This window comes from Cataglyphis hispanica, chromosome 21 (genome assembly GCF_021464435.1).
Source record: "Cataglyphis hispanica isolate Lineage 1 chromosome 21, ULB_Chis1_1.0, whole genome shotgun sequence".
Classification (NCBI taxonomy): domain Eukaryota; kingdom Metazoa; phylum Arthropoda; class Insecta; order Hymenoptera; family Formicidae; genus Cataglyphis; species Cataglyphis hispanica.
In genome coordinates, this window is record NC_065974.1 from 909,517 (window position 1) to 1,160,296 (window position 250,780).

General features: G+C 35.9%; 13 protein-coding genes, 1 long non-coding RNA gene and 1 pseudogene across 30 annotated transcripts; 9 read left to right on the top strand and 6 right to left on the bottom strand.

Annotated features, from left to right (window-relative positions):
• Window positions 1-5,054: 5,054 nt before the first annotated feature.
• Window positions 5,055-20,996, top strand: LOC126857424 (uncharacterized). Its single transcript, XM_050606834.1, has 11 exons — window positions 5,055-5,065; window positions 7,617-8,546; window positions 8,626-9,254; window positions 10,329-10,515; window positions 15,388-15,560; window positions 15,814-15,876; window positions 15,972-16,099; window positions 16,410-16,781; window positions 17,878-18,224; window positions 18,403-18,669; window positions 19,357-20,996. Exons 2-11 carry the CDS (start codon window positions 7,625-7,627, stop codon window positions 19,797-19,799), a joined length of 3,531 nt encoding a protein of 1,176 aa, XP_050462791.1. The 5' UTR covers window positions 5,055-5,065; window positions 7,617-7,624; the 3' UTR covers window positions 19,800-20,996.
• Window positions 20,997-21,148: 152 nt separating this feature from the next.
• On the bottom strand, window positions 21,149-26,490 carry LOC126857453 (uncharacterized). 4 transcript variants are annotated; one of them, XM_050606892.1, is made up of 2 exons: window positions 26,353-26,490; window positions 21,149-24,683 (listed from the first exon to the last, which is right to left on the bottom strand). In XM_050606892.1, exon 2 carries the CDS (start codon window positions 24,379-24,381, stop codon window positions 23,368-23,370), a length of 1,014 nt encoding a protein of 337 aa, XP_050462849.1. In that variant the 5' UTR covers window positions 24,382-24,683; window positions 26,353-26,490; the 3' UTR covers window positions 21,149-23,367. The 4 variants fall into 4 exon arrangements, with proteins under 4 accessions (XP_050462849.1, XP_050462853.1, XP_050462852.1 ...); XM_050606896.1 differs by having other exon boundaries at window positions 21,149-24,679; window positions 26,353-26,489; XM_050606895.1 differs by having other exon boundaries at window positions 26,336-26,474.
• Window positions 26,491-31,004: 4,514 nt separating this feature from the next.
• LOC126857435 (uncharacterized) lies at window positions 31,005-35,135 on the top strand. The gene is made up of 5 exons (XM_050606857.1): window positions 31,005-32,443; window positions 32,693-32,932; window positions 33,098-33,471; window positions 33,546-33,700; window positions 33,895-35,135. The coding sequence occupies exons 1-5, from the start codon at window positions 31,816-31,818 to the stop codon at window positions 34,199-34,201; spliced, it is 1,704 nt and encodes a 567-aa protein (XP_050462814.1). The 5' UTR covers window positions 31,005-31,815; the 3' UTR covers window positions 34,202-35,135.
• A 657-nt stretch (window positions 35,136-35,792) lies between these two features.
• Window positions 35,793-47,948, top strand: LOC126857417 (receptor-type tyrosine-protein phosphatase F-like). The gene is given in 33 exon segments (XM_050606817.1): window positions 35,793-36,294; window positions 36,487-36,645; window positions 36,752-37,035; window positions 37,238-37,430; window positions 37,558-37,899; window positions 38,031-38,183; window positions 38,364-38,519; window positions 38,609-38,764; window positions 38,878-38,999; window positions 39,172-39,349; window positions 39,792-39,859; window positions 39,951-40,146; window positions 40,318-40,433; window positions 40,743-40,938; window positions 41,360-41,671; window positions 41,757-42,010; window positions 42,132-42,207; window positions 42,601-43,148; window positions 43,385-43,641; window positions 43,816-44,104; window positions 44,333-44,420; window positions 44,498-44,574; window positions 44,743-44,877; window positions 45,093-45,233; window positions 45,301-45,498; window positions 45,622-45,818; window positions 45,911-46,017; window positions 46,235-46,449; window positions 46,594-46,722; window positions 46,799-46,905; window positions 46,907-46,951; window positions 47,446-47,581; window positions 47,756-47,948. Coding segments are annotated over 33 exon segments (5,925 nt in total). The 5' UTR covers window positions 35,793-36,074; the 3' UTR covers window positions 47,831-47,948.
• Window positions 47,949-48,366: 418 nt separating this feature from the next.
• LOC126857448 (probable inactive tRNA-specific adenosine deaminase-like protein 3) lies at window positions 48,367-57,612 on the top strand. 4 transcript variants are annotated; one of them, XR_007688513.1, is made up of 3 exons: window positions 48,367-48,632; window positions 54,942-55,231; window positions 55,393-57,612. XR_007688513.1 is itself a non-coding variant. In XM_050606884.1 (2 exons), exon 2 carries the CDS (start codon window positions 51,290-51,292, stop codon window positions 52,559-52,561), a length of 1,272 nt encoding a protein of 423 aa, XP_050462841.1. In that variant the 5' UTR covers window positions 48,367-48,632; window positions 51,270-51,289; the 3' UTR covers window positions 52,562-54,635. The 4 variants fall into 4 exon arrangements, 2 of the variants coding, with proteins under 2 accessions (XP_050462841.1, XP_050462840.1); XR_007688512.1 differs by lacking the exon at window positions 54,942-55,231; XM_050606884.1 differs by lacking the exons at window positions 54,942-55,231; window positions 55,393-57,612 and adding an exon at window positions 51,270-54,635.
• A 1,061-nt stretch (window positions 57,613-58,673) lies between these two features.
• On the bottom strand, window positions 58,674-59,953 carry LOC126857472 (uncharacterized). 2 transcript variants are annotated; one of them, XR_007688515.1, is made up of 3 exons: window positions 59,805-59,953; window positions 59,250-59,523; window positions 58,674-58,796 (listed from the first exon to the last, which is right to left on the bottom strand). It is a non-coding gene; the product is annotated as an uncharacterized LOC126857472 (long non-coding RNA). The 2 variants fall into 2 exon arrangements; XR_007688514.1 differs by lacking the exon at window positions 58,674-58,796 and having other exon boundaries at window positions 59,154-59,523.
• On the top strand, window positions 59,264-78,188 carry LOC126857426 (transcription factor CP2-like protein 1). The gene is given in 13 exon segments (XM_050606840.1): window positions 59,264-59,410; window positions 59,747-59,975; window positions 62,114-62,261; window positions 64,797-64,877; window positions 66,387-66,596; window positions 66,891-67,035; window positions 67,616-67,701; window positions 67,703-67,826; window positions 68,039-68,287; window positions 68,410-68,486; window positions 75,057-75,309; window positions 75,588-76,038; window positions 76,128-78,188. Coding segments are annotated over 13 exon segments (2,235 nt in total). The 5' UTR covers window positions 59,264-59,278; the 3' UTR covers window positions 76,178-78,188.
• A 154-nt stretch (window positions 78,189-78,342) lies between these two features.
• Window positions 78,343-79,829, bottom strand: LOC126857471 (uncharacterized). Its single transcript, XM_050606928.1, has 2 exons — window positions 79,305-79,829; window positions 78,343-78,983 (listed from the first exon to the last, which is right to left on the bottom strand). Exons 1-2 carry the CDS (start codon window positions 79,561-79,563, stop codon window positions 78,844-78,846), a joined length of 399 nt encoding a protein of 132 aa, XP_050462885.1. The 5' UTR covers window positions 79,564-79,829; the 3' UTR covers window positions 78,343-78,843.
• A 3,065-nt stretch (window positions 79,830-82,894) lies between these two features.
• On the bottom strand, window positions 82,895-85,101 carry LOC126857449 (uncharacterized). Its single transcript, XM_050606886.1, has 3 exons — window positions 84,776-85,101; window positions 84,076-84,492; window positions 82,895-83,723 (listed from the first exon to the last, which is right to left on the bottom strand). Exons 1-3 carry the CDS (start codon window positions 84,960-84,962, stop codon window positions 83,095-83,097), a joined length of 1,233 nt encoding a protein of 410 aa, XP_050462843.1. The 5' UTR covers window positions 84,963-85,101; the 3' UTR covers window positions 82,895-83,094.
• Window positions 85,102-86,139: 1,038 nt separating this feature from the next.
• On the top strand, window positions 86,140-100,910 carry LOC126857442 (glutamyl-tRNA(Gln) amidotransferase subunit A, mitochondrial). 2 transcript variants are annotated; one of them, XM_050606870.1, is made up of 3 exons: window positions 86,140-86,253; window positions 86,439-87,037; window positions 87,163-88,214. In XM_050606870.1, exons 2-3 carry the CDS (start codon window positions 86,506-86,508, stop codon window positions 88,191-88,193), a joined length of 1,563 nt encoding a protein of 520 aa, XP_050462827.1. In that variant the 5' UTR covers window positions 86,140-86,253; window positions 86,439-86,505; the 3' UTR covers window positions 88,194-88,214. The 2 variants fall into 2 exon arrangements, with proteins under 2 accessions (XP_050462827.1, XP_050462828.1); XM_050606871.1 differs by lacking the exon at window positions 86,140-86,253 and adding an exon at window positions 100,705-100,910 and having other exon boundaries at window positions 86,268-87,037; window positions 87,163-88,194.
• A 1,078-nt stretch (window positions 100,911-101,988) lies between these two features.
• On the top strand, window positions 101,989-112,248 carry LOC126857484 (uncharacterized; annotated as a pseudogene).
• LOC126857423 (kazrin) lies at window positions 103,460-213,839 on the top strand. Of its 5 annotated transcripts, none has more exons than XM_050606830.1 (18): window positions 103,460-103,601; window positions 142,523-142,920; window positions 163,905-164,017; window positions 186,103-186,508; window positions 188,524-188,898; window positions 189,192-189,568; window positions 195,832-196,038; window positions 196,799-197,186; window positions 199,109-199,198; window positions 200,425-200,641; window positions 201,908-202,175; window positions 202,415-202,762; window positions 202,909-203,032; window positions 203,292-203,436; window positions 206,344-206,536; window positions 208,155-208,181; window positions 210,023-210,043; window positions 210,847-213,839. In XM_050606830.1, exons 2-18 carry the CDS (start codon window positions 142,911-142,913, stop codon window positions 211,087-211,089), a joined length of 3,552 nt encoding a protein of 1,183 aa, XP_050462787.1. In that variant the 5' UTR covers window positions 103,460-103,601; window positions 142,523-142,910; the 3' UTR covers window positions 211,090-213,839. The 5 variants fall into 5 exon arrangements, with proteins under 5 accessions (XP_050462787.1, XP_050462789.1, XP_050462786.1 ...); XM_050606832.1 differs by lacking the exon at window positions 103,460-103,601 and adding an exon at window positions 137,517-138,427 and having other exon boundaries at window positions 142,589-142,920; XM_050606829.1 differs by lacking the exons at window positions 103,460-103,601; window positions 142,523-142,920; window positions 208,155-208,181 and adding exons at window positions 154,900-154,932; window positions 158,159-158,307.
• Window positions 213,840-214,535: 696 nt separating this feature from the next.
• Window positions 214,536-217,916, bottom strand: LOC126857431 (disks large-associated protein 5-like). The gene is made up of 4 exons (XM_050606853.1): window positions 217,625-217,916; window positions 217,352-217,435; window positions 216,738-217,228; window positions 214,536-216,233 (listed from the first exon to the last, which is right to left on the bottom strand). Exons 1-4 carry the CDS (start codon window positions 217,800-217,802, stop codon window positions 215,007-215,009), a joined length of 1,980 nt encoding a protein of 659 aa, XP_050462810.1. The 5' UTR covers window positions 217,803-217,916; the 3' UTR covers window positions 214,536-215,006.
• Window positions 217,917-218,894: 978 nt separating this feature from the next.
• On the top strand, window positions 218,895-222,110 carry LOC126857446 (enolase). 3 transcript variants are annotated; one of them, XM_050606880.1, is made up of 7 exons: window positions 218,895-219,148; window positions 219,960-220,071; window positions 220,157-220,330; window positions 220,447-220,604; window positions 220,686-220,986; window positions 221,094-221,380; window positions 221,480-222,110. In XM_050606880.1, exons 2-7 carry the CDS (start codon window positions 220,009-220,011, stop codon window positions 221,799-221,801), a joined length of 1,305 nt encoding a protein of 434 aa, XP_050462837.1. In that variant the 5' UTR covers window positions 218,895-219,148; window positions 219,960-220,008; the 3' UTR covers window positions 221,802-222,110. The 3 variants fall into 3 exon arrangements, with proteins under 3 accessions (XP_050462837.1, XP_050462838.1, XP_050462839.1); XM_050606881.1 differs by having other exon boundaries at window positions 219,082-219,229; XM_050606882.1 differs by lacking the exon at window positions 218,895-219,148 and adding an exon at window positions 219,249-219,310.
• A 251-nt stretch (window positions 222,111-222,361) lies between these two features.
• On the bottom strand, window positions 222,362-232,438 carry LOC126857437 (facilitated trehalose transporter Tret1-2 homolog). 3 transcript variants are annotated; one of them, XM_050606860.1, is made up of 12 exons: window positions 231,893-232,438; window positions 231,113-231,450; window positions 229,263-229,565; window positions 228,969-229,161; window positions 227,570-227,705; window positions 224,537-224,745; window positions 223,937-224,206; window positions 223,600-223,822; window positions 223,287-223,483; window positions 223,035-223,214; window positions 222,711-222,845; window positions 222,362-222,639 (listed from the first exon to the last, which is right to left on the bottom strand). In XM_050606860.1, exons 3-12 carry the CDS (start codon window positions 229,283-229,285, stop codon window positions 222,559-222,561), a joined length of 1,647 nt encoding a protein of 548 aa, XP_050462817.1. In that variant the 5' UTR covers window positions 229,286-229,565; window positions 231,113-231,450; window positions 231,893-232,438; the 3' UTR covers window positions 222,362-222,558. The 3 variants fall into 3 exon arrangements, with proteins under 3 accessions (XP_050462817.1, XP_050462818.1, XP_050462816.1); XM_050606861.1 differs by having other exon boundaries at window positions 231,120-232,438; XM_050606859.1 differs by having other exon boundaries at window positions 231,113-232,438.
• Window positions 232,439-250,780: the final 18,342 nt, after the last annotated feature.

The following is a 250,780-nucleotide window of genomic DNA, read 5'->3' on the forward strand; positions in this document are numbered from 1 at the left end:
TTTTAATTATTTTTATAGCAAACTGTGAATATTTATTTTTAAATTTATTATCTATACTATATTTTTTATTTATTTGAATAAATTTAAATAAAATTAATAAAAAGTGTTCTCTTATTTTATTTATTATATTAATTTTAATTTAAAATACAGTCTTGTAGCAATGTAAAATCAGTTACATCTTGAAATGCAAAATAATGAAATTTGATCAAATAATGAAACAAAAATCATTGCAAATAAAAAAATAAATCGAATAAATTTACTCACCGAAAATTCCGCTGCAGCATTGTCGTCACCTGTTTTATCAGTGTCGATTTCTACTTGAAATAATATTGTCTCAAGTCCATCAAGTCACGATGCAGGTGGAAATTGCATCTAATTGCAATCACGCATCAGAGATGAATCCTCTTGCCATATCGTTGTCAAAACGTTTGAGATTAATTATCTATAATTATACAATATGTAATTAGTCAGATTCAGATTATATATATATTTTCTTTTTATGAAATAAACACAAAAATATTTTTTCAATTATTTTTATATATAAATTTTTACACTCTAAAAAGATTATTATTTATTTATTTAGGCTTCATAAAAAAAAATTACACAAAAATTATATATAAGTTGTATTATATTATATTATTTGTCTACATATTTATTATATATTATTAATAAAAAAAAATGCTTTTAATCTTAATAAAACAGATTATTATTACAGAATCATGGCAAGGATTATCCCGATGGACATCGATAATCTCGACTTAATTTGAGATCGAATCATATTATCGTGCAATCGAGAAAATGCGGTTAATAATACGCGCATTAATTAATACCGTAACGACAATGCGCGTTATCGCTTCGCTGTTCATTACCGACTAATAAGGTCAGATCATTTGATTTTGAATCGACACGATTGTACTTGGCACATCTATTCGAATATCGCGTCAATGGGGTAATTAGTATCACTTACCTTAACTGATTCAGCCTGGCGGCCGATCGTTTATTCATTCATTATACTTGGCGCGTTTCGTGTGTGACGTGAATTATGCGAAAACGCGATCAATCGCGATTGCGCGGCTAATTAATATACTGCGTCTGTACCGGACATCGGATATAAATGCTGCATACGACTTTTGATACCGATTCGCGCGCGAAATGCACTTTTGTAGACCGAAAAAAGCGCGCACAACACGGAGGGATTTTGCAACAGCTGTTTCACGCAATGAAAGCGGGGTGAATATGGCGCGGATCGTTTTTGTCGCTCGTACGACAATTTTCGCGCGTCGTGGATCTATCGTGGATAAACGGCAAGATAATTATTTTAAATTTACTTCAATAAGTTTACCGAGATTCATTCGCTTTTCTCATCGTGCTTTGCGACGTAAATCGCACGATCGATATCCGTTCGATAGTTCGGTAGACGATAAGCGTGTATCATAATGAGCGGACTCGCCATCACAAAGGATCAAAATAGGATTAATCGTATTTGGCCAGCTTAATCAACACATTATGACGATGTCCGGTTTTGCACGCGACAGTTTAAACACTGATTTATACGCAATATGCAACTCTTTTGTCGAATAAAAAGCGCGAATAGCACGGAGCGATTTTTTTTTTTGCATCAGCGTTCGTTTCGGGGCGCGAGGCACGCGAAATATGGCACGCAACCGCGGGATGTGCGCATGATCACACGCGACTCGTAACAGTTCGGTGCGAAGTGCGGAACGAATATCTTGGACAAACAGTGAGTCTAATATGAGCGCGACAGTAATTAATTATTGTTATTTATTTGAATAAGTTTATAAATTTATATATCGGCCATCATTTAATTTATTTGTTGTTTATAGCGAGTTTTTCACGTGACCGAATTCAATAATTCTGCGTTAAATAGACGTATGGATGCGTTCAAAAATCATACACAAACGAATAATCGACTAGCAAAAACACAGTTAATTGCCAGTTTAATTAACACAATGCCCAACGTCGTACGTGATATTTTAGATATAAATTTATATGCGATATATAATAATTTCGTCGAGTAAAAAACACGAACAACGCGGGACAATTTCAATAAGTCTAGAACTAAATATTTGCTAATTGCTAAATAATTATATTGATTAAATGACAAAAGTAATTAATAAATTTTTTTGAAGTACAACGTGTACTCGGGTACAATGCAAACCTTTATACGGTGCGTAATAAGGAATAATTCTGAGATAATTGACTCTAGACAAACAAAACAATTTATAACTCAGACACTTAAAAGGCGCTCGATGTTGAAGAAACATGTAATTGAAATAAAAATAGAAATTTGAGAAGAAAAAATAGTATATATATATATATATTTAATTATTATTTATATTTTTATCATAAATTCTTCTCTCTAGTAAATTTTTCGAAATAAAAAGTAAAAATAAAATTAATTCTAAGTCTATTTAATAGTCTAATTATTTCCTGAACTTTTTTTTGAATTTTTTTGTCTAGGCTACATATAGTATGCACAGTTCTTATAATAATCTAGAAATTAATCGAGATGTGAATGAAACGGTTTGAATAGTTTATTAAAGACGGAGATTTACGATAGAACTATTCAAAACAATATAGTATACGTACATACATAGTAAAAATATGTATGTACATACGAAAAGCTTATAGAAGCGGCATCATGCTTAATATATGATCATGCCTTCTATTGTCTTTACGTTTGGCTGAGAAACGCCCATTCAACGGCTGCTTGTATGGATGAGTCCATAACGCTTACGCTTCCATGTTATTTTGGTAAATACTACCCATGGCATCCCATTGTTTCGAGCGTAGAATATTTATGTAAAACGAACTGTTGTCAGAAGAGTATCATTCTATTACTAGGATAGACATAGTATATTATATTATCTTATATTATATCTCTTTATGCATCGTATTATTTTATCGATTACATATGTGTGCATTATATTACGTCAAATTCTTTTCTTAAGAAGTCCGGATACAGAAATATAGGAAAAAATTGTATATATCGTATATATTGAATAATTACTATGGAATTAAATTTATTTTCTCTTTGAATAATAATTACATTTTTGTTTTAACAAAAACAAACACATTTAAAAATTATCAGCTGCAAATAATGTCGATTCCATCTGTTATTATAATTTGTTATTTAAATCTTTTGTCTCTTAAAGAGGCTTACTTAATAAATGGGTTTGAGAAATTTTTGATAGAATTTCTGAGCAGATTTTCATTATGTTTTTATAAGTCTAGTTAAAATATAGACGAGCATTGCCATTATCTTCAAAACGTATTTTGTGAAACTGCTCATATAAAAACTGGAAAACAAAAGAATGAGAATGGAACATGTATTAAATTTTATGAGATCTATATTATTGTTTCCTTGAAAATTATACCTTTCCATTTTCCCAAAGGCAAACTGAAACTGTTGTAAATTTATGGATGCGCAAAGATAGCTAGTTTTGTTGTACATATTATATTCTATTTTGAAGCTTTATAAACTGAAAAATAATTAAACTGAGATTTTTATAAATGCCATTTCATCGTAATATCATAAAACATAAACAAGGAAATTATGTATTTTTATTTAAGAAATATTTACATATTTATGCTATTTATATTAAATTCAATTAAATGTTTATATATTTAATAATTTATAAAATAAATAAATTTATTTGTCATTTTTTAAGTGCATAAGAAAAATGCAAATATTGCGTTATTTTGATAAAACAGTCGATTTTATTCGCATGACAAAAGCTAATTTTGATCAAAAATGTATTTGTTAATGGAGTGATTACTTATCATGTTCAGTAATCAACGGCAAAAAATTAATATATTTTGAGTTCCGTTTGAACAAGCCGAATCAAATAGAATGTTATACCTATCGAGTCAGCTCGAGACTCGCAAGAGTAGGTGGGCCTGACAGGCGATCGGTCCCAGAACCGAATCGGCCGGCTGCGAGTAGTAGGGAGAGAGAGAGATGCCGTGTAACAGTCGGGGCCCTTGGGGCCCCTCTAGCCACTCGAGAGGGGAGAACAGGGGGCAAAGGCACATTCCAAGGCAGAACGGCTGCCAGTGAAGGTGGAAGGCTCCAACAGTCTCTCACGATATCCTGCTCCGTGTTTTCTCCTCCGTTTGTGTGCCTCACAAGCATCGAACGTGCAAATTGCATTGAGATTTCGGAGTTTTCTTGAAGTTTTCCAGAGAAATTCGTAACGTTTTTGCTTTGTTGACTTTTTTTGAAGCAAATAGGATTCTGGCATAATGTGTGAATCGTGAAAATTTTGTTACCTGAGAAAATGAGAAAAAAGATTATCTGCAATTTGTTCGTGTGTTTTATTATGTTACAGTGATTATTATCATGACACTGCAATATACGTTGAATAATATATGCGTGTATAATCACGACAATTTAAGCTCTTCAAGAAATAGTCCTAAGGATTTATTGCGAAATAGAGCTGCAAGACTTAATACTCATTCAATAGGTAATTTCGTGCGTAAAATTGCTAAGTTAAAAAGTGCTTGTAAAAGAGATAAATTTTAAATGTCTAACAGCTTTTCTATTCGAATTCTTCTTTGTGACGTTTATCATCAGCAGTCCATGACAATTTACATTTATCAACTACTAATCTTTTATTTTTTACGTCTATTACGGCTTCGTTGTGAATTAGCAAGAATATAATTAACTAATCGTGTAATATTGTCATCATCGACGGAAGAACTCTCAGGACTCTTGCATTTTGTTCCACCGTTTTCTGTTCATGGTGCCCTTCTCTGTGAAACCGTACGGGTCCTTACTATGCTTCGGGAAACCTTCCCATAGACGTCGAGTCAATTAATAATCAGTGAAGTAAAAAAAAAAAAGAAAACGACGGAGACACACGCTTTCTAAAAATGTGCTGCTTCGGAGCCGCAGGCAGTCATTCCCGAGGGATAACTCGTCGTTTCATCGTATATCGAATTCCTTCATCGTGCGCAGATCAAACACGCGAAGGATGCAACGCCGTCGGACTACAGTAATAATCACAAGAGGATCCAGCAGCATAAAAACCAACTCGCGCAGGTGAGTTCGGCCGATCAATTCGATCGCTCGCTATAGATTAAGGCAGGACTATAAACGTGCGCGCACGATCGTGCGATTTCGCAACACGCGTGCGAAACACAGGGCCCGTATACCGTCTATGAAAAGGTCGCCGCAGTTCTTCTCACGGTGTTGCAACCGCGCCACGGAAGAGCGACCTGGCATCTTAAGTGCAGAGCGGCTCGCATACTTAATTATTGTTCGCGTAAAAAAAAAGAAAAAAATAAAAAGTGACTCAAACCCTTGGAATTTTATTTTAAAAATATTTCTATATTTTTTACACCTTAAAATATACATTGTATAATATCTCTCTAGTAACGAATTTAATTTGCATGAATTATTAGCGGCAAGAATCGATAATTATACTTCCAGACAATCCTCTGATCAACGTATTAATTTTGATTTAATTGAATTGAATCGGATCTATAATTATGAGAACTTTTTGTCAGAAAGTGTTTCCTTGCAAAAGCATACAGGTGATTTCGTAGACGGGTAAAGGCGACAAATGTTCTCCAATCTCCGGGGGTCTTACTCGATAAAACGAAATTAAATCCACGTGCCGCGAAAACATTTCCATTCTTGCCGACTATCGCGAGATCGTCGAACGACAGAAAAAGCTAGCGGCGACCAAGCACATGCCATCGGCATCGAACTTGACCGTGGCCTTCGCAGTCTTTGCGCTGGTATAACGAGATACGAAGAATGTGAGCGGTCGGGAGTCACTGATCGTACTTACAAAGATTACTTTAGACTGGTTATAGCAGCTAGATGCTCGGTATTTCGAATGGTGGGCCAGACGTGATGCCGCAGCGTAATCGATTTCGCAAGAGAATTCTTCGCGGACCTCATAATTTTCGGAAGATTTTTTTTACACGAAGAGACAATACGCGCGAAATGAAATTAATTTAGAGCATGATATATCGACATCAACATCGACAGAAGCGAATAATTCTTATAATAGGCAAACAAGACAGAAATTGTATGTTTAATAAATATAAATGTTTAATTTTAAATAATATATATTTTTTCATGTATTACAGTTTAAAATATTTATAACATTTCTACATATATTTGAAAGTAAGCTTTTTAAATATTAATATTTGTTTAATTGAGCTCATATCATAATTCACATTAATAATTCTTTCATTATAAGAGAGAGAGAGAAAGAAAAAAAAAAGATAATTAATTTCACACGATAATTCCCCTATATTTCCCCTCAATCATAATCTATTATGTGCTTATTATTAGTAAACTTACTCTTACGATTGAAATCTCTTAATGAGATAAACGTATAATAAACCGCTTCAGTGCGTTCTTGAAGTCTGCAATTACGATTGATCGTCAAAAAACTACTTTTATTTTCAAAGAATTATAAAAAGGGGGAGAACTAGACTAAGATTCAGTTTTTTAGAAGTTCCTCAATTTATTTATTCAAGTTTGTGGGCGGTCATCGAAAAAGTTTTAATAATTTTTAATAGCAATAATAATAAAATTTTTGTATCGGGACATAATGTTATTGCGATTCTTTTATAATTTAAAGCCTTGTACGCTTTGCTTCATTACAATTTGCCGTTAATCGGTTGCTAATTAGTCTCTTATATTGTTTGGTATTACAAACTTTATTTTTATATTAAAATTAAGGAATACCTAGATTAAATATATTTTATTAAAGATTTATTTTTTCTAATAAGTAATTAGTGACTAAGTATTTAACATAAAACTTTTTAATTTTATCATTTTTAAGCACATTTGAACTCTAAACATTGTATATATTTGAAGATTTGCTATAAGAATTTTTTTAAATTTTTATATCGATTAAAGCACATGTCAAATAAAAAAATAATTTATTTAACGATAGCTTACATTTTTTGTTCGATTTCAAGCGGATATAGTTCATTCCTATCACACATGTGATAGTTCAAAAGGATTGGCAGCAACAGCGTTGACATATCCTCCGTCTAGATCCGAATCGATATGTCGAATGATTTCCAACTGCGCGGTGACTGTTATAGCGATGAGAAGTTGTTCGTTTTGATGTCCCGCCTCGTTGCACTTGATAAATCGTTCTATATTATAAAACAGCAGGAGTCATCGCGAGCGACTTATAAAAAGTAAAACGGAAATCCATCTAACAGGCATTTTCTTTCACATCTTTTCTTATTTATTGTACAATTACGACTAATATAATTTCCCGTTACTCACCTGAAAATAAAATAGAACACTATACTTTATTACGTCGATGTTAATCTTTAGGATGTTTTTTTTTTAATGAAGATATTAAAAGCTATTAATTATTTAAAAATCATAACGAAACTGCTTTCATCTAATTAGATGTGAAATTAGAATCAACTCTTAAATAACGGACGCATATACGAGTAAAAATAAATAAATTTTTTTAAGAAATATATCGCATTCTCGAGGAAGACATCCGTTACTAGAAATTTATTTTTGAAAATAATATTTACGAACATATACATAATGCAAATTTACATATTATAAGTCTTGTATATCTCTTTTATACTTATTATTCCAGATATTAAAATGTCTCAACCGGAATTGATCAGCGATCTAGATGTACCTGAAAATCCGCAGCATCCTTGTCAGTGCTCCGCAATTGGCAATATGGACTCTGTGAGAGACAGAACGGAAAGACACGTGGGTAGCACCAGGATCTCCAATAATCAAGACTTTCCACGAAGTCTGGAAACCTTACAGAGCGCTTTCGAGCCGATACGAAGATTAGAGAGTCCTCATCAAGATAATTCGCAGCAGATCAGTCTGGACAATGCCATGAATATTGATCTCCTAGAACACCAAGCGAGTATATCGCCCAATTCGAGATCCATGAACAATCAAAACTCGATGTTATTACTTCACGGGCATAATCTGTCTTGTAGTCCACGTAACTTGGACTTGTCGCGCAATCTGGCATTCGAGGCGGCTCGAAGAGTCCAGGAGACCTCAAGCCTGCAGGAGAATCAACACAGTTTGACCTCGACTCCTAGTCCCTTGTTGGAAGCCGAGTCAAATCTGCTCGAGACGAGCAGTAAGGAGTTGGAAGACCACGGTGGCTTGTCGCCGCAGAAGCAACACTCTAGCAAGGACAAACTTAAGAACGTTCAACAGGTGCTGAATCCGTATCAGCATCATCACGAGCCGGCGGTAGATCGTAGCGTTCACGGACACTTTCACGGTGACATACACGCTCACATTCACAAGCACACTGATAACTTTAGAAGCAACTCAAATCTCGATGCCGCTGAAAGCTTGATGGGCTTTCAGCAACATCAGCGACAGCACACGCATCATCATCATGGTAACACGAAGACAAACGTCGCTCATCATCACGGATCCGGTACGCATCACGCGCACACCCAAGGAATGAGCGGACATCATCACGGAAATCTAGTGACTAATCTTACCAGCCATATGCATGGAACATCTGGTTCACTAAGCGCATCCGGTTCGTACTTTTTTCTTTGTAATTATTATATTAATTATTATGTTCTCAAAATAAATAGAATGTCGCATTATCATTGCAGGTTCCAGTTCGATAAATCAAACCAGCTCTACCACTCCTACTGGACATCATCATCCAACGTCAATGCCTATCACGGCCACGATAAACCACGTAAATTCGCCACGCAGTCATCATCGACTTGGCGCCGGCCCTAGCTTGACTCATCATTCAAATCCCACCTTTTCCAACGATCATCACGGTGTTTCTAGTGCTCTGAGCGGTGCGTCGTCAAATTCAAGTATGATGAACCACGGCGGCTCGCCCACAATGCATCGGCACGTGGTCAATGTCAACAGCAATCTGTCAACGACACCTCTGGGCGGCCATCATCGGGGCAGCTCGTCGGGCAGCCTGACTGGTCATTCCAGTGTAAATCATCATCACATCAGCTCCGGTATATCGTGCGAATCGTCGTCATCGAACGCCAATACCAGAACTCACAGCAGGCTAGACCACGTTCATGATCATCATCATCATCTGCAATCGGTGCACCAACTGCACACAAGTCATTCTGATACCAGGCCGAGAGATCGGGCACCTTCGAGCTTAGATCATCACGGGCACCTTCATGGACACATGCACAATCACGGGCATCCACACGCACAGAATGACACCAAAAATGCATCCCTTATGAGCGTCGATGCCATTCAGGTATATAAATCTACAACATATTATCATATATTGTATTCTATCAATTATTCATCAGTAAAATGTAACAATCGTGATAAATTTCTCGTATAATTATCTTGCGATATAAAATTTTAATACGAAACAAATGCACACAGTAACAAGCTAATAAAATTAAAAAAATTTTTTTTTTTCGCTCTCTTCGTCCATACAATTACGAAAAAAAAGAATTATTTCGAGAAATTAATTAAATCTTGCACGATTGCACTTGTCATAAATTTTGCACGCGCTTCGCCAGATGAGGAGAATGACTTATGCCATCGTTCCGCCCAGCGGTTCGTATATTCCTAGCCGCGTTTTTGCCGCCACATCTCAGAAAATACATGTTCGTGAATCGCCATATCTCTATCCGCGCACGCTTGAGTTACGTTCGCCGTGTCTCGGCCACGCGAGAAGCTATAAATCGTATACTAAGCAACGGTTCTGCCCTTAGAGCTTATATCAGGAAATATTTTCAGCCGTGGACCAAATGCAGCGCGCAAACGGATGATTAATGATCGGTGCCCGTTGCAGGAATGTTCGAACTTCGTCGCGAGTACGATGAAAAGTATTTCATTGGGCGTTCTTCGCCCGTAAGTGTTGATATCGAGCGTTTATCCGTGATTAACATTAAAATTTAGATAAATTATGTTTATTTGAATTCGATGATTGTGATTTTCAAGAGATATATACCCAGTGAATAAGAAGAGGAGATACTTCTAAATCACACATTGACATTATTAATAATAACAGAGGACATTTTAAACTTAATTATAATTTTTGATTATTATTATACTGTAATTAATAATTTGTTAAACCTTAATAAATCCGACAGCTATATATTTTGATTTACATCGATCCGCGCACATCTCTATTTACTTCAGAAGAAGTAATATAATTAAAAACCTAAGATAATATTATTGCTTGTTAAACCATCATCGATTAGACAATATAAAAGAAATTTTCCGCCAAGTGCTTTTGTATTTATCATTTCATTAAACGCGATGAACGCATTAAATCTTTACAACTCGAGTTAACGTAAGTACTTCAATGTTTCAGGTTTCAGCCCCTACGAAGAACAAGTGTCAATGCCACGTGGTGCAACAACCCGGAGGAAATAACAGAGGAGAGGGTGAGAGTGATGCAGGCATTGAGGTGGCATCGAGAACGCATCAACCTCCAGCCCTGCCGCCACGTCCACCACCGAGACCAACGAGACGTTACGAAACAGCTGCTGCCAGTCAATGTAAGTAATTTATTTTTACGCATATATTACTTAAATATTTAATTTTTATTTACCGCAGTAATTATACGATTCGCATAAAAAATGCGAGAAGATATATTTATCTTAAAATTTATTTATATTTGCCAACTAAACATTATATCGTATTTAATTTTATTATTGCAAGATGTATTTTTTCTGAATATTATAATATTATAATAATCGCATATCAAGAATTTTATCAAGAGTTTCGTTAATAATATAAAACAAAGTCATGCATCTTTTATGGATGCGATATTTCCTGTCCGTGAGCTGCACACTGAACGCCCGATATGAATATATTCACGATATGAATGACGTTAACACTCCGCTCCATATCGGTGACTTAATTTCCATTTGAGATTGAAATGTCAGACAGAGTCGTTGAAACGTCGAACACGGCGATGTTCTCTGAAACTTCGCCGCGCGATTTCGGAGCGGGTGGGTAGCTCCATCCCATGTGCCGGATTTGTTTTTCAATCATCCCGACGACTATGTGCACTATCAGCCGGATGAAGAGGAGGCGCGCGACGTTTGCGTCTTATCAGTCGCGGACATCGCGTTATCGACGACTACGCGCGGTTAGATTCCTACCCCGCTTGTACGGAGGGTGCATTCCCCCGGAATTTCAATTCCCAACCGCGACGGGTCGCTCGAATCATCCCGGGGGTATATCGACCAGTCGATGTTGGACCAACCGAGAGTAGAACGATCCCTCCTGCCAAGGGGTTGCGAGCGACTTAAGAGCGGGCCGACGATACGACAGACAACGCGCGCTGTAAACGTGTCGGTTTCTTTTACGCGCTACGCGTGTCCGAGATAATTTCTCTGTCTACGTGAAAAAAAAAAAAAATTACTCAAACTCAATCACGCTCCGGATCTCGTGAATTCGGCAAACAACACGGAAGCCGCCACCTGTGGGACATACACAACGTGTCCGCCCCCGACAATTGTGAATCCTCCTGAGTACAATCGTCGATACGAGAGTGGATTTTCACGTTTTGAAAGAAAATAGACAATGAAGATCGATATTGGATCGTCTTTATGTTTTCGAACAATTTGAGACTTGAACAACGATCGATTGAGAATACGAAGGGAGGGGGGGAGGGTCTAGCAATAATAATAATTTCCGATGACGATCATTGATGGTGAAAGTAGGTTAATCCAGCCGGAAATGCACGATGAACAGGTGACCTTGGCGAGCTTTCATAACACGTGACCCGTGCTGAATATTGCAGACATGTGTGGTTTAATTACGACAACGAGGGTATTTATTATGTCGAATAATGCCATTATAAACTGAACTTTATTCACGCATAGCATCAATTATTTTATAGAGCGAATACAATTTTCTTTCAATCCTTGTGTGTGGTATAATTTAAAAATACAATACATAATTCTATCGATACGTATAATCCAAAAAATATAATTTTGTATAATCGTCTAATCATTTATTATATATATATAAATTTCTCGCTATCTTTTCTTCCCTGCAATTTTTATCATTTTGTCATTTTATAATGAATTAATGTCAAATAAATTTTGTTAAAATTTTGAATATTAAAGATTCTAAAATAAAAAAGAAAAAGATGTAAGTAATTATAATTAATTTTTGCAAAAATATAATGATGTGATAATTGCATTTGTAAATAAATAATTTCGAGAATTAAATTATATTATAAAATAATAGTTATATGTATATACATCTTCAGTGTAATTTTTAAAAACTCGCATCGTGATAATATAAAACAAAAAACCTCTTCGAGTAATTACAATTGTTATTTCACGAGTATTGAATTCCGATGCAGAGTGTTCTGAACAGTTTATATATTGTTGTACGACTCACTCACATTTTTACGATAAGTAAGTTCAAAGAATCGACTAAATAAAATTGAACTTCTAGCCTGTTCGATAAAAAGATTAATGCCAACAGAATGATCTGATTAATACAAGAAGAATCAACAGCGCCGCATGCATAATAGCAAGTGATAAAAACGCCGGAATGAGACCGCGAAATTGCTGAAGATTGTCGGGAGCGGGCGCGAAGCGACACGAGGAAGATGGATGGATATCCGGTGCTCCAGATAGTGCGTTGCCGCCTCGGGACGGAAATGGAGATGGACAGCCAAGGCTATCCCTTCCCGATGACACATTCGCATTCGCACTTGCCGCATCCGACGAATTACGCGCACTTCCCGAGGCCGCATTATCCGCATCCCTGTGGTACGCCGAGAGACCCCTTTCGCTTATCAGCCTCCCCTTTTTGCGCTCCCTTTGTGCACTCGTTATTAATAGGCACACTGCGTCTTGAGACAAGGTCAAAGGTTGCGACGCCTCGCTCCAACAAAGCGTGTACATCTGCGCGCTGGATTTTTACGGCATTTAATTTAGGATTAAAAATTGTTGAAATTATTTCCTACTAAAATTTTAGTTTTAATTTTAGCTTTAATCCTAAAAAGAAAAATGTAAGATTATTATTTTTTTTTTTTTTCGTGTAGTTTCTTGATTGCATATTTGTGGTTTATCGTAGATATTGTGATAGAATAATTTTTTTTTTTTTTTTTGAGAACCCCCGCTATAATGTCGAGCTTCTATTTCTATCTCTATTTCTTTAGATAAACATCGAATCATGAATTCTCTGAAATGGCTATTGTTCTGGAACCGGTCTGTATTATTAGATTGAATATTACCACGACAAAAATTGTTTTCGACATATGGACTATCTGTACGCCACTCATAAAATATTCTTAGCTGCGCGCTTCGAAATAGATGGGTCCAATCTCGTGAGGATGTCGCGAAATCAGATTACACGTTTATACAACGTGAATTTATATATGTATAATATAGAAAATATATAGATTCTTTTTTATTATATATATCTATTTCAACTACAAGAAAGATTTCAAGTAATTTCTTACTTGTTTTTATCACATCAGCGAGAAGCAAAACTTCTTGTAGTCTTTTTTTTTTTGAAGAAATTATAAAAGAGAAAAATTCAAATTTTTGTGAAAGTATCTGATCGTTCTGCGCCGATTCAAACCGATACTTTTCTCGAAGGTAAACAACATCACGCAGGTAGTAAGCGTGTGTCGCAACAGATAAAAGGCCGGACAATGTTACCGTTGAAAAAAAAAAGAAAAACGCGGATCTCGCCGGTTTTCCAACCATGAGTTTCACAAAGTGGAATGCATACGTTCCCCTACCGCGATGTCCGATTTCTTATTATTATCCTGACTATTGTGAAACGTGAATTCGTCCTCCGAGGGGAGACTAGATCGTAGGAGCAATTTTCCTTAAAGGATTTATTCGATTTCATCCCCCTAAGAATTTCCACTCCGTAAATCTTGTATCCCGCCTTTGAACGGCAGATTAGGATCAGAATACGCGTCACGCTATTTCTTGAAAATATCTTTCAGACTCGCATTTTGAAAGATTTCATCTCGCGTTTGGAAGAAACCATAGCGAATTCCTTTCTAAGATCTAAGATAAGTTTTCAATTTCTATCTATACAAGTACCGTCGAATTTCATCCTGTATATATATTTCTCAATGTGAAAGCGCAAACATAAACTTCTAAAAAAAAAAAAAAAAATAGTCTCTACTAAGTAGCATTTATAAAAAACAAAATAAATTTTTAATCGCACTCGTACGATCTCAATTTTGCATTTAAAATTTTCAATATCTTTTGCGCATCGACAATAGACTCGATCAAAAAATTCATTTTGCGAGAGTCTCGGGAATATTAGCACACTATCTTCAAAAACTACGAGGAATATTGACGATCGAGAATTCATTGAGAGGACTTTCAATACAGCACGGTCGGCGCACCGGATTCAATAGGGTGCTTTGACAATGGAAGTCGAACCCGGATGCCGTCAAACGGAGTAACGTAGCTGCATTGAACATTATAAAAGCAACGCCGTAAGCAGTCCGCAACGCGGTAGCGATATAAACGGAAACATGATAGTGTCTGAGTCTCCACGCGTACACACGAGAATTGCGAAATAAGCGTTGAAAGCGACCGAAATTTTTATTCGCTCAGTACCTTTGAAAGGAGAAATTAAACCGTCATTTTTTTGTATTTGTATTCAAATTGTATTTTTTTTTTTTTTTTGTTTATTATTTTTCTTGATACCCGAATTTATAAGATTTAACGTCTTTTTATTTTGGTCTTTTAACGTTTTTTAATTATTGTTATTTAGTGTATATCTATTGGAGCTATTTTATGACCTCAAACGCTGTCCTTTATAAGACCGTTGACCCTATTCAGGAGAAATCCGGGCACGATGTAGTAAGCCGTGCTGGATCCTCGGTTAGCAGGATAATGATTGTTCGCGTGAGAACCTAACAGCCGTAGTTCTGATCTGGTCACAATGAGAAACGTGCCGCAAGCGAAATTCCTCGAATATATCCGCAGACTGCGATTACCCACAAACTCACATTGATATTCAGTCTCGATAATGCATCGTCGACGGGATCGAAATTAATTGCATTTCTTGACACTATCGAATTTGCACTTCGCGTCTCATGACTAGCCGAAAATATTCTCCGTGTATAATATTTAATTTTTATATTCGGAACATATTAAAAAAAAAAAAAAAAAACAGTACAGAAGAATTTAATTTAAGATTCAAGCCATTTTAAGAATATTAGTTCGTCGTGCTTTTAAAATAAATTAGATCATTGAGTTAAAAAAAAAAGAGAATGCAATAAAAATACAAACGCTTGATTTAGAATCGGTGTAATCTTGCTACGTTTGTTATCAAGTTTGTTATCATACGTTTGTTATTAGTATTCCGAGCACGCGAATGGAATGTTTTTATCGGAACAATTAGAATTTGAAAGGTCGATTTTGCAGGTCATAGCGGCGAAGGTGGCTGCTGCAAGAAGTACGTTGTCCTCTGCTGTCTCTGCGGTGGATTGAGCGCGGCGGTCGGCAGCCTCTTTTTGGCGGTGCACGCGGTCCTGTCGGCCCACACGGCCAGTCTAGCGCTCTTCGAGACCGTGCCGTCTTACATTCCTGGCATTATGGTGAGAGACAAAAATCGATCGATTGCGTTACGGCTGTCTTAGGCTGACGATAGTAAAAAATTAATATATCCTCGAATATTAGATCATGGAATGAAATTAATTTTTCACAGAACTGTTATATGTAAATAAATCAGTCATTTAAATTTTATGACATTTTGTAATCTTTTATAATAAAAAATTTATTTTTTTTATTCTATCCGGACGATAATATTTGTCGATTCAATAGAAGCAATAATGAATTTATCGTTTTTAGTTGATCCTCATGGGCTTTTTCACAATGCTGTTGGCCAGGCGGAAGCACAGATACGGACTTCTGGTAAGTCCGTCCCGTAAACTTGTCGGTCCTCGGAGGGAAAGTGTCATTGGCGTTGACAGCTCTACTCTATTAAACCGGGTTTATAACTTTTCCAGATGAAAGTCTGCGGTTCCGTGGGAGTAGTGTGCGCGTTGGTGTGCGTGCTTGTCACCGTCACAACCACGGTAATTCACATGTCGCGATTGCAGAATCTTCGCGAATGCGTTTACACCGCACGCGCAAGGTATGTGTATATATATATATATTCCTTTCTTTAATATATCTTAAATGAAATTATAGTCATAAAAGAGCAAAACGACTCGATTATAAAAGCAGCCATATAACATGTAATAACAATAATAATTTCTTTCATTATTATGGAAATTTGATTGTCCTTGCTAATTAAAATCACTTTTGCAGAAGAATTCGGATTAAAATGAATTTTAATTTACTTTACTCACAATGATTTAAATTATACGAGTTTAAAATTATTATTCTTCGAGCGAGCAAACTCTTGGGATATTAATCTTAAACTTCCATATGGCGATTTGCAGATCGTGCACGTGTTACGGCGCGCCGCAGTCGAAGGGAGACCCCGGCGTACTGTTCGAGGGAACTCCTCACTGCGAGGCGGTACACGGCGCATTGTCGGACTGCCTGAGGGCCCTCTTCGGCGTCTCGGTGGCCGGTATACTGGCCTGCATATTCTCGTGCATGCTCGTATACCAGTTGTTGAGTCACGAGAAGAAGAAGATGTACTGGGAACAGTTGGAGCTGAGATGCAGATCGTTGTACGGTCAGGGCGGCGCCGTGGGGCCACCGGCCGGATCCTGCGGATGCTGCAACGATTGCGGGGGCGCGAGTCCGTGGTGGGCACAGACACCGGGAAACCTGTATACGCCGAATCCCGACATGGCACCTTCCAGGTATGAAAATAATCTTGTGAAGAAGAAGGATTTTTTATTGATGTATTTGTTGACTGAGAGGCTTTATGGTTTCATTCGAATGAAACTGTAAAAAAGAACTCGTACTGATAAAAAGTTTTTAAAGATAGCAATCGCGTAAAATTCTTTAAAAAAAAAATTATTTTATTTTATTATTATTTTAATAAAAGCTTTAATAAAATCATAATAGAAGCTTAATTATGTGATTTATATTTAATAAAAATATTTAGCGCACACCCGATTTATCAATATGTAATAATTAGACTGCAATTTGTATAATAATGACCACGATACGTTTTCGATAAAACCAATAAATTTTATATACGAATGTTAATATGAATGAACGGAATGCAATAAATCAATAAAGTATGTCTGTGCTCCTGCATCGTATATTGTATTCCGATAATTTGTTCATACATATCATTAAAACAGTATTTCAATCGACTTTGAACGATTCAGAAAAATTTTCCGAATCCTGGGAACATATCGCAATGGACTCTTTAAAATTTATTTTGCCTACCATAATACGAAATGGCAATAAAATACATGGTAAATGTTGATTGTGAAGTATACGACAGACTTTGTGATATTTCTTTGAAACACTACATTCAATGAGATATCATCTGATATCAATCCCAAGCACGCGAAAGAAGAGATAAAAGGAATTATGTTTATATAGCGCGATTCAAATCAGTTCACAACGGTCACGGCTTACGTTAAAAAATGATTTTCTGTCATAGATATGATCGATAAAACGATTGCATTGTCAATATGCGTTTCATAATATACAGCAAAAACACATACATAAAAGTTTCTAAAAAAAAATCTTCAAAAAATATCGGTATTTAAAGAAATATTTCAGATATTTTACTTTATGTAAAATAATAATTTACTCCAATTAACGGTAATAAAAAATTATGAAATTATTAATAATAATTATGTGTGTGTCTATATATAATTATAGATATATTAAGAATTAAAACTGTAATATAATTAAATAAAAAAACAAAAAATGCTTTTAAAATGCAAATTCTTTTGTCTATTAATACAAGTTAAAATACTGCTTTTTTTTTCGTAGAAGATGGCGATTACCTTGGTCCAGATCGAGAGGCCCAGCACCGAGTCCAGATTCGAATTATGGCTTCCACACGCAAGCACGATCAACAGAAACCAACGTGGAGGGCGGAACCGGACCATATAGCGTTCTCAATTCGCAATCAAGTGGTCCTTATTCCGTTTTAAACACTCAGAGTGTTCCATACACACCGAGCACTGCATCTTATAGCGTTTTGGAAACGCCCGTGCCATTGTGGGGACCGCCACCTCCTTACAGCGATCCTAACAGTCCTGCTAGAAGACCGCAAATCTCGACCGAATCGAGAGCCAGAATTGCCAAGAGGATGGATAACTTTGAGAATAACGAAGGTAAAATGTTCATCACGACAACAAGCTCAATTATTTTTCATGTAAATACTAAGTATCATAATAAAATTGAAATGCTATAAACATTTAAATTAGTTAGAAAAGAAATTAATCGATTTCAAACACATCGAACAGTAGAAATTATTGGAATTAAGTTTCCACGTTCTTTTGAAATATTCAGATCATAGATCAAGATCTGCGAAACGTCCCACCGATAATTACGAGAATGCCGAGGAGATCTCTAATAGCACGGATCCCGAAGGCGGCAATGATGGAACCGTCAAAGGTAGGAGAATTAGAAAACCGCTGAAGGGAGTGGAAAACGGCGCATTTCAGCAAGAAACGAATCCCGGTCCGAAACAATCCGAAAGCGAGCTATATTTCGGGGACGTATCTTCATGCTGCGGACCCGAGAGTAGTTTTTACGATCTGGCTGTGGAAAAAGAAGGTACCATAGCAAAATGTTCTTCTTACACTCAAGTTGCGCGTCGTGTCAATTCTATTTTATCATAATTTTCGCATTTATATATCATTAATATATTATTATATTTTAAAAAAATTTTGGAAAGCATTTGTAAAATAATATAAACACAAAATATTTCTTTAACTTCGATGCACATTATTTTCTAAAAAAAAACTTAAAAATATTAATATAATTTTTTTTTTTAATTTTAGCAAATTTTACTTCAAGCCTTTGTAATTATCAATATATGAGTTATTAAAAAATGCTTCTAACAAAAGATATTCAAATTAATAAGATTTTTAAGAAGGTGCGTATAAATTTAATAATTATTTTATTTAAAATTTTGTTCATGTCTCTTACAGTGTATTTAAAATTTTATTTCCTACATGTATGAAAGTATGAAAGAGAGAAAGAGAGAGAGAGTTGTTTATTGAATAAAATTTAAAAAAAATTTTATATTTAACTCTATATCTCTTTAATAATTTCTTGAAAAGAAAATGTTAGGAAGTTGATAAAATATCTGTACACGTAAGTTTTCACTATTACAAATTCCATAAGAATATTTTTTATTTACAAGAGAGCCGCCAAAATTCTTAATATTATGTCTACGTTATTCATTTTCAAAGCCAAGATATCTCCTTTAAGGTATTATTTTTGTCTTGGTATGTTTAGGTGCGGAACGTTCTGAAGGTGCCGACTACCTGGCGACCAGATTGGGCAAGCGTCAGCTGTCAAAAAGATCTCGGCTGCCTCTTCCGTTGCCTGCGGACAACGGCGACATTCCTATCGACAATTACGCGAACAGCGACGAGCCAAGGAACGCCAGAGGTCCGTTTCTCGCTCCTGACGCGCAATACGAAGTAATTCAGCAAGGCCGTTATTCCTATTACGCGTCGAAAGATGACGAGGAGTTACAGGAGGGTCCAGCGAGTTCCGGTTACTTCCGGGAGGACGAGAACGAGAGAGCGCGAGAAAGGGATTATAGAGATTACAGAAACAGCCAGGAGGAAGAAGCGCCACAGTGTTGTTTAAGCGATTCGACGACTCCTGACTCTGGTTGGCAAAGTGGCGAGCAGCAGCAATCAGATGACAACGTGCGGCCGGTGAACGTGTGATCTTAGGAACTTGTAAGATTCTAGCGACGGCAAAAACTAACAAACGACCACTGATTTCCCACGAGAGGGAGCAAAAATAATTAGATCGTAATAATTAGATCGAAGAAAATGCGACAATAGTTTCTGATCTGTGAATACGTAATTTAGATTGATCGTAAATAGGTCTTGTTTTTCTCTGCAAGCAAAGCAGGTGGTTGCAGTTTTGCTTGGAACTTAATTGCCGGAATAGAAATATTAGAGACGGTAGAGCTTGGCAGATGAGGCCCTAGTCGGATAATGTGTACGATGGTAGGTTCGCTTTAAAAAAAATTTAAAATTAGCTAAGTTGTTAATGCGCTGAATTTATAATCGATAGATTATAAGCGTGAAACTGAAAGATCTGAAGATGGAACGCGTATCAATGCATATCCATCGATTCTTCTTCTCTCGAAACAGACTGTGTTGCTCTAATGAAACTAGTTTAAGAACGCTTCGTATCTCTTAAATACTTTAAGTAGTATCATATGTGACAACGCACGACATAATGAGTACTTCTATGACTTTCTTGCATAAATAATAGTTATTTAATAATTATTAATTTTATCTTTTTAACGGACATTATACTCTATATCTACGTCATTAGTATAAAGTGATTTCAACGAATCGTCACCATGCCGTAGAAAATATATAATAAAAATTGAGAGAAAGAGAGAGAGAGAGAGAGACTTCGACATAAGATACACAGTGATATAAACTGCGATAACATCAAATATAAATGCGAATCTCGGTTTCTATGACCTCGAGATTACTGCCATTATAAACCGCCATTAATTCTTTTCGTAAGAAGCTTGTCGGTTGAATATAAGTATATACATATATATTTAATAAAACTAGACTCACGCGTAAATACATATGAATAAAATGAGATAAAGTGATGAGATGATGATTATCGATAGAATCAAGCAATGTGATTTGAGATAAACAATTTAGACACATAAAAATTCCTCGTGTTCAACATTAAATGTACAGTGATTGTAATTAATGAAGCAGCTTGATTGTAAATTACGATCACCTGTTGGGTAAAAACGTCGTGTTAAATCTATAAAATATTAAACGCATAGAATAAAATATTCACAAATTCTGTGTATTTTTGCATATTAAGCGAAGCTGTTCGTAGTAATAAATAATAGTGTGTATTTAAGTCTACTCAAGAAATTATCTACTGAAAGAAAATTGAAAGAGATCGAATAAAATAGAGAGAAGAAGAGAACACTAGTTTCATAGCCGAATAGTTTGTTAAAAATATATCCGCAAACAAGCAGATATATTATTTTATGAGAAAGAAATGTCCACTTTTCTCATCGGAGATCTGTTCGCCATTTTGTGCTATTTATTGCATTTGACTTGTAGTAATAATAAGTGTATTTTTACTTGAAAATTTACATATATATTTGTTGCGTACATATGATAAAGTTAAAATTGTCGGCCAATCGGCAATTGTTCTTTGTTGGACACGCGGTATAAATCATGTACAAAAGTGTGCTTTATTCTTGCCAATTGGATGTTAGCTGTATAACTTGCCGATCATCTCCGATTAATGATCAAACGATAAATGTTTGTAATTGTAAGAAACTATATTTGTAGATTTATGAAAGTTTAATTTTTGCGTTTTATTGTAATAATTTTAATTTATTTCTCAATATCTATAAAATATTCCTTTTATTTCATACTCTTTCGATTGAAAATTTTCGACCCGGACTTTTCGATTAACGATTAATACGTCATCAACGTGGTTATTTATCACGCTCTTTACTTCAGTATCACGTTTTCAGATCGTGAAAACTCGCTTTCGGAAATCACAATTCAGGTGGACCAAGGACAATATAAAGAGATCAATCGAATTAATTAGGGTACTCGTTGGTTGTCTATTGTCGTTATCGGTCGCTCGAAAGAACGTATTAAACATGTAAATAAAATACATATTTTATCATCTAGTAAAAGACACATTGTGCGTGCACGGTAGCTTTTAATGCCGTCTAATAAGTGAATGAAAAGTGTACCTTAAGAGCGAACCGCGGAGTCATAGCAAGTCCAGCGCGTCAAACGTCAAACAATGTACTTAACAATGATTAAGAATAAAGGATGATTTTGCGAAGAAGGTTACACGCGCGACATGACAAACGGTTATCCCATCCTCACAAATCGGCACTTGTTCTTCATATATCGTCACACACAAATTGTTCAACATGTGATAATTGTAGCCAGTACGAAAATCACATATTGCTTAGTAAACATATATAAGAGAATGTGTCAAATATATGAAAATAATAATGTTTATCTTGCTATATTTTTTTTCAAAATATTTACTTCGCATATATATGACATTTCTTATGTTACCCCTTCAAAAATTCATGCATCGCAAAAAAATTTTATAGTGACGGAGATATATACAGGAAAGTCGAAAGAATATGACTTTCAAACGCGGTATTGTTATGTGACGGCTCCTTAGCAAATTCCAGTCTCGTTGGCCAATATCAGATTGTTTCGTATATCGCATGTGAGTTATTAAACTTTCACAATGTCCACATGCATGAAAGGCGGTAGTAGGGCACATAATAGTAGCAGTTTCGGTATGATTTTTACATCGAATGTGCATAGTATATTTATGAATTGAAATTTATATTCATTGTCAATTTACAATTAACATTATACAATTTACAATTGACATTATACAATCAACACATTATGCAATGTGCTAAAAATATTATTTAGAAAAATACACAAATGCGATGTCTTTAATAGTAATTAATATTAATTATTTCAAGATTATAAAATTTTATTCATATAATTTTATATCAAGAAATTTGTGACATTTCGTAGATATTATCAGAGTTTCTAGAGTAACATTTTTACATTAAACGGGGCAGTATGTTTGAGATTCACACAGCGCGTATAAAATCCGGTGTGCGAAGGAGTACACACACACACACACACACATACACATTTGCACAAAATTCAATATAAAAAATACGCTTACACACTATTATTTATCTAGAATACGCCATCAATGATTTATTTATACTGTCTCATTCATTGTTTGAATTGATATGTTAATTAAACAATTTGCGAAAATACATCTCATACATACCACAAATGACAGTCTGATATAATAAATAATAATAAATTTTTTAATTAGTAATATTAATTGTTGGAGATATTGCGATATATATCCGCAATCAACTTTACGTCACATAAAAGTTAAAAATATGTTATTTTTAATTATTATCATTAATAAATATATCAAGTATATATTTTTATCAAACATAAAATGTCATTTGCCAAAAATAGAATCATATGTAATAACAAAGTACAAGGTATAAAAGACTGAGATCGCTACTATCTCTCTACTATCGTATCATATCAGTAGGAATATTCAATATCAATTATGTTAGAACTATTCGAGATGTCGATAAAAATGTTAAATAAGATATTTTAATATCGTTAAAAAAAATGGACAAGAGGAAAAATTTTTGGGAATATTTCGAAATATTTATATAATTTATATAAAGAGTCCATAATGAAATTAATTTCAAGCACTTTCAACGACTCTATGCGTTGCCTGATTTGCCAAGAACCTCTCAACTCTTTCCCTAAATTCTCTACTAGATTCCGGCAAGGGTAGCCGCGCTCCTAGACCAGCCAGACCTTGCAAAGTGGTGAAGTTCTGCAGACTTTCCGACAGCCGGTGATCGTGATTCAAGATGTCCGGCTTGGGTGCGGGGGGTTTCCTCTTCGGCAGCGGCAACTTCGTCGTCTTCGAACCAGCGGCAACATTAGCGCTCTCCGGCAAATTCATCATTCCATTGAACGCAATTTGCGCACTCAGCAGTGACCAGAGTACCTCCAGACAAGACGCTGTTATAACATTTATGGCCATCTGTATTCCGTTTAAATTCGGATCGAATTCTCGTCTATGCCAAATAGCCATGTTTCTCTCCTTCATATTCACAGATCCCGTAATGTTCATCGTATCGTCATCCTGGAAAGTGCTTTTCGATATCATCATTCTTTCCTCAAAAACATTCAACTCAAAAGGTTCTAAAGTAACGAGTGATTTATTAACTTTGTCGACTTTCGAAGAATTATGATCTTCGATAAACTTTGGATTGCCTTTGGACGTTATATCCTGAGTATTATTCGTGAAATCACTGATAGGATGACGAGAGGCGTCAAGAATCTTTAACGACTGGGATTCTTCAGCGTTTAAAATCACCGTAAGGTCGTATATCATGACAACGCCGCAGAAGATCCCGACCGCCGAAGAGAAGAGACTACCGTAGAAGAAAATACTGATGTTCCGGTCGATGTACCAACGTCGCCAAGCGAGACAGCCGGTCACGGACGGTACCAGACATGCGAGAGACAAAATATGACCCGGAACAGACACGGCTATGGTGCTCAAAAAGAGGGATATCGCCCCGAGGATGAGGTGGATCAGAGACATGCCGCCAACCGTCGACGCCGAGTAACGACGCTCCGATGGGTATAAAGATGACAACGGTGGCTTTGTCTTGATTTTTATAACGTATACATTCTCCGTCATTGTCTTCTATGCGACTTATATCGCACGAGATTTTAAATAAAAGAAATCGATCCAACGAAAGGATTATAGTAGATATAATTCGGTGCATTTGCGTCCAAGACAAATTCATATAATTCACGCAAATCCATTGTTTCACATATTCACATTTTTTTTTAAAGTTTGCATTTTTATGAGAGTTTCCGTCACGAATAAATCTAGGAACTGCTCGTGAAGTAATCCTCGTACTTTTTGTTTTGCAAATGTCGAATTGAAAAAAAACATTCGTAGATGAAATACAGACCGCTGTATGTTACAAAATCTGTCTGAAATTAAAAAAAAATAAAATGTTTTATGTATACATTCAAATAAATTAAAACGTCATGTGGAATTTATTAATGCAGCAACTATTGCTGGATTTTGAATGTAAAATAATATGCGCGTATTATATATCAAAAATATTCATATTTTTAATAATTTAATAACTAACATATTAAAAAAGATGTATCTCTAATATCTGAATATTTTTATAATTTTTTTTTTTATTTTCTACTAGCATAAATTTATTTGAATTATTATGTATAGAGTATAACAAGACAAAGTACCATGCACAATGTTGACTGTTAATTCGAGTGATTGGAACTTAAATTATAAGGTTGAAAAAAAAAAAATGCGCGAACGACCGTGGAAAATCCAACGAGTCACGATGCGCGATCGCGATGATTTTGCACAGCCACTCTCTCATTCCGTATTCAATTATACCGGATATGCAACCCGTAATCGGGCAGTATCGAGCCAAAGGCACGCTTAACAACGCGAATTCGCCGATGTGGTTTTATGGTGTAGCAGAAGAAGCCGAAGCGAACTTCCGCAGCGGTCGGCTGAGCAATTATCGCAACCGCTTCTCGTTCGACTTTAATTGAAATCCCCGTCGGCGGATTTCGCTTCGCGCGGTTTTCCACGAGATAGACACCTTGAGCAATCTTTACGGATAACAATCGCTCGCTCGTGACAGAATCCAGCAAGTCTCGACGGAACGGCGTTCACACGCGAACGATATTGTATTGTTATCAACATTTCTGTCATAAGTAATATAAAAATGGAACATGATTATTTGTAGCGAGTTCCAGAATAGGTTTTATTGCGTTGTAGAATAAATAAAATTAAAGAAAAATTATAATAAAAAAGCAATTTATAAAATATTAATATTATAATAAAGTAAAAATATAAAATTGCAATAAACGAGAAATATATAGATTTTTATCTCTCGCGAAATATGGATTATATACTTGTGTGACTGGTTCACTAGACTAGACATACGTCGTCCGTTGTACCGCCCGGTCTTTTGTTTTTTTTCTCATGCCAACATTATGCAATTGATTACGACATTACAAGATACCACAATTACATTACGAGCTTGTCTTTTCTCGGGCGTTCGTTTTCACGTCGGATTAGCATGTCAAACTGTGTGGATCTTTGATGAAATTTGTAGTAAATTTATACTCCAAAATGCACAAGTAAAATGTTAAATATTTAAATTATATATTAAATATTTAAATCAAATATTAAACTTTTGCAACTTTGCAAATATAAGATATTATTCCTGATCTTTCATTCTATTAAATATTAATTATCGTAAGTAATATCGTGTGTACTTTTATTTCTAAATTATTTTTCAAAGTCCAGCAGTTATATAAAGTGTGAAGGACGGTTACACAATAACATTGAAATTTATTAGAAAATTAAAGAAGATATGAACGAAAGACAATTTTTTTTTAATATTTAACTTGTATTCATTTATAGTAATTGATGATATTTATATTTTTTTTTTTAAATTCTAAAAAATAATTTTCAACATTATAAAAAAAAATAGAAACTTATTTTATGTATGTGATTTAATATGTTATGCTAACTTTATCTTTTCAAAAATAAAAATTGGATAGTAAATATTATATATTATGGAGAAACACACGCGTACAGTGAAATCTTACGAACTTTATCTCATTGGCAAATTTTTCCAGGATTTTCACTGATAATGTTGAATCAATCACATTCGATTTCTTTCATCGCGTTAGAATTTTCAATTTTGAGAGAACGAGATTTTGACAATCACATCTAGTAGTTTGATAAGCGATCGCTCGCGCGCGACACTTGAGTGGCGACTGAACTACGAGAACTAGTCCTCGTTGAAATTACTACGAATTCCCAAACGACCTCCCACGCAGTCGACTTTTAGTGAAAGGGACAACTGAGAGCAGCGTCGGATGAACGTAAACCTTCATTAAGCTTTGTTCACATTATTGATGGGTTGTGCCTATGTGCGAAACAATCTTGATAATAAGAAAGTAAGTGCTGTCTTATTTCTTCCTCTTCGTTTCTCCCATTTGTTGCCGTAAGAAATATCAGATGTGTGTCCGAAATTCTATTTGAAATAGAAAGTGCAAAATAGTTGGAATTTTTCTATTTAAAAATTCAAAATGCAAAATGGCTTTTTTTAGACGTTCATTTAAAATAGGAAATGGAAAATAAGCTTTTAAATTTTTTAAATATTTTAATAATTTTTAAAATAAAAAATTTTTATTTTATATATTTATATTTCTTATTTAAATTTATTTATATTTCTTATTATCTATCAGATTAAATCTTACTATCTTTTCTTATTTCTTACGCGAAGTAGTCGCATCTGCATTCTGACATTATTGCATGGTATATATATTGTCAGCACGAATGGTGGCAATGGGTTAGCTATGCACATTGAAATACGAGCCAATGTCCGTGTGTGCTCGTCTTGGTATGCGTTGAGTCTACTATTTTCTACAAAATAAAACTTTTTATTAAATAAAACATTTAATCTAGGATTTATTTTACGATAAGTATAATATAATGTTACACAAATATTTTGATTTATTAATATTTAGAGTTATTTTCGACATCTCAATTAATTTTTTAGTATGCAAGAAAAATGGATAATAAAAAGTATTTAAATAAAAATAAAAAAAAAATGGTTTTAGAAAAAATGTATTTTAAATAAATATAAGAAAAGCATTTTTTACATTTTATATTTTCATTTTAAATGCATCTATTTCAAATAATGCACATCTTTGATTGTTGTATGAACCATGCAAGAAGAAATAATAGAAAGTCGTGAATGAAAAAAAAAAAGAGAATAGTAAAAATATCGGGACATTCTTCAGAAAGTAGGCAAACTTCCTCGCGATTATATTCCTGCATGATTTGGCAATTTTATCGAACAAACAAGCACGCTAATATTTTCGGAATGGAATTCCGTTTGAATTTTTTGACTCGACTGGTTTTTTCAGAGTTGTAGTCAATTGACTTCACTTGCTTCTCACGAAAACATGACCCTTCCTCTCATTATGAAAGTCCCGTTATAATCGAAGGTAACTCTCAGAGAGCAAAGGTATCCCAGGGTCTTCGTCGAAGATTGCGCATGAGCTAATCTTTATTGTTGGATGCAGAAACACGACGTGTGGGTTCGGCACACGACCTTTTCCTTTGATCATTCGTAAGGAATCATTCGCAGATTACGTTACTTCCCATCAAGAAATATACATAAAACAAAGAGAGAGCACGCATCTCTCGATTTTGCTATCATTGTGAGATTAGATTATAATGTGAGTCTATATCTTATAATTGTGAGTCTAGATTATAATAGATGAAATATTATTTTTTATGCATTGCTTTGAAACGTCGTCGTGTAATTTTATAAGCGAGAAATATTTTTATTAAAAGTCACTTTGAATATCAAGATCATCTTTTACAATGTACGGTAAGATAGATCATCAACAGTTGTTGATAATCCGATGATTTTAAATGAAAAGCGTATCTTTGGGCAAACACCTGCCGCTTTCGCGGAGAAATCTTAATTTAGTCAATTTAATCTTATAAAGGCAAGAGTCGGCTACTTTTATTTTACACTTGCAATGTGAAACTTATTGTCGACCTGTTCCAAAAATTACATGAATATCAAATTTCCTATCTAAATATCTAGATATATTATACAAAATGGCTCTAAAGCTTTTAAAAATATGTAAAAATTTAACTTTTGAGAAAAATAATAATACAATTAATGCGAATAATTATTTCATAGAAAAACAATTTTTAATTGAGAGCAACACTATTAATATCAACATTTTAAAAATCATGAAAAATATTGCAGCGCAACTAAATATAATTTTATAACATAATTTATAGATTAAAGAGATAATAAAAAATGCTCTATTACCAGACCAACATTTTAAATTGTTACAAACTTTAATATAGCCTAAACTATATTCGCGCAAGAAATAAGAGAATAAAATCACGCGCAATTACGTGTCTCTTTCAAATGATTTCTTCACGATCGTATAAGGACCACTATTACCTATCGCGTAATGCTAAGAAGAATATCATTATTAGCTTCGTTTTGCAATTAGAAGGACCATCGAGAAAGTATAACTTCCAGTAGCTGCGGCGATGCTGTGCGCTCTAACGGTGTATGCATCCTTCGATACGTCGCAAGAAAGATAGAGAGGACTTTCACGAGAGCAGTTGCAGCAAAATTGCTCTGTCGTCTTGATAAATCGTTCATGCGGAAATTATGAAACCGCTTTCCAGAGGATGGTGCGTCGTCGTTGGAGACATCAAACTTCCGGCAAGATCGATCATTCGCTCGCAAGCTCACTCGAGCGAATGATCGATCGCGATTTTAGAGAGACATTGAAGAGAAATCAATTCGTATATTAATTGTCAGCATGATTCCGCGCAACGGGATATCCGTGATCTACGATTGCTTGTAGGACAAAACTTGCGTGCATCCAGAGACAGTTGCACGTGGATGCACACTCTTGCGTGTGTTCGATAAATATTAATCAGAATAATCACTGTAATACATCTAACATCGCATTTTCTTTCAAAACATTACAATTACAAGATGAATGAGAAATGAGATTACGAAAATATCACAATACATAATATTGTGTATTAATTATTATGGTGATATTACAATTAATAATATTATACTTGTTTATATATTATATATTATTTATTAATTACATTATCTATATCTAATATAGTATACATTTAAATATATAAAATAATTCGTATAATTTACATACATTTATCTACATATACATATATCTATTTATAGATGCACAATTTATATGGAAAACTAGTATTATTAACTATCATTTCTCGCTCTTCATGTATTTTTTTAAAATAAGAAAAGTTTTGAAAGATTATAATAAAAATAAATAAATAAAAAAAATTAAAGAGATTTGTCAAAAGTGATAGATTGCTCGTTGAAAGGAGTGAAAAATCGAACGGAAACCGCGATCAACAATTAGTACGTAAAAATATATCGATCAGGGCGATCTGGTTTCTTTTTATCTCGCGCACAAGAGAGAGAGAGAGAGAGATCGCCGCTCTTTCTTGTACACTTTCACGCGAGTGTCCACCCTGTGAAAAGACCTGAAAAAACGCATGCTTAGCTGCTCTCGTCGTATAGGCCACGCGCGCCGTTTCGGATCCTTTCATTTAAAGTGACTTTTCGGCCGTTAACGTGCCGATACTCGCGAGAGCGTAAGAGAAATATATTCAGTGCATAAGGAGAAAGAGAGAGGGCAAGATAACGACTGAAATGCATTCGTGTTGGAGCAGCTGTTACTATCGGGGCACGCGTCTCAACGGTCGCGACAGCTGCCCAGAAAATTTACTACGGTAGCCTCATTCTGAGTTCTTTGCGGCCATCTGATTATAGAGGCAATTTTTATTTTATTAAAAACACAAAATTATTTAATTTGCAATTTATTATGAAATACAAAGTTTATTTATCAAAAAGTTTAGAAACCACATAATTTTTTAAATGTTTAAATAACAAAATTCAGTCTTATGATAAATAATATAAAATCCTGATAAGTGCATCATAATTGTACGCGTTTATCCTTAATAATGTATCTTTTTAAAAGAATTTTGTAATAAGAAAACTTGTTGTTTCTTCTTCCTGCTTACAATCTTTTAAAATATTTCAAAAAAGCAAAAGAGAGAAAATTATTCAACATTTATAAATATTACGAATATGGGTTTTACATAAAAAAAAATAATAATTTTTTATATTAAAAGGAAAATCTCAATTTACTTCAATGACAGGCGCATCCTTCAACAGGCATTTAAAGTTTAATTTACTACGTCAAAAAAGTTTCGTGACATAGAAGCAACGGTCAAAATTCCGAACGAAATATACTATAGTTGAAGGGCCCCCACCCTGCGCGAAGGGACACCGGGCCCATATTACGTGAAACCCCGTGACAACCCCACGAGCGCGTACACAGATACGCGAGGGAACGCATGGAGAAACGCCCTTTGCGCATCTGCTAAAGGGAATCCGCGAGAGGCAGTTCGTCGAAAGCAACCGTCGTGAGCACATCACATAGTTAAAGTGCGCATTCTTAATGAATATTCTTGGAACATCACTTATTCTATTATGAGATAAAATTGCTTCTCGATTTTATTATTTAACTATTACAATTTTAATATTTTATTATTAATTTTAAAAAATGCATTAATTGCATTTTAACGCTTACATATATATATATAAGTGAATCTGCTACAAATGCATCATCTAAAATAATTTTGATTATTTCATGACTGTGGGAGAAAATTGCGTGATCGATAGAAAATCATTTTGTGTGGGATAATGTAATTTTATTTTGTTGAAGAAAACAATTTTGCAAAACCAAAGAATAATTTCAACGTATGGGAACTTTGTCTGCAATTTGTGCGGAAAGATGTGTAAGAAACTTTGCAGATTGACAGATGAAATTGCCTCGACACCGATACAAATAGTGAGCTTCGCATTGGAAACTTGGCAATCTCCTGTTTACGTTAGCAGCACGATAGTGATTCTTATCAATCGACCTTAAATTTTCATCATTTTGGATTTGTACCATGATACTATTAATGTGTTAATATTTGGAAAATTTGTTTGGAAATTCTTATGTATGTATTTGTGACTGATAAAATGTGATTAATATTTGGAAATTTTACTAAGATTATATTAGCGAGAGACTCGAGTGAATTTTTATCGACAAATTCTCAAACGAAACATTGTTTATTAATTTTCATTTTGCATAACATATGAATGTGTGTGAATGAGAAGAGAGTTTTATTCCGGACGGAAAGCACATCCAGTGAAAGTTTGCAAAGAAAGTCCTTCAAACTTCATTAAGCGCGCTCATTTAGTTAATAACGTCTCAGACTTAATCGTTTAAGTCTGAATTTACTTTTCCGCGAGTCAATGCCAGATTCATTTGCTCCAATCAGACTTAAACTTATCAATACTAATTAAAACTCCTCGACCAATCGATCTGCGAGTTTCACGACGCTCATCGCCAAGGATTACGTCGATTACATAAATTTGTTTTTCTCGAAAACTCGATGAGATAATCACGAGCGGCAATCATGTCGCAAGCAGCCGAACCAGCGCCGGTGCATTGCTACACCAATCCGTCGTTCTGCCGTCAATCGGAGTACATCCCGGACGATCATCATGTCAACGACCTACCGCCACCGCCGCCGTTGCAGTTTCAAGGAGGCGATGATTTACCGCCGCCTCCGCCGCCGTTGCAATTGCAATTGCACGCCGCGGGTCAGAGCAATCCGGCTTTCCAGCAGTCACCAGCGGAGACGACGTTGGACAATGTTGGCGGATCGCGGGACCGCTATTGTTATCTGGAGGAAAACGTAGCCCCCTCCGCGCACAGGAGATACGCTAGTCTTCCGGTGGACGAGCCTCGCGTGACTTATATCCAGTCCTCGCGTTACGAATACACGCAGGAGCAGAACGAGAGAGACCGGTTGCCACGCCGGGCCTCGTCGAGATACGAGTTCATTCCGCAACAGCAGGTGCAACAGCGTTCCGCACCGGCGGCCAACCAAGACGATCGAGGAGGGACGCAGACGCGGACGTGCCGCGGCAATGCCGGCAGATACGCGGTTATACCGGGTGACCAGGACTACCAGGATTATCAAGACGGACCGCAATGGAGCAACGCGAAATCGACACCGCGGCATATCAATACTCCGCAGGGTGATTTTTCTTTTATTTTAAATGTTGTTGAAAATAAAATAATTCTTCTTTTTCGCATCAATTTTTTAATAAAATTGCATATAAGAATTGAATATAAGAATGTTGAATAAAAATAATATATGCAAATATATAAAAATTGATCTCTATTTTTGAATAAAGAAAAAATATAAATAAATGATTGATATATGTTTATACATGTACATATATTTGTTGTTGAAATTTTTAATTGTGCAATTTACAATTATACAGGCCGTTACACCAGAGTGCCAATGCAAGAAGAGATTCCGCCGGCACTTCCCGAGAGAAACGCTCAAGAACTCTCGCCAAAAAACAATTTAGCTACGCAAAAATTGCATGAAATATTATCGACGCCCAGGAAACCGAGATCAAGATCCGAAGAAAGGACACTGTCGCCGAAAAGACAACAATCCTTTAATCAAACCAGCACGCCGCAAAGAAGAGCGCTCACGCCTGGTGAATCTCCAAATGGTTCGAAATTTATTATTGTTTCCTTCAGTTGCGCGTGCGATAATAAATAACATTAATTAATGTATGATTAATTGGAAAACTAATAAATATAAAAATATTATCATTTTTCCGCACATTACGCGCTCTCTTTGTCATTATTTTATTCTTTCTTTTTGCTTCGCTCAGGTCGCACCTTTAGTCCAACTCGCACAACTCCTCAAGGTACGCCTCAGAGCCGAATCTTTTCGCTCACAGGACCTCAGACGTCGACACCCAACAAGGAATCGTCAGCTCGTAGATGCCTTCCTCTATTGGAAAACTCGTCGCGGCAGCAGGATGTTTGTCCAGCCAATAATTGCGGCCGGCTTCGTTACGTGGGTACCGCACCGGTCGATTTAATAAACCTCAGTCATAACGAGCCGCCGCCTCGCTACATCTACGCAGAAAGCGGCCTCGAGTCCATGCCGATGATGTCCGGATCGCCCAAGTATCACGTGATACCCGCCGATCAAAAGAATTATCAAAGCGTTGAGAGCGCGTTTATAGCGCGCACCGCCGTCGTAAGTGATAATGACGCCGATGATGACGCAGAAATATAATTACACGTCTAATAAAAATACATTTTTTTTTTCAGGTACCACCCTTATCACCGCCAAATAGTGACGCAAACACGACTTTGGCGAGCGGCATGGAAAAAAGCGAGAGAAAGAGCGCGCCGATCCTGTTGATACTGGTCGGTCTTTTGACGTGCGGTCTCGCTCTTTATCTATCCTGGTCGCAAGGACGAAGGTAATATTTTCGTAATCCTTCATTTTTCAAACTGTTTGTGGAAAAAAAAATTTTTCAAACAAAAATTATAATTATGTATATAGCAAAAACTGAACTACAAACGCTTGAACATTTTGAAGGGCGCATTATTTATAAATATATATTTTAGATGATTTTACAAGTTTTGATATTTAATAACGAAAATCTCGCTTCAGATATTACTTCGATAGCGCAGTCGGCTGCGGTGCTTGTTGCGCTTTAGCGGGTGCATGTAGGAGTCTACGAAAAACTTGGACAGGACTCGGTCTGGCTGGATTGGCGGCACTGAGCTGCGCCGGTCTTCTGCTACTAGCCGCTAAATCTCCGAAGGATGGCACACCGCTCCACGACATCACAGCTGGAGCCTTGTGCGGAGTGTCAGTTTTAGGCGCTGGTCTCGCCTTGTTGGCTCTCTTGAAGCCGAGATGCAGTTTCGGACGTCACAGAAGAGTGCACTCTTGGATACCACGATTTTCCCCTTAGCTTATATTGCTCGCGATCGTGACAACAGTCATGTGTCTCTTAAAATTATTGTACTTTTGATAGAAGAATATGTAAAACATATAAGATAGTTAAAAAATATATCCATAAAATATTGATAAGAAAAATTGGGGGAATAATCTTTTATCTCATAAATACTAAGACAAATAAAATTGATTTTTGTACAAAAAATTATGGTTCTAGCAAAACATGCTCATTAAGAGAACATTCAAAAAAATTACTGTAAATGTAAAGATATATGTACAGATTGTTCCAAAAATCCAGCAATGGTTAATTATCTCAAAAATAAAGTATTAAAAAAAAAATGTTTCAAATAAAAGTTGCAAAGTTTTAAGTAGCGCATTAAATAGCGATGTTAGTGTGATTTTAAATAGCATTGTTAAAATCATGTAAAAATCAGTTCTAAATTTTTAAATAAAAACCCCATTTTTGTTTGCACATTCTTATAACTTACCTTAAGAGCTTTAAACACTATAATAAAGTTCCATTCTACTAAGTATTTTCCAGGTTACGAAACTTGAAAGGTACAGCACCAAAAGCATTAGCCGAAAATAATTTTTACGTGACTTTAATAATGCTATTTAAAGTCATACTAACATTACTGTTTAATGTGCCAGTTAAAATCGTATATTATTTAAAACATGTTTCTCAAAAATGCTTTATTTTTGAGATATTCAACTGTTGCGAGACTTTTGCGATACCTTGTATATATAGCTAATGTTCTTAAATATTTTTATCAAACATAAATTATTTCTTCTTTTTCTTCCCTGAACTATTAAACATTAAATCTTTTTAATTGATCGAATATATGTAATAAAATCTGAGCTTATTCAAAATGTATAAAAAGTAAACTTTATCATCATTTATATAAAAGAAATATTATCGTTTTCACATGGCCTTTGTTTAGAGATTTACATTTAAGTAAAAACTTATAAATTCTTATTTAATACATTTTTATATGTATATACATTTCTCATATATTTTAATACCTTAAGCATATTTTTTTGTAGTGGATTAAATTATATGATGACGCAATTGTACTCTTATATTAAAGAAGAATAATTTAAAAGCTGTCATATATTTAAAATAAAGTGTACTTATTAACATAATTATATTATACAATTATATTAATTATATAAAGTGTACTTATTAACATAATATGCAAGACAGTTTTTGAGCTGTACAAATATTTTCAATTTGTACAAATATTTTGAATATTTTGAAAATAGTGATATATTTTATATAAAATAAAAATTGCTCTACAAAAAGTAAGAATTGTGTGGAAATATACGACACTATTTGTAACATCACGTATATTTCGCTTTTATATGTGTACACATTTTTGCCTACTTTTATCAATTTTTTATCATATTTTATAATTTTTTTTTGTTAGAATTTAGTCAGTTATCTAATATAGAAAATGATATAGGCATTTTGTAAAATTGTCATTTCCTGATGCGTCAGCCGTAGTTTAGTAGATACGGATTCTGTTATCGCGGATTCTCTGAAAGGAAGTCGAGTTCCTTTCTAAGTTTCAGTTACCGCCTGAAATCATTATTATCCAGTGATTTGAACAGTGTAAAACGCAGCTTACTTTAAAGAAAATTTATTTCGTTATTATTAATTTAAATCCGATTGCTAAAGTGCAAATAAAAGAGCTATTTGTTTACATATATTTCGCTATACGAGATGTGTTCAATACGCAAAATAACTGGCTTCATACAATATTTTGAAAGTTTTTAAAATGATGAAGATAAAGAAAGATGATCATAATATCATTAGTAACATTTCTTTGTCATAGTGTCTCCACCAATGATTGTTAGATGTACGAGTGATACTTACGTACTTGTTGACAATGAAAAAAAAGATAATGGACACGTTAATGTTCTTTCTCTTTACGAGTCAAATGCTGTATATTTCCGAAACAGTGACAGTACTACGCGGACCGTCAAGGTCAAGTTATTCACCATCCTCCCGAAAATTAATATGCGTCTCAGAGAATGATGGCGGCGCTCTAGTGTGGAATAACAATTTAAACTGGCAATATTACAAGAACAATAAGCATAACAATAACCGTAAGATATTAAAATAAAAATGAGTGTCTTACATGAGTTTTGTGTAGGTGCTAAAAAATATTCAATTCATTATTTGAAGAATGTAGATTGAAACTCTTATTGTATTTTGTTTGTTAACCATTTATTTGCAAACATTTAGTTTTATCCTAATATTCGCGACAATGCACTAAATACGTACGCGCACTATTTCAGGATTTTATAATTTAAATGGAGGAGTTCCAAATTGCGAGATAAATTGCAAAATGAATGCAGACGAAGATTGCTTAAAATCGTGGATTGGACAACAGGATTGGAGTCTCACAAATTCTCTCAAAACACCCATGGGGCCGGTATTTGATCAGCGATGGGAAGGTAAAAGGGCAAAGCAGTTTAACAAATAATTGTGATATCTGCAGAATGCATTACGACATTTAATACAATTTTAAGAATGGCTTTAAGAAGTATTTAAAATTTTCAGAATTTGAAGAATATGTAAACTTTGAAGATAGATATGATTATATAAATGTAAATCTCGAAAATGTTACCGCAGCAATGCTCTCTGTTTCTATCCGTGGATCTCGCGACGCGCATATATTGCTTTGTAATGGTATGAATTATAACAGAGACCCTTGCTACTGGATTATAATAGGTGGTTGGGACAATACTTTGTCCGTCATACGAAAATGCGCTGTAGGAGTGCCTGTAATTGGCACATTTCCTCCCCCAAATTCAAACTGCAGCAAAGCACAAAAATTTTTCAAGGTAATATATACACCATACCTTCGTCGCTTAACGCTATTTTCTTTTATTTAAATAATTGAAATGCTTTCAAAACGTATAAATGAAAGAAGGAATTAAATTTAAGACTATAATGGTATCATCATTTATGATACCATTTTAAAAAGAATCAAAATTTGTATCAATTTGCAAAACTTTACTTAAAACTAATTGATCATCAATATAGCATATGCCGTTGTCTACAACTGAATGGCGATCGTTTGTCATTATGTGGAACTTTATAACTCGGAATGTATCCGTTTATGACACTGATAACGTTATTATGACGTACAAGGATATGGAAGAACCTGAATCTTCCAATAGCGATTATCACATGTATATTAGAAGCAATAGAGAAATTCTGTTTCGGTTTCATATATGTAGGTGTAAAGTTTCAAGATATTTTAATCAGCCATATATATATATATATATATATATATATATATATATATATAATTATTTCAAATTAAGTAATAATAAAAAAAAGACTTTATCTATGTTTTTCAGACGACTTTCTGCATACTACTCTTGAAAATGCAATTTTAACGAGTCCCATTATCTTAGTTGATGATGGAACAATATGTGTAGAAATGTTAATCGGCCTGTGCGCAGAATGCGATGCAAACGTAGTGTTACGTGATTCCATAAATTACGAAGCGTTAGAAACGGCAATCGCAAAAGGTTCATCGAAGGCGGCTCATGGCTTGCCCACGTGGCAATCCGTTAAAATTCAGAAAAGTCTTTTAACAAATAATATTTACGTGATAATCCAAGTGATTCCTAAGCTCAACACGCCTAGTTCTAATCCATTATGGGCGATAGCGAATGTTCGTCGATGTCCCATAAAAGGTATAAATTCTTATAAAATTTGTCAAAAATTTATTAACGCTAAATATTTGATTTGTATGTCGAACAATTGTGAAAAGCTTTAAAAAATTGATTATTTTTTATATATAATTCGTCTAATTCGTCACATTTAGACTCATTAAGATGGAGTACTATGATTGATAATGAAGATTGGGATATCTGGGACAAAAAGTATTTTTGGCCGAATGCGACATGTCAAAAATTGTTTTACAATAATCATATCGTTGTGAATTCTATATCAGATGCCAAACCAGACATGGAATTAAGTAATCATTTAAAACTGTCATTTATGTTTTAAGACTGGAATTAATATCATATTTTTGTTTCTTAACTCTTTAGAGAGAGAATGACATATCTTGAAATAAAAATATATATTTTTAAATATATTTTAAAAAATATATTTTAAAATAAAAAGAATATTTTAAAATTAAAAAAAATGTTTTCAGATTACGCAGATTGTTCTAAAGGAAAGATTGGACCACAATGTTTGATATCTTGCGAAATTGATTTAGAAGGCTATTTTGACTGCAAGGAAACTGCAATTTGTTATAAAGATGGTTGCACATGTCCTCCAGGATATTTGGGAAGCTCTTGTACTAAATGTAAATTTAATTTGCTATATTATTGAAAGTATTAATCTTTTTATTTTGCGCAATAGTTTTGTGCAAATTTAATATATCGATATTTTCAGCTTGTGAATCATACACGTATGGCTACAGCTGTAAGAAAAAATGTGGCGCATGCCGCGACAGAACTTCAATTAATGTACAAGCTCCATGTAACGAAATAACTGGACTATGTTATAATGGATGCCAGAATTCTTATGTACCACCTTTATGCCAATTAAGTAATATTTTTCGTGTTTGACGTATAAGCGCTTTGCTATTGTTTTTTTAATATTAATTAAATTAATATTATTATTATTTAAGTTCCAAAAGAATATAATAATATTTTTTTTAGAATTAGATAATCTGAACGAACCTGTCATTACCTTCTTAAACAGTACGTGTGTTGAGTCCACTATTCCTTTTACATGGAGAAAAGAATACGAAGAAATACGTATTGTTTATTCTTGCTTTATAGTAATTATCATTTAATATTATCCGATATTCTTTAAAATATGGAATCTTGATCCTTAATCTGTGCTTAGTTAATTAAAATGTATTATTGATAAAAATATATGAAAAATAATACCTCTTAACATTCGGAAAAGAAGAAAAGAAAATAACTTTATATAAAACATTTTTTTTACAGGATCGAATGGGACATGTTATTTATCAACCGTCAATGACGATATTTCCCAATACAACACAATTGATAGCATTTTTTGACCACTTAGTACCCGGTACTACTTATGAGATTAAGTGCCTTTTAAGTATTGCGGGATCTGTAATATATAGTCCTCAGCAAAGTATTGAGACGGATTGCAATCGTAAGTATTATTTGATATTTATTTGGACCGTATAAAATTTATTATTTATGTTTAATTATTATTTATGTTTTATTAATTTATTATTTTTTATTAATTATAAAATATTTTATATTATTATATATAATATATTAAATTTATTAATATCAAGATTTTTATTACTTTGTGTTATTACATCAAAATCAAGCAAGATAAATTTTGTATAGACTGATATAAAATAATTTATTAAAAGTCTCAAAATTTGATTTGATCAAAATATAAAATATATATATATATATATATATATATATATATATATATATATAAAATATTAATATTAAATTGATTTGCCTTACGTTTTATCATTACTTCTAAATAAAAATATTATTCTAGTTTTTTATAAATTATCTATATTTTTTTGTGTTATTTATATTTTTCTGTAATACTTCTTTTTACATTGTTTTAGCGGTTGAAGGTTTTGATGTGAAGCCTGACGAAACCAGTTTGAGAATCAATTGGCATAATAAAGACAACGTACGTAAATATTTTATTAATTAAAGAGTTTTTGAACGTAAATACTATATAATATAAAAAAAAATGTAATATGTTTATTTCTTTATATCAGCAATTATATCGATGTCCAACAGATTGGTATCGCTTGATAGTTCGAAATATAGATACTGATGAGCAAATTATTGATGAACAAGTTACGTATTTTCCCCGTAATTTGTCTCAGTTGACACCGTATACTTTTTTCAATGTATCTATATTTCATAAAAATGACAAGCTATTTTCCCAGCTGACTCGTACACTTGAGAGCGGTGAGTTTAATTTAATTCTAATTTTAATTTGATTAATTTTAAAAATATCTACAGTTGAAACTTTATATATCTTTATACGGATACACTTTTATATTTTTGCGTGTTGTGCAAAATAAAATTTTATAAATTAATAGCACTATTTATAAATAACTTTTATAAAAATATTGACAGTCCCATCCAGAATACTAGATCTGCGAGTAATGATTTCGTCTAACACACTTACACTGATTTGGAGACCTCCTGATCAACCTAATGGAGAAATAGTGCAATATGAAGTAATCTTAAAGGTAAAAACGTAGTTTATATATGCACTTTTATATAAAAATATATATAAAAAATTCATATAAGTAGAAAAGCGATTATTAAATAAAATAATTTTTAAAAGATTTCAAAGTAAAGTGTTTTATATTTTTTGGAATCTCATAGAATCAATAACATTATTGAAATTGTCAAATTGATACATATGTTTAATTTTAACTTTAACTTTAATATTAATTTTTTATCTTAATGTTAATTTTTTGACTGTTTTTTTATTTTTTATTACTTTATTTTTATTATTATTTAAGTATTGTTAAAATGCATTTTATTATTCACAGATCAAAGAATATCACGGTTGCAAAGATTTAAACTTACCTACACCAGATAATCACATAATTACTAAATTTACAAAAAACACAACAATTACAATTCCGGATTTACGTCCGTACGCATCTTATAACGTACAGGTGACAGCTCATAATTCACGATATAACAGCGTGGCTGCAGAGATAAGCTTTGATACAAATATTTCTGGTATATATAAATTATTATTATTTATTATACCTATCTTTGAAGTTAAAAATAGAATAGTAAGTTTATTTAATTAATGAATTATTTATTAATTTTTTTCTAAAAATATCCCTCTTTGTAATAGAATAGCAAACTTCTAGCACACATTCTTCCATAAACAGCAATGGCACAACAATCACAAATTTTTTCTTTTACGAAGAACATAATCAGTAATTAATAAATAGATTAAATTCTCCAAATAATTTATTCTCATTGCGTGTATTCTTGTATGTAATTATTAAACAAATATTGTAGAATAGAAAGTATATTTCTAAAATTAATAAAAATTATATTATTTTTTATGCTAATTACAATATCATTAAATACATTAAATGAATGCCACAAGTTGATGACAATAAATAAACAATTGTCAACAACTTTACAGAGATGCCAAAGGAAGTATTTAGCCAGCTGAAAGTACAAGGCTGGAAACTATCGTGGCGTCCACCTGAAGATTGTACGACGATTTCGGGACCGATTAAAGCTAAGATAAAAATACGCGGAATCAGCGATGCTGTTAAAAATAGGTTTAATATAACCAAAAATACTGTGTCATATTCTTTCGATTTAAGTAAAATCAAACCAAAATTACACGGTATTGAACGATACATGGCAACAATTTACGTAATAAGGGATTACGGAAGCCTAGAAAATGTCTCCGCTTATCAAGAGTATGAATTTGAAACTCCAGCAACGGGTAAAATTTTATATTATAATTTCTTTGTAAGTCTCCAACTCAAATTTATTTTCATATTTATTTTTATACACGGTCGAAATAACAGCTCCGCCTAGTATAATCAATCTGGATGTCGTTGAGACTGACACTCGTCAAACACCTGCAATGATACATTTAAGATGGCAGAGTCCACGTCCACCTCTCAACGGAAAATTGTATTATTATGAAATTAAATCATGCTTAAAATTGAAAAAACGAAGTTGTTTCATTGTTGATGTTCAATTGAATGAGAATTGTGACTTGTGGGATGATTACATATGCCGAAGTATTAAAAAGTTCTCTACAAATTCAGAAATTCAAGTGAGAAATCTTTTATATATTATTTCTAGAAAATGTAATTAATTTATATAAACAAAAAAAAAATTTAAAGAAACGGACATGTGAAAAATTTATATAATATGAAATATTATATTTTTTATAGGTTTTGGCGTACAACATGAATGTTACTGAACCAAGTCCTTCGGTTTTTGTAACTGATCAAATGCTTAGTAATACAAGTAAGACTTTATTTAATACAATTTTTGGCGCATTATGGATTTTCTTTCTTATTTCAAAACTAATTACTTTATATAATTTACATAACTTTTGTGCATTATTATATTATTATATTTATTTATATTTCATGAATTTTTCTTTTTATTAGAATTAAGATATTTTTATTATAAATAACATTCAAAAAGCGTTAACAAAAATTCAATTTTTTTTTTTTATTATTCGAGTTGTCGGTGCATTATGTAACAAGTCTCTATTTAGAATTTCTTTTTAATTCTTTCTTAAATTGTAGCTTAAGTATAATTGTAGCTTATATATAACAAAGATTTTTATATAAAAATAGCTACAAATAATTGTAGCTTATATATAACAAAGATTTTTATTAAATTATCTTTCAGTGCCAGATCCACCTGAAAATTACACCTTCACAATTAAAAACAATGGTATAATTGAGCTGAACTGGCATCATCCTTGGAGGACGGGTGGTCATCTGCAATCTTTTCATATTTGGATACAAGAAATTTCTTCCAATCTGAGAAGACAGAGACTCGCTTCACGATCGCCGCGTAATGATGTATACGAATATCCAGTGACACGTTACATGCGTAACTATAGCGAGCAATTGTATTTGTTTCCATCAACGAAGTATCAAATTTACATTAAAGCTGTGACCGTGGCGAACGTAGCCAGCAAACTCAAGTACGTAGAAATACAAACGCCTTCGACCATGAGTTTCGATGGCGATCTCGAGGTCATGGTGGATAAGTTTTATTCCACGATCTCGTTAAACATACCACCTGTCCTGAACGATACGTACGACAGTAAGATGCATATCATAGTTAAAGGTCCTAATGCCTGCGAGCAACATTCAGAAGTACCTGAGAGTTTGCGTTCTCAAGCGAACGTAAAAATGTATGATATCGCTTGGCAAGCTGCTGAGGTCTCGGTATGTACACATTCTTAATATTTATCAAATTTATACTGAAAAGTTTAAAAAAGAAATCCGCGTAGTAATAAATAAATAATTGAATTAGAGCAATTATTTTAAGAAAAATGTTTCATATTTAATTGCCGATAATAGATTAACATACATAATAATACATCATAATTGTAACATTAATATGGTATTATTTTGTTTTTCTATAATCAAATTTTTTTTAATGTTGCTTTTGATTTTGATAGACTAGTGATTTCGCTGGCAAGTTATTTACTGTCGGCGACAATCAGATTTACGGCGGTGCTAAAAACTGTCCATTGAAACCTCAAGAGTCATACGAAATATTGATTATCGTAACGGAACGGAGTTTGTCCAACAAGTCGATCATGCTTGCAAAATTGATCAGTATTGGTGAGATTCCACCGAAGCATCACGAAGCGTGGATCATACCAATTATATTATTTCTTCTCGTGGGAGGCGTTGTTTTTTATTTGTATCGAAGGTAATATATTTTATCTTATTTTCTAATGGCAGTGCTGCTGACTGCCATATATTTATTTGCATCTATCAAAGTATAAGTCTAATTATATAGCTGACGCCACAAATTAAATTTCGATTTGTAAGTGCAAATTCCTTTTACGTCTGCTATATTCCCATTATGCAATTTTGTCAGAAGGAGACAGAAATCGACTAAACAATTCATGCAAGAAGAGATGATCCTGTCGCAGAATATCGAGAATTACGAACACGAAACGAAGTGTGTGATGTCAAATTCGAAGCAGGAGCTCTCAACTCCTTCCGACAGGCAATCCTTATCACGAGCAACCACTCCGGAGGTGCCACTCGTCGTGGAAAAGAAAGACGAGGAGATAGGAAAAGAAATGACATCGTTGACGAAGGTAAAAGATTTCGAGGATTATGTTAGAGAGGCAGTACAGTCGGGACTGCTAGACAAACAATACGAGGTGAGTCTCTGAATTGATTTTTAGTTCCTAAACAAATATTGAATTATTTGGAAGTTTTTCGACAATTTGACACCCAGACGTTAAATTTATATTATACGGCATAAGATATTTATAGTGCAAAAAAATTTACGGAGAAGAAATTATCTCTACGCTTAATTATATTGGCTGTAATTTCCAATTATCATTTATTTATATAACAAGATAATAATTTTGGTATTTTCTTTTAAGACGTTTCCAAGGGGACAAACTCGGCCGTGGGATTACGGGAAATTGCCGCAGAACAAATCTAAAAATCGATATGGAAATCTCATAGCATGTAAATAAAAAACTGATTACAGCATCATTGTTCTTGCGTGATAACATTATGACGTAACATTATGCTGGTTTTTACAGATGACGAAACGCGCGTGATATTAAAGAAACTTCCGGATGACGCTTACTCTGATTATATTAATGCTAATTACATCACTGTAAGTCGTAATCAAAGTAACAAGTATTTTAATTTTGAAATATAAATTGCGAAATTATCTATATATGTTTTTAATATTAATAGAAAATATTAAGAAAATAATATATATAAATAATATATTATATTATATTTTATTTATGATTATTTTTTTCTTCTTTTCCAAAAATAGGGCTATAAGAAGGAGAAACGTTATATAGCGACGCAAGGACCCAAACCCAATACAGTTATTGATTTCTGGCGCATGATTTGGCAAGAAAATGTTCTTATTATTTGCATGTTGGCAAACGTAATCGAAAATGGAAAAGTAAGCTCTTTTTGTTTATTCTATAGATTTTTACAATTTTATATAACCCAAATGCAACACAAAAAATTTTTTAATAAAATTTATAAGACATAAATATTCCATAAAGACTGACTAAAAATTAAAAAAAAAAAAAAGAAAAAAAAACAAGTAAAAGTTAATATTTATTTTTATATAATCTTTTCAGTTAAACAATCTATCTTTTATGAATTTTGCAGACAAAATGCGAACAATATTGGCCGGACATTGGCAAGAAAAAGAAATACGGAAACGTTATTGTGTTAAACGCAAAGCACAACGTTTTTGCTGATTATTGCTTCAGAACTTTTCAAGTTACCTATGGAGATGAGACTCGAAAGGTAGAACGCTCTCTTATTTTTAATCAATATCGCGATAACTTTTACTAAATACGTGTATCAACAATAGATCGAACATTTACATTACACGGCCTGGCCAGACCACGGTGTACCCTTGTATACACATTCCGTAGTCACGTATCTGAAGAAACTATTGGCGACGCCACCAGGAAATGGACCCGTAGTGGTCCATTGCAGCGCTGGCGTTGGAAGAACCGGAACAATTATCCTGTGCGACATTTGTCTGCATCGAGCAGCGGCCGAAGGGGTAAAGATAATATTCTAATGATTTAAATTCAATAATTGTTTGCATCGATAAATCGAAGTTTAGTTCTTTTAAATATGCAAACAATACAAGGAATTATAATTTGACGGAAACGAAATTGTCCAGCTGGTCGATGTATTTGCTGAAACGGCATCCATCAGGAACGAGAGAGCTAATATGGTGGATAATAAGCAGCAGTATCTTTTAGCACACTTGGCACTGGTAGAATGTTTGCTTTCCATTCCGACCACGTTACCGTGTAATGATCTTTTACCGACCCGAATCAAGGAGTTAAAGAAACAACTACCGATTCAACTGCAAAGGTACGTCCCTTAAAAATTGGACCTTGATATTGGACGCTTTTGTGTTGATTTTAAAAGTATATTATAAGAACTTGAAATTTGATAATTCTCAGGCTACAAAACATTGCGTGGCAGGACGAGGCTCTGAGACAATTTACATCTCCACCGTCTTTATCAGAGCGTAATCGTGCCAAGAACAGATTTCCAGAACTGATTTCAGGTTTGTTTGCATATATCCAAAACAGTATGTGAAAAATTATTATTAGGAATATTCTCTAAAATTTTTTTGTTAAATAAGCAAATTGAGATCGAAATATTTTGTGTAATATAAGAAATATAAAATTTTATCTCATTATATACTGAGAAGTTAACATTATTTATAAGTGATGATAAATCTTTAATGCCAGCTTTAGATAAAGAAAAAATTAATTTTGCAGATAAAGTCAGCAGAATATATTTGAAAAGATATCCGGCATCAGACGAAGATAGTGATTATCTATCTGCTGTTTACGTAGATGGAATAAGACATCAGAATCAGTATCTAGCCACACAGCTTCCCATGCCATCGACGGTTAATGATTTCTGGCGAATGGTCGCGGAGTTTAAAGTGGAACTCATTCTTATGCTACAACCACCTGATCTTCAAGACCCTGTACAAATTTTTTACACCTTTTTAATTTCATGAATATATATTTGCAAAATATCTATTGTTTATTTTTCACTTTTAATTTAGTCCGAGATCAAGATATCATGATAATTAATCTATTAATATAATTATTAATTTTTGCATTTTTAGACTTGCTGTGTGATTGCTCCTGTGAGCGGCGAGTTTAAACCAACGCCATACTTGAACATTACAGCGAAGGAAGTCGTGGAATTTGAATATTATACGTCACAGAAATTGCTACTCATTGACAATTCCGAAGTAAGTCAATTCGGCGAGCTCACTTAATACTTTCATTTGCCATTATCTATCCACTGTGATAAAAATTTTGTCATAGAAACCCTCGAGGGAGCAATTTGTAACTGTATTATGCTTAACGGAGTGGAAACCTGGGAGAAATCAATCACCGCCGCCGGTAATGACGATGGTGACGTTTTGGCAAGCTGCAGAGAATTGCGAGAGGCGATGGACCGACTGTCACGCTTTGCCAGTAAAAATTAAAATATTATTATTAATAATTTGGGAGAAAATAATCATCATTAATTATCAATAGAACTTCATATTTTCTTTAGTGAATATAAAAGTCTATTCACATAACATTTCCCTTTATTCTCAAGAAAGAATCGCTTCATAACAAATAATAAAATTCTCAACAAATTGTAAAATTCTCTTAAATAATATATAATTTGTCTGACCAAAAATTGCCAGCTTTTATCTTCTAAACTAAAAGAGATAAACTATAACAAATATATATTAAATTAAATGGTTCAAATTATTTATTTTAACAAATAGAGAAGCATGATTTTTTTATAACAATATAAATATTTTGACAGAATAAAAGTTGTAAAGCTGTTTGAAATATATATATATATATATATATATATATATATATATATATATTTATAATAATAAAATAATCTGTAAAACTTTTCTGAATAATATATCAGGGAACATCTATTTAATGAATAAAACATAATCTTTCAGTGACGGAGTTACTGGATGCGGGCTTTATTTAGCATTGAGTTTCCTTCTGGAACGAATGGCTGTAGAAAGAGAATGCGATGTTTGTTTGGCAGTAAGAGCTGTTAGACGATCAAGACCAGACTTTGTTCGATCTTTGGTAATATATTAATTTCTTAGCAATAATAAAATGACATTAATAAAAGTCTTATTTAATACGGAATCATCAGTCAGGGTTTATCGTATATACTTGATATATAAATATATTTTAGCAAATTTTAAAATATAACAGGTGTACATATATGACAAATCAGAAATCTAATTTTATTTTTAGGAACATCTGGAATTTTTGTACGATGCCACAGTGACATATTTGGAGTATTTTGAAACTTATGCAAATTTTTCATAAAATCGAAATAAATTATCAATTTAAGATAATGAAATTGTATTATACACACACAACACAGTAATAAAAAAATTAAACATATAATAACTACACATATGCATACATATGAAGCTATATACATATATATATATATATATATATATATATATATATATATATATATGTATATGTATATGAAGCTTATAAACGCATAAAACATTTACGTAAAATCAGAAAAATTGCTAATAAAAAAAATTTTATTAGAAATTATTTAAATAAAAAATTTGTAATAAAAATAATTAAGAATTGGTACTATCTCTTTCCAAAGATTGCATTAGAATTTGTTGATTTATACCGAATAAGGCTCCCCTTGAGAATTCTATTTAATAATTAACCGGCCCTGATCAACTCAATTCAGATTCTGGTATTCACGTGCGAGCACTTATCGTTAGGCGAAAATTTATAGATCCGACGACGAGACCGGGTATCCCTGCCTCTCGCAGTCTTTCATCTTGTCGGCAGAAGGCGTTGCTATCGTGGACCTTGCTGATAAACAGCTCTGACTACATACCACAAAGAGACGCGAGCCGCCGCGACAACGCAAACAGATTACTTCGGCGCGCATTTCTCACGTGCATTTTCGCGCGTTACGTTACCGCTGTCAACGAGAGCCCGACACGCTCGAAGAATTCGATTTTCGGTAAACCTTGTAACGAGCATTCGACAATCGGGGACGACGGAAAATAGGAAGAAATTAGAACGCATTTTGTGTCGCAGCCGTAGCAGCAGTAGCAGCAGTAGTAGTAGAGAACAGCAGCAACAGCAGGTAAGCATTTCATTAATAAAGTGCGTGCGCGCGCATGGCGAACACGTGGCGTCGCGACAGCGTGTCACAGACGCAATAGATTGACGTTTTTTATCGCTCCACGGCCTCGCCGACTTTGACAGCCCACGAGACAGACCAAGTTATGAGCGACACGTTTGCGACTCAAGGTCGCGGAGGACATGTTGTAACGTTCGATCCCTCGAAGTCGAGGCGCGCGATTTCCCGCTTGCGTTCGAACCAGCTTTGACTGGTCATGATTTCACGCGGGAAAAAAACGAAAATATGACAGATGTTTCGGAGCGCGAACGACGATACGATCGATGACGCGATTAAGACATCGAGTATGCTTTCCTTGTCTCGTTCGCTTGTGTCACTCGTTCTCTGTTATATAAGGAGCACGCTCTGTGAATGTGCAATTGGACGCCATCTTGGCGGACGTGATACGCGATGTGAAAAATTTGAATGTGCTACATGTGCAAAAAATTTTTGAATCGACGCGACAATCGTTACAGTTCGAATATTTTACGAAAAAGAAGGGAGTTGAAACTAATGTTTCTTATTTTAAATAAAAACCCGTTAATTTCGCTTAATTCAATTTATTGTAATTATGAAAAAAATGGTACTTTTGTCGACTACTGCGTTTAATTGTCACGGATAAAAAAAATAATAATTGCTTCCGCATGCCTCTTTTGTATGAGCGTCAGCGTTTTATTTTTTAAAATGACTCAAACATACTAATTGTCATGACATATTAATTGCATATACATTATAATCAATGACGGTGAGAAAACATCGAGAAATGCCTGTAGATACTGAATAGATTAGACTATAAATCGGCGACGATGATTGTTGCGCGCGCTATGTGTCGTGTAGATCGTAAGGTTTATTAAAACCCGGAAATAAAACTATATCTCAATATTCTTCGCATGTAAAAACAAGAAATATTTTAAAAAGGCGCGTTGTTGCTAAAAATTGCATGCATTCCTTGCATAATATTATTAATATTGATATGTGACTGATGAACATAAACATTATAATGTTCCTTTATATCTTCACATATTATATCAAGTTATATAAATAACAATTAAATTAATTCGATTTCGATTTTAACAAGACTAAAATGCGCAACCGTTTTCTCTCATGCAACCTTTTCTCAGATTTCAGCGGTGGAAAATTTTACACAATTCCTTAACTTGGATACATACAGAATATATGTGTTATTATGATCGTGATATCAGTTATCAGACGGCTAATATATCGTGCAAAGTAGGTCTTCCAGCAACGTATTTGCAATTCATGCGTATTCGTTTTTCTTGGAAAATCAAGATTTTGCGTAAGAATTTGTCAGATATTATTTACGATCGATCGCGTGACACGATGCATACCGGCTTTCAACTACAATCTATGAATTGCACACGGGAATACTGAGTTATTATCGAAAGATGTTTACGTAATAACTTTTCTATACTATGTCATAACAAGCTTATCAATTTAAATGATTTATTTCTTGGTAATTTCGAATTAATTCTTTACAGGAATTTTGAATTTTTCTCCGCACACGCAGTGCGAGTTCTCGATATTTATTCAGAAATATTTACATCTCTTATATCTATTATATTTTGTACAATTTTTTAAAATATATATTTACTTAGAATTAATTGAAATGTGCATGCCAGCATCAAATAATTTTGTTGACAGAGACGCTTCCCGCGTTATATCATGCATAATAAATAATAATGTTATCTTCACTGCGATTAGACATAAACGTTGAAATTCAACGCTTATTTTTTTTTTGCGCATAATCAAAATTAAAGGAAACTTTGGCTCGAACTTCGAACTTCTTAACGCAATGCGTTGTCAATACATACGAACGACGATATATCATACAATTGCGCCTAACTCCGACAATCGATCCGACCGTGGCCCAAGTTGACAGCAATTTAAAATCGCTTTTACTCTTCGCAGAAGATGTGCCTCGGAGTATGGCTTCGATTACGATTAAGATTTATCCGGCGGAGGATCATTTTTACTATTTTTTTCCCGAAATCATCTCACCACATTTGCGATTTTGACACGAGAAAGTGTCCTTAAGACGATCTCGCAATCGTTTAATATTTCGAAATAACTTTAATGGCAATCATCGACCTTGTCCTTCTCATGATTTGCAACGAAATCTGTTTTTTCTCTATTAGAAAGATTATTTGAAAATTTTATAGCCATTCTAATTATGAAATAAATGTCCAGAAGATGCTTGTGTCTACTTTACCGTTATTTTATTCAGACAGAAGATCCATTACACTTGAATACAAAATGTGACTTTAAAATTGAAAAACTGTATATTGTTAATTTTATATGTAAAGCTATACTTGCGTGAAATAAGTTTTATTTTGTAATAAAAACGATTTTATTTTGCCAAAATAACAAGATCAACTTACATGATTAGATAAAAGAATTAATGTGACGTCTAAATTAGAAATTATTTGCCAAGTTTGAGTATGAACTTACGAACAGTTACACCAAAAATAATGGAAGAAAATAATTTGTCAATAAAGATTAATTAAATAATGATAAATTCAGTGAGATAAAACAGCGCGTTGCAAACATCATCGTCGAGGAATCTTCTAACGATAAATGAAGGCAGCGTCTTTTCAGGAAGAATGGCATCGTTGAAAAGTGTCAAGGCGAGCAAGATGGAAACCATGACTAGAAGCTGGACAGCGAAACCGATTCTAGGCGCGGATTTCGCGGAAGAGCTTCCGTTGCAGGAGGTTTACGTGGGTATCTTGAAGCGACGGAAGGACACGTCCATCGCGATCCAGAGTATATCCGCCATTTTGCCGGGATTCAGTCATCTGAAGCGCTGTTTCAACGGCAAGTTGCTTCTAGCCCCGCTTCGTTCGGGTGAAGCAAATGACGAAGAGAACGTTAATCTCGATGAAGATGATCTCAAGGACCAGCTGAAGGAACGAGGATTCGATCTCTCCCTATTCGAGGACAAGTTCCAGGTGACGAAGGTGCCAGCCAAGGCACCGAGAACAAAGTTTCAAGCCAGCGCAGCCTCGAAGATCTGGCCAGTGAACTTCCATCCCGACCAGACTATCGAGAGTTTGATTGACGGCTCAATCTTCGACGACGATTGCTTGCACGCGATCGAGCGGATCATGTCATTGGTAATAGAGGCCGCCAAGCTGGAGGCGGTCGGCGACGTACATTGCACCGGTGCCGCAGCGGTCGTCGATCCCGCGGACGGAAGAATCCTGGCGGTGTCCGCGGCGAGGACCGATCGGCATCCTATGTGGCATGCCGCCATGCTGGCGGTGGATCTCGTTGCCAGACTTCACGGTGGCGGTGCATGGCGTTTGAAGGACGAAGAAACTCGCGACGTCGATCTCACAAAGAGACGTACGGATGACGAAGAAACACTCGGCGACGAGAAGATAGACTCGAACACCGACACTGAAGATCGGAACTTCAAGGATCGATTAAAAAAGATCAAGAGAAAGTATGAGGAGGAAACGCCGCTTTGTTACCCGACGTCTCTATCCTCGCTTACGTTTCCCACGCAAACGCCGCTCGAGACGCGGGTCAGGCAAAAGGGACGGAGAAACGACAACGCCGAGGTCGAGGATTCGCAGCAGCAAAAAAAATGCGAAAATATCACAGAGAAGTGCGGACCGTATCTCTGCACGGGTTATTGGGTGTTTCTATTGATGGAGCCGTGTCCTATGTGCGCCATGGCGTTGCTGCATTCCAGAGTCGCGCGGATTTTCTACGGCGCGGTCAATCAGAAAGTCGGCGTCTTGGGCACCAATGCGGTTTTGCACACGGTACCGGGTCTGAACCATCGATACCGAGTCTGGAGCGGTATCCTGGAACGAGAGTGCCGGCAAACAGTGAAAGAAATCAATGGTCGCAGAAGTCTCGAATGACGGATTCGACATGGATCTTTTGTTAAAGATAATAACGCGTCAAGTGTAGTTGCATAGTCACAATTGGTCACGACAGTGGCTGCGGAAATAATTGAAGATGCTAATATCGCGAGGTCGGACAAAAGAAAAGATAAACAAAAGCGAAGTATGCTCTGCATATTTTCGTTCCTACTGATGATTTCTAGCGCGCGCGCGCGATTTACGTTATCTTTTCATATAAAATGACATTATAATGAGACTCTAATTAAACATTATTTCTTATGTAACACATTGTACGTATATATTCATAAAAAATAAATTTATTTTAATTAGGGAAAGTACAATCGTGATACTTGTCAATACATCGAGACTGATTCAATATATACTCTCTTATTGTATTCCCGTAATTATCTCAAAAAAATAATTGTATTTATTATTTAGTCATCTTTTGACATTTTCGATTAAATGTTTCTTAGACAAGCTGATTATTTCATATTATTCATCTCGGCGGATTATCTTTTCGATTCATCGGTCGCACGGTTACAGTTTTCTCATACACGTTGCAACCGGTTTTATAATTTCAATCGAAAGCAAGACGACGCAAAAGACTTAACACGTGGTATAGACGTGCATTCGGCCATAACGACTTAAGACGTACACGTGACCTTGCGCGTGTGTGTCGCATCTGCTGCCGCTTCTTGGTGTGCATGGCGAATTAACACTTGTGTTTGCCAGCACACAACATGACGTGCCATCATTTTCCGAAAATTGTTAAAATCATTTCTATACATATATTTTTCTGTTTTTTTTTTGACTTGCGATGACGAAAAGTGTATTATCTTGTGGCGCGAAGACGACAGTCTGTTTCCGAAATACTTGAGCCCTATTAGTCAAGATTTCATTCTTTTATTTTCCATCAGCAAAATTCTTTATTTTAAAAAGAAAATTTATTATGTAAAAGAAAAAACTTTATACTACAATTTAAAATCAAATCAATTAATTAAGCTAATTTAAACTATAATATCGGCCATTATTACGTGAAGCGTAAGGGTTCTTTTATAGAAAATTTAATTTTTGGCAATTGTTCACATATAAAACAAACCCAAAAATGTTACACTCATTATCACACGTTACATCCATTATTCGATAAAGCACAATTAATTCCGCGTGTATCATCGTAAATCATCGACATGATTTACAGTTTAATTCACATTTTGCGTGGTGATCGCGTCATCTATCTCAAGGGCAAATAATGTTTCTTCGCGACAATAATATATAACCTTATTTACTGATTATTTTTTTTCTCTCACAGAATTTTTAGACACGCTTACCGCAATTATTTCTCACCAAAATGTTGATCTCAAGCGCGGGTTTGCGTGTACAGATAACATCTATCGCGTTGCAAAAGACACCTGGTATAACGCTTTAGTATCAAATGTACGCATTGTATCGCGATAAAATTTGGCGAATCTCTTACGAATATTGTCGCGCGATTTAATACTTACAATCCAACCGATAATACGGTTTAATGACACTTGAAAGCATACAACACGGTCTTTGGAAGGTGACAATAATTAATTAAGAGAGCATTTATTTGATGTTCTTACGTCAGTGCCATGACGGAGTACATTGTGCGCGCGTTTCTGCAAATAGGTATTGCGCCTTTTCAAATTATTGACGCGTTTGCAAAAACTAGTTCTTATAGATTATGCTAATATTATATGTTCGCTGTTTTAAGTCAACATGAATGTTTGTTCAACAACTGGTGAACTGGTTTTAATTCCTAGCATCTTAAAGTTATATTAATTAAGCTTGTATTTGAGCAGATATGTGATTGCTTCTATATAAAATCGCAAATTAATTTTTAAAACATTTAATAAAAATAAGAAATAATAATAAAGAATTTGATAAAGAAAGATTTTCTCTGTATCGCAATAATGATAAAATATTCACAATGATAAATCATATTATTTTATTATTAATATTCCGCCGGCGAATAGCAATTGTTTTTGCTGGATATAATTTTACGCTAATTTTCCAGTTTTTTGTTTGTGTATAATTTCTAATGTTATAATTCAAACTATGGTTTTTATTGTGACAAGTTAGCAAATGAAACGATGATCGTTGAAGTTTGTCAGATGCAAAATGTAAAGCTGAGAGAGATGCTTTAGTCAATTTATAACATATATAATGCTGGAATAAAATAAACTTTGAAAATAAAATTACGTTATTTTATTTATTTAAAGCTATAGAAATGAGAAAAATATTTATTTATGCTATTTTGTGGAAAATATGCTAGAACGATATAATTCTCCTGATGAAGGAATTCATCATTTCCTGTAAAAACGTTCGTGGGATCGGGGTTTTCCTTTGACAATATGGAAGCATATTCGCGTTCTAGGAATCACTCGGCTCGCTACGAAGCGAATAGCGAGTACACGACGATGACCCCGCGGATTGACATCGATCAGCGAAACTACAGCTGATCCATCCTTCAGAAGAGCTGCTCGATTGTTCATGAAAAGAGACCGAGATAGAACGAGATAGGTGGAGAAGTCGCGAACCGTAAATTACGAGACCAGGAAGACGATAATGCGTTGATCCAATAGTTGATGAAGAAGATTCGCTTGCTGGAATAAATCATAATCTTATAAGGAAAACTTTAAACAATAAAGTCTCGAATTGTAACAAGTATGCTTTATATTTTGATATATACGATCGGTGATACAATCAAAAACTGAAATACTATTTTTATGCGAGAGATCTCTCCTTATTCAAGATATTTTTATTATTTTATTATTCTCAATAGAGCGTGATCACGTGAACATTGCTATCGTTTTTATTTGTTTCAGATTTTCTTCATTGAGTCGGTGCAGAAAAAATTGACGCACAAATCGAAAAAAAAATTGGAGGAAACATCTACAGGGAACAACGCTTGATTTCTACGACAAACAAAACGCGTGCGAGAAGATCTCTAATAGAGAAATAACGAGAGACGAGAGAGACATTCTTCGAGAGGCCGGCACGTGGCAGCGCTGACGACGACAGACACATCGGCACCGCGTTGCTGACGTTTATTATAACAGAAACGCGCGCGGTACAAAAGAAACGAAATTCTTCTTGTTACAAACGAACGCGCGGAAGGAGGAGCTCGAGGTCACGACGCGCGAAAAGCTACGCGATATCAGAGATAACATTTTGAAACTAATTAATCCGCGCGACAAACAGACTCATCACTCTTGTAGTGGTGTGTCTGTCGGGAAGACATTGGCATTCATCGCCGTAGATTGCCAGTCGCGAACTACGCCAATTTGCAAATTATTACAGCTGACGTTACGGCACCGCGTCATCGATCATTTTCATTCTAAAGTAAATTCCGATCTCCATAGGTGACCGAAAGACTTGCTTGCATCCGCGACAGCGAGGCGCGCGATTCGTAAACCACCCGTAATAACGTTAAGACCATAAGATCAGTGCATCTTTGACGATCAACGTGTGACGTCATAACTGATAACTAGCACAAATAAGATACTTGAAGTTGCTCTTCTCTTGAATTTGCGACGGGTGCGACCAGAAGATAAGTTAGAGGCAGGGAACATCTTTGTGAGAGAAATTGGAAGGCTCTTTCACGGTCGGCGCAAAACTGCAGCTAATAATCAGAAATTTAATTACTTCAACGAAAAGGATCTCTGGTACATTGAGATTCTCAGGTGACGATTACGAGTTGCCGCAAAACAACGAGACAATGCTCGAGGATAAAAGAATCGCGTTTCGTTGATCAGCACTGAGTGGTTCCAATTGAGAGTCGACCCTCGAGAGCGGAGCCTATTGGTCAAGCTGTTAATTTCTTGAGGCACGATTGGATTGGATCACCCGCGGACATTCTAACACTCACGTCAAGTAATTCGCCGTCTACTGTCTTGCCAGCCGGACTTTACTTGTCTTCCTGAAGAAACTGCTGGATTTTGCGTCTCGCTAAGACCATTGATAAAAGCTTTAAGATACAAAGGATCAATTGCTTATGGATTTTCAGTGAATCATTCAGTGAACTCATCGAAGAACATATCGATCAATTTATTCGGAAAACATATCTCGAAGAAAAACATCTGCTGAAATCGAAGCAGTGACATCAGCAAATTATCTTCGCGACAGTGTCAAAGTTGCAATTACACTCATTAATATAAGAAGATTGCGGTGCTTTCTCGTTATTGGTATCACTTTGACGACTGCGCAGGAAATATTTTGATAACATCCGACACTCTCGACGACTGAATGGCTCACATTTATTGGCTGTTGCTTTTCGAAAGACTCTACTAGCATCTTTTCGTATAGTAACGGCGAAGGCGCGATTTGCAAGAAAGAAAGGGAAGAACGCAGGTATCGTGGGAAGGGTTAAGTACCCTTTGGTCCCGCTGGGAGAGCCTTCGCCTCGCAGAAGGAACCAAACTCCATTTCGCCGCTGAGGATTTTGGGAAACGCGGCGGACGAAACTCGAGAAACTCCATTGACGTCATCCACGAAAGGCCTCGTTCATCCCCTCCTGGATCGGGTTCTTTTTTTAGACGGCATCATGGAACGAAGGATTCTGAAAATGTGGTGATAACGGTCAGGCGAAGGCCTCCGCTACCCAAGACACTATCCAGTGTGTGAGCCATAGTCGTTAGAAAGAGATATACTGACGTGACGCCGAGCCTAATCAGGCATTTCGAAGGAGCCGATCAATTGGAATCTTTCGAGCAACATCCCCTTTGCAAGGATTATTCTCGTCTTCGAGTCGCCGTTTTTCAGTGAATAAAATTTTAAAATTAATCGCCGTCTAGTCCTCAGCTCGGCTTCAAGAGAAAGTGCAGGTTTCGAAATATCAAAATTTCGACAATATATTCCGTTTTTCCACAATTGTGAAATCTTGATAAGATAATCGAGATATCGCATCCCGAGGAATATTTTTGGACCTGTGGAACTGACGTTTCTTTTTTTCCGTTCTTCGCAACGAAGACGACACCTTTCTCGAGCGATTTTTATGTGAGGAGAACGAGATACCAGGGTAAAAGCATCGATCGCCAAAACGTGGAAGAAGGTTAGCATTATGTAATATAAAAATGTATATATACATGCATATAGCGTTCTTAAAAAAGAAATTACGAAATTATTCGCAATTACAAAGCGGCAAAAATTATAAATTATTAATATTGACAAGATGATAAATTGAAACTGTCTTATTATACATAAATATTCCAACTACAAGTATAAGCAATTCACATCAATTCTCTCTTTCAAAAACGAATAATACTTACGTTTTTGTTTTAGTCATAGTGATTATTTAATCGATATCAATATATGAGATATTATTCAAAAATAAAGTATTATATTCTTGAAAGCATTTATAAATACAATTTTTTATATGAAGTTGAAAACATTAAACGGAGGCATTATTAGCATGGAATATAAAAATATGATTGACGAGAATAAACATTAATCTAATGACTAACGCAAGATTATACCGTGCAATAAAGTAAATACATGAAATATTTTCGATGTTAAAGTAAAGATTTTAAGAAATTAATTGAACACGTTTTGTTTGAATACATATTTGCAATCTTTTATATAAAATTTTTTCAATGACTAATTATTGTATTTTCATATTTGTTTTAATATATTTAATTTTTGTTAGATGATATTAAAAATATATTTAAAATTGCATATATTTTTTACAATATTTATAATAGTTGCACTTGTTTCAATGTACCACACAATTTTCATATAATTAAATTTGACTCGCAATCCAAGCATTAAGTAATCGCTGTTAAAGTTTCAATAAACAGGACGCAATGCGAAGAATCGCTATCTGAGCTATCTCACCTCAGATGTTAAACACAAAGTAATCAGCGCGTCGACCGACTACCACTTTTATCTCGAACGTTTGTTATTCAGGAGAAGATTCTCCGCCGGAACGGCAGCAGGACTCCGACAAAACTAGGAACAAGATGCGTTGCAGCCAAGGCGTGGCGATGATATTCGAGGACGCGTTCGTCGTCTTTACGCGTTTTTTGTCACTGAGATCGCGAGGCTGCGCACTCTTGGAAACGCACCGGCAGCGCGAGACCACCGGCATCAAGAAATTGTACAACAGCTTCTTCGTGATGTTCTAAGGGGGGGTGATCTAAGCCCTGAGAATCACCGGCGATCGGCGGATGCATCGTGTATTTCCGGGCATATCGAAGATCTAGGTCGAGGGGGTGCCCGCAAGGTGGACGATCTGGAAACGAAGGGCGAATTGCGATGGAATGAGTACTTCTCACGGTTGGAGAACGATCTAATCCCGGGACGAAAATCGTCGATCTGAGATCTAAGATCGGCGTGGACTCGTTTCGCCTCTTACAGACTCGTCGCCGAGGAACATACATACACATACAATGTTTTTCTTTTTTTTTTTCTTTGCATATACGCAGTGTATAGAGTAGTAAGTTAAGAAGTGGCATTCTTTTATTTTATCGAGAGAGAAATCTTTTGGCGCTAGAAGATCGATTCTCGCCGACAGAGTTTCTTTAAGGGCGATCGAAGACACCTTTCGTAGGTCTGAGATTAACGTAGATATTCGTATTATACCCGGGAATCTCATTGCAAGTGAGCTCTTTATTAGTGTTGTAGTAACATAGGCTACAATAGGTAATATCCCGATTCGCCAATCGACGAATCTAATTATAATCACACATGCGCTTCGAGAACAAGAGCTGTTGAATGGAGCTGGAACTCATGATGGACAGCGGTGCGGAAACCCTGAACGGAGCGATGTGGTTCGCCAACACGTCGTCTCCGTCGTACGACCAATTGTCGCCGGTTCGTTCAAACAGGTGCGACGTCCCTCACCAGGTATGTGGAATAATTGTCTCATTGTATATAAGCATATAGTCATATTGTATGTGTGATCAATTATATTATAGAAAATTATAAATTCTTTCTTTTCATCTATATGCCGTATGTATCTGAAATTAGACATATTTTAAACAATTATTTTGTTTTACATATTTTTAATCTTGTCTCAAAATTTTTTAATTTAAAAAAAAATTGTTAAATCACTCTCTCCGCATTTCTCAAAAAAAAAAAATTCAGTTATTTAAAAAAAAAAAAAAAAGAAAATTTACCATCTCTGAATTTATTTTACATGATTTTGAAAGCGATAATTATAAAACCAATGATGTATTGCAGACTATAATGGGATATCATAGTCCGCAAAATTCTCTATGGCAAGACAAGCATAACTCACCGAAAAATTCACCGACTGACAGTGATCAGATGCATTTAAATGACGGCTCCCCGCAACAACTCTCGTCTTCCGGATCATCTCCAAATTATGACCAAAACAATCTGAAGCGTTGCTCCACAGAACCGTTGCAACGTATCGTGGAACTCGAGAAGAAACATAGCAGAAGAGATGGTTGGTATTTCTCAAATATTTATATAGTAAGAAAAAGATTTGTGTATGTATAGTTTAATTTACGCACGTATGATTAATTATTTTATCTTAAATTAGTAATTCCTGTCGACATAAAATCGAAGCAGCCGATATAATGTTTGCGCACATATATATTTTGTTTTCACTATATGAAATAAAAGCTACTCGTGGGAATTATAGGCGAAATTTGATAATTCATATATGCGTCAACAAAAAAAAAATAAATAAATAAATAAATAAACGAGAAAGCTTGAAAAATGTAGTCTCTAAATACCTTATTTTTAGTGAAAATATTTAAAGAAACAAATCTATGGATGATTGTTAGACAAATTGGAAATTATGATAAGTCACTGATCATAAATCCGATCGTTATAAATTTTTTCGAAACAATCGATAATGAATTAATTCAATGATCCATATAATTTCATAGAATTTTTTTAAATTAAATTTTTTTACCTTTATCACGTCTACAAAGAAGATTTCTTAATTTACTATAAAATTTTTTTAAATTGATAGTAATAGAAAAAAATATAAAATTATAATTTTTTTTAAATATTTGATAAAGATATTCAGTTTCGAAATGTTAGATTGAATTTTAAAATATCGTTTCCCGTGAAAATGTTTTATTGGATGTCGAATGTAAAGAATATGTTGCTTGTAAATGTGCAGTGGCGCAAAGTCAACCATCATTATCATGTACGCTTGTTAACATAGATATATCTCTTTAAAGGTCGTGACCAAGCGACCCCTTGTACACTGTCGTAGCCACGAGTAGTTTCATTTTACTAAAAGGCATTACAAATTTTATTTTTCATTATAAGAAATATTTATGTCTATCATATACACAGATGTTTCCAGTTAGCATCAAACTTTCAATGGATTAAATTTTTATTTTTAAAATAAGTCTACTGCCTGGCACGAAGCATAAGTTTAGCGAATAATATTGCACTTGTGACAAAATTTTTTATAATTTAATATTACTATATAATTAATCTATGCGGTAAAAACAATAGCTTTTTTAACGCATTTGCGCTTTATAATAATCATCATCAAATTTTGTTAGCGCAAAATTTTGACTGTTTGGGAAAACTCGTATTAAGCGAACATAGAAAGCTGTAAATTGTGTAAAACAATATTCGTAAAATTTAATTTTGTCATTGTACTTGCCTTGATTTAATGATCAAGATTCAAGGATGATGCGACGTGCAAATCAAGTGACGTCGCTCTGAAGATCTCCTCAAGACTGATCAACAAACTTCTGTCTTCTTACATCCGACGCCTTTTCACCCACGTGGCTGATAACTCATATACACATATACACACACACATATGCATATACGAGCAATGTGTCATGTAGATTAGCTTACTCAAAAAAAAAAAGAGGAAGAAAGAGAGAGAGAAGCCTGATACCAATTCGTCATACTCGCGCTACTTCGTCAAGGAGCATGCACATAAAGTTTCGGTGGTGTGTTTCTACACGAGTGTGATCCTGTGATTCTCGCCACGTCTGAAATAGGATGAAGTGGTGTGAGATTGATAGATCCAGGGTGTCGCTGTTGGAGAGCCGACGTTATTCCCCTGTCTCTACCAAGAGCCGGCACCGTCACATCGCTCAGGAAACGAAAGATATAAGACCGATCACGATGCATCATCAGCTTCATGTCGGTTACAACGGCACTCAAGGCGGTACGATGTCTCGCGGAAAGAGTCTTACTCTCTCTGTGCACTGATAGCCACATATAATTGCTCGAAAAAAGCGATACGATGAGATAAAAAATAGTTTACATCGTTAATTTTCTATACGATTTTTTTGAGACGACGCACAATTTAAGACTGTTTTTCTTATAGAATAAAGAAAATAGCTAAATTGTATATTTTATTTTGCAAATTGTATATATTTTATATTTTTCTGCAAAAAAATCTGTTTTTAAAATAAGCCTGTACTTATAAAAATGTTTATTTACTTATGTAAGTGAAAGTAAAAAATAACAACTGTAATAGATGTATCTAAAATTTCTCCGTAGCCATTTATTATTTCTTGTGTGACAAGTAAAGGAAGCAAGAAACTTGAGAATGTCTTGGAAGAAACACTTATTGTATTCCTTTGATTCACGTTTCAGGATCCATCGGGAGCAATGGCTCCGGTCAAGGTTGGTCCACGCAAGTGGAGGAACTGGCGGAGCACCTTGCCGCCGATTTCGATGGATCGTTATCCGCTCTCGCGGCTTCTGATCTCGCAACAGCTGTCGCCTCGTACACTAATATGAGGTAAGATTTTCAAAATTTCTGGAAAGATATATACATCGACTTGTATATCAAAATGACTTTTAATAAGTCAACAAAATCTTGCATGGAAAAAAGACACATGTCGTGATCGTGATCGAAGAATGCATCGTGGATATGACAGATCTAAAAATAAATAAAAATCTATAGCAAAATGCTAATTAGGCGGCCTGTTTCATAATGCCTTGACAATTCTCCGCGGATAGCGCACTTATTGAGTTCGTGGTCGGTACCATAGACTTCTGCCGCGAGAGAGATTAAAATGTATACAGAACAGCAACGCGAGTCGATTTAGAAATCCGGTTAAAACTGGCCACAGTTCTTGGCATTGCGTCGCACCGGCGACACGCACGAAAAAATCAAACCGGTCGACCCCGATTACGAGTATCGGTGTGTACGCACGTGCGCGAGTTTAAGCATTTTAACGTGAACGAAAAAAAGAGTGCAGTCCGGTGGATTCCGTAAATTTCTCGCATTCCCTCATTTTTTTAAATATTGTAAAAATATTATTTATAATTTTTTTAAATATTTCTAATTTATGTAAAAATATATTATATTTCTCTATTGATTTTTGAATGCATACACACATATATAAATCTAACATGTAATTTAGAATCTTTAATTAAATAATTTTATTTATTTATTTTTACTATAAAATAGCAAAATTGCGATTACAGTTCATATCGTATCTATAAATGAACAGTTTTTTTTTAAAATGACTAGACACAAATACGTGATTAAAATAGCTGTAGGTCTATACCTTATCACAGTAATATAATGTGCGTATCATAAATTCACGTTATGAAGGACGTCGAAAGTCCATCTGCTTACGTACCCTTTTTTAAAGTAGATAAATAAGAAAATTAAAACAGCGCATTTCTAACGCAAAATTTCCTATAAAATCTCATTTAACGTAATGCAAATAATCAAAAGCTTATCAATATTTTTGCATTAATAATTCTGCAATATAAATTTGTGCAAAATAAATATTTTTCACGCGATAAACAAAATTTTGCGATTCATAATAATTATTACAATTCTTGACCAGACAACTGATATTGTCGAGTCGCGTATCAGCTGATAGCGTGTATATATATGACAGAACCTTACGTTACGACGTGCGAAAAATGAGAGGCGCGCATATCCGTCTATGAATGAAGATGCACGTTTCGCGTGATTCGATCTGGTAAAGAACTGGTGTGACACGCCAGTTCACGCGTGTACACGAAGCCGGTTTATTCTGGACGGCGTGTCGGTACTTCCTAAGAATTTTGAGCTACTATTACCTGCAATCATCGTATTGTTAGGTAAATCGTCAGTAACAGTAACGGTCGTCCTATTATTCGGAGCTGCACGTTAAATATTGTGCGAATCGACCGAAGCATTGTGCGAATTGTCGGAAAATTGTCGGAAATAACACAAAACTTATTGGAAACACACAATATATATTTATTTAATTAGTGTAGCTAAAATTAATAACTGGAAATTTTTAATACAACAAACATATCATTTTTAGTATCTCATTTTAATAAATAATCGTAAAGATTGATAAATTCTTATGTCATATATTTAAAGAAGCAATTTATCAATAATTTTTACAAATTTGTATGCATATTTATTTTACCTTGCTTAATTCATTTGTTTGATTTGTAAATAAAGTGATCTTTTAATTATAAATAAAGGAATGCACCAGTATGTAAAATCTGGGTAAGTAATGCATTTACTAAAACTTTATTATTTAATAATTTATTCTTTGGTAAAAAAAAATTAATTTAATTAATTTTATTTATACCAGTTATAGGTAATAGTTGCAACAAATTTATGCGAAAAATATGCGATTGGCTTGCTCAATAATATCGGTGATAAATATCGGTGAATCGTAAATAAATTTTGATGATACTCTTGACATGATATCGCATTATCGTATTATTTCACCGATTGAATTCGTTGCACATCGAACTAGTTCATTCCGGTTCGCGCTGACCTTACTGACTCACAACTTTATCGTAGTGGTTCTCAAATTTTTATTTCCTTATCCCATATAAGGGATAATTTTTTTAATGTTTTGAAAAATAGGCCGCTATTAACTGCTAATCTTTATATTGTTACTAAAAGATAAATAAAAATCAGCAAATAACATGTTTTTATTTTATGTGATATAAATATTATTTTAACAAAATAAAATGATCATAGAGAATCGTATACTACAAATTTGATAATAAACACAACTTTTTTGAAAAAAAGGATAAATAATAAATAAAATTTATTTAAATTTTTAAAAATTTTTTAATGAAATATTTGAAATCTTAAATAGTCGTAATAAATACGATTTTCAAGATTATTCTCAAAATTTATTTATAAACGACTTATATGATCATCGCTAACTTTTGAAAAAGATGTATGAAATTGTGTCGTCTGAATAACTTTGAAACAACGATAATCTCTGACATATTCATATCTACGATATTGAATAAGATTAGAGAGAAAATGGTACGATGAAATTTGTTATCTTTCTTTCAGCGAAGCCCTCCTTACTCTACCATCGCTAACGGTCTTTAAGCAGGAGGCGCCGTCGCCTGAGAATCAGCACAATAATCCCAAGTAAGTCAAAATTTTGGATTATTAAAATCATTTTTTTTTTTTAGCTTGAATAATGTGCGAAAACTGATTACAATTTTGAACAATTATGTTAAAAATTCGAAATGTTCAGATCGTCGCGATTCAACTATAATATTATTATATTTTATTATATTTTAATTGTTTATTAATTTTGTGGTTTTTTTATTTTTGCATCTTGCACACACTCGTTTATTTATACCGAGTGATTGAGGCGAGTAGCGTCCGCGAATACGACTAACGATAATAACTAGTGACATTACTAGAATGATGTAGGCTACAATATGAAAACAACGACGTTTATATCTCTTGGGGTGACTCAGGGGTGACGGGGATAAAAAGTATTCCGAACGGAATTTGCCACGCGCGGCGCGGCTCCCCCGCAAAGACATTGCAACAAAGATAAGGCTATATCGTTGCGCCCCATTCGCAGCTATCGAGAGAGTAAGTCGTTCTCGCGCGCTTGGGTAAAACTTCTTACTCTATTACGGGTCTATCTATCGCGCGACGCGCGTTACTCCGTAAAGCAGCGACCGATCGACCGTGCGTGATACGTCAATCGAACACGTGAATCGAGAATTGATATCTTGCTCCATGTGCGCGACACATCCCTTCCGGGATCGATTGGGATGATCGTGATAAAGCGTAGAAGAAATGACGCAATAGTGTGACACAGTTCTGCGAGTGAAAAGGAGAAAAAAGAATTATTTTTACGTGCGTATCAATTTTTAAAACTTAAATTTTGATCATGGAATAGTATCCAGTTGAAATTATTGGGTTTTATACACATATAAGTGTATACAAATATTTCCTCTCTTTTCTAAAAAAAGTAAAAAACTCTTGTATTCTCCTTGTATTATAAATCTGAATTATTCTGTTTGATGGTTTATATAGAATATTAATATCTAAATTAAAGTTTCCATTATCTAACTGGAAGACCATCGTTCAAATAAACGAAAAAGCGGGGAGAATCGCCGCATCAGCATCGCATAAATCACAATTTCATATCGATGTAGAACGATCGAGAGGTCGATCCAGTGATCTCGTCGTGTTTATTCTCCGGGTATAAGTAGATTAAAAAAATATATCTGGAGGTTCTCTGAAAAAAATAGAGTGCAATTGAGAATAGTTGATTAGACGAATGATGAGCTCATAGGCACGCGTTGTGGTGATTCTCCATTTAACGATCGTGTTTCTGCGAGTGCGACGTGTTGAGATTGCGACAAAGCGATTTACGTAATAAAGGCGCGCGATATGTAAGTGATAAGTGTTCGCGCAGACTCCTATTCGTGGGATTTGAATGAAAATTTCTGTTGAATACGAGCGAGAATGAGAACGCCCGTGGACTTGAATGTCCCACCGTCACTTTTCTTTAACTTATAGTGAGTGGTTCCAATATTGACCATGGAACATTCTATATTACCTTTCTCGATCGGTCTCGTATATCAATATAATCTTTAATTTGTAGTATTTATATTTTACAATTTATTGCAGTTTGAATCACGTGTCGCAAAGGACGATCGCTACAGCAGCGTCCAACAATGGAAACGTCGGCTCCGTTGAGGCTGACAGCAACAACAATGGCCAAGCCGCCGCCAGTCTTCATCAACTTTTGTACTCCTCGAACGAGGAGTATCCGCCAACATCGACCGCCAATCACGTTTCTTCTTCCCAGCAGGGAAACGACTTGAACGAGGATTGCCGGTAGGCTATTAAATATTCATTTAAATCAACAATACATGTTAACAAAAATTAGCTTAAATTTAGTTGAGGAAAAGAATCTTTTTCATGTTATTTTAATAAAATATTTTATTAATTTTTTAATAAAATATTTTATATTTATTTCTATATTTTATATTTAATAAAAATTTTAATAAAATATTTTATTAATATTTTTACATTTTTAATATAGCGAGAAAAAAAGGCCATTTTTCAATTTTTATTTAATGGATTGAATTGTATTTAAATAGAGTTGTAAATTGCGAAGTTTTTCTTCAGCTTCCAGTACGTCTTAGCAGCCGCTACCAGCATCGCCACTAAGGTTAACGAAGAAACTCTGACGTATCTGAACCAGGGACAATCGTATGAAATCAAACTGAAAAAATTGGGCGATTTGTCTGCCTATCGCGGGAAGATTCTGAAGGTATTTGGTCATGCACTTAAAATACGGAACGCTCATTCAGACGCTTCTAATGTTTGGGTAGCGGCATCTTAAAAAACGCTTTGGTATTCCCCCGCCCACGAGGTTAACGAGCGAGCTCATGCTGGTGTCGATGTCCTCACCGATTCCTTTCAGTCGTAAGAAAGATGGCAAAATAATAATCACATTGATACGCATTAATTTAGAATAATTGTATAAGAAATAATATTTTTTTGAAAGCTATATATCATAGAATTTTTATAAGCGCATTGATATAATTGTCACTTGACTCTCGTTGAAGCACAACGTGATAAATCCTACAATAACCAGATGGATCCAACTACGGTCAGTTAATGCTTGACTCCGCTGATAATTATGTAAATAAAACTCTAACTCTTTTTGTTTGATTCTCCTGGGAGAGTGGAGTAAAAACCATCCGCGCAATTATAGTAATTACAGTAATTAATATATAATTTCACACAATCGGCATGAGATCACGGCGTATCCTCGACGTTCGAAAGATGTGAGTCGCCCAAACGGTGCTACAACGTCTCTGTAGGGACATCCGACCTTTCTGTTCCAGTCGACGATACGCATCTGCTTCCACGAACGCCGATTACAGTATACGGAACGGGAACAGATGCTGGCCTGGCAACGCGCTAGGCCAGGGGAGATTGCTGGAGGTTGACGTTCCTCTTAGCTACGGGATGGTGGACGTCTGTCAACCGTCGCCGTCCAACAACAGCGTAGAGTTTATGTGGGATCCCACGAAAGAAGTCGGCGTTTATATTAAAGTACGCTAATCAAATTAGATTTTTTTTTTTACTCTTAATAATTCGCGACGACACGTGTGGTCGATTTTTCTTGTCATACAGCAATTATATATGCTATATAATTGAAGAAAAAATATAAAAAATTCATGAAATTCTATCAATAAAATTTTACATGTTCCTCTTCGGCATATGTCATCGATGATAATTTAATGATTAAAATTATTCGGGCATAGGTTAATTGTATAAGCACTGAGTTTACACCGAAGAAGCACGGTGGCGAGAAAGGCGTTCCCTTTCGGATTCAAGTGGAGACCAAACTGCCGGGGGGACCGCGTCTACATGCCGCCTCGTGCCAGGTAAAGGTCTTCAAATTGAAGGGAGCGGATCGCAAACACAAGCAGGATCGGGACAAGATATTGAGACGACCTCTTCACGAGCAGGACAAATATCAGCCCAGTTACGACTGCACCGTCCTCTCCGATGTAAGTTTCACCGAAGAACATGTTCTTCGATATAAATGAAAAATACCAAAAACGTTGATGAAATAAATCTTAGAATTCCATTTCTTTATAGAGAGATTTTAACTTTTTCTGTTCTATTACAGATTCCTCTGGAGTCTTTATCGCCTTCAAGCTTGCCGACGCAAAACAGTGGAAGTCCGTTTGCCTCAACAGATGCAATGTAAGTCGATTATTATAGTCATTTTTTTGCTGAGATTTTTTTTTAAATTATTTTTAAATTATTGTTGCATTCTGAAGATAAAATATAAAAAATATTAAAATCAACACCATATGTCATAATATGGAAAAATGAAAATTGAGACACTCGGGGAAAAATAGAGAAGAAAAGTTTTAAATTTTATATGATGCGCTGTCTATACAAATTACATTTAATATTATTATCGAACAGAAATATAATATTTAAAAAATATCTTGCGCAATAATATTCACCAATTTTCATTATATATTACATTTAATTTTAATGAATCAACAGCATATTACTTGGAAATAAAGTCAGTAATGGAAGCGTGCTTTTTATTTTTATGAAAGTTATTTTTAAATAAATAAAGACCCAAACATTTTAACGCGCAATAGATGTAAATGCTGAATGCATAAAATTGATAGAATACACAACATTCGCAGAATGTCAAGAGTTAAATATGGGCATCATTGAAAAGGTATGGTAACTACAAATAGTATTGCCTCACACTGCTATAATTGGTTCCATTAGTCCGTCAACACAAGATTACATCTTTTACGTCACAAAAGCTTTTATGTCTTTTTAATTTTCTTGTTTCTTACATCACTATTGAATTTTCAGAGCCTCCGTATTAGCAAAATACCGATGCCTTTTTTTAGCTTTCTATTTTTTTCATATTATTATTGTAATGTAAAATATCAAAGCCACACTTACAATGAACAAATATAATACAATAGAGTATTAGCAGTACGTGAGATTTTTCGTATAAGATAAAAGTAGCATTAATATTGCTTCATGAAAACATTTAACGCACGATAAAGTGAATATTTGTAGAAGGGAAAGACTAATCGCCGCGAAATCCGTACGTCATAAAACGCTTACAAAATTCACAAACGTTTGCCCAACATACAAAGTAATAAGTATGTTTATAAAAGATTACTGTATCGCCAGTTTTATTCCTATTATTTATTCGATACGTGACGGCGGAACCAATCGAATAAGAAAGCAAATATCAAATTTGGCAACAAAATTTTATCTCGAGTTCTCGTAACAATTTATTGTACAAATAACTAGTCCAGTCCCGATGGATTCCGAACGCTTACTTATACCAATCTATCTATCTTTGTCGAACGATTCGTGGTCACTCAACACTGACGGTTACCTCCGTAAATAGCGACGTGCAAAACAAACTTTAACTGTACGCGTAATTATGTACAAACTTAAGCACCAGTAACCGATTTTTTTTTCCTTCTATATTTCGGTGATAACTCGTTTCACGATTTCGCCAATAGTTCAAACTATATATATATATTGAAATCCAACACCTTCGTAATATTTTCCATTGCAAAATAGCTCTTTATATCTCGATTTCTTTATATTTTGATTTTCTCGATATATCGCGTTGATTCGCGCTGCAATAAGCAGTCGTGCAAGCAATCTTTGCGTCATGGCGTTCGACAGATACCTGTTCCAGGGATATAAATAGCAAAATGTTTCCGATATATCTTATTGACCAGTATCTCTCGATAAATGTTTTTGCATTTACGAGTTATTTATATACATGCTTGTTGTAACCAAGCGATTTACCAAGTAATCGCCGCGACCTTGATGACATTGCGATGCATGTGGAAGTAAATACGGGTCCCGTGAAAGTCGCGTTACCTCGTGAATCAAAAAGAAATCGGTTCCTTGTCTTCATTTTATTCGAGATGAATAAGAATAAATTTGTATTACGAGAATTTTATTTGCTCTGATAATATTTGGAAAATGTCAAATGAAAAAAAATACCAATTAGACAAATTAAAGAGAATGATTAATTATTGATTAAGGAAGATATATATATTTATCTATAATTTTTTTTTTCTTTATCTCGTCACGAGAAGAAAAAGACGAGAATTGAACAGGAAGAACAAGAATATATTGAAAAAAATTCAAAGTACAATAGCGAAAATTTTCTTTCCTTATTTCCTGCATTACTCTCATTAGAATCATAAAGATGACAAATGTAAAAAATACTGCATTTTTTCCTGAAATAAAAAATTGATGATTATCTGTTTTTTATCGATATTTATTATATCTTTCGCTTCATTAAGACAAAAAATAAAATTTAAAAATAGAAAAAAAAGGAAAGAAGGAAAACGTTATGCACTCTTAGTACGGGTGTACCAGAAACTACTGCGATGTTGTCAGACGCTCTGCATGATACTGGTGGGGATTTATTCTAGTGAAGGATGATGGAAGTGGTGGAGGTGACAGTGGTTAGTCTTCGGTAAGAGTTTGCTCGTCGGTGGTGGCGAAGAAGAAGTGAGGGAAGGAGGTAGACGCCGGCATCGCCGTCGACAAACTGGCTCGAACTGGCGTGAGCCGGCGTCCCCGATGACAAACTCGATGGAGGGGAAGTTGGGTGAACCAGCAAGGAACGAGTTAGAAGGAGAAAGAGAATATTAAAGAGAGAGAGAGAGAGAGAGAGAGAAGCATATGGTGAAAGAGAGGCACGGTACATGCGAATAAATTCAGAACGCTGTACATTGCGTGTAGCCGTGTTGCTTCTCGTCTCGATCCACCATTCTGGTGAATCTATTCGGACGCATCCATGTTCCAAGATACGCAAGATAAGTGTGTCATCGCGTCGTTGAACACCATCTTGAATGATAACCGCTGTCGACGCGATCCATCGTTGAGCACGTAACGCGTGTGTTTTACGAGTAAACCGATGACCGGCATCCTCCTCGCGTAATCCACTCGCGACGTTTATCACGACTTGCATTGAAAATTTCCTACACGCGACTGATCGAGAACACGATCGTCGAAATCGTATCTCGTCGAATGCGCGCCAACCTTGAAGGGAGCAAGCCAAGCGTCATTCAGGAAGAGCGGCTGAAGCTTACAATCGCCGTTGCATCACGCGCACGAGAACCGGTATCATTTCGAACCGGTAGTCGTCAATTTGTTCTCGAAACGTTTCGAAGCAAAGTGCAAAACTGTCAAAGAACCTACTGATCGGTTTCTCCAGTCATCTCGTTATATCCGCGAGTTAATTGCTTTTATTGCTCCGTCTGCATTTAAAGTGCTCCAATCTACAGAGACGACGAAGATAAAAAATTCGCGACGATTAATTAAAGTTAAAGGAAACGGACAGAACTCGTTCCTATCGCAAGATCTACGTTTTCATATATTTTCGTGACTTTTGTATTCGTACTTTGAAACGCGGTTTGCGTAAAGCGCGCTCAGCTGACAGGAAAAGCATACGTCAGAATTATCGTTCAAAATAACCGAATTAATCTTAGTCCAGTATATTCCGGTGCGAGGTGAGTTTCGACAGGAAACGAATTAATCGGGGGAAAGCTTGATACGTCTGAACGGTTATATCTCGTGCTGTTGATGTATCCGACTCCGAATCGCATCGAGGGCGACCTGATATTACGCTGTCTCTTAAACAAGTAATCGCTTCCTATTGGAAAAAAAAAAAAACTTAAATACGCAACGCAGTCGATCCAGTCATGCAATAAAATAGCTGACGGAAACATTTATGACAGATAGCTTATGACAGCTCGAGGTCGCGTTTAACAAGAATTACGTGTGATGCACCGAGCTATTTTCTTCGAGCGATAGTGATCTTCGCGAAGTGCTGTTGGACAGCCAGAGTGATCGATATATCGTGAACGAGCACCGAGTACCAGGAATGCTTTCGTCCGTCGCAGCAGCCAGTTTACTTCCCACAGAGTATATTCAAGTGTCATACGCACTTTCAATTGCATTGATTGACGATCTAAGCGCCGTGCTAGCACGCGATATCCTGGCTATTTACGTGCTCCTATCCCGGCAGGATCATCTTCTCAGATGACGAGCAGCCCTGCCGCCGAAAAGCTGACGCCAGGGCGGTTAAATTGAGTCTCGTAACCAGGACATATTCTGCTTTTCCCGACTACTGGGAAGTTGAAAAAAAAAAAAAACATCGGTTTGCTATTTTGAGAAGTCGAAAGGAAATAGACACAAGCGAAGAGATAGAATCTCCGAGGAGATTTGGTTAGAACGGAGATTTTTTTTGGAGGAAAGATATAAGTTACGTTTCGTGCTCGAAGTTGAATTAGATTCCACGTGAAATCCACGAATTAACCTTGAGAAGAAAATAAAGAGTAAATTACAGCTGATTGTAACAATCGCTTATCGCATGAAGAAGGCCAACGAAACTAATTGCGCAAGTCTGGAGTACATAAATTGATTCTAGGACTGGATTTATTTTATACTCGAAACATTCTATGCGCGTCTTCACGATGGATGAAAGAGAAATATAATTTTAGAGAAGAGAATTTTCTGGAAGCAGAAAAACACAGTTATATTTTCTGCATCGAAGAGCGCTTTATGAGGCAATAAAAAAGTGCGCGTTTATGGCACACATGTGGCGTTGTAATTAAGCTCGACGCGTCTCAAGGGGATAAACATCGCAGACTCATGGATACAAAGTTCAGTCCCTCATAGAGGTAGCAAACAAAAGACGCAGCTTCAAACAGCGAAGAAAGAAATGCAAATCCGATTGAAAGACCAAGAAGATTTTTAGTCTTTCCAGGAAACACGAAATTCTCCTGGTCACAGAATTGAATCGCGGATTTAAAAGATTTTGATTTGTAGAAGAAGAAAAATTGCGACACACCGTCATCATATGACTTTGTGCGATTTCAATTCGAGAAAGACTATCCGTGAAGGTCATAATTTCGAGAGTGCTCGCCGACGAGACGAATGTCGCGAGCAACTAGCGGTATCCGGTTCGCGGCAGAGCGATGCAATCCGACTGACTTGAACTGATCCTATCTGCCGGTCGAACCAGAGCTGCTCTCTATTACCCGAAATCATCGAGCGTGGCGTTCAGTTATTGGATAGCGAACATCGCGCGCGTTACCGCAAATACGACAATTTGACATCATACAATTTCAATTACACGCGCGATGAAGACAAGCGGTTATCGAAGCGATCAGTTCATATAGATCGAAACGATCAGACGAATTCGAGAAGAGCTTCTCGATAACATTAAGCACGAATGGATGGAAAGACGTTTGGAGAACGATCGAAGGCTCGAGCGTATGGGTGTACGACGTTTATGAATGAACGCGTGAGAAGTCGGAAGAAGGCCTTTAAAGAGAAAACTTACCATAGAGGATTTTTTCAATCGTAACGAGGAAGCGCGCCCGACATGTCGAGAAATTATTGGGATCTGAGAAGCTGCTGGTCCATCAGACGGCCACGCTACCCGCTCGATCAATTTATCACGTGGCTTCTGGAGCACGAGGTGGTCGTGAGCGGTGGTCCACCGCACGTGCAGGTCGTCGTCAAGTTTGTCCATGCTCTGTTGAATGCGCGGATGAAGAGAGGATGCATTGTGCGAGGAGGATTGGTCAGTCTGCAGATAAGGAAGTGTCGGGACACGAAGAGAATCGGCGGCGGCTGCGGGAAAGTCAAGCTCGTAGTTCGTTTGAAGGGACATTCTGTGTAAGAACATGCTGACGAATTTCTTTCGAAAGGATATTAATAATTTTTCTCGGTTACGATTGACAGATTAGAAATTTTGACGAATTTAAATATCGTAAATGCGAACGGAGAAGGATATTGACCTTTGAAGGAATATTATACATGAAATATTAATTAAATTTTATTTTCAATTTTATATAATGCACGAATATCTACTAGATGGTTTCTCAATATTATATTTTCTTTATCTCTCGCGAGTTGATAAAATTTTATTGAAATTGCGTTTACGTGGCTTTTGCATTTAAAACAGAATTTGAAATTTTAAATATAGGATTTATAAAATTATGTATCATAATCAGCAAGGTCGAATGCTCGTTCGACTCGATAATATTTGATACAACATGTGCGAATAAAAATTTAATCGCAAAATCACTAATAAATTTCTTCGTTTTATATGATAGGAATCTTTTTTTTAAATGTTTATAATTAACGCTTACTTAATTAACTACGATTATTGGACACGTTATATTCATCATCCGTTTCACTGTCGTTCATCAACTCGATACTTTTGATGTGTTTCAAACAGATTTTTTTGCATTTTGTCTTGCAGATCGCGAATTCATTATCATAAGCAAAATTATTTTGATAAAAAATTGTCTCGCGAGACACATGCCTGGGGTGACTCGTGCCGTGTTTCTTCGTAAAAATATTCAGCTAAACGTTTAACTGTCAATCGTCGACGATTTATGTCGCGTCTTTACGATTAATAAGACAGATAATCCGCCGACGACTCGCCAATATTTTGCAACACGCCAAAGTAAACGAATACGCGCGCGACAGAGTCTAAATCCTATCCTTTTACATGTGCGATGTATCACGGGAAAAATTTCCATATGCCAGAAGAGTCATCTGAGAATCATCGCGCGTGAGAAAGAAATGATTACAATATACATTTATTATCGCAAATAACGGACGCGAATTTATTGTCTGTAACAAAAAAAAATGTGATATTTTTGCATTACATTTCCAGATACTTATTAATAGGTATTAATATGTAATTAATATGTGTTGTCTTTTTTTTTTTTTAAGATCGCCTCAGACACGCTCGACCATCGCTGGTAATTCTTCCCCGGTTGTAGCGCCGCTAGCACTTTCGATTTCTAATTCCGGTATCGTACCGTTGGTCCCCGCTTCGGACGCCGTGAAGGAAAACGTGGGAACGGCGCCGGCCTTGCCATCGCCTGCGGCAATATTACCGGACCAGTCTTGCATTGAAGCCGATGTTAGTTTGGCTGCGCACACACACAAGGCTCCGCAACCATTAATCGAATCTATGAGAACAGTAAAGATCTTTATTCTTATTGTTGTAAAATAAGCTGATCCTTCCAGGCTTGTATTTTTTAATTTTTCTAAATTTTTATGCGTATACTAGGTCCTTAAGAGAAATTGATGAAGACGAAAACATTTTATTAAATTTTATGAGAAAAGGATAACGATATTTTTTTTGGTCTTCCACTTCATCTAATTGAGTTTTTCTATAATCGCTGAAAAAACAAAATCTCTTAAATAAAATTGTTGCTCCTATACTTGCCTATAAGCATTTTATTTTAAATCTTGTAGGGCACCCCGTGTCTTACGGAATTGTCACCGGATGCAAACGCCACGCAGACAATTGCGTGGCTTCGCGCGAGTCGATTCAACGCGTTCGAATCGACATTCGCGAGCTTCTCTGCATCGGACATCCTACGTTTGTCTCGGGAGGATCTCATCCAGATCTGCGGAGTGGCGGATGGCATTCGGCTGTTCAACACACTTCACTCCAAGGCACCGACTCCGAAGCTCACCCTCTATTTCTCGTTGGAAGGCAACGGCTCGCTCTGGAGAGTCACCTACCTCGACAATCTTACGAGCATCGCGCTGACAAGCAAGCTGCTCAATACTTTAAACTTGTCGCATGATCGACTGCACTCGATACTGTTCCTAGGTCCACAGGGTATACACGTGTTGGTCACCGACGAGTTGGTAGCGAACATGAAAGACGAGAGTATGTATCTCGTCGAGATGATCAAAGGTAAATTCTTATTTTGCCATGCTTACGTTTTTGATAATTGAAATTAATACAATATACTTTTAAATTAACACGATGTACACTTCTTTCAGATCCGGCCAGCGAGCGTTATAAATTACTGATAAAGTCGAAAACTCTTTGAACAATTTTTGATATTTTATTTTATAAAGATACAAGTAATATAATATATTTACAATGCACATAACCGCGGATACAGAAAAATATAAACTAAAATGATAAAAATAATAATATTATATGTAAAAAAAGATAATTATGTTTTGCGAAAAGATAAGAAAGTATATAATAGATTTGGAAATTCTGCAACGTTGGAAAAAGCCAATTAAAATTTTAATATAAATTAAATTTTGTATTGTATTTACAATACACATAACCGCGGATACAGAAAAATATAAACTGATAAAATGATAAAAAAAAGAATACTATTTATGTATTTCAAAAATTGTATTTTGAAATTATTTATATTTGAAACGTGTACAAATTTTTATTAATGATTTATGGTATTATAGCTGCTTTATCTTGATGAATATTAATTGCCTCGATATCCATCTGGATATCAAGCCATATTTGTAACATAACCGAAACATACTCACTTATATGCTGATTTAATCCAATATCCTTTTTTAAGTATAAATATATTAGTAAAGAAAAAAATGATTATTGCCATTGCGTTATATTGCCACTATATATTTATAGTGCGAATAGTTGAACTTTTTAATCTTTGATCAGTCCAAACGTATATGAATCGAATTTGTACTGAATTCAAATATATTTCGAACATTTTGGGCCACTCTAAGTTTTTTATGAATTAAAAAAAAAATATGAGATATCATATTTTATATTTTCTTTAAAAAGACAGATTTTTTTAGGAAATTATGTATTATTCCATTTATTGTATAATATACGCATCCTAGATGCATATTACTTGAGCGCACGAAAAAGCGAGAGATAGATATAAGATATACGAAAATTTTGTGCAATTATACGTTGTATTAAATATTCTGAGATTATGATTATTGCGAGTACAAATTAGATTTTTTGGACGAATGGAAAGGTGCCGAGCATCTATAAGATTTCGATTTTTAGGCCGCATGGAATTGACGATGAGTTTGGAAAAAGTATTTAACGCGCTTATATGTACATGTACATATATATTAGAGTTGAGTAAAAAATGAAAAGACAAAAAGAGATTAAAAGTATGTTTGAGATTGTTATTCTTAGTGCAATTTATGAAAACATTCGGTTTTCGATATATGTGCCACGTTAAAAGTAAGTGTAAAATCTCTTAATGTTGTATATAGTTGTTACTACGTTATATATTCGTTGATTTAATAAGTTGTTTTCATCATTTTTCTTGTTATATATGTTTCTTTTAACACATGTTAACATTGTTATTAAAATAAAAAGAAATTGCGTTATAAAAAATTAATAATAATCATTAAGATATGTTTTATATCATAAAACGTGCAATTTAAGAAATGCAATTTACCAGTGCCTTAAATAATAACGTGCCAACAGACACACATATTTACGATAAGTGTTTACAATAGTAGGCACATACAGTAAATTATATGAAAGAAAAATATTTTCTCATATTTTCTTATAACACGAATATTACGGTAAGGGAGAGATGGTTTTTTTTATAATATTTATGAGATTATGCAATATTTTTACAAATTTTATGAAATATGAGATGTTTATACATACATATATATATATATATATATATATATATATATATATATATACACATACATATAAAGTTACAATTATGTTTTGCAGTACTAATTTAAAATGCAAAGATCAATGCAGTTTATTATAGAATTGTTAAATAATCTGTTAAATAATACATTAAGAATATATTGGGAAAGGTAATTGTGATTTTAATGTAGGGAATGGAATAAAATGTACTTCATATATGTTCACACATATGTGATGAAAAGTATATTAAATGATAATTGATTATCTAACAAATAAAATAATTTTTACTGCGGAGAATCGCAATTGTAATACGTTGGGATATCTAACCGTTCGATGTCATTTAAAGCTTAATTATATTGTCATGAAAAGCTTAATTACATTGTACCATAATTACAAATATAAGAATAAAAACATATGTATGTTATTTAATTACATACAGTGTTTATTTTTATTTTTTCTCTTCTAATGTGTAATGATTACATGTTGATATTTTGAGTACGGAAATGTATATCCGATATGTTAATTATTGTATACCTCATAATGATTACGTCAATGAAAAATGGCACAATAAATTTTTTTTTTATGCCAATCCTTAATATTTCTTATATATGCTCCACTTGCCTTAATTATAATTAATTTGTCAAAAAGAGATAGATAATATACATGCAATATTACAATATCAAGACTTTATAATATAATACATAGTTAAGATAAATCAAAGTAAATCGTAAAAACAATAGTTTTTTCATTTTATGTAGCAAATATTACTATAAAATAAAAGTAGAACATTTTTATAATATATGTATAAATCATATGTATGCATTAAATATGAATTGTAAATTTTGTAATGAATATATATATATATATATATATATATATATATATAACTTTATATATTATTATATATTCATACATGGATAATGATATACAATCATACTTCAAAATATATATACAAATATTTCAACATATATTAAATTTGTCTATGATAGATAGAACATCATGCATTTTTTTGAATTGATTATAAGAATTTGCTTCACTTTCGTCAATAAGTTTTTTTTTTTTTTCATTAAAATATAAGATTAACATATGTTATGTCGTCTTCTGCTGTTTCTTCTTCATGTTCGCATTTTGTTGTCTCACTTTTATTTTTTGTTTTTTGAGTTTTTTCTTCTCTGTTTGACTCAGCTCTCGCTCCCGTGTATGCCAGTACAATTGACGGGCGCCCAACACTACGAACACGACAAAGTTACAATTAACTCATTGCAAAAAGATAAAAAAAAAGATGTTAAAAAAAAATAATGGGTAACAAAATTTTTGTTATAAAAGAAAGGCCAGTTTTTTAAAAGAATTAGTAGAAGATAGGACAATAATCTGAAAACATATTGGATATGTAATTAGGCAGTCGACTGTTGAATTTTTATTTTATATTTTCAATATGTTATATTACTAGAAATAAGATATCTATCTGTCATTAACAATTTGTCGACATATATTGCATTATTATTATACATAAAGTCAAACGTCATTTCGAGATGCAGGAAATGTCGTACCAAGAGGAATCGCCACGAACGATACCGCGAAAATGAATAGAATGTAAGATTCATATGGCGCGAGCCACGTGGATAAAATCGAGTTGCCGGGTAACTTTCGCAGAGTCTTCGTCAATACGTCAACGGCGCCCTTCTGAAACTGCTCTTTATCCTCGTCGCTCAGCTGTTGATATCTTTCGAGCAGTCTCGACAATTTCTCTTGCACGTCTTCAGGTATTATGCTATCATTCTCCAACGTGTCCAAAACCGTTTCTTCCATATTGGACACAATATTAACGTGCACGCGAATTTCAATATCAAAAACAGAGGTCCGCACGAGTGCAGAGTAAAAATTAGACTGATTGAATAAAGAATGATCAGATTCAGCGGTTGAGTGGTGGACTTGATTAGATAACGAACGTTGAAAATATGTCGAGATATGATGCAAGTTCCATCAACGGAACGATTTCGTTTAGCAAACCCGCGAATCCGTAATCCCGAATGTGCACATTCGACGAAAAGGAAATATTATTGCATTGTAAATTTTCAAAACGAAAAACGATATTCCACTTTCTGTAGCATCAGCAAGAAAAAAATCGTCAGACTGATTAATGTTGAAAGTATCGATATGTATAAAGGTGGGGTTATCAAGGACGTGTTAATCGTTATTAGGTCAATATTTGTCGATCAGGAGTGCAAATGCAAAACGGCGGAAATAATACTATTTTTACAAGCAAGATTACGCTTGGAGAATCAAAGAAAGAAAATCGAAGATTTTTTTGGCATTGAGAAACAGAACAAATAGTGTGCTTGTTGACCAAACAAGGCCAAATATAACTTTGCAAAATTATATTATTTCTTGCAAATTTATATCACAAATTTATATAATTGTATGATCAAGATATCATATTTATCGCGCAATATATTTATATTTATAAATAAAATTAATTACAAACGATTTTATAATATAATTCTAAATTAGTATTAAAAAAAAACTAATATATTTATTTTTAAAAAATGTTTAAAAATATATGAGAAAAGGAGAAAATAATAAGAAAAGGAAAGATTAGTTAAGTTTGCATAAATTTTTTTAAATTTGCAAAATTAATTTATTAATATTTTAATTCATGCAGTATTTTTGCAGAAACTATATAAAGAAATTTTTTATCTTATCGCGGTTTGAATGTATGAATCCATAATTATAAATTTATTAATTATAAATTTCACAGTAGCCAATACAATCTTTATATTATATGACCAACGACTTATACTTACTTATATAGAAGAATATTATGAAGTACCCGATGCACAAACCGTATCTAACCGTATTTATAAGATAAGGCCATAAATCTTCCGTTTTATCCATGATTTGCATCAAACACTTTACGATTTTTCATTTGTTATGAATTATTTCGTTACATAAACGAATTATTAGAAATCACAATGGCTGTATTTCTTGTGATTTATTAAAGGCAGAACAGAATCTTTCTTGTTATCGCTTCAGATTAACTCGTCTAATTGTATTCATATATACGGTAAATCATCCATACAAATGACCTTATTTTTATTTAAAACTTTTGTCAGTAAATAGTAAGACTTAGTATACGAATCTTGTTTATATCTTAATTAAATATGATAGATATCGTAAAACGTATAAAAGCTGGAATAAAATATAAAGTTTAATTGCAATTTAACAGATATATTTATTAAAAAGAAAGCAAAACTTGAATACAATAGATGTTAAAATTATGTTGAATATTAAAATTTTATAATTTATTTGCATAAAAAATCTATTGTTAAATTATTATTTAATTATTATGTATGTGTACATGTGTGAGTGAACAATAAATAAAAGAAAATAAAATATATAAAAAGAGAAAGTAAATATTCATACACGTTTATAGTACAAATACATATTTATAAAAAATGCATATTATTAAATTAATGTGAAACGTCTACAACAAATATTTAAATTTTTAATGTTTATACATATATATGCTAACACAATATATAATCTACTATATTATATTATATATATTATATTATATTTGTATTATTTATAATGACAGTAAATATAAAGCGTGATAAATTTCATAAATTTTGCAAATTTTTATGAGAATTTATTAAAATTGACCAGAAACATTAAAATTTATCTATTTGTATCGTAGCATATTTTTGATAGTAAATAATTATCTCTATAATATAATTACATTCACATATATTATATTTGACAAAAATTTTCAAATAATGTCAGACATTTCACATGGAGCAAATTTATTTGCTTTTTGTCAACAGTCTTTCGTCTTGAAGAACTTTTTGTCATTTTTTCTTTTAATTAATATATATAATTTAATTGTCTATATTCCGCAAAATTTCTTGTTAGCTCAATAAATTTTAAAAAACAATGATATATTACAAGCATCACATAAAAAATTAGACCATTTAAAATGACATTTGCTATAAATTTATCAATCTTATGATGTATTTTGTATCTTTTACTCTCTATCAGTAATCTCTCCGTTATATCAGTTGTTGTAAAGTTTATAATATTTTTATTATAAAAGTTTGTAAGCATATAATATTTTTCTGTTATATTTATGTTTTTAAGAGTATTATTATGCAATTTGTTTCTGTCATTGCCAACTTTTGTGTCAGTTGTTATCCTAATTTGATTGCATCTTCGGTTTGCAATTGCAATAGAGAGAACTATCATAATATATATTAATTTTGTCATTCTAAGAATGTAAAAAAACATGATATACATTAAACAATAAATATATAATATAAATATAATCAAATGTAAGAGCATTAATTTTATAATAAATTACAACTTCAGACAAGAATTTTATTTCGATTTTTCACGTGCTAATAAAGTGATTTAATATAATATCTTGGTGATGTTAAAAATGTTAATGTATAGATACTTTTAAATTATTTATTTTGATCGTAAGAAGATAAAACAAATAGTTTCAACAATTTATTTCTTACGTATTTGTTTAGTTAAAAGAGATTAAAATATAAGAGACTTGAAAATAATAATATTATATTTATATATAAAAATAATAATTATATATTTATATTTCTTACCTGTGCGAAGATAATTACGGCAAATACAAGCTTTCAAAAATAAAAATATTAGAATATTTTTTGTATATATACAGGCACTAAACGAAGTGACTCTCAAAGACGATTTTGTAAAATGTTTTAGAAAATTTTGATTTGACAGATAGAAAAAGCTCGGCGATTAGAACATGTATGTATATTGGAAGAAAATCAGCAATTTTACAATGTTGATTGCGTGAAACAAAAAATGTATTAAAAGGAATAATATAATCTTCCTTTTGAGGTCACATGATTAGTTGTTTACATATTTTATGCCGTAAATTATATCCATTTAAATATAGAATCGAAAGAAGAAGAGAATCGCTAGAGAAGGAGCTCTTTTTATGCCTATTTTAAATAATATTATTAAATTAATATTATATAATTATACACATGTGAATTATATAACATATACAAAAATAATAATAATTATAAATGCATAAGAATAACTATAGCATATAGTAATACATTTCATAAACTAGTATAAAAAAAAGAATTTTATTGTATCCAATATGCATTAAACATGCATGAAAAATAAATTTATTAGATTTATAGAACAAATCTTTAACATAATCAGAAAATACTAACAATTATTTTTTCATTATAAATTTATACGAAATATAGTAACAAGTATAAATGCAAAATAAATTTCAAAAACATTTTATATATAAATATATAAATAATGAAATAGAACACAAAAACGCATCATTTAATTTTTCTGCATTTGCGAGTGACAAGATTCTGAAGACGATTTTTCAGAGACCGTCTCTACTATTCGTTTTCGTTTCTGACGAAATTCAGAGAAGGACATTCGGTTACCATCCCGGCCGCCAGTTTCGAATTCGACGTCTATCTCATCCTCTGTATCGAATACAGAGTTAGTTTCATTCCGTGCAGATTGCAACATTATCGCTCTCTCTCTCTGTTTTCTTTTACTTCTCTTTCGAGCCTTCGTTTGACGTGCATTATCTTTTTTGTTCTCGGATTTGCTCGGCTTATCAATATACGTTACCCATTTTTGCGAAATTCTGTCCGAGTATCCTCGAATGCATGTCATTCCTGGTAGAACTGGAAGACCTTCAAATTTCGGAGAAATATCAGGAAATTTGCGTAGAAACTCCGAATCATACTTTTTGACTGGTACTCGCGCGGAGGAGGACGGTGCTAAATATTGAGATATTTCCTCGCGATTCTTTTTGACAAATTCTTCCCAAAGTAAATCGCTCATTGAGAAATATCCTGGAGGATATATGGCACTCCAATAAATTTTTAATGAACTTTGCGATTTTTTTTTAACAGAATCTTTAGGGCAGTATGTTTTCACGTTATTCGTACGATCTAAAATTGCAACATATTTCAATGAGTAAATCCGCAAAAAATGTTATTACAATAAAAAAGTATAATTATGAAAGTATTTTACGTAATCAATTGATTATAGGTAAAATATATTTATTTATAATTATTATAACTATATATTTTCTTCTAACTATAGATAAAACAGCCACAAAAAAGACAAATAATTTGATAAAGAACGGCGAGAAAATTAAGAATAAAGGTATTAATAAGAATCGTGCTATCGAGAAAAAATAAAATTGAAATTGAAAGGAATATCTATTAAATACACGATTATTAACAAAAATCCGAATTATTATTTCCAGTAAAAATCTTATACTTTACTTCTGATACATACTGACAAGTATTACTTCATCTCTATCTGTCTCTTCTGGATTCCATACTTCCGACGATGGTATATTCACTGGCAGCAACTCATCGTGCTGCGCGATAATATTTCTTTTAGGAGTTAACTTAAATCTTCTAGACGAACGTATAATCGGTGAGTGGTACAGAGGAGATTCATATGTGATTGGTGCTTGTCGAATTTTCTCCGGCGTACACGGATCATCGAATAAATTTATGCAAGCATCGTCGCTTTCGTTGCGGATAGAATCTTCTGGATTTGTTACAGCTTCCTCGATTGACTCTTCCGATTCGGTGTCCCATTCGGTACTCGTTACTCGTTTAATGTCATTTAATTGAATCACTCTTTTCTTATATTGTTTTGTCTTATTTTTTACAGCTTTTTTCCTTTTTTTTCCTCCTCCCTTTTCTGTCACATCAGAATTAAGTTAGTTGTGCGCAACTTATAGATATCAAATAATTTATTTTAATGTGATATTTGGAAACATATTTTTATGAAAAATCTATTTTTTACATTCTTAATGGAGATGTAAATTATATTTCCAATTGTATAATTCGTTATTTTAATATGAAAAAATGAAGTTTAATTAATTACAGATTTAATCATTAATTTTTTTATAAAATAACTCGATTCGTTCATAAAAAGAAGAATTTTTCGAAAATATAATTATGCTTTCACAATAAATCCTTACTTGCTATTTGCGACTGTAAGCTGCCTTCGATCTTGCCTTCGCTTAAGGAAGAATTCGTATCGATCCGAGATAAGGATGTCGTATAACGTCTTGTGGGTGCTTTATCAAGAGGCGTACTTGCGAATACATTGCATATGGTAGCGCGTTTATATTTCTCTTGATCAGATGTATCAGACGTTGATGACATATTGCTAATCTACACACGTAATCGATCACGTCGAAACACTTGAAATCTATACTTTTCGCAATTAACATCTCCAATATTTGTATGTGATCGGAGATCCAGTTAGCGTTCAAATGTAAATATGAATAGCAACCTTTCGGAATCTCTCTGAATATTTTCCTTATTACTTATATATATATATATATATATATATATATATATATATATATATATATATATACAAAGCAATGTCCTCTCTAAGATTTCTTGTACACACGGATTTCTGTTGTGTATGTGTGTGTGTGTGTGTGTGTGTACGTATCGAGTATTAGGATAAACACATATTATTATTATCGATAAATTTTCAAAAGAAAAATTGTCCATACGTATAATCATACATAAGTATATATACAATTATATATAGAATGTGTTTTCCCATATATATATATATATATATATATATATATATATATATATATATATATGTGTGTGTTTCTCTTTCTCTTATATACACTGTCCATTTATATAGAAAAATGATAAGATAAATAATTGAAAAATATATAATTAGAAAAATAATTTATTTAATATATTATACATATATACATTTGTAAACTTATTTTCATAAAAGAAAAAAAATTTATTTTGATAATTATATATTTTGATAAATTTTATGGTTATTATGTGATATATTTGATTTTAAATTTTTGCCATGCAATTATATCATCTCCTCTGTAATCATGCAATTTGACATATTGCCATAAAATTTTGCATAAAAAGTTATAATAAAACGCAATTAGATTACAAGTAGATTGAAGAACGTAAATTTAATATTCTCAATTAATTATTTAAGATTTTTTTTTCTCTTTTTTTATATATACATATATTTTTTTTTGTTTATGTTTTTTATATAAAATTGTTTTTATATAAATATGTTTAAACTTTTGATTAAATTTTTTTTTATTTTTTTTAAGAGGAAAAAGATTTGTGAAGGGACGAAGACACAGACAAAGCTTTATTTGTAATAATTCTTGTGCTAATATGCAGTAAAACACGCCTATGAATAACAAATCTATCGTGTGTGTAATAGCGAGGGGTTTAAAGACATTCTTTCAATGAAATATACACGTGACTGATGACGTGACTGATTTATCCAATAAAGCGTCTGCTAGCATTTACGTTATTACGCATGCGCGAAATTTGTCTCTTTTATGACTTTCATACACATTCACACATTCGCATTCGTACGTTGATGGAATGTTGCTGAAGAATTGTGTGCGTGCATGTTTTACTATTTTGTTAGCACAAGGATTATAAAGTGAGCTTTTCTTATATCTACGTTCCTTCAAATTCTTTCTCTTAAAGAAAAAGAAAGAGAAAAACAATCTAATATAAGATGTATCAATGTAAAAGAGGAAAACAAACATTAATAATTATTAATTTGACAAAATATTGATTTATTATATTTATATTTTGTTAATCTGCAATTATGATATATCGAAGGTTATGTCTCGTTCGGCACCGGCTTTAGAAAGGTTATGTACGGCAGTGACATAACGCGGGACGAGCGATGAACAAGCTGCTGTCTGCACCGATCAGGGAGGTTAGTCGGAGGATTTACGATGACGCGGTGCGACCGTCCGACATCTGCGAGGCTTGCGTCAAGTTAACCACACTCGTCAAACCTCTAAACGCTTACATCACCGTTACGAGCGATGTCGCGTGCAAGCAGGCGAGCGATGCCGATGCGAGGCGACAACGGAATTCGTTGCTGGGACAGCTCGACGGCATCCCTGTCGCCGTCAAGGACAATTATTGCGTCAAGGACAAACCTACGACCTGTGCGTCACGGATGTTGGCCAATTTCTTCCCCGGTTACGATGCCACGGTCTACGAGAGGCTCAGGAAGCAGGGAGTCGTCTTGATCGGCAAGACTAACCTCGACGAGTTTGCCATGGGTTCTGGCACCGTGGATTCCTTTTATGGTCCAACCAAGAATTTATGGGGCTCGGAAGTACAGTCGCAATTTTATTCGTACGAGTCGGACGATTCATCGATTAAGGAATGGAAGCTACGTGAGAAGGATGCATGGTACATAGCAGGTACATTGTCTGTTTAGTCATTGTTCAACTTTTTGTTCTTTTAATAGTGCTTTATATTAAAGAGTGCATTAGTGTAATAATTTTTATTGAATACATTAATTTTTTATTACAATTGCTTATTTTAGGTGGCAGCAGCGGAGGTTCTGCAATTGCCGTAGCTACAGGTACTTGTTACGCAGCTTTGGGCTCTGACACTGGTGGTTCTACTCGCAATCCCGCGTCTTATTGCGGCCTAATCGGCTTAAAACCAACCTATGGTTTAGTGTCACGTTATGGTCTTATCCCATTGTTGAATTCGATGGATGCGCCTGGCATTCTCACAAGAGTAGTAGATGACACGGTATTAATTCTAAACGCTATAGCTGGGCCTGATCCAGCAGATCCTACCACTGTACAAAAGGAATATGTGCCGATTAATTTATCCAAAACGATAGATATTAGTAATCTCAGGATTGGAATACCAAAGGAATACAGAGTGCAAGGCATAAGCGAAGAGATCCAGGCTTGTTGGGACGAGGTTTCTCATCATCTAGAAGAAGCAGGAGCCAATATCGTCCCAGTATCATTACCTCATACCGACTATTCCATAGCATGTTACTCTGTTTTAAATCGATGCGATGTAGCTAGCAACTTGGCCTGTTACGACGGCATAGAATATGGTCATAGAGCCGACGAATGGAGCTCGGCTCATGAATTGTACAAGAAGAGCAGATCGGAAGGCTTCAACGACGTGGCTAAAGGTCGTATACTGGTTGGAAATTATTTTCTATTGGCGGAGAATTCCGAGGAATATTATGTCAAAGCAATGAAGATACGTAGATTAATCACGCAAGATTTTGACGCTTTGTGGAACGGTAATATAGATCTTGTGCTAACTCCGACTACGTTAACCGAGGCTCCATGTTACCACGAATTCACGCAGCTGGACAATCAGACGCAGTGCTTGATCCAGGATTACTGTACGCAACCTGCGAACATGGCCGGTTTGCCCGCGGTCAACGTGCCGATCAAGCTCTCTCGTAGAGGGCTACCTTTATCGTTGCAATTAATGGCACCGCTTTTTCACGAACAAAGACTACTCACCGTGGCAAAGTGGATCGAGCAGACAGTGCAATTTCCGAGACTCCAATTGAAGGATTCATGCTTGCTTAAATAAAGTAAATTTTTACAAACATTATTTATATATATATATATATATATATATATATATATATATATATCTCGTTTTATTAATCTTAAATTTTTTTTAAATCCACACATCGTGTATTTTGCGTTAGAGATATCATGTTATATATTTGATATTGCCAGCCTTTACAATCAGATTTTACATGTATCTCTTTGAACATTGCGAATATAACCGGAATGAGAAACAAAATAGAAAAAGAAAGTTTTTGCGGCGAAAGAAAGATTTACTTCGACAATTTTCTATTTTGATAAATTTTACTATTATTATGTGATATGTTCTTCAAACTTTTACTGTACAAGCTGTAATTATTATTTCCTATAATCATGCAATTTGACATATCGCCACAAAATTTCACACGAAAACTTATAGTAATGTACTGTAATATTTGTCCTACACAAAAAAAAAAATAAAAGCAAAATATGAAATCAGCATTGTAAAATATTCGTTGGACAGCTATATTTTTTTTAATTAAACGAGATATTATTGAAAAAGCAATTTTCTCCAGAGATTTTTATTTTTATTATTCGATCTCTTTCATATATTGAGTCTTGTACATTTCTTATTTACGTTCGTATATATTTGATTTTCTTGCTGATTTATTTTTATTTCCAACGATCGCTTTATTACTGTTGCATGGCAAAGCTTTGACATTTCGAATTTCATTGTTCCCCGAGGACCCCAAGGTGATTTAATCGGCGAACAAACAACAGCAGGCGACAACAGGCACGTGCAAAATCTATTCACATAACGCCTTCGGTAATTAGATCTTTGTGACATTTTGATCTATTGTTCGCTCGATCAATAAACTGATAGAAGGGCAATATAATATACCCGAGCCTAAATGCGTTTGACTATGACTTTTCGTACGAAATTTGATGACAATATGTCAAATTGCATGATTAGAAAATAATATCAATCAAATATATCATATGGTAATCATAAAATTTATCGAAATACATAATTATCGACATAAATCTTTCTTTCGCCGCGAAAACTTTTTTTGTTGTCTATCAAACTATTCGTTGAAATGTCTGAATAAGTAACAGGAAGAACTATGTGACATTCATGCATTGAATTTTTAATGGAAAATTGTACATATATTCTCTTTATTCTCTTACAATTCGCTGCGATAGCGGTGTCTTCGGACTTTTGAAGAAATGGTTCAGAGAGGACAGAAATAATATATTCTCTCTGCTTAGGATATATCGTTCTCTCGTAATAGTGGTGCAAGTATAATAGTGCTGGACATTTCTAGGCACGAGATGAAGCTATGCCATTTAATTTTGCATTCCTTTTTCCTGCCATATTACGTAATTTCTCGTTCTCTTCGCTGCATAAATTGCAGAGACTTTGACCGAAACCACGAGAAATGAAGCGATTTTACGTTCCATTAAAGGGAATCCGAGTCCGCTAGTCCTACATTTTCATTTTTTTTTTTTTTTGCTATATTTCGTGCTGTCGTGTCGCAGACAGTCTGACAGAAAATATTCAAAAATTGTTAAAGCATTTCAAATGCATATTTTCGACTACATAGTTTCACATACAGCTCGATTTTGAATATTTTTCAATCTCTTAGGTCTTGATATTCGGTCATAGATCGAATTACAACAATCAAATACAGGCTAATATACGGCACGAATACGTGCGCGGAACCGGCTCGCCTCGCGCATAAAGCTACGTAATTAATGACAGAAGGAAATAATGCACATCTAAGGACCGTGTCCGATATCGAGTGAGCCGCGATCGCATTACGCGCTTTAATCCGAGCTCGTAAAAGCTTTGAGGCAGTGTGCTTTAAAACATCAAACGCGCGCGGAGCGGCAATCATTCTTCTTTGAGCTTAAAAAATATGAAGCCTTTGTGATTGATGTGTACATAGCCCTCGACGTAGCCCCGATTCCTTTCCGTATACCTTCTTTCGATTTACCCCGATTAGAACTCGTCGTAAATCTTCGGCTAATATTCCGCCCAAAAACGCGGTCGCCTCCTGCCTCATGCGATTATTATTGCTGCTTGCGCGACATTTTTTGCATAGCGACAATAAGGGGCGAGGTAGAAGGAGAGGGGGGAGAGAGTCATTAAAACTTTTTATCCGCTTGGCCCTTTTTTTTTCGACCGACTAATAATCGCGCAATCGCGCCGAACAATACATATTTACGGTTCGATAGATCTTGGGGAATTGGATGAAAATAATGGCTGAGAAAAATCCTTTTTTTTTTTGTCATATCTCGCGAGCTTAATTCGGAATTGTATAATTTGATTTTATCGACGAAATCGCGAGCGGGGTGCGTACTTGATTTTAAATTTCCCGATATGCGCTGTCGATTATTAACGATGCAGCCAATTAACGGCCCTCCTGTTCGGGTGCGAATTACAATGCGTGGTTAATGGAAGTTGAATTTCGAGAGCACGCGATCTCTCGATTTACAGTCAATCGGAATCGAATTCCATTTGGCGATGTACACAGCGTATATATGCATATAAACATAGCCTCTCATTCGACCTTCATGCGACAAACCGATATTATTTCTCAATCTCCGGATTATGAAGGACTGCTGGACGATTTTTGATCAATTTTTAATCTAATCATCTTTCTCTCTCTTGCATCTATAATTATCTAGTTGTAACTAACGATAAGCTGAATTTAAAAAATATTATAAAGTGATGCATCTTACAATTTCTCGTTTATCTTTATTTATCTTTATAAAGCACGTGTAATCTGTAAAGCGAGAAATTTTTTAAAACTCTTAAAAAAATTTAGAAAAGAATATCTAACGACAATTATTATAGAACGCTCATACGAGTAAATTATGATTGCGCGGATTTCCACGAAAAAAAAAAAAAAAAGCGCGAGGATGACACTAAATTCGTTGTAATGCATGTTAAAACTTCCCTTAGCAACACTAAGAGTCACGCATACAATTACGCAAGCAGTGCGTTTCCGACGAGCAAGCCTTAGGAATATATCGCGATAGTTGGTAGTAACAACGAGACTAGGAGAAAGAGGCGATTATGGTTGTAGACAGATCGCCGAGGTGACACACGGGCTCGATATGGTGGTCAACGCACCTCGTCCTCACCCTCGCGGCACGGAAACGCCGAGGAAACGTCGCGGGACGTCGACGACGAAGTTAGTAACGCGGATGAAGGGAAAAGGCAATGGGGTGGCTGTCAGCTAACGTGCGCGAGGGTGGCCGTCTCTGGGACAACAGGGTTGGGCACGGGGTGGCGAGGACGCATGCGTCAGACCCGGCCGCCGGGGGCTGTCGTGTCGCTCTCTGCCGACGGTTTCGCCAGTCGTCGTGACGACTTCGAGCCGTCGTCGTCGAGAGCGTCGTGTCTTTAATTCGTTCACCCGCGCTCACGCATCGTCTTTCGAATCCCGCTCCTCTCTCTCTCTCTCTCTCTCTTCTCTCTTTCTCTGTCTTCTTTCCTTTCTCTTCTATCTTTCTCTTTCCCTCATTCTATAATTCGCGCAATATCCGTTTCGCGCGCTTTTCGCGAGCATGTTGGCGTCCGCACGGAATTTTGAATCGCCGGCGGATTCGCGCCGCGGGTGTCGTCATCGACGGAGATCATCGCGGACGAGCGTTTCTGTGTGAGTCGCGTCCGTGCCGGCGAGGAGAGATTCGTAGATTAGCGCGATTCCGCGAAGTGGTGCTGCGATTTACGTGATTGTCTCTCATCTGCGACGCGCGGACTCGGACAGGTGCGCGAGTGACGGTTACGGCACCCCTCCGATGTTATCATCGTCGCGATTAAAGGTGCTCCGTGATTGCACGTCGAATCGCGGCGAGCGGATGGACACCTCGGATCGTCCGATACCAGAAGTAAGTGTAATGTCTCTCCTTTCTAGTTGCTCGTGCGGAGAATTCTTTTTAGAGAAATTTTTGGAATCTAAAAATATTTGTTGCGCGAGAATTTTTCGCAGGATGGATATTTATAATAATTGTAATAATAGAGAGTAGAAGAATAAATTTTTTTCTTTATTCGACATATATGATTGATCTGATTTTCGTTTTATATGTTTCCTATGAAGATAGATGCGCTCTGAATATTTACGGCAAAAAAAGATGGCCGCGCGAAAATATAAATATTTATATTATTGATATCATTATCTCAATTTGTGCATATTATTATATTATTACAAATCCACCGTCTATCGCGCAGTTTAAAGCATAATATAATTTACGAATTCTATTTACATATCTGCATTGAATTTTATTTTAGTTTAGAAACGCGTGGAAGTTGGTTAAAATATTTAAAGTCGAATATAATGCGATTGCGTCATTGTTTTTTTTTCTCGCGGAAAAAATGAGAAGAATAGCGCGTTGAACGTATTGCGCCGAATCGATACTGTATTTCCGTAACATATGGTACGTGTCGAATGGAATGGTATAAAATACAAATCTGTGTTATCCGAATACATCGTATTCGGATAGATCACCGTTACGCGAATATAAGGTTTTCCAATAAACGAAAAACTTTTTCGAAAATGCGACATTTCTCTCTTCCTGAGAAATGTATCTTGCGGACCAATATATCTTTCATATTACAGTGAAATTGAATATTTTGAATAATTTCAAAAATTTTTTTCCGTAATATATATACGTAAGGAGGGAGAAAAAAATCTATCACATGTATAGGGTGCCTCGATTTTTTTTAAATGTGAGATTTAGTAATGATAATAATTATCTAACTCTGGTGACAAAAATAAATATATACATAATTAATATAATATAAAAAAAATTATATTATTAGCGAGAAAGAGACAATATATGCATATATACATATATATGTAATAATTATATTAGATTTTTCAGCACGATATATTTATACATATAATATCAGCAGAAAATTATAAAATTAAATACATATAATTTTTATAATTTTTTGACAAATTCTATTATAATAAAATCATTAATAATGAATTATAATTTATATATATAATTTATAATTTTATAACTTTGTGATAAATTCTATTAATAAGATTAATAATAAATTACATTACTTGCCATTTATCGCGGCGTTACCTTGTGCACAAATAAAAATGTCATGATAAAAGAAATAATATCGGTAATAAACTCGGTCGGACAGTATTCGTTGTAATGGAATATCGTGGTAATTTAACACCGCGTGCAGCCGCCGTACTTCAGTTGTTGCAGTTCGCGCCGGCTACGTCATTTCCTTCTTCCGCCTAGCATCGGGTCGTCTATGTAACTCCGTTGAGCGAGTAAACAGAAATGTGTGCACAGGCTCCATAGTACTTTTCGCGGCGTTATACTGAAAACATTCTGAGATATCTATATATATATATATATATATATATATATGTGTGTGTGTGTGTGTGTGTGTGCCGCGTGCAGAGAATACCATATCATTTCATTCTTATACGCGCGACATTTAGAGGAAATGTTGCGACGTCTGTATCTGTCAGTTTGCATCCTTGTCGATATATCGCGTGCCATGGAAGAGTCGTTTATTCAGGCTCGCGTATATTGAAAACTTGAATAAACAAGCGAAGACAACAGGAGAAACAAGACAACGGAGAAATTGTAACCATATTTAATTTTTAATGGATCTCGCGGTTTTTTATCTTCTTTTCCTTTTATTTCGCGATAGACCTTTTCTCCGCTTTCCTTTATATAGAGTCGCATCACACCCTCCTTATATTTGACACTTTAGTATCGGATTACTATACCCTTGGTTCGTTTACAAGCTACAACCAAGGAAAACATGTGGCCTATTAGGGAAGCTATCACATATACGGTTCATCGATTATTCGATCGATCCTTGTTGCTCTCTTTGAGTAAATTATGCTAATTAGTTTGCCTGACGGTAAGCCGTAATAAAACTCGCACATCGCGCTAGTAACAATTTTTAACATTTCTCTTCTCTTTCTTTTATTTATACATGTAATATAAATAATATATGTTTTTTTGTCGTTTCATCCTATTTCGAGCGCTGATTGGCGACGATTGTGTAAAAATGATTTCAAGGAGAAGTTAAAAATTCTTGTGCATGCGGCGCTTTAATATCCTCGATGTGCAAACTCCAAACTTTCTCACGATTTATTGCATTTTTATCTCTTCTTATTAATCGCTGGGATGTCTTATCTAATTAGATGAGTAAGTCAACGTTACGGGCAAATAATTATTACATGCTAGTAATTGAAACAGACGTCTCAGACTTTCCATGATTATTTCAGATTCAAACTTTCCATATTCTTTGTGTGAATAGTGACACATATTTATTTTTATATTGCCTTATGTCAAATTATATAATGATCAAAAATATTCTTTTCTCCTGTAGTGATCAATATTTATATTCTTCATATTTCGGTTTCATATTATTCATAAAATAAATGCAATTATTGTACGGAAATCTGGGACGTAGTATGTATTTGTCACGTGCTTCCGCATAATAAAAAAATTCATTATGCTTCGAAAAACTTCGCGTTACGTAAATATCGGCTGGTAATATCATATGGAAAAAAAAGAAAGTAGCAAATTCATGATAACGAAGCACCGGAGACCGGTTAACCGGCTAATTTTATTATCGAGAACGGCTAGTAAATCGCGTTCTTATTCCCCCGTTAAGATTAACTTTTTGCTCTTATTAATCCGCGAAACTCTCGATCGCCGTTTCTCAAGCACATTATTCACCTTTTTCTCTGTCATATCGTGCTCATTTACTTTCATAATCGAAGCAATTTTCCTTGTAACATATCTATTTTTATTAATAAGCTTATTAAAAAGAACTTATGAGAAATTATGAGACAAATTGTAACAGTTTTTTTTTTTAAGATTTTAAATGTATAACATATTTACGATCTGACTTATAATTATTAATAAAATACACATAATTATTAATAAAACGCACGTAGTTTGTATTATAAAATAATAGAGAAATAATATCATAAAGAAATAAAAAAATCCTAAAAAAATTTTGCTTTAGAAGTGCTAAACTTTATATAAATCTCGTGACATACACTGATCACTTCAATTTCAAATTGCTAATCGAATTGTACGGATGATAGAACTTCTCGGCCGCGAGAGATTGAAATTTGGTGCGGCTTAATCCGTGGCAATCGAACAGCAAGAGGATTTTATCGGTAAAAGAACATCATGAGACCAGAATGAATAATTTGCGAGGTCAGCGCCGGAAAGAGGAATCTCGTTAAATATGAAAAGTCTCCGTGCGAATTCCAGAACTTTCGTATCGCTGCTCCAGAATTCTCTATAGTAAAACCAAAGTAAAACCGTTTATATTAAGTTGATTATTAAAAGCGTTTGTATGGTGGACGATAAATTTTCACCGTCGCTCGACGGACGGCACGATATGACGCTCTTTGTACTAAGAATATCTAATATCGATTAACCTTGCGACTAGTACACACGTGAGAACGTTTCTACAATATTTCTATGCTTTTTGCTATATATGTAATTAAATAATTAAGTAATTAAATATTCCCCGTGCTGCTATTGGATTTCTTCGAATAGTAATAATATAATTATACTATATATGATCGTGACGCTTTCATGGTTTCTTTGGAAAACGTATCGATGCGTGCACATATGTCAGGATGATTTCAGGGAGATTAAGAAGCTGTTTTTATTACCATAAAGATATTTTTATGAATTGTAAAATTTAGACAGTAATATATTTTTTATAGTGTCCCAAGTTGGAATTTTGTTTAATTTTCTTATGATTTCTGCATTTTAGAAAATTTTGTTAGATTTAATTTAGGAATTGAGCCCCTATTTTGTACTTTAAATTGACAGGAAACGAACAATTTCTCACTTAAAAGTTTGAAAGAGAAACTTTCGACAAAACTATAAATTAAATAGTTTCACAAAAGATTTCACTGTATCTTTAAAGCAATGATTTCCAAAGGGTTTGCCGTGGAAATTTCAAGTGTTCTTGTGAAAGTTCTATAATATATGTATTTATTTAATTAATTACAAGGACTATATTCAATAAAATATAGAACATCTAGTATTGATGTAAATAAAATAATCTTATGAATAAATTAAATAAATTAACTGAATAAAAATATCAAGTTTTTTATAAAATATTTTATTGAATATAGCGTGATATGTCAGCAAATCCGACGGGAAAAGCTATTGTGCCGCGAGCGCGAAAAGTTTCAGAATCATTGATTTAAAGTGTAAAAATAGATATTAAATTAAAAATTCAGAAATATCAAAAGTTGCAGGAAAATTATGACTCGAGGTACATATATTTTCTTCCGCATTTTCCAGTAGAATACAACTAAACTGTATTATTATTACTTTAAATATTATTTCCGGTTATTTTAATTTTTCTATAAAATTTACCTTTAAATATTATATATATATATATTTTAAATAATATTAATAATATTATTTAAAAACATGTGTATATTTTGTACTATATTTTTAGTCTACAGTAATCGAGTTTGTTACTTAATTATATCTTTCATCTTTTTTAAATAATTATTTAATATTATTGCGTAACCACGAAATTCGATGTCTAAATCAGGTCGCTGCAAAATTTCGTTTCATCTGCGCCGCGTAAGAGGTAGAATCAATGATACTTATTAAATTTAGAATAGCTAAAATACGAGAGGACAAATACAATGTCTTGTATCACGTTTATTTTTACGCATATGTATTCGAGACTATATAACGATTGGGCGTTAAATGTCGTGCGACGTGTCGGGCTGTTCGAATTCGCAATTACTTCCGACAATATCTAAATTGATCGTGTACAGTGCAGCATTGGGTTGCAATTAATATGCACAAACACCTTACGCTTTTCACCGGAGTGACATAATCGCGCGGCTATTTCATTAATTTTATCGTGTGATCTAATATCGATGGCGCGCCGAGGCCTTGAATTGACGCAAAAACTTGAAATAATTATTTTATTAATTGCGTTTTTTTTGCAAAGAAGGAAAGAAATTCTATTTTAATTAATTTTATATATAATTTTAATATATCTATGTACGTGGATTTTATGTATAATTTTAATATATGTGGATTTTTTTATTTAAGAACTTCAATCATCTTTGAAAAAAACATGCGCTTTTTTTGTATTATTTAAAGATAAAAGAAATAGATTATTTTACTTTTTCTAAGATTTAACACGTTGTTCTCTCCGCGATATTTCGACGGAACTCTGATTTGCGAGACCAAGACGCCATCGAATAGTCGCGTGTTAGTTTCCCTGTGGCGCAGATGTCACATTCCAGGATCAATTGGATGACAAAAGGCACGTTTACGTACAATACATGTCACCGAGCTACAGAATGGCTTCCCCCTTTTGATGGGTACCACTGGCGATCAAGTGCACTAATCTCACTGTCACTGATATCATTTGCCGACTGACAATGCTCACGGTGTCATCAGGGAATGATCAAATTAGCCCCCTTCATCAGTGCAAAATAAAGTCCGACTTATTTAAAAATTGCTAATTATACGCTGGAATTCCTGGAATCAGATGTTCAAACGGTTATAGGAAATTAATTTTCGAGAAAGGCCGACTTAACATTATAAATTGGATCTATTATAATTAAAAAGAAAAAATACATAAATAATTTGAAAGGAAAAAAAGATAACATAATAATTAAATGCCAATTAGGTGCTCTAAGAAATTAGGTTTATAATTAGCATCTAAAATATATTTATCTATTAGATATATGTAGACTAAATTAAATTTTTATAAAAATTTTATCGCATAAATTAAAAATCAATTACTTTACTAATATATATAAGTATAATGCTATCGCATTATTTAGTGTTATTGATCTTAAAATTGACACCATAAAAGAATTGAGAGAATATGAGATAGAGATATATATGTATATTTTCTAGGAAATATTGGGAAATGTATAGATATTATTGCGGACAACTGTATGTGCAATATAAATAACGATGATGACACAGCACCCATTATTAATATATAAAGAGAGAAGCAGCATTATAATCTTCTGAAAAGTATGATGAACTAAATGAATCTATAAAGGATCGTAGGGATAATGTCAGTTAAATTCGCCGATTAAATTTGCGCACGACTCTAGCCAATATCCAATAGCCGAGTATAAAGTTACAATAACGAGAGGTCGCACGATTGGCCGTATCAAATAAATTTGATCCGTTTTGGCCTTTAGAAAGCTATATGCCTCAACGCGATACAAAGCCACTGCTATTTTTGAAATACATATTATTTTCTCTTTTCGCTTTCTCAGTCAAATTACTCTTTGCACTACACGTATATTCGAAATATTTTTACTTTACGCGGTCATTTTTTTAGGAAATAAAGTAAAGAGGCAAATTTTTATTAAGTAAATAAATTTTGAATATTAATTCATTATTCATAAATAGGAATTTTAACAGGTTATATTAGAAAAATTAGTTTTAGATATATTATTATATTTAAAATTTCATGTAGATGTCATTTCATCATAAAGAATTTTTTTTTTTTCTTTTCTCTCTGCTGCTAAATTCGCTCTATTGTATCACCGGTGTTCGATTCGATCGGTATACAAATTTTGATGCATATGAAATGCGTCGGGCCAGAGTTATTACGAGGTGACAGAGCGAAATATTTTTTTCGACGATAGGCGAAAGTTATTTTCCGCCGACGTGACTTCTATTTCGACGTTGTCTTTTAAACCGACACTGATATCTTCCTTCGCTAACAATGCTCGTCGTCGAAACGGCTTTGAATTACGGCATCGCAACCGGTTAGAGTGGATAAATGGTACCTGATCCCACTTGCTGTGGCACGTGATGCAAACTAGGGTCAAGGAGCGGCAGATGATCTCTCTGGACGAAAAGGTGGAGCGCGCGCGGAGAGTCAATGGTGCATCGACCTCGCGTTTCGCTACGAGAAAGAGAGAGCGTCGTCTATTATATCGGCCGGGAATAACATCCTCCGCACGAAAGTAGTAGTAAAACGCGATGTAAAATGGAATAAATCTGCTTCGCGAGTTATATATATGCATAGAGCAACGATAATAACGATACCGCCGACAGCGCGCGTAACGCGACGATCGATATACTATACAGAGAAAATATCTTCATTTCGGACGTATTTGAAACGCGTCATACGACAGCACGCAAGTTTGCAACGCACACTTTATACAATTCACATATATATATATATATATATATATATATATATATATATATATATATTTTTTTTCTGTATTCTTCGTCATACGGTTTACGTGATCTCTGAAATCTTTTGGAGACGCACAAAAAAAATGCGCATTAATCGCAGAGGATTCGATTATTATTTATATTATACTACGAGCTAATATTAACGATGCAATATGATGCATATAGTTCGCCAAATATACTTCCGAGGAATTCGTTTTCGACAGACTGGGTGAGATGAAGAACGGAAGGGGCGGGGGGCAACGCAAGCTGTTTCGCGAGAAACTTTTGAATTATTTCTTCGCCATTTCTTCGAGAACTGGAAGCTACTGGTCGCTGCTGGATATTATATCTTGTAAGACTTTTGTCTTACGGAGCCGCGAGGGGGAAAATTCTCCCCATCTCTTTAACGTTGTTTCCGTCGAAACGGGAGGACCCGCGTCCCCGGGTTTGTTCCGCCGAGGAAAGTTGCGGTCGGTCGGGCAGAACTCGGCTAACGACGTTGCTGTTAATGGAGTCTGCGACGACACGGAAAATACGAGTCTAAAAATCCCCCCGTTAAGACGGAATGAGATATCGTAAGGTTATCTAACCGCGTTGATCACAGACGCGTTTTTTTTCACTCGCGAATTTTACGCCGATTTATCACTCTGCGAAGGAAGAATCATGCCGAAATGTCTCGCGCGAGATTATTAGAGCTCATCTCCTCGATCTCATTGGCGAAGTAACATATCTTTATGTTATAACACCGCCCATTTCATCCGAGAACAAAAAGAGAGAAAGATAAAGAAAGTTTATGGGCTTACATTATTAGTTTGCTAGCGTTGTTTTTATTTCTTTCTTTCTCCATTCCGTCTGTTCTCTTCCAACCGTATCTGCCATTCTTTTTGCGATTTCGCACGAAACGTGACGTGGAGGTAAAGCAGAGGTACCGTGAAATTGGAACGTAACCGATTCAAGAATCGTTCCATTTTTTTTCGGCCCCTGTTATTTTTATAAAAGCACTCCGCGTTTCATGAATGAGAAATATACGCGATGACAGAATCACTTTTATAACGCGGAAAGCTTAGATATTTTTTTGCGACATTTGGATGGATAATTTTTTTTATATCGTGCTCTCTCATATATCTAACAAAAATTATCTTTTTCTTCTATTTTTATTACTACTCTTAATTCTGTTATTCTGACTAATACATCCTGCGCTGATGTCTTTTTTGAGAATATAAAAAACAAGTTATAATTTCTTACATTTTCTTAGAGATTTCGATACCGCAGATCGCCTTTTTGCGTGATATGTCGGCTTTATCCAGGTTAATACAATTTTCATAATCTTGCAGGTACCGAGGACCTTATGAATTAGTTACTCGCCGCATTATAGGGAAGAGAGACGAGGAGCTAGGTCGGCGTGCGACTTACTCGTGAATCATCGTTCGTCATTATGCAGCAGTGAACTTACCCGCTTTCGTCGGCGCTTACGTGCCAGGTGCAGCCGGAATTTCCTGAGATCGCACCGGGAGAGTTTGCGGCCGATTCATGGAATCGTGATCAGGTAAGGGTCGTAATTTTGATGCCGTTGCAGCGTACCGAGACGGAATCGCCAAGAGAATTTATATACGTCAGAATCGGAAACAAGGTGCCAATCGGGCCCGCTATCTCTGGGGCGATGACGTAACGGTCGTAAGATACGAAATTTCCTTTGAAAACGGGCTCGGGACTCGACGTGCAATGCTTCCCGAGATACATTTATGTCTCAGGCTTGGTTGCACAAGGACGGACGATTTGAGGGAATCAGCGCGATATCGATAATATCATTCGTGACCGATAATCGTCTGATACGACTCACCTGATTTAAATTCGAATAATTTTGATTTTAATACGATTGTGGACAAATTATTATCATTCATCATATTTATTTTTTTATTAATTACTGTTTATTGATTAAATTAATTGTGTGCTTTTTTTAACGTTTTTCCGTAATTCTATTTATGGATGGATTTGCAATTATTTCTCATTTTGCGTGGGCACGCGAGCACCACCCTTTTCATTTATTACGCGAGCACATGCATTTTGTTCACCACTTCACGGCATTCGCTTTTTATATCGCATGTGGGTCAAGTGTGAGCTGTCAATATTTCATTTTCCATATTTCACTTGCGACGTGTTAGCTCTCCACAGAACATGGATATTTTTCTTTTTCATTCCCATGCATTTCAAATATTGACTTTTTGTTGTAAATCTTATTTTCACTCTATATTCGACTTCAGAATTATTTAATAGTGTATATATATATATATATATATATATATATATATATATATATATATATATATAAAGTCTTCAATAAAAATTTTATTCTAGAAAAAGATATATATATATATATATATATATATATATATATATATATATATATATGAATTGATATCGCTGCTTTAAAATCTGACATGATCATAACGCTGCAATAAATCATATTTTTCAATTTTTTTTTTTTTTTTTTGAAGCTGCAATCTTTATCGTATCTTTATAAATTATAAATTGCTATCACAAATGACGTTTGCCTACGAATTTATTGGATCCGATCATGACATTTGCGTTTTCCCTTGAAAATTATAACCACATTAAAGATGGAAGATCACGGTTTATCGCGTGATAGTCGTGCATTGACGACTGCAAAAAGTAAGAAGTCGTAAACAGGCTAAGCCGGTTATTATTTCTGCAGGATGTGTTCGCGTTTGCGGAGATCTCGCGCGTTCCAGTAAAATCCTTAGATTCTGCGAATCCTTTTATGAGGCGCGTTGCCGGACCGATAATGTCTCGCATAAAGTTTGTATGTCCAAGGGGAAAAAAAACGACGACGACAATGTAAGCTTACAAACATAATGTTCTCGCGCCCCAACGGTGTCCTTTTGTGCCACGTGTATTTCCCAACGGCTATATCCTGTTTATACGTCGTGTTCTCGAGTGGGTGCCAAAGCCACCATATAGCTTTTTATATAGACATCCGATCATATCGCGGCTATAAGATTGCAACCGAATCATTTCTTCTCGACTGCACTCTTTTCGATGTTCCCTCTCGAAAGTTTCCGAAAAAGTTGAAAAAGTTAAAAAATTTTTTAATGAATATAAATTTGAAATAAACATAAATCTACTATAAAAACAGAGTGCATTAATTTCATTATTCAATTCGTCTGTTATTGCGTGAAGACATCGGCGAGATAATCGCACGACGGAGATTTGACGGTAAACGCAATTTGAAGATATGATGACGTTTTAACTACCGCATAAAGAAAGCAATAATGCTCGTCTTGCGCAGTGTATATATATATATATATATATATATATATATATATATATATATCGGATAGGAAAATAATTCCCTCATAGCATTGCTAATAAACTTCTCCCTGTTTCGTCAACATTATATAGCGAATGCTCCGCGATACGAGACAAATTTAATAATTGCGCGAATCTACCATCTTTGTTCGAGCCCCATGTAGCATGATGAGGCCTTGATTACTTTCATCATTACCATTTCAGATTGAATCGTAAGCTGAATGCGCCCAGATTCATTACGCGAGTAATCTTCCTTATGAATAATTTTGCATTTGTTGTTATTGGAGTTCGATAAGTTTATTCTGCGGTATGACTTGAGGTAGTCGATGAAATATAAAGGATAGGATAAAAATTAATAATATGATATAAACTAATAATATATACATATATAATGAGAGAGAGAGAGAGAGGAGGAGGAGGGGAGATAGGAGAAATAATAAAAAAAGTGAAAAAGTTTTAAGAAAAGTCGAATGATCGTCTGGCGTCGTTACATCATTTTGCAGTGTCTCCTCTATATAGATTCGTTGGTGACGCCAAGGGCACGGGAGAGATTCAGCATCCGGATCTTCATCCTAATTACGAATGGCGTCATTCGTTTGATCTCAAGTAGGGGATACGAGCGCGCATCGTTCTTCTTCTCGCTCGCTCTCAGCTCTCCGCTCTCCTTTTCTCTCGTTAGATGGTCCCCACATATTATGCAGTGGTACGCCGGCGTTTATAAAATGTGGGCCACTTCAGTACGCGGATCGTCGATGAGCGGATCGCATTACTCGCTACCGATCGTCGATCTAACATCCACGTGACGCGATGATCGAGCTCGTCGTTTTTCACCGTCCGGCTGTCCGGCTGTTTCGATGGTGCCGCTGGCTGCTTTATTACCTTTACGCGAACGTGTCGAATCTCGGTGAGTGCGTGTAATTTAAAACGATCGACATTTAAAAAAATTCAACCGGAAAAGAAAGATATATGTATGTGCGATCTTATTTTTTATTGAAAGAGATTTTAGAAAAAATTAACAATTATTTTAGAATAATTACGCTATTTATTGTTCGATAACGTTGTACGGCGGTCACTACCAAGGTTGATTAGGACGGAAATGCGATAATCTAATAGCATGTTTCAGTGATAACTCTTTTAAAGTCGTAATTTATGTTTTGCTATAATATGAAACCGTCGTTTTTTACAAGGATTATAATATATATATATATATATATATATAATAACATTATATATATATATATATATATATATATATATATATATATATATATATATATATATTTTGTCATGCACGATGATATTTGTGACATTTTCTATCACAAAAAATGACGATTATCTCTTAACACTGAGAGATATTACACGCTACATGATTTGACCTCTCTCGCAAGATAACACTTTCTATCTTTAACATAGTGAAAGATTCGCGTAAACTGTGGAAGAGTGTTAGAGAATTTATAGGCGACACATGGAAATTCAAAAATAATATACGCACATATGCTGGTATATATATTTTTTCTATGTATACTATTTTTAAATCAATTTAAGATAGCATCTTCCAAGCACGTATGAGATATAATTTAAATGACATCGCGCGTTTATCGCTGACATCGTCGTTAACGAGTGAAGGAGACACGCTGTACTTAAACTGACCTCTCTCTTGCGCAATGCTATACGTCAAAGCTAACAGCTGTCTCTGACCATAGATACCCATCGTGCGTGTAGAAACTGGGCCGCCACTTCCCTTCGTGTTAAAACGCGCTTCCGCGTGCCTCTCGAGGCTGAGGAGACGACTCTGCTTGATGCAGTTTCCTTGATGTTAGAGACACTCGACGCTACGCGGACACTGTCACGCTTGAAACGGAAATAGAGACTTGAAGTAGCTTCATCAGCGAAGAGCCAACATACAAGCGTAATATGTGGTTTTCATTACGTGTGCTTGAGCTCTAAAAGAATTATACGATTAATGCTCCTGCTATTTCAGTCGGAATAGCAAAAACTTTTGTTTCACTGACACGACTACTCGGCTTCATTTTTTACTGGATTTTTGTCGTTACCGAGAAAGAATAATAATGCTCTGATCTTGTATGCAGATAAAATAATAATAACCGTGTCTTTATATTCTTGTACAAATAAGAGAGATTTAAAGTTACTCTAAATATATGCAAAATAAAATTAGAATTGTAAAATCTACCGCAAAGTTACGCTTTAAAGCAGCTGACGCGTTCTATTTGAAATTCAAAAAGAGCTATGTGTTAGCGTTGCAAAATACTATTCAATGACATGTACCTAAATCACGTTAAAACAAAAAGTAATATTTTCGAATTTATTCTTCCGTAATGTATCGATCTCTTTATCAGATGAATATGATACAAATGAATGAGACACGTAAACGTACAAAGACATAAATCATTTGAGATGTGACGTTATCGGGTTGTTATACTCAAATTGTAATGCGATCCTGAATAGGTTTGCGAGTGACGTGTGAAACGAAACGTATCGAAAGCAAACGCCAAACGCCCGTCGATAAAAACTCGGTCGAACTCCCAATGCGTCGAGTTTAGCGACACGAATTAATAACACCCGTTGTGAATCTGATCTGTCAAGCTTCGAATTGTCTGAATTGTCGACAATGAAAGATTTCCGGCGCGATGTGCGACCGACGAGCGAGGGACGAGTTTTCACGGTTTCGCGTTTCGAGACACGGCATTAGCATAAACAGATTTCAGTGCTCCGAATGCTTCGTCAGACTGCCCTTTAATTCTTTCCGTATTTATGTTTTTTCAAAGGACATTATTAAATTTTGATGCGCGTCACGAAGTTTCGGCGGGCCGAGGAGCGTCGCATTTTCACCTCGACCTCGTGTAAAACGTGTCTCTTCAAAAATTCATATTTCTAGTTCCGCCCGATATATCCAAGATGAGATATCCGAGACGTATAGTATATCTATAAATAATATTTAAAGAACATTTTGCCGCGCTGCGCAGAGAGAGTAATAATTTATCGAGATGATATCTGCTGATCGTTCGCATTTGCAATGTACTAAATGTCCATTTTGATTAACGAATCTACTCTATATCGCCCTAATAGCTGTCCCGTGAGCGCGAAATGCCAACGACGACGGACGAATCGAAAACAATTGGGAACAATTCGAACTCTATTCATTCGAGTGACATCAAAAGCTCGTCGATAAAGTTCGCTCCGCGCGTCGCGGCTTTAGGTTGGCCCGGCTAGCAAAAGCCACTAAATACACCATTATGGCTGGTACTGGTCGATCGAGGGTCGTGCTTGAGGGTGCGAAGGAGAAAGCTGCATTTCATTAGGGTCATTGCTCCGCGAATCCTTAATTGGATAACGATAATCCAGGAATAAGCTTTTATAGGATTCTCTTGATTTCGACAGGTCTCTTCCACGAACAGATCGTTTTCTTAATTAAAGCTGATGACGGAAAACGCGATTCATTCCACAATATTGCAATAATAAAATTTAGATTAAAGTCTTTCAACATGGAAATAAGAGGGGGAGGGAGGAAACTATAAAGATAAAGACATAATTAATAAATGGATTTTATATAAAATATCTCTGAAATATGTATATGGGAGTGTACGTATTATACATTTAAGTTTCAGAAATGTTTAAATTTATTTTTAATGAAAATATTTTAACAATAAGTAAAATATAAATTCCAAATTTTAAAATATAAATAAAATAAAAATATAAATACAAAAAATGTATAGAAAAACTTGAGTTCTCTTACTTTACATATATTTTAAAACAATTTTAATGTAACATATTTTTGGACAGTGAAGCATTTAAATATTGAAAATTAGTCGAAGATTATTGAATTTTATTCTACAAAAATTCAAGGATTGCTATGCGTCATACTTTTCGTAAAAATAGTCACCGCAATCGATAGTCGCGATTCGATTCATTAATCGAATAACGTCGAAGGGATGCCCTTAATTTCACGGCCACAGGAAATAGAGACCTGCGACACCCTTCGCAAGAAAAGATTCGGACGGAGGGAGAGGATCCAGAACACGATTAGGATCTCCTCCCTTCGACGGCGGGAGAAAATATTTTCCCAGATCGGGGCCGGTAAACACGCGGCTTCGGTGCCGCGTCGACGATTGACCGAACCGGTCGTTTCGAAGGGGAATAGCAGGGCACAGGGGTTTAGGTCGGCACAAACACAGGGGACCAATCCAACGAATCAATGGTCGGTTGAATTGGCCGCGCTCTTCGTCACCTCGCGGCGGGATCCCGATTACACACAAGCCGTCGTATAATTATGGGCTGCGATGACACCTGTGATTTTCGACACCCTCGTTACTGACCTTCATGTCGATCCCGTCCACGTGGATATTCGCTTCGCGGTGAGCTCGTCAGCGGCGCCGAGCCCGGTCGATGAAATTAGCCGATGCCACTGAACGAACAATGGCGATTCTCGCCTCAGGGACAATGGCGAGCGGGAAAATTGCTGGCGGAAATTTTGCGGAACGTTTATCAATCGCGAAACGTGCTGAAATTACGAAGCCGTTCCTAAAGCCCGTTCGGGGCCATTCCCTCTCTGTTCAGAAGTACGGTACGCGAAGTTGGAGCTAATTTATCTTCAACTTCGCCGACTGCGAACGTACCAAGTGCATTAACGCGGCGCGCTTTATTGTATAATTTATCGTCGGAGAAAATTTCCGATTCTCTCTCTTACATAGGCGTCAGATATTATGATGAGTATCAGCGTGTGTCCGCTACACGACGAAATCGCATGATGATTCGCACCGTCACACTGCGAATCATTTCACCTGATAACAATAGCCGCCCCAACAACACGCATCGTCACGTACGCGACGATAGATTATTGATATTCTAATTACCCTCGAATAATTAGAGCACAGCCACACCACAGTGCGGCTTCTGACGGCGAACGCGTTTCGACATTCGAGAAATTTTGCAAAGCCGCGTCATTTAGAATGAATGCTCGCACGATTGCTATCAGCAATTACAAGCGATACGGAGTAATGCTCTTAATCGCCGCAAAACAAATACGAAAAAAAAAAAATAGATTTGACCGACGCGTGCAATTCCATCAAAGTATTGGCGAAAATCCAGCGTCTATCGTTTCGCAATATTAATCCTTCCATCATTAATGAAAATAAAATTACTCTAGAACAAACTTCGAGAGCACATATTTTAGATTATATTTATTAACATAATTGAATTAATTTTAAGATTGTGTTTTATACATATTTAAACAGGAATCTAACTATGCTGTAAAATTATCCACTAGTATCTTAGAGCGAGTCAAGTTTCAAGACAAACAGGTAACAAATTTTTTTTTTTCCGTTTATTTTACTAACGCTATTTTACTCACGTTAACCTTACTAAGTATAAGATAATTTAAGAAGGAGAAAACTAAATCTAAGAGCCGGAAGTACTAAAGAACATCACGACGATAAATCTAACGAATCGCGGAAGTTTTCTGATAAAAAACGTGCCGATAGCATAAGAGCAATTAGATAAAATTCGCACGGTACTCATAAAAACGAATATCGAAAAAAAAAAAAAAAAAGATTTCAATGTATTTAATATCTCCAAATTACGTTTGGAAATTGAGCCATGATGGCTCGACTACTTTTGTAAAGCTTATTTATTAAAGTCGATTTTTCCTTTTGTGCGCACAAGGCATAGAAACATTCTGTATCCTAAATTTATTTTGGTGGAGCGACATATTGACTGCCGGAAGATTCCTTCGCTCGTACCCTGCAGTCTGGGTCCCCCTGAAACACGAGGGTGAAAGCGATACGTGTGCAATTTTCTCAATTGTACGGCCGCACCCTATCCTTTTATCAATACACATGGTTTCTCCACGTTGATACAAGTTGATTCGGTGATGTCATCGCTCGGGTCCGCAAACGAATAAATTTCATTGGTAATTACGGGGAGGGGGAGGGATCACAATTACAGTGAACAGAGAAGCATTTGTTACTTTTAAAGACCGTAATTAAATAATCAGACGTTTTTGAATATCTTTATCAAACGCATCGTTCGACAACACTATCTAGACATGTGTATCGTTTCCGAGATCTTTATTAATCCGCAATTGCATCACTTTTATTTGACGATGATACGTTATTGCGCGTATATAATTGTAATAGACGAATCTAGGATATTTAACCGGTCATTATCTGGACAATAATAATACCAACCGCCGTCGATTCGAAAGAAGGAACGACGTTGATTTACTGCGGACTCATGACCGCGAATTCACACTCGCTATCGCCAATTATCAAAGCGGAGCTTTATTCAGTTAGCGGAGCTGTTTAGCTACGCGAGCCGCGATAAATCCGTATAATTTGATCGCTCGCTAGCTACCGACGACCTCTTCAACGACGACGAAGGGAAAGAGGCAGAAAGATAGGACTCGCCTTTCACGCTCTTACAAGAGTGCGCGCTCCGGTCTTTACTCTCGAAAACGCCAATAAAAGTCGACGGGATCGTGCTCGCGTGACCCGCAGGATTTAGTTACTCATTTAAGTTTCATTTACGTTACGTGCGCGTTGCACGCCTTGCTCCTCTGTCTTCCTCTCTCCAAGAGTTGATGCACGCGAGCAAGGACGACCGGCATCGTGTCGGCTCTATAAATCGGTCGGAAGGATACTGCCGGCCATCACGACAGCTCCCCTTACGTAAGAATTTCGCTGAACGTCGCGTAAGTGAAATTCCTCGGCTTCGAGAGCGAATCTCCGAGCGAATGCCGCGAATGGTCGAGCCCTCAGCGCACGCCAGATTCGCTCTTGGATTTTTCAACGGAGTCCCGAATTATTAGATATCTGTGATTCTCAGCCATTCCTCTAGGCAGAGTTTTTTTTTCACCGCGAACATTCGCAGACGAATACTCGCGCAAAATTCTGTTCCACGATATATCGGATATATCTGAGCAGCCATCATTTTTCACGGTAACTTATTTTCAACGATGAATCTGTCTACTCTAGCGCGATCCGCGCTACCAAAGGAAAGAATCCACGGAAGAGCGTTTGATTGACGGCCGTAAAATGATACGAGCGCGATTCAAACGGGAGGATGTATGGAGCTCCCGATGGCAAAAAAGTAATTAATTTCTTGCCCGCGCGTTTCGGTCGATGGCTTGCGGATGCTATATCTACCTCTGAGATTCCTCGTGTACGTATATAAACGAATGAAATAGATGGTGCGCGAAACTGCGCTTACGCACTAGAGCTTTCTTCAGTTTTTCTTGTTGTTGAAAATTCTGAGAAGGTCTGCGGAAATGCTTATAATTAGAGATATTTTATTTTATTTTCTTTCCTCCTTTAACTCGAGTATTTTCACACGCGTATAAAAATGCAAACAAAATATAAAATTGTGTACGCGTGCAGAATGAAATAATTTTATCTATTATATGCAATTGATAGGGGGTATTAAGTGGAATTATGCTATTCAAAGTTATTCCAGTTCTTTGTTAAATCCAATGCTTTATTATCGGTGGGCATTTATAACCGTGGAGAGATTGTCGGGGCTCGCAGGAAATATTTCATCCTCTCACTCCTTTCTGGCTACACTATCTGTTATCAGACTACGTTAATTTCCACCACAGTGCAATTTAAGCGGCTTCACTTTATAATTTGTGATTAAAGCTTTATTCGCGCGCGTTGTGAGATATATCACGCGCGATGAGAGCGCTAACACGTATCTGGAGATAACGCGTGATGGAATATCCTCTTCGTTGTCGAAGCGCGGTCGCGCGCGATTGTTCCTGTGTATCGAAAACTTCCGCTTCCTGATCCGCTTCCCTCCCATTGATCGATTATCTGTCAAATATTCCTGAGCGGCAAAAGAAATAATATCGCGATCTCGACATTCCTATCGTCACCGCAATCACCAACGTGAACTGCAATCGGATTGAATGCAAATATAAGACGGATATCTGCATCGCGAGGAAAATACTTTGCGTTAGTGAATCCATTTTAGATAAGGTATTATAGCTTCATAATCTCCATATATTGAAAATACTCGTTTTGTTCTAAGAAAAAAAGAAAGAAAGAGAAAAATTTTTTCATATAAAAATAACGTCTACTTGATCTGTGCATCTCTATTTGATGTAGCAAGCCATATACATGCATTTTTTAATTTTATTTTTTGTTTCAATTTTCGGGAAAAAAAAAGCACATAAGAATGTAATTGCATTTTTTTTTCTTAGTACGATATTTTTTAGTATTTCGCGCGTGATATGTCAATCGTACGGGAACTCCGTCTTCCGGACGTAAAAGACGCAGCTTCTTCTGGATGAAAAAATGTTTTTGAGGCAAGGGAGAGAAATGTCGTGCGCGAAATCGTGCCCTTGATGAAATCGATAACCGCTCGCCCTCGCACGCGGCACCAATTCTAAAAAGTATGTCAGCCAGTACAGCGATACGCTTACGTAGAACCCATCTTAAGCCCAAAGTTGTCCGTCTTTTTCTCCGTTCTCGCGTTTTAAGTCGACTGTGTAATTTCGCGATCGTTAGACATAGAAAGCTCGCGGTGAAAACGACGGCAAATTATACACAGAAGCCAACATTGTTATGGATTAAGCAAATACGTCTGACCACCGCGACCGAATTATGCCCGAGAGAGAGAGAGAGAGAGAGAGAGGGAGAGATCCTTAATACGCATAATTTATAGCAATTTCGTGCATTTTGCGTGGCGGGATAATCGCGGCGCTTATAATTTGCATCGCGATTGCACGTTCGTGCTCGAAGGTATATCAGCCATTTCAGGATGAGCTTTTCACATTCCTGAATATGAGGGAAATTTTCACATAATCATCGGAATGATGCTTGTAGAGATTGATTTGACCGTGTAATATTTGATTGTTCGAAAATTTAATCCGTTATTTCCGAGATATAATTTACATGAATAACATTCATTTAATTGTGGATAATTGCGGATAATAATTTATATCGTAACGGATTAGCGTGGTACATACCGTAGTAATTGACGGAAAAACGTGATATTTAAAAATAACGAACTATATTTAATAAGTATTTTATTTAATAAGTATTTAATTATATTTTAATTATATTTTAATAATTTTATAACAATATTTTATTTTATTATCAACGTTCTCTCTCTCTTTCTTTATTTTTTTTTTTTTTTTAATATCTCTTGTTGCCTAATCACCTGGCTTTAGCATAACAATAATTTATAGGTACAGGTAGCAGCCATCTAATACGTAGCCATCGATATTATACGCTTATGTCTACAGAACGCCCGTAATCAATATCCGTGATCCGAGAGATGCCATAATTAATTTCATAGGCCGAAACCTGAACCGTGCGATTATCGCCGTATGCGCTTACTCGCCGTCAGTTTACGGTTTTCAGTTTGTAGCATATGCGTATATATGTACGTGTCGCAAGAATTTAATTCTAGATTTCGTCGATGAGACTGCAATCACTTTATCAGACCCTTACTTAAGACAAGAGAGACGAGGTGCTTGGATAAGCGCGCGTCGGATTCGCGACGGTGTAAGGGAGCAGCATCGCTTTCAACGATAAGAGACTTTATTAACGAGAGACACGCGAACCTGCTCGCAAAATAGACGATCACACGTGTCAACGCACTGTTAGAAGCACCCTTCTCCGAGACATGTCACGTCTCAAAATTTTCAGAGTAAGAATTATTATAGTGTTCTCGTCGAATTTCTTCATTAACTATGTCGTTAAAAGTCTCGTTCTAATCAATTCTTTTGTACAATCATTTTTAAATATTGTCATCTGTTCTAAGCATTATCTAAATTTACAAAACAAAACATTTATTATGTTTAAATATGAATAGAAAAAAAGATTAATAATTTTCACTTTTAGTTTCTAATAACTTTAAAAAGTTTTTTATTTTCCAATTTTATTAGACAATCTTGGATATCGTTTTTCTATTGTCGTTGGATATCATTGTTTATCGTTGGATTCGTATAGAAAAAAATTGTATTTTATCGCACAGATAGAAATTTTTTTTTTTTACAGAGAAAATACACATGATTTTCTTATAAAGTATTGTCATCAATGTAAATGCTGTGCGCAAAAGCGGCGTGAAAATAATTAAAAGTTTGCCATGTTGATGAGCTTCTCAGACATTCAGCCGCGTGACATTGTTTGCCATTCTGCGAGCGTTTCGACCTGAAAGTTTACGAAAAAAAAAATTATTGCATCGCGATGCTTGTCATGCAAGAATTTCGTTGCAATTATGCTTCAACAACGTTATATATTCGCGATACTTTGATAAACTTATATGTCGCTTTCGGAATTTTGGAAGATGCCTGAAATTATTTATTGTGTCGCGCTCGCATAGCAAACAAAATCTTAATTTACTCGACGTTGTAAAGACATTCGTGTGTGTATTAAAAGCACATGAAGCATGCGGTTTAAAATACATTTGAAATCGACATAAATCGATAGGTCGACGCGATAAATTGTTGTGTCGAGATTTATTCCCGAAATATCTCTATTCGCGCAAAGCATTATTTCCTGAGATCGTTCTTCATACACGAGATCTAAAAAGGATAGCAGCTTCCACACTTCTCATCCATATCGTCGATATTTGCATTTCGCTCCGTAGTATTTCGGCAAAAAAATGCGGTAGAGAAATGCTGCATATTGCGATGATGTTTTAGATAGTTTTGTGCGAATAAAATATATATCCACCGATCGTATAAATATTCCCAGACACGATACTGTAATAAAGTGCATGCGGTGTACCGAGTTTGCGCAGCGCACTCTTCATACGGCGAGACCTTTCGATGATACGTACCATCATCTTTCCCCCCTCCCCCCCCCATCCTTCCCTCTGTCCCGAGCGAAATTCGCGCGGATCCGCAATTAGAGGTCGGTGTATTTTATAAACACACCCGTGGTGTAAAAGTAATTAAAAGTTTCGTTCATTGGCGAAGTTTCGCGTTTCTGAGAATCGCGGCGTTGCTCGCGACGCTTTCAAAAGCGGTCTCGATGTCGGAGAGAGATGTAAGGAGCAATTGTTGTTGGCACGGAGATTGTTTACTGTAAACACAAAACGTAATGCGACGGAAATTGTACACGGCAATAGCCGCGAAGCACCGCCAGGAATGTGGATAGAGGCGATTTGCGAATTTTCCGAAATGTAAATTTATTTTTAGCTCGAAACATAGGTGTTCGCGTATATTTATGTATTTATTTTTTAATTAAAAATATCGCGCGCTCTGCTCTAATTTCTCTTGGGATATTCAAGAGATTAGAGACTCTTTTCCGTTTGAATATGGCTTATGCGCATAACCATCCGTGGAAAGGGAAATCCGTTGGGAATTTTCTCGAGTATGCACGTACACGAGACAGTGAAAAAGTGTAAAGGGAAATGCATCAAGATCGGTATGTCAGAACGACCAAGATATATGTATGATCCACTTTGGAAAATGCATATCGTCAAATAAAACATCTTGAAACTCTCGCGAGAATGGATCGAAAGACATCGCGTCCAGCAAATTTCAATTGAATCTTTGACGAGTCGTCGTTAGAACTTTTTCAGGTGGATGAAAAAAATAAGAAATATGTAAGAGTGATAGTCCTTTGGAATTGCTGGCGAAAGTTTCTGGATTCGCGGCTAGCTAATATAATAACGGCATGATAACGCGAGTTCTTCTTTTTCAGCGCGAGTCATAGAACGTTTTATGAATAATAGCGAGGACTTATAAAAGAGAGCATTTTAATTCTGCAAGCGATTTTGACCTGGCGAAATCGATTTGTCATTTCCTTCTCTGCACGCTTGAACGACCTTGCGAAACTCTCCGTCCTTGTTTTGACAATTTCTTCATTTTCTGCAATTCTACGCCGACAAGAAGCACAGCTGCGCACCCGCGTATAACACGGATAAATTTTCTTTTTTGCGAAAAGAAAGAGAGAGAGAGAACGAGAGGAAGAATATATTTCAGAATAAATCATAATTTATCGATATTAAAAAGCAATTTTTTTAAGTTAACAATATTTAATTTTTTTACACTCTTTTTTATAGAATGACGTTTGAATCAAAAATTATATGTTACAGAAGAAACGGAAAATACGTGATTTGGATTTTGCCGTGTGTGCCATGTTAGAGTTAAAACTAAATTTTTCAAACGATAATTCGGATTTTCCAATCGGAATTTCTTAAGATTCGTCACAAGCATTATCGAGCCATGTATGATTGTTGCACATGAATGTGAAGTCGTGTTATCAACAGTCGAATCTATGGTCGATATTCACGATAATGTCGGCCGGAATATGACTCGGCGCGGAAAAAAAAAAGAGACGAATGGAAGCGGCAGAAAAGGGGAGAAACGAAAAAAAAAGGGAGAGAGAAAGAAGCGAAAAAGCATCGCGCGGCGATGTGGAGCCACAGGTATCCCGCAAAACTGCAAGACCCTCGATCCACCTCGGCTTACAGGTCGTTTCAAACTTCATTTCCCTCGCTTGGAAAATCTCTCGCTTCGCAAGACGCGTGGATCGGCAAAATTGTCGGCGATAATTTATTGCCGGCGATAAATACGATAATAGAACTTTAATATAATATGTTGCGTAAAAGTATTTAGAAGTCTTATGGCTTATCAATACATAACGTGCGTCATTTGTACAGAATTAACAGTATTACGCTTTTCGTTAATATTTGCGAGATCCTTGTGGTCGAGATATGTAGATATTCCCGTCGCGATAATTCACGGGAGACGCACGATGTTTCATCGCACGTCTCCAAATCGGCGAAACGCACTCGACTACATTTTTAATAAATCAAGCAACCCTCTTATTCACTCAACCTTCCCTTTCGCGCACCGCTCTTCCGTACCATTCTTTTCGCCCTTTAACGCGCGGCGGTGAATTCAGGTATATATGCCCAGGTTTTTTTAACGCGTCGATTTTCTTTTTATAACTAATACATAATTTTATTAGAAAGTATAACTTAAAATTCTTTGATTCTTATTTTCAATTTGTTCAATGAGACTGTAAGTTAAAATTACTTATTGTATTTAGCTTCCTTCGCGAAACATCTAAGAAATCTCGCAACGCGAGAAATACTTGATTTACGCAAACGTAAAAATATAAAATTGTATCGCTCTTAGACGTAAGTTTATGTGATCATTTTTTTTTTCCTAGTGCAGATAAAAATACTATCTTTCCGCCGAATACGATAAAATTGTTTATTTCTCTCCCTCTTAACATAAACAACGTCTTCTTACAATTTGATAGTTGCGTGTTTATCACGATCCGCGGTGTTCTATCGAAGAAGAGGAATACCAACGGAGACGATGACGGGAATAAATTGGCGTAGGGTGTCCCTTTCCTCAAATCCACCCCTGCCCGGCGTATGCGCGTGCCACGTTCGTCCAAGCACCCCCTCGACCCGCCGCACTATTGATCCACGGCCATCCCTCGCGCCGCACTCCACCGGTTCCGCCACGCCGCATGCGGAGGGACGGTAGCGGTAGCGGCAGCGAGGCGATGGCATTAGGGGGTGCGGCGGCGGGGATGCGCTGAGACAGAGGAGAGAAGGGTGGGGAAGGGGAGGGATGAGGGAAGAGGGAACCGAAACTGAAACCCCAACTCCGCAAACTACACCCCCGAGCCTCTCCCCCGCGGCTCGCTCTTTGCCCTCCTCGGCCACGCTGTCCCGTTTCATCCCTCGTCGTACCAACACCCACGCGAACGCCAATACGTGCGATCGCGCGTGTGCGCAGGCGTACGTGTGAGCTTTCTATACCGATAAACGCGAATGCGCGTAAACTGAGATGCGTAGGGTGTATACGGTATTTATGAAATTGGGATGACTGAGTGGAAAATGCGGCTCTGCTCTTTCCGGCGTATTGTTTCGCGGCGGTCGTACTCTATCGAGAGAGACGTAATTTGAGCCCTGGAATTATCGCCGAGGTAAATGCAGCTTTGTGCGCGATACAACTTTTATTCGGAAATTCGTTTTCCCGCGAGCGGTGCCATTTATAATGTATCTGGCAGACATTAGACGAAAGATATTCTTTGATCAATTCTGTCAATAATTTTACTTTTTATTCTTGTGGGGAAATATTTTCGCGTGTATCGAAATTATTTTACTATAAGATGAAAAAGAAAAATATGCATATATATATTTCGCTTTATAAATATTGCAATGGGATATTTAAATTGTTTCATCTTTGCGTTTAAAAAACCATTCACCTCGTTCGTTTGCACCGTGACATTCAGCATGGTTGCGTGTCCCATCGACTGACGAGAAAATGAGAAAGGGCGACCGTCCGTGGTCGGGAGGGGGAGGGAGGGTGGCGGCGCAAGCGGCGAGGGGTAACAGAGCGAGAGCGAAAGGGAAACCGAGGAGAAGCGCGCGCGTGTGCATTTAACCCCCGAAAAAGAAATTTATCGTGAATCCACTTTGAGAGAAAGCGAACTCTCCGCGGGGCACAAAGGCTCGGAGCATTGTTTACTTTGACGTGAGGAGGGACGCGAAGGAGGGGGAGATGCAGCGAGAGGCTAGCTGATTGCGGACAGTTGACTGGAAGGAGAGAGGCTCGCCGAGAATTCGACCACGCGATAAAGGGATGACAACGGTAGCTTGCGTTCGAGTTGGCAGAAGCAGACTTTTCCACTACTCCCGTTCTGTCCCCTCGATTTCTCTTGCTTCCTCTCCTTTTTTCTTCTTTCATTCAGCGGATGAAAGGCGCGCGAAACGGACGAAAACGAGAGGCGGACGTCGGTATGCGAATCGAGGTGGCCGATTGTACATATTCACGGGGGCCTTTTGTCCCTCGCGGTCCCTCTGGCTGCGCGCCGTGAGATCTCTCCGGGGAAAATTGCTTATTACGTACTACAACGAGACGGACGAGCCCTTTGATCGAAATATCACGAGGTTCTGTTCCGCTTATCGTAGATCCAGAGCTCATCATTTGTGCGGTGATTCCATTGCTAATTCCGCGATTGCGGCGTTATTTGAATTATTCTCCACGACGATTGTGATACTTGAACTGAGGATTTATGGGAACGAAAAGATGTTATCAAAAAGTGCGACAAAATAAATTATATGTCGTTGTTATTTTTATATATATAAATAATTGAATTAAAATAATTTTTTTTTTAAATGGAACAAAAACATTTGTGGATAAATAAATATGAAATAATATCAGAGAGCGATATCATCTTGTTTTGTACAGATTTACGAAAGCTCTTATTTATTATCAGATATCTCTCAATAGGAACTCTATTTTTTTCTTACGCAAAGTGTCTTTAATTAATCTAGGTATTTCGAAGTAAGCTAAAGTGTCACGTAAAGCAGTTTGATACAATAACGAAGAGAGAAGCGAAAAGTGGACGTCGGAAATTCTAAAGAACTGGTTGACGTATTTATTCATGAGCTTCTTGTTTCGCAGTTTCATTCAAGCGATGATAATTAAATGGAAAATTGCTTGTAGAGACTGAATATTTACTTGCTGAGTTAAAAATAACATTCTTGGAAGATATTAACGTTACATACACACACACACACACACAAATTTAATTTAATCACTTTTTGAAATCCGTTTTAAATATTTTGATAATTTTTTCGGTAATTATTTCAGCTTATTTAAAATTAAATTTTTGATCAAGTGAGAAGATCAATTCAAGTTAAATGAAAAATAAAATTTTTTATCACATTTTTTTTTTTAGTGAAATTTATAAATTCATTCAAAGAGAATAGAAAGCATTCCATAAAAATTATTGCAATTTTGATAAAAGAAAATATATATTTTTTATTCGTGTGTGATTTACTCTTTTTTAAAACAAATATGATATCTTCTATGATTTGAGAAACACTGGCTCAGGGAATATCGATTGCGGGTCTTGTTTCAGCTGATATTTATGTGACGGCTATGGGGCACATGTCAACGAATGATTGTTCAATTCGTCGTATTAATGTTAATCGTTTATTCCGCCAGCTATTATTTCCACGGCTTTAATTTGTCGATAAAATTACAGCATCGATACTCGCAGAGATCGATGTACATCGCCGAGAGGCCGATTGTTTTTGTGTATGAATCAACGCGGTAGTTGTATGTGTGCGAACCGTCACATCTGTTAAATCGCCGCATACATTAAGACCGATGAAACACGTCGTTCGAATTTAAGCGTAGCATGCATATTCATAAGTATCATCTTTTTACCGCGACAAGTGACTAATTTCACCACCATTTTTGCTGAAAAGCATCGAATCGAGGCGGGAAATTAGAGGCATTAACAAAAAAAAAATTATCACATCATACAGTTATTATATATTAAATGCAATGATCTTTTTTTTTGTATCAAAGACAATTCTTCTGTAGTTAGACGAATAAAGGACGAGCGTTACTGTACATGATAAAGATAAAAAGGGATTATATCTGACAAGCAAACGTGTAATAAGAAATTTAATTTCTCGAAGAAGTAGCTGTCATATTAAAAGAAAAGTTTGTTTGTATTGTGTGTGCGAAACATTTTTATTTTATTTATTTTATTGATATTATATTATAATTATATTATGAGATCTCAATTGACAATGAAATGAGCGTAAATCAATCGTAATACTGTCCAACGATACATTTCATGTCATTATATTTCAATGAATATTTTAATCGAAAGATTAATGTCAAGTGGAGATATTTCCGTATTAATATTCAATCAATGATGGAAATTATAATTTTCCGCTTGTGTGCAGTTAGCCGCACGATCGTTAGAAATATACGGAATAAGATAAATCTGCTCACGCGCGAATCCAGTGCAAACGTCGAACACCGTTTCATCGATATCTATCAGTGAATAGTTTTGGTGATTCTCGTTTCGGGGTAAATCGCATCGACAGCTAATACCGCGCGCGGCCGAATAAAAACTAAAGGGGAATTAAGATAAAGCGATCGTGTCGGATTGATCGAGGCGATGTTACCCCGCGAAGGATCAATAGCTCCAGGAGGCTAAATTGGAGCGGCTTGTAATGGACGTTCGGCCTGGTTTCGACCGCGAACGGTGAGTAACGGCTGTCCTGTCGATAATAAATCGCCCTCGCTCGTCTTTAGGAGCAGCCTCAAGAGCAACAGAAACTGAGAACCTTCCTCTTTCGAGACTTATCTTACGTCTAAACTAATTAAAAATCTACTAATGAAGAGAAAGAGAGAGAGAGAGAGAGATGAGCAAATAATTAATAACTAATTTTAATATTTTTTATCTTAATTTTAAATTACTGTTATTTATTTATTTATTTTTTTTTTTTATTAAAATATATTAAAGAATGTTTTAGTTATCTTTTATCTAGAATTAAAGCATTCTTAAAGATAAGTCCCAGCTCTATTCTAGCAATTTTAATGCAATTTTCTCCCTCTATCTTCCCTCTCTCTCTCTCTTTCTCTGTGCGGAAATCGAAACAATTTGTAAGGATCAGGTTGAATTTCTCGCGTCGTGGACCGGCGAAGATGAGACGCGGAAAAAGAGATCGGGCGGCGCATTTCCCAGTAAATTGCGCGGAATAAATACGACGGAAGAACGAATGATTTGCCCGGTTTAATATCCGGCTCGCCATTTATATTTACTTCTCCGAAACTATATTCCGCCGATCCTGTTCTCGCCGAATATTTTTTTCTTTTTTTATCGTGCGACCAAACTTACTCATACAGCTCGCTCATTAACACGTCATCGTATATATCAATTGGCAAATTGCGTTGCGGATCGTCGCTTTTAACGCTCTCTCGCGCTTTTCCGACCCTCGCAACCCCGTCGCAACGAGATCCGTTATTGGATTTCCACCCGGTTGAATCCTTCGCGCCCATCTTCCCAGACGACGACGACTATTAGAAAAGGGGCGATCCTGAAATGCACTCTGACGACGATCCGATACGATGCCGATGACACTCGAGGACATCGTCGACGAGGGGGAAGCGCGTGTAATACGACAAGGTACATAATAAAAACCGATGAGGGTGACGAGATGTAAAAAGACGCGCCATAAATATTTACGATACGCTGCTTTAATCCACTGTGTGTTTTATATTTTATATCTTTTATCTCTTTATATACTCTCAATAAATTATTTTTATATGTTATATATATAAAAATTGCCCGACCATGGTTTCTCCCGTTTCTTCCTAGTGAGGTGAACGTAGGAGTGGGGATACTCATTCTATACAAAAAGTATTTTGACAGTGAGAGGAAATTGATGAGGTACGGCGTACAATGTGTTATTGTTTACGTTGTCATGTTGTTATCATTCGTACGACGAAGTTCGAGCAGGAAGGCACGAGTCGCTCCGTGTGTCGTCGCATTATCTTTCGAAAAACGTAATTATTCCAAGCAATTATTTCAACTTGCGATCGACATTTTATAAACTTATACTGTTTGTTAACAACAGAGTCGTAGACGAGTACAAAAATAATACAATTTTTCTGGCCGAATAAATCGTAGTTTTGTGTGATCGTAATGTTATAAATATCCACACTTACGTTCGTCTCGCTAAGGAAACGGAACGAAGGCAATGTATTTCTACGTACATATGTGTGTGTGTGTGTGTGTGTGTGTGTGTGTGTGTGTGTGTGTATCTTATAAATCTTTTTCCACAAAAATTTTCCCTACGGATCATTCTTTTTACGAAACGTTCGCTCGGTGTTTATACTGTTTAAAGCACGAACAACAAATCCAAGATTGATGTTTATCAGTTTCGCGCAATACGAGTTCCTGTACAAGCGTATCTTAAATCAAATCGTTTCGCGACGAAAATCCCTCGAAATTTCTCCGTTAGTCTCGACGTGGATTTACGAGATTGCGACGCCGGCTTAAATCGAGAAAATTGGCTTCGGGAATGCCGATTACGGGGCTCTTGACCTTGCAAGAAGAAGAAAAAAAGAGAAAGAGAGAGAGAGAGAGAGGTTGATCCTCGCAAAACGAGGACCATCTCCGGGCATCCTGTCGCCCTCGGACCTTGACTTCGTTAACGTCAAATTGTTATGTTGTACTAAAAAAAGCTATCTACCCATCGTACGGCATAAGCAACTCGTAAAAGGCGAAGAATACTAGATGTTAATTTATTTCCAATTAATCGGATGCGCGTATTGCATCGTAATTTAATACCAAAAAAGCTGGACTTTAGGTAATTTTTTTTTGTTACATCAAGATCACGCGAGAAAAGAGATACTTTTATGCCGGCGTATTCTATTTATTTCGCTTCATTAAAAATTATAAAAGTGCAAAATGTATGTATGTCTCATTAAAGTTTCGTATTATATGCACGTTCCGTAAACGCCAGAATTTTTGCCGGAATAATTGTGCAACGATGTCATCTCGACGAATATCCTGGAAGGGTCCATTAAATCAAGCAAAATCAATACACGGTGGTTAATCGGCCAAAGCTATGGCGCAGTTTGGTACCATCTCCGATGAGTATCGTATTAATGTTCTATTTCACCGCGAGAATACGCAACGTTGACATTACGAAACTTATCAACGGACGCGCTAAATTGCCGCATGCAAATTAATCAATGGAAATAAACAAGTTGCCGAATGTGTATCTGGAACGAATATGGAAATTCCTTTCTTGCGGACGCTAAATGTATCTTCGAGATCGATTTCATGATACGGATCCGCGAATTAAGATCGCCGAGTACGTATATCAAATACATAGAACGTTTGGCGATTTATACTCGGCGGTGGGAGGAGGGGCGGAGAATCGTAAGCCGTCGATTAGGATTATCCGCGGATTATATTGCGATTCCATCTGTTCCTCTATCTCTCTTCGAGAATGACGTCGCGATGGGGGCACCGGCGAATATTATTTTCCCCTCTTTCGTCCGTCGCAGGAATTTTCTACTCCCTTCGGCGGAGATCGTAAATTTGCGGGGATAATATCTACTCGCTGGAAGCTGCAACGTGTTTCTCGTATTCTTCGTTACCGCTGCCAAGACGAAATTAATTTTCTTACACTAACTTTCTTGTACAACACTTTTAAATTACTGTCGATCCGAAATTGCCTCATCTTGCCACAAGATTGATTAAAATATCTCCATTGCGGTTGTCTCGAGACAAAAAGGCATAATCACGAGAAGTTCTTAACGTATTTTACGGATAAAGCTTGTCATTTGGATTGATCTGAAAATTCACTACATTAATTCATTTAATTAAAGTACATACTTATTATTCTTTATTTATTGCATTTTACAAATCTCATAAAATTCGGTTGGAATAATCGATATCATACAACGGCGACCTGTTGCGTTGCGAAAATTATTATACACGAGATCTCTATACACATGACATATGTCATAAAAAAAGATTAAATTTTGCGTAAAATTTCGACTATAATTATTATAATCTATTTCTAGTTAATTATAAAAATATGTGAAGAATATAATTTTAGGTCAACCGTTTAAATTTATCTTTTTTTTGAAATGAACAAATGCTCCTTTACTGCCGTTAACTTTCCGGACTTACCGAAATTGCCGTAACGGGGCTAATTTAATTTGCCGGAGAAGAGGATTTTATTTGCGTTTACTTTAGCTTTGCGCGAACCACGCCCAGAATAGCTAAATGTTTTCTCGTCGTAGAAGATAGATTGAAATTTCTAAGGGAGAAAAGCGCGCCGATGAAGCGTGGAAACGCGAGGACTTACTTCTCGATCTCGATTTCGTTCTTGCACGAAAATGCACTCCCTTGTGTATACATCCGCATCTGTTTTTCGCGAATAACACGTATGAAATATCTGACAATCTGTCATACTTTTATACGAACTTGATCACGTATGTGATAATCGTCCCTCCAGGGAAATAACTCGATGCATGTCAATGACTGTAACAGCTGATCGACTGTAACATCCATTTCTCGAACAAATGGATGTTGTAAATGTATCAATGGAATTTTTAGATTTATTATGTCTCGTTACAAACATTCGAATCTTTTAACGTTTATTTAAAAGCTCATATTACTGGATGGCAATATCGCGCCGAATCTTTCTCCGTCGTTACCCTCGGTCATTTCCGCAGAAAAATCCCATGTGCAGCGCGAGACTGTCGAAGATCAAGTTGGTCCGATAACGCTTATATCGCGGAACGATCGTTCTCCCGGTGGAATCGATTCGGCCAGGCGTTCGAGCGTGCAAAATCGGTAAGGGCGACAATGGCGATTGGCGGTGAAAATTGCGCGGTTAAAAGGGGAACGACCGCATTGCGCGTTTTCTTGGCTCTCTTACATGGCGTAAGAAAACAGCTGTTTTTCGACCCTCGAGGCGTTTTCAATTTCCTCCAATGTGGCCTTACATCGGGAGAAATGTCACGCGCGCGCGCGGTCCAGCTGATCCTCGACCGGCAAATCGGCGCGTCGTTGTTGCTGCAGAAGTCCGGGATTAAATTGAAAGCAGACGTGTTTTTTCCGCGAAAAAAGGAGGAAATGCGACGGTTATTCCACCGGGTTGCGCAGCACACGAAGAGAGTTCTCTGAGCAACAGTTCACTTCTACGAGATTTTATTCCCCGGGATCACGGAAATTCGTGTAAGTAATCCGTACGTGCGGATGTCTCAGCCCTTTCTTGGAAAAGATTTTGTCCGAACCCGTCTCTGTATCTTTTTGTATTTCACACGTCGACCTGTATATCTCTCGTCGCAATTGACCGAATTAAGGGAACCGGAGCTCAAAAACTTTTGATGCAATTAATCGCGGAAAAAATGAGAGAAAAATAAGTTTTTTTACACTCGTGTATAACCGATAATATAGACGTTAAATAACATTTTTAACGTCATGTAACGTTGCTTTTTACAACGCGTATAATACACGTTTGTATTCGTATATAGATAGCGCGATGCAGTCAATATTGCTTTTTTTCCTTTTTCTCAGCAGCAAGAGATATCGTTGCTTTAGCGACGCATTTTTCACGTTGTTGAATATCGTAATATTTTGTGCCGGTTCATGAGCGTTGTTTTCGCATTAATCTACGCTGTAATAATCAAGCTACTTTATTAATTTTTTATAAACGCCCTTTTACTTCAAGGATGCGCAACATCTTCAAGATTGTAGCTTATGCTTTTATTTATTTATTTTTTTTTTCTTTACTTGTCCCTAGAATTCTTAGTCTTTGTTACATTAAGAATTCATTACATTTATGATATTAATTTAAAACTGAGAGCATTTTATCGGGAAGAAAAGAATGAGATGTTGACAATTATTCTTCGTGTTCTATTATTGTCGATAATTTAAAAGAGAGCATAATTTCAATATTCGCAACTCTCACAGAAATTGCTTTTAAAATCTCTCTCGCGACTCTCGCATATTATTCAATATCGATCCATCCTTGAGAAGCCGGCGTCTCTCCATTTCAGGAACGCCTTCGGGGCAATTGCTCTCCCCTGAAAGGAAACCACCGCGAATGATTCGAGGATATGCCGCATCCCTGGATGTATCCCCGAAGGAGGAGGCGAAATATTATCGATACCGCTATGTGTTTCGATGTCGCAGAGAAAACACAGGACGGCGCGCAAGAGATACCTCCTCGACCGAGGAATAACCGCGGCAATTTCGTCATTTCCCGATCTGTGTCGACGGTTTAATCTAGAAGTTCTTCGTGGCTCGCGGCTTGCCTTTCCTATAAGTTCGCATCCTCCTCGCCTCGCACAAAGCCACATTGTAGGAAATTGAAAAGTCTGCCGCTGACAGTGGAATCATATTCCTCATAATCGCGCCGACACGCGTCGTCGACCTACATCTTAGCTTTTATTTCCTCGTATTCTCGAATCGATGTGGAATCCGCGCTAGGATGCAAGTCTTGTTTGCGCGCCTGTCTTTCGCGTGCGCGGGATAATACGCTGCCATCTTTTCTCCCGCGAGCTCTCTCACGTCCGCCTACAATTCAATCTTCGCAAAACCCCTCGTGCGAAAGCGCGAGCTGTGCGCTTAACTCAACCGCGCCCGTCAATTCGCCGAGACGAACTCTTCTTCCCGGCCTTTCATCGTTCCTCGAAAATATGGAACGAAAGATTTCCAATCTCGCTGTCAATATCTCATCTTCGCCGCGGGAGAGAGACTCATACCAGAAGGATGTCGCATTCTTCTTGCTTGTTCTGCATTCGTCTTGTATTGCAATTTTTTTTTTTTATTCGCGAAAATCACATAAGCTTTATTAGATATTAAAGAATTTAACGCAACGGCGATCTAACGAATTTTACGCGAGCTTGAAAAAAAATTATTTAATTTTATTAAATTAATCTAAAAGTCGAGAAATTTATGTTTATATTTACTAACACATTAAAAACAAGAGTTTAAAATTTGTCAAATGTGGATAAAAATCCTTTTTTTTCTCATTCACGTCGTATCTCTTCTTTAAATTTTATCGAAGGATGCGTGTAACAGATTGCACGATCGAAGATTCAGATCAGAATTCGAAAATTATTGTCGAGACGGAAAAGGAAATATTTGTTCAAGAATGTAATCCAAACACATACGCATACAGGCATATGACCGTATCACTGAAATCACGCTACGTCGAACTCGCTTTCGACAAAGCAGCCGAATCGCGTTTCGACGAACGTGAGAAATGAGACCGACAGAATAGCTCTGTTGTAGACTGGAGGACTCTCGCTCGTAATACTAAATCAATATCTGGCGGTGGGGTAACCCGTGTACAGGGTGTTTCGAAAGTAACCGTTGCCCCGAGAGACTGACTATTGATTTCCCATCGATGCTTATTCACTCCGGCCAAAATAAGTTGTTTCTCAGTCATAATAGCTTGGTTACTGTATTATTCTATCACGATTATACGTATGTATTTCGCGAGAATTGTGTACAAATAATTCATCGAGAAATATGGAGTCTCACAGTTTACGTTTGCAGAATCGAATTCAAGGATTAACAATGGATCCCGGACATTGTGTTGCAATATTTATCCTAGTGATTACTACGAATAATATCGAATACGAGCAGTTTATATTTGCGGGAAAGATGTATGTATATGTGTGCAAGCATATATCATTCGATCTTTTTCGCTAACGGGAAATAGCTTCGTATCTCGAGGATAGCCGCTGGTATTGGCTGCCGGAATATTGAATCTCGTAATTCTGCATTTTTATTTTAGCCGTTTTTTTTTTTACCGAGTGACTCAATACAAAAACTATCGCCGCTTTGTTCAAAGAGCTCGATAGCTCGATATACGAACCCGTATAGTGACGAGAAGGATAAATGTATCTGTCTGTGAAACCGATTTATAAACTGTCATTAGAGAACTAATAATGCTGGCTGGCATCACATACGAAAGCGTTTTTACTAGCTGTAAATTGTCAAAAATTTCTGGATCAAACGAAAAATTTACACAGCGCTCTACAGCGAGGTTTATTATTCGTAATTAGCGTCGCGCTCTGTAATTAGTAAAAATGTCAAAACTTGTCCACGTGGACACACTTGTGTGTCTCATCGCACCGGCTAATATTCACGTTTATAACGTTTACGACATAATTATATTTCACATCATAGCTTGGATGTTTCATACACATATAAAATTTGCTGTAAAATAAACAAAGCGAGAGATTGGAAAAATGACACATTTACTGAATGCATGACATTAGACCTTTCAATTCAAGTTAAACGTAGCACAGTATCCGTCATCCTACTTTCTAGTTGCAAATACGCGAGATAGACGCATGAGATGGTGCGATGACGTATTAACTGCAGTTGAATGTTGAATTTATAGATGACATATCAGAGAAGCGAGTTGTATATGTCATCAAAGACGCAAGTTGCTTACGGCGCATCTCATCTCTCACTGCGAAGCGAGTTTCCAAAGTGACGTACTGTTTGTTCATAAAATTTAATGGATCTCCATGCTAACAGTATCGGTATTGCGTTCTCTCTTTCTTCTTCTCTCGATCTTTCTTTTTTCCATGCCATCAACGTTATTAAAACCGTTCGCTATTAAAGTCGTCGTCGTCGTAGAGTAAACACGAACTCGCGGAAAAAGGATACAGCAGAAAGTTTCGTCGAAGCTCCGACGAAAGTTTCTTCCTTTCTTTTTTCTCCCTCCCTGAGCGCGAGCAGGAAGGACGAAACATGAATTAAGGGGACAGTGGTTGGTAGTCACGTGCGGAACGTTACGTAGCACGGGGCCCCTTATTCACCGCGTCGCTATATATGCCCTTTACGGATCGTGCACGAGAAACATATTGTGCGCCGAGTGACGTGTTCGTTATAGATGTGTCGGATTATTGTGAAAATGTACCATACAGGAAAATCGTGGGCGGACTCAGCTGTCATCGAAGTCGCCACATAAACGGCCATTCTCGTTTATACCTATGTGCCCTATTTTTTCAAAGAATAATTCTCCATTATTCCTTCTTCATGATAAATAAATTAACGAAAAATCCGCTAAAACGGATTTTCTAAAAATTTTTTTTTTTTCTTATAATATATATATATTTAAAAAATCATATCCAAAAATAAAAGTTATATACATATCGCGTATTTACATTACGGTAAAGATGGATTTTTTTTTATTGTAAAAAGATATATATTCTTATTTATATAAAATCGGAAACAATCGCCTCAATGTTCGAAGTTTTGCGTGTCAAAAGCATAAAGTTCCGCAGGGACACCCTGTATTACAGGAACTCGTTGTTCGCAGCCTGTACTCACGGCCACCCTCCTCGTGCTTGTACAGTTAGTCACTCTGTTCTCCACCCTCGATTTTTCCGTTTCACCCTCGCCGTCTAATACAGAATGGCTTGAAAGCGCGCGCGCATCGTCGCGCCCTTTTTTCGCGCAACGAAACCGCGTCGAGCCGGCGGAAATTTGACAGTGATTGTGACGCGATTGAAAACGAATTCAGCCGACGAATTTCCCTTTTCCTCCTTCCTGTTCTCTCTTTCTCTCTCTCCCTAAAAAAAAAACGTGCTTCGAGAGGAGGATTTGAAGTTCGCTGGCCGCGAGTTGATGGAAACTGGGAAATTTGGGCGAATTTCCATTCTCTTTTTTTCCCTAATCCTATTGAAAAATTAATCGTCGGCCAAAGTGCAACAGGAAACTCTCTTGCTGAGCTTCGCAGGTGCAAAACTACCGCCGTGAAACCGCGAATTTATAGTTCTCGAGATTCTTCGGGACATTATTCGCTCCGTGTCGGGGTCCCTCCCGCTCGATGTAAGGCACTATGTCTTTAATCCTCTCTCCGCGTTCTCGTTTCATCGTGTATGTATGGGGGTGGGCGGTGGGTGGGGGAAGGGGAGAATATCTCGGAAGGAGGTTAAACGAGTCTTAGAGAAATTTTGGGAAAGAGCCCCGATTTCTATCTTCTCCACGATCTCGCTTCTCTTCCCGCAATGTGGAGGCCGACCCTCCGTGTACTTAGTCATCCTCCTCCCTTAACCTCGTTTTCCACCCCTGTTGATGCTACAGGGCGATTCAGAGGGGACTGGCCCTTCTCTCCAAGCTGAGTTGCCGAGAAAATACGATATCCGGGGATGTCCGCCGTTTCGATTCTCCAACCATTCCCTTTCCTCCTTAATGTTCTTTTGCGTCGTTTCATCTCGACTGCAATACAACGTTTAGATCTGCCGTATCTTTTTCGCAGGACGACGCAGCACCTCGGAGGGGATTACAAGGATACTTTTTCAGGACGGTGATTTTTTTTTTCTTTTCTTTACACGTTACGTACAATGTTAATCCCGTACCTGGATTTCGTACAAGGGTAGTTGTTTCAATTATTCAGGAATTACGACATGACGTTGCACCGGCGAGAAGGATATTATAAATTAACGGGAAAGCCACGGTTAATGTAATCAGCGTACCCTCGGTCGGTTATCAGGCTGGTTATTTAACTTAACTGTATGGACCAATTAGTCGCTTTCCATTTTCCATGTTAACTAGTTAATTTATTATCAGTTATGAACACCACGTGTTGTTTTATAATGCAGAGTACGCTCTCAAAACAAGTACGCTACTTGTTACGTAATATAATTGCAATAATAATGAAGATCATCTTTTCTCTTTTTTCGCTCTCTGTATGTTATGGATAAAGTTACGTATTTACCTACAGAAACGATGAATTTTTAATTTAATGTAAAAATATTTTGTGCGGTTATAAACAATTATTATATAATATAAAAAAGAGGCTCTCCATATAATTAATAAATGAAATAAATTGAAATAATTTTGTGCTTACTGCGGTTTTCCCGATTATGACATATTAATATTATTATAGAGACGTCGCGTTCAGCAATTCAGATATTGCACGTGGCATTATTAACCAGTCATTTCTAGCACGCGCAGGTGTTCGAAGACCCCCGGATGCGACGAGGGTTCGGGATAGTTTTTCAAGAGCCTTCTCGCGAAGGACCCACGTGGCTCATGCCCAGCGAACCCGGGATGCCCTGTGGGCGGCAGGTGGTGCTTGTATCGGGGCTTCACCTGGACCTTCGAGGATTTAAGGCCTCTCTCTTCGACTTCATAAATAACTATTTCCCGCATGGTCGTCGTGCGAGTTTTCCCTCTATCGCAATTTTCTTCATCCCCTTGTTTTTTCTATTTTCTACGCGATTCTCAATCGTTATATCGATATTAATCGATTTGCCATTATGAACTCGAATTTATTGACGTCGTTAATCTCGACGAAAGAAAGAGCGCGAATGAAAACTAACGATACGTGAAGCCACTTTGAGCTCTACAGCAGAAATCCTTCCTTTCCCGCGTGTTTCTTTTTATCGGCGGATTTTTTTTTTCGTCCTCGCATTACATCAGCGCTCCGTGCTCTAATGGAAAGCGTTATTATTGAATTTACGGCGTTACACATTATATATAACTTAACTTGATTTTCCCGAGAATTTCTCTTTTGGCAAAATGTCAGCCTTGTTTCATCTCATTTTAGTTAATCAATTTGAGTTTGTAATAGTTTATAATAGTTTTCGAGTATTATGGCCGCTAATTGATATAACTATTATATAAAATAGTTTATAATAGCTTGGCAATTTCTAGTACGTACATAGCTTATATATATACAACATTCCTCATAGGATTTCTGAAATTATTGAAAATTTATTAATGTCATGTGCTGTTACAATAGATGATTTGGCTGAGAAATATTTTATCGTTTTAAACTTTATGTTTACCATCAAACTTTGTTGGCAAAAAATTATTGATTCTGATGCAGAACTTTTTATATTCTATCAGTTAAATATTTGTACGATTCGCGTGAACTAAATGACGTGCGGCGCATAGTTGTGGGTGGGAAATCGATTTAATATTTTTTTGCCGAGTACTTTCTAAAACCGACGTTTATTTACTTTTCGATATAAACAATGTAAATATTTGTAGCGACGTGTGTGACACGAGTTTCCCGATAAAACTCATTCGCGGCGCATGATAGCGTGCATATTCCTCGCATGAGATTATTCCTGTCGGCAACTTATTTTTATCGGTAGTTTACGCTTTTTCAAAATTAATATTGAACTATAATTACTCTTCTCTCTTTCCTCTCTCTCTTTGATTTTTATAATAATAATGATAATTTATTGCAGAGATACTATTTCTCTTGCTTTATTTTTATTCTATTAATAAATCCGACAAAAACCTATCTATATCTTTCTTTGCGCGTATCAAATTGAATAGTTCAATTGATGAAGCATCAAATTAAATTCGCGGAAACTAGAAACCGCAGAATATTCGCTGCTGTCGGATGCACTCATGCATTTGGATGCACCTTATCGTCCGGTCATTTGCTTAGGAGGTGTCACATGGTTAGTGGATAGAGCGGCATCGGACTCCGTTAAACAGGCCGATGTATTCATAGGTGTCGAGACTCTCTAGTCATCTCGCAATATGTGCTCTATGCTCGTACATATACATAGGCAATGAGCTTACCGTGTGTATGCATACATACGAAGGAGCCGCTCGTGTGAGTTCCGGATCCGAGTGTGTTCTGGTGAGGCGACAGCTGCATCTCGAAAACCTTCTTACGGCATCTGCCACGAAGGGTCCAGGCAGGCCCGCTCCGCGTCGACATATCCTAACGATCCCATCTGGAAATTGCTGAGTTTTTTAAAGCGGAAACGACCGAATGTTGCAGAGAGTGGTTCCGAAATACCTGGCCAGTTGGCGAGAATTTTATTTTTTTTTTTATTGACATCTCTTTCTCTGAGAAAGAGCGGTAGTTGCTACAAATTACAGGAAAATATGCAGTTAATTTTTACTCCATAATTAATTTTATTTTGTCTGATTATGTTTTATTTCACTTTTAGTTATAATTTATTTATTTATTCAAGGTTCAATTTACTAAATTTTTTATTATCTTTTGATATACAGTAGTTCATCGTGCATTTGTGTGTCTGCTTATCTCGATAACTCACGTAGCAAAGCTATTGTTTTGCCGATTTTACGATGAAGTCAGATATTATACCTCGATTCATGTCGGTAAGAGCGCGTATCGCTTTACGTATGCTCTCGATTAATTATGTCGCCTGCCTATGCGATCGACGAGAGGTGAACTATAGCTTTAAAGGCTTTCCGCAGGTGCATTACCGTCTACCGCATCAATGCGCCGTTACCTCACATCAATATCCCCATGCATTAGTCGGACATCGACATTTACATAATTCTCGCCATCTACAAAGATCGAATATGCTTGCTGATCTGACTTTAATGGAGATCTTTGCGCGAGATCCTTTTATTTTACGTCTGATATACTTTTGTATTTAATTTTAATACGTGTATAACATCTATTAATTTATTTTTAGATTTTTTTTTTTTTTTATTTCACAAAAATCCGATTTCCTTATTCTTGACATATTATACGAGAAGTTTATGTCCGATTATATCTTGAAATTTTCACGCCGACTATAATCGATATCGCCGTGCAAGACGATCCAGCGATCGTACCCCTTGAATTTACTGCTTCAGGGCTGAACGCCATCGTGTCTCGATTTATGAATGGGAAAGGCGTGGGGACCTCTCAGATAATTTGTAGCTACATAAATATCAAGGTACTTAAAAGCCCCGTAGACACGCCGCGCGCCGCGTCTTAACGTTGCTAGAGTGTATCGATATTTATCGCGCTATTAAATACGCCTCGTAAACTTTACTATCCCGATGAGAGTAGGAAACGCAAGCGGGATGAGAGAAGGACAGTGAATGATCGCCTTGATGTTCCAGTCACGCCTTCGAAAAAAGGCCCCGGGAAAACGCCAGTAATTCCAATCGCGAAATCGGTCACCCTTGTTCTTCGCCAGGTTAGCATTGAAGTTCATCGACAGCGAACGTGAAGGAAATTGGAAGATCCGGAAGTCGAAGGGAACGGGTTTCAGGTGATTGCATTTGTTTTACTTCTGCATTTAATGCCGGAACATATATCGAGATACTTATAATCAATCTTCAATAGATCGTTTAAATTCAATGATTTAAATTGCTAATATTTGGAACATCAACATTTTTTGTTCATTAGATAATTTTTTTTTTTTTTTTTTTTCCCTTAATATTTTGTTTCTAAGTAATTTTTACATAATTTATGTATATCATTCTGTGAAAAAGAGATAAGAAAATTTTATAAATTTAGAATTAAGATATTTATTCTTTTATTTGAAAAAAAAAAAAAATGATTTTAGTTATGATATATTTAAAATATTGATATATTTTTAACTAATATTATAGAAATTATACATGTACATAAATTGATTTATATATCATGTTTTAACAAGGAGAAAAAATTAAAAATTATTACTCATCAAAGGGTTATATTTTTCTTTGATACAACTTCGAAACAATCGTAGCCCTTAATTAGAAGACTTTGCGGGAGACAAATTGTGGCTATTTGGGTCACGGGGAGGGGCGAGACGAGGAGCGGTTCATGAAAAATTTCATTAACTCCGCTCTCGTCTTCCGGGGAAGAATGGGGTACGAAGTAGGCGGAGGGTAAAGAATTTACGAAGACTGATTCAGAGCGTCGAAAGTCCGAAGACACGCCAAAGTGCGAAAGGACGACGTACGCGCGTTGCATTATTCAACGCTAGTCGCATCGCCTTTTTCCGATTTTCCTTCCCGCCTCTCCATCGATTCTCCGTCCGCTTTCCCGAACGTCGTCCTCTTTTCCTCGCGCGAGCGCAATTTTCGCGAGCTTATTGGAAAAGCTCGAATCGCCGTCTCGAAAAGCCTGAAAGAGTTTGACACACCGTGTCTCCGACTCTTTTACTGCAGATAGGAGCGCAAGATAGGGGTGAATCGACCGGTCAACCCCCCGACGGCCTTGCCAATTAGCGCGCGCGGAGCAAATTACTCGCGACGTTTTCAATAACGACGCCCGATCGCTAGGGAAATGAAGCGATTTGCATTTTGTAAGGATTACCCGGGGCAATTAAACGGGCAGTAGACGGGATTAAGGCTGTCACGTGAGAAGATTTCTTCTCTCTTCTCAATTCTTTTCGTGCCCCTCCTTCTAAATATTTTAACACTTTTCAATAAATCGCCTCTTCGTACTTTTACTTGGAATAGCATTAAGACATTTTATAAAATAGTGGAATTCTTTTTAACGATATGAAGAAATTAAGAAATTAACACGGAGTAATGAAAAAGTATTGCTGTTTTCCTTCCATAAGGAGTTTTCCCTCTTTTACGTTAATGCGAGTGAAAATTTGCGACAGCGCGATGTGTTACCACAAACGGATTGGACACTTAACAGTAGTTGGGGATCGTTTGGCGAATTCGAGCGTGAAGGAAAGTATGGTGTATACGTGTTGGTGAGCAATAGTCGCGGGTAAACGAGTTCTGCACTTTCTGTTAAACACGCTATTACGGCTCTCGCGCAACTCTCCGAGTGTATTTTACGATAATTGTTACCACACATATATGTCTCTGTTAAGATTTTCTCAAGATTCTATGAAATTAAATTGCGCCACGTTCTTTGTTTTATCGGACAAGTTTTATTGGGATATCTTTTTCTCTCATCTATTATATACATATTCTTCCTGTATCAACGGTATAAAATGCAAAAGTGAATTAAATCTTATCGGTACAATCGAATAACGTGAAAAAAGATCTGGATACTTGGACACATCACAATGTATCTATCTTTGTATATTTCCATTTCATCTCTCGTATCAGACTGATAGTCACAAACGACGATCCTTTACCGCGTCGAGCAAACTATTCCGTGATATCTGTTATACCGTGAACGTGGCGTGGCGCCAATGCAAACTCGATTTCGACAAAAGATTCGCCTATCGATTTAGGAATTATAACGCCATGAAACATTTTCGCGTCTTTTCAGCCGATTGCACAATGGCGCGCAATTCCTCATCGCTCGTCGCGTTCGATGCATTTTTTTGACCGGTAAAGAATTTCCACGCTATACAATACGCAAATTTATCGTATCACTTGTTATTCACCACCGCTATTTCTAGTCGTGGAACGATATAATTTATCGAGAGTTCTTTGACCTTTCTCCGCAACAATCGCGTTCGATGTTATTTAATAAACGGTGAATTTGGCACGCGAATTTTTTATACGGAGATGTTCCGATTGTCGACCGTGTATATCTTTTTAAGAAATTATTATTATTCGAGCGTGTATATCTTTTTAAGAAATCGTGCAAAAGCTAATGACATCGTTCTGCTTAAAACGTACGGACGAAGGCGCATGATTATGAAATCAATATTATGATATCCGTGCGCGATATAAAAGCCAGCATATCGCAAAAAGATGCGCGAACCTGTCCCTTGGTAAATTATCATAATAAGAATCTTAATGTGTCTAGAATGATTTTACAATTTTTGTTTCTCGCGAGAGCTTTTTATAATCATAAGAACCGACTTGTATATCCTTTTACAATTAAAAAATATGATAAGAAGAATTTTAAATACATTTTAAAAACAGAATTTTAAGTACATTTAAAAAATTTTTCCAATTAATTTGCTATTCATTTTTTTTTTTTTTAAAAAAACTTGATTTACGTATGCAAACTTCTAGTTTTCAACTTAAATTAATTAAAATATTTTCTTTCAATACATAATACTTATGTATATAATTACTTGTAAAACCGACATTTCGTAGAAATTCATATATGATAAAGAGTTTTGACTTTGTTTTTACGTTCCTATATCCTTTTTCACAATTGAAAAAAATATTTTTGATCGTTAAATCGAAGAAATTTTATGTTTTTATCAATGTTCTTAAAACATAAAATTTTTTCTAGAATTTATGTAAAATATAAATCTTTGAAAATCTGTCAAAAAATAATAAGAAAAATATCACAAGACAAAGTAAAACGTAATTATATTTTAAACTATGAATAAATATAGAATTATTAAAAATAAAATTAGAACTGTTAGTTATTAATGAGATTTCACTAAATGATAATACGCCAACTTTTCACATAAACTAATTCTTCTTTTTTTATTTATAATTAGCAATTAAATATGTAAGGATACCTTTTGCGTTAGAAAATATCTCGTTTTACGCTTGTAATATTTCCAGCTTTAGAATTTTGAGCATAAAATGCAGATTGTGCGTTGATGAACATCATCCAGTTTGTTAGACCTTATTCTATACCATGTGTATGTACTTACTCACGCAACACTTTTTGTTTTCTTTTCCGCGTGCGTTGATCCGGAAAACTGCGCGATAAGCAGATTGTGGAAAATATCACGCTCGTGATTTTACATCGCAATTCATTAGTAAGCGATGTCACGCGAATTTCCATGGAAAACGCTTTGAAAATTAGTGAGAACAATTCCACACGACTGATGCACGTATCGTCATATTTGCATCTCTAGTTGCAATTTTCGATTCTTCAAATATAAATAGTAATACAAAAATATATTAATTGTTTGATAAACTATTAATTATTATTGATTAACTATTGATTAGCTATTAATAACATTTTTCATAGTTATTAATATTCTCAGGCAAGTCAATTTATGTTTTTCATAAATATACATCCAAGTTCTCGCGTGCGATTTTCATTGAAATAAACATATCATGTCCGCGCGCGCTTTGATCGTGTATCAATTAAATTTTGCATTCGACGCATATTCGGGAGAGTTTATTTATTTATACAGTAAATAAATACTTTTAAATCACACGCTTTATTCGAAATTAATTCGTAAATACCAGTATAAATTCACAACTTTACTGTAATACTCCTTTTTTAGGAAAAACAATATACGCGCGTTAAATATTGATGTTGCGTGCGTATATACGTAGAGTTTGCGCTCGATCAATCGCAGGAATGAAAGCTCCTCGTATACCGTGTGTTCAGTCTGGAATGCATACATCGACGCGGTAACGTATTGTTCGATATCAGGTAGGTGGATATTGTGCATCAGTCGCGGCTCAGGTGTTTCGTTACTACATTTTTTCGATTCAGCCCCGGCCAGATCGTTTTAATGCCGAGCATCTGCTTTTGAAAAGGGTAAAAGGCTTCAGCCTTTTATTAAAATTTATCATTGCGCGGTGGTAATGCGGGGATTCTTTCGGTCCTGCTCGTTTCTGAAAAGCTTTTCGCGATTATTTCCGAGTTTCCCGCAAGTTTGCCACGTAAATTTCCACGCTTCCCGAAACTGCTGTGTGACTGTTGAATTTTGCAAAATAACGGGAGTTGCTTAACTCGAGAGGGTGAACTGCAATTAACGAGGAACATAAAATTCCGTGTGAAAAATGGAATACGTTTTTTCAGCCTTTCATATCTCGCGATTTTCTCTTCTTGCCAAGAGAAATGTGTTTTCAAAATTTAAAAAAAATTTTTTTAAATAGATTATTATTAAAATAATAAACGTTTATATAGAATATATAAAAATAAATAGATATATTTAATTAATAATTTGGGAGAAGCTCATGAAATATGCATTATAAAACGGTGGGAAGAACCAAAAAAATCCCAATGTGTATTGTAAATATATACGCAGCTTAGAGAAATCGATACGACTGCAATAATAGGAAAAAGATCCATTATCGCGCTTCTATTATCGTTTTTTATGCCTTATCATTCTCTCATTAAGCGCGATCGTGCCTTTCGCGCGAACATCCAGCATCGCTCTGGCAGTGCACGGTCGCAAAAATAAAATCCATATAGACATGTCACCCTCCGACAAGCCTGACCCCCGCACGTTGCACTCGGCCGACCAAAACGCCGCGGCGCAGGATGCGCATAATGGCAATAATAATAACGGCAAACAATAATGGCCTCGTGGGCCAGAAGTCGTTCTTCCTGTTCAGACGGCAGGCGAACCCCGGCGCGAACGAGCCGCCGGCACGCTACCTTGAGGGCCCCTTCAAACGAGAGGGTTCCGCCCCACTACGGGGGCCCCGTGGAGGGCCCGCTGCAGGTCGACCGACGTCTGGTTCGCCTGTTCTGTTCTTGCATTCTCAGTCAGTTGTGAACCGGTGTCACGACCAGGCTGAGTCCGTTTCTCGGTCGCGTCTCTTCTCATTTCCATTCGATCCGAACGCGAAATAGTTTTCGAGTTTCGCTTTCTCGATAAAAGACGCTCTCTCTTTGCCGTCTCCTCAACGTTCGTTTCTTTCGCCTCCTTTTTTCGCCGAGCGAACGGAGGTGGACTGCGAAGAGGTTCTACTACGATAACCCGCACACAAGGCTGGCGTGACACCCACCGTCGTCTGGGCCCACGACACTTTCGTCGGAGATTTTGCTGCACGGAGTGCTAAAAGCGGAACGAGCGAGTGACGAGAGGTGCATCTCTCTCTGCGCGACGCGCTTCAAGTTCTAGAAGTGTACAAGTGCTAAAATGTAGGAGAAACGCTGGTGAATCCGATGGAGTTTATGCGTCGCGTGGAATCGAATTACTGCGGGATTGAAAAAAAAAGAAAAAAAAAAAAGAAAAACCCTGAAAACCGCCAACGCCTCGAGTTACTTGTCGTTGCGTTTCAACGCGGAGGATGTAAAAGTGCGGGCCGGTAGTCGATAAATGACGCGGTAACGTCGAGCGAGTAAATCGTTACTAAACTCTGCATTCATTTTTACATCGAAAAAAATATTATAAATTATTCTTTTTTATATTAATCACTGGTAGGGGAATTTATAAGTGAAAATATTTATAGATACGTTCACGAGTCACATTCTAATGACTTGTTTGATTATGTCGTGTACGAAATGCAATTTGTATAAATTTATTTGCTTCTGATTTTGATTGAAATCTCGGAGCAAGTATCTTTTTCTATTTTTTTTTTCTGTATTTAATTTATATCTATCTTTCTCTCTTTCTGATTTTTCTTTTTCCTTTATAAAGTTCCATATACGAAGATATATATATAAATATAAATATACCAGAAAAGATCGTGGCTTCTGATTCCATCTGAGAAATTTGAAATACATATACAAGCGACTCTTTCGAAATCTCAAGCGTACTGTAAACCATGCATTAAAAATTTTTCGCAACCTTGATAAAAGTAGATTGCCCTCGCGATGGTATTTACACTTACGAGTTTCGACTTGACTTTGAAATAAAAAATCAAATACGATAAAACGCGATTGCATTGTTACGATTGCAGGGAAAAAATATCCACGGTGCAACGAATTTAAAGAGCGGTGAATGAACTGGCGCGGTTATAAACCACTGGCCGCTGGTGCAACCCGCGGGATGCTGCGTCCGTACGCTGACTTTTAATAGTAAAAAATCCAATTATGATTTGTGCGATGCCAAGATCTTGGGAATTGAACATTTGTTGTTCGATAAAAAAATCGGATATTCTTTTTTTGAATGCTTAAGAAAATTAATTCTCCGCGAAAAAAATTGATAAGAGATTGCAATCCGCACAAAGTATATTTTTACTCGATACTCTGTGATATTTCTTTTTTTTTTCAGTTAATCATAAAATTGATGCCGTTGAGAAACTTGAATATGTTCCATGACATTTTACGATATCACAATATCGTAATAAGTATCAGAAGATTTCGCGCTCCATGTCATATTTCACTTTTTTAAAGAAACATCTGAGTTCGGTAATTAATATCTGTTTTTAATAGAGAAAATTTTTAATGCACCTTTCACGTCGCTTTTATATAACATACTACATTAACTTCGCCGAGAAATTGATCGTGCGACGCTCAGCCGAGAGAGACATGACAAGAGAGAGAGAGAGAGAAACTTTGTGCATTTCGTGCAGTAGGTATGCAGTAGTAATGCGTTTCTCCTCCCGCATCGTCCCACGTAAATTCACATCTTCTCAGACAACGATCTGCGATGCGAAACGCAATACCAACTGATGCATCGCTACTATATTACCTACACTATAGCTATCCGCATTGCATTTGCGTTCGGTGCAGCGGTGTAACGTCACCGCATCAACGTCGTTTCGTTGCATCGGTAACACGGCTGAACAAGCACTTTTAATCCGAATGTTTCGCTACGCTGATGCTGCATTCAACATGGTACCGCATCGCAGATCGCGCTGCGGAATATTTTTCTTCTACTATTTTTTCTCGCGATATACACACAAAAGTTTAGTTTCTAGAAACGGCGAAAAGATAGCTCAGACGATGAATCCCGTTCGAACGCACCGTCCTATCCTCTTTCCTTTCATCTACCTTTTATCTTTCTTGCTTTATTGATTTTCTGTTCGCCGTAAGATGGCTAAAAGCAATGTAGAAGATAAGGAGAATTTGTGTTTGGCGAGGAAACGTGGTTCTTTAAAACCGCAAAAATGTTTCAAGCGCGAAAGGAGGAAGCTCGTTTTAACCTTTTTACTCTGGATCCCGAAATATTCGGGTAGCAGTTGGTTTTTTACAAGCGATGACATAAATTGTTACCTTGTTGGCTCGCGGTTTCGCCACCTACTACGGATATTTTTTGAACAACAACGCCACGACGAGCCACACTTACCTTTCTTCTCTTTTGAATTCGTGTGCTTTCTTCTCTCTTTTCAGTATTTCTTGTTCGCGGGCACAAAGTTACAACCGTGACCATTCCCGCGGGATTTCATCCGACAATGCACTACAGTTTGTGCTTCATAAATTCGCCCGGTATCTTATAAACACAACACGCGCGGACGTGAGCTCTTTTGCTCATGATATCGCCGAAGTTGCATTTTTTTTTCTTTCATTTTTTTAAATTTTTTATTTTTTACTTCTTTCACATAGCGTCGCCGTTTTTCGAAAAATTCAAGCACGTGACTTTAGTGACCTACGGCAGTATCATGCATATTCCAGTAGTGAGCGAATCAACAGCGAAGGCAAAAGCAAATAAGTCGCGTAGCTCTCGACGTTCCATCCAAGTTTCGCGAGGGAAAAGAGAGAAAACTGTGGATCGCGCCACGATCCACAAATAACGTTACTCCGGACCTGCCCTTTTATTTTCATTTTTCCCGACCTCTCTTGCTCCGTGACCTCACTTCCTGCACGAGGAATCCACGAGGAAAGATTTCGTTTGCGGTAGTCGATCCGCGACTTCATCGGCTTTACCCTCCCAGAGCCTCGCGAGTCTACAGTCTCTTTTTAACTGTCGTATCGTGTTTTATTGCTCGCTCGACGTTTCCAATATCGACATCTAGCTGTCTCATCCTGTCCGTGTACCTCTACCTTCCTTCCGCGGGTGAAAGCTCGGAACAGGATGCATCCGTCATATTGTGATCATATGACGCCCGCTGCGTGCAGATCCGAGCGGAACTAAATCGATATGCAAATGCGAAATGCAATTTCACATGTTTTCCAAGCGTCACATGCATAATAATTGACGAGATTGTTTAAAAATTTGCATATAATCTTTTATATCATCCGCAAATATATGAATTTCTATTTTATCATGTTATTGATATTTATTTACGAAGATTTATTAATGCCTTATTAATTATTATCTTTGAATTTTTCTTTACATTATTTTAACAAATAGGACTTGATTTGTATTTTTGATAACGTAAAATTTCAACGGTGACCTGCGAGACTACGTTTTCGAGCGCGGTCTCGAAAAGGTAGAATTGTAAGCTTATTCCCTTCGATAAACGCATTACGATGTTTCCTCTCGTTTGTTCCCCCCTTGGCCCGCCTCTATTTTCACGTGAAAGGGTCGCGGTAACAACAAGTTGCGATACCAAATCGCGTCCCCGCATCGCCGGTTCCGTTCGAGCGAATAATCAGGCACGAATCGAACGGATGTCGGCAAATAATATTAGCGAGTCGAGTGCAGCGAGAGGATATCTTTGTGCCGGCTTGATTCGATTTCGCGCTACATAAATTGGCGCGATACAAATCCGTAATTCGCCATCGAGCTATTCGGCAAGGAGATTCGCGCTTATTCCGGCAGGAAGTGGGATAATAAATGGATTAATAAAACGCGAACTTGATGCAAATTCGGGCACGGTCTTACGGAGATATAATTCCAGATTATCTCGTTGTTAAGACACACAGAAATACGCGTAATCGCGTTAAGTGCTGGCTTCGCGATTGTTTGCCTCGAGTGTTTTCCTTCGTTACGAGGGGATTTAACGGCGAACTTTCTTTCACTGCATTACTGCATTCTTTGAGAACTCTTACGGCTCGATCGAGATAGAGCGAATGACATTAAGGGAAGATTGAGCGCAACTTTGTTGATCTTTGCTTCGAATTAGCAAACTCAATTTTTGCGAATAATAATCGATTTACGGTCTAACTTTTATTGCTAGAACTGTCTGTATTTATCATCGTGAGTCCGCTGGCTGCGATTCAACGGATTATTAGAGTACCGAAGGAACAAAGTATTCTCTCTCTCTCTCTCTCTTTCTGGTTGTATGTGACCTGATTTCTTGCTCCCGCGAACAAAGGACAACGGGGAGCGATTCATTTCAAATGTCTCAATTGCCATCATTAACGCGTGGGATGATTCTTTCGCGAGTGTATGCGACTGACGTGAAAAATTTCATTAAATAGAAATTATATCCGAACGGGATCAACAAGTATCTCCACTCGTACATAAGAATCATTAATTATAAACAGAAAATATCTCAATAACATACAGCGATTGTTCTGTGTCGAATGGAATGACAGTTAGACAGATTTCATTCTGTGTTAATTAAACGAGATTGATTCGTCATGGAATGAGAACCGGCGAAAGTGTTGTGTGATTTTAAATCGCGGTCGCGGTCCATCTGCCATGAATAACTACTGAGCCGATGAAACGAGCGGAAGTGGAAGCGTGATTGGACGGCCGAGCAGTTCGCCCTGCAGTTCGTAGCGACGAGCAAAGCATTCGCGAGCGAAGCGTGGGAACATCTCTGCTCCGGATAAGCCGACCTACGGTGGAGTTCAGAACGGAGGAATGCTCACTGGCAAGTTCTTCTCACCCAAGTCTCTTTTCTTTTTTCTCTCTCTTTATTTTCTTCGAGTTTTCTCGTAGTCTTTGTATCGGCTCGTCATCGTATCGATGGATTGTCGCCGGTTACATTCGCGAAAGCAATTTCAATTTTTCGCGATCAGCTGTGATATGTATCGATTTCAAAAAATTGTCATTTTGCAGCAAACTTTCAGAATAATTGTAAAATGCAATATTTCTTTAAATACATTCGAAATGGTGTAACTGAAATCGCTGTCGTAAAGATATATTTTCTGAAACAACGAAACCAATAATAGAAAATAATGACAACTATCGATTTTATCGTACATTGTTTTCTTTATTTGTTTAATTTCTCACAAGATTTGATTACTTTACTTGGCTTTATAAACATACTTCTTTCTTCGAAATAAATTGAAACTCGGAGAGCAGAATATTAGAAGAGCTGTCAAATGTTACGAATTATTATTGACAAGATACTTGTATCGACATAATAATATATTGAATCTAAAAAAGAGCAAAAGTTTCTTTTTATCTAAAAGATATAATCTCTTAAAAATCTCTTCACGAACAAATATTATATACAAGATGTAACTGAATAATTGTACAGATTTTGAGCAAGAAATATTTAAAGTTTATATAATCTTTTTTTTTTATGGCGCATAGAACTCACCCTAAGAGAAGCTTGCAGAAACTTTTCAATTGCATTTTCTGAATTTATACAAATGTAAATTTCGATAAATAAATAAATACATGTTCTGCCTTTTTCGCGCGATTTGTTGTTGTTTATAAAGAGCTATGTTTATAAAGCAGCTCGAACTTGTAATCGGCGGCATTTCCATTCCCCGAATATACGACACGAGCTTGATTCAATTTTGGATAATTCGCCGTTGTTTTGATAAATACAACGGCCGACTATGACAGCTTCGACGTTCGGTCCCAATCTTCGTCGGACGATCGCAAAACGATCCGTCTCATATACGTATTTCTGCAAAGCGCGTGCAAAAACGAACACGCGTCTGGATATTTGCATATTGTTTTGACGCGCAATAAATATTTATGAGAATTCGCAGCGGGCGAACTCGTCTGTCCACGTTGCACACGCGACCGGCAAAAGATTGCCGCTAATTTAGGCAACGTCCCGTCATTTCCGAACGCTCGCGCTGCGTGTTTGCGAGGTTCTAGATCTCACGGGAATAAAAATAATATATACATGCCCGCTCGATAGATAATTGCGGTAATGACTAGACGACGTTAGTTTCTGTGCTATTTAACAGACAATAAATATGTATGAGAAAACGTCTGAAAGTGTGAAAGGGCTTTACTAAGTATTACGAACAGTCACATTCGCTTTAAGAAGTACGAATTATCAAAAATCACATGAAACTAATGCAATAATATGCGGGATAATTTTTTCGCCGTTCAAAGATTTTTTTTTCAGGATTTTATTTCTTTTTAATTGAAATGGATTTAACGATACGTTATATTAATTAATAATTAAGAACGAATTAAAAAAAAAAACTTATTTGGAACAATGTGTGCACGATTGTAGAAATAGTAGACGGTATCTATGTGCGAAAGAAAAACGAGAAATCTTTCATTTTTGATGAACTCTATTCTTTATAATTTACACGCTTTCAGCTTTATCGTTTTGCCAGGTCTTAACCCGTCTATAGGATCCTGTCGAGTGGAAACGCAATAGACTTAAACTGATCGTGAAAGAGCCGCGTGAAAGAGGAGAGACTTCTACGGAAAAGCCTCGATAACGTTTGCTTTTCGTTTGCCCGCGTGTTGTACTTTTATTCGGTCTCGCTTCGGGATTTAATCGATTCGAAGACGGGGAGAAAATCTTAAACGTGCCCTCCTCTCATCGTTTATTCACCCGAACACCTTAAGCCGCAGTTGCAGAGACGTCTCTCTCTCTTTATGGGTTGAAACACGGGACACGACGAGTATCTTAAATGCACTGCACTTTTGCCCCATCGTCGCAAGAATGCACATCGCGCAATTAGATAGTGTATCATCTCTTTCCCTTCGAATCGGCTCCGCTAATTCAGATATTATTCGCGTAATTAAACATTTGACGGACCGACGGCACGATATTCTCTGCTTGTTTTAACAAAGAAGTTATCAAGAGACTCTTTCGCCGTATATCTTTATTTTATAACATTCTAACGTTTGCAAGAAAACTAAGATTTTTTTATTGACACCTCGGTTGCTATTTAATGCGAGTTTTACTGGGGACTCTAGGGTAGATGAGAATCATAAATAAATTTATTTTTCGGTAATTACTTGATTTTAATAAATTACTTTTTTAACAGAATAGATTAATTTAATATTTACTAGCTAAACTTGTTATAAAAATCTTCTATTTCTCCATAATTATATTATAATAAATTCGTCAAGCAAACTCCTTTTTAGATTTTATTTTATAAATGATAATATGTATCTAACACACACAAAAAAATTAATTTTATTTTATTAAAAAAAAAATATATATCTTTGGCATTATATTTTTTATTATCAAGGAATTAATATTGCATTATTTCTTTTATGACGCCATTTACTCCGCAACTCGAGAAAAGAATGAGAGAGAGAGAGAGAGTATATATTTTTAATAAATCACATATATTAAATACACGAACAATTTATTGCTGTCAACCTTTTAATTGATGTAAAATACGATACTGCAGCACGCGACGACGGAGTTTTACAGCGCGACGATATATCAACGCGTGATCAAACCGCATGCAAGGCAACGCGAACGTTCGGCGCGGTCGCGTTGCATCTCTCTATGTGCATCGCGAATGAGAACCGGCGGTGAGCGCGCGGTTAGACGGATGTTCCGTTCGAGAGCGATGCACTCTATTCTTGTCCGTCCAATAACCGGCCTTCCTACTATATAAGCCACGGTAAGATATACGGGGTGCCCGCTCCCACTCTCTCCATCTCACTCCGGCATATGTCCACCGCCTACATCGGAGTAATTCTCGTCGGCATATAAATATATCGTACCGTCGCGGGTATGACTTTTGTTTTACGACCGCGATTCTTCTCCGTGCAACTTGGCGCATCGATATACTGTCGGCCGATGTATCGAAGAAATGTCGCGAGAAAATGCGCGCTATGCATATTTATCGAAACGAGAATACTTAATCCTCGGATCCGATCGCAACGTCACAATTCTTTCCTCGTAATGATTTTTATTGAATTTTTTCTCAAAAAATTCAATATGTATTTGTAATATATATATTTTCGTAAAAAATTAAATATTTATAATATATGTTTTTGTAAAAAATTAAATATTTATAATATATATTTTTGTGAAAAATTAAATATATATTTATATTTTTATATAATTTTTAATAAACATATATTTTTTTTTAATAAATATATGCACAGTATTCTGTATAATTTTGCCACGATATGCCTATAATCTATGGTGACGATGGAAAAAGGGAATATTGCGGGATCTTTTCACATCGTAACATGTGCGTATAAACGTGTACACGCAATTGCTCACACGCTCGTGCAATTGATAACGAAGTCGCTTTATGATAAAAATGCGATATCGTGCAGCATGTGCGTCGCTCTCTGTCATAATCTGACATTGACTGTCATATGAAAGAATCGACCATAGCATTCGATTTACACGGGACAGGAAATGACATTTGAAATCGAGCCACGTTCGATTAACTCCTAACTGGCGATTGCCAGACTTATCGCTCGAAGAGCAGCTTAATAAGTGCATCTCGTCTTTATCTTTTTATGTACGTAATGATAATATCAAAGTTATCATTATAGAAATCAATTTTACCAATTATACATAATCGCAGTCATAGAATCGTAAAACGTTACAAGGTGATAAAAGAAGCGTTTCAGTATCGATAGAGCAATAATATAAACAATGATATGTTATTTTATAAACACATGAATATAAAAGATGATTACAGTTTAGTTTAATAATTCTCTTGTTAATAATATATATATAATTAATTTCTTTTTTCAAATAAATCTCTCTTTGTAAAATCGTTATCGCACGTTACTGTAATGCGTTGTTTAGTATGCTGAGGTGTCTCGTAGACCGGAGCACTTTATTCCAAAACGCATTAACACAATTCAGGCCGGAGTAACTCGTTTCCGATACTACTTCGTCGCAATTTTTCGGCGAATGTGTGCATGCGAATTAGATTCGCGCGAATAAAATCGGCGAGAGGCGATCGCTTTATCGACTACGTGCGGAGATAAAAGGCTCCGTTTCGCGCGTGCGTTTTAACGCCGGATATCGATGCACCACGCCGATCGATGGGATGCATCGGGGTCGATTAGCGTGACTAGCTAATCCCCCTCCTTCCACCCCCCCTCCCCTCCCCACCCCTCGCGTGAGTTTACACGAGCAGCACGTCGCTGGCAATTAAGAAGCAATTTAGCGCATCTCCTCGCGGGCTTTGGCATGTATGAACTCGGATAAAGTATGTGTGTGTGTGTGTGTATGTTGCGAACTCTCTATGCCTTCAACTTATGCTTAACCATCGCCCGACAAGCGCATTGTTGCGTTTGGATCCCAAACGTGCGTGCAGAATTGCATTGCATGCCTGCAACACTAATAGGGTTGCGCTCCAATTTATGTTTTTCGTTTGTCAGGAGAGTGCACGTAACAAGTGTTTAATCCCAGATGATTAACGTGAAAATACACAAGTATCAATGCACGTAGTCTGGAAATTACTTGATGTACATCTTGCTAATCATCTCTTTGGCTTTAAGTAAATTTTAATAAAAATTTTATTCAATCTTCTTTTATCGAATGAGATATACAGAGTGAGATACTTAACTTTATGGGTAAATTAATTTTGTTATGTGCAATTATTGAAAAATTAATTCAATAAAAGTTTCACTGCTTCAGAGAAAAAAATATGCGTATAATAATTTCTTCTGGCATGCATTTTTCATGATATTTTAACATTATCTTTGTCTCTTGGATATTATAATTACAAAATTTTACATATTTTATGTTATTATATATAAAAATTAAATTATCGCGAAACTTGATTTTGTTATAATTTTATCTTAAGATTTTATGTGTAAAGTGAAAAGTAAAATCGATTTATGGAAGAAAGAATATATGATCTTATTAAAAAACTGAGAAAATATTAAAACATTATAAAAAATGCATACTATAAAAAATCTGTTATGCATATCACATTTTCTCCTTGAAACTCTCTATGAAATTTTTGCCAAAAATGTTTTTTCCGAAATTGCGCGCATAATTTAAATAATAAAATAAAGTACCACTCTATGTATTAAGTATTAGAGTCGATAACAATGAGAAGTTGCTAACAAACAAGTTTTTATCAATTAAAAAAATTGATTATTGATTTGCTATAGAAATTTAATAAAAGAAATGCGGTTATTCGGGCACATTGGGTATATAGCAAAGTTCTGAATAGACTTTTCGCGAGCTATTGCACGTATATATATATATTTATTTATCAGGGCACTGTGCCACGATAAAGTCTTTAACCAACCGCGATAGATGCAGCATATGCTCCGCTATATACCTTGTTTCACGGTTCACTTAACTACGGCTATAACGTAGTTGTCTTCTCTTCTTTTTTTGCCGAGTTAAATCGCGATGTATTCAATACCATTTGCACGAAAAATTTGCACTCTCGCACCCTTTGGTTTTTTTTTTCTTGTATATACATATTTTCTCATTTTTAAGTATAATATTTCTATAAATTGTTATTGGCATAAATAAAATTTTGAAAAATTATGCATGATATAAGATATATTAAATAATATTTAGCATATCTAAATACGAAATATTTTGCCATAAAAGCGAAATTTAATTTGATAATAGATTTATATAATTTTTTCAATTAAACATCACCAACTTAGATTTTGAGCTTTATCTGTTTAATGTGAAAATCGAGCTTAATGGGATATAAGAAATTCGATAACCGCGCGCGAGTAAAAGCGCTGTGAAAATAACTATCTTCCGTTATGGCCCAATTTCGCCGCTCTTACATAATGCGGGGTACACGTAAGGGCAGCTAATTTTACGTCGAGGAGTATTCGCGTACGTACGGCGAATAATACAATATATACAGTTAATGCGCGTCGCGCATATTACGTGTCGCGCTACTATGGCGAGCGTACCCTATGCATTATGAAACCGTGCTCATTCGCCGCATTCTCTATCCGTATAGAATCCCCGTAACTACCTACCTCGATGTCACTGTACAGTATAGCGTCCCTTTTTCCTAAGCTTCTACCACGGTAACCGCTTGCGCCGTGGTGGTATAAATATTCATAGCTCTAGCTCTATCTCTCATCGCCCTGGCCTCATCTGCTTCTCTCTATTCCTTCTGCTTTCTGCTTTCTACAAGATGTTCCACAACTAACCGATCAAAGCTCTATACTTATCTGCTAACAAAATTAATTTGCGTTGAATAAAAAAAAAAAAAAAAAGTTTTGTCCTTAGAGAGATGATTAGCCAGACTGATGTGTGCAAATTTATGGCGAGCTGAATCTATTTAACTAATTCACTTGAATCTGGAATGCACTATCTATTAAAAAACAAACTGAAATTTTTTATATACAAAGAATATATTATTTTAAATAATTGCGAAAGGCGTGCTGCACCCTCATTATTTATTCCCCCTTTATTTCTGTTCTTTTCTGGTCCGATCTTCCCTGATCTCATTTTACTACAGTAATCTATGTCTACAACCGTAGGCAATTTTGGAGAGAAATCGAGGCAGAGGGAAATGGGAAGATAGTTCAAGTCAAGTGGGAGGGGGAGAGAGAGAGAGATAGAGAGAGATGGCAATTAGCTAGTCGTCATTAGACCAGCCACCGACGCAAAATAAATTTCCTCGCCGCTAACTGAATTTGGACATGGTCAACCTATCCTTCCACGTGCGCGCTTCCACGGCAAAAGGAACGATTTACCTTGCCCGTGCGAAGGGAAACTTGGCCGTCATGTGTTTCCGCGCCACTCGGTACGTGGCGCTAGAATATATTACGGTTGCTCGCGGTGATTTCGCGGCCGTTCTGCTTTTCTCTTCCTTTATTTGCTCGCCGTTTCTGCATAGAGTCCGCCTAGCTCCGGGTGTTTATTTAAAGAAAAGACTCTGCAAAAGTTGTTCCTATATTAATCTTCGCACTTTAATCGCGAATTATTACGCATATATTTATACATCTGGATACAACTCGTGTCACGCTAATCTGATCGTATTATTAATTAATATGAAATGTGAAACTTGACATTTCAGAAATTCTCGACTCTGTTTCATAGATTTCGTAAAATTGTATTCTAATTTTCTCAACCGTTTAAAAGAATTACAGAGATTAATGTCATAATAGATTTTCAATTGCTTTGTTTCGAGAAATTTAATGTGAGATAACCGATGTTATCTGTGCCAATCTGTCTGTCGCAACTGTTATAAAATGTGCGGCGACATCTCGTCTGGAACGAAAAGATTTCAGTACCGTTTGCATTATCGTATCGTCAGTCACGGATCGTCGATTCTTCCGGTCAGGCTTTCACCGTTAAAACTCATCCTCGATGCTCCATCGTGCGAGACTGATTGTTCTCGGCGTTCATTGTTCTCGGCTGACAAAAATCGAACAGGTCGATTAAAAGTCGCGGCTTGACCGCGAATTATGCGTTTTCTAATGTAATGATAAGACTGTGCTAAATTCGATAATTCCGAAAGAGATTTTCAAATTATATTTGACAATTTTTACAATTTTTACGGATTAATTTTTTTTTCGAAAATATGGCGTTTTCTTGAAAGTACGAATATGACGAGCATCAAATCGATTTTTTTATTATCTCGTTTAATATCAAGATAATTCTTTTTTTTAAATTCCAATTTTATTTTTGTGTAATTGTTTTATTTTATGCTCATTAAATACACTAATCGAAACAATCAGATGCTAGCGATATAACATGCGCAAGTAATTGAAGCACCATTCAGTCGATAAGTTTCTCCAGACGATTTTTCTTATGAAAAGTCCAAGTTTAATAAACTTTATTCAACGTACCTGTTGAATCGAAATCAAAATAATCATAAAAAAGATCATATATATATATATATATATATATATATATATATATATATATAGTTCAAAAGTATAAATTTATACGAATTTTATTCATATAAAACAAGCTAAAGTACTGCATTTACTAAAACAACATACATTTTTTTAATTTGTTGTAAAAACAATATTTTTGCTGCAATTTCCTTCGAGCGCATTTTTTTGAGCTTAAACGAAAATGTCACGCCGTTTACGCGACAGAGCACCGGCAGTGTTTAATACGCTTGAGAAAGAAAATAGCGCACGGGAAAAACGAGGGAGGCTGGAAATTGCTGGGCGTATTCTCTCGCGCGGCGGAGGGACTCGCCTTGGCTGGCGCCTAATGCAACCGTAACGCAATAATTACGCGGTCGGAGGGCGCACTAATTAAAGTGGGAAGCGGAAAAAAGTAAAGGGCGTTTAACTTCGCTGCCATCGTTAGCTTTAAAGTTCGCGCTGCTTCGAGTTTTCGCCATCGCCATCGCCATTTCACGCTTGCACGTGAACTCGTCTCTTTTTTTTTTTTTCTATCGCATCTAGATTAAAATCGCGTATGGCCTGTGTAAGCTATTTTCTGGTCAGTTGCCGATGATATCGGGTTAATGAGGCGGTTTATGGTAACGTTCGCAGAGGAATAAAGATGGAGAAGTGAAGGAACGCGGAAACGCGAAAATAAGTTGATATTCGCTGGCTGAAGTTGCATTATATTGATTACAGCTCTCGATTAAATACTTTTCTACGAGTAAAAAATTTGTTGTATATGTAAATAATGATTAGATTTCTAGAAGTTAAAATTATTTCAATTATTATTATTATTTTAATTATTATATTTATTATTTATTAATTATTTATTATTTAGGAATTATTTATTAATTATCTGTTATTTTAATTATTTGATTGTTATTATTTTTTACGATTTAAATGTTATTATATTTTTTGATGAGAGATATTATTAAATTATTTTAAAAAATATCGAGAATTAAAGGAAAATCTATTAACGAATCTCTTTGTCGAAACATATTGCTTATGCATTTCAATCAGATTGCATCAGAGTCGCGCGTACGCGTCGCGCCAAGTTGAAGAAACTTTTACCCGGATATCGCACGACGCCTCGAATCCCGCGACAATAGACAGGACCCGCGCTCGCGTATACGTATTACGTTTACGTCATAAATCCCGACGTTGCGGCAAAGAGGCAAGCCGGAAAGTGCCGCGAGATCATTCGACGCTGCATCTCGCGAGATTTCCTTCCGCGCGAGAGGGAAAGAGCTCGTTCTCCATTCCGGCAGGAATTATCATTCATCTGCGCGAAACTTGTGACAGAGCCGAGGAGAGGATCCGCGACCCGAGTTTGGCGCTTCGCAATTTCTCTCCGCACGAGAATGAAAGACGACATACGGGGGATATATATCTGGAGAAGGAGGACGCGCGGCACGCGCGTCGTTTTGGCAAAACAAAATTTTGAAATGGGTTTCTCGGTAATTAGTTTCACGAGACAGCCACTCGTGCCCGGACTCCTGAGAAGATACGCGCCATCGAGAGCAAATTACACATGATGCAAGGCTCCGAGGAGGAAAAACACTCGCAGGAAATTGCAAATCTGACGCGGATGCAGCGCACAGTGAAATGGATGCGACGCGGAATAATATTAAAATAAAAACGTTTCCGAGTAAAAGAAGGAACTTTAGATCGAACGAGACTTTCTCATGGCCGATGTTATATTTAATTCATGCGTCTCGTTATCCGATAGTACGTTATTCGGAGATGGTACAATGGGTCGCTTCGTAATTCGTATTTACGGGTCCTGGTTCTCCACCCTTCGCGAGGATCGATCGAAACGCATCAAGGAGAGAAGCAGGAAATATTGGTGACTCGGTCGTTCCCGTCGATATATCTCGATCGCCTTAGTGCTCTCTCTCCATTTACTTTGATGACCGCAATGGATTTCCTTCCTGCAAAACTAGTATTAGTCGAAATATAAATTCTATCGTATTGGACAGCAACCAAAATACAGAGTAGTCACACCTTTGCGCACATGCACTCAATCTTTAACGCACACTCTTTATTTTAATTAAATTATACCAGTCTATTAGAATTTCCATTATCAAAGTGAATCACAAGTGTGACTTCCAATTAAATACGGAAATTGGCAAACTTTATGAAATAAGTTAAGAGTAAATGAAACTTTGTCATATCCCAAATGCATATCGTGCTAAGTCTAAAGGGATAGTCAAATCAAAGTAAATGTCCATTTCGAAATTGGGCATCAGGGGACCGTATACGACAGCGAACTCGCTCGTAATCTCGAACGAGCTTGATGATAACCCTCGTTTCTAGGGAGACAACAATACAAATTTTGTTCTCCATCGTGAAGAACAGCTGTGTTGTTATTTTATTATTTTCCCAGAATGAGAAATAAAACGAGATTTAAAATGCATCGTAAATTGCATTTAAATCCATATATCTATTTAATAGTCATTTTGCTCTTTCTTTTGCATATAATATAATGATTCTATTTTTATATTATATATTTTAATGTGAAAAATATCACACATGACAAATCGCTAAGGTGAATTTTTTCAACAAGAGATACATTTTAATTTAATTTAATTTAAATTTATTTTATTTTATTGTTTTTATTATTATTTTTTATTTGTATTTATTTTATTTTATTTATATTTGTGGCTTTTTGTGTGTGTGTGTGTGATAATTCTGGAAAAATATAATATTTTTATAATTTCTGTGATTTTATTCTCCAATTTATATAGAATGATTTCTCTCTGCGGAATGTGGGCCAATTCATCCGCGACTTTATCGTTCTAATCTTCTCAACTTCGGTTGCTTTATCAAAAGATACGGTTACGTTCGCGCCAAGTTCACGTGCAGCAAAAAACTATGAACGATGATGATATTTTCTCTAAAGTTTTGAAGGGACAATTTTTCTTTTGCTAAAATTACTTCATCGATGTTTGTCACTTTTTACCAACATATTCTAGCAATGAAAAACATTTCCCATTATTTTCTCATTTATATATCTGCGAATTTAAATTTTTACTTCTACACTTTTTAATTAATATTCTCTTACATGTAATATGCAATGCCAGTAAATGACTAAATTAATATCTGTACATATCGGTAAGACATCGACAATAATAAGCTCTCTGTTTTATGAGCTCCGTATATATATATATATATATGCGAAGTAAATTGATGTACAACCATCCTTCTATGCAAAATAAATCGACGGATGATTATAAATATTCCAGGATTGATATTCGCAATTACTTGTCTTGATCCACGTATTTTAAAGCAATAAATCTATAGAGATAATATCTGAATCCAATTATATTTTAGAGATAATTTAAAGAAATAATTTTTGCCTGTAAATTTTGCAGTGAACCAATGATTCTACACAATAATTTCACTGTCACTTTAATTTCTACTTTAAATGAATATATCATGAGAAATATCTATTTTAATAAATAATCATCTTTAAAACAGAAATTAAAGAGAATGGGAATGATAATCATTGTTTTATTGCGATATATGCGCGCGCAATAATTAAAATTTAAATATAATTAATTTAAACATATTTTGCTTTTTGAATTTTCCGACATTTAGATGTAATTTTCAGATTGAGAATGCGCGCAGCATCGGATGATAAATAAAATAACAAAAAAATATAATAATCTCTATATCAATCTCATTTTTGAGATTTGTAAAACAGAATATTTTGCATAAATTTAATCACGTAGAGTTATATATTTTATGGCGACACATATTTTTTATATCACATAGTATTCGGCCTTCGAGCGGCGTAAGGTAGGGATAGATACAACACGTTATTATTTACCTGCCGTGATCTTGTTGTCAGTCATGTTACGCGACTTGAACAATTGTGTGTCGCTCCATTACTCTACGAAACGTGAGTATTATCTGTAAGTATAATATTTTTACGCGACTATCGCGTAAAAATATTACGAATATTACGCATAAATTTAGCTACGTAGCCTGACATATTTTATGGCGATAACATCTTTTTTATATCAACACATAGTATTCGGTCTTTGTTTTGGGCGACGTAGGGTAGGGATGGATACAGCGCGCTATTGTTTACTTGCCGTGATCTTGTTGTCAGTCGTGTTACTAAACTCGAGCAAGTAAGCAGCAGTGTGTGAGCCGTTCTGTACAGTGTTATATTACTCTACGAAACACGTGAGTATTCTCTATAAGAATTACAATATTAACGACCATCAATCCGTGTAATTGATTAATTATCGCGACAACATTAGTATATCAACTGATTAATTAACAAGTTTCATTGCATTAAACTTTTTATATATTATCTTCTTTAAAAAATATATAATTTTTAGTTCTTTTTTTTGACAGCATGTTTATTCGCGAAAGTTCAATAGAAATAAAAACATAGAACAAGAGAGTAATTTCTCTGTTTATCTCCACGGTTTGAATTTTATTTTTATCGCGTATTACGCTCACTGGAAGTTTATTAATGCGACTGATAGTAGAAGTAGAATTGCACGAATCCCTCTTACATCATTTATAAAACACGCGAAAGTAAATTGATAATGCAAAACTGTCGGGATTATTGAAGTGGAATATAAAACGCTTATAGAAACGTTATGGAAAATAATGGTTTCATATTGTTTACATAATATAATAATAATATATATTAATATTAATAATAAAATAGATTATCTCTCGAGAGAGATCAACGAATGACGATTTTTTATGGATGAATAAAATATTTTGTTTCTTACGAAAAGTTATCATTAATTTTTACGACGTTATCATTCTGAAAGTTTTTTTTTTGTAAAAGATATTAAAAAACAAGTCAATAAACTCTAAACGCAATACGAGGACGCAATAATATCTTATCTAGCGAAGACAAAGTTTTGCGGTTGTTACCGTCTTAAATTTCCACCGAGTTGAAAATCGCCGACAAAGATTTCCGCGCATAGCTACGGAAAGAAAGAATGGAAAAAAGCGGCTATAGATCTCCCTTATGAGTTCTGCTGTCGCGGTACATAAATCAGAAGCCGACTCGCAACCCCGCAAGAATTTATCGAGTCTAAATGCCCACGTAATGCAATCCCCTTCCTGCTTTGTCGTCGAGATATAAATATACCGGAATAATAAAATATCTGTGATTTTTGTTTTTTCGACGCCGTACACATCTCGCATGCGATTCTTAATCCCGTCTAATCCCTTGATTGGATTTATAATGGAAAATGGAGGGAGCAAATCCCTCTCTCTTTTTATATCTTGTATATAAAATTGATTTGTGAGATAAACAACGAAGATCTCTCTTCGAGTTGCAATTATTTTATCTGTACATTTATATATCGGAAAGAAAATATATATTTAGCTAAATGTTGTCTAATTCCGAGAAAATTCTTTTCAATAATACTTTCAATATCTTGAAACAACATTTGGACTTTTCATATTAAATTGAAAATAAAATTAATATGAAATATTCATGGGCGAAGTTTGAATAATATTTTGAGATATTAAAAATAATATTATTGAAAATAAATAAAAATATTATTAAAAAAAGTGCCTCGGAATTAGGCGATAACATTTAGCACTGAATGCAGCGTTAAATAAAAGTGTGAATAGGAAGCAGTAGAGCAAACCGAATTGTTTAACCATTTTGTTATATGCTATCGCCGTTCATCGCGTCGAACGTAAAAGCGTATTTAATTGAGAGCGGGCAACAGAAATTGAAGTGGCGAACGTTTAATCGCTCGCTCACCAGTGCACGTGAATTTATTCAGATTGAGGCATTGCTATGCAAAAATAATCTAAATCGCTTATTCTACAACGAAATTGCAAATTCTTAAATCCTTCAACACTCGCGCAACTCGTCGAAATAGTGAATCTTTAACCGCGTAATCGGATAAAATGGATTTATGTATAAAAATTAATATGAATTATTTATACATATTCTGTATGTATAAGTACATTTTATATATATTATATTAGGTACGTGTTACAAATATAATATTTATAGATTAATTATATAATTTAAATAGATATTATAAATATTACCGTGTCTAATAATTAATTTTGCAAAACATCAAGTTCCTGCATTTTTATTTAGTCTCTCGGTAAGCGCTATTCTATTGCGATTATTTGTCGCTGTACGTTATTTCGCGTATCGTGCCGGATATTTCAGAAGCGGAAGGGTCACGTACGCAAAATGAAAGGTCGACATTTTTTTTTCCATCGAGTTCTCTCCCCGACGATTCGTATAATTTTTGACGGCGTGACGCGGCGAAAAGGGTACGGCGACAGATCATCTCTCGCTCGCTCTCTTTACACCCGTACGAACGTCACGGTGCATAAATCAATGGTAACGTGGTTGAACACGGCGTGGATTTATCGAACGCGTCTTTCCCCGTCCGTAATGATAAATTATGACGATCGAATGACGGCGGGTCGATCTCCGCGACGAAAGGGTGACGACGCGCGTGTGTGTGTGCTCAGGATGACGTGTAATATGGGGGATGCGCTTTGGGAGTCGTTTTTGGGGGGGAATAGAGGGGGAGAGAGAGAGAGAGAGAGAGAGAGAAAGTATCGACGGCGACTAGCATGCGGGGGCTGTTATATGCTCGTCGTTTGCTCGCCAGCCGCCAATACGGACTTTCCGTATAATGGCGTCATCCCCGAGACGAGTAACGAGCGGTTAGATACTGCGTTACATAAATATAAGTTTGCGAGAACGGTTACCTGTATGATAATGCACTTTTCTTTAGGGTGAATGTTAACGAACGCGCTAAGTTTAGATCTTGCGGGGAACGAATAGAATGTGAAAAATTTATAAAAATTTATTTTAAGCTTGTCTCTAAGCTTTTCAAAATGTTAGGGATCAATACTCTAATAATTAATATTTTAATAAAAATATTTTAATATTTTAATTAATATTCTAGTAATTTTTCTATCAAGTAAAAAAATAATTGCTTGCATAATAATATACGACATAATTAAGGATCTAATTCCCGATCGATTGGCGCGCAAATGTGAGAGATTATTCTCTCAGATATATGGGACCGAACGTCGAGGAACGTCGAGCATTTTCGAAAATGTCGATATTTCTTATGGGAGCATCTCGCGTAATGTGTCAATTTCAGATACGTCCGCGGCAGAGGCACGCTCGGTGAAGAATCACGAATCGCGAAAATGAGCGCGGTCGTAGAAAACGGCGTGGACGCCACGCGGAAGCCGCGCGGCGGCGTTTTCTCGGAGGCGTTCGCCAAGCGCGCGCAACCCCTCGAGGAAGGTGAGTTTCGACGACAGCCCCTGGTCACTTCTAGGCAAGGTATTACTGGGGAAGGAAAGATAAACATCGTGTGCGCGAGGTATCAAGCCTTACGTCCGTACCGTGCGAAGCTTCTGGCCGGAAATCCGTGACACTCGCACGAGCTTATCTTATTCTCTGAAAGTGACGTTAATCAAGCTAAACATACACTCCGTCACGTTTCACTTTATTATATAAACGTGATTCTTAATTAATTACATTTGTTATATTTATTTAATTATGTTGTACTCTATTAATTGGATTTAATATGAAGTTATCATGTAAAGAAGTTACAGAATGATTTCAGTTGAAGCAAATCAGTAAAACCTCAGTGAAAAAGTCAGTAATATTTTGAGAAAAATATATCTTATAATATTTTATATGAGATAAATTTATAGCAATTATTTTATTAAAACACTAAGAATTTGACCAAAAGTTTTATTCATTTTTTGTGTGACCTTATCGCATTTTAAGAGAAAAAAAATTTAACGTGTACATAATTCTAAATATTAGTTATATTTTATTTCGGATATGTATGTTTTTCTAAAAAAATCTAATTAAAATCAATTTTTTAAATAAATAAAAAATTCTTTAAAAACTATATACAAATACTACTTATTTTTTAGTGAAATCTTACTGCTACAATCAATGATATAAAACGGAGGAATGGGATGACTATTCCATTGATTTTTAGTGAAATATGATTTTTATGAAATCTTGTGTCATTGCTTTAATCACTGACATTTTTTTCACTGATTCAATTTAAGAGAATATACCTTTATCATGAACTCTATCACTTTTGATACTTTAAATATTCCCTTTTTTATCGTTACTATGATTTTAAATCCCGCAGATAATTTGCATCATATATTTTATAGTATATATAACATATAATTATCCCTTTTTATTGCCACATTTAAATCATATATATCATGTCTATTTCGATTCGCGCTACACATTCCCCCGATAAGAGTTCGATATATATATTCAACCGGAGTAATAGGCCATAAAGAATCTCTCATTGAATAGATATCATAATATCGACACGAATCATACATCAGGTTATTCCTTAATAGTTGCATTTGACTGCGATTTCAATATATCTCCAATCGAGAGCACGCGCGCGTATCGACAGAAAAGGAAAGAGGAAAGAAATCGGGGAGAAAAGTATTTCGTGTTTAAAAGCTTTAAGAGATTCTTTCAATTTACAGCAGCAAGTCGATATATATATATATATATATATATATATATATATATATATAAAATAAACTAGTATTTCTTTCTCTTCTGGATATTCGAGAGCGACATATTTCCAGCTTATTTAAAATGAATGAACTTTGGAGCGCGCGTACACCGGCGAAATAGTCCGCATTTATAAAGGATCATCCCGACGGCGATTCTCGCAGGTGCGCCGATTTCGCCGTAACTCGAAGCTTCATACGGTCGTAGAATTCTGCTCTAATTGGAGGGAGAATATTTGCCCCGCTTACACTTTGCTTGTAATTCAAAACATCGCTAATCCATTAATCCCGTTTCTCCAGCGCGCTACCGTATGAAAGTCGGACCGGTAAACTACGTGCTCCACCGGATATGTATTAAGTGCAAATGTAATTCTCCCGTGTTTACGTGGATTACACGATTGAACTCATTGCAATACCTCGGGTTGTATCTGGATTTAGTCGGAATACGCGTTTCCGAATATGTTGTGTTTGATACCTTATTAAAAGTTCTCGGTGGCCTCATATAATTGATTAAAACAGTAAGATTTCACTAAAAAATATGTCATAATTATATATATATATATATTTGCAAGATGTAGCTTTTAAAAAATTTTCTATTTGTTTTAAAAATTACTATTTTTTTTAGAGAAATATATCTGAAATAAAACATAACTAATATTCAAAATTATACACAAATTATATTTTTTTTTTACTTACCGTTGCATTAAAAAAAAAATAATAATTTCATAACGCAAGGGAAAATTTGCGTGTTAATATAAGGCAGTTTATCAATGTCAATTTTCATTAATTTTCCGATAAGATTCGCGCTATAATCCGCGCGCGATTTTAACTTTTATTACCGGTCGGTCATTCATTTTCCTCGACGTCGAGAAAGTTAGAGAGTTTTACGACGTGTGATAGATAGCGATCGATTCGGGAGGTCGCAACACGCATCTCGGTTATCCCGGAAGCTGGAACGGAGATACGCGGTCGCGGTCATGATTTGCGGCCGCTGCGTTGCACTTTTCAAACGAGACGCGAAACAAAATCCCGCTTGATATATGCTACGTAATAATACGCCGGTCTAACCATCGGTTTAGTTTAGCGCATTACCGCGCGGCTTCTCTAATATAATTAGAGTCGCGGCTTAAACCAACACTTCCTGTCATAAGCCATCCCGTTCCAGTAACGCTACTCTACTCCAGGTTACATATCGCTTTATCTTAGGGGCTCCTGTTTCGCATTAGAGAGTCCGTTCGTACGATATCGATAGTCTCGAGTCGGTCTAAAAGCTCATAAAGAATCCCGCTTCCGACACACGAGAGGCTCATAATATCGGAATGTGGGCCGTATTTTAGCGCGAGCGAGAAAACCAGGAGGAGACGTATCTCTCTCCGTGTTCGCAGAGACTTAATATACCCCCGACCTGGAAGGGCCATCCAGGATCACGTGAGCCAGTCGTATGCACTTTGGCGCATATACACCCACTCATCACACGAGCCGAGATCGTTGCGCGTGTGGTTGCGGCCACCCCTCGTATCGACATCGCGCGAGATATTTCAACGCGGTCGCCTACTTTCGCGAAGAACACGTTTCGCTTCACGCGCTGCACGCGAGATTTATCGTCTCGGCAGCCGACGAGCTGATTCGTCGTTTCACCTTCGTCGACGAATATCCTAAAAACTTGTGAAACGAACATGTGTCTCATCGTTCGATTTTATAATAATTTATTGTAATATGTAAATTCTTCTTTCTACAAAATGATAAAAAATTTCTGGAATAAAATTTAATGTAGGAGATATATAATTTTTTGAGATTACTGTATCGTGCATTTTTTTTTCTGCCAAAAAGAAAATACTTTTTCTTAGATATTTTCAAATTTATGCTTTAAAAAAAAAAAAAAAAACAATTGATGATTCGCATTTATAACAGTTTGACAGACGCATACTTTTTGCATGGAATATACTTGCTGAAAACGCGAACGATGCGAACGATTATGGTTAACCCTTGACGCGAAAGCATCTTCCCTCTCTGGAAGGGTGCAGTTGTTTAGTCGAGAGAATTGTCGGAAGCGTTACAGAGTTTCCTTCTTTTACTTAAGACAGTAACGATTGCGCGAGATTATTCGGCGAGGGTGCTTGACGTTTCTGATGTGAGTGCTCTTCCTATCGTGTATTTAAAGAACCGCTACAACCTCGAGATCAGGCTTCCGTGAAAAAAAAGGGGTCTCTTTCTCTTTGCTGATCTACTCGTTTGAGCGTGTTTTTTTTCTGCTCATCCGCGATCAATCGGCTTAAAGATGACGGACAGACATCTGACAATATAGCAAGCCGCTTAGTCGAAGACATTGAAGGAACTCTTCTTTTCTATCCTGCATTGATTTTCCATTTATTTATTAAGAATTATATATTAATAATTATATATAATAATTATATTTAATAATTTATATATTAATAATTATACACAAACGTATAATTTTAAAACATTATATTATTATTATGTTATTATTTTTGCGAACACATTTTCTAAATTATTTTAAATTATTCTAAATTATTAAATTAATTTAAACGCTTAATATTTGCGTGTGTGATTTTTAAAACAAATAATACGTTGAGGAAGAGGGATTTTCGCTATATACTGTTACACATACAGCTACTTGATTGCACGATTGCGTTTTCTTTTTATTTACGTTGAGGATACGTTTCTACCTTTGTAAAGTTCAGATTCTCGACCTTTGTGAGAAGGAGGAACAATTTTGCGACAAATCGTTTCTCGAGATCCGGCGATAATACGTTCTTCCTCTGTAAAGACTTCGCAAGATGCTTCAAGGCTTTTAAGGATCTGGCTGGAAGACGTTCGTCGTGATCCTAGGAGTTCGTATCTTGTCGACAGGGGGAACTTTTGTCTTCGGCAAACGAGACTTGTCGATAAAATACGTTTCCGATGCAGCTTTCTCCGAGCGCAGTTTAATTGCGTTTAATTGCGATCCGGGCGCAACAAATAATCCGCGATCAGGTTCGTTTCCTCTCTCGCTCCACCGTTGTCATTCTCATTACGCGACGAAACTAAAAGCTTGGCGCTTGTACGAAAGCTTCGAAAGCGCTTCGTTGGCGCCGTTCATACGAAAAATGGAGCGTGCGCGCGATTAAAATTGAATTAAACGTAAACTGGTAAATGTAAACTGGAAAACGTCATTAGAGCTTCACCGGTAACGGCGATGCGTGGCGGCGCGAAACTCGTCGCTAATGCAATCACGCGCTCTCAGCGTAGCGTGTGATCAGCTTAAAGCGATTAAAAATTCCCGAATAAATTAACGGGATGATTTTTGTCCAATGCAGCGCGCTAATTTTTTCAGAATTGTATCTTCATCCCAGTCTTCTCTCCTGATCCACTTTTCCCAGATCGAAATGCATTTTTAAAGAGAGACCTCTTATGATATATCACGAAACATCGTCGCTTACAGTTTACGGAGCTTTACGAATTTTGTTTATATCACATCAAAGCATCGCCGATCGCATACGCAACTCGCTAAATTTACGTTTAAGCTCGCACAAGTTCTGGAATGTGTTATCCGTTATATCATAAGTCCGTTGTTGCTTCCTCTTGAATCGGTTGTTTTTCTTTGACGATGGCGTGCTTTAAAAAAATGCTTTAAAAAAAAAAAAAAAGTGTAACAAGGATCCCTTCGAAATGTGACGAAATTCTTCTATCGATTCATGCTAATAATATCTAGGCTCATAAATAACTTGGCGAATTTAGAAATATAATATAATATCAAAACGAAATGTCTCGCATCTGCGCCTTCTGCAAGATCTCTCTGCTAAAGCACGTTTGATAGGCGCGAAGGCCGCGCGTCTGCTCTGAGGTTTCTCGAATGCCTCTGCAACCGACCTTCCTCTCACAAACTTGTCGATAACAGTTTGGCAGCCCTCCGGGCCTTTCCACCTTCGCGCCACGACCGCCGAGTACCACGGGAATTCAATTATCTCGCCGTTCGTACCACCAGACCAGGCGAAGATAATGCGAGACGAACGAGCCCGCAGGAGGACCCGGCCATCTTGGACGATGTCCGGATCCGAGCTCGGGAATTCCCGGACTTCTCGCACGTCTCGGATGAAAGGTTCAAGATCCGATCTTGGGCATCGTGCTCGCTACGTGCCAGCGATCCCTGCAAAGCGGTTACTTACTCCCGAGCTCTAAATCTTGACTCTAAGTATCGACGTAACGAACATCTTTTATTTTTTTTTTTATATTTTTCAAGAATCTTAGACTTTTCTGTGAACGCGCGAATATCATTATTTTTGCAGTTGCAACCTATGGCGCATTTTCAATTTTTTTTTTTTTCCTCTTTGATTGCAGCTCTCAAGACTTTGAATCATTTGAACGAGGAAGGCGAGGCACTTGCCCTTCAAGATGACCTCACAACGCACCCCACCCTGGCCTTGATGCGGCGCATCCTTGCAGATGCACAGGTATGTGTCGCGTCTGCGAATTTTTCGCAAGATTCGAATTTAAACGATATACTTAGTTTATTCGGATTTTGTAATTGCGGAATGATGATTCTAATTTGAAAAACAAGCCACGCGTAATTCGGTAACGCTGATTCGTCAAATAATGAAGCGCGATATCTTTGAAAACACGCTATTATAAATTACCTCGCGTCTCGAATTCCAATGGAGACGGTGAATTTGATTCAAGCAGTCTCTACGCCAAGAGGTTAATTATCGTGCAGATAAGGAGCTATCTGCCCGCACGTTGATATCGGAATCTATTGTCTATATCGGGAACCGCTGGCGTATTATATATCGTCAAACGCACTAAATCAGATTCTCTGTTTAACAGACAAGAGAGCTATATGTGCTCGGCAAGTTTCTCGGTAGAAATATCTCTTGAAACACAAGCTCTACAGTAGCACAATTGATCATTAATTTAGTTAAAAATGACGCGATAAATATTAAATGTGTAGGTTTCCTTCTAAAGTACAAACTTTTCTATAATTGTCGAGAAGTGACGCGCGCATTTATTCGGAAACCGCTCGGAAACGTTTCTCCATTGTCGGCAGTGGAAGCAGTCCTTTCGCGCGCTTTCGATTTTCAAGAAAGTGAGGAACCGAGGGTTCGAAAGGAGTTAATTGTCAGACGGACGAAGGGGTCGCTCTATTGATAGCGCGGATTCCTTTGTACACCGCAAACCATTGTTACCTATGCGAGACTGCTGCTCGATATTTATTATGAGAGAGAAATATTAGACGGCAACTCGGGGGAGAAAGAGAGTCGCACGTGGGCGTGCGAAGAGGGGGGGGGGGGGGAAAGGGCTGACGGTAATTGCGACGGACTTTGTTCATCCGGGCGAATAAAATTAACAAAATAAGAGAGAATTTGCAGAGAGAAAGAAAGTGTCCTTCGCGTGATGACGTTTAATTTCTTTGCCGCAGTTGTTTCGTATTATTCGCGTTATATTTGAGACTGCTTCGTGTGCAACAACATGGTTCTTATATTCTCAAGGATCAATACAGCTACATAGTGTATTTACGTGGAACGGCATGTGCCATTTGGGCGTCAGGGCCGGCGGTATGCTGAACAGGGCGGTTCGGACTGAACCGGAACTGCTCAAAAAACCTACCGACGCCGGTGAACTCAACCAAAAAAAACCATTTTGCGGAAGACCTGCGCCGAACTTCAAAAAATTCCCTTCAGCGCTTCCATGGTGCTGAACTCCGTGTGGTGGATGGTGGACAGGCGGAACTGGATACTGTTTCATACCGGAATGTCCAAGCCGCTACCAAAAGCCGCCCGCACTCAAAGCCACCTGACTACTCGCAACGGGCGGACGGAAAGGGCGGCGGCACAGCAGAACAACCTCAAAAAGAGGCCAGCCCGGCGCTCATGGCGGTATGCTCGATGGTGGGCCGGTGGATACGCGACCAGCGACGTGTGAACCATCCATGGCTTTCAAAAGAATCTCTACGAACCTTCAGACCCGACGCCTCAATGGACTATCCCCTGTCGGTGGCTACATGAAGAAACCGCTCATTTTCGCTGGCGGGCTAACCTCAAAACGTTGATGGGGCGAACTTTAGAACAGCCGGGCCGGGGTTGCGGCATGGCGCCAAATCCGTTGCCGTCGCGGTTGAACGGGGACATAACCACCAGCCACGGATGTGCGGATCCCGCTGTCTCGGTCGGGCAGGACGCGTTCGTTGAATATAAAAATCCGTCCGCTCTATACGAGACGTATCGCTCGATATTGATTACCCTGTAACGCGCAAATAAAAGGCGAGCAAGAATGCGACGCGTATCGAACTTTTCATTTTAGCGTGTCATTCACGTTTCACGCGTAACGCGCGTCGAGAGCACTCTCTCTCTCTCTGTTAAAAGAGCCGTCAAACTTGTTAATGCTTGATATAATGATTTTCGCAGCACGTATAGATTAATATTGGCGCTCGACTAATTTCGCGGCATATTACCGACGATGCGATGGCGAATCGCAAAGCGTTTTACGCGGCATAATGCAAGGGATGCAATTACATCGCACAACTACAGAGTCAGATGTAAAACATTATACACATCGACGCTCTAATTATTATCTCGTTATCGTCAAATTGTTGCCATATTTTGCATCTGTAATATTTGAAGAATTAAATCGCGCGATACAAAAAGATTTTAATACATAAAAAAATATTTTTTGTGGAAAGGAAGGAGAGAGAGAGAGAGTTTACGAGAGTTGCACGTTTAAAGATTGTAACTACGTAAAATTTGACGACAAAATTCCGAATTAGCGTAAACAGATTCGAACGATGACATGCTTTCAACGAGAGAAGGAGGGGAAATGTCTCGCGAGCGAAAGGGGGTGCTATTGGGATTATAGCTAAATCACACACGACACGAATAAACGCATAAACACGTTATCCGACAAATAGCATTCGGACGTGGTGAACGCGGCTATTTCGGGATTAATGCAATCGAACTGATGGCTCGCAGTTTGCTGACGGTGTACACGAGCATTCGAACGTCACGGTGAATTAAAATTGGGCCGTGCGTGCTCGCGTTTACAATTAAACAATGCAAAAATCGCGGGAGTAATTTGCATTCGATTGACAATGCAATATAACGCGAGAACACTGTTCGCGGATTAGCGGAAAGAGCTTCCTTTTTCGATCTGCCTGAATACCGCGCATCAATTACATCGATTATAAACTGCAGATGATACAATGATCTTATACATGTATATACATAATTTTTTTTTTTTTAATATATTTATTTAAATATAAAATTGAAAAATAATATTCTAAATGCATGCAAAGTGTGAATGTTTTCACTGAAGATCTAAGAAATGCTCAATAATATTGAATGAAATTTTGTCACTGTTTAATCAGTGTCATTTTCACAGATACAGTTAAAAAAAATATTAACTGTCATCGAGCGATCAAATGTCAATGACCGCGCCTACCCGTTTTATGCATTGAAAAATTGGTCACCTTTTGTTACTCCGATAGAGGTGCAAACAGCTCTTGCGTTCGTGACAAGCGCCTTTGAGACGGAACATGTCGCGTTTTCAATCGCGGTACCCAAAAGATGATCAATCGGCCGCCGAGCAATATCCGGCGGAAGGAGAATTTCCAGTCGACATTTCAAGGCGAAATCGCCCCATTATGCGACTCGCGTTTGAATTTCGATCTCCTGCGCGTATCCACGCGAGAAAATGGAGACTAACAGAAGGAGAGAGAGAGAGAGAGAGAGAGAGAGAGAGAGAGACGAACGAACTGCGGACCCGGGAGGGATGAGGGAGAGCTCCTGCAGTCCCAGGACACATAGAAAAGGAGAAACGTGACGAGGCATATGAATCGGGCATATGTAATGTCGCCAACACCGTACACCGCGGAACGGATACGCGCTGACGGAACCGGTAACAAAGTTTCCCAGCTGCTGTATACGATCGATACGCGTCCGCGATATCTCATAGTTGAAACTCCAGCCTCGTTCGTTGCGACGAGAAAAGCGTCGCCGGAAACCTTGCCGAGAAACCGAGTAAAAGTTTACGGGAACGATACGGCTTTTCTCGACCCGCGTCTCGCGCGAGTTTTCTTCGAGAGTGTTGTGTGTTTTGCAAAATTTGCAACTTCAAATATACATCTTACTCGTTCTATTTTTGATTGAGTAGCATAAACTCGGGTGTGTCGCACGTCGAAATATCGACGGTCGTCGTCTCGGGTGTCTCGCGAGACTCGTCAAAGTTGCGTGCGATACTTGATGGCGGCGTGGTCGATCGTATCGATCGGAGAAACCCTCGACCGAGCGAGAGAAATTGAAGAAAAAAAAAAAAAAAACGCGAGTGCGTAAGAGGGAGAGAGAGGGGGAGTATACGCGCTCGACGATGTCGGGAGTAATAAGGATATTCCCGAAGGACGACCTTGCGCGGTCGTCCTCACGGATAAAAAAAAAAAAAAAGAAGAAATGTGCTCGTATAATGAGAGCGTATCTACGCAAATTATGAGGAACAGGAAGAAATGCGACTACTCGGCGAGCGAAGTCTTTAACGTTTAAATTTTGCATACGATATGTGCGACAAGGCTGTCGTAGAGACGCGCCTCTTGTTGATTTGATTCGGATGGAGAGGTAACAGCGTCATCATGTCGAGTGCATCACTTAACCCTCGCGATCTATCATTTTCTTTTCCTGAACACTCTCCCTGATGGCCCCGATGTTATTTGCAAAGTAACTTCATGCATCGCATATTTCATTTGATACGATTATATATATGAGATGTAAAATTTTATCCACAATTATTTTATCCATAATGAGAGAAAGAGAGACAGGGAGAGAGAGAGAGAGGAGTCTTTATGTGTGCCGAGTACTTAATTTTTAACGCACTTAATTTTTAAAAATCTCAATTAAATGCACATGCAAGAAATATATATGCAGATATGTGTAAAATATATATTAAATTTCTTACAAACATATTAAATATTAAAAAATGCGATTATGTTAAAAAAAGTAGGGATTATTAATAGGAATATTTTAAGCATTCAAGTATTTGAGAAATACAATGTGAAGTGTCACCGCGTGTCACTTTTCCGTGAATATTATAATATTATCTTTAGTAATTAATGTTGAACGTCACGCTGAAAGCTAAAATGCATGCGTTAAGAGCCGTCGCACATAATCACAGATATCGCGCACATAGATAAGACAGCCGCAACGAGAGCGCAGTAGACGAGAGGCAGCGGGCGAAGAAAGCCGAGAGGATTCATCAAGAGGAGAGAAGGTAGCCATTTAGCGGCTGAACAAACATCGTGAAATGACGAAGAGGGATGAAATGACAAGACGATAAAAGAGTCACTGATTTCACATATGTGTTTTTTTTTTATTCCCGTCAGTTTTATCTCGAGCTCAGTAGTACTTTTTCATTTTTTTTTTCTTTTTTTTTTTCTTTTTTTATTTTTGAACAAAATGTTTCCTCTTTGTCTGTATAAAATATAAAGTAAAAAGGAATGTCCAGTGAAAAAATATAATAATTTTTTTCGTATTATGAATTTAAAAATTAACGAGTAAAATATTTTTCACTTTGCTATATTATTTTTTATAATAGATATATAATATATGTTTTAAATAAAAAATATTTGTGAAATAATTCACATATTATTTGAAATTGTGGCTCTTTTCTCAAGATATTTATTTTGGTATCTTTTTTTATGTCAAATCTTTAAATCTGAAACAGGAAAATAATGAAAATCGACAATGAAATATCTTATTAAATTATGTGATTAATCAGGCTCGATGTAGAAGAAATCACTGAGAAAATATGGCAGTGATTATTATGAAAAAAAAAAAAAAAAAATTGTCACCTTGAAAAAGTAGCAGACAGTTCGGTCCTTGCAAAATGGACATTGGGTCAAGTGAAACGCGTTTTTTTTTTATGACTCGAATCGTACATTTTACGAGAGAGTGCCGCTTGATCCGATAATCTTTATGTCCGGGAATAAGATTTTTGCGATTTAACAGACGATAAATATATATCACATATAATAAAAAAAATTAAAAACTAAGAATAATTTGTTCGATTATGTAACAGCAAGAAAGTTCTCAAAGTTGTGTGTGTTATTTAGTATTATCTTTATATTTTTAATTATTTTTTTTTATTTATGTTTAAATTTACTTATGTCCAGCATGAAGGACTCAGAATCAGTAATGTTTCCTTTCAAAGATGGAAGCTTCTCGCGCCTTATTAGCACAGTTAGTTGCACGGTACATATTATGCAACTTGTTTGTTTGATCAAGAACATGTCTCGTATTCTGGACGGTCGAAATTCGACGTACTACATGCCTCTCTTGTCATAACTTGAACGAACTTAAAGTGTTTACTTAGACGCGAAGATCGAGTTCGTGTTGTATGCGAAAGCAAATCTGGAGCAAGACCGAATGATTCGGTGGCGTGATACTGCACCACTAACAAGATTTCTCTTGGAATCATATACCAAACTTTAACAAAATCGAGCGCAAAAATATATTCGTTACTATAAAATACACTTTTTTTTGTTTACATGTTGAATTTTACATTTATTTAAATTAATTTCTGTTTATTTTGACTATTAATTTATAAAATTATTTGATTTGTATTTCTTTATTGTTTAATTCAACATATTTACGTAGCACGCTCTTTTCGCTACATTTGTCGTTTATATTATTCCTTTTTGCGTAACGAAGTTATTATACATAGTAAAGCTAAACGTATGCAGAGTGCATTTTTCGGTTGCTCGCAATTTGCGAAGTACCCTCTGCACATTTTTACGAGAAAAATATTTACGAGGCATTTGGATTAGTACGAAATATCCACGCGAAAGCCGGGCGATGTAAAAATTTCGTTTACATGACAGCTGCGAAACGTACGAGGGCTGGAAAGCTGAAAAAGTACATTCAACATAAAATCAGCGTTATATATATTTACATACGTGAAGAAACATAGCAATCAAATTATAACATTTAATGTTAATTTTTATTATTATATATATTATACATATATATATATATATATATATATATATATATATATATATATATATATAATTTTTAGGCTTGAAAGGAATCTTTTATATTTTGATAACATTTTTCTTATTTGGCTATAATTAAAATTTTGTTTTAAGGTTATCGTTGATAAACAACGACAACTTTAATATGATTAATTATATAGTAGAATAATAATGATAAAAAAAAAATATAGGATTTTATGTTGAATGAATATCTTCCGATCATTATGATTCTTTAAATTAGCCTTTAGAATATTAGTTATTTGAGGTTCAAGAGCTCTTTTTACGTTACACACATATATACGGCGCGAATGAAAAACAGTGGAGCAAAAGATACCATGGTCGATCACGCTTGTGAAAGTCACGATGATTCTTTACACGAGCGTGAATAGCGAACATATCCACAGCACGTAGCCGCGCGCACCGCGTGCTGTTTTCGTGAGCATACGTATCATGTTTTACGTGCCCTAACAGTAACCGTAATGGATTAACCCTTTTTAACTCGCGCGTCGCTTCGGCTATTGCGTTTCCACTCCAATTATCTTTAGCCGGCGGGGGAGATGAAAGAAAATGTCGCCCGCTCAAGTTACCTTCAAGCCGATCCGTTAGTTTTTCTGTTTTTCTTTTTTGTATTTTTTTTTTTCTGAAAAAAATAGCAAAGGAATACGGTTACGGAGCTTATGCAAAGTTGCATAAGCCGATTTGACAGCGACACGCTGCTATTTCCTATCCATCGACACTGCCTTCCACAGCTGTTGCACAATGCATCTCGATGGACCATTTCGGATGGAATGAAATAATGTAAAGCAATAAGTCAAACGATTCGATAGCGGTTTTACGATAATGTGTCAAATGCGTCGGAAACAATTTTGCGTAGCTTTTGTCATCGGGATTGTCCGTGTGAACGATGATTCAGTATCGATTTCTCCAACAACGTTTCGCACCGATTGCAATTAATTTTGCACTAGAGCACGCGCAATCGGGATATTTTTATATTACGCCGAAAAATATATGACAGATGCATATATGATGCATTGGCGAGAAAAATATTTAAATGCTTTAAAAACATATTCGACTGTACAAAAACAAGTACTAATGGTTTTTTTTTCCCCCCCCCCTCTCTCTCTTCAATAAAGCATTTCACAAAATTCACGCGGAGAATGAAAAGAGAAATTGATGCGTTTTATAATTATTTATAAAAAAAATTGACACATTTCTCAAAAATAATAAATTTAACTTTTAACGCCAATCGTAGATATGAATATTGAAAGTTTGATATGCCATAACGGAAGTAGAGGCAATTTGCAGGGATCAAGTGGCGTCGGCAGTAATTAAAATTGCATTTCTTCAGTTCTTTCGTTTCGTCGAAGAAGAGGAGCGAAACCAGGTCACGAAAAATTCATCTGACTCGCTTCACAGTCTCCTTTTTCTTTTTCATTCCCTCTCCAATCCTACCGACCGTGAGATACGGAATCTTGTTATGCGGAACTGCGGGTAATATTTGAATCAACCGTGCATACGCAGCCGATTATCTTTTTAATTGTTTCCTTTAATTCGTCTATAATATCACGTGGCTCGATATTCCGAAATTATTTCCAAGAGAGAGAGAGAGAGAGAGAGAGAGAATTCCATCTGTCATTAACCGACTGCGAAATAATATTTATAAAATAAATGCGCGATATTTTTATATACATGGATATCTCCTGTATATTTAATCGTACGTTTTAATTCACGCGCTTGTTTATCATCTCTTCAAACATGCTAAATGCTGTTGATATAATTCTTATCAATGAAATCGTTTCAATAAGCGTAACAGATGAAAAATTATGACAAAAAGAACAAAGTTTTTTCCAATAATAGAATAATATGACAAATTACATAACATGTCAAAAAGATGAGAATATATGATTATATATATATATATATATATATATATATATATATATATATATATAATATATATATATATATATATATATATATATATACATTCGAAATATATCAAATGAGTTTATTATTGATTAGTCGCATGTTAAAGTAATAGTTTTATTATTGCCTAGATTTACCTTTATTCTTATCATTGTACGTATTGCGATTTACATTAAATTTGAATAGAAAAAAATTCCACAGATCCACCAAATATACCGAAATTCTCTTTTCTATTGCATGATTGTCGGGATAGTTTTATCTTGTCTCTGCAAATGCGGAATACGGGCGATATCGAATATTTCTCTGTTAAATCGATAATGCCAAAGCCAGAAACCACCGGGCAGACGAAATATTTCATTTATTTTAGTCGGTATCTGGTAGCGAATTCTAGGATGAAAAATCGTGTATACGTGTTGATCTCACGGAAAAAAACTTGTATACACTTTCATCATCTCGTCCGTTACTTGTTTTCGAAGAAAAATGTTATTTATGTATGAGAAATCTGTCGATTTGTTCATAGAATTAAACTCGTCCAATGTGTGAGAAATGTCACACGGAATAAAGTATTGAAATGATCGCTGTTTTGGATGCAACGCGATCTACAAATAAATGACGTCAGTTTAATTGAAAACTTTAATTCTAACTAAATTTTATTGATTAGAAAGGACAAATTAACAATTTCTTGAGGAAGAGACAATCATATTATGAGCTCGTCCTTGCATAGATTTTTTATCACTTTTCGTTATATTCTCGGGACTTGAAATTTGTCGCGTACGTCGTGGCCCTGACATCGTGATTTTCCTCGCGTATAGTCTACCTGTTTACATTTTCTTTATTATGTTTTTTTTTACCTCCGCGTTTATGAAATTCCGCTCCCGCGAGCTCCGCGGGCGAGTAGGAGGAAATTGCCTTTCCCCTTTTTATTGGGCTTCAAACTTTACTGCCACCGACGACGGAACGGTTAAGCCGGTCGGTTTGTGCGCGCGGCCACTCTCGGGGTATTTGCATTTGAAACGCGCCTTGCGGCATGGACCTCGTCCACGACAAAGCGGCGAATTGGCTATTTAGCCGCGTCCGCGCGATCCTCAAAAAGCCAAGGGCTTCCGGTACACGCAGAAACACTTCTCCGCGCTCTCTTTCCTTCTTCCTTGACGTGCTCTCTCTAGCAGCTCGGGCTCTTGAACCAGTTTGCAAATGAGTATTATTGCGTAAAACCATCTGTCATCGGATTCGAAAATTACGAGAAATTTGCGTTAATAATATATGTGTAATATTTTGTGAGAATCATAGAAAAATATCTCATTGTGTGCGATTTTAATACAAAAATCAAAGAGATTCATCAAAACCTTAATTTTATATAAATAGTAAGAAAGATTTTGTTTATTTTTTTTTATTGATATTAATATGACCCTATAATATATTTTTGCTTTAATTAAATTTAATATATTTTATATTATTTTGAAAAATATTTAGATAAAATTGATTTTTATTTGTAATAAATTTTAATGAAATATATATATATAAGTTTATTTAGCAAAAGAATCGTAACGATAATTCATTTTTAATACTTTTTTACATTGAAATAATTTATAAATTGTAAAGCTTACTATACGAATTGTTTTATGTTATGATTCAGAGCTGGATGGATTATTAACACATAAACTAAGCACTCAGGGCAAATATTTTTACTGTAAAATGTATGCGAGCGCCACCAACATGAAAAACTTGTGAATTGCCAGCGCGTTATTTTTATATTTTTTATTACTGTATCTTATATAAAAACGAGAAAATAGAAACGCGGAAATTATTTTTTCTCCTCGCAGTCGGACATTTCGCGACGAATGAAATGTTTTTTCTGCAAAGCGAATCCGGCAAACAATTCTATCCGAATCGAGAAGGCGGAAATACGAACCAGACATTGAGGTGTGTGCATGTGTGTATATGTATATATGACTCATAAACATTTTTCAAAAATATAAAAACTTTATATATATGATGTATGGCTTGTAGAATATTTTGAAAAAAAAAAAACATGAAAAATTAATTGTTTCGAAGAGTTAATTAATTGCAAAGTAATAAACATAACTCACATTCATACATATATTTTCTTAAGCAAACTTGCACCCAAGATTTTATTATATTTTTTATATGGGTTATATTAATAATTATTATATATACATATATGTATTTTGAGATAGGGACGTTAACTGTGTTAGAATCGGTTTATTTATTATTAGTCGATGCCACAGTATATTCAGAGTGCAGTGAACCTCTTTGGAGCGTGACAGATGGATATAAGCTTAAAATGTCACACGCAAAATTATGCATCTACGCCTATAATTATCCCAAACGGCGGAAGATGCTGCGACAGTCTATCTCTGTCTCCCTCTTTCTCTCTCTCTTTCTCCCTCTTGCTCTTTCTCTGTATCTCACACACTGTCATTTATGCGAAGATACACTGACGTATCACTTATAATGAAATTTATAAGTGGACGCTTAATGGTTCTCAAAATTAATTATCTTGCCTCATCATCTTGAAACGGAGAAATTGCGAAAGATTTTATCAGCAAATCGTTGTGACTCGTTAAAACAGTAGAACGCGGCAAAAAGATTGTAACGGTTTGCATGTTTGGAAAATTACTTTATTTAATGTGACATTTGTTTGCGCGAAGAGGAAACTGTGTACGTGAGTAGAGCATCGTAACAGTTTTGTAACCCAAGTTTCCTAAACAGTTAACGAGACGAGGCGGTAATCGTTTTTGAGAATTACGAGAGAGTGTCCTCGGATGTGAACACGCGATTAAATAAGACCTGAACTTGAGACATAAACAGTTACGTAAGTCGCGTAAGCACCGTGTTTAACGTAACGCTTACAATGAGCCCCCCGTTGTTATATCTAAAATTAGTCGCGTTAACTCGGCGCAACAATAACTGATGAGACGTGCCACGAAACCGCAGCGCACTTTGTTGCACACGTTTATTATACTCGCTGTGATTACGCGTAACTTATTGTATGTGCGCGCGACACCGTAATAACGGTAACACGCCTCTCCTGCAAGCACGAAGTAGGACGGATTGCTTTACTCGTCGCGAAATATATCTTTTGTGTTAATAATACGGGGAAATCCGTCGCTCTATATTCTAAACAAAATAAAACCGATTCTAATATGCATTACAACTTTATTAGTTAATTAAATGCCGTGATACTTGGTGCGAATGAGAGAAATAAATTAAGATTAATAGACGGAGATTAGAGTTAGAAATAAATCTCCGAGTGTAATAAAAATTATCTATTTTAAGCCGACTGTATAATCGAACTATGTCGATCTTTGATTTCCATTTTTGGTGAGGAAAGTACTTCGATGCTCAGAAGCGAAAACAGGTTTACCTTGGACGCTCCGGGTCTGGTCCACATTAGAAACCTGAAACGGCATGGCGGGCAACACCCGCGACACGGGTGTTATTTTAAATCGCAGCACGTGCCGCGTGTTCTCACACTCGAGTGGGCCAGCATTTCGGTGACTGTCTCTGTTTCGGAGAAACACGAATTTTTCTCTTCTTTATCGCTGGATAAAAATAACTCAAGAATTGACAATGAGAATTGTCCTTATCAGGTGATCGGGATTCGCCTGCCTTTGCGTTATCGCGATTTGATTGACGCCGGTATTCGCGTCTCATTGACATCCACTTTTATTTTCGACGTTGTAATTTCATGCGAAATCCCGGGATTCGTGGAATAATACACGACGCTAATAAATGTTTCATGTCCCTTGTGGCTTTGTCGATTTAATATTCATCCCTCTTAACATTTATTCCGTTTGGCTCATTAATAATAAAATGTTATTACATGTGTATCGTATGCGTTATGATTATTCACGTGGATATATGTTTGATAGCATTCAGTATCCACAGGATATCTATATCCTGTATAATGAGAAGGATGCCAAATACGTTGCATCGTCGTGCAATAGAGTCATTACATCTGAAAATGTGTAGTGATTTTCGAGCGAAAAAAATTCGACTAATAAAATGCTATTTATTAAAATATTCGATGGGCGTTATTCAGAGGCTCTTGAGCTTTTCCCGCAGCTTTTAATCAATGACTGTTTCTATTACAAAATCATTGATCGATATTTTTTATTCGTTTGCAGAAATTTATTTTTAACGCATCTCTTCTCGAGAGACGACAAAAAATTCCCTGACTTGTTTCGTGTTTATTGAAAAAAAAAAAGAATGGAAAGGTATAGAGATTTTATTAAGAAGTCTTTCGATTTTTCAATAAATATTCATTGAAATATTCATTATAGATCTCGTTATCGTCTTTTCGGTATCGCATTTCTCGATTAAATTCTCGTGTACGTCGTTGTGTAATGATATCTCGGGACACTTTGCGCGCATTGAAAATCGTTGTTGTCTTCGCGAATTGTCGCCGCTCGAGGCAGAAATCGATATCAGCTCTACGTGACTCCGAACCATTGCAATTACAACGACACGATTCCGCGTCGCGACCCGGAGTAGACGCGCGGATGTAAAAGCCGAGGAAGAGAAAGAGAGAGAGAGAGAGAGAGAGAGAGAGAGAAGAAAAGCTGGGAGAGGATCGGATTATTTTACCTCCATACGTCACGAGACAAATTGCTCCGACGCGGTGCAACGAGGCGGCCGGAATTGCAATTTCATAAATTCGAGTGGCGGCTGCCGCTTCCGATAATGTGCAGCTACTGCATCATTCTGCAGTCTTCTTACGACGTTCCATCTACCTTCCGTCCTATTCTCACTCTATCCCGTTCCCTTTTCCTTCTCGCTCTCTATTTGTCTCTCTATCTCCCTTTATCTGTTTCCTTCATGCTCTACTTCGCTTCGTGGCCTATCTATCTTACTTTCCCGTCCGTGGGAGGACAAACTTGATAATTACTATATCTCCGTCGTTCCTCCTCAAACGAGTCGAGGAAATTCTCTGGGTGTGTCTGGTGTTATTTTATTTTTCCGTGTCACACTTTTATTCTTTTACAGGGATTTCTGATGAATTCTAAAAAAAAAAAAATCTTTCTCTCACTCTTTTTCTTAGCAATTTTTACGCTTGGCGCATTTCCCTCGACGCGTTGATGCGAGAAAACGTTTCTATTATTTTTTTTTTTCTCTTATTTGTGCACTTTTGAATGACGCAAAAATTATGAAAATTTCACGGAACGTGTTCTGTGAAAAATTTCCGTCCAGATCAATAATGAGAATGGAGTTAATAATCATGAATGCAGTACGGCACTCCTCGTTCATGGAAATTCCATCTCTCTCTCTCTCTTTGGTTCCGCGCCGAGAAAATTCCCGCCGGTGTCCACTTTAATTTCTCCGTCGTCTTTTTCCTTCTTCCGACATCTGCATACCTCTGGAGAGCGGGAGAAAAAGGGTCATTCTCAACGATCTTTCTCGATCCTATTCTCTCCGCCCCTTTCTCGCCATTTATTCCTCCACGATAAATTCATTCCGCGACGCCCCTTGCGACTGACAGCCTTCATCTTGCCATCTTGCCCGTACCATATTTCTCATATATATATATAAATATCAGCCATCCGGCGACCAGTGCGAGAAGCGCGTTCGTTCTCCCGTAAATAACGATTCACGCGAAAAGTGAAAAATTAAAGTTTACGTGAAACATTAAAAAAAAACTCGGAGTTTGAGAGTAAAAGCAAGATAAAAAGTAAGTGAGATAACAAGAATAGATAATTAATAAAATAGAGACAGAGAGAGAGAGAGAGAGAGAGAGAGAGAGAGAATATAAAAATATAATATTTTAACATATATTAACGCGAAAGTGTTTATTTCGAAAATATGTAAATAAATAAATACATCGTCGCTTTCGGGAAAATATTTGAAAAACCCGTAAATATCCTGACACACACACGCACACATATGGAGCTAGGGTTATTCGCTTCGCCGTGGGGCTCGCCTCGTCGGGAATGAATAAGTTGCAACCGCGAAAAATCCGTAGGGAAATAAGCCGAATCGTATCGACAAGACTACAAATTGTCATTCCGCTCTCGCGCGAGTAAATTCGATTTATCGCGCGCATAAAAAGAAGGCATTTATCGATCGCGCCAATCTCTGATACTATTTCGTAGATGAGTATTTGCGCAAGTATCATCAAGTAAAAATAGCGAGCAGTATTCATTTCACATTTGAATTGAAGATTTATTTTTCAAATAAAGAATAGCAAAATTATGCATACATTATTGTCCAAATAATTATTTTATATCATTCATAATTTTATTAGAAATTTCACATCAGAAATGACGTTAAAATAATGTTTTTATATACGTGTAACAATTACCTCTCTTTCCACAAATTTTAAAATATTTTATTTTGTTTCCTCGTAATTCCATGATTATTTCCCTCCGCTTATTTTTCTTGTTTTAAATCCAGTTGTTTTTTTTTTATCGATGCGACGACTGTTAATTGAACATTTCGAGCAAAGTGTAGCGTCGATTCTCTCGACGGGGTAAAGGAGAAAGAGAGAGAGAGAGAGAGAGAGAGAGAGAGAGAGAGAGAGAAAGGCTATATCGGGTCTGCTGATAATAATGTCGATAGCATCAGGCCACTTCGTATCGCCTCGCATCCATTGGTGAGCGAAAATGCGATCTCTCAAACGAGAAACCCATATACTGGACATCGCCCCGTAGGTACCCGGCTAACTTAGTTGGACACTATGTGTGCGCGTGATATGGGTAACCACCGATCCTTAAGTACGTACAGGCAGCACCTATGTCGAACGAACGAGCCACGGTCAGCTGTCTGCATGAGACGATCAGAGAGTCGATCGAGCCATTTCTCTTATGCAAACGCTTTGATCAATCTTGCTACGTTTAGTCTGAAAAAAAATTGATGGGTTAATATTTTATTATATCCACAGAGATGTCCCTTAATTTGTAATATTAATTATCTCGATAAGCTGTTTAAGTAAAAAGCTTCTTCTGAGGTAAAGCTTCTTCTTTAGCTTCACGTCGCGAAGATATACTCGCTCGTTCATGGAATCCTTCGCCGGCTATGACGTTCCTTTGTCTCCTTTCATCTCCGGTTTTATTTTTAAAGTTCGTTCCTTCGTTGTAGCACTCGAACTTGGAAAACTCGGAGCGAAAGATCGCGAACTTGGTATATCTTTGATGAGAAAGCGAAATACAAAACTCGAAGAGCGAAAAGTCGACAAATACCTTCAATAACCTTTCCAGAAAACGAGAGAGTCGTTGAAGATTTTAATTAACGAACGATCAAGACTTTGGATTATGCGATTCCTCTCTGCAAAGAGAGAATGCGTAAAGGCCGTTCGGTATGCAAAATACATTGCAAAGATATTTCAAAGTAATAACCGGCTGGCACATATCCGAGGGAATAAAGTATACTTGGGAGAAACTTCTACTCTCCACCGGAGAAAATAAATCTTGGAGCGAGCGCTTGTACACCTTGTGCATTTGGCTGGACGTTTCCGATGGTATGTGCATAGTTAAAGCCGGCACGATTGCTATTTCCAATTTCGAGGTAGCAATTGGATATGCAATGCCATTAATGTATTAACGTTGTCGAAACAATGCGAAAATTGTAAATATAATACATGGATCAATTTTTATTCTTCTACCTCACACACAAACGCAGAAAGATTGCATTAAAAATGAAAATTAAATGTATCAATGTGATTGGCGTAAATTGTAAATCTGATCTCCCACGTTCCTTTAATAAATTATTTTATACAACAGCAATTAGATGTATATTAATTAAAATTCTTATTATTCAGAGTGCATTGAAATTTTGTTATCAATAGAGATATCATCATTGTACTATTATAATATTAGACGGAGAGATGATAATAATGGTGAATTGTTGCTGGCCAAATTATAAGAATGAAATTTTTTAATTTGATTACGAAAGACATGCGTGTTCTCGATCTCGTATCCTGTATCCATCGTAAATTTACGTGGCATACAAAATGCGCGTGTATAAGTTGAGGACGAACAGCAGCAGCAGTCAAGAGTTGGCGGGAGGGAGGGAGGGGGTAGGAGGAGGGGAGGTTATGTGCCCGATGAAAAATCGCGGATGCATCGAGCGATGCATATTTCATGCGCTACTTCACGATGAAATGAAAATCCCTCTCTTTCTTTGTCGACACGATGACACCTGGGGACTCCGGACAAGTGGTGAGGAAAAGAGGGGGAGGGAGGAGGGAGTTTTGCGAGCATAATTAGCAAGAGTGGGGGGAGGGAGGGGGCAAACTCGCGGAGCCTCTCTTTCGTGATTTCAGCGAAATTCTTAAAATTACTTGGATTAAATTTACGGTGATATTATCGAGCGGGTGGAAATTTCAGCAGAATATGCAAATTAGCAAGAGAAATAAAAATTCGCGAACTTTACTCTTATCGCACTTTGGTATACTTTCGATACTTATATTAATTCGTTAGCGCAAAATTAAATATTACCAGAGTGATAAATAGACGATGACAGAGTTTCTCTCGTTACATTATTAATTTTTTTTTTTTTATATATGTATATATATATATATAAATGAGAGATGAATATTCTTGACACACGTTCAGATGTTACAATCGAAATTTGCAAATTGCAACATGGACTGAACTTGAACATTCATTGAACGATACCATGGATCGATATTTCGTAATGGCGAGAAGGGATAATTTGCCGAGGACCGTTTGTATTCTCGCTAGGCCGCTGGATTTTCCGATTGAGAGGCAAGCTGCTGCTGCTGCCGACAGTTCTGAAAATAAACTGATATTCTTTTTCTCGTTTGCCGCCTGCCAACGGTCGCGGCAGGTGTTGCTGCTTGCTTTCCGTCAGCACGTTTCGCTTCCCTCTTATTCGTAGATTCTCACCGCGTGCGACAGAGTCTCTCACTCGCCATACGAAAATTACTCATTAAACTCAGCTGTCGATCTATACGTGAGTTTCTTTAATAAAACAGTTTCCTAACTCGTGTTAACGATGGGGTTTCGCACGCTAATGCATCCCAGATTGTTAACAACTCGACTCGGCAATGTCATAAATCCTGTTAATAAACTAATGGAGGAATAAAGTATCGTTATTTACTATAATATATAATAAATTATATTATTATTTATTATTATTTAATTATTTTTATTATTATTTAATATTATTTACTATATAGAATAAAGTATCCTTCATTAAAGTCAGAAAGCTTCAAGTAAAAAAACTGATCATTTTTAATTCAAACATAATTAAGGGATAATAAAAATATATAAAGTATGTATAATGCAAAAAATTGAAACATATATAGAGAAGAAAAACTGCACTTGTCATAAAACGTCATATTAAGAATGAAAAATCGTTATCCGTTAAACTTTCATTAAATCTCAAAAGCCATGTCGCAAAAACTTCTTAAATATTTCTCACACGTAGTTAAGAGATAATAAAAAATATGATGTAGAAAATTGAAATATAAGGAGGAAAAGCTATACTTAAAAGATACAGTTTCTTCCTCGATGCGAGGTGAAAATTGCCATTCGCCAAGAGACTTTCAAACAGACTTTCGCGGTTTAGACGACACACTTTTAAACAAGTTGCCGTGAAACGAGCCGCTATTAACGCCGGAGCAAGATCGTCCAACGGTGTGCCATGATCCTGATTTGATGCGGAAAGATCCGGCCTGTCCAATTACACGGTGTTCTCTCCGTTATGGGTCGAGCGCGCCTCTCGTGCAGGGAGCGCTTCGTGTACGACAAATTGCGCGGCTAATCACCCGATCGTTCATTTAATTGTGCAGGCACATTCGCGCGGCGATTGTACGCCGAAATTGTTTCTCGCTTGCATCCGCAATCGACGATTCGTCCTCGAAGCATAATAGAAATTACTAGAGAAACATTATATCGGACTTTTCCCCTCCTCCCTTTCTCTTGTAAACGATAAACGATCGACGCGACATAGCCCGCCGTTAGTATTTACATCGTTTGTGACTCAGGTCGCGCGCGAATAATCCGGAACCCGTTGTAGTCAGACATTGTCCGGAATAGTGAGAGATAACTAAACGGCTGAAAACTGTTCGCCAACTATAACTTGCTCAGATAATATCGATTCTCTCTTCCCGTCGACGAATAATTTCGTGCGTTCCTGCAAACTTACTCCGACGAGCATTAAATAATTCTATCGCAAAATCAATCATTTGATAATTAATCGAGCGAGTCTAATTTTAACAGAATTGCGGGATCGCAACTAAAATGTTGAATAATTAACTAAGAAGAAATTTAATCGAGGGATAATTTAATACCAAAAGACGGATATATATTTTTATATGAGCTTTTTACATGAAACACATGTAACTGAGAGATAGAGAGGAGGAGAGAAGAAGGGGTCATAAATTGAGATGCCCTCCAGCCGGTATTGATCCTTCCTGCGGAAACACTATGTACGGACACTACCGGAGACCCGGTTTAACAGCGCTGCGGCAGCGTATACATTTTACAAGAGAACGACGGTGTGTTTAAACACACGGTACTAAAGGCGAAACTACTCTGCGGCGCAAGCGGCGCTCTTCGCTCACCGCTCGTTTCCATTCGACGGGAATTTATCGTCGCGATTCCGACCGTGGTTCACGACCGTGAAAAGGGCGCGAACACGATCGTTTGTCGATGCGTCCGCATCTCGTGGCAGGAGGTGTCTCTGGGAACGCAACAAGTTCGCGAGATACCTTCTTCCTCTCGTTATCTCTTCGTGTCGTTGGAACACGGCCAATCATGACCCCCTCGACCACCACTTTCCCTGTCTCACTGTCTCTCCTTTTCTCGTCTTTTTTCACTTTTGTTCGGTACATTTTTGCCTCTGAAATATCCTTGATAGCGCTCGATTATCCTGACATTCGCGATAATTGATCTTGTGCCAAGTATATCGAGTGTCTTACATCTTGGCGCGATTCTTCGGCTCATAAAAGTATAACAGACACATGGACAATTCTTAATGTCATGTTTGAAAGAAGAAAAAATTTATAATTTATTATATATTATTTGCATTTTGCTCTCAATATTTCGATCGTAAAACTCGTTAAAATCCTTTTTTTCTAAAATGAAACGAATTTTAATTGTTTAATGCTGTAGTAACTCGTAGATTATTTTTGCTCGTGGCATCGAATATACGAAGCCGCAATTAGAAATTTCCCACGTTTGACAGCGCATCATTAAACGATTACCGGAAACCGCTTACGTACATATGGCGGCTTTGGGAAGGCATACTCGCGCACTGCTTTCGGTCGCAGATCGAGACTGCGAATTTCAGAGGATCTTGTTTGCGCTTCCGATGTTGCGGTGTGCCGCAACGATCGGCCATCTGAAACGTTCGATTTTGGTCGCGTCCTGCGAGATGTCACGGCGATGTGGCCTACATTCGCGATAAAATCGCACTCGCAAATATCTGCTCTTTTACCGTCGATTAAATTAAGATACTACTCGCAATAAATATTTTATCTAATTAATAATTACTTAAAAAAAAAAACTGGCTGAAACTTCAAACAAAGTGCACCTTTTTTTACAGACACAATGTCTAAATTTTTAGAAAATTTTTTAAACGTCTTCCTTTTTCGAGCAGAGAGAAGAATTTTTCTTTGAAATCTCGCTCTTCTAATTTACTTTTTGAATTGGTTAATGTGTTTTCTTTCGAATGTTAAAGAAAACTTTTTAGAAATTTTTTCTATATAACCGAAATAATGTTTACAAACCAGAAGTAATAATAATTTCAAATTATGCAAGTAAATCGATTTGATAGATATTAATGATATATTAATATAATGATTAATGTCTATTGACGGAAAGCGTCAGGCATTAATAATATAAATCTGTCCTGCATATAGTCGTGAATTCCAAATTCTATATTATTAGCAGATTATGCTATTGTTTCATAAGCTAAACTCTATTGATCAATTTATATTAAATTTTAATTATTATATTAATATATGTATATATTTTTTTAATTGATCTTAATTATGGGATCTTAATTTAGTGCATATAAAGTTACATAAACGATCAAATCAAGCTATTAACAACTCGCGTCATCGATTTCTCCTCTATTCGAGATAGAAAATTAAGAGTTACGCTTGATTGAGTTACCATGATGCTTCCATTCGATGCATCATGATATCTAATCACGAGAAATATATTATATCATCGAGCTATACTAAGGGTCTCCGCTTTGGTTTTTACATCCCCTGCGATTAATAATTCCGTCTCGGGATTTGGATGTATTATAGAAAAATAATGAAACTATGAAAATAATTAAAAATGTCATAGTTATAGAGAAAGTATCTTATGTCGATACAGATCGTATCTTTTATAAAAATATAAATCTTTTTTTTTTTTTTTTTTGACAAAATTTCCTAGAATGCATCGTTTACGAGATATCTTATTTTTTAATATGGCAATATAATTTTCTGTTTCATGATTTTTCGTGACATATAATCATTTGGTAATTTGATTTATAATCAAATTATCAAACATTTTAATTTAATTATTTTATGTTAGATTATAATTTAATCTAATATTTTCATTACGTACGAACATTAATGTTTATTTTATTTACATCAGCGCCAGAAAGCGCACACTTTGTTGACATAAGAAAATAAGAATATTTTATGTCAAATAAAATTTTTCCATACCTCTCTGTTTAAGTGTTTTATTATGAAAAACTAAATATTAGACTTGTATATAGATATTCCACTATATACAGATATTCAAAAAGTTCCGCATCTGATATTAAAATTTTTGTTTAGCTATAAAATTTCTCTTTGCCTTAAATAGATGAAAAAGCATTAAAAAGAGCAGGAAAAAAAAATCGAAAGAATCGGCACTGAAAATATATTTATTTTTTTACCTGGATGTTTCCCTTGACTGAAACGTCGTAAAATGAAAAATTTCCGCGAGTTTTTCTCAAGGGCGGTTTTCCCCTACCTTCGTCTACCTCCCGGATTTCATAGTCCGGAGAAACAGCGTCTTACTTTTATCCTCGGAGTTACTCGTAATGCCACTGCGAAAGAAATACGACCGCACGTGTAGCGGGCCGTCTTTCTGTCTCGCAATTTCAGTGATTCGTGCCGCGACTTCGAAGGCGCGTTTGACATCGCGCGTGCAAACTTCTGAATAGGCGTAGGCGTTATCAGTCGATTTCACCGTGGCGTGTAAAGAGCTTCCCGCCCGCTATACACAATAATGCAATGGACTCGAGCAGACTTAAATAATATACAGCAAAGTCGCGGACAAAACTTTTATCTTGTTATGAACTTGCTCGTTTTACTTTGACGCTCATTAATGTCGTCGATAGTCTCGCGAAAATGACAAACTGCGCACCGACAGACTCGAACTTTCCTGTTAATCTTATCCTCAGATTAAAAAGGAAGAAATCTTTATATTTTCAAGTATTTGTGGCTATAATTTAAATACCTCTTAAATACTTACTGTGAAAACTAGCCAAGAGATTTAATCTCTTTAGATCCTAAAAATATAATTAAAATACTAGAGTTAATGAATTAATTACGAACTCGCGCAATCAATTTTTTAGTGTGTCTCTTACCATTTTATTTTTACTCACATTTGCTCGGACGTTTTCCATTTGCAGGCAAAATTCCGCGTGATGGTGGAGGAGAACGCAGCGACCGGCGCCCGGCTTGACGGCGAGCTGGAACGCGCCAGGGGCGAGTGCGCGACTCTTCGGGGTGAGTTGCGCGACGTCCGCGGCGCTTTGCCGATTGTACTGAATAACAACAACGCCGGCAACAACGGCGGCACCAATAGCAACAACAATCCGGGTACGGCGACTGGTGTCACCGGTGGAAATCCCGGTCAAGAAACCGAGGGCCAGCAGCAGCAACAGGAGGACGGCAAGCGGCTCAGCGCTGGCAACAGCCCGATCGAGAAGAGAAGCTCGGCAAGCGATAAATCCGCTAGTCCCATCGACAAGAGGACCAGTCCGGTAGACAGGAAGGATAGAACTAGCCCCATCGATCGACGAGCCAGTCCCATAGGTCTGTGACACCTTTCACTTTTTAAATTAGAATTTTTTTATTTTTAGATTTTTTTTTTTTTTTCTTTTTCTAGATTTTCAATTAGAATATTATTTGCACACTGATCTTTGCTCGTTAGTTTAGTAAACATATTTCTCGTTTAAAAAGTTGCAGTAAAATACTCAAGTACGTAAATTTACCGCGAAGAAATAATCGCCTCGGAATACGATTAGCGTAAGAAGCTGTAAATGAAAAGATATTCGCGAAGATGCTCTCGTCGAACATCTCTCGGGGCAGAGCTTTGGGGATGATGAGGGAGGGAGGGAGGGGGAATGTTGAAAGTTTATTTCGCGAAAGTATTTTCATAAAGACAGCTCTCGGAAATGCGCTTAAGGTGGAAGGACGGAAAGTTATCGACTTGGCGCGGCGGGCGGATAAGACTTTTGAAGAAGTTGGCGAGAATGAAATTTTAAGACGAGGCGGCCGAGAACGCGGGCGCGCAAATGTTTTTCGCACTTCCACGTTTATCTTAACTTCCTCCGCCCTGAGGTTACCCTGGTATATCTCGCGCGCGCGCGCGTTTATGTAACTGTTACTTTTTACGATCGGCCATGATTCATAGTTTTTCCCCGCGGCTTGAAGTCGTGGGGGAGGAGAGCTCGCAAAACTAGCAGTCTTTAAACTACTTACAGCGGCTCCTAGAACGTCGAATCCTCACGACGAATGTTGGATATTATTCCGATGAAATGTCGCGAAGTGTATCACTTTGCCCGTTCTTCCCATCGTTCGCGATTTTCTTAATACCTTCGTACAAATGCATCCGTCTGCGCGTTAATATCACGTATGGATTTTATTAATATTTAATATTCTATGAATTTCGAGTCGCTCGAAAAGAAATCTCAACATGCCTCTGAGTGTACATTATATTTCGGCACGGAGAACATGTCGCGAAAGCTCTGCCTGCGAAAGATCAAAGATACGGCATGTACATTATGCAACTCGTGTTCGCTCTCTCTCTCTCTCTCTCTCTCTCTCTCTCTCTCTCTCTCTCTCTCTCTCTCTTCTCCTCTGGAAGAAGGATGCCAACGGGCCCATTTAAGGGAGAGTGACCCGCGTGTACATGCAAATTTGGGACGAGTACTCGTCTCGAGTCGATCAATCATGCGCTTCACGTAGTGGTATTCGTCGTCGGGATCGCCGACCGGGCCGGATCCATCTTATCGAATTCAGTGCATCCTTCTCGGGCTCGAACGGCACATTTCGATAAAGGCTCTGGCTTCATTCCAACGATTTTCTCTCCGCTCGCCAATATAAATTGTTCTCGGTCCGCTGCTACTCTTCCCTTCGTCCTATTTCGCCGCTCATTTCGAATCCTTCTCGAATCGAGCTTTGTACGAATCGTATTTACCGAAGATCGACCTGCGTTATTTAAAAGAGAATTATTCGGTTGTGAAATAAATGCGATTGAATTACATTGCATTAAACTTGTTATTCGTTTGAAATTAATTAGTCAGCGATTTAAATTACACGCTGATTGCAAATAAGCTTTCCATAAATCTATCATGCAGCTAATTGAACAAAACACATGAAACTTACACGCGATACTGTACATACATAATTATAATACGGTTTGCATTATTGAAATAAAATTGATACGTTATAGGACAAAGAGAAAGCTTTAATTATTTTTTAAAAGGACAGAATTTTAATTAAATAAATTATTTATTTATTACTTATTAATCACTTATTTATTATCTTATATATATATATATATATATATATATATATATATATATGTTTAATTAATTATTTAATATGTATATATTAATTATGTACAGACATTAATTATATTCAAAAAAAAAGGAAAAATAGAAGTGTATTTTTGTATAAAATTTAAAAAAATACAGGTATATATTATAATATACGTATAAATGTATTCATTTATATTTTCAAGTGTTGGGATATTTTTAGGATTTTATAAAAAACTTTTTTATCGCTTGAAAAAATAATTTCTATCGGGTTTTTCCCTTCGCTAGAGCGAAGAAATGGCTCGCCCTGCCGTAGCCCAAGCGAAAAGGCCCGTCGACCGTACGCCCCCGCTCTGGAGAAGACGCGGCTGGGTGGATCCGGGGGCAGTGTGGATTCCCGATCGGGTAGCGCGAGCCCGGATCGGGGCTCAGCTAACCGAGGGGCTGGTTTCCTGCATCGCGGCGGCAGCGACCGTTCCAGCGTGGAGCGGCTCCGGATATCGACTAACCGGGACTCCCTGCGATCTAGCAAGGAGATGAACGACCACGACCAAAAGGATGCCGATAAAGATCTCGTGGACGGCGACGCGCGTGGCGACGAGGACAATGAACCGCCCGGACCGGCACCGAGTAGCAGACCGTCGTCCCCGGCTAATTCCCTCGGTACGTAGCCCGACCTTTAATTAATGGTGTCGATTATTAATCGATCCATCTTTTTTCGCATTTCGACATTGTTGAGTAGAAACGCGCGGATTATCTCGGATCCGTCCATTGTGTTGTTGACTGCTGAGAATACTGGTACTTGAGATCGTTATATCACTCCGGATGATCCATTATAAAATTTTTTTTACAATCTATTTTATAAGAGAAAAATAAATTAATTATTCGTATTAATTATGAATGTATAGAAGAAGATTATTCTCTCTCTTGAGTAATATTTTTTCTTCGATGTCTAGGAATTGGTGATCCGGTGGTGGCGTCCAGACTTTCCAATATTCACGGCGGTGGGCACACAGAATTGGCCAGCGCCAGAAGATTGCGACTGGAGAACGAACGGCTGGTGGCCGAGGTCGCGAGGTTGAGGAGGCTGTTGCTAAGCGGCGCGGCGCGCGGCGAGGTCGGCGCCGAGGACGCCGCGATGGAGGAGGAGGCCCGCTTCGTCGCCCTGGAAATGGAACTGCAGCACGCGAAGGAAGCGCTGCAGGCGTTGAAGGCCGACCGGAAGCGTCTCAAAGCGGAGAAGTTCGATCTACTTAATCAGATGAAGGCGCTCTATGGCACCCTCGAGGACAAGGAGCGCGAACTTCGCGATTTTATACGAAATTACGAACAGGTGAGTCTCAGCGGATAGCGTGTGATACTCTTCACATGTGGTCTTTTTCTTCTCATTTTAATAATATGTAATCATTATATCCGGCGTCGGAAAATACCGTAGAAAATTATGATGATTGCGAGAAAAGTACGGCGAACAAGTGGCATCTTATGAGATAATCAAGCAATCATTTCATTCCCTTAGATGATTTAAATGCGGAGTTTAATATATTTTCGAAGAAAGATATACGTTGAAATATATGAAAAAAAAAATAAAAGAACGTTAATTCTTCCTTTCGGATAAGATAGTTATAATATTATACCTTTCGATTTATAGAAGGTTCCGATGGAATCGTGTTAGAAGATATTGAAAAGATTCCATAATTCTTTCAAGCTCTGACAAAAATGTTCTAGAATTGGTTTTCTATCCGTTGATAACAATCGACGGCGTCCCTTTCTCTCTCTGAAAATAATATTCCCATAATTTATACATTGGATGGGATTAAAAGATTTTTAACGCGCGTTCTTCGTCTTCATCTCGCATTCATGCTCGTGAGAGAAGACGCGTCGTCGTCTAACTTATTCGAGAGAAGTCACGTTCGAGAATTTTAATCGCGACATTTTTGCATTCCACGAACGGGGGAGCAGTAAACAGTCGAGAAGTAACTCTAATGCCTCTCCGCTCGCAATTTGCATGTTTCATATAGAAGAATCGATTCTCGATAGGGGCGGCCGCGATGAATTAAGAAAAGGCGATGGCTGTAAAGTACGAGAAAAGTACGGCGCTGTCGATATTTATGAACGTATTCAAGTATCAAAATTGCCTCGGCGTCGCTATAATTTTCTCTCTCCTTCTTACTCTTTACCGCTATTGTAAAAAAAATTATGAAAGAGAAAAAGAAATTTGACATAAACGAAAGAAAGATTATATGTACGAAGGATATGTAATTAAATTGTTTGAACAACAATTTAATTACTGCGATATCCGCCTTAGGATGGCTTATCTTTATAAATTTTATAAATCCGGCAGTGCTTGAAATAGCATTAGCGAGAGAGAAAGAAAGAGAGAGAGAGAGAGAGGCTACTTTTTTCCAGAGTGACATATTAATTGCCGCTAGCATAAAGGGACGACGCTATGTCGAGCGTATGTCTTTATGCATTTATAAATATCCTTTGATATCATTTTGCATGGACGCTGTACATTTCCAACAACCTTTAGCACATAGGTATCTATTAGCGATACTGTAACGATTTCTAATCTTGAGTTTTTAAATCTCAATGAGAGACGATAAAGATGAAATTGTGTCGATAACATTAGAAGAGGTAGAGAGAGACAAAGAGGAACTAATCTTACCCGTTATCCTAATTAGGTAGGTCGCTCGAGAAAATGCGACACGACTTGACACAGGGTGAACGGTTTAACTATTAAAGCGTAACAAAATCCTTCGCTCGCGCGCTAAAGCGCCAAGCTAATGAAAATTGAGAGCAATGCGAGAACGAGCGACTAACGAAACCGCTCCGCGGCGGGTTTTAATTTCGCCTCTAATGCGTCTTTATGAAGCGACGCGAAAATATCGAGAGATAAAGCGAGATAGAGAGGAAAGTGAGAGGTAGTTTTGCCGTTGTGTGAAAATCTAGTTAAAAAACTTTTATATATAATCGGTACCGCTTCAGGCAGTTAATCAGTAATTAGCTCGTTACTTGAAACTTTATTAAACCGCGAGTGCGCGGCAGAAAAACGTCATTTATAGATGCCTGTAAAACATATATTGAATTTGAAAAAATATATTATGGAGAAGAGAATTATAGAAAAGGATACAAATATATATACGCGATGAGAGAGAGAGAGAAAGAGAGAGAGAGAAAAGCTATCAACGATTGAAGTTGAAGTCGCGCTCGACAGCCGCCCAACCAACGGTTTCAATCTTCTCATGCGCGCATGTCGAGTTGGCAAATGGAGTCGGTACACGACGGCAATTTTGTCCGTTAAATACTTTCATTAAACTTGCCGGAATTTCTCATTTTACCGAAACCGTTATGACCGAGTCGTGCGGGGACGCGGTCATTTCAATTCTGTTAAACGAAAAACGGCATTCGCCAGCACCGAACGTCACCGCTCTCTCTGTGCGCCAGATACATTGGCTAATCTTTTAATTTCGTAGCTTTAAAAAATCGCGAGAGAGTTTAAGGTCGAGAAAACGATTATCAGATATCGAATTGATTTAGCTTCGAGCGATTTTTTTTCCCGGGGATGAGAAACACGAGGATAGTGAAACTCGTGGATGGAACGTCATTAGCGCTGGAGGAGACTCGAGAACCGACATCGAGAGCGCATCGTGTATCAAGATTGCCTCTCCCTCGGTATAACGGGACCGTTTGGTCTTAAGCCAATGTATAACGATGTGCCGAGAACAGAGAGAGATAATGTAGCGAGCTTCTGTCGCTACCGATTGTTATCAACCCCGGAACAAAGACGCGGCTCAGCCTCGGTTCTCGAAAGGCCCGAGAGCGATATTACCGAAAGGTCTACGTAAAACGGCGCACTCACACAGATGCGGATTATCAAGCACTTGAAAATACCCGAGCACACACACATACACACACACACACACACACACACGCACGCACGCACACACACACACACACACACACACACACACACGCACGCACGCACACACAAAAGCGCTTTGTCTTTAATGAAGTTAGTTTGGCGAAATGAAAATGAGAATATCAAATTGAAAAATAAATTCAAAGACATCCGCACGAGATTTAATTTTACGACAAAAAATAATTAAATTGAAAAAAAAATAAATTTTATAACTAAAAAATTTTATAATTAAAAAATAAATTTAAAATTAGTCAGGCACACACATGTATTTTACAAAAATCTGGAAGTTATTCACGGAAATAAAATAAATAAAAAGAATTTTATTAATAATATATGTGATGAGAATTTTTTAATAATTTTTGAAAATTAAAGAATACAATAAGATGAAAGAATAAGCAATCTCTTTCTGTCTCTTTATGTTTTTCACTCGATTGTAAATTTATGATAGCAAAATTTCGCGAAAATTTTTGATGTTATGTATTTATGAGACAGTATGATTTCGCGTTTGTAAAATGCTGGGAATAATTAATATTTATTTTATTATCCCTCGAATGATGTTGCTGCGCGAAGATCAAAAGAATTATCGTAATGTTAGCGATAATGTGATGTTGATGTTTTAATAAAAGTATTATTACTCTGCGCGCATGATATTGACGGAATCAGCAATTAATTACTAAGATTTTGCGCTACTGTGAGGCTTAATGCTCTTTAACGAATATTAAAAATGCAATCTTATAAAATCTTATAATGCAAAATGGAAACTTGATGTTGAAAATGCAAATTTCAGAGCAAAGCATCGCATTATTATAAAGAAAATTAGTGCGCGGGAAGAATTAAGTGACTCACGCGACTCTTACATGCACAGAAAATTACATGGAATGTTTAATAAAATTTTACGTAAATATATATTTAATAAAATTTTTAAAAGGGAAAAAGAATTTTATGTATAATATATTGTTATATGAATCATTTTCATTGTATTATATATACATTTTAAACAATGCTTAAATATCTAAAACACTGAATATATTATACATATACATACGAAGTGTTTATTCTATCAAAACTAAAGACAATCTTTTCCGTTTGATACAGCTTGATTTCGCGAAAGTGGAAATTTCGCTGTTACTTATTTGTCTAACGGAATGACTTCGTTACTTAGAGGAAGGTTCCTGATGAAAATATCAGACTAAACGTCACCGACAGCAGCGGCGCACGCAAGCGCTGTAAGTTTTCTCTCATGTCGTTCTTGTTATACCGAAAAAATATACGCGTCGCCTCCGGTTTTACGACAGTTTTCCCTCCGTAAAGCGCGCCCGTCAATTTTCTTTTATCTTCCTTCCTTCTTCATTTACACTCGTTCTTTCTTACCTTTTGCGTAATCCACTTTATCTCTCTCTCTCTCTCTCGTAAGTGTCGACATATTACTACGCCTGGTACACGGATGCTCTTATAATTTTCTATTCCACGTTATTTTCAATTTTCTCTACGAGACGATTGTATACCCGAGCAGAAGAGACATTTTTTTCCATCTAATTTCGATATAACATAATATTTTTGCAATTGCTTATGATGATTTCATAACTGTCAAACTCTTCCAACTTTTTATCTAGTTTTATAATTTAATCAATTTAATTAATTAATGTAATCCTCTTCAAATTTTTGCTCCACGAATTGGTTACACAAAAAAAAAGTATAGTGCATAAAATTTATTTATTTTTAAAAATAAATTATTTGTTTGATTTATATTAAATTCCATGTTATGTCTTGAACTTGACGTGTGTGTCATTCAATACGAAGGAAATTTTGACCGATACGCGTGAACGAACGAACCTCTCTTTCACGTGCTATCTCCTTCAATCTGCTCGTCTTTGTTCGCCGGTTTCGCGAGTCTTGACATATCTTCCGGTCCTTCCTGTTTATCATCCAATGTCATATCTCGATGCGCTTATGAAACGTTGATGGAATTACCTCCTTGCTGCGTTGAAGCTTCCAAACTACTTAGGTTTTTCTCTCGCATCGCTCTGCCCACGAAAAATTGTAGACATTTTCCGCGCATTTATACAGAGTAGTCCGCTTTCAAGGAATTTAATATGCTTGAGTGCTTTATGAATGTTTATGAACACAACGATCGCGCTGAAAAATTTTAATAGAAAAGAACTCTGTGCGCGTGTACAAGATGCTAATAAAAAAATTCCCTCAAATTCTTCTTATTATTTCTATGAAATTTATAAAGTGCTCACACTTTTATTATTGCCTGAAATAATTGATTAACGGTATACATATACTCTATCTGTGGAACGGGATAAATTTACCGTAAGTAAGATGAATTAGTGCAGAGTGAGAGAGAAAGAGTAAAATCTCGGGGAAACTTTCCCGGTTTCTTTCGCGTAAATGACGTCGTACTTTCCTCGTCGCAATTATAACAAACTTTACTCCAGGCAATATGACGCAATAGTTTTTGAGACTGAAACTACGACGTGCTAACAACCGACGCCCGAGTGATCCGCACCGCCTGTAATAACCGTGTTGCCGCAAAGTTTAGCCGATAAACCTTGCTGCAACACCTGTTATACATACGACAGAGTTACTTGCGCTCGAGGGAGAGATAAGTGGATTAACTTTGCCGTAGAGTCGATATCGTCGACGGAGTGGCTAATGGCCGACGGTATAAACGTCACGTTTATTCGCGCACTAAAATATAATCGAGTTATCTGCCTTAATCGCGGAAAACATCTCTGTATTCTTGTCGTGATTCTCCCGTTTATGTTAATGAACTTTGACCGTAGAATTTCACTTGAGAATCTTTCACGCGACACAGAGAAATTGAGAATGTACCTTTATATTCTCAACGGAAAATAGTTTTTTTGTCCAGATCCGGTTTTGTAAAAAATATTATACTTATCATTGATGAAAATAATTTGCGTCGCGCTCATTCTCGATTATTCCACTTAACCGCGCATAGTTACATTCGTGTATTAATTATGCTTGCAACGCGAGACGGAATTATCAACGGAGGACGTCAAATGTCACGTTACATTGTCGAATATTCGGATCTCGAGTATTCCCGTCTGTTGTTCACTGCGGGCGACACGCTTGAGATAAGCAATGACTGCGTGAAACAGTTTCGCGAATGTCGGGCTAACAATTTCGCGAATATCAGTCGAATATTTGTTCTCGAATTCAGTTTGATTTCCAGCGGCTATTTGCTTTCACCGCCGTTATTAGTTTGCCCGCTGTTTCGACAAAATCATCGCCCACGTCAGTGCATGGCTCAAGTTATTTCGTCGTATAAATATCGATCATTATATTCCCGCGTAGTCCGCCCCGAGCCCGTAATTAATTATTAACTCATTCCGCAAGCGCTTTACAATGTTGATTTTGCAGTGTGGAGATTGACATTGTTAAACACAGTACTAAAATACTGACAGTATTAAAATACAGTTTTATTTCTCGACGACGAAGATGTAGATATTTTTTTTTCTTCGGAGCGATTAAATTTCTGTGCATCGCGAAACGGATGAGAAAGTTATTAGGGAGGATTGAAATCACCGTTTGCCACTTGATCGCCTGTGCTTATCGCAATTTTCGGAACACGCGCATGCCACGGGTAGATGGTGAAGGTTTTGTGGGAGGAGTTACTGCCTGGACATGGTCCTTTTGACCGTTGATTGCAGCGGATGCGGGAGAACGAGGCGACCCTGGGACGTCTTCAGCAGCAAGGAGCCGGCATACCGTCGGAGGAACGCGAACGGGAGAGGGAGAGGGAACGCTGGAGTCTTTTAAGGGCGGCGAGGGACGAGGCCGATCGAAGCCTGAGCCTCGCGGCTAGTTTGGCCGACAAAGAGGCCGCCCTCTCGCACGCACACGCCACCATAAAAGAGGTGAGTGTTGTTCGTCGAACGTATAATTCTGGATCGACGAGTTTAATATCGATAGGGTTTGGCTCGGTAAAAGAAAAAGATCAATGACCGCAGATGGGGAAAGAGAGAGAGAGAGAGAGAAAAAGAAATTATGATATATAAAAATTGTAAAAAAATTGGTCATATTTTTTGGCGCGTAACTTAACAAGTTGCAAATTCAAATAATTATTTAGTATCAATCCGAGAAAAATTAACATGATTAGATGTAAATATATATAATTAGTTATGAAAAAAATCTGATAACATATATAATTTTTTATATAATTATTTTTATATAATAATATATCTTATCTTCATATAAGCATATTCGGCTAGATCCGTTTTCAAATATAGCCGAATATAATTGTAAGAATATAAGAATGTAAAACAGTGATTTTAAAGATTCACTAACTTTTGAAGAAGCATTTTTCCATGTTTATGGGAAACTTTTTGTTTAGAATTAAATTTTCTATAGAATCTCAAAGTCTGTCCGGAAGGTTTGGACTCACCCTGTATAAGGATAAGATCATATCGCGTAAAAAATTAATTATATGTATATGATCTTATATGATAATTATATAATTACATAAGTGTATTTTTTCTCAAAAATACTTGACAAAATAAATAAAATATAAAAATTCCGCCATTCTGTTTCTCTCTCGCGAGATGTATTTCCATTATTTATATCTGGCCCTCATAATGAAGGGTTCACATTTTGAAATATACTTCTGCATCAATGCAGCTGCAACGTCAGCTGGCGGAACGTGGCGGCGGCGGCGGCGGCGGGATCTGTCTGAGCGATCAGGAGTCCTTGGTGTCATTTCCGCGTGGCAGCGTAAACGGCGCCGCGACTCCCGGTGCCGGAAGTAGCAGCGGCGGAGGCGGCGGCGGCGGTAGCGGAGGCTGCGGCATCATTCCCCATGTGAATTCGCAGCCGCCGTTGGGCATCACCGAACTCGGCGTGTCCGTGGGTAACGCGGGCGTCGGCGCGGGTCCCGGAGGATCCTCCGGCGGCCAGGCCGGCGATCGCGGCAGCTGCAGCGCTGACAGCGGGGTCCGCGGGTCCAGCGATCGCGAGAGCGGCGGCGCGACCAGCGTCGGCGGCAATCTCTCGGACTCCACGACGGACGGTGAGTTTTGACAGCGTTTGATCACTGCTTTGGTTTTTCTTTTTTTTTCTTTTTTTTTTTCTTTTTATTTTCTTTTAGCTCTTTGCACGAAACAGAGATGCAAAGGAGACATTTGGATATTAAAGAGGCAATGGGAGAGAAAATTTTATAAGAAAGGGGAGAATTTTAAAACGGATAAACTACATGTTTCCCGTAAATTGTTTGCGCGATGAACGCCCACGTTCTAGCGCGGAATTGCCCTTTCTCTTGCAGCATTATACGAAATGAGTCGACTTAATTAATTTTTTTTTTTTCCACTAAAATCTCTTTTTATGATTAAAATTTTTTTCAGTATAAGCTGCGCGTGTGTGCCGTGCATTAACGTATCTTTTCATAAACCTGTTTGGGAGTAAGAAGGAGAGATTTTTAATAATAAGAATATTTAAGTTTATCTATCTACGTTTATGTTACAGCGATTATACGAGATAAGTCGTCTCGACTATAATTTTTTTTACAGAAATCTCTTTCGCTGATTAAAATTTTTTCAAGCCGTTATTTGTGTATGTATTATGTATTAATATTACATTGTCGATGTATCTTTTCGTGAATCTATTCGAAAGATTTTATTTCTAATATTCCTAATAAGGATAAGCATTTTATGTATTTACATTTATGTCAAAGTACAATTTCGACCTCGGTTTTAATTAAAATAAATATAACACTCTTGTATAATATAATGTCGAAATACGAAGCGACGTAGTTACTGATTTCATAATAGAATCCCCGCGATATATCAAAAAAAAAAAAATTCGGAGAAGTATGTAGATCTATCTCTAACGTTACTATTAATCACAATCGTAGTGACACCCGCTTAGGAGATAATGACTCCGGCGTTTAGATGCAACGAGCTCCGAGATTAATCGTCTAGGTAGAAGGGGATTGCCGTGCACATCCGTCTAAGTACCAGTTTGAAAAATAGTCCGGCGTCCGTCAGCCGCGAATGTTAATCGAACGTAGGTGGTGGCGGTCTAATCGAGCACGCTTCCTTCATGTATTATTCAGCCAATCGCCGTGCCGTTGCATCAAAACGGTTTGATCGATTGGGTTCGTCGGGCAAACATTCGCGGTCGCTAAAGAGCGCGCGGGGCATGATTTTCGCGAAAGCACGAAAGGATGTACCTTAAACACGCACAGGAGAACGCTCAAGTTTCAGGATTATGTAAAATCTTATCATGTTACGTTATCAAGTTAAATATTTGCTCAGGATATTGCTCTATCATTTTGTTTTTCACGAGAGAAGGGAGTGCGCTCGAGAATAACAAGAGAAGATTGATGATGTAGTTATATAAATAGACTCCTACATTATACAATTATGATTAACTTAATTTAATTTAAGAATATATGTAATATATATTGTTATAAAAAAATTAATCAATGATAATTAATCAAAGGAGAGAAAGAGAGAAGTTCCATAATTTTATGTATAATAAAACGACAGTGAGAGCTCTCTTTCGAATTTTTCGCGCACCTAATAATACACCGCGAAATTAAAAGTTAATTAGTCAATTAAACATTATTCTATATGCGCGCGCGAAATTATCAATTAAAACTTTCTCTATTAAGCGGATGGAAATTCTCGCTAACGACCGCGTTCGTCATCTCGCGACGAAAAAGTCAGGGGCGTCAAGTTATACTCTCCCAACGTCGCGACGTGTTCGCCGTTCCGCTTTCAGTGACGAACACACATTATCCTCGGTAAGGGCGACGCGCGACATAAAGAACACAAGCTCGCCGACATATCAGCGTGTGAGACCTCGAGGAAAGCTCGTTCTTGACATCCCCCAAGGACGTAAAGGCCTCACGACGGGGGCTCCATCGACACCTCCCCGCACTCTTCCTCCCTTCACTCGAAATTGATGTCCTTTATATATATTTCCGCGCAGGCACGCCGACAATTACGGTCGAGGGCAGCGGTCTCGACATGGACAGCATCTCCGTGGTATCCTCCGTAGCACCACCCCATATATACCAATGTAAGTGTCCAAGAGCATAAATCATCTGATCGTCGTCGTCGTCACGTTACCCCTGTCACTCTTTCTATCTCTCTCTCTCTCTCTCTGTTTCTCTTTCGCGCTCTATCCCTTCCATCTTATCGTGCTCTCCCTAATCGACGACCTGTGCTGCTTCTCTATGTGTGTCTATTTTCTCTTTCCCGATATCCTCCGTCTTCTATCGTCAACGTTCGCAGGGTGGCCGGTTCAGTCGTTATCGATCGAACACGCAAGATTAACGATTAATCGTAAAAGTTATTTGACACGATAATCGTACATCGCGTTAAAGCATTTCCATCATCGAGAATCATCAGCATCGATGCTTCTCTCTCCCGTAAAACTCTCCGAAAATCACGACTTGAAAGATCGATCGCTATTGAATTCCGGTCACCCTGTAGTCATTTATCTCTTGGTATGTGTGTTCGTCGTGTGCGCGCGCGCGCCTTAAATACGGTGAACGGTGGTTTGGAAAGGGATCGAGGGCACTCGGCGAATAAATCATCGTTCTTCTCGGAGCGCAAGGAGCCTAAACCGGTGCCGAGAGGGTCCCCCGAGGATGTGTCCCCGATACATAAGCCCTGTCTTGCTATACGGCTCGAATGCATGCGCATGCACGTACCGCAAACCTGACAGATGACAAGAACGAGCTATGCCCACGAGAAGGATCTTTTTTGCACTCGAACTCGAATCGCTGCACGACGCGCTGTGTGTTCTTTATGTGACTTGCATCGATTACCTTTCGCTATGTCATTAAACAGGATAATGGCTTGACGTACAAGACTTTGCCGAAATGCCGAAACGATTTTTAATATAAAAGAAATACGATACGTTTAAATAGACTAAATACTGAATAAATAATTGCTAGCATTTGCGTCAACGATTCCCGATTTAATTTTAATAACATATTTAATGATATTAATGCCAATTAAGTTCTCTTTCTGTCATATGTGCATCTCCCTTTTTTAAAATACTTTTCTCTAAATACTAATTTTTCTCCTAATATGATATATTATAATTAAGTAATTCGCGTAGCATAATTCATTCATTTATTAATATGAATCAGCTTTTACATTTATATCCTTCGCGTATCTCGTTACATTTCTTCGCAATCTACCTCTCTATCCATTTACTTTCTGTCTTTGTCCCGAGAAAATTGTTCTCGAAAAAAAAAAAATGATACGACGCTCAATCGAGTTTCATGTTTTCAGCCGCGACCACGCCGAAGGATTGCAGCCCCACATTGTCGCCGCTGAACGCATTCTCAAGGTCCATGGACAATTCTTCGCTATCGCGATCGGTCGAGCAGCTATCCAGTCCGCTGGAATCCGAGCCGAGGAGGAACAAGCAGCCGCCACCTGTCGTCGCACCTGCCGCGCATTCGAGATCGTCCGCCACTCGCGGCGGCACATGGGGATCCATTTCAAGGTAATGAGATCGCCCCGTTATGTACGTTCAAAGATTTTTCCATCGTGCGAGTCGAAAATGCCTCGAAAATGACATAAACTTGCAATATTTAAAAAAAAATATATATATAATACATTATCCTTTATCGATGCTAATTATGTATTAATTAAGCGATACATTGATCATATTTAGCTCGTTACGCAAACATTTAAATCGCAATTATCGGGGAAATGCGGAGCCGGTAGCTGCGGGATAAGCGATGCATTTTACATGTAAACGCGAGCTAAACTGTTTTGTCGAATATAATTGACGCGTGACGCAAAACGAGCGGTCGCGATAAATGACTTTGACGGAACAAAAAAAAAAAAAAGCGAAAGATTTTCACGACGACACCGTGTCGCGGAATTAAATGAAATGGTTTTTCAAGTGCGCACGATAAGTACATTGATTTTCGCAAACTCGCGCTCGTACGTAACAGCTGCCGCTCTGTTCGACGGTTTTTGTACTTTTGTACGACTCGTAGAGCGTTACTTCACAGAGTACGCGATTACCACGCAAGTCTCTCATTCAGTTAGTCAGTTTCCTCGCAGTGTGTTACAAACGAGTGAAATGAATTCGTAACACGATAAAAGGGAAACTGCAGCTCGCAACTCTTTACAACGACGTTGGAAAAAGATCGATGTAGATTCGCGACATGTAGAAATAACAAAGACTGTTGGTATAAAAACAGTAGAATCCTTTGAAACGGAACGCCTCTTTGGATGCAGAGGAAACATATTGATTTTTCACATCTAGAAACTACAGCTGATATTGTAGCAGACAAGCTTTTATCCCCGTGCTAGGTTTGCGAGGTGATTTTAAATGATGGATGGATTGGATCTTTTAATTATAAAACGAGGTATCGCTCATAGACATAGAAATCTCTTAAACTTCTATTATTCCGAATTAACGAAAACATTAGATTTATCTTTAGCGGAAAAAACTAATCTCCTATTTTTAATCAGATTTGAAATCAATCAAAATTTTTATATCAAAATGTGTATTTATTTTAAATTGAATTTTATCATAATATTTTTGACGGAATACAATCGATTAGGGACGTATTATCTCGAGACATTAAAATGAACAAAAAATTATGTATCCCACGAGAAGAGATAATAAGCAATAAAAGAGGAATTTATGTTATGTAATAGATATTAGCAAAATACACACACACACAAAAGAAATAATATTCTGTTTAAATATCGATATGTGTATATGGATCGATAATTTTTTTTTTTTTGACAGAGTGTTCGCCCGCTCGCGGCATCGGAAGACGGCAAACAGCACCAATGCTGGAAGCGGAGGCAACGAGGCTGCGGACGGCTTTGATCCATATCGATCGTGGTCACCGCTCACCGAGGAGGGTTACGCCGAAAAACTTCGTTTGCTCCGTGAGGCGGCCTCCGTGCCCATGGAACGATGGCGAGCCCCGACCGTTTTAGCCTGGTTAGAGGTGGCTCTCGGGATGCCGCAGTACGGACCACGATGCGCCGAGAATGTGAAATCGGGCAAGGTAAAGGATTTGTCGATGTGTCCTGTTTCACCAGCGAGCTTTAAAACAGTTCAACCTGTTGATACGAGTGCGGATAATCCCCTGGAATTATTCGAGCTTATTTACGATTAATCTCAATCGCATATTAAAAATATATTTTTTGTTACGCAAAAATATTCTTTCGACATTTTGTTATCTCAATGATAAAACGTGAAACCGTGTTCTTGGATCATTCATAATTGGTCGGTCGCTATTTGCAGGTTCTACTTGAATTAAGCGATGCCGAATTAGAGGCTGGTTTAGGCGTGACGCATCCGCTTCATCGGAAAAAACTGCGCCTGGCCATCGAGGAACATCGGCATCCGAGCCATGTTCGGTATCCCTGCATCGCCCAGCTCGGTCATACTTGGGTCAGCTCCGAGTGGCTGCCGGATCTCGGTCTGGCCCAGTACTCGGAGAGTTTTGCCACCAATATGGTGGATGCGCGTATGCTGGACCATCTGAGCAAGAAGGAGCTCGAGAAGCTGCTCGGCGTCACGAGGAAGTTTCATCAGGCGAGCATCGTTCACGGTATTCATCTGCTGCGTATGCTGAATTACGATCGACAGGTGAGCGAGAATTATAGCGAGCATTACATGATCTCATTAAGTCACAGACGATTGCTTTGAAATCGGTACTCTACGAGGATTAATCGACGTAATTGCGCGGCTAAGTAATACCGTTAAAGAGATGACGTCGCGCTTTTGTGTGATAGGCGCTCGCTGTCAGAAGACATCAATGCGAGCAGGTTGACACGGATCCTTTGGTCTGGACGAATCAAAGGTTCATTCGATGGGCGAGGAATATCGATCTCACGGAATACGCCGAGAATTTGAAAGGTGAATTTCGCGTGATAAGCGATTCTATATCTTTAAAAATCTTTCAACCTTGCATATTATAATTTTTCTTATTATAAAAAAAGTCTTTACTTCTAAATAACTTTTTTAGCAAATTTTATCGTAATGATTATTGAACGGCATATATTTATATTTAAAAAATGAAAATACGCGCGAATGAGAAAACTGACCTTTCATTTTTAATTTTGATAAATTGTGTCGAAATCGTATTTACGATGAAAAAAAGCCATCTTCTCCGCAGACTCGGGTGTACACGGTGCTCTGGTTGTATTGGAGCCGTCGTTCACCGGCGACACCATGGCTACCGCGTTGGGCATACCGCCGGCCAAGCACATGATTAGACGGCACCTAACCGCCGAATTGGAAGCGCTCGTTCTGCCAGCAAGGTACTCAGTCTACTGTCATCCAGAAGCAACACTGGACAACGCTCACTAATCGACATGACATCTCGTCAATGAGACCGATGTCTATCCGGAACACTAATCCGCGTATGGGGGGCGTTCCACGCCTCGAGAAGGAGTCTTCTTAGAGTGTCTCGGAAATTCGATGTTAGTCTCGAGATTCTCTCGAAGTCACTCGAATATGTCCTCAATCTACTTTCACCGCGCTTTATGTGTCAAATAAGAGCCAGATACGCGCTCTCTCTAAACAGCTTATGTCGAATCACGCAATAAAACGAGCGCGCCTTTTAAGGCTAACTGGGAAACGAGAGAAATATGCTCCTCATTCTTTAAAATAAAGAGACTTATCGGTCCAGTGTATTGCGAGAAGCATCGTTTATTGCTAAAATTCTTGTGTGTTAAAAATTTATCTTTTGATAAAAAAATACCGCTGCCTTCTAGCTAATCGCGTATTGGTAAAAAGAAAGATAGCAAGGGGACGATCCTTCGATCAAACGTGGGAGATATCAATAGCTAGATAAAAGGACAATAAAACGGAATTGAGCTTTTTTACGTTCGTCGCATAAAGGCGCTCTTTCGAGGTTCCGTTTCTCGAGACGAAGAACGTGATGGAAAGGAATAAGGACCGTGTGTCGCTTTACTCCTCATCCCCCAATCGGCTCGTGCCATATGTCAAACGAAGTCGAATCGTATTCTTCAAACGGAAGTAGCAGGTGCAAGTTATAAAGCAACGAACGACACATCACGTCACGTCAGACTCCGCGTCCAATAAGTCTATTTACGATGATCAAAGTTAAATCGTCGAATTACGTCGCGGATCATAATAAATACTCGATCGCAATATCCGTCTTTAATCTTTACAACGATCGACAGACAGCAGAGACTTTTGCTAGAGCATCGTCAATTATTTATTTATTTATAGAAGTGCTTTGTGCGCGCGGATAAAATAGTCAATATAGTGTTTTCCCTTTTTTTTCTTCCGAGACTCTCTCTGAAGTATTCTCGAGAAACTTTCGCGCTTAAACGCCGCGCCGAAAAATTTCCGAACGAGCCGACGCGCGAAATCCTCGCCTCTTTGCTACAAACGATCGATACTCGCGTCGTAAAATAGCGTTAGCCCGGAGAGAAAGAGTTGTTACTGTATAGTCGCCGGTAATCAATAGGCAGCTACTTTTTCCAGAATTTCTACGAGTAAAGTTAGAGTTACCGTGTAAGAGACGCGTATTCATCAACTTTCGCAGAAAGTTTTCGTAATCGACGGAACGTAATTTAACGTATTGCTAGGAAATGTCGAGGGGAAAGTTGTAAATATCCCGAGAATCGGTTCGGAAACGAAGGATATGAAGAGGGAGTGCAATTTTCATCTGGATTTTATGTTACCCTTTTTTTTTGAAACGCGCGACTAATGAATCGTACTATGAGGATATTTATTTCAAATCTTACAGTTCCAAGCAGAAGAGTTCGTATAAAGTGGGTATTTATCCGCTAACGATCTCAATCTCCATGAACTGAAATACATACGAATAATTAAAATTAAGCTGAAACGTGAATTCCCTTGACATATCGAAATTATAAATAGAGCCGAGAACGCGCGCGCTCGCTCGCTCGATGATCTTTTCGACCGTCATCGATCGCGCGAGCGCGACGAAAGAATCACGTAGTCTTAATACACACGCCATACCTTGAATATTATCGGGCATACACACACGTAATTACAGTATACAGTATACAGTCGACATATAATGTACATATACAAACATGCGCGATTATGAAACCACCCAGTGGAAACGTGCCGGTCTCGGTACTCTCTTGTCGGAGTTACCCGGGGCATAATCGCAGCGCGCAATTCTCTGGGTCTGCAAGTCGCACTCGGTCGCGGATCCACCGGTAATGTTTCTTTAATAGCTGAGCCGTAGCCCACAGCTGCCGCCTGCACTGCACTGCGCTATGTATAGCACACTTAATCTTAGTGAACGTGGTGTAATCCTTGGTCAGACATCAATGCACCTCCTTCTGAACCCTCTGAAAGACATGTAGAAAGCGTCTTCTATTGTTAAAGAAATCCTTGTTGCATTTTTCTAGCTATTAAATATAATCATCCTCGTGATTTATTCGTCCTCCCTTTTTATTGTTGCCCCCTCCCCAATCCTCTCGTCATATTATTTATAATGCGTAAGAATTGTTTCGTTTTCCCTTACCATCTTACATAATATTCGGCTCCCCGAATATTTCTCTGGCCAGGAATCACACCACCAGTTGCATATTATATGATTCCTTTTATCTTTTTCTGATTTGCCAACTTTGATATTTACATATATCTTTGACTGTTCGATGTTTACTCTCGTTGACTGATTAGCGCGGCTGGAAATGCGTCCCGGTCGGTCTCGACGAGACCATCCCCGGCGTATTTGACAGCCCAGTAAACATTATACATTATACTCTATATCGGTGGTGCACAAAATGCTTGTGTATGTATATTTATGTTGTATAATTAGATATTCATTTATGAGATATATAGATTCTATCGTTCTATATCGCCGGAGACATCTGCAGCGAGCCACTATCAATAATATTTATCGGCAGCACAATTATCGAAAAGATTGCGGAGAAATTTACAAAACACAAAAAGAAATATTCTTAATTAATCGAACATATTCGAGAATCGAGAAAAAATATATGTCCCGAAAAATATATATTTTGAAAAATTGCAAAACAGAAATATATTCTTTCCGAGGATTCGATTCAATAAGAAAGAGATGATAATTTAGAGAGCGGTTCGCTGTAGTACGTTGCCGCACGTGTGTGTGTGTCCGTGGTCGAGGGACGTTCGTGGACGCGTGTGTACGCGCAAGAAGGCGTGCATGAAAAGTGGTTGTGTGCGTGTGTGCGTAGAAGTCAGCTGGAGGTGGTCCCGAGGAACAGCACCGGCGGTGGCGGCCGTCCGATGAGCACCGCGAGCGCGGGCGGTAGTCTTGGTCGCGGCAGCAGGGCCCTTCATCTACAGCATCATCAGAGCTCGTTGTCGGCCCTCCACATGACGGCGAATCACACCGGCACCGTCGACAGACGCAGATCCAGCCTCAGGGTAATGTATTAACGTTTAGATTCAACGAAAGCCTCCCTGGTCGTCCGCGCCAGGATGCCTCGATGCCGCTCCCCCGTCTCGCCTGTCTATGCACTCTTTCTGATTCTTTCCAATCTGTCGTGAAAGGTGTCATTTATTATGGGCTAATATTGAGTTGTTAGAAAGAATTATCTTTGTGAGCATTTTTTTCTTGATACATTTGGATGATCTTTTATACGCTTTTTTTCCTTTCTTAATATATACAAAAAAAAATTTACATTGTATTATATATATTAAACAATTAAATATTATATAATTGTTTTAAGAGCTGGAAGGAATAAGAATCAAGTGCTGAAGATCATTCGGAGAATTCTCTCTCGGCGAATTGCTTCCTTAAAAGCCTGTGCTTAATCATGATCATTGCATCCTAGAAAAATTTATATTTTGAAATATGATATCTGTGTGACGATCTTAAACCTTTTTCCTCCTTGGGATTATACTAATGGATTTTTTCTCTTTTTCTTTCATTCAATTTTTAATATAAATGAGAATGCTACACATTCTTGGTTATATAATTTGACCCTTCTTTACATTTTGAATATATGATAAATAAATATTCGATATTTATTTAAAAAAAGATATATAAGATATTCTGTAATATTTAGAGGAATTGATTTAGCACTTAAAACAATAAAAAAAATTTATGTAAATGTATGTTCCATATTGTTTTTAAGAGCTACATTAATTTCTAAAGGAGGTTTTATATATTACGGAAAATTTTATATATATTATAAATTATTAAAAAAGTAACCATTCTTTTCTACGATAAATTATTTTCTCGACATATATTAATTCAGAAAGCTGTGTAATTAAGCGGTGTTATTAATCGATTGTACAGCGCAGACAAACGCACTGAAAAATGCAGACACAATTCATAACAGATTCATTATAAGCATTTCATTTTAAATGCAACTGCGTTGCGTAGTCATTTCTCTCGCCTCATTTCTCTTTTCTCATTCACTTTCGTGCATTTCATCTATGCGATTATCAGCTCTTTATTTTTATTTTATTAGCACGATTGCATGGCAATGCTTAATTAAGAACGCTCGCATAACACTCTACAGCGTAATATTTTCCCATAATATCTGTAATTGACTTTCGTCGAGCAAGAAATGAACGATTATTCTGGACGATAATTCCAAATTGGCTTTACATCTATTAAATTTATTAAAAGATGGAACAAAGTAAGAAATATATATTTTATGTATTAGAAAAATTTTATAATTAAATATATATAATTAATATTATTATGTAACATATTTTATTTTTACATATAAATACATTGAATAAAACATATCTTTTTGTCAGTTATATATAATAAGTTTACTATATATAATGCTCTTCATGTAATAAAGCAATAAATAAATAAGAGTAAAGAATATTAATATTCAATATATTCAATATATGTTTTGAAAAAAATCTTTTCTATTCAATTTGCTATGAATGAAAGAAAATTCCACTCGTTCGAATAATCCGTCAAAATTTTATATGACGAAAGTCAATGACAGAATTTCACGCTGTGAGCTATGAGCTCGACCTAATGTTAATCATTGTCCCTGCATCCTGTGGATCATCGCAGACCTGCAGTCTTCTTTACTTGAAAAAGGTTCGGTATTTATATACATATATATATATATATATACATATCCATTGTTTCTCTTTCTCTAAAATTCTTTATACATTGTTCCATTATGTCATAGAATCCCCATTACGGAGTCGCTGCATCGTTGTAGTCGAATACACTCAGCACGTTTTCGCAAGAATCCTTAATTAATCAGTAAATCATCGAAATTCTAACGTCGAGTCTAACGTGATTATTGATAATGTGATTTCTAAATTATCCTAATCTGAAATTTAATTCTTGGTCGTTTTTCAAACTTGCGGAAAACTTTGCGAAAATGGTCTTTGCGACGACAAGTGAGCGAGCAATCGATCGTGTTCAATTTTTAGTTCTATTACAATCAATTTCTCTACACAATGTAATTTCGCAGAAAAATTGTTTTACACGATAAAATTCGTATTTATATATTGAATTGTGACAATCAAGTTATGAAATGATCTCGATCGATCGCGAACTCGTGTCCCGTATTCTTTTCTAGAAAAGTAAAGTAGGAAGCCTCATACATCAATATGATAAATGTATCGGCATCGTGGAGCGACAAAGCATTTTCTCGTGAACGCTTCCTCGCTCGAGAGACAAGATCTTCCATCTCAGCGAAGCGAGAAGGCCGGGGGGGAAGGAAATATTTTTTTCGATTTAACGCGATTAATTGATCAGCTGTTCGTTTGACGTTTAACGCTTCGCTGAGATCCGGGTGATTTCTATGGATCTCGACGTCGATCGTACAGACCTAGAAAATGCGAGCAAAGGAGTAATCGTGAAGGAAAAGTCTGGCGTGTACAGTAAGGGTGAGGCTTCGGGATAATTGAGAAACTTTAGTTGTCGGTCTATTCGATCGCGTGTGCAAATACCGATCCAAGGTCAACCGCATTGAATCAACGAGAATAGAGAATCCGCTTGCAAGGTAAAAGAGAAAAAGACTGATGAAGTACGAGCCTAAACCTTGCAGTCCGACAGTTATAGAGAACGGAACGGATCGCGAAGGGACACATCTTCTCCTTGTATCTATTATCATCTACTTATACACCTCTTTTCCGTCTTTATAATCCAATCAGATTGCCAGACAATCTACCGCACTGAGAAAAGGAAGTATACTCGCGCGGAAAAAAAAACGAGTTTATATCTCTCTCTGTGTGTTTCTCTATTTAAAATAAATTTTTACAATCTAAGCTTGTGTGTATGCGTGTTGACAAACGGAAATAATTGCGTATTTTTAATTTGCTTCGGGGAAAAAAAATTTGTCCAATCAATGCTTTTCCGTTTGATAATTAAAGCGCAAATTCTTATCTACCGTATAGAAATTAATACGATAAATAAATTAAAGGTATCCTCCGATACCCGGGGAGGGGGGGAGAGAGAGGAAGACCAATAGATTAATGAAATATTCAGAAGTCGGTCGATCATTCCCGGGTGCAGCCGCGGTGAAATTGCACATTACTTAATCCCGCGATTATACACACCCATTCTCGGTGCTATGTACACCGATGTACGCGTTATGCCACATTGTAAACACTGTATATAACGAGCATATACATTAGCCAAACACGTGTCCTCCTCATGTATGTAACCAGAGTGTCCCGTGTCTTAAGGTACACCTTTATAGCGAGTAGCGGTTTAAATTATGCAATTACGCAGCTCGATTTACCAGTAGCCAGACGTTCCGTATTATTTATAGCGGGCTATATTATTTATGATTACCGAGGGGCACCGCGGTGCCCCGCGATCGCCCGTCGTAATCGATTGTGTAAATATAAAGTGGCGATTTCAATGTGGAAAATTATCAACGTGTGGATTTCTTAATCGACCTTATTTCGTCCTTTTGCTAGTTGTCGTGGAGGAGCTCACAGGTATGCGTATCATTAATACAATCGTAAATTCGTATCTATCTCCCTTGTAGTATCCTTCTCTCGTAGTAGTATCCTCACTGCAATCCCGCTCATGCACCGTCATCATTTGAAAGTTATTATGATCAGGATGGGCCTGCCGATGCTTGTTGAGGAGTAATGAAAGGGAAATGAAGGACTTTTTTTTCTTGTCGAAACATTTTGTGCTTTCACTCACGCAAGAATTTTGCTATCCAACGAATCCTCAATCCGAACCTTATATTCGTTGATCCTCGCATTCCAGCCAAGGATTCAAGGAAATTTAGATTGCGAATCTAATTATTTTTGTGCAAACATTACAAACATGCAATAAAAAATTGTAACATTTTTATTAGATAAATTAGATAAATTAACAGAGTGCTGAAAAAAAATTATAAGTATTAAAATTTATATCTATAATATAAAAACAACAAGAGTTCAATTGGCTATCTGGCAGTTCAAGTCACTATCTAAATTTCCAGACACTCTGTAGCATTTTTTCACTCTCAACTCGATAATTCCCAAGCAACGCAAAAATTCAAAAGACATGTAAGAAACATTGGAAAATATTTTAATTTTTTAGTTACCTTTTTTTTAGAAAAAAAAAAATCTTTAGAAAGTCGTTTAAGTTTTCGCGTTGTCGGAACCAGTTTTATCGGCACTTGGGCATCTCCCGGTCGCTCGTTTGCTCGTAGCTTCGACCCCTCTAGAAGTCGAGATCCACTTAAGTCTGAACATCAATAATATCAATAAATTTCACCGTCTGAACATACGGCGCCTTTTCACAGGGATCCCTGAGCAGAGCGTTCGGTCTCCGGCCTAGAAGCGAGAAGGCGTCACCATCATCGTCCTCGGACACCGGCAGCCTCGCCAGTCAGTATATGAGCAGCAGCATCCGCAGCACCTCGCCGCCGCCGCCGCAGCTTCCGCCGCGCCCGATGACGACCGGCGGTGGCAAGCGGCACCGTCGCGTCAAGAGTATCGGCGACATCGAGTACATAAGCACGGCTGCGGTGAGCACCCCGGTCTGACAGGAGGGTAGGCCCCATTACGCGGGGCCTTACCGCAGCTTGAGCGAACGCGGTTACTCATCCTCCTCGTCACAATACTCGGGCTCGTACTCGGGCTACAGTAACGTCGTGGCCGGTGGCGAGCAGCAGCCGTATCAGCAGTATCAGCAGCAGTCAGGCGGCAATTATTATCATCAGTTACAGGGTGGCTATTACTCGCCGCAGAGTTCTGGGCCGCCCTTCCCGGGGGTGCAGAGATACGGAAGTCTGGCGGAGGAGGCATGGTCGTCGTGCTCCGCCAAGGGAGACGCGGGTGTCTCGAAAGCCAATCCGAGGACTTACTTGGCTTAGCTAGTCGTCGCGATGTTCAAATCTCGTTGAATAAACGGATGTGACACGATCGGCACATCTGGTGAAGTTATACATGAAAATGAGTGCATATTTTGAGGATTTAAATCTTTTGTCTTTTACCTCTTTCGTTAAAGATAATTCCATATGAATAGCTGATGGCGAAAAAAGCAGTAAAGTAATCACATTTTATCGGAATTAAATGCTTAATGAATCTCACTATATCAGATGCAGGCTGTATATGACTCAAAGAGATGATTATCGACAAGCTATTGAAAATGTATTGTTAAATGTAAGATTATGATATTTCATGTTTCGGAGATAAGAATGCTTCGTCGAGATGACCTGATCGAATTTACAATCAATTTAATAAAAGGATCAGTGCTTGATCCTGATACCTTCGGCTAATTATTATTGTTATAATGAACCGAAATAATTAAATAATCTTGTTATGTGACGCAACAACTAATAGACAATACGTTAACTAGATAATGTATTGAAACAAAAGGGCGAGCAATTTCGGACATTTTACGAGATATGATTATATATGGGATGATATTCTAATGGATGAGTAAATTAATCGCAGTTATCTCAGAGTTATTCACGATTACAGAATAATTATATATCGTACAAATACCAGGCAGCATATCGTGGTGTTAAGAGGCATAAAGGAGATCTGACCAAATTTTATTAACACATCGAGACATTTATTGATACACACCGACGTCTATGCTGATGATATATAACTGACAAGGAAATAAATAGAATAAAGAATATACATATAATTATATATGGCCGTAGATAGGATTAAAAAATAAGCGAATCGGCAATTTAATTTCTTGAAACTATACTGCGATACAATATCTCGCAAACGTTTCGTCGGAGCAATTTTTTTATTTTTATCATCGCGAATGACAAACCCTCTATACACCGATATTTAATTTAGATTTGTAAATTTATTCTTATGTGTAAGCTAACGCAAAAATTGTCGAAGAATATTTTTGCTTACGAATCGATCTTTATGAACGAACGAATAATTTTAGAAGTTTTAACATGGCTGAAAATGATGCCAATGACACAAAGTAATATCTTTTTTGTATTCCTATGCATATATATGGTATACGTTTACGTGTACGTTTATACTTTACTTTCTATGGATATCTACATGAGTTTCCTACGACCATTTAAACTGGAAATTTTATCAAATAAGCTGGAAGCGACACATTCACTTACATCATACTAAATACTCGTGTTAGAAACTAGGAAGAACATAAAATCGCATTTTACGAAGACATCTAAGTCTTCCATCATAATCCGCGGCTTGATAAGATCAAATACATTCCATTCTTCATTATCCATATAATGAAAAGAAGAATCGGAAAATTCAATTAATGTTGCAAAAAATTTTTTTTTTATTACACAAGAATATTTCAAATTCTATGTGAAAAAAGACTTATCGATTTATATCAATATTAAAGTTGATAAAAACTTACACTTCATGGATTATTTTATTGTTGATAATATAATTGTAAGAGAAATTATTTAGAATTTGGCTCCTCATAATTATATATCAAGAATAAAATGTTTCGTGAAGCGTGTAAGCTTCTGTCAACTTTTATCGACTTATTTTTTAAAAGAAACGGATAATTTTTGATTGTATATTTATGATATAATTATTGCGCGACTATCGCGACGGGTGCGCATCGATAGAAGAAAAACATAAAGGAAAGTCATATGCGATGCGATTTAATTAATCTAACGATAAGTGCCAGAAAAAGATATCGAGAGTGTGTTGTAATATGGCGTATTGTCAAAATGTACGCTTGGCCCATGTGTTATATCATTATATTAATACGCATAATTTTCCTCCCATTTTCTACCCTTCCCCTCCAGTGTTCGTAAAAATCGCAAGAGAGATATTTTGCAGATAATACGCATATTTATCGTGATATTTATTCGTAGATTATAATTATTTTCTAATAATACTTGTACGCTCGACCCGCGTTTGGTCGTCAGATTATTTGATTCTACTGTCAATCACACTGACGGAGAGAATGATCAGGACCATATGATATATTTTATATTGCCGGACTAGTATTGTATTATCGTCGTTTCGCGAGGTAGAAACGGTAAATTAATACGCTAATTATCTCGTGACATTCTCGTGTGTGTATCTAAGTAAAATTTATGTATATATAAATTAATTTATTTGTATACACAATATTATACATGCGGGACGCAACCAATACCTCGTGACACACTTCGAGCGTTCGCTTATATTATAGGTATATTGGTTGCAAATCACGCGCGCGACCACATATTTCAATGCAAACCGTTGTAAATGTGCTCAGTAACGTCTGTATATATTTGTGTGAACTGTATCTAAACATTTGGGAAAACGATTAAATAAATCATTGCCTTTATTTCCGCGTGGCACATCTTTCTACGAAATAATCTTCTTAATTTCTGTTACGATATTTTTTTTATTATTATTTTTTTATTGCGCTTATTAATGAAAACACAACATATTTTTTAATAATATTCTTTGACATATACTATTCATATACATATAAACATATAGCAAAATAATGATAATATTAAATATACATATATATATAACATATTAATTTTGTAAATAAAATCTTATAATTTTTCTTTATTTAGAGTCTTACATATATACATATATAGATATATCTCTGAAAACGAAGAAAATCTTCATTAATATTAATATTCAGGATATAATATTGAGGATGGAGTCAGATAAGAGGATATAAAAGATATATAATTTTGAAAGTTCAATTTAATAAACCTATAATTATACATAAACATATAATAACGTAAACGTTTAAATTAAAATCATGAGATGTTATTATCCCAATATTCACACACAAGAGTTATTTTAAACATTTACCATCTTTAAATAAATAGATTAATAAGCTACCTGTATTTTAACATTTAGCAAAATGATAAAATACGCTTATATATAATATCCAAATTTATAATTAAAATGTTTAATAAATTAAATATTTTCGCATATATACATATATATTTTTTTATTTTCTCATCTGTATTTGTTACATTATCATAAATAATAATTATTTTCCTTGTTTACAGAGATTTTTGCAAGTAAGACTTAAGATTTATTTTAAATAATACATAAAAAATATTATATATAAAGGTATTTTAAATAAAAAATAATTTATATTTAAATTTACATTTCAATTTACAGATGGTATTTTTAAATTTTGCAGAAAAATCGAAATTTTAATTTTAAAATTTTTTGTCTAATAATTTTAAAATTTTTTAGCTAATAATAAGAATAAAATAAGATGAAAAGAAAATCAAAATTCAAATAACAAAGAAGTTCCGCAACAGATCATGAATATGAATAATAATTGCAAAATTCCTTCTATGAGTAATAAGACAGCTATAGAGATTATTGAAAATAGTTTTCATGTAATCCAGAAAAATTGAAATTTTAAAATTAAAATTAAAAAATTTTAAATTGGAATTTTAATTTTAAAATTTCATTTATTTTTTTATAATCCAACGCCTTGAACTTTTAAGCGATTTTATTCTTAAAGCTTTATTTAACTTCGTTCCTTGAGAGACCTTTTGTCTTTTATTCCACTAGAGACAGGAGTTTCGATTAAATCATTATTACATGGGACCCATTTAAGCGTCTCATTTTTATCTTCCATTGTCTTTTCAATCAGAGTAGAGAAAGAACTAATAAGAGAACTATCAGTTGTATTATCTGTTTTTCTTTCAACAAGATTACGCTCGCTTGTGTCAGGAACTTTTAGTTTTTCAAGTTCAAAATTGTTTATTTTCTTTAATAAAACTTGTGAATTTTGACTAATTTCCAAATCGGATTGTTTTTTCAGGGTGAGATTATTGCTAGCATCACGTGCTGATTTTTGTGTTAAACCTTGCCTCGGCTTTTCCAATTTTTCCATTATGCTTTTTCTAGATGTTTCTTCAAGCGATATATTTGTATGATCATCCGTCTGCATTGTAAATTTGTTGTACAATTGATTTATTTTCATCGTTACAAGCGAAGCATTTATATTGTTAGATTTATCGCCGTTAAGTGGAGTTGATGTATATATAGGATGTGCATATATTTTAAGCAAATCTTTACAACATTTACGACGCGTTACATTACAACTATTATCAATAATCTCTACTGTCCCCTTATCATTTATAGGAGTGAAAAATTCATTATTTATTCTAGTAGAGATCGGCTGAAGTAAAATCTGCTGCGGATCTTTCTCATTATCTTGCATTTTTATCATCTTTCTTGTCTTATCGGATGAAATCGATGCTTGCAATGAACTTCGTGATACATTTTGCTTTTTAACATTTATCTCTTTTGTAGCGGGGTTTGTATAAAATGATTTCTCTTCTTGCCAATTTCTAGCTTGAAGCTCTTTCAATTTTTCAAAACGCGAATCACAATCCTTCACATCTATGTACATCACATCCCAAAATCCATGCAAATCTGTACATGTTACCATAGGCGTGGTAGTGTTACCTTTTTCGCAAATTAGTATTAATCTATTAAATCGTTTAAACTTCTTATCGATTAACAAAGTTGTTTGTCCTATTGCTTGATTAATATGACACCGAATATCTTCCGTAATGTCATTTTTCGATTGTATTTCCTTCCAATATTTGCAATGTTTTTGAAGCCTATCCTCCTCTTTGTAATATAGATGTTTAAAGTACTCGACTGTATATTCCTTCTCTTCTATTGGCATGTCAGATTTCTCTATTGTAGCATCTTTTGTTGGAAACTCATTAGATGATGAAACCTGATAAAGATCATAATTGTTTGTGTATATTTTTTCTAATGAATCATCTTTGTTATTATTATAAATATTCTAGATAAAATGAAGATGTTAGATTTTTTGCATATATTCCTTTCTCGTTTTCAAGACAATATATAAAGATATTTCTAATGGTGAAATTTTCATGTTTAACATTGATTTTTTTATTGAATTTATTTACTGTTGTCACAAAAAATTTAAAGTTTCTCCGCTTATTAGAGTTTTTGACGCAACACTGTAAATCAATAAAATCGATAGAATAATAATAAATCAATTTCTGGAGAAATTATGATTCAAAGTGATTTTTTTACATATCTATGCCGCAACAAAAAAAGAGAAAATTGTGCAGAAAATCCGATATCTTTTTCATTTAATCCATTATATTTAAACAATGTTGAAAATGATATTAAAAAGCAAAAGAAATATATATATATATATATATATATATATATATATATATATATATATATATATATATATTATACGAACTGGAATGGCATTTGTTGAATTATTATGTGCAGACATATTATTTTCATTTGTAAGGTTGTCTTCTACGCACACTTCTCCAAATAAGGATACACAGATGTTAGCGGGAGGATTAAACTTGTGATTAAGTGGAGCAAATGACTTCTGTTTATTGATATCGACGCAATTATCATTTGCAAGAGACTTTTTTGCGTTCGAAATTTTAGCCGCTTTCTGTTTCTCGATTTGCTCTCTATTTGCTCTTCTCTTCTCCGTGGCTTTTGTAATCTTCTTTTGATTAAATTTGTAATCTTCTTTTGATTTAGATTTCTCCTGCGCTTGTACATTTGTTTTCTTTTTTGTAATTGCAATTGAGTTGTTAATAGCCGCTATCGGAGAATAAAAATTATGACGAACAATTCCGACAATAAAAGGAGGCTTTTTTTGCTTTTCTTGCTCCTTCTTTTTTTTCTCTCGCTCTACTTTCCATTCTAATAACTTTTTTTTACTTTCATCTGTAATATTAATGTATATAATAATGTATTATAAATATTAAGTTATACAACGTACATTATATATATATATATATATATATATATATATATATATATATATATATATATATATATATCGATTACCTTTCTCCGAATTTTTCTGCGAATTCGTAGAAGACGATGATTTATCTTGATTTATTTTCCACTCTAACTTTCTTTTAGTTTTATCTGTAATATTAATATATACAATAATTAAATTATATATTAAATTATATATGTATCATACGACAATATGATTGTTACGTTATATTGATTTTTAAGTCAAAATGTTTTTTATTTAATCAAATAATTGACAATATTCTATTGACAGAAATAATTAATAGCACAACAATCGTATTATCTTCTTATCGCACTTACCTTTCTGCGAATTAGTAGAAGAATGCGACAGATCTTTCTTTTCGCGATTTTCTTCAAACTCTTTTGTTCTTCTTTTTTTACTTTTTATTTGTTGCTTGCGAGCTAAATCACTTTTAATTTTTTTCACGTTACCGAAAGTGGACGGCGGCTTTTTATATTGGTTCTTAAGGTCCGACATTTGTTCTTTTTCCGAAATTTTTCTATCGAAATGGAATATACACAATGGTTCAGCGATTATATGAAAGGAATGTTTCGTGAATGTTTACAAATGTGTTCGACCTAGCTACTTAGACAACGGTTTCACTCTTATAAACATTTAAGGAGCCGAATGTATCGAAATTTATTATTATTCCTTCCCGATTCGTGCGATTAAATTTTTCGCTTATTTCGTGAGTTGTCATCATTAAAAATCGTCATCAAAATTGCTTATTTTGACAATTTGATGAAGATTAATAGTAATGTGAGTATAATTTCATTTGTTTAATGCACATAAGTTTAATTAATTGCTTTTACAGAATGAAGAAAATTGTAATACACTTCTATCTAGTAATTTTGCAATTTTATTTATTATAAATTTTATAAGTCATCATCTGTCTTATAGGTATATCTCTCTTTTTTTCGAAGCATGGAGAGCGTGGAATTATAATATTTTTTTGAATCATTGAATTACGTATGTATAATTCCATAAATTAAATAATAAATGTGTTTTATATATATATATATATATATATATATATATATATATATATATATATAAAACATGCAATATACAGACAAAATACATCAATGTATAATTATATTTTTATGATTACAAATATTTTCTTTTTTAATTCTAAAATTTTTTAAATTAGAATTTTTATTAAATATATATTTATTAAATAATATATTTATTAAATAATATATTTATTAAATAATATATGAGGTAAGGAAATATAAACGTACTGACCGTGTAACGGGTATTTTATAAAATTCTATTTCTATTTCATAATATTCTATTTTAAATAAATAATATCGAATAAGAAGAGGGAGATTTCAGTGTTGCCACAATCGAGATTCGATGAATATAATTATTCCGACAGCTTCGAGGATAATCGAATACAACTGGTGGACACTTTCAGATTCGACCAATCATTTTCATTTACTAAAGATACTACTCAAAAAGCTGCTCAATCATTGGCTTGTAAATAAATATGTCCAATTATAAAAGATCGAGCGGACATTTCGCTTGTTACGCAAATACGCATATAAATATAACTGATAAAATAACTGTCGAAGAGAGAGTTCTGAACTGCCAAGAATAATAACGAGAGAAAACCGTTAAATATTGATTATTTCAGCATTCACGGAATTTCGCGCTATTAGAGATTTTTTTTCTCTTAACCTAACTTCGCGCGCGAATCTTACAATCGATAGCTCTCCGCTTGCATCACGACGGAGGTCATCCGCTAGGTCAAAGTGGTCAAACCGTCGAACCTTCATTCCTCGTCGAACGGTCCGTGAGGGTTGTCGCGCGTGTCACATTAGGTGAGCATCTCTCGGCAACACCCGGTATATCCGCGGAAAATCGTCGTGGAGAGTTTTTCCGCTTAAAATCATTCGAATCGCGTGAGTGGATTTTTCTCCTCGCCAACTCGAGCTCACTCTCGAATAAACGCCAGTGCCGGTTGCATCGTATTCAATTATATGGTCATTAACAATTGTCATTACGCTAATAGCATGATGTGTCGATGTAAAATGGTGCTCCTAATGCAAATTGAAACTCGTTTTTGTTCGAATGTTGATCTTTTTTAGATCGGGCGGGTCATACAGTGACCTTGACAAGGTCAATCGGCAACTCGATCGGCAGATCTGTCATGATTATCGATATTTAATGTTATCCTATCGATACAGCGTTAATTCTTAGATTGATATTTGCAAGATTGTTTTGCAAAGATATATATATTTGATTATTTATTATCGCTTCTCTTAGATATTCTTTTATCGTACTATTTGCAATGTTCTTGAAAATTTGAATTTTTTTTTGTTGAAGGACTATCAATTACAATTATTAATTTATATTTTGTCTAAAGTCTAAAACAACATTTCTCTATCATAACGATTGTTGCGAATTTAATTACATCGACCAAGCTTCTATATTTGGCAAACAATCATGTTACGTCACGAAATTATTCGGTAATAATCGTGTATATTAAAGAATTGTTTATTTGTAGTACTACAATTGTTTTTATAACACACAAAGAGCTTGATGCGAAGAGAAAAAAATATAGTTATAAATATTATGCAATTTTAATTGATTTGCTTAATGTATATATTTTAATTATTGAATTATTTATAGTGTTTTTATCTCAGCAAGGCGTTTCTCATTAGCAAGTAATTACATCAAAATGCCTATACAAAGCATCAAGGCTCGTCAAATCTTTGACTCTCGTGGAAATCCCACAGTAGAGGTAATACATATTGAATTTTAGGAAAATATATCTGTAATATTTTATTGAACGTTCTTTTAATAATATTAATATATATTCTTATTAGGTCGATCTCGTCACTGAAGTTGGTTCCTTTCGTGCAGCTGTGCCATCTGGCGCATCTACTGGGGTTCATGAGGCCCTGGAACTGAGAGATAATGATAAATCTAAATATCATGGAAAATCTGTTTTTAAAGCCATAGAGAATATTAACTCTATTATTGCTCCTGAACTGTTAAAGGTATGTCTATGTCTACATCTAAATATGTCTAAATATATATAAATAAAAAATATTTGTTATGTAACAGTTGTTAATTTTTAAGAGTAGATAAAGAAAGACATAAACTTGTTTTTAAGGCCAACTTGGAAGTTACACAACAAACAGATATTGATAATTTTCTGCTGAAACTAGATGGTACACCAAATAAATCCAAACTTGGAGCAAATGCGATTTTAGGTGTGTCGTTAGCAGTTTGCAAGGCTGGTGCTGCTAAAAAGGGTTTGCCCTTGTACAAGTAAATATAACTGATAAATTTAAAAATATCTAATTGTATTATTGGTAAATATATTTTAACATATATATATTTGTATTATAGATATATCGCTGAATTGGCTGGCAACAATGATATCATTTTGCCAGTTCCAGCATTTAATGTAATTAATGGTGGTTCTCATGCTGGTAACAAGCTGGCTATGCAGGAGTTTATGATTTTACCTACTGGTGCAGCTAACTTTACAGAAGCCATGAAAATGGGCAGTGAGGTGTACCATCACTTGAAGGCAGGTATCAAGAAGAAGTTCGGCCTCGATGCAACTGCTGTCGGTGACGAAGGTGGATTCGCACCAAATATTTTGGAAAATAAGGAAGCTCTTAACTTGATTATAGATGCTATTAAGGTAAAGATTCATGGAATTAGAATAAACTATTATTTTATAATAATTATTAGTGTGCAACAAAATTTATTATTAGTCTTAACTAATAATATTGTTACAAATATTTGCAGGCTGCCGGTTACGATGGAAAGATCAAAATCGGCATGGATGTTGCCGCTTCCGAGTTTCACAAGAATGGAAAATACGATTTAGATTTCAAAAATGAGAAATCTGATCCGACCACATACTTGGAACCAGAAGCATTGAAAAACTTATATTTGGAATTTATCAAAGATTTCCCGATCGTATCAATTGAAGATCCTTTCGATCAGGATGGTTGGGATTCCTGGACGGCCTTGACTGCGGCTACTCCTATTCAAATCGTCGGTGATGATCTTACTGTCACAAATCCTGAGAGGTAATACTCGAGATAAATGCCTTATTTTCATTACCATTTCAAGTTAAACTTATATTTATCATATATTTTACTATACTTGCATTTACTTATATATGTCAGAATCAAGACGGCTATCGAAAAGAAGGCTTGCAACTGCTTATTGTTAAAAGTCAATCAAATCGGTAGTGTAACCGAATCTATCAATGCGCACAAGCTCGCTAAGAGTAATGGTTGGGGTACAATGGTCTCTCATCGTTCCGGAGAGACTGAAGATACATTTATTGCCGATTTGGTCGTTGGTCTTTCAACCGGTCAAATTAAAACTGGCGCGCCTTGCCGCTCGGAACGTCTGGCCAAGTATAATCAGATTCTGCGTATCGAGGAGGAGCTTGGTGCTGCCGCTAAATATGCTGGCGAGAAATTCCGCAATCCTCATGCTTAAATAAAATTGTAACATACCTGTCACAGTTCGTTATCATAAAGCTTTAGCTATCTCTAATGTTATGTGAATGAGTCGTTTACTTTCGTCATCGCATTAGATGTGATGTAGTCTGAGGACTTGTATTATTTTTGTAACCCTGATAAAATACATCATATATAACAATAGAGAGCATGCTAAATACAGTTATTCTAATCAATTAAAAGGGATCTTGACTTAATTGAAAGAAAACAGATTGTATCGATAGATCCCCTGCCGTTAAAACCTGTAAATCGTATCTGTAAAAATAAAATTCACTTACAGATTCGAGAATTTGAACATTGATATATTTCCTTAACCGGTTTTTCTGTTACCCTAAATTACTCTAAGTTGCTCACAATTAATTTATTAGATGATTGTAATGAAATTGATTAGATTTTATCAGAAATTCTGTTTTATTCACAAATCTTAGTCGTAGAATTTGAATACAATTTTTTCTGTAGATAATATATGTACGTTATATATATATATATATATATATATATATATATATATATATATATATATATATATACACGATACATGTACATATGGTATAATTATTACTCGTAGTTTCTATTTACACAATCACATAATTTTAGAGCGACACGATATATTTACAAAGAAGATATCTTAAAATACTAACAATATAAAAATATACAATTATTGTCTAATAATATCGCAGTCGTGTATAAATTAAATTTATTTTGTTCTTATTTACACATCAAGTAGAGGTAAACACTCAGGCGGAATTACCGTTTGCAGGCACAAATATATTTCTTCTCGTTCTTCCTGTTCTAGTTATCCATAGGAGATTACTTTGCTGTAAAAGCATAATTAAAAGTATACTCTCTCCATAATTAATAAGGCTATCTAATTTCGTAAGTTTCTTACTTGGAAGTAATCTTCAATTTCCTGAAGCGAACAATTCTTTGTTTCTGGTAGGGCGAGATAAATAAAGATAGCTTCCAAAAGAGCGGAGACGCCGAAGATAGCGAATACTCCTGTTACGCCAACTGCAGCGTTTACCTTAAGAATTTTTAATTTTTTTAAAAAAGAAAACAGAAAATACGTATTATATTTCACATGCGCGCGTGTATATGTTAATCAATAGAAACAAAAGTATATCTTTTAAGATTTTCATTTCGCACACGCGGTACTTTTTGCAATCAACTTTTGTTAATATTATAATATAAATATTAATTTTAAATATTATACCCATGGGAAACACTTGGTGATGAAGAACAAAAGTAGATTGAAGACGAAGAAGATGCATCCGCCACCGATACCTCGAGCCCTTAAGGGCATCAATTCGCCGATCATTAGTCCAGGAAGCGTCAGCAAACCCACGGTATTTGCACCGACGTAAAATAACAAACATACAGCTAATACATAGGCCTGAAATCATTTGTCAAGTTTTATCGATGTATTGTAGGCGAATTGTGAAACAAATCAAAGTAGGATACCCACATCTACGGAAGATCCCTCCTTCCGAGCGATCATGTATCCCGCGAGAGTCAACGAGGCCAAGGACGTGCCGAGCGCCGAAATGATACCTAAGGATCGCCTGCCCATTTTAAGTAGAACAATGCAAGATACAATGGAGAAGATAAATCTGATGATCGCCGTCACCACGGCCGCCAAATAATTATCGACGTCGCCGCCGCCTACAAGAGCAAGAGTTGCGTGGTAAAAGTTGCTTGTTTAGATACATCTACTTTAAGGATTTGCTCAGGCGGAAATTAAAGTTTCGCCGGAAAATGAAATTGACATTCTTCCTCACCAATATCCTTCATCATATCGACAGCGTAGAAGACGATAATGTACGTTCCGCTGCTCAATTGAAGAATATTGAATATATTGATGATAATCAATGGTTTCAGCACACCCGGATCTCGTATAGTGGACATCGCCGTGGAGATCCTTTCCTTCAGCGAGATATTTACAGCTGGCTCAGTCAGATTGGTTCTCATTCCCGCATTCAAGAGAGCTATTTCAGCATTCATCTAATTAATTAAAAACAGTTTCGCTTTAATCACATCGTCGTAATACTGTCACGTCAATATTTAGCTCATTTACTTTTTTATGTTCCTGTAATACGCAAGTTTATGAGTTTCTACCTGATCTATGTCGCCACCTCTGAGCCATAAAAGGGCCTTCTTGGCTTCTTCATTCCTATTCCGTCTAACAAGCCAGGCCGGACTTTCAGGCACCAAACAGAGAGCGATAAAAGCCGTAATAGGAGGCACGATGCCGCAAAAGGCCACAATATCCCAATCAAAAGATGCGCCTAAAGCGTAAACCAACAGAATACCGAGACAGTACGAGGCGAACGAGCTAATTAGTAGAAAGCCACGTAAGCTGGGATACGCCATTTCTCCTACCAGAACCTGGCAAATTATGATTTAAAAATTAATTAATTTTTAAATAATATTATTAACTTATTTTTTTACAAGCTATATAGTAAAGTAAATAGAAAAATCATATCGATAAAATCAGTAGTAACAGTTATAGAAACGGATTAAGTAATAAAAATCCCTTCATGGTCAGACATCATCAGAATCATCCGGTGTTACGTCAAACGATATAATGCAAACATTCGAATCAACAAATTCAAATATAGTTTTTCGTTATAATGTTCAGTGATTGGCGAGAAATTTATTTCGACATAATTCCGTTTGTGTATATATCATCATTAAGACAATCGTAGAATATTGTACCTGTGCGGGCACTGCCATCAGACCTACAGATAGACCGCAAACGACTCTTCCTATTAAAATAGTGATTACGCTTCTCGAGAAAGCGATGATCAGCCAGCCTACGCACAGAGGAATTGCCGACAATTGCAGACTACCTCGTCGGCCGATCGCATCCAACAACGGTCCCGATAGCAACGAGCCGATAGGAGTGGCTAGACTGTGAACCGAGGCTGCGCAACAAATAAAAGTCATCGCTTTAACAATTACATCGATACATGTTTTATGAGGAATATCTTAAATTATAATTTATAAAACGTAATAAGTTTTATAAATTTAATATACTAGTTTTATATCTTCAATATCTTTTCTTCCCCAGAAAAATTCTGACTCGCATATTTAATCGAGAAGATAATTTTTTTCACAGATTCATGAATCACGAAAGATGAACGGAACTGGAACCTGAAAATATTTCCTGTAGATGCAAATTTATGCGTTTAATGAGCTCATCGAGCGGCGTGTATAGTTGCATATATCAACAGCTCGACAGTTACAACATTTTTTACAAGCTTCATTAAGACATTGTTATACATCGTAGATAACAAAGCAATTAACTATCTATTTATCGATCATATGTATACCTATTTTATTATTGGACTGAGCGTAGGCTGCTTTGTTATAAATGTTAAAAGTTTAACTTTCAGTGACACGATCATAATCGCGTGTTATCACATACTTGATGCACGATACGCGTTTTTGCACAGAAGAAAATCTCTTGTAAAAATTTCTACCGACTTTGCGGAAAAAAAACTGTCAAGATTCTGTCGCTCTATTACTCGTCTTTTAACAAGTAAGATTACAAGCGTATCGTTGTATTATATGAATGGAAACGATTATCAGTATGAATATATAATTTTTCTTTGGAAAAGAGAAAAGCTCGTTGCGTGTCGTAAGAATTTACATTTTATAATTAAAAGAGTATATTGTGGAAAGCTTTCAAAGTAATAATTATTTTAACTTGTCCTCCCGCGAGAAAATAGAAACTTTTTAAATAACGCGATTATACATGTTAATTGTGATTCTCGTTATTGATGCGTTATTATCGGTATCTAATACATTAATGAAACGTTATTGAAAAATACGATACCATCTGATTAAATTGCGACTCCACTTTTTTTTTGTCTCAGTTTATCGACATTCTCGTTGTGTCCACAGGGACTGCAATCACAGTTCACGTACATCGAGCTTGTCTTTTTACATTGTTTTAATGAAATTAAAAGGATATATCACACACACACAGTTCCATTAGAAGGATTGCTTTACGGATATCCAAGTTTAATGCGCGCAATCAGATAAAAACAATAAAATAGTTGTTCAATATTCATGATTAGCGCTAAGGAAAAATAGCTAGACATGTAGAAAATTAAAAAAGAAAATTAATTTAAAATCTATAATTTATACTATTATTTTTGAATTCTCAGTAAAATATATAATTTTAAGATTTGTTTAAAATTTATTTTATTTAATGTATAACTTTTCACTTTATGCAAAATTGCTTTCTATTAAATTATAGATTTAAACCATTTTTCTTATAAAGCTTTCAATTAATTGATTGATAAGCGCCAAGAAATATTTTTTACGACGTATTGCGATTGAGATATATGCGATTAGGATGAAATATTTTAATGTGCTGCGACCAGTGTACTGATTGTTGATGAAATGTTGCAACCAATGATTGCGAATAATAATATTTAGGGGATCATCGATCACAACGGACGCAAGCAACTGTCAGCGACATTAGCCACCCGTGATACATGGCAAGATAAATTCCGGACCGTAATAGCGAAATCAACCATGCGTCAACCGGAGCTAAATATATGAACGGTCCATTGACCATGTTTCAACCTTACAATACATTCCGAACTTTCAACACGTGTGTGACCCACATATTCTAAGACCAACTTCTTTAAGTCCCCTTAATCGCCTTACACCCTTTGATTTTATGGACAGAAGCGTGAGAAGAAAAGGAATTTCGGGTCACACATCTCAGTCTCTGATGTTCTTAAATAATTGATAATCCAATGCAACATTAAGTATGATAATATCATCAAACCACTGTCTCTGTGCTATCTTTGCCGGATTTGTGGCCTAATTTGTAGCCGAAGCTTATATACTCTTTTTTTTTTTTTAAAGATATTTTAGATATATTATCTCTGTAATCGACGTAATAAAGCGCGTGTCGGTATTTCTACGAGAGTTCGTATAAATGCATGACTTTTAGCAAAAAGTTCTACGTTTGTCATCTGCGAACTATAAAATACCTAATGTGCTGAGTGTCGCGAATTTTACGACGTACTTAAACGTTGTATGTGGTATACTAAAAAAAGAAAAAAGAAATGATAATTATCACTGACATCGTAATTTTGCTGTGCGCGCTGTCCGTTTAAGAAATAATAAATGTGCTTCACGTGCGCTATATGCAAGATATATAAATGAAAATGCAAAAGAGAAGCTATTTTAAAAATCGCATTACGGATTATGATTCTTTCGTCTTTCACTAAAAAAACCGCACGATCAATTTAATTGGCACTTAAAAGATTTGCATTTTTCATGGGACACGTTGATTTAATTGCGGCCTCGCGCGTTATCAAGACTCTAGGCTTTCAAACGGTGTCCTTGGTGCACGAACTTGACACTCATTGATAAAGATTATGATCCAATGAGACAGTATGTAGGTCAGTTACAGCATGCGGTGTTTGCAACGATCGGCGGCGGTCGCTTCATTTGCGCGAGGGTCGCCGCTATTGCAACCTTGAACCTGCATGCTGGTTCTTGAACTCGCAAGGTCCGAGAGGAGATTTTTCTCTCAATTTCGTATACACCACAATTCATCTCTCTATCCGTTACAAATTTCTCTTGCGATCCGAATCGTTTTATTCGTTTTGAAAAAGGAAAAGAGTTCGTAAGAATAATTTGTATAAAAAAATATCTTGTAAAAATTATCTCGTACAATTTATACTTTTTTATTATATAAAACTGTCAAGCAGACGTTCTTACCTATCCAGGAACCAACATCGCGGTCCACATTCAAGGTGCTGTTACTCTCTGACAATTGCGGCAACAATACAGCGCTGTAACCAATCGGCATACCGCCACCCGTCGCCAACAATAATACTGCACCCGTTACTAAACACTGAAAACAATCGCATCGATTATTTCGTTAATTACGCAGTGGAATTATTCGAAAATATTTTATTTAATTTATTGTTAATATGAAATCATAAAAAAATACATGTAATCGCGATATACAATTTTGTCATCGACATTTTAATTGTCACTGAATACAGTCTTAAATTGCATTTATTAATACATGGAGATTTGAAGATTTTATGGTAGCGTTGAAAAATTGATGATCGCAAAATACGAGTACATGTATTTTAATCGCAAAGAAATCATAAGAAGAAACAATTCCCACAGATACGTAGTAGTAATTGTGTACAAGCTTGACCGAATTGAAAACCGGAAGCATGTGGTTGACAACTAGCTAAGATTTACTACCGCTTGGCTGCATTTTTACTATGAAACTTGAACAGCTATTATATCATATGGCATTTTTCCCGATTTTTCTGAGCAGTTTCTCATAGATACTAACGTAAACTGCTGAAGATTATTTATGCGCCACGCGACATCCGAGGCATAAAGGGTACGCTTACAACAGAAATCTCAAGATGCATGAATGTATCTTACGAGAGACGATAAATAATACCGAGAGGAAGAGATAAGTACATTGCACAAGCGCACGGGGATATGCACAAGCATAATTTTATGCTGAGGCTATTCATTATGAAGTAATGCAAATTACATGTTGCAGATAAATATACTTTATGACATATCTCCATATGCTTATTGAACTAGCTTATTAAGGACATAATACTTTTTACTAAAGGAATATTGATTCTACCTTTTAGAAATAACATTTATCTTTTACTTTATAGATATTTACGTTATCATATGCTGCCTTACACATATCCGCAGCGAAACAACGAAAAGAAAGCACGATGAAGAATGGTGCTGTGTTTGGCAGCTTTCTATCTATTTTTAAACAGAAAAATGTTCTGGCACTAATACAAAATATCTCTCCGTCGATCTTGCATCGTTGAACACGCGACTACCGCGTTAAAAGATTCCTTTTGCATGAAAGTTAGCAATTCACACGCTGAGTGATTGCGAGTAAAAGAAGAAGGAAATCTGTTACGCACGCGACAAGCTCTCGCGGAATACGTTCTGAAGTATCTCGAAGAAGTTTCGATTTTTCTGCGCGGACGTACCAATAATATCGCAGATATTAGAGAAAATGATTGTGTAAAAAAAAAAGTCTGCGATTATGTTAAGGAAAAAGGGGAATATAAACAACTCCCTTTATCCACTATATAAAATATTTAATTTAATATCTTACCTGTGCGAGCACTCCTTTCGCATTCGATGAATATTGCACAGCCGATTCTTCTTTGTGCAAAGGGCTCTTTCCATTCTTGATATTGTTATTATTGTTATTATTCTCGGTATCCGCTGTATTATATGTCACTCGTTGTATGTCACTCAACGAATTGTTTAGCATCGGATGCACTTCCTCGCTTAAGCGCGACAATCTTGACAAGAAGGATATATATTTTTTTATTTTTTTTTTTTTGTTTGTTTGTAGTATTACAAGTAATAATTTACACGTTGCTCCCGATTAGCCGATACGTACCTTGACTCGAAAGCCATTTTCATTTAATTGAATCGAGGTAGCTGCTACGAAATTCTCAAATGTCTTTGCACTATAATCCGCAGTATCTCGGATCAATGGGAAATGGGACGATTCTATCACTACATTTATCATTAACAAGTTTTGATCATGTTTTGTGTGATAGTAGCGTCCATACTCTATTATGCAATCGAAGAAACTCTTGTTCCTTTAATTTCCTTCACTCTTGGAATGCATAAGCATTTTCTAAAGAGTGGAATAACGTGTACCACGTGACATGCGCACGCAAATGTGCTCCAAGTTATGCTGCAATAATGTCCATAGTCACGCAATATAAAAAAAGGAAATATAATTTAATGATTACATCTGTGCTAGCGCATATATAAGATAATTCTTTAATTAAAAAATAAAGAGACAAAAAAATTTTAAACAAACGTATGGAAAAAAAATATACAACGTAATTGCAATGTTTCATTTAAAAAAAAAAACATATCGCAGATTGTACTAATTTGATCAAAACGCAAAAATTAATTATGATAAAATGTATGTGTATTTTTTAGCAGCGTTTGTTACAGTTATTACACAGATATATGTTAATACAAAGAATAATTAACAATATTTAAAAATTGTATAGACGCATCTATATAAAACATTGTTATTTATTTGCGTCCATTATTTTTCGAATTTGACATCAAAAATTAGAAAGTGAGATTTGAAGTAGAGATGATGTATTATTTTCCAAATTTATATCAAGTAGATTGATTGACTTCGTACAGCACAGTATATAGATCTTAATTAGCGGCAAAAAATAAAAGTGAAAAAATGCATTTGGGAATGTGTATTTATGAGAGACATCGGTTTTCATCAGACTACCAATTAATTAAAAAGTCTATCACAAATACGATGCTTTTGAAGGCCAGTGCTTATCGAAAGATATAGATATAAAATAACATTATTTAATCGAAATGAGATGATAGAATATCTAAAAATTGAAGAGATCATAAAGAAAACGCAAGATAAACTTATATAGAAAATATTTAATTTATTAGATCTTAATTCAAACAATTATCTATCCTGCTGTTAATTTGTATCAGATGTATTTTTCCATGTGTAAAGTTTTTATTAAGCTTTTAATTATTTAAGCATTATATTATTTGCTTGTTTACATTTTCAATTTTCTTTTTTCAGTTTTATTTCGAGAAGAGAAACTTTATTATTTTTTTATCGACTTTCAGAGTTTCAGATTATAAGTCATTAAAATTATATCTTATATTTGCAAGACCATTACCAAACCTAATATACTCGCACGTATCAGAAATTTACTATATATTCTCGAGGTTATCGTTTTTCTTGGAATTATTTTTTTCCTCGTAATTATCGTATTGTTATAAAATATCACTCTTTTAAATTGACAGTTGTGTACAATTATAATTTTAAAGCTTTGATAAAATTAATAAAACTTGATTTAATTTCGTTATTTATAGTTTTATCGAAATAAAAGTTTATTCATATTTTTTGAGTACTAAATGAAATTAAAAATTACTCATAAGAATGTTTCATAAAAATCTTAATTTATTCTATTTTTTTGTCTCCCTTTGTGCTTGCATGTTTTTTTTTGCGTGTAGTTTTTCACTGACAAGGCTTATTTTAATATAAATTTTTTTACGTTAAAAAAAGATAGCCAAAGAAAACCAGGAAAATAACAAATTTTTCTCTAGTATTTATTTTACGCACCTTTTATAAATCTTTTCTTTAATGCTATATATGTATGAAACAAATTTATTATAAAATTGAACGCGATATCAAGCGAAGAATGTCTGTGCTATTATTAGAAAATAGAAAAAGACACTCACCACCTACTTCGATCTGCTCCAAAACTTCCTCTCTGACGTTCCGGTCTCTTGATCGAAAATGGGAGTCACGTGGCGTTGCGACTTTACTCGCGGACCGACTCATTCATCTCCCTGGAGGACGTTGAACTCCAGTCTACGAATCGTATTTCACGCCAGCACTTTTTCGCAGAAACTTCGACTCCTCTCGTCTGTCAGTCTCTCGCTACTTCGGGAAGCATCTGTCCGAAACACGAGACGTGATCCTTGTCGTCACTCCGTCTCGTGTGTCGTAACGAAGTTTACGCAAGCACGAACGATGCGAAGGAGGGATAAGCGCCAATTGATTCTCGTCACGATGACTAAGAATTCAACAAAGCAATTAAGATTGCTTATGTCTATGAAGTCTGTGTCTGTCGATCAATTATAATTAAGTCAAGGCGGAGAGAGAACTTTCGCGCTTTCAGTCACAACCTTCGTGTATTTCCAGTAGTAATACAGTCTTTTGAATAATTGATCAAATCGGAGGTGATATCACCTTCAGTATCTGTCATCATATCTATACGCCTTTTAATGTATAGTTCGAGTAAATAGACTTTGAACTTTGATTAAAATTGTTGACGCGAAAAAAGTTTTGATGTGTGCGTATATCTCGGCAATGATCTAATTTACATACTGGTAGAATGGCGTATTAAAAATAATATATGTGTAGTATCACTATTTAAATGCGTTTTGTAAGACAGTTACGCAAAAAAATCTCTCGACAAAGATAAGAAATTTGACTTTAAATTTTTTTTCACATACAAATCTTTTCAAATCTGACCAAGCTGGAATGTATGGGTATTATCACTATAATCCACTTTAAGAGACGTCGGCTCAATTGGCTTCCAAAGCTCCTCGTTTTCTATGGATTTGACGCGCACGAGCACTCGCACGATGATTAAATCTACATACTGATTGCCGGCTTTACGTATTAAGTATCGTTATAAGTCGGCTCGCGAATCCTCGACGACGTATAACAGTTCGCTTCGCCTCGATTCCCTTTTCCCGCACTAACGATAAGTAACGGCGCTATCGCGAGACTCGTCTATTTCCGCAACTTGCATATATCTCTTCCTGATGCTGGCTCGCTCTCGAATGACGTTGCACACGCGATATAACCGCGTACGATATGCTCCAGATAATCCGGTCCGTTATCAGGCGGACGGCCTTTTCGCCAGCAGTTCGTCAACAAATAAAACGCGTTCGAGTACGAGAGTTTCGTAATGGATCAGCCGGTCGACGCGAATAAATACCATGCGTGATCGTTCCAAGTTCGCCTTGGCTTATTCGTCGACTCTACTGAATGAGACATCTGTCCGTAGCTCGCTCTTATAGGCCGCTCACTTTGATTAGGCCCCTTTTTCGACGACGATCGAGCCGGTGTCCACAGTGTCGGCCACGGGGACCTTGGCTCGCTGATCTCTGCGGGGAAAACGTCCAGGGACTCTCTTTCCTCAATGATGGCCTCAAGAGGAACCCGGCTCGAACGGAAGCCGGAGATATCAAATGGAATAATGCACCGCGATAAAAATAGTGTAGTGCTTTGATATAATTTTAGCCGAAGACGCATGAGAAATTAATTGCAAGATTCGTTATCGATAATGTTCTAAATGAAAAGACTTAATTCGATATAATGAAGAGACAGTGTAATAATTTTTTTGTTAGATAGTTCTTGAAACTTAAATATTTTGCCCAATTTTTTAATGTTCTTTTATTTAATTTTAGTAAAAAGATACAAAATTTTTTTGCTAAACTATAGGTATTTGGAATAACAGAAACGAAAGCTAACGAAGTGTATTAATTATAATGACGTTGGCAAAATTAATCTTATCAGACTTTGCAATAACATTTTTATTATAAACAGATTCCAGCCGTTCTTGATTAAACAAATTTAAAAAATGAAATTAAAGAATTGGCTGATATGGATTAAATCTTCAGCTGTTTTAATAAGAATTACGTCAATTATTATATTAAAAAAATTGAGAAATATTACAAACAATATAAATTTTTTTAGTCTAATAAATAATTAAAATAAGCGGATATCACATCGAAGTGTATTTAATTTCAGTAGCATCGTGTAAATGAAATATAATTAGCAACACAAATATAATAATTTTGACCGCAGTATAAACACGATCGGTTAACTCGTATTCGGAATCTCACTCTATGATAAAGCATTCTTATTTTAATAAAATTAAAATAAATAAATAAAATTTAATTCTCGTTGTGTTTTAAACTTTACCTCTTTATCTTTAAATCTTTATTTTATCTTCACTAATTTTATTAATTTTTTTTTTACGTGTCACATGTGTGATACACAATAAATAAAGTCACAGAAATGCGAGTAATAAATTAATTTCATAATTACTTTCAAAACTTATCTTATTTTATCTTATATCCTCGCTTTTTTCCTGTTTTAAATCATTAATGAACTTATACTTCATAATTAATCACTTATGAAAATACGCAATACTATCCATCTTTCTTGATATCTTTAACGATATCGCGCGTTTATAAGCGATATACACGATAAGTCGGCAACAATTCATGCAGTATACAATTAAGGCATTAATAATACAGGGAAATCTCTCGTAACGATGATAAACGCGTTATAGTTCCATATAAAATAAGGAAGATTAATGAAAATGTTTTTCGCTATCAACGCTTAAGACAACTTCAACGAGTCTTAGACGCTGAGATCGATCATTTAAAATAATTAATGCTAGATTAGTGACTATCTATTCTTTTCCGGATTACAGTGTCCCTGTAGAAACGAGAAAGAGAAAGAGAAGAAAAATTAATTAATCTCAAGCTTATACAATGTTGAAGGTGCTTAAGATTTAGCATGGAATTATGTGCTGTCGACTACACAAATGTTGCGTATTTCCCGCATCTATGCCGGAGATGGGTCCAAAGATATTCCGTGATTATTCGTAATTGGTCGCCGGCTATTTGGAAATTAATCGGGTCATCTGGGCTGCTCGCAGTGACAATCAATGCCATAGTTACAGGATCGCGAGTTTAATCATTTGAAAAATTGTTATCAATTATTGATTACGAACGAGATTTTTTTTAATCAAACAAAAAGTGATTATTAAATATTGATTGTTTTATAAATTAATGATATCTCTTGCAAAAGACTTCTTTTTTTTTTTTAAAGAAATATTTAAATTTGGAAAATATGGTTTTGCGAAAAAAAAATGACAGAATGTGTTGTATTTTAAGAAAAGATAACACTTATTGTGACTAGTTTTTCTTTAACAATTAGTTAGTTATATGATAGATATAGAACATGTATCTGAAATAAGGAGCGAGATAGATCGTGTTTTGTTGGATGTATCGGGAAATGTTAATTAAATGTTCTTGTTCGGTTTATGTTTTAGCCGGATGTCGGTTATCTAAAAGAGAATTTCTAATCAACGTTAATTAACCGACATGTTTGAGTTGTCGGTGTAATCAAAAGTATGCGCTCGTTATCATCTAAAATTAAATAAAATAATTTTGGAGAATTAACAAAATATGTATCACTCGCTTTTAGCTTAACTATATTATTTATAACAATGTGAAATTATCTTTCAAAATTTCATATTGAGGACGAACCGCTGATGGCACAGATTATTACAATGTGTCTGTATTAACAATGCTTATCATAGGGAGAGATTCCGAATGCGGGTTAACCGATCGCATTCATACTGCGGTCGACATTATTATCCAAATATCTGTATCGCTAATAACATCCCATTTACACGGTGCCACTGGAATTAAATACCCTTCAATGTAGTATCCGCTAATGTTAATTATTCATTAAAATAAGGAATTACGTCACACGGAGCGATGGAGAAGGCTTGTTTCATTTTGCATAATTTAAGTATAAAATATTTTTAAAACGCACTTTAATTTTATTATTTACGACTCCGGCAGATAAGTGGATTTTCGGACAAATGGCAATTCGTAAACGGCTGTCGGGTGACCGCTAACTTCAATTGCAAACCGGCAGAAGGGCCGACGCGACGCGACGCGACGCTCGTTCGAGTGAAGTGTCGTCTTTATCGGTCATCAAGTATCAGCCAGCCGAACATTCGACCATTAACGTCTGCTAACCTTGACCCGATATTCAAATAACTCGTTGACAAGGCTAACGACTCAAACCTGACTGATTATATTGAGAGGCCCGCCTCGAATACGCGTATACATACGGCCGTTTGTATACATGCACACTCGTTTAATCCGCGGAGGGTCTTCCACCGTCGGCTCTCTTCCTAGATTTATGATCGCGTAAAGTGGTCCAGGGTCGCATCTATGCGCCTCATCGCTGATGCAGACGAAAATGAGAAGCCGCGATAACAATTACGACAATTTTATTGCAGCTCTCTCAAGTACGAATCATGATCAAATGCGATCGCTACGAACGTAACTCCTCATTATTCTTAATTTTAAGTTATACCTCAATGCCTCAGGGAGATCTCATCTGCGTAAATTATTGACGCAATGAATATTTTTATCTGATAAGAATAAAAAATTCCGCCAAGCATCTCTCTATCGATTATTATTCTATCAATTAATTATTAATTCATACATATTCTCCTGCTCCTAGTTTTTTTTTTATTAAAATAATATAATAATTTATATTCAATGTAAAGAGTGAATCGTTTTGCAAAAAAATGATACCAAATAAAATATATTAAATTTTATTTTTCTTCTATTTCTTACAGATGATACATTCAAAATCGCAATGTATTACATCGCACCGGATATGATTACTTAACGTGTCTCAACTTCGTTTATTTACGGTTTTTCAGGATAAGTCTATCGTTATTTGTAACTGTTGAAGCTTAAAAGTTTAAATTAGGCAGCAAAAAGTAGAGCAGAACATTCGACGGAGATCCTGGTTGTATATCCCTTACGACCGTACTAGCGTAAGGTCGCTGCGGTTTCTCGTCAGGACCGTCTTATGGAGAGAAATCTCTTGTAATCCGCTCTTGTATGTCACTCGTATTTTTTATTTTAACTCGCTCGCTCTAACATACTGCATCGGAGTCTGCATCTAATTTTTGCTTCCTTTTATTACAAAAAACTCTACATATACATACAGAAGTTAAGGCTTGTTCGAAGAAATTTAAAATCGAAAAAAGAAATTTTTGTCAAAGTTATATATATATTAAATTTTTTGTAAATTTGTGTGTTTCGTACGTGTCTTTTTTAAAAAATATGAATGAAAATGAATTAGGAAATTTATTTCTTTCTATCATCGTCAGACTTTGAGGCAATGTCGAACGATTTGAAATAGATGTAACTAGCAATTATTATTTCTTATTGCATGTTATGCATAGACAGAATGATACGCGCATTTTCTTGTGAAATTATATCATCTGCGCACGACGTAAGAAACTGATTCGTACAATAATGATAAGACATATTTATATCTTATCATTATTATACTTTACACGTTTCCGCTTATGTAACGATTTATATTTTTTACGAGCCTGTCATAGATCAAATATACGAGTTGATCTATCCATATTAAATACTGACAAAAAGAGTAGAAAAACTTGGCAGAAAGAATACCATGCAGATATAGACCGCAGGCTCATCGTGTATATATATATATACATACATATACCTATAACAGCAATCTACGATTGCGGGCAAACTGCCACGAGAGGAATTAATTCTGGGTCTGCCGTTTCCTAAACTTGTGCAATTTTGCAAGCGAGATATTATATTCACATTATTCATGTTATACGTTTCCATAAGCCATGAATAAATGCATGCGCATTAGTTTCTTAACGCGACAAATACAGCTATACTGTCCCGTAATTCGTATAAGATTTTATCAAAACGACGATGGACGTGTATTTTTCATGTGGAAAATGCATATAAAAATATTATCATTTTGACAATTTTAAATTTTGCCATTAGATAACAATTAATCGTAAATATATTTGTGCAGAGAGTTTATCTTAATTATTAAAATATGAAAGTAATGCCTATCTTACAATGCAACATACATATTGAAATATTTCATTAATAAGAGAAAGAGAGAGAGAAAAATATATTAATAACAATGCTATTCTGATGACAGCTAATATAATGATAATACTAAATTAATTTATATAAGTAATTTTTTGATCAAAATACAATAAATTTTGTTTTTTGAACGATGTTAGATTTTATTTGCGACGATAGTTTAATTTATCACTATTAATTTGAAAATACAAAATATTCACGTTAATTTATATTATAAAATAATGTATAGAATATCAAAAATACTATATTTATTGCAGAGTAACAGTTAACTATACATACAGTATTTGAGTTTTTATCGCATGTAGGTTTGTTATTGTTATCACAGACGTTCAGCGTGTTGTCATTCGAGCGGCGACACTCAAGCAGTAAGGTAGTGCTACGGGAATTCGCATTCCTTTAACTACGACAAATATCAAGCAATAATTCTATGTGTGATTATCGTAATTAATAATTAATTGATTTTCATACATTACGTAATAAAATTGTGACAATAGATCTTTATTGTGTATTTCTCACGATTTATTTTAAGTACAAATCGAAATAACAGAGAATAAAATTATAAATCATCGTTTCGTTGCGGGCAATAATTACTTTTCTAATAAATTTTAGAATCAAATCTATTTTGTCCGATGTTTTATGATGCGATTTTTCAACACGATCTAACAATAAATATTATTCGGATTGAGAACGCGCAGTAAAACACCAATCGCAGAATAATTATTAATAAATATAATAAATTATATAATATAATATAATGAATATAATAATTAATATAATAAAAAGCCTCGTAATATATATTAATTGTTTAATAAATAATTAATCTCTTTAGAGGAACATTAAATATATATTTTATAATACGTAAAATATTTCATAAAATAAAAATTAATAATAATATGATATTTGGCCTCGGTGACGTAAACATTTGGTTTTGTTTACGTTTTACGATTTTGTTATCATTCGCACGGCGACACTTGAACAGTGATATACTTATTTCGAGACGCTCCGTCAAATTCTTTTTCTAAACGCGATCGCGACAAAGATCGAGAGATAATTTAATATAATTAATTCTCTCTCTCCCTCCCTCTGTCCCTCCTTCCCTCCTCCTCTCTCCTTCCTCTATCTTTCTCTCTAAGTAACAATTATTTTTTTAAAAGTACTTAAAATTAAATATATTTTATCCAATGCTTTATCGTTCGACTTTCCGACGGTTTAAATATGATTTGGATTGAGAATGCGCAATAAAATAGTTGAATCGCAGGTCCGAGTAATTAACTATAAGCTCCGTGATATATTAATTATTAATTTAATAAGTGATTTATAATTTAAAATACATGTATAATTTAATATTCCATTTGTATATACGTTATAGTGCGTAAAATATTTCGGCAACCAATTATCAATAACATCAATAATACGGCCTTGACAACGTAAACATTAGCGCGCTATTGTTAACATGTTACGGTTTACGACTTTATTATTCTCACGTCAACATTCGAACAGTAAGGAACTAAAGCGCGAGACGCTCTATTAAATTTCTCAACGCGATCGCGACAAGTATCGGAAAATAATTTAATATAATAAATAATTAAATCATAATTAATCTTTCGCACACTTTAAATTTTGAATAATACGTAATTATATCATAATGGATAAATTTCGAAGCGCGTATTTTACGTGACGTATACACATTTAATCAAGAATCGAAATGATTAGAATCAAAATTCTAAATTATTTTATCGCGATCTTTCTTCTTCTCTTTCTTTCTTTATAAACAATAATAATTTTTTTTTTAAATACTTGATGTTTAATTATATTTTATCCGATATTTTATTCGTTCGACTTTTCGTCAATTTAAACATGATTCGGATTGAGGACGCATAGTAAAATAGTCAAATCGCAGGTTGGAATAATGATTAACATAATAATAAGCTCCGTGATATATTAATTGTTTGTTTAAATAATTAAATAATTAATCTATAATTTAAAATACTTGTATTATTTAATATTCCACTTGCATATACGTCATAGTACGCAAAATATTTTCTGTGACTTATCAATAACATTGTATTCAGCTTTGGGGATATAAACATTAGCGCGCTATTATTAACGTGTTATGGCCTTGTTATCATTCATATAGCGACGCTTGAACAGTAAAGTAGTGCGAGATAAATTCTTTTTCTAAACACGACTGCGACAAATATTAAAATATAATTAGCTGTTATTATTATAATTAATAATTAATTAACATTTAAAAACAATAATTAAAAAAAAAATTTAACAATAACGAAAGCAACGCTGTTACGAGTGATGCATGGTGTAAACGTCAAGCAAATCGTATTTTTCCTATTCTCTTTTACGATATAATAAAATGAGTGTTACGTGTGATTGTTTCGCGATCGGTAGTGCCATGCAAAGTATTCTGCGATCGTTATATATACGATTAATCATAATTAATTGTGTTTTCGCGAGTGACTGTGAGTGTTGTGATTAAAAAGCAAAGGATAAACAAGAGAGGAAAAAAGGCGTAAAAAAATATCGAGAGATATACGAAGCGACAGTGTACAGTGAGTAATTTATTACATTTCTTATTCTCAAATATAATCTCACGTTATACGTATATAATTTTCTAATACGATATATGTATATATATATATATATATATATATATATATATATATCATATTACAAAATTATATACGTATAATACCCTCCTAGGGTGTAACCTTGGCGTGGTGGGAGGGCATAGTACCCGGATGGTACCTTAAGGGCCTTAAAGGCCTCCTGAGGTTACTGAGAAGGGGAAACCAAGCACCCAACGCCGTCGTCGCTGTCATCGTGCCGCGGACGGCTCGTCGTATCGTTAGTGCTGTCATCGTGCCGCGGACGGCTTATCGCGGCGTCGGTTCCGTCAACGTGCCGCGGACGGTTTTCGCGTCGCGACGCCGCTCCCGTGTCCCGTCATCGTGCCGCGGACGGTTTTCGCGTCGTCGCGTGTCCATACTGCATTGCCACGAGTCGTACAATGACTCATATGTGGCACGCACATCTGTGGAGGACTTAGTGCGTTGCCTTGTTGCTCGTCATCGGAGCGTACGAGCAACGAGAGAGTCGCGTAACCGCATAACCGCGTTTTCGCGTCGTCGCGTCTTCGCGTCGTACTTCTATCTCGTTTTCACGATTCGAGGATCGTACTTCGTTGCCGACTAACTGGGATATCTCTCAGCGTTGCTATCGGTAATATATTAATACCCTATTAATATAATTAATTTTATATAATATTAGGTAACGTTAATACAATATTAATGTTATATATATTATATAAATATTTATGTATTAATAAATTTAATATATTAATGGAGACGCAACGTTAAAACGCCTCAGTATCGCGGCTGAGGTGAATGCCGGCCGCGTAGCAACGTATGATCATGCATAGTATAGATGCGATGATCGCGCGGTTAATCAAGAACTTCGGTTCGAGAATTGGCTGTTGGGGGCACGCTCTGCTTCGACGAACGGTTCGGCCTGAATCGGTAAGAATTCGATCGATTTTTGAATCGTCGTTCCCTCATCTTGTTCCGTCTATCAGCTGTACTGTATCGCATTGAGGACAGTTGGCTGTGTTTTATTAGGTTCGATTTTCGCTCGCTAGAGAAGCTGATTTCTCATCTTCTAAGTGATCTAAATTGTGACACTTAGGACTTGGGTATCTTCATTCTCGACCCGTCTCTCAGCCTTATGATAAGCGTAAGTTTCAGTCTGTATGATAGAAACTTGGTGGTTCTCTGTGATCGTTCCTAATAAAGTTCGAGTCGGCCCTCGGTGAGAACAAGCGCGGACAAGAATTGAGCGTCGATTCCATCAATCGATTTCGTCTTCTTCCTTTGCTCGCTTAACCCTAGCTCGGAGTAATCGTGAATTCCCGACTTGTCGACTCGCAGTATGATTCTCGAGTGAAACGGGGTTCGTTCGTGCCGAAATTCGAAAGTGCGGGAGTTTCGTTTAAAGTATCGCGCGTAAAAGTGCGGAAGTATTTTTTAATAAAAGTGCGGGTGTGCCGTTTAAAGAATCGCGCGTGTGAATCTACCTGAGAGGAGGAGGAGGCCTAGGAGAGGCATCGGGCATCGGTGAAACAGCCCTGTGGTAAGTAACTTGTTATTTATATATTCATTATTTATTAATTGTGTACAATTTAAATCAAGCAATTAATCACGTAATTTGACTTTTTATTTATATATTTTAAACAAAAGACAATTAGAAAAAAAGATTTTTATATAAAATCTATAATCTTATAAAAGTTTCTACTTTTAGATTATAGTTTTTATATGAAATTATTACAGTTATTAGTAGTTTTTTTTTTCAAAATTTATAAAATTATTTTATTAATCTGCTTATTATTATATGCATCGAACATAAAATTCAATGCGTATAATAAATTTTTGGAAATATTAACTATTTTGAGCATTATTACAATTTGCATCTCCTATTTTTATGTTACAGATCAACTTAGCGACCTTAACATCCTGAGAGGAGGAGGAGGCCTAGGAGAGGCATCCTGCATCGGCGGAGCAACCCAAGGGTGAATATTATTATTTGTATATTAATTATTATTATAAATACCGTACATTTATTAATTTGATTCGATCGTTATTTAAATAGTTTAAACAAGAGTGATTCAGACTATAAAAGTTTTTATTTAAAAAAATAATTTTCTTTTTTAGAATTTATAAAATTATTCCATATTTATATATCTTCTTATTATTAAACGCATCGGATATAAAATTCGGTGCGTACAATAATAATTTCTTGAAATATTAATTATTTTAAGCGTTGCTATAATTTGTATTTTATATTTGTATGTTGCAGACAACGTAGCCTCAAGACCAAATCTCCGCTGTTGCGCATCAGTGCCGGTGAGTGACGAACTTTTATTTAATTTTAAAGTAACGGATTCATAGAGATTGTAGATGTAGATTATAGATTATAGATTGTAAAAATCCGTTACTTTTAAATGGATGAGCTTAAACATATTAAGTTGAATAATTTTTAATAAATTTTTTTATTATGCATTGCATTTATTGCAAAGATAATTTAAAGTTTAAATTAAAAAAGGAAGATTATGAAAAACGTTTTTTCAATTCGTAGATTTTTATCTGATTTACTGAATAAAGAACAATAGTAATTTTCGATAGTAATTTTCAATTATACGTGTTATGGTAATTTATTTTTATAACGCGTGTTGATTTTATTCTAATTTTTTACAGCTCATTCATCTTGTAGAATTTGTTTGTAGACTTTGTTCTTAAACTTTGTTTTAACTGATATAACAGAGACCAAATGATCAATCAATTAAATGAGCTATAATATGGTAACAAATATTGTGTAAATTAATCTTTTTATATACGTAAATTAATTTTATTATAAATTATATATTATTATATCTTATTATATAAATTAATATTATATATTATTTTATATATGCATTATTATATTATTAAATAAATTATATATTAATATACAAATTTTGATATTTATCATAAATTATCATAAATTTTTAAACCAAAATTTTGATTGATAACTTGGCTTTGTCTCAGTTAAAATAAAGTTATATTAAAATAAACATCCAATGAACGATCGTAAAATCACACGATCCATCATCGAGCGTGAAATATTCACGCTTATCTGCCGATGACAATTACTCGGCAAAAGAAGGTGTTTATCTTCTAATAAGCAAGAAAAATCTTGCGCTTATTTGCCGGCAACAATAAATAGCCGGCGATAAAAGGAATGTGTATTTCCTTTTCTGATCTCCGATTAGAGATCGATCCAGAAAATGGCCAGGAGCAACGAAAGGTAGGTCCAACTGGCCTGAAGAATGAAGACTACGCAAAACAGACGGTCAATATACTGACTAAAATAGGTACGCGATTAGGACACGCGAATAGGGCGCGTGGTTAGGGAACGCGATTAGAGCACGCGTTTAGGGCACGCGGTTAGGTCACGCGGTTAGGGCACGCGGTTAGGGCACGCGGTTAAGTACATGATCAGAGATACTTTTTTCAAATCAAAAATTTTTCCTGATTCAGTCAGCAAGTAGGATTGTTTAGGTCTATAGGGACTGTTAGGACATTAAGAAAAAAATTACAATACATAATAATAATATCCAATTTAAATTTATTCTCAAAAATTTTTTTAAAAATAAACATTATAACATTAAAAAATAAACATTATTAAAAAAATAAATATTACAATATCATTAAAAAGCATTTTAATATGTTGTATTATAATATATATTTTATGTTAAAAATATTATAAAAATATAGTGCACCTTATAATATAAATATGTATAAGCCCAAATGTGTTTTCCCCAATAATGTTTTCTATATCAAATTATTTGCATTATAAAATGTTTAGATAAATTGGATATATATATTTGATAATGATAGCATCATCAATTTATTGTATAATTATAATTGTATGTAAATTATATAAAATATTTATTCTTTTGTAAATTACACGAAAAATTACCAAAAAGACGCGTATAATTACAAAATATAGAAATTAACATATATATATTTGTTTCTAAAATATGTATTTGTTGCAAAAATATTCTCACACATATAAATTTAATCGCATGTATTTTCATACCAAAGAGTCGTTGATAAAATCGGGGAATTTTATATGTATTATATGTATATTTTAATATATATATATATATATATATATATATATATATATATATTTTTATAAATTTTGCAAACACAATGTTTTGATATCAAATATAAAAATATTGAATATTATGAAGATTCGATGTTAAATTATCGGTTAAACATTAGCTTCTCATTCGCGAAATTTAACGATTGCAGAATCGCGAGTAAATTAGTACAAATTTTATGATTTATTTTCAATTAGAGTTGTACTTAAAATTCCGTATCACAATCAGATATTTATGAAATAAATTAATAAATTACACTGCAAGAACATCATATTTTTTCCGCGTTCTTTTTGTTTTTGAACGCGATTGCTGTTCCTCTCGTCAGGTGAACGTTAATAAAGTTGTCTGGTTCGTACCGGCAAATAGTCGAAACGATCTTTATCGTGGAGAATTATTTCTTGTTGGTTTTTGCAAGATCCATCCGCGACGTCTAGTTTGGTGTTCTATTGAAAATTGGGGATTTTCGTTGCAGGACTGAAATTAATCCTAGATTTTCCTGACGATTCCCGAAAATAATGGTTTCGGTAATAACGCAACGACAAACGCCACACGCTTTTTTAAAGTCGAATTAAGAAATTCATTTAAACAATATATATTTTTTTAGAAGAAAAATATATTTTTTTCTCTTTTAAAAAATGTTCTGTCATTATTAATATTATTATTATTATTGTTTTTATATGAAAATAGAATTTAACAGTAGATTAAACATGGATATAGCTATTGTCTATAAATTTATATTTTTTTAATAATTTCTAATTAGTTTAATTTAGTTTAGTTTTTGTTGATTTTAATAAAAATTATAGTTACGAACAAATATATTTTTATAATTAAATATTAAGTAATGTCAATTTTTGGTTTCTTTTAAGAAACTATTTACAGATATTGGACATCCCACTATAAGACATTAGTTCTCGATTAGTACTTTTAGATACTTACATGTATTATTTGATATATATATATAATAGAATACATGCACAAATCAACATTATTTCAAAAAATTTTTATACTCTTTTCAATATTATATTATATACGAAATTATATATGTATATGAATATAACGTAAAATGTGCGGATATTTAAAAACTTCGAGACAAATCGAATGGGTACTCCGATATCAGAAAAAGATTTTATTTATTTATTTAAACGCTACAAAAAGATAGCTTAAAATTATTTACTTGAAATTATATCGATTTATCTTGCAAAGTATTTAAATTGAAATAATTTAATAATTTTGCTGTTATCGGGTTTGATTCGTCTCGAACAGTTAGTACCCGAGAATTATTTATACTCGCACATTTAACACTAACTACAATAAAGATGCATGTATTTTATTATCCATAAATATAATCGTTCGTAATCACATTTTCAGAAAAAAATTGTTATATCCATTTATTTTTCAATAAAAAGATATATTTCTTAATAATGGAAGAACATGTTTTCTCGCGCAATTTTCAATCTCGTGAAATGAAGATAAATGGTAACTGTCATTGATTCATTATCAAATCATTGTTATCGGGGACAGTCCGGAAGATCCGGAATTCGTTCCATTCTGCAGCGGCTCTAACGTTCAATGGATCACTTAACTTTTCTTTGCGAATTGATCTTGCAAAAACTGATGTAGAAACAAGACGTATGTTGGTCGTTCTCCACTTTTAGGATCGTTCTTCTCTTGGTCGAATATTAACCAGCGTATCACTCGGCGGAGAGAGAGTCTTGTTAAAATCGTCGGGTCTGTTATTCTTTATAAAACATAGCAATTTTTTATAACGAGATTTAAAGGCTTATAAGACCCATTTTAAAAATCTACATTTTATAAATCTATTAAAATAGTCGTTCACGAGATAGAATATATATCATATTGTTGATCGCGACATTCGTATAAAATCGCGTATTGGGAAATAAATCGGGCAATGAATTTCAAATGTTCGTCGAAATATCTTAGCATAAAATGATAATAATTATATCGCGCGCGCGTGCGTGTGTTATAGATTTTGATTATTATAGATATTACGCAATTAAATATTACAAAATTCGTCGGTTCATTTATTTGTCGTTTGCTCGCGAATTTTAAGTCACGATTTGTTTTATAATTTAATCGTTGATTTACATCGAAACTTTGTCTATCTTTTCGCTTCTTGAATACTTTTTTTTTAAGTCTGCGCAAAATGCGCTAATAATGCAAATTCTTTTTTTCTGCAGTAAAAAAACGATTAACGATAATTTTCTTAACGACTCTTTTGGTCATGATTATTTACGTTATTACAAAATTTATTAAGTTTTATAATTAAATGTCGATTATTAATAACAAATATTGCATCATAAATTGTTGCTAAAAAGCCTAGTCTATTCTAAAAATTTCTAGTAATTTTTTTATTATACGTATATTTTGGACATTTTCGTGTGATTCTATATAATAAATTATTTTGTATTAAATTTTAGATTATATTTCGTAAAAGGCAAAAAATTTATGAGTGATTTGAAGGAAAATCAGAGTAGGTTATATTTTGTATATTATATTTATCGTTTTGTTTATATTAGAATAAAAATAAAAACAAAATAAAACCTATCCTGAGAAATGAGGAAGAGGAAAAAGCCTATCCTCACACATTTTTCCTCCTCGATAGTATCTCCACCTTAACGAAGGCATTTGCCGGGTGAGGAGGTTTGAGCACTCTAATGAACCTAAGAGCTATGCCGGCGGTAACATATAACGTTTTTGAGTGAAGCAAATTTGATCATTCAGAGATCAATTAACAACATCATATGTTCCATTTTGGTTATTAAAAGTATTTGAATTATTAGATTAATTAATGAAATATTTCAAGTAAGTATTTGATGATTAATCAGGGCAAAAAATCTTGTGCTTTGAAGCCAAAATAGCGACAAAAACGAAGCGTGAACTTTATATTATTTATATTATTATTAATGTATATAATATATATATATATATATATATATATATATATTAATTTATATTAATCAAATTGTCTCGAAATCTATTTTTAGTCAAACATATATTTATGGCAAATTGGATTTAATCGCTTAAAGCGATCAAACTTGCTTTACTTGAAAACGTTAATAGTTACCGGTAGGGTCACCCATGCCGGACAGGTCGAAGGGAAAGAGTCAGACTAAGAGAGATACCATAATTATTATATATTTATTAAATTTTAAATATTTTTAAATATTATAAAAACAAAAGAGATAGTAATCGAGAGAATAGAGAAAAAGAACTCAAAAATATTTCCATATCTCTCTCGGAACTTTTAAATATATCTTGATATGAAAAATTTATTTCTGAGAAACAGAAGTCTATTCTACTATAATTATATTTTCTTATAGTTTAGTCCTATAGTTTTGTAATCTTTTTTTTTAAAGAGTTTTAATTATTATCAGCATTAATTAATTCTTTCATTTCAACATAATCGCTCGGTAATAAATATACTGTCAGATTTTTTCAAAATATTGTACGAAAAATCGAAATATTTTTTGCAATATTGGATGGAACATAAAAATTAGCAGTAAAAATTAAGAATTTCTTTTATATTTCGTGGCATGCTACACAAAATTTTAATTAAAAAGCCGGAAACACAAAAAAAAATCTACTTATCCATACTTTTACTTATTCATACTTATCCAATACTTGGATATATCTTTATACGTCATACGAAAAATTATGATGTCCAAAACGCGAAAATTTATTCTATTCTATAATTATTTTATTTTTCTATAGTTCCAACCTTGTGTTAGTTTTAACCGTGTTTTTTTTTCAAATATATAGAGTTATCCATAGAGTTTTAATCATTAATAGCATTAATTAATTTTTTACATACACACACATATTTATAAAATTAATTATACATAATATAATAATGTCTACAACTTTAATTACCTGTTTTTTTTTTTTCAAAATTAATTAAATCGGATCATAATATAACACGATTATAAAATAATTATATAAATTTATTATATAATTATTTTATAACCGTGTTATATTATGGATAATCCGATTTAATTATATTATGAATTATAAAAATAACATTTTTATTTATAATTATATACATTATTTTTTATTCTTAGTTGGCGCAATTTTTCGTACGTACAAAAGCGTTATTTTTATACAAATTAAAATACATAACACTATTTTATAAAACAGGTTTTTGCAATATTATTTTTTACAATTGTTATTTTATTTAAAATAATATTATTTTACAAAATACTTTTCTTACAACAGGCACGAGGACTTGACCTCTTTCTTTACCTTTTTTTTTTTTGAAAAAGTATTATATCACGTTTCGCATACCGTATTTCATCTGTCACTTGCCCTATGTGTGCCGTCGCGTCGTTTTGTTTCTAAAACGTGTGGCGTAGAGCCAAAAGTAGGTGACGACCGTCTTATCGTTTGTAGAATATCAAATCATTCGGAAATCTTCTTGTAGCGAAACTCGCGGTGAATCTCGATGAAAAGCGCATTTTGACAGATCTACGATACGCAATCGCACGTTGCCCGGATCGAAAGATGATGATCTCGCATCGCGTTTAACGCTCTAAATTATGCTAAACGTTTCCAAATCCCATCGTACGGGAATGACGCCGTAAACGGTACGTCGCTATAAATCCATAACATCATCGCCGAGCATTTGTCTCCGCGAATCGTTTGTAAAGTCAGTCTAGCGTCGCGACAGATAAGGTGCATCCCTAGCGGCAAACTTGGGATCGTGTTGGAGTTCATAAAACATAATGATCGACCCCAGGCAAGTAAGCGGTCGCACGAGATACCGCTATCCATCACGCGCGGCTGACAATGCGTAAGAAATACTCGGCGCGACGCCGAGAGATTTAACCGAGGGGACGAGTCCGTTGAGAGAGATAAATGAGTCCCGGAGTTGACGGAGGAGGATGAGGAAGAGGAAGAAGGTGCGCTGCGGAAGAAAGGTTCAGGTGACACCTATCGAAAATCTACGACCGTATCGTCGAAATGCGATAGTTGCAACTGGGCCGTAAGCACTTAGGATGACGGATCGTGGGCGCGATGAGAGGAAAGCGAAACAGGGTGTCCGTCACGCGGAAAATGAGACGATGAGATGGAAGGTGGACAGGTAGGGGCGAGAACGGATGAGAGGTAATGGAGAACGGGAGGATAACTTGCCGTGAGTCTGTTTTAAATTCCAACGGGGAATGCGATCCCAGATGGAGCATTTCCCGGGCACTTTACGTGTCCCGGCTCGAAAATGCGAGGGCGCGCGGGAACAACGGCTCGCTTCCTCCGAGTCATAGAGATGAAATGGTCTTCGAACGAGAGGAGAAAAAGAGAAGCGCGAGTGCAAGAAGAGCGCTGATGGAGAGAGGGTAAATACACTTCCGCAGGGTGTATTTAGCGAAGCTAAGGCACTTCGGAGAAAACGAAGCAGTGGGCGGGAAAACTTGAGCGACGCGCGAGGTTTTCTCAAAGAGAGCTTCCGAAGATGAAAAGATCGTGTTCGCGCAATGACGTAATACCTTACGGGGTCGGATCGAGCGTGAAATAAAAATTAGACATTAATTTAGAGTAATTTTATAAAAGGAGGAATTATTCAGCATTTACATGACACAAAGGGAATATGTCAACTTAAACACTCGTGTAAAAAGCATACGGTCCGTAATAAAAACGACGAGCCTCAAATCGATGAACTTAACTACCGAATAAATCAAGTTATACGAAGGTTTTTAGCTCGTGTTCGAGAAGACTGCGCCGTAGTCAGGGTCGAAGCTCCAAATAGAATCTCTAAATCGAGTCTTCTCAAAGAGGAAGGAGCCTCTGGAAATTCGATTGCCACTCGAGTCTCTCGCGGATTGCATGGCGAAACTACGTATGCATATTTTCTGTATAGCGTATTGCTTGTGCAAATAGGAAGGTACGTGTAATAACACACGTTTGTATTATGTGTGTAACAGAAGAAAATAATTTTTAATGCAAAAATTTCGCTGCAATAGAAACGAATTTGCAGAAACGAGAAATATATACACCCGCTGCTTTCGACGTTCCATGGAATTACTGAATATGCATGTTCCCGGGTAGGAACTTGCGATGAGATTCATAGAACTTTTGCGAATCTACGTCAGACTTGTGTACGAGTTCACTGATTGACTATTTCGAGGGCCAGTCTATGAGAGAATATTAACTGCTCGAGTTCAGACAAAGGGAATTTATTGGAGCTTTGGTTGCCTATGTAAATGTAATTATTCGACTGGAAGTTATTGAAGTTTTCTAGATGTAATTGAATCGGGATTTAGGAGTCTTAAAGAGAGAAAGAGAAAGGGGAGGCTATAAAAAGAAATGTATTGAACGAATTAAAATGACGAAGATTGACTGCCAATGTAATCTGTCAGACACAATTAATCATGTCGCGCTCTTTTTTTCTGTTGCCTTTATTTAATCCTTTGTTATTATCTGCTCCATTTAATCCTCCATCGAACAACAAAATTTTATCTTAAAAATGAATTTTTAAAATAAAGTCTTACATTTTCTTTTTTAAATTATTTGTATCGCGAAAAGCCGCTTAGTCAGAATTAATTCGCGATCTTTCGTCATTTCGAACAATGCGGTGCGTGATGATCGTGCAATTTCTGTTATCATCTCATATTCGATGATGCTGCGAAACGTCAAATCTAAGGCACAGAACGTTCGCTGAGAACAGAGATGTCGTTCACGTACGTAGCAAACAATGAACGTCGAATCTGACGATGATCCGAGAGATATTCCGGTTCTAGCTTTTCTTATCCGGATTTAGACTGCCGGCCGGTCGTAACAAGAAAATACGTCGAGCGATGGACAATGTAATTCGTTGGGTAGAACGGTAGAACTGCGAGGAGAAATTACTCGCCGAGCGCGAAACCGCCGACAAGGTAACATTTTGACGGCCGGAATCTCTC

Bases quoted from the DNA above. Each gene is read 5' to 3' on its own strand.
- LOC126857424 (XM_050606834.1), top strand. From the start codon at position 7,625: ATGTCTCAACCGGAATTGATCAGCGATCTAGATGTACCTGAAAATCCG. The intron at 8,547-8,625 runs GTTCGTACTTTT...TTATCATTGCAG, and splicing joins TGGTTCACTAAGCGCATCCG to GTTCCAGTTCGATAAATCAA. The intron at 10,516-15,387 runs GTAAGTAATTTA...TCGATTTTGCAG, and splicing joins AACAGCTGCTGCCAGTCAAT to GTCATAGCGGCGAAGGTGGC.
- LOC126857453 (XM_050606892.1), bottom strand. From the start codon at position 24,381: ATGACGGAGAATGTATACGTTATAAAAATCAAGACAAAGCCACCGTTG.
- LOC126857435 (XM_050606857.1), top strand. From the start codon at position 31,816: ATGTCGCAAGCAGCCGAACCAGCGCCGGTGCATTGCTACACCAATCCG. The intron at 32,444-32,692 runs GTGATTTTTCTT...ACAATTATACAG, and splicing joins GCATATCAATACTCCGCAGG to GCCGTTACACCAGAGTGCCA. The intron at 32,933-33,097 runs GTTCGAAATTTA...TGCTTCGCTCAG, and splicing joins GCCTGGTGAATCTCCAAATG to GTCGCACCTTTAGTCCAACT.
- LOC126857448 (XM_050606884.1), top strand. From the start codon at position 51,290: ATGGCATCGTTGAAAAGTGTCAAGGCGAGCAAGATGGAAACCATGACT.
- LOC126857471 (XM_050606928.1), bottom strand. From the start codon at position 79,563: ATGGAAGAAACGGTTTTGGACACGTTGGAGAATGATAGCATAATACCT. The intron at 78,984-79,304 runs GTACGACATTTC...TCGTGTTCGTAG, and splicing joins GTTCGTGGCGATTCCTCTTG to TGTTGGGCGCCCGTCAATTG.
- LOC126857449 (XM_050606886.1), bottom strand. From the start codon at position 84,962: ATGTCATCAACGTCTGATACATCTGATCAAGAGAAATATAAACGCGCT. The intron at 84,493-84,775 runs GTAAGGATTTAT...CTGATGTGACAG, and splicing joins CTTACAGTCGCAAATAGCAA to AAAAGGGAGGAGGAAAAAAA. The intron at 83,724-84,075 runs GTATGTATCAGA...TTGCAATTTTAG, and splicing joins AGATGAAGTAATACTTGTCA to ATCGTACGAATAACGTGAAA.
- LOC126857442 (XM_050606870.1), top strand. From the start codon at position 86,506: ATGAACAAGCTGCTGTCTGCACCGATCAGGGAGGTTAGTCGGAGGATT. The intron at 87,038-87,162 runs GTACATTGTCTG...TGCTTATTTTAG, and splicing joins GGATGCATGGTACATAGCAG to GTGGCAGCAGCGGAGGTTCT.
- LOC126857423 (XM_050606828.1), top strand. From the start codon at position 158,208: ATGAGCGCGGTCGTAGAAAACGGCGTGGACGCCACGCGGAAGCCGCGC. The intron at 196,039-196,798 runs GTGAGTGTTGTT...GCATCAATGCAG, and splicing joins CACACGCCACCATAAAAGAG to CTGCAACGTCAGCTGGCGGA. The intron at 199,199-200,424 runs GTAAGTGTCCAA...TCATGTTTTCAG, and splicing joins ACCACCCCATATATACCAAT to CCGCGACCACGCCGAAGGAT.
- LOC126857431 (XM_050606853.1), bottom strand. From the start codon at position 217,802: ATGTCGGACCTTAAGAACCAATATAAAAAGCCGCCGTCCACTTTCGGT. The intron at 217,436-217,624 runs GTAAGTGCGATA...TTAATATTACAG, and splicing joins TTCTACTAATTCGCAGAAAG to ATAAAACTAAAAGAAAGTTA. The intron at 216,234-216,737 runs GTTCGTATAATA...GATCTTTATCAG, and splicing joins ATTCAACAAATGCCATTCCA to GTTTCATCATCTAATGAGTT.
- LOC126857446 (XM_050606880.1), top strand. From the start codon at position 220,009: ATGCCTATACAAAGCATCAAGGCTCGTCAAATCTTTGACTCTCGTGGA. The intron at 220,331-220,446 runs GTATGTCTATGT...CTTGTTTTTAAG, and splicing joins TTGCTCCTGAACTGTTAAAG to GCCAACTTGGAAGTTACACA. The intron at 220,605-220,685 runs GTAAATATAACT...TTTGTATTATAG, and splicing joins AAGGGTTTGCCCTTGTACAA to ATATATCGCTGAATTGGCTG.
- LOC126857437 (XM_050606860.1), bottom strand. From the start codon at position 229,285: ATGAAAATGGCTTTCGAGTCAAG. The intron at 227,706-228,968 runs GTAAGATATTAA...GATTGTTTTCAG, and splicing joins CGAAAGGAGTGCTCGCACAG to TGTTTAGTAACGGGTGCAGT. The intron at 223,823-223,936 runs GTAGAAACTCAT...TTAATTAATTAG, and splicing joins GAGGTGGCGACATAGATCAG to ATGAATGCTGAAATAGCTCT.